Here is a 288358-nt window from a genome sequence, read left to right as displayed (position 1 = left end):
TTCCTATAATAAATTACATACTTTTTAATATTATAGGATATTGATATTGTAACAATTCAGATATTATAGGTAGATGTTATAAAGATGATGTTTGTTGTAAATTGTTTTACTTGCATTTATAAATGTATTATGTGGTTTCTTAAATTAATAAAAATTAAAAAAAAATAAATTACTTACCAAAAGTTCTTGATTTCATTTTGTGGTTGTTTCCAATCTGGTTTGCAGAGAGAGTCTTGAAGATAGGAATGCAAATAACATCAATGCCCCGTGAATATTTAGCACCAAGCCTGGAAAACTCAAAGCCAAGAGACAGTTAGATTGTGGGAAAGGAGGAAAGAAGAAACCTAAGTTTTAAACTAGAACAAGTACTACAAAGATCTGGGATCTTGTTTTGCAGACAGAAATCAACTGATTATTATGATTTTTATTTTGGTTGTAGGAAATTGAAGGAAGTGGGAATGCCTAACCTTGAGAAGAAAAAAAACCTGAGGTAGGGTTTGATAGTAATGTTCAAATACCTGGAAGTTACATAAGTGTTACATAGGAGAATATGAAAATGTGCTTTCTTTCATCTCAGGGTACAGGACACTAGATAACCGATTTAAGTTACATAAAGGCAGTTTGACAGTAGAACCAACTACCCCAAGAGTTGCTGGATTCTCCTTCCAAGGAAGAATTGAAATGGAAGTTAAGCAGCCGTCTGTCTGGGTTGCTTTAATTTAGATTCTGGCACTAAGCAAGGAGTTGAATATGGTTTTAATGAACCTTTCCAATTCTATGCTTTTAAACACAGTATTTAAGGGAATCAGGTCTTTTCTTTCTCCAAAACAAGGGGAAAAAAAGGTTTTCGGATGAGGGGAAAAATGCTGCTTAACTATTCCTTTTATTCTTTTGTATGTAATCTTGGGAAATATAAGGTTCTTCACATCCTCAAAAGGTGAAGAGGGAGAAGAAATTAAACACTAAACAGCCTGTCTCCATCTTCATAAACTGATGGGAACATTGGCACAAGGTAGGCACAAAGATGATTATACCACAAATCCAGTTTGGTCCTGCATCTTGAAAAGGATGTATAATGGTTGTAGATCCTTTGGGGTAGGGGGTAGGGGGTAGGGGGAAGGGAGAGGTTGCAACCTCTTCCCTGTCATTGCAAAGCAAAGGAGATTTCACTGGGCTCCTAATCCAGATTAGCAAAGTCTGCTAACGTTCTTGGGTAGCCATTCAGTTTTATCTTCCATACTGACCGATGCAGGCAATCAATGGTGAATTACACATTATAGGCATATCTTTCAGGATAGGTCATCCACCCAAGAGATTTACAATGCATGGGAATCTATTTTAAAACAGTGGAAACAATGAAAAATATGATAAAGGGAAGTAAACCTTTATCTAGCTACCCAAATTGCCTGCCAAAACAGGAAGGTCTTTCCTTGCCCTAAGCAGATTCTTAGAATAAAAATGCTGACAAATATCAGTAAGGTAGACATACAATAGATGAAACCACTACTCTATTTGACCTCACATTTGCATTTCTTATATTCCAATCCTTGTGCAAATCAGCCCTTCATTCTTAAAACTTGTGCTCGCAAAACTGATTGTATGTGTTTTGTACTTTGTAACATTTATCAGCAGACATAAAAAATAAAATAAAAATGTTGCCAATTGCTTTTAATAAGAAATCAGCTGGAGAGGAACAAAAACCTGGCTGCCAATATCCTATTATCTAAGGCTCTTTGGCAGGAGGATGGATTTCACTCATTTTCCAGCTGAATTTTGGCAAGTGATCTTTTCTTTTCCCCTAGTGTCAGTCAAAGAAGCCATTCCCTCCGTAGACCTGTACTTGCAATTAAACATTTTCCTTTAAGTATATACAAAAACATAAATAATGCATTTCCTGAAGTCTCTCTGGGATAACTTGATCTGATAATCTCTTCTCCATCGCTCCACTTTACCCAGGGAGAATATAGTCAACCCATAGTCCAGTCAACCCATAGTCAACTATTTGCAATTCATAATGCAAACAGTGCATTTGCACAAGTATTATGAAGACCAGCGAGTCCAGTTCCTTGCCTATTATCTGGTCACCATTTTGTCCAGCCTTATCAGTCTTACATTCCATCAAGTGAGCCAGCAGTCTTCAAACTTGGGCTCAAGTTGCAAAAGCATTCAGCTTCCCTGAATAGGGTGATACCACAGGCAGAATACATTTTTGTAAAACTGGGTACCATGGACTTTAACATTTAAACTTTAACACAGAGCTTGGGTTTGTTTGCTTGCTTGCTTGCTGTTTTTTTTTTTTTTTTTTAATAGGCAAAGGACCTCCAGCTCCAAAGCTCTTTTATGGTGAGATTTTCCTTATACTTTCCAGTATTATGCCTATTTTCCAGCTGAGGCTTTGAGTTACTTGCTGATTTTGCTGATTTGTCATTACTGGAAGCCTGTGCAGGTCTCAGTAGAAATGATGCAGCAACACTTTGGAATTTTAAAAGATTAAGTGGGGTGGAGGTTGGGGGTTGGAAATAAGGTTGAATCTTTTCATGCACTAGCTGTAACCAATCTACTTCTGCCTGATGCCAAAAAATTAAACACAGTTAAAGCCAGACTCCTTTCAGCAGTGAGTTGATTGCTTTAAATAAGGGAGATTTCCTGAATGTTTAAATTGAAACTTCTACTATGATTAAAGCAACAAGAAGGACCAGAATGGCTTCCTAACTATTTAGTTCCTAGAATTCCTGTGAGGTCTGGAGATGACAAATTCAATTCTGATGTGCTGTGTTTTACACTCTGCAGGCTGCACTAAAAAGGGGAAACTAATCAGGCTTCAGTTTCCCAGGGGCTCTTTTCATATTTAAACTCATGGAAATATGTTAAAACCCTCATCGATTGGGTGAGGATTATACCATATGAAATCTATGCCAGTAGGTGTTTTTTGTTGTTGTTGTTTGTTTGTTTTATTTTGACTGAGTGCATATTTAGAATTCATTTAAGCTGCTTGGAAAATATATATATCTATATACTCCAGTCTTATTATAGTTAGAAATGGTTAGAATAAAAATATGTAAGACAATGCATAAGAACCTGAACCGTAAATACATTTATTTTGTAAGACATTAAAACAATCGGATACAGTGGAATGTTTCTGTTAGAAAACATAACAGTATGACTTTTTTGTGTTGCGATTTAAGGTTTAATTTGTACTGGTTCCTGGTAGGGATATGTCCAAATTATGTACTCAATATAAAGATGTTGAGTTGTAGTTTACCATTACATGCATGAGAGATCCCGACATAGCTAACAGGAAGATAGTGCAAGCCAACAATTGGAGAAGTTATTTTAGGTTGTCCAAACCAGGAAAAATTCTTAATGTGACTTACAATATTTTCAAAGAAACCTGTTTAAATTACGGTTTTGATCCTGATTTGTTTGGATTAAGTAAAACCAAAGCTAACACATGATTTGTGCTTCACACAAAACTGCAAGCTACAATAGCTTCCAGTTCACCTGAGAGCTTGTGATGATTTCCTCATAGGAGAGGTGGGAGAAAGGGCATTAAGGTCCCCTCATGGTCAGCTACCTAGAAGTCCTCCAGATTTGAGCAACCCGATTTTTGTAGCCCTAGAGAATAGATCTTAGCTTTAATAAACACTCTGTCAAGCTTGATTGCGTCATAATTAATTTCTTAGTTCAGGATATAGGTCTCCTCCTCCTCCTCCTCCTCCTCCTCCTCCTCCTCCTCCTCCTCCTCGAGTGTTGAGGAAAATACCAAGTTCTGGATCTTGTTTTTCTGGCAGCCTCAACCATTATGATGTTATCTCCCCATCTTCTTCTAGGTCTGCCACATGTTCTTTGACCTTCTCCTCTTTTTGTATATGCCTTGTACGGTATGGAATCCCACAACATCCTCTCCAGGTGAGCAAATCACTTTATTTGCTGTTTTTTAATACAGGCCTGATACAAGCAACATGATTTCTGACAAGGGAAGCTTATTTAAGTGTAAAATAATATGTCCTTTTCATAGAACATTGTAAATAACTGTAAACCGATGCTACATTTATTGTGCTTGGCATTGGCAGTCTTAAATCTTATTGATGCGACCCAAAGATGTATCATATTTTTAGGATTATAAAATGCACCTACCTTTTTTGGTGAGGAAAAGAAGAAAAAGAAATCTCCCTCTGTCTCTGCCTCTGAGCAATTTTGCCTCATTGCAGCAAACAGCAAACAGCCTGCTTTACTTTCATTTTCGTTTTCAGCATAGCTTGATTAGAAAAATCTGCTCTAGCAATTTACCTCCTTGCAGCAAGCAGCAGAGCCCTTCGCAAAACAGCTGAGAGCAAATCAGCTGAGAGTCGGGAGGCTGATCCAATCAACTTGTGCTAATTAGGCTGTGCTGAAGCTGAAAGGAGCTGTTTTTTCTTGCTGTTTTACTTGCAAGGAGGTAACTGCTGTGAGGCACAGGCCAAAGGGTGGGGGCCAGTGGTTGGGCGGGGCTACATTCGATGTATAAGACGCACCTAAATTTTCACCCCCTTTTAGGGGGAAAAGGTGCATCTTATACTCCGAAAAATACGGTATTTGTGTCAGCAAAGATTCCATGTGCAGCAACAATGAAGCTCTAAGCTCTCTCTCTCTCTCTTTCTCTCTCTGAATGTATATGTATATATATAGATATGGTATAAAATCTCAAGACTACTATTGTTGCTTTTTAGGTTTATATTCTTTGTGGAACATTAAGAGTAGCAGAAATAAGAAAAAAAATGCCTACACACACCACCTAGAATATGTACCGGTATATTTCAGAAGCATCAATTATCCTCTAAGAGGTTTAAATTTTTAAATAGGGTGTTTCTGCAAACCTGCAGATCTTTGGCTAGGTTCGAACCCGTTGCCTGATAAACCAACCTCAGCTGCTGAGGCAAAGGAGCCACTTTCCATTACTGCTCTAACACAAATGTTGGTTTTAAATTTCTTGTTCCATAAACACCATCATTTTGATGGATGCACCATGAATGACATCTGTTGATAAGTGTGGCTTGGGTTCCTTTCGAAATAAGCTTGAACCAGTCCGTTTGTTGTTCAGGAGCGTTGTGCTATTGTAAGCAGTGAAACTGCCACTGCAGATTGGTAATTGTACTTGCAGTCAATTATGATTTGTTCACGTTTTGCTGGTTTGAGCAAGCACTTTTGCAAGTGACCAAGAGAGTTCGGGCACACGAGAAAGCCTCCTGTTGTGCTGTGAGAATGTAAGCGATAGATTTGTAATGTGTTGTGTTGTTGTTTTTTTTAAATGAGGAATGTTGTGCAAATGAACACAAATCTCCAAGTTGGAAAAGGTAATTTCTATCTTTTATAAGCAGTGAGATGACTAGAGTATAAAGATCTATAATTCTGTAATGGATTAATTTCATAATCAAAACCAAAACATTAGCATTAATCAGGATCAGACTTGGACTGGCCTCTGTACAAACAAGAGAATTAAAGGACAAAGCTTCTTTTTATTACTCCAGGCTACAGATCTGGTTGCTTTCTTTGAAAAGCATGAGCCACATGTTCCCTATATAAAAAGATCATTCTTCCCCTCCCCCCCCTCCAAGAAAATAGACTATATGAATGCCTGGCTGGAATTGTTCATTTTGCTGTACTATTTTTTTGTGTATGGGGATGTTAATTTGTATGGAAGGCTAAAAACTATAACCTGCACCAGTAGTGGGTTTCAATTTTGACCACTACCGGTTCGCTCGTGGGCACGCGCACACTCGTGCGCGCATGCGATGCTTCTGCGCCTGCACAGACATCTGGGCAGGTGGGCGGAGCCTCCCACTGCCGCCGCTACCAGTTCGCCAGATCCAGGGTGAACCGATAGCAACCCACCACTGACCTGAACCTTCAAAAGATGTTCAAAAAATGTTCAGGACATTTTGTAGCCATTGATTCAGTTGTTATAAGAAATTCATCTCTAAATGTGGGATTCTTAAAGCCTACAACAATTTAGCAGAATTGGCTGCTTTGTAATCATAATTATTTACAAACTTCAAGGCCTTAATGTTCAATACATTAGTTCAGAAAATAGGACACCTCATCCAAAAGTTCACTCATAGCCCTATATTCTCTAGCACAGAACTTCAGTGGAGAGTGAATTGTACCCATCAGCCTTTGTGAGACAAATATCTAGATTCTAGACCTACAATGTGTTTAGCCAACACGCCATGCCAGATTTTCTGCCCACCATGAGCAAGGCATTTATCCATCATTTGGCACCAGACAAGCTAGCAAACTACAAGCAGCTGGGTTTTGCTGGTTAGCTGCCATTTTGGCCTGCATCCTGGATGCTATTCAGGGGTTGGTCAGCCAATTCCTCATGGGTTGATTGTTTTAAATATAGCTTGAACAACAACAATATGGTGACTTGCTTAAGATCAAGGCCACTGTAGATAGGATGAGTAAAGTTATAGGGTTGCCAGGTCTGCTTCCAAAAAATAGCGGACAAGCGGGGGCGGGGGGGGGGGGGTTGAGTAGTAAAGAAATAAAAAAAAATACAATTAAATTATATATTTTCTTACAAACATTTTAACACGCCATTTTAGGTCAGTCGACACAAGCTACAATACATTTTAAAAATGTGAACTGTACATAATTTTATAATATATTTTTATTTTAATCTCATCATTAATTTTTTCGGAGAATCGAGTTCTATGGATATTCAATCTTTGTCTCATTCTAACTTATGAAAAAAAAGACAAAACACGATTCTCCTATCCTTGTTCTCTTAGACTGTACAGCTTTAGATTACGTACCATTTCATCATAAAGCTTTTGAATAAAAAAAATGTCCACTATTTTGTGAAAAAAAAATAGTGAACATAATGTGAAAAAAGCGGACTGTCCGCTCAAATAGTGGACACCTGGCAACCCTAAAAGTTGAATTACACTTTGCCCTTTTAGTGACCCCACTGAAGTTTGTCTATGGTGACAGGAAAAAAAATTGATAGTAGTAGTAGCAATATTATAATTGGATCTCCCCCTTTTGGTGGCTACTTCAGCCTCATATCTCTTTACTCAGAGACTGAACAAAAATTATGCATAGACGATGCATATACATTTCCCCACCTCCATGGGTTGAACAATATGTCAGACTGGTTTAGACAAATAAAATTAACTTAACTATGATTCCGGACTATGATGAGGCTTTCATCTGTATCTACAACTTAACCAATGGTCTTCATCCAGGCAGCTTGCTAGGACTAATGATGTGAACATGGATGAACTTTTGAAAAGTTTGTGTATACTTATTCAACAGGTCTGTTCCTGTTATTTCAATGATTTATATTTCAGCTGTGCACCAACTGTAGCACTAAGTCTATTCCACATCTCCTATAAGGTAGTTGATTCACTAACAGCATGGTTGTAACCGAATCCAACATACTTGGTCAATTAGTCTTGCATTGAATTTAAAATTTAGTTACAAAGGACATTGAGTCAGTAGGATCAAAATAAATTGCTTCAGGGTTTAATGTAGGGGCAAATATGGCTGCCTATACCTGCAGGATTCAGTGCATATTCTATTCTAGAAGAACAAAATCCAGCAACATTCAGTGTATCTATAATAATCTGGCAAATTTGCTTATTTCAATTATTTCTCATGGAGATGAGCAAAGATCTCAGCTGATCTCTAATGATATCCCCATGATCACTTTTCTGAACACTAGTAAGCTTTTTTTTTTTTTAATCTAGCTTGTATTCGCTCTTTTTCGGCCTAAATGGTTTCTAGAGTGACTGGCTCATTGTCATATTGGAAGCACAGAAGCACTTCCAGGTTGAAAGATTAGCTGCTCAGGGGATGCCCAATTAGAGGTTCCTTTCATATCCCCATTAAAATGCCCACCAAATTGGTATCCATCTATCTACTCATGATTGCTTGCTTTCAAACTGCTAGGTCAGCCAGCTGGAGCAAATGACAGGAGCTCACCCCATCATGCAGCAGCACTCAGGTCTCGAACACGGGCTTGCTGATTGTCGAGCCAGCATCCTAACCATGTGAGCCAATTCTAGAGTGTCTTAGATGATAGTAATAAGCAGATCCTCCCTGCTTTTTGGCTTAACTGAAAAGATATAACACAGAAGGAAGAGAAGAAAATAAGAAAGCCGATGCACAGTTTTTATTTTGTTGTCATAGAAATTGGAGGTTCCTACTGTTATCTCCTACAGGGAGTCAAAAAAGTCAAGATGGCAGCCACACCCATGCAATCAATGTCCGTTAAATAGAGGGTGGGGGCCAGTGGCGGGTTGCCCCCGGTTCTGACCAGTTCTATAGAACTGGTAGTAAAACTGGCGGGAGGCTCCACCCACCAACTCCAACGTCATCAGAATGCTTCTGCGCATGTGCAGAAGAGCACATGCACGTACGAGCAAAGCAACCTCACACACGTGGCCCCGTTGCGAACTGGTAGTAAAGGTAAGTAGAACCGACCCCTGGTGGGGGCAATAAGATTTGCATACCTTCTTGAACTGTTTTGGGCCCCTACAGTACCCTGCTGGACAGTCTGTCACAAGGACTCTGGGAAGAGGTGTCATCTCCTTGATGCTGCTGCTTCATCTGTACATCTGTGGCTTCTATAAAGATGGGAAGGTTCTGAAATCCACAAATGTTAAAGTTGCCAAGTTTGGACATCCCTACTTTGAGGAAAGAGAGAGATTCCTTGAGATGTTTTTTTGTTCCACACCAGGTAGCCAAGCTATGATGTGAAGTGGGGTCCTCAGTGCCAATTCAACTCTACTGAATGCTCAGTAATCCAAAGGGGTGGGATTCAAAAAATGTAGCAACCGGTCCTCTGCCCGGTTGCTGGGTCAGCATGGCCATGGGGAGCATCAGTGGTGGGTTGCCCCTGGTTTGGACTGCTTCACAAGAACCAGTAGTAAAACTGGCAGGAGGCCCCGCCTACCGCCCTGGATGTTGTCATTGGCAATCTGCGCATGTGCAGAAGCTTCTGCACATGTGCAGAAGCAAGGCACACACACAAGCGAAGTGATTGCGTGTGCAACACAAAAGAAGCAGTGTTTACTCTGTCTGTTGCAAACCGGTAGTAAAGGTAAGTAGAACCCACCCCTGGTGGACGTGGCCTACTCAGCCTCCTGCACCACAGTGGAGGGGGGCATTTTCTCCAGAGGCTTTTCTCAAGCCTCCGGGAGGGTGAAAACGGCCTTCCCCAGGCTCCAGAGGCCCTCGGGAGGTCAGAAACAGGCCGGCTTCCAGACTTCCGAAACTTTAGGGAGGCCCATTTTTCACCCTCCTAGAGCCTCCATGCGGGCCCTGCACTTACCTGGCATCCAAAATGGGCCGCGTGGAGACTCCTGGGAGGGGTGGGGTGGGTGGGTGGGGCCAGCCAGTCCTTTCAACTACCGGTTTGGCGAACCAGATGTAAAATTAGCATCCGGTTCTCCTGAACTGGTCTGAAGCAGCTGAATCCCACCTTTGACAATAACCCTTCATTTTAAACAGAAATAGTGAGGATGCTGAATTCTGCGCTCATGCTCTCATTCTTTTCTCTCCCCCCCCCCGCCCACCCTGCTTTCTCTCCTGGAGTCTTTGGGCAAGACCCATAGCAGCAGTCAGCGTAGGAAACAAGTGGAAAGCATTGCAACTAATGTGCAAGGCTCTGCCACCCTTAATCGACGAAGGTTTTTGAAGACTTGAGCAGTGTTTACTCTGTCTTTAAGAAGGAAATCCCCGGTGGGTTTCAGAATCCCTGTAGCTGGGGCATTACCTTAAAAGTGAAGCGAAGCCAAGCAGAAGCCCCAGCTGCTCATAATTACCATATCCACACAGACTAAACAAAGGGCTACCGCTCCACCCTCCTTCCTGATTTCCAAAGATAGGGAATCTCGGCCAGTGGTGGGAGTGTGTGAATTAGATTTATACCCGTTCAGCTGCAGGATCATTCAATCAGACTGTTATTTCACATAATTGAACCTGCTAAGCACCCCATCAGAAGTCTGAGGGAACTGCAAAGTGATTGCAAGTGACAAGCAAATGCAGCCAGGAAGGGGGAAAAGGAACTATTTCAGCTTGCTGAACGCCAGCGTGGCCCCCAACCCCATCCGTAAAAAGCACGGTCTTCTGGCTCAACTTGACTGCAGTCTCTCTCTCTCTCTCTTTTTCCCCCCTTCAGGGCTTTTCACTTGGGATGAAGAAAAGGATTTCTGTGTGCTTTGAAGCTTGTACAGGCTGCTTCAACAGGAAGCCAGAACTTCTGTCAGTCAACAGCACATGCAAAATTTATCAAGTATATGTCTTGACACAGAGGTTGCTCTGTCATTTCCAGCTAAAGGGGGCCTGCCAAAGACTCTTTTTTATGGAAACATGTGCTGCCAAAGGCAAAGTGTCCATTGATTGATGGCCACAGCTGACCTCAATGTACAGAAAGTACTGTGCAACACTTTTTTTAAAAAAAAAAATCATCTATAAGCCAGCAAAATTTAAGTTTGAATATAACTGGAATATACTTATGCCTGGGGAAGTAAGAGACTCTGGTTTCTTGAGAGCATTCAGCTCTTGTGATTACCCTTTCTTTTAGAGTCTAGTTTAATCTTCTGTTCTTATTTACTGCTGCATCCTCTCCTCAGATCAACTTCAGTTATCTGTCCTGCAATGGCACACTGCACTTTTAGATTTTACTTTTTGAAACGCCCTAGCAACTATCAGTTCACACTGTATAGAGTCTAGAACATTCTATCCTGCTTGTTACATGAAAGCATGCTTGAGGTAAAGTTGGTTATGCTAATAGCATGCTGGTTAAAATGTACTCAAATGGGCATTTACTACAGTGGTGGGTTTCAAAATTTTTTACTACCGGTTCTGTGGGTGTGGCTTGGTAGGCGTGGCAGGGGAAGGATACTGTAAAATCTCCATTCCCACCCCACTCCAGGGGAAGGATACTGCAAAATCCCCATTTCTTCCCGATCAGCTGGGACTCGAGAGGCAGAGAATAGATGGGGGTGGGGCCAGTCAGAGGTGGCATTTACCGGTTCTCTGAATTACTCAAAATTTCTGCTACCAGTTCTCCAGAACAGAGCTGAAACCCACCTCTGATTTACTACTCTTACAAGTAACAAGGAATGCTATGGGCAGCATGGGTCTGACTAAGATTGGCAACCTAACCTATACCTTCTCCATTTTGCTACAAGCAGGTGAAATCCTTGATTTACCAAAGCCATGTTAAGTAATAGAACTTACTACTCTGGTGACCATGATAACATAAAGAATATGAGATGGAATGCAAGATAATACATGGTTAAAGTGTCATTAATAAATGCAATTAAGAGAAGAGAAATGTATAATATATGATATATATTTTTTGTCTATGAAACTAAGAGAAAGAAGAAGGATCTGAAAAAGTGATCTTGTAGAAAGAAGTTGATGGATGGCAAGAAGGAAATGAAGGTATAGATTTGATCATGAACAAACTAAAATATGTCCTTTCGGGCAGGGGTGAAATCCAGCAGGTTTTGACAGGTTGTGGAGAACCCATAGCGGAAGTTTTGAGCAGTTCGGAGAACCAGTAGCGGAAATTTTGAGCAGTTGGAGAATCGGTAGCGGAAATTTTGAGTAGTTCAGAGAACTACTGGGGTGGGAATGGAGATTTTGCAGTATCCTTTCCCTGGAGTGGGGTGGGAATGGGGATTTTGCAGTATCCTTCCCCTGCCACACCCACCAAGCCATGCCCACCAAACCACGCCCGCCAAGCCATGCCCACCTAGTCACACCCACAATACCAGTAGTAAAAAAAAATTAGATTTCACCACTGCTTTTGGGTTATTGTGATTGGACATGAAGGGAGATCTCATGGGTTTGTAACACACTTTTGGAGAGAAGGTGTACAACGTCCTCAATTAATGCTTCCAGGAGGCTTCTCCCCCCCTCTCCATTATATGACAGGAATGATACATGGAGATAAGACATTACAGAAAAACGGATGAGACCGTTATTTCCTCAGAAAAAATATGTGGTTTAAGCATAAGTATATTCATTCATGCACCCTGCAAAGAAATAAATCTACAACTACAACATGATTTATTTGCTTCTTTGTGATTACTCTTTCTGGTGAATGAATGGATAATGGAAATAAGGGAGGACAACATGGAAATTGCTGAGAACAGAGTGAAAAAATTACAGAATGGCCCAGAAGTGTGTGGCATTAAACCAATAGGAAATATGAAAAATGATATTTTACTATAACGAACTGAAAGAGGCAGTAGTGGAAGATAAAGTACATAAAGCAGAATGATTTTCCCTCCTCAAAAAGGATATTTTTAATGGGGAAGACAAAGGTTAAAAAGAAGTGAGTTTCTGCCTAGAGTTTAAACATATCAGCTTCTACATGCCAAATACTGAAAATAAATATTAGAGGGGCAGGACTAGGTACCAGAAACATATAAGTACTTGAGCGTGTAATAAATTATCATGAAAATACTCAATATGAACATTCTTAGGAGAATTTGGGGGGAGATTTCAGTTCATACCAAGTTATGTTTCTGTAATTCATAGCTGCAGTGACTTCTGGTAGAAACGCTATAGTAATAGTGATTGTTCTCTCTACCACACTCCTGGCTGCCTATATTATCTGAGCAACACTTTGGAACTACTGACAAGGCTTTATATCAGAGCTTAGAGTTGGCACAGTGACTTCACTCAACCATGACACCGTTGTTGATGTAGTCTGTATTACGTTTTTTTAGTTTTCTTTCTTGCATGTGTACCATACTGTTTCACATATGTTGTCCAATATGGTTCCCACTGCCACCTATATTTATGCCTCTGATTTTTCCTACTCAGATGCAGAACTTTGCATTTATCTAAGTTGAAATTAGTCTTCTTGGTTTATACCTATTGTGATGGCTTATCAAGTTCTTCCCCATCACTTGCCCCTCAATTGTCACACCCACACCTGAATCCTTTATAAGCAGAATAACACTGACACTGATATCCCCTAAACTTCACTGAAGATATTACTGAAGAAAATAAATAATAAGTTACTCTTTTATAAAAGTGTTTAATGTATTAAAAAGCTACGATGTTCTTACTGTTGTAAACTGACCACAAATTGTAATTAGTAGAGACAATGTGTAATGACTTCCTAAAAGTTCCCTTGGAGACAGGAACCTGCGCCTTGGGCAAAACCACTGTCAGTAAGAAAGGAACATCCGCCCCAGGTGAAGTTAAAAGTAAACATGATAAGGTAGTCATTGTTAGACAGGAATTGTCAAGATGACTCTTTTAAAGTGTAAAATAACTTGGAGAATGACTTAGGAGAATAAAGGGGAGTTGGGAGGGATTCTTAGGCATGGCGTGCATTGTGTAGGAGTATAAAATGTGTAGTTTGAAAACTGCTTCTTGTGGTCTTTGAACTCAATCCATTTGGGAAGGGTCTAAGAGGCCGCGCTTGCACCGCTTTTTATTTTTCTTCATTTTATCTCCAATAAACCTTTGATTTTGTGAACCAGACTTGTTTATGAATTGTGAGGATTAAACTATTTGGGTCTTATATCTCACATTACCTAGCCTGGTAACTAAATGTTTGGAAACCAACCCACAAGCTCAGAGAACAAAACTTCACCCTCATCCTACACCCAAGCTACAGATATTCGCCACTATTGTTCTCTAAAATGTTGCTATCCCATTTGCTTTTGTATCAGCTGCAGGTTCATTAGTGATATTTTCTATTCTTCTATTCAAGTTGTTCATAATACATTGACTCAGGGGTGGGCTTCAAAAATTTTACCAAGGGGTTCTCTGCCCGGTTGCTGAGTGGGCGTAGCCATGGTGGATATGGCCTAGTCAGCCTCCTGCACCATGGCAGGGAGTGGGTTTGCTTTCCTCAAGCCTCCAGGTTCCAAAAATGGCCTCCCCAGGCTCCCGGGGCCCTCTTTTTTGCCCTCCCTGAGCCTCCATGTGCACCCTCCACTTACCTGCATCCAAAACGGGCCACGTGGGGATTCCTGGGAGGGGTGGGGCAGGGTGGGCAGGGCCAGCCAGAAGTTGGATTTGGGGGTTCTCCAAACTGCACAGAATCTTAGCTAGAGGTTCTCCCGAATCCCTATGAACCCCCAGCAGCCCACCCCTGCATTGACTTCTAAGCAGTAGGCTTAATTGAGAAGACGGTGCTATACCAATTTTATTCATGCTCAAATTAGACTTTATTCTAAAAAAACAACTTGAATTTTCAGACAAGGAGAGACTAAATCCAGTTTCTCTTTCAAGATCTCTGACAGATTTACTATTCACTTCAAAATCCTTTTCACATACCTGAGCAGGATCACAAATTGACATTTTTATCTTTTTCCAGTTAAACTTACATGAAATGTAGTTTTGGAGAGTTTGGACATTGATGTGAAAGCAAGTGATCCTTGGGAATTTCAGGTGTGACTTATATTACATTTTTTTGTTGTTGTTGTTCATTTAACCCTGAGACTGAATGTGAAATTCAGAAGGTAAAAATTCACTTGGAATAAAACCAAAATAAATAAAGTTGAACTGAAAAGGCTTTTCAAACTCATAAACAAACTTTGGAGTATTTGTATTCTTTAACAAACACTTAAATTCACATTTACCTCCCCAGAATGTTTTTCTTTGCTTTTGATTAGTTTGACTTTCAACTCAATTAATTTAGGTTGGATGTCCATCAGTTGTCTTTTGACTCATTTGCATATAGTGCAATCCACTAGGCAGCACTTGCAAAAAAAAAAAAAAATTGATTGCATGAGAAACTGTAGTTTACAAGTGAAGGTATATCTGATAAGGTTTAAAGGCTGTAGCTTTGGTTAATTAAAATTGTATTACTAAAAATCAAATTTAAAACAATATAAAAATGCAGTCAAAGCAAACATGTTAACCATGAACCACTTAGAGTACAGAGATTAGTACCTGTTGAGATTAGAAGAGGTATTTAATTGCAAAACCTCAATAAGGCCTATGGTTTTGTATTGACAGGGCATCAAGATAGGGCTGACCTACAGTACCTTGACTGGTATCCTTGCTACACCAAAAGAGACATCTGCACATATAGTGGTCATGTGCAGAAGCTTCTTTTATTAATCATTCAAACAGCTCAGCTACTTGGCCTGGTGCCTTGCAGCTCAAAACCAGTATTTCAACAGCATCTTTTAAGGGGCTATTTGGATTGAAAATTCATTGAAATAAAGTGACCCCTTGAAATTTGACTGCTGGATATTGCAACAATCAGTGTGAAATTTCTGAGACAACAGAGAAAAAGGAATAGGTGATTGTTACATCTTATCTCTCTATCAAATTTGTGCAATGCATCAAGCAAATCAGACCTTTGGCAATTAACATACAATGGAAGGGTTAATAACAGTGACTGAAACATCCATGGTACAGACTAAGTTAAAATAAAAACAAAATATAACTTAAAAAGAAATCAGAAAAGCATAATATCAATAACCTTCAATAACATTGTCATGTCAGACTCTATAGGTGTTCTGGATAATTTCCATTTTTAGTAACTTCTGTAAAGACAGCTTGAGAGTAAGTCTGATCTCCAGCAAGAGGCAGTCCTATACGATATGTGTTGTCCACTGATAAATGGTACCTTCAGAGTTCAACTCCTTTTATCAGTTTCTTTCACCATACAGTAGAACCTCTGGTCATGACCATAATTCGTTCCATATCTTTGGTCACAAATGATTTGGTCGTGACCTGAACCTAATTTTGGAAATTTGGCGCTTACAAAAAATGGCGCAGAAGGGGAAATTGGCCGTGAAAAAAAAACTTTGTGAATTTTTTGGTCAGAACCTGATTTTGTCGTGGTCAGAAGCATTTGTGACCAGAGGTTCTACTGTACATGGATTGGACAGGTTGGCTCCAGCTGGGAAACACAGTCCTGAAGATACCAAATACATAGGGGTGTATGGTTAAGACCAGCATTTTGAATTGTACCCAGAAGTCAACAGGAAGCCAATGCAGAACCTGCTTCACAGATATGATGTGTTCATGGTGACAAGTGCCAATTAAAAAATGGACTGCAGCATTCTGGGCCAACTGTAGAATTCAAGCTGTCTTCAGAGGCAATAGTCTAAGTCAATGTATAATACATCACAAAATGAATAGAGATGAAGGCATCACATTTCTTGAAATTTCCACCAAGTGGGGCCACAATTCACATACCAACTGAAGGTGGGCCGCAGACTCTGCCAGCCCATTCAAGAGCATGAAAAATGTGAGTCTTGGAACTCCTCCAAGGCACTCCTTAAGTCATGGTCCTGCTCCTTCAGAAGTAGGACCACCCTGTTGAGTGCCAAAACACCTCAGTGTGCAAAAAACAATTCTCTCTTGACTGAGTTCAGCTTTAGATTGCTATGCTTTCCGTGGCATTTCGCATTGAATGCAGAGAAAGACCTGAAGCCCAGAAATGCAGATAGCAGGCTAGAAGTTCGATTAACACCAAATTATCTATCTCCCTTCAGCTAAAATAATGCAGCTGATATCACCTTCCTGTTATGGTGTCTGCTGACTGCTCCAATGATAATGGTGCCTGCTATTATACGTACATTTACCATGTATCAAAGGTATCTCTCTGTAATCAGGAATCCACTAACCTCCCTTTGAGCATTAAAGAATACAGAAAGGAATTGTCCTGGATGACTGCATCATGTGTTAACGCAATCCTATATCTGTCTCCTGAGAAATGAATTTAGAAGACATCACACTAACTCATATTGTAGTTTATTTTTATTTTGGGCAGTAAGTATCAATAAAGCCATTATTTCCAATTTAGTAAACTATGGATTATTAACAATGTCTTAGCATTATATGTAAAATAGACCATTATATTTTGTGATATTTACTTTTATATTCATGAACCAGCAACTTAAAGTTGCAATCCTGTATGTGTACAGGTAGTCCTTGTAGGAGAAGAACTGGAAGGCAGAGTTAAACATGTCATCAGTTTAGCATCATTGTGTTGCCAGAAAAAAAATCAAATCCATCTGGCCCGTGAATTCCATTGACCTTTAGTACTAACTTTGATAATTAGTTGACTAGATTCTTCTGTACAGGTAACAGTAATAAACTCTTCTGTGTTTTGAAGTAGTAGTAGTGTAAATGAAGTAGTGCCCATGTACAGTAGACACGCCTAGCAGTTTTAGAAGAAAAATTCTTATATATCTCAATGAGCTACTTGGCTTACCTGCAGGTGCATTACTCAATTGACACTTTCCTTTAAAAGGATTTTTTTTTTCAGGGCTCTATTTAGAGAGTTGGAAGTGCCAAAACCAACATTTTATCATTTTCACAGCTTGTCAAAGCTAGCATTTCAGCTAGCCCAAGCAGTTAGCTACAAATGATGTTTTCTCAGGAGCAATTTCACTTTGCCATTGGAAATTAAGAACAGTTAGCATGTCTTTTCACTAAATCCATCATTCCATTAGCTGCCCATTTTGATAAAAATGTTATTCCCACCAATCTTTTCTTTAATAAAATATTATTTTTGGAACAGGACTATTGCTAATGAAACATTTTTTTTTTCAAGTAGAACTCCATTTTGAACACGTTCTTAGCTCAATTCAGCATTTCTCAACCCTGGCAATTTTAAGACAGGTGAACCTCAACTGCCAGAATTTCTCAGGAAAAATGTTGAAGTCCACCTATCTTAAAGTTGCCAGGTTGAGAAATGCTGGCTTTATTAAACCATGATGACATATATTCTTGATACAGTGCTGTATGTAATACCTTTACAGATAAAACACATCATTTCCCATAACGCTGCTTCTGATGATTCATTTTGTTAAGAGCAACTTTAAAGAACTGTTATATTTGGCAGTCTAATCTTGGCATCCACCTTTTTTATGTGTGATCTTGTATTTCTATCAGCCACTATTATTATCCCCTAAAATTTATTAAGGTACAAAACTGCTGCCACGATCAGAATTTATTCATCAGTGAATCTCTATCCCTATCATTCTTCCATAGAAGAATATCTTCTAAGAATATGAGAATTGTATTACAGATGCATCTCATAACTAAAATATAAAGAATAGTTGTCTGGAATGGAATGGAATGGAATGGAATGGAATAGAATAGAATAGAATAGAATAGAATAGAATAGAATAGAATAGAATAGAATAGAATAGAATAGAATAGGCTGACTCAGCCTTCCATCCTTTCTAAGGTAGGTAAAACGAGGACCCAGATTGTGGGGGCAATAAGCTGACTTTGTATAAAATATACAAAAGTATGAAGGCTATTGCTTAACGCATTGTAAGCCGCCCTGAGTCTCCGGAGAAGGGCCGCATATAAATCAAATTAAAAAAAAATAGAATAGAATAGAATAGAATAGAATAGAATAGAATAGAATAGAATAGAATAGAATAGAATAGGTTTATTGTCACTTTGAACGTACACTAATTGGCATACATTAAAATGAAAGTATGTTGCATACAGCTCTCAAAGGGTCTCCATCTCTAATGTAAACATAAATGTGACAAGATAGATAAATAAATAAATAAATAAATAAATAAATAAATAAATAAATAAATAAATAAATAAATACAAAATTATGCATGTCCCCACATATAAGACACAGAGAAACAACACAGTCTGGTTTGGATGTATACCAGAGGTGGGTTGCAGCAGGTTCTGACCAGTTCTGGAGAACCAGTAGCAGAAATTTTGAGTAGTTTGGAGAACAGGTAGTAAAAATTCTGACTGGCCCCGCCCCCATCTATTCTCTGCTTCCCAAGTCCCAGCTGATCGGGAGGAAATAGGGATTTTGCAGTAAACTTCCCCTGGAGTGCGGAAGGAATGGAGATTTTACAGTATCCTTCCCCTGCCATGCCCACCAAGCCACACCCACAGAACCCACCACTGATGTATACATGTACATAGCAAGAGAAACAAATCTTGCAAGTTTACCAGACGGATGGCATAGGGAACAAACAGCAGCTCTTATGATATTGTAGGATCTCTACCAGAGACATCTGTGAGGAGATATCAAAAAAGTCAGGATGGCATCCATGCCCATGCAAAGGAAACCCTGCTCTAGGGGTGAACTTCCATGATCCAATATTTGCAGCAACTGGAAATTTGGACCCCAGGGAAAAAAAAATGGCATTCTTAACAATAAAAATAGTTAGAATGTTGACCTAATTATTCATTAAGACTCACTTTTTAAGGAACTTTTAAAAATTATTTTTTATCCATATTGTTGACAGAGTTTTTTAAATTTCAAATCAGTAGGTGTCATGTTATGGATTTGAACTAGTCATAATTAAAGGCTGGGCAAACATCTTGCCAAATGGATATTTTTAGATCTGCAAGCCATCCATTTGGAAACTGCTGGGTTGAAGAAAGCTGAAATATACCAACAGCGATGCTGTTCTCCAAAATGGCAGTGTATCAACATATGTATTTATAGATCTGTACGTGCATTCATAGTTTATTTATTGAATAATATAAAAATAATGTAAAAATAACACTGTTAAAGCCTTAGATATTGACATACATAAAATATTTTTTAACATATACTCTACCTCGAATTAAGGGATTACAGGGTAGTAAAAGGGGAGTTCGATGTTATTGTTTTAAATGTTTTCCAATATTTTTAATATTTGGCAAATAGCAGATCTTAGAAGCAAATCCTGTTTTCTATACACAAGCCTAAATGTTTTAGGAACCTCTATATCAGGGGTCCACACTAGTGGCCCATGAGAGGTTTGCAACCGCAATGCGGAAAGGCTGCAAAGCGTGCACATCCTCACTTGCGCGAGCAGCAAGCAAACATGTGCGTGCGCACTTCATTTGCCAAGTGGCAGGGAACTTTGCTCTATTCTCAGCAATTTTTAATATATCAAGCATTACTGACAAATCTGGAGGCAGCAGAAGCGAAGAGAAAGACCTTGAGAAGATCACAAAATATAAAGACTTCATCAATAGTTAGACTGATAGATGCCTCGGGTATAATCCCAAAACATCTGGAACATCACTTGAACACCATCGGCATCGACAAAATCACCATCGGTTAATTGCAAAAAGCTTATATCCTGTGATGATACCACTAACTTCATCATACAACAACATTGGGAAGAATTTGATAGATGGACAAAAATGGCCAAATCCAGTTTAAAACCTCTGGCTTACTGTGCAATCAGCCCTAAGTACTACATTTGCAGTATATGCTATCCAACTCCTTGCAATTTTGTGTGATTTTCTTTTTTTTTTTTTACCAAAGAAGGTCAGATCAGTGTACAAAATAACAACAAAAATATTAGGTGAAACAAACAAATAGTTAAAATAAATGTATTGGCTACAAAAGTCTACCTAATACAAAAATGATGCCAATATTCATGTTGAAAAAAAGATCTGCTCTTGGAGAACTTCTTATTCTACAAAGACCGAACTGAATTTAAAGAAATCTCAATTGGCTTTCACAAGCTCTGTGAAGGTTGTTACGGCTCTTCTTTTTTAAAAAAGTTAAAATAAATAGAATATTAGGATTGCCCTCCCCCTCTTTTAAAACAATTTTTGTTCTCTATCCCTTCCATTTACGTTCATTTTTTTTATCGAATGTCTGGGCTATGGAGAATAGATAAGAAAAGGGGAAATATTTTCAAGTACGTATATGGACTGACCACAAATTTATTGCATGATGTGCTTTATAAGGCAACTGAAAGAAAGCTGTTAATGTGGGTTTATGAGTACAGCTGGTACATTTATTATTGGATTTACAAGCATACTTCATGAGCAGTTGTATGACTTTGAGAGATTCGGTATCAACGTACACCATAGAACATATGTGCCTGTCGGTTTGAAGGGCCTATAAAAGCTACCAATAACCACCACAGCTGAATTCATAAAGCTCCTCTAAAAGCTTAAATTCTGCAGCAATATATATATATAATTGCCGATCTGAAATAAACAATTGGGAAGGTTTAGGGGTCATCATGCATGCAAGCATCCACTTAGCCTTTCTGAAAAGGCTATTAGAGCAGCCTATAATGCTCGGTGAATGTGCTATTCACTTCTTAAAATATGATCAAGAATTTCAGACGCCTAATCTGTGAGATTTAGTTATTACCCACAAGAGATGCAACAAAGGTCATATTCTTGAGAAAAGGGAAGAATTCATTTGTTATTATTTGTTACAGTATATTGTTGTTCTAGGAAAAGCATTAAAGTTATTACTATTTCAAAAGGGGTGTATGTATGGAAACAGACCTAAAGGCAAAGACGTAGATTTTTCCTAAAAACTATTGCATAAACGAGGATTAAATATTGATCCCTATATTTATGAAACATTGAACATCCTTCCCAAAACATATTTAATCCTTCCCTTCCCTGCCCAATTGCCTTGCTATTGGAGTTCCAGGTTCTTGATATAGCCTATTCTGACTCCTAACTACCAAGCCAAGGGTGAAAAAAAATTGCTAAGAGTTGGAGTTTACTTTCCTTTGCTATTCTCCCCCCCCCCCCGAACAATCCCACTCTTGCTCGTGACTATTCCTGCTACTAATATGGGGGAGCCAGATTTTGGTAAGCATGAACTGAACACCAGAAAAAGATTATTTGTCCCATCATAAACCAAAGGAGCTACATAATGTATATGCATGCAGCCCCAATTCACTGCTTAAAAGATTTGGCTTTTTGGTTTAACATATTAATAATGATTTTAAGGTTAAAACAAACAAACAAACAAACAAACAGAAAAGAGTGCAATATATCTGTTCAGAAATATTAACCCTAACATCCAAAAACAGTTTTTAGAATTTCCTGAAAAATTAACATGTTCCAAGCACTTGTCTTCCTCTCTGGCTATTGTAGTCATTCCTATTAGCAGTTAAAGGGGGGGAGGGATTTACAGAGATAGGAAATTTGTGGCTTTTCAGTTATTGGTGGAAGACAATGTTTATCTAGTAGGAACAATGGCCAGAGATGCTTGGAGCTATAACACGGAGAAACTGCTCATTCTTCTTACAATTTGTTGTTCTGGTGCTGCTAACTGAATCACGAGTCTAACTTTACATGCTGCTGTCCAATATCTTGAATTACATTCTTATTGGCAAAAGAAAAAACAATGAATGCAAGGTTCTACGGATATCGTTGTAAGTAAAAATGGAAAGAGATTCAGTATCAATGGCACAGTCGTGCTGACTTCATGCATGCACACATGGTCACCAAAGTCAGTGACATAACCTATAGCGGGTGTCTGGGGGTGAGGATGCTACATGGAATTTGCATGCATGTCAGCATGTATGTCAGCAGCAGCCCTACTCACACACACACTATCACATTTTCGAAAGACAGTAGCCATGGCAACAGCATCACAACTTCTGGAACTGGCTTTAACTATTAAACCTGATGGTTATCTCTGAATTCCGTATTTAAAGCTGTATTATTCTAAAGTATGAAGCGAATCAGTGTTGTTGAGACAAGTGAAATCTGGATCTTCCATCTTACGTACATTTTCCTGGCAGGCAGCCCCACTGGTTTCAGGAGGTCAGTTCCAAGAAATACAGGGAAAGGTGGTCTGCCCCTCATAACGATGAAGGGAAGCTGGAAAAGCATGCTTCTCTCTTGCATCCTGTGCATTGCAGAGAATGAAAACCATACACTGTGCCAAGAGAGGTGAAGCTGAAAACAATTAAGAGATTTGGTTGGAACAAATCCTGACATCCATCATCAGCATGCAATTCTCTACGAAACCAATAGGTATAACAGCTACGCAACTGACAAGAGAACTTTGTCTAGAGCTACCGCTCTCATAAATTCTGTTAAAATGTTTTACACTCATATGAGGCATGAGGGGTTCCCCCTCACTGGCAGTCAAGAAGACCATATCCGCCCCAGAATACCCCCATCCCCACCCCAGTTTTGACTCTGTGTTGGACATTTGGAAGCAGTTTAGGGAAAGGAGAGAGATGACTTTCAGATTTTATGTATCACTGCTGATAAGGACTTTTTTCAGCTCTTCTCTCTCATCCTACAACTGGGAACTACAAGCAGGTTGAAGATTCAGGGAAGGAAAATGACATGTGGGCAGTTCTTCTCTTTCTCTTCCTAGTAGATTAGATTAGATTAGATTAGATTAGATTAGATTAGATTAGATTAGATTAGAATTCTTTATTGGCCAAGTGTGATTGGACACACAAGGAATTTGTCTTTGGTGCATATGCTCTCAGTGTACATAAAAGAAAAGATACATTCGTTAAGAATCATAAGGTACAACACTTAATGATAGTCATAGGGTACAAATAAGCAGTCAAATCATAGTAGGAAACGATCAATATAAATCGTAAGGATACAGCAACAAGTTAACAGTCGTACAGTCATAAGTGGGAGGAGATGGGTGGTAGGAACGATGAGAAGATTAATAGTATAGTAATGCAGATTTAGAGAATAATGATTGGATTGTACCATAAGGTGATTTATTGGATTTTTGGGGGGTGAGAGTGGTACCGGTGGCATTTTCTGGGTTGGAGTGTATCACAATTAGCAAAAATAGTGGATGGAGTCTTGCAGGGCAAGCTCCACTCCAGGAATTTGTGTAGGATGTTAATGTATTTACAGAAGGGGCAGAGCTAGCATCACAATGCTCTGTAGGCCGTTTGCCAATTTTGATACCTCTCTACTATGTATCATGTTGTGTGAACCAAAGTATCATGGTTTGTAACCATGGCTTATTGAACAACCATTTTGAAGTCATGATTGTGGCTTATTAATAAACTGTTGACAATGGACTGGCACAATGCCTAACCCAAATCAAAATTCACAGATGTACATTCATCATTTGATCACTAAAAAAAACAAGGGATGATTTAATTGCATGAAGCAGGCATGTCACTGAATATTGCACCAATACACATATTTACACTTGATTCACTAATGAAGGCAGCTAAGATATTTAGTGTAAGTCATCAATGGACATCCCACTAAGGGACATGGTATTGAATAGTGCATGGTACTACATAAATCCACAAAATATCATCAATTCATAAAATTTTAAGGAAATTACCATTTCTGCTTAATATGATCTCCTTTTTAGACTTTCTATAGTACACAAATATTAGTACATATTACAATAAATCCCTTATTCATTAATACTTTTTATGAAAAAGTTTCACTTGGATAATGCTGTTATGTCATATAAGTATTTATAAATTTATAACTATAATTCCTTGTCTGACCTGTGGCATCACGAAACCTGAAGGGATAAATATTTTGAACTTCAGTGATTTCTCCTCTATTTGAGCAGAATTGTTTGCTTGGCTTTTGAAGGGGAAATAAAAATAAAATAGTACTTTATGTAAAATGTAGAACATAATGTCTATGGAGATTCTCAGTCTGTTTCTGTTTTTCAAAATGAACATTGCTCTAATTTTTGCAATTAGTATTTTTAAACTTGGCTAGTTTTTTTTTTATTGTGCTATCTTTATGTAATACTTTTCTTTGAATTAAGTAATCTGCTTTCTATACTGCTGGAATCTTTAACCTTGAGGTTAACATCAAAAAGACAAATCAACAATAAAATTGTTTAAACCACCCTGGGCTCTTCTGGGAAAAAGTGCAAAATAAAGTATTTATATAGAAATGCTCATCATCATTATCATCATTGGCTCAAAGGCAAACACAAGCAGATACATATCTCTTCTTTTAGCATATAGACCAGTGATGGCTAACCTTTTTGTCATTGCATGCCAAAACTGCATGTGTGTGTGTGCCGGCCCCCGTAATGCAATACGCGTGTGATGCCCCCCTGCGCATGCATGCACGACCCCCATACATGCGCGCACGACCACCCGTACTCCCCCAGCCTCACTGCGCATGTGCACACAAGCCCCCCGGATCCCCCATTTTGGTCTAGCAGGCCTCCTGGCAGCTTCCTGGGACCAAAAATGGGCCACAGGAGGGTGCGCCATGCCCCCCCCGTGCCCCATTTTGGGACTAGCAGGCCTCCCTGCAGCCTCCTGGAACCAAAAATGGGTCATGGGGAGGCATGCCACACACACACCCATGCCCAGTTTTGGGCCTAGCAGGCCTCCCTGCAGCCTCCTGGAACCAAAAATAGGCTGCAGGGGAGGCACACTCCCACGCTGCCTCCACTCCCCTGCGCGCATGCGCACATGTTTCCCACATGTGCCCCAACCCTCCGCACATGCGCAGCAGAGATCCCAAAATCAGCTGGCTGGCAGGAGGCGCGGTGGACCTGAACTGGGGCGAGAGCTCACGTGCTTGCAGAGAGGGCTCTGCGTGCCACCTGTGGCACACGTGCCATAGGTTCGCCATCACAGATATAGACCTAAGTAGTTACAAAGGGTCAATCAATACCAATCAATACACTGCCCCTTCCGAAGCACAGGATAGAGTTTTATCATTTTTTTCAGCTGATGATCTGGCAGCCAAATTCAATTCAAATGCCTCCTCCAAATGAGAGGCCACATTATTCCTTTGCCATACTATTATAAATGCAATTTGTCTGAGCCGTGTATTTAATTTTTTCCCCTGTATTTACTACCAATGAAAGTGGATTGATGGACAGACAGACATAAAAAGGCATGTTTTGACACCATTGAAATCATTTTCCCCATTATAGCATTTTCTGAGTTGGATCCCAATTCCAAGATTTCCTGGCTAATTTAACTAACTTCTGGGAAGTGCAGAAGTTAGTTAAGTTAGTTTCATTCATCCAGAAAAAGTCAAGGCACGATATCTGCTAATTTGTTAAGATAAGAGAAGCTGCTCTTTTGACTGGTACCTGGAAGGAATAATAAGTATCATCACCCTATAAGTATCATCTCAATATTGATTTCAATGGAGTACATGTTTGGCTAATTGTGATCTAGATTGACTGTATCAATTGATCACTGTCTTAGCATGCATGCAGATGTTATGTTTAGAAAAATCAATATGGTAGCAATCATCTGCAAATCTATCACGTGCTAGAACAAACAACAGCTTTGTCATGTGAAATTTTTCTTACTTTGTCCCATGATTTGTCTGACAATGTCAAAGAAAAAAAAGAATAACATCACACAAAAATTGCAGAATTGATACAGCCTGTATAGCTACTCTTGGCGCTCTGGCACTTTAATGTATTTTTCTTGTAAATCTCGCACAAATTGATTTCATTAAAGCTTGAGAGAAGTATTGCAGCCAGTTGCAGTAATGTGGAAACCTAGAGCAGGCTCTTTTCCAAACAAAAAGAGAAATTAGTTTACATTTTGAACATGAGCCCTCGCAAGATCATTATTTACTTCTGGCATTGCTTCTGAAGTTGCTCATTTATCACTAAACAGGTATGGGCAGAATATTTCCCTCCCTCCACATTTACAATGATATATATTCATACATAAATAACTTGCCATGCCAAAAATATGTCAAAGAAATTATGACTTGCAGGGCTAGGTCTGAAATGGTGCCAAATCCAATGTTTTGTAAATTAGGGACTATGTGTGAAATCTATCCAGCTGTTAGAAGTATCCCATGTCTAATTATATTCACAGTTTCTGCCCCCCCCCAAAAAAAATTCTGCCTAGAGCATAGCACAAAGATGAGTATAGTTACAACCCAGGTCTTATGGATTCTCTTGAGATCGTCAAAACAGTGAAGAAACAAAATAGGTAATCTACCTATTTCAATACATAATTTTAAGTGGCTTTCATTGTTTTTGTAGTATTTTTACATATTAATGATTTACAGGCTTGTGCCATCTCTATCTTTCCAGATGTTGTGAATGACTGATATAGAATCTTTTTGTTATTTTAGGGATCTGTCACTATGAAAGGTGGAAACAACAGCTGCACTATTGCAGTGGGCTCCATGAAGCAGGAAAGTTTGTCTACTCATATTTTCCTTTCTGATCCATTTAGGAAGCTTTTCATTGTTTCCTAAGATTCTGTATTTATTATTAGGATTTAAATTCAACGTCAAGTAGGCTTCAATACTTATTTCACAATTCTGTATCAACAACCTGGAAATATGCTCATTTTAACTTGGTGAAATTTATGTCTGAGTTGCCATGTGTAGGGTTGCATCATAACTCTGCAAACCCACACTCGTGTATGTGGATGTAAGCCTCATTGAGTTCCTCTGTCCAATTTTGTTCATCTGAATCAGAAATATTACTCCATAACTCTTGCAGGCAAGTCAGGATGCACCAAGCTAGTGTGAAATAGTATGGCAGCCAAGGGAGTAAAATGTCCAAGAGATTAAATGATTTTTCAGCCCTTTCCACACTAGTGACTTATAGCTTCCTTATAGCATCGTCTGGCCATTGCTGAAGTATTATAAAGACTGTCCTTATTACTATTATAGTTATACTATATATAACTATATATATTATTATTACTATTATAGGCCACAATGATGGTTGGATTAATAGAAGCTATAAATCACTAGTGTGGAAGTGCCCTTTAAAAACATGAATATGTGTTTGGCCCAAACAGGCTCTTCTACCTTCACGTTTAATTTTGTTTTAGAAATAATTAAATCCCTGCTCCTCCCAAAAGGACTAAAATAAGAAGCAATGATGTTGGGCAGTGTGCCTCTTTTTACTGGAAAAGCAATGTTACAGTTAATCCAGCAGAGAGAGCATTCTGTGGGTTCCTGTTGGCTAGGGAGCTACATTTGGTGGGTTCTAAGCAATGGGCTGGGACCAGGAGTAGGTTCTACTTACCTTTACTACCGGTTTGCAGCGGGGCCGTGCACTCTTCTGTGCATGTGCAGAAGCGTTTTCATGACGTCGGGTCAGTGGGCGGAGCCTCCCACCAGTTTTACTGCCAGTTCTATGGAACCAGTGCGAACCGGGGGCAACCCACCACTGGCTGGGACCCACCAAATGTATCAACTCAGATGATACCTGGGACGCAGTGGCTCACTGGCTAAGATACTGAGCTTGTCGATCGAAAGGTCGGCAGTTCAGCAGTTCAAATCCCTAGTGCTGCGTAACGAGGTGAGCTCCTGTTACTTGTCCCAGCTTCTGCCAATCTAGCAGTTTGAAAGCACATAAAAAAAGAAAGTAGAAAAATAGGGACCACCTTTGGTGGGAAGGTAACAGCGTTCCGTGCACCTTTGGCATTTAGTCATGCCGGCCACATGATCATGGAGACGGCTCTTCGGCTTTGAAACGGAGATGAGCACTGCCCTCTAGAGTTGGGAACGACTAGCACATATGTGCGAGGAGAACCTTTACCTTTAAGCAATGGACCTGATTTATGGAATAGTCTCCTCCCCTACTTCAAATCAAAGCTGACTTCACCCCTGTTGACTTTCTGGAAATCCCTCAAAGCTGATTGCGCCATCAGGCCTGTGATGCCCAAGGGACTGGTGAAATACTGAGGTAGCTCTATTGTCATTAACGCTTGTTCTTTGGCCAACATCTCTTCTGTTTTAGCTTTGTGCTTTTTAATAGTTTTAAAGGTTTTTAATAATACACATGGAACTTGATAACTTAAATTAGAAGACTAAGAAAACTAATGGCAATGCTTTGCATCCAAAAAGTGATATTGATCTGCTACATTTGCCAAGAGCTGAAGTGGGGTAAAAGACCTCTACAGGTGAAGAAAAGCATGGCCTGAATGAATATATTAAGAAAAGTCAAGAAATTTGATGAAAGAAGTCAATCAAGGAAAATTCTTGAAAACAACAAAAATGAAGGCTGAATATGGAAAAAGGACTACTGAAAACCAATTTGTTAATTGAGAAAATAAGCTAATGCATGGTCAGTAGAGGAAGAATATAGAAGGAATAGCTGATTTAAAAAAAAACCCTTGTGGAGTTGGTTAAGAAACTGAAGGTTTTATTTTAATAATTCAAGAACAATCTTTGTCAAATAATTACATGAACGTGAAAATTGCTTAACGCATTGTAAGCCGCCCTGAGTCTCCGGAGAAGGGCGGCATATAAATCAATTTTTTAAAAAAAAAAAAAAATTCAACATATAACAATAACAGTAAATGTAGCCTTTACAGTAAAAAGAATTAAATAATTGACCATTGAATCAGTGGCTGCAGCAAAATTTCACAAACTGACTATAAGCAGCATCGTGACTGAGTTGCCAAAATTATTCATTGGAAACTCTGCCAGAGGTTTGGGTTTAAATGTAGTAAAATCTACTGGGATCATCACGTTGAGGTGGTTTTGGAAAATGAGTGGATTAAGTACTTATGGGATTTTAAGATCTAGACAGACAGGCATCTTGCTCATAACATGCCTGATATAACAGTTATTGCAAAGAAGAAAATCTGGTTCATTGATGTTGCTATTCCAGATGATGCTAGAAGTGAGGAAAAAACCATTGGAAGAAAATTATGAAATACCAGGACTTGCAGACCGAAACTGAACACTTATGGAAAAAGATATGTTATACCAATTGTGATTGGAGCCTTCGGAGCAGTATCTCAAGGACTTTCTCAATATCTGGAAACATGGAATTTATCAGAACTGTGCACTGGAATAGGTGCAAGAAATACCACTTGCCTGCAAGCAAGAACTAGTGGGACCACAAAATAGATAAAATAATGGAAAATGAAGAAGCTAAAATACTGTAGAATTCAGACAGATGAGCATCTGCCATATAATACCCAAGACTTAACAATTAATAACAGAGGTCCCCAACTCCCGGGCCACAGCCCCCTTCCGGGTTGTGGTTTGTAACAGGACTCTGTGAGTGGTGGGCTGGTGCTCACATGTATGTGCAGCTTGGCTTTCACAGGTCGAGCTGTGCGCACGTGCACAAGTGTGCCAGCCCTTCGCTTGCACAAATTGAGTTGCATGCACACACGTGTGCTCCAGCCCACTGTTTATGCAGCCCAGTTCTCCTCTCCCCCTTTTCCTCCAGGCCTCCAAGCCGCAAAGGTAAATATTAATCATATTAATATTTATAATAATATATAATTAATATATAAAGTAAATAAGAAAGGCAAAAAAAATCTAGATAGTACACATGACAATAGCTGGAGACAGCAGAAGCGAGGGGAGGGGGAGGGGGAGGGAGGGAGGGGAGGGGAAGGGAAGGGAAGGGAAGGGAAGAGAAGAGGAGAGGAGAGGAGAGGAGAGGAAAGGAGGAGAGGAGAGGAGAGGAGAGGAGAGGAGAGGAGAAGAGAAGAGAAGAGAAGAGAAGAGAAGAGAAGAGAAGAGAAGAGAAGAGAAGAGAAGAGAAGAGAAGAGACCAATAAATTGAACCAATAAAATACAAACACCTGCAAATAAAAGTACTGTAGAACAACTGTAGCAAAAGAAAGCAAAAACCATATCAATAGTAATAGATGCCTTGAGTGCAATCGCAAAACATCTGGAACACCATTATAATGCCATTTGCATTGACATATCATTATCAGTCAATTGTAAAAAGCAGCTCTATTTGGAACAGCTTACATCCTGCGATGATACCTTTAGCATCATTAAACAACCACATCTGCCTATCCCAGGTCAATGGGAAAATCTCAATACATAGGTAAAAATGCCAAGTCCAGTTTAAACACCTGGCTGAACGTGCAACAAACCATTATAGCTTTATATACTGTACATATATTATTTTAGCTCTGCTATACTGCATGCTATCCAGAGTTGCTTATTTATGCAATGGGCCGTCATATAAATTTGACCAACAAAAAACCCGGTAACAAAACATATTTCATTTTCAGATATGATTTTGACAGGAAGTTCAACTTCAATTCCACTCTTCAAAAAAACTAAAGGGAGTTTGTCTAGAAGGGAACAGTGTGTTATATAAAGACTGTCTTCCTAACACAAAGCAAATCTGTCTGTTAATTCCGTTGGCTACTTTGACCTCATTTCAGTGGTGGGTTGCCCCCGGTTTGGACCGGTTTGCAAGAACCGGTAGTAAAACTGGTGAGAGACTCCGCCCACCACCCCGGATGTTGTCATAGGCCATCTGCGCAATCCCATTGCAAACCGGTAGTAAAGGTAAGTAGAACCCACCCCTGCCTCATTTCCCTCTCTCAAGCAAGTAAAATGGTTCGGCCTTGTCAGGCTTTTAGCCCAAGAAAGCTGCAGGCACACCTGCAGAATGGAAGTTTTGTCCTCTCATAGCGTTCCAGCTTTACAATGAAAAAGCCAATCTACCACCAATTGGACTTTCGAATATGGAAGCCAAGCAAATTTCCAATTCCTAAGAAAACTATATTAAGCTTTGTGAACATCTTATCTCTACAAGACTGCAATTTATTAGATATCCTGTTTATAGTGGAGTGTTTAACAGCCTGGATAGTTAGCAGATTCTGAATGACTAGTGTGCATAGGACAGAAGAAAACTGTTTTTAAAGAGACAACAATTAAACAACATACTTGGAAAGTATGGAGGTTGTAACACATAGACTTTAAGCCAGAGATTTTTTTATTAGGGATTGTGCCAGAAATATACAATAGAGAATTGAGGTATTTGATTATGAATGTTTTAACATGGCCAGAATTGTGTTTGCTAAAAACTGGAAAAATGAGAAAATACCAACGCAAGATGAAGTTATTAAGAAAATCATGGCATGTGCTAAAATGAGTAAATTGACATTTGAAATTAGAGAACAAGAAGATAAACAATATTATAAGATATGGGATTTATTTTATCAATTGCTAGATAGTAAAACATGGAAATGAAATATGAAACATAAAATGAATGTTATAAATATAATATTTGAAAATAATTTTTATGAAGCGATAAAGCCATAGTTAAATAAATGATAAATGAAGATATTTATTTGTTTGACAATATGAGAAATTAGATAATTAGTAAATGTTGAATATGGAGATGAAGCACAAAAGACTTGTAACTGATCGACACACTGTTTGCAATTGTAATGGATGATGGATTTATGTTTTATGTATTGTTTAAAAATAAAGAATTTTTCAAAAAAAAGAAAAGAAAAGTATGGAGGCTGCTGTATCATCTTACCTGAGAATAAGGTAATTATTCTAGATTATTGCTAAATCTGGGTTGAATAGACTATGCTGTCAGCAAAGCTGCAAATTCAAAGAGCCAAGGTAGTTGAAAAAAGGTCACGATGCTTAGAAGTAAACCACGCCAAGTTTGGTTAGATGTACTTCTCAGATAAGTGCAGCATTGTAACCTTCAGTGAAATCATAAGCCAACTTACTCATTAACACTTCTCAAAAAAGTTGCTTACCATGGAATGGGATTTAGGAAGTAGAATTCATCCTCCATATAAGGCAAGTAATCTGGAAATGATTAAAATTGAGGGTGAAAATCAGAAATGTATAGTAAACTTACAAAAAAAAGGTAAAATCCCAATAGGAAAAAAAAAACATTCATGCACAGCAAAAAGAACTCGCATAAATTGGATTTTAGACAAACATTCCCGTTCCCCTCTCCCACCATACCAGGATAAATGTGAAAGCAGAAGCTGCATATAGAAAACCAGAGGCATTTTCTGGGGTCTTATTTGCAGCAGTAATGAGGCAGCATGAAACACTGGACTAAATGTTGAGGGTAAGACCTTAATACTTATACCAGTTAAGTGATCTCACAGAGCTTCTTCTTGACCCACCACATATTGAGAACCAGATGTTGTTTTATCCCCTAGACTGCTGGGATAAAAGATTCCATTCCAATCTGTATATAATCAGGTTCAAAGATAATAAGAGCGGCAGCCTGTGCAAGATTGGGCATGGAAGAAAAATAGGAAAACCATGGACTCATAAGATGTAAGAATGGATAATACTGTATATTGAAGAATAGCATTGCATCATATAAGAGACACTGTCTTAAGGTATTCTGTTATTCCACAAAGGGGAAGCTAAATTAAACAAAATATAAGGAAAAAGCTACAGTAATTCAAGTCTTCAAGAGCAGTGGTCTCCAAACTTTCTGGCTTGGCAGATCGGTGGAGGCAGCAGGGCAGGAGAGGGGATGGTTTTGCATCCATGCGTGTGCCGCTTTCACAAATGCAGCTTTGCACACATACATGTGCTCGCTAACCAATTTCATGGCCCAGTTCTAAACAGGCTGTGGTCTGGCACTGGGCCACAGATTGGGAGTTGGGGACCCCTATTCAAGAGAGAGCATAGATTATAGGCATGCGGCTTTATTGTCAAAGGGTATAATAAAAACAGGAACGTGAAAGGCTGCCTGAGTTCCCGTCATACCAAAAAGAATCAAGGCAGAGTTCTTTTGAGTTTCTTTCTCACACTTTCCTCTTTCCTTGAACTAAGTTGTCATTATTTGACATTAACTGTCCCTGCATACCTTCTTCAAGGCTATCGAGCAATTTCTCTATGATGGCAGAAAAGGAACGCAATTGCATTCACCCAGTAGTGGGTTTCAAATCCCGTCACTACCGTTTTGCTTGTGGACGCATGTGAATGTGAGCATGTGCAGAGACGTCTGGGTGAATGGGCGGAGCCTCCTGCCGCTGCTGCTACCGGTTTGCCCAAGCCAGGGCAAAGTGGTAGCAACCTACCACTGCATTCACCTGCTAGTAGGGCCTTAAGAGATCTTGATCGTTCATTTTCTTGGGTAGTTTGGCAGCATTTCATACCTGTCATCTAGAAAGTAAAATTTATCCATTATTAGAATCATAGGTATCTGAGAGAAAGGGTGGAGCTTGAACTATAACCAGCTTATTTTTTTTTTATTTTTTTTATTTTAATTTGATTTATATGCCGCCCTTCTCCGGAGACTCAGGGTGGCTTACAATGCGTTAAGCAATAGCCTTCATACTTTTGTATATTTATACAAAGTCAGCTTATTGCCCCCACAAACTGGGTCCTCATTTTACCTACCTTAGAAAGGATAGAAGGCTGAGTCAACCTTGAGCCTGGCAAGATTCGAACTTACTTTAATTGCAGGCAGCTGAATGTTAATAACAGGCTATTAGTCTGCTGCGCCACCAGGCTTCTGTTATCCTGCCTACCTGATCCTCCCTCCAGGCACCATTGATTGGCTGGATAACCACTTCGGCCCATTTCTATTCAGTAAACAACAACCTGAGCTATTTTCCCCAAAATTCTCCTTTATGAGTTCAGAATGTGATTGATGACTGAGAATGAAATGAGGCCTGATGTTCATCTACTCACCAAGTCACTTCCAATATTTACCTATTTATCAGTGGTGGGATTCAAAAATTTTTTTCTACCAGTTCTGTGGGCGTGGCTTGGTGGCCGTGGCATGGCTTGGTGGGCATGGCAGGGAAAGGTTACTGCAAAATCTCCATGTCCTCCCAATCAGCTGGGACTCGGGAGGCAGAGAATAGATGGGGCGGAGCCAGTCAGAGGTGGTATTTACCAGTTCTCTGAACTACTCAAAATTTCCGCTACCGGTTCTCCAGAAATTGTCAGAACCTGCTAAATATCACTTCTGCTATTTATCCTTATTGTTCTCTTTCAGCAGCAAAGGGTACAATCAGAGGCAAGTGGAAAGTGACTTAGCTGTTAAAGATTTTTAAAGCAAAGCTGCTCAAGGAATGGTGACAAATGAGAGTATAGCTGCAAACAACGGAAACCAAATGCCTGTGTTCTATTATGTGTATCTTGATAGGAAAGTAAAAAATGATCAAAGTAAAAAATCTAGAAATAGGAAGTTGACTGAGGACACTCATTGTACAAATCTGTGTTTTAATTTGTATTTCATTTCCTTTTTTTCTTTTTGTAGAAATATTGTGATGGCTCAGCAGTTAGAGTTGCTGAACCTGTCTACTAGAAACCCAAGCGCTGCATGATGGGGTGAGCTTCCTTTACTAGCCCCAGCTCCTACCCATCTAACAGTTCGAAAGCAGGCAATTGTGAGTAGATTAATAGCTACCTCTTTGGTGGGAAAGTAACAGCAGTCTGTGCACCTCAATAGATTGTCATGCTGGTCACATTACCACAAAAATGTCTTTGGACAATGCTGGCTCCCTCAGCTAAGAAAAAGAGTAAAGCACTGCCCCCTAAAGTTGGACATGACTGGACAGGGGAAATCTTTACCTTTTTCCAGCACATAAGCAATGTCTTTCATATTATTGGACTGGCCTCCATCTTGAAGTGTTGCTAACGTCCTCACTGTGGGTGAACATTCCAGAAGACTGAACTATTCCAGACAACGTTTCTGGAGTGAAGTGGTCTTTGTGATGCACGTAAAATTGGATGAAGCTTCAGTCACAACATTGGTCAGTCCCACTTAAGTAGACTAGACCATGACATTAATTCCACAGGATGGCTAAACTACTTTGGCTATTATAACAGAATTTTACAAGTCTAATTGCACTGCACTTCCTCCTCTTCTTGGTAATTCAGTGGTTTAGGAAGGCATCTGTCTCAGCTGTTTCTAAATCTTCTCTGGACCTTCTGGACTTAAAACACACTTTAACCCTTTTTGGCTGTGTATCTCCATCAAGGTCACCCACATATTGTGGCTGTCATTTGACATTTTTAGCCATATTCTTTGAACACCCCTGATGCTCAAATTTTGTTAAGATACATTTTACACCCCCACCCAAAATGATCGGTTTTTATGGTCAGAAATTCCAATCAGGAATGACTATAAATATAACACTGTCTTGGTTTGATTATTCATGATAAAATTTTATTGAATTAATTAAAGAAAGAAGGATGACGAGCTTTCGGGATTCTGTCATTATATCCAAGAATAATAAAGCAGAATTCCTCTAACCCAAGGGTCTCCAACCTTGGCAACTTTAAGCCTGGCGGACTTCAATTCCCAGAATTCCCCAGCCAGCTTTGCTTTGGTTGCCAAGGTTGGAGACCCCTGCTCTGACTCTTGTGGTATCTGTATCCTAATCTGGCCAACTAAGGGGTGACGGAAAGTTTATTTGATTTACACATTTTATTGTAAGATAAAACAAGTAGGCTTGAATTATGGCGTATTTTATTTGAATACAAAACAGGTTGATTACTGAATGTAATAAGAATTGAATGCCTAGCCCTTGGGTTCACATTCAAAGATTTACATACAGAAAAACAGTACCTGTTTGCTGTCATTCTAGTGGTTCCGTGGGATTTTACAGGTCAAGTGTCTCTAAATTAAGCTCAAACCAATCAAACTACATGATGGCTTAGAAGAGAGCTTCCCCCATTGTCTTTGCTTGTTGGAAGCTGGATGTGAAGGTCGCAAATGGCAATTGAATGACCCCAGAAGATTGCAACCATTGTAAATACATGCCACTTGCCAAGCACCCAAAGTTTGATCATGTAGGGGATGCTGTGATGGTCATAAGTGTGAGGATTGATTGTAAGGCACTCACTTGTGCCATTGTAACATTGAATGATCACTAAACAAATGGTTGTAATCCAAGGGCTATGTTATGCAATAAAAGGGGGAAGTATACATGCTTTGCCATTCTTACTGCCACTGTGTGGATCTGAACCTCAACTCTGGTTAGTGCTTGATGACATTCACTTTTGGATTTATATCACCTCTACCTTAGATATAGGGGTGAAATCCAGCAGGTTCTGACAGGTTCTGGAGAACTAGTAGCAGAAATTTTGAGTAGTTCGGAGAACTGGCAAATACCACCTCTGGCTAGCCCCAGAGTGGGGAGGGAATGGAGATTTTGCAGTATCCTTCCCCTGGAGTTGGGTGGGAATGGAGATTTTGCAGTATCCTTCCCCTGCCACGCCCACCAAGCCATGCCCACAGAACCGGTAGTAAAAAAAAATTGAATTTCACCATTGCTTAGATATCTTTTCACTTGCTTCATTTCCCATAGCTCCTCCTCTGTTTCCCCATTGATTTTTCAGAAACAGTGGTTAGACTGCTCCTGGGAATTACAAAGAATGGCTAGTAGACCTCACGCAGACATAGGATTCCCCTGCAATTGGGCAATGAGCAGGCCGTATAGCAACGAGAGCTACTTTATTTTTGAACTGAAAATGCCCTTTCAAATACAATACATATGTTCCTAACCTATTCCACCACACCCTCACACGCTCCCTAGATCAATGCTATGATTGGCAAATTTTACTAGTATCTTTCAAAAAAACACACACACACAATTCGAAACACCTTCAAATGATTAAATTTACCTTTTTGAGGTAATGCTTTCATCTGGACCAAAATCACAGCCTCCATTTTGCTTTCCTTGGACTTAGTTCCTTAAAACAAACATCTGGAAAGAAAAACCACAAAATTCCAGCCATCATAAAAGAATGCACAGCACAGGAGCTGGATGATTTTTTTAAAAAAACATTTTCTTCCTTTTTCTAAGGGGAATGTGAAGTGTTTGCATTCATGATATCCAAAATGTGCAGCATGAAACGCTATCAAAGACTATGTAAATGAGGTAATGTATAATTGTTGATAAGTAGTTAATTCTGATGGATGCTTTCATAACGTAGTGGTTGAGTTTTTCAGTGCATTGTAAAGTGGCAAGGAAAGGAGAGCAATTACTTTAAGATCTAGGTAGCTCCCTCTTTCCTGCTCCTGTGTAGTTAATCAATGTCAGATCCCAAAGGCTGATTCAGTTGGTTTATACATACTCCATTTCATTTTTCCTCCTCTAAAAGACTGCTTGCCACAAAGTATAAACACCAATTACAATGCTGATAAGTAAAAAAACATATAACGCATTACCACAGTGACAATGAAATAAGTGTGTGAGTTGCTGAATAAATTGAAATCACACCTGTTTCTTTTTCTTTATTTTTAAAAGTAGTCAAATGTACAGTTCTGTTATATTTAAAATATAACCGGTTTTATCCTGAAAGTGCCACATTCAAATCCAAGCTATGCACATGGACTTATCTCAAGCTAATCAGGCTCCACAAATTTAGATTTGCTAGTTTTGAACTGAACCAAAACACTTTATTTTATAACCATAAAGGCATGCCTATGAATAATAGCCATAGAGAACTCAGCTGCCGGCTGAAATCATGCAATGTAAACAAATGAGAGTTCCATTCATGTGAATATCCAAAAGGCACATCAGAATGAATTTTGATGCTTTAATGTGATATGCAATACACTGAAAAACATGTAAAGTGCAAAAAGGAAGGTTAATATTTCAAAGGAATCATGGTGGGATATACATTGGGACATATGCATAAAATGATGGAACATTGATTGAGTTCCCTTAGCCACAAAGATTGGGTTCTAGATGTGTGTGGGGCCTTTTGTGCAGGTCACATTAGAAAATCCCATTTTATACAAATACAAAGTTAGAACTGATCTTCATGGATTTGGAAAATGGATCTGCATCTTATTTAATAGAATTTTTGAAGATTAAGCTTGTTGTGTCTACTTTTATATAATTGCTATTATGGGATAAACCACAGCTGATGATGCACTGCATATGAATCAGTCCTTAATTTTATATAAAACATGGTTAAAAATAGATAAAGAGACTTCTGGTAATAGAGACAATTATTCCACTGCTGTGAGCATTGCAGAACATTGATAGAAGTTTATAATCTTTTATAAAAATTTAGAGCCTCCTCCTGAAGGAGAACCACCTACTTGTAAATCTGACTACTTGAAATGAAGATAAATTGTATTATTTTTAAGCTGTTTACATATATTAGAGAAAAAGCCTTATGCCTTTTTTTTCCAGCTAAAAACTTTAGATTATTTCAAGGATCTTTTGTTAGTCACCAGGCCAACTGTGGCAGTCTGTGGCCCTGAAAAGTGAAGAAAGTCGTTTTGGCTAATCATTCATATTTTGTAAGATCAGGGGTGAAATGCTCCGGGTTCGGACCGGATCGCCCGATCTGGTAGCAATGGCGGCGGGTGGTTCGGAGAACCAGTAGCAAAAATCCCTGCCCCTCCCATGTCCAGCTGAGCCGCGCAATCATCAGAGGCTTTTTAAATTATTTTTATTATTTTTAAAAGCATTTTTTCTACAACCTCTTAGGCCAAAAAAAATGCTTTTAAAAGTAAAAAAAAGCCTCTGATGATCACGCAGCTCAGCTGGGATCGTCAGAGGCTTTTAAAAGCATTTTTTCTATAACCTCTTCGGCCGAAAAAATGGTTTTAAAAGTAAAAAAAAAAAAAGTTGGCCACGCCCACCCAGTCACATTAGCCCCCCCACCAAGCCACTCCCACAGAACCAGTAGTAACAAATTTTACATTTCACCACTGTGTAAGATCAATAGTAAATTAGTTTTACAAAATATTAATCTTATGAAATCTTATTGATGTAGTTTCAATACATTTATTGCTGGAAAGGCCACAACATTCATCTTTGATCAGAGCCACATATAAGTTACTGTATAGCCCAGGGGTCTGCAACCGGCAGCTCTGGAGCCACATGTAGCTCTTTCATCCCTCTGCTGTGGCTCCCTGTCACTCAAAATATGTGTCGCAACCGCCAATGTATGACACCCGCTGGCACGTGATTTATTGAGCTTTTCAACCCATCTTTTTTTTTTTTTTTGGAGTTCAAAATGTTTTTGTTGCATGCAGAAATAAAAATTTATTTTCTCTGTAGCAATTCATTGATTTCATAAATGCAACACACTATAATTTTTTTATACATAGCATTCAGGTAAAAAAATGATATATGCAGCGTTATCTTCATTTTAGATGTCAAAAGTGTTTTGTGGCTCTTTTCTGTGGGAAACGGGTCCAAATGGCTCTTTGAGTGTTTAAGGTTGCCGACCCCTGGTATAAGCCTATTGCTAGAGTTATATGTTCTTTTAAAGCCAGAATTCAATCATTGCGGCCCCTAAGCAGCAAGATAATTCCTTTTTAGATCTCTCAGAGATTTTTCTGCTAGACATGAAAGGTATGGTTCCCCATCATTTGGGGGCTGGAAAACACCTGTTACTGTAATGTAATCCCTAAAACAAAAGTCACAATTATATATATTTTAAAAATCTCCAAATATCTCTTTACTATGCCAAAAATAATAAATGTGACCCTATGCCACTAAAAGCAATAATCAGGTTTGTTTTTGACCTGGAGCCTTGTACAGGTAGTCCTCAACTTACAATAGTTTATTTAGTGACCGTTCAAAGTTACAAGGGCACTGAAAAAAGTGACTTATGACCATTTTTCACAGCTATGACCTTTGCGGAGCCCTCATGATCATGTAATCAAAATTCAGATGCTTGGTAACTGGTCCATATTTATGACCGTTGCTGTGTCCCAAGGTCACGTTTTGCAACCTTTTGCAACCTTCTGATAAGCAAAGTCAATGGAGAAGCCAGATTCACTTAACAACCAGGTTACTAACTTATCAATGGCAGTGATTCACTTAACAACTGAGGCAAGAAAGGTCATAAAATGGGGAAAAAGTCACTTAACATATGTCTCACTTAACAACATAAATTTTGGGTTCAACTGTGGTCATAAGTCAAGGACTAGCTGTATACACTCAGTTATGTCTTATTCAACTACTCATAATGATAACCAACTAGAGCTTAGCTAAATGAGAGAACCTTCAGCTCGTATAGTCCAACCCTAGGAAATAAACCAATGTGTCCAGGAAAGGGTCACTGATATAAAGAAAATTCAAATGGGGAGGGGTAAGGGGGGGAAAGTAAAACCATCCACATAGACGGAGGTTTAAGCTACCATTTTTGAGAAATGGATCTGCTATCACAAATGGATTTTTCAACATGTGTTCTTAATTTAATTTCACTGGCTTTTTGCCAATCAGGCATCAGTCCTGGATTTTTGGCTTTCATTTTTAACTAGCAAAAACCATGAGGTCCTTAATGCAAATGGACACGAACATTTTTTAATACACTGATTATAGAAAAGCAGCTCTTTTAAAAGATCCATTCAAATTCATCTAGTTACTTATTCACTCTTGTTTTAATAGAGTTATGAGCTCCTTAGCAAAATGAAGAGACATAAAACAAACAGTGTGTTAAGGAATTATTAAAATACCCTTACTGAATTGAGTGGAAAATGATTATAGAAAGAGAAAGAGAGATTTATAAGTAGTTTAACACTTTATTTTTCAGCTGAAAAACATGGATTGTTGTAAAAGGCATTAAAAATAACCAATGATAGAAAATCATTTTTTTTTTTTTAGTAATCTGAAATAGAATGTAGTGGTAAAATGTTATTAAAAGTCCACCCAGCTCTCTTCAAAGAATGGTCCATTCTCTCCAAAATAAATATAGTGAGTTCATAGATGTAACCAAATAAATTATCACTTTTAACGAACTTTGAGTCTATGTGTCTGCCCGCCTTTTTTTCTTCTTGTTTTCTTCTTTTTCAATGACAGATTTTGTAACCCCACCCAACTGAAGATTTTGTAGAGATACTTTTTGTCACTTTTGTCTTTTGTCACTAGTAATAAAAGTATTTAATATATTCCTTCATTAAGTGTGTGGGTGTGCATGTATGTGTGTGTGGGTATGAGAGAGAGGGGAGAGGGAGGGGGAGGGAGAGATGTAATGATTAAAATGTTAGATTAAGTTCTGGAAGATCTGAATTTAATGCCCTTTCAGCTACTCGCTGTTTCTCAGTCCAGCATATCCCACATGTTCTGGTGACAAGTAGGAAGGAGGGCATGCTACGTATGCCTTCTTCAACTCTTGGAAGATAATATCAATATTTAACTCTTAATAGAAAAACAAACATACATCCCAAAGAGTGTGTGTTTGTGCACTTTTTATTAAAATACCATTAGGAAAATATATTTGCTTACAAAATAAAAAAACATTTAACTACAACTGCTTTAAAAGACTTTTGGAAATTAACAAAACAATGACAGATTGAAATCAATGTAAAAAAAGATAAATTCAAAATAATATTGTTTTTTCAAAAGTCATAAGAAGACGGTGGCATGTAATGAATTCCAAACAGAATACATTCAGTTCTTGAGAATGAAAAAAGAAAAACCCTTGTCTATCTGAGAATTATGATGTTGTTGAGGTATCATTCCACTTGTGTTTTTTTTTTAAATAGTTAAGTATTGGTAGATATTGCCTGTCAATCATAGTTTTTGAGCAGAATAGTAAATGCCAGGATTTTGTCATTTCTTACCTAAAAGGTAAAAGAAATGGAGGCTGTTATGAATGAACCTATCTGTGACACTGTAGAATAACTTTCCGACTTCCATCATATGCAAGTTAGAATAGAATAGAATAGAATTTTTTATTTGCCAAGTGTGATTGGACACACAAGGAATTTGTCTTGGTGCATACGCTCTCAGTGTACATAAAAGAAAAGATACATTCGTCAAGAATTATAAGCTACAATGATAGTCATAGGGAAACAGTCAATATAAATCTTAAGGATACCAGTCATAAGTGGGAGGAGATGGGTGATGGGAACAATGAGAAGATTAATAGTAGTGCAGATTTAGTAAATAGTTTGACAGTATTGAGGAAATTATTTGTTTAGCAGAGTCATGGCATTTGGGAAAAACTGTTCTTATGTCTAGTTGTTCTGGTGTGCAGTGCTCTATAGTGTCGTTTTGAGGGTAGGAGTTGAAACAGTCTATGTCCAGGATGTGAGCGGTCTGTAAATATTTTCACAGCCCCCTTTTTGACTCGTGCAATATATCTTCCTTAGTGGAAGGCAGGTTGGTAGTAATTGTTTTTTCTGCAGTTCTAATTATCATCTGAAGTCTGTGTCTGTCTTATTGGGTTGCAGAACCAAACCAGACAGTTATAGAGGTGCAGATGACAGATTCAATAATTCCTTTGTAGAACTGGATCAGCAGCTTCTTGGGCAGTTTGAGTTTCTGAGTTGGCGCAGAAAGAACATTCTTTGTTGTGCTTTTTTGATGACGTTTTTGATGTGGGGTGTCCATTAAGTTAAGATCAATATCCTTCATGCCTTGACAAGATAACGTGTGCAAAGCCTTTGAAACAAGCACTTCACAAAGTGGTTGGCCCACTCAATTCTTCTCCACGAAATGTTAAAGGTGTGACTAGAACTTACAGTCTTCTGGTTTTTAGGACAGCACCTTAACCACTACACTAAACTGGCTTGGTGTTTTTATGTTTAGTTTAGTTTTAGTTTAGTTTTAGTTTAATTTTTCAGAAATACTGGGAATGGATTGTTGGGAAATTTGATGGCAGTTGTTAAGTGAGGTCTACCTTGTATTTTGGTCATTATGTCTGCATGGAATTATGCTGCCTGTCAAGAAGCAGCTTTACAATTTGGAGATGCTCTGGGATTCCATTTGCCTTGTAGAGTTTTAGATGGTAGAATTAGTCAAAACTGTTTTTAAATTATACTGATGGTCGGGGGGACTTCATTGGATGCGGCTTTTTGTGCTGTGCTTTAGTGTGGCACAGTTTTGCATCAATAACATCTGGGGAATTTCAGAATGTATTATTCAGCAAATAGCTGTCTGCTTGTTTAGAAGCCCAATTCATGCAATTGTATTATCCTGAGTTTTCCAAGACTGGGGGATAAGGATTTCACAAGGATTACCTCTCTTGCCCTTTGCATCTCAATAGTTCTTCATCTGAAGCAGTGGTGGGTTGCCCCCGGTTCGGACTGGTTCGCAAGAACCGGTAGTAAAACTGGCGGGAGGCCCCGCCCACCACCCCGGATGTCGTTATCGGTTATCTTCGCATGCGCAGAAGCAAGGCGCGTGCGATCCCATTGCAAACCAGTAGTAAAGGTAAGTAGAACCCACCCCTGATCTGAAGGCCTTCCATCCCATCCTTCACAAGTGAGTATGCAAAGGATTGTTACAGCCATAGTTTGAACCCACGTTTTGGAGCACCTTGTTCCTCATCACATAATATATTTCTGGTTTCAGTTACCTTGGTGATTAGGGAGGAATATTATGGAAATTAGTGAACTGAATATCTTTTTAGTTTATTATGTCTGCCTACTTGTCTCTGCTGTTTTTGTTGGGCACTGTTTTTAAAGAAGGTTTTGATATTAGCTTTCTTAATGGATTGAGGGGTTGTAGTTATTATCATTTGTGTTATTATTTAAAGCATGGTTATATATTAAAAGCCTTTCAAAACCCAAACAACTTTTTTAAAATAATTGGACAGTTTATGAACTAAGGAAATATAGGCCCAAAACTCAGACAGCTAGAAGAATCAAAACAGCTTTAAATGGTTTATTTTTGTATTAGATTTATATGTCACTGACTCTTTCTTACTGCCAGCAGCTACATTAGAAATATGCAATATAAATTAAATGAGCATGGCAAAAATCCAAAATGAAAAGAAAAAGAATATGATCCATTAAATCAATAAATTAATAAGCAAAGTACAAATAAAAGCAACATTAAAAACCTATTAAACATTATAGCTGTGAACAGTGATAATAATCATGATAGAATTAATGATTTTAACATTCCAGCTATAGTTATTGTACAGTTTAATTACATTAAATCAAATATTATTTTCTTCTGGGCTTGACATGTTTGTTTTTTTAATAACAAAACATTTACTAGAATACTTGCCAAATCTGAAAATGGCAGCAATTAAACTTTCATTACCAATGAAAATGGTTCTTATAGATGCTGTTCGCCAGTGCTTAAATTTACATTGCAAAAACCTCCAATAAACATATTCCATTCCTTCAAGTTTTCTGGAATTCTAAATTGTAAAAAGGTTAAGAGTTAAGATGAAATCTAGTGAACTCTTTCTAACCCTCAAGTTGAGAGTGAAGTAAACCAGAAATACACTAATAATTTTCTCTGTAGGAAAACATTATTTCCTGAAAAAGTAGGCCTGTAATTTTATTTATTGCATATGTTTAACAATCTGCTGCAGCTCTACATGGAACAGAATCTATCCTGCTAGAGACTAACACTTATAAGTTCAAGGAAATTGAAATAATTATACATGAAAAAAGTGTTGTAAAAGATGGATTAATATCAGTCCTCTTGCTGCTGTTAAATTACTCTCTAGGGAGGTTTACAATTTATATATATTAAGGCAGTAAGTTTATATTTTGAATTAGAAATCCTTTAACACTAGCCTAACTAGCAAAAATGCTGCATCCCAATATTTAACAAGGAAAAAATAGGTGGCACAATAGTAAATAAGTTATCAATTTTCAGAGACATATAAATATATAGGGGAAGTATGTACTGTAGAATCCACTCCTTCATATAAAAATGCTATAAATAATGTGATATGTACCGTATTATGCACATGATACCTACAAATGCTGATGTTAGTTACTGAGCCTAGCCAAGAAATGAAAGATGAGCTGGAATGAATGATAAAGTTATTCAGATTATCTATGTTACAAATAATATATGTACTGTATGTACGTGCTTCATTTTCCCTCAATTCCTATCACCAGAAATGTGATCTGTGCAATGGAAATGGAAAATGAAGGAGATGCACACACATACATTTACATACAGATACACAACACACCAAACATGTTGTAAATACTTTGGCTTTTTTCCACAGGCAAGTAGTATCATGTAATAATAATCTCAGATTCTATTGTTATTGAATGTTGCTATCATATTTATTTCCAACGAGTTCAAGGACTATACATAATTCCTCTTATCATTTTATTTCTTCACTGTAAGCCTTTAAATTGGGTTAGACTGAGATTGGCAGGCCCCAAATTAGGGAGTACTTGAAATGGTTTTTAAGCAGGGCAAAAAGACTGAATGCCGCCATAAAAGTTGTCCATTGATGGAAACCAGCTGTTGTTCCATCTCTCTGCTCTTTCAGTTTGAAGCACATGAGACCTACCTTTTAGATGGAGAGAGAGAGAGAGAGAGAGAGAGAGAGAGAGAGAGAGAGAGAGAGAGAGAGAGAGATTCCATTATGCCTTATAACAAAAGTTATTAAAAGAATGCTTATTAATAACTGAACAGTGAAAGCTCTGGGGACTGAGTTTTTTTAAATGTTGCATATTGGGAGATGTTCATAAAAGAACAGGGAAAGATTGATGATGACACACACAGAGGGAGAAGCAGAGAGAACTTCTTCTGATTGAAATTAAATAACAAACTGTGTGGAGATCCAGGAATGAACACTTTAGCCCAGGCAATACAGTTTGAATGCACTTGGCATATAGTGTCTTTCACCTGAAGCAGTATGGGAAACTGGAACTAGGGTGATAAAATAAAACTAAACTGGGAACTGGATTCTATATTAAACATATGGGGTGTGTTATTAAGCTCACAAAATTCAGTATTCACTTATTTCTTAAATAGAAGCCATCTCCGCAATCGTGTCTTACAATTCACAGAAATGAAAGCAACAGATATGCTAAATTCAAATAGCAAATTCATTCTCCTAATATTCCTATGTAGCCAAAATGGCACCATTCAGACATAGTAAAAGTAAGCTTGAAGGAATTCTGAATCTGAAAACATACAACAAGTACAGAAAAACAGAATACTGGTAGTTGGCATGTACAGTATATTGCTGTATCTGTGTATTGTAAAATGAAATAAAATATTAGGACTGAAGTATATGTGCAGAAGTGGATAGTATGCTGGGTATTAAGTGGTATTTTAAAAATGGGGAAAGTAAGCATGGGTTACAAGATTTCATAGCTATCAATATCATTAAACTGGATTGGACTAGAATAGAATAGAATAGAATAGAATAGAATAGAATAGAATAGAATAGAATAGAATAGAATAGAATAGAATAGAATAGAATAGAATAGAATAACAGATTTGGAAGGGACCTTGGAGATCTTCTAATCAACCCTCCTGCTCAAGCAGGAAATCCTGTACCACCACTGAGGGACACATCAGAGTTATGTTTGACCTCAGGGGGCTGGGGTGGGAGTGGCCAGGGTGGGCATGGCCAGCTTGACAACACTCATGCCTGTGGCAACCTGAACTCAGCCAGTAAAAATGGGCTCCTGAGCTCAATTTTTATCTGTGTTGGCCTCCTGCAGCCCTCTGTCAGTGAAAACAATGCTTGGTGAGTCCGCATGTGCTACCCCGAGCTCTGTTTTCATGGTAGAGGGCTGCAGGAGGCCATTGCAGCCAAAAACAAGAGTCTGGGAGGATGGTAACAGGTAACAGTAACAGAGTTGGAAGGGACCTTGGAGGTCTTCTAGTCCAACCCCTATACTAGGGATTCGAGCCACCGAACTGCCGACCTTTCTGATCGACAAGCTTAGTGTCTTAGCTACTGAGCCACCTATCCAGGATGGCACATGACCCTCCCGAGCTCAATTTTCACTGGCAGAGGCACTGCAGGCTGGTCCTTTGCTATTTCCAGGGTGGCCCCACGGGCCAGATCTAAGTACCCCGCAGGCCAGATCCGGCCCCCGGGCCTTGAGTTTGACACCCCTGCTATACCATTTCAGACAAACAGTTCTCCAATCTCTTCTTAAACCTGCAGTGCTGGTGCACCCACAGATTCTGGAGGCAAGTCATCCCACTGATTAATTGTTATAACTGTCAGGAAATTTCTCCTTATTTCTAGGTTTTTATTTTGCCTATCTATGGCAAGTCTTTGTAGAAGGGGTAGATTACATATAAATCACAATACAGTTATTACTCTGGTACCCAGTGTAAATATTCTGAGACCAAGGAGAAGAATCCCAGGATGGATGCACAAGCAGGTCTGCCTGTGTTTGCACATGTGTGTTTTACAAAGCTTATTCTCCCAACATTATATTAGCTTCTGCATTACACTTCTTCTTTCTTTAGTTATTATATTTAAAATGGCAGACGATGCCTCCAGAATCACTACTGAGAGGTTACTAAAAGGGCAAAACTATGTCACATAAAAATAAGCATGAATCTTCTTTTATTTGTGCAGACTTTGGCCCTGCTTTTTTTGATGGGGAAAATATAGTTCCAGTGCACATTTCTTAAGTTGTAAAGAAGGACTTGTACTGGTAATAATTGTGGAGCTATGTGCTTGGGATGAGACATTTTTATTTCATTATGGATATCAGCTTACAGCCATTAGTAGAGCAGACTGCTCTGGGCCAAATCCTTATGTGTGTGTCTCTCTCTTTCTGTGTGTGTATGCATACATGCATGAGCACATGTTCTCTCCCACACCTTATCACTGGATCTTCTTCCATTATTCAGGCTTTTAAAAAGAAGGAGGCTTTAAGTGCACCATTCTCAATGACTTGTCTCTGTTCTCTAGTCAGAACAGTCTGAAATAGGTTTTTATTGGAAATCATTATTTATACTCCTCTGTTGAAGAGAGAAATATTGATTGCCTCACCATAATAGTTACCAGACTGCAGAATATATGTCAGAGTAGCTACAAGTAGGCTGACAAAATGTCAGTGGCAATTTTTTTTAATTTTATGTTGTTTTTAACACTTAGAATGCTGGGGTAATGTCCTGGAAAAAGGGAGTTTCCTTTTTCCATAGTTTTTTCATACCATCGGACAGGGACCTTCTACTTAGTTGGTTGACACATTGAGTATTCCCAAACACAGTGATTTCAAGAACATGTTTCGACAGTGGCACCAGAATTCCTGAAAAATTTAGATGTATGCCACCTTATCAATTGTTTCACCTACATTTTTTATTTACATTTATTATAAATTATTATAAATTATAAATTGTTTCATCTACATTTGATTGCAGGAAATACGACTTCAGCAACAGAGTGATCATTGCCTGGAATACACTACCTGACTGTGGTTTCTTCCCCAAACCCCCAAAATTTTAACCTTAGACTGTCTACTGTTGACCTCACCCCATTCCTAAGAGGTCTGTAAGGGACATGCATAAGCACACCAACATGCCTACCGTCCCTGTCCTAATGTCCCCTTTTATTTGTATCCATTTCATGTATTCATAACCATGTTTATACCTATATCTGTTATCTAATACATGCTTGACTAAATAAATAAATACATACATACACACACACACACACACACACACACACACACACTGCCTATGACCTGTTACAGGTTTTCTAGACAGAACTCTTCTGATTGTGTGGAGGGGGGGGGAGGGAGGAAGGGAGGAGGGAGGGAGAGAGAACCATTATGAATTCAGCAACATGTCCAGGACCTGAGCTCTGTGTTCACGTTAATACAGTGTAAAAATGCATGATTTTCTTCTCATGGTGTGTTAGGTTTCTATTTCCTACAATCTCTTGATGGTCTTGCAAGATTCATTTCAAGGTACTCGTTGGAAAGGTGAGACTTATTTTAGAAAAATTCAGCCGCATCTTTTTTTTTTCTGAGTCTACACATATTTCTGCGCCCAACAACAAGGCTCAAATGCTGTTTGTATTTGCTTTTATTTGCAAACAAGAGCAGTTTTATTGAAGCCGCAAGCGGTAACTCCAGAGACTTGCACATGAACTCAATTAAATACCACTCAAAATGGTAAACCAAAGATATAGATAAAGTAATGCAGAGGTTGGACGGGGGAGAGACTCATGAAAACAAAACTAACTTAAAAGTAGAGTGAATTGTGATGGGACTGGGTTGGGTTGGGGTGGGGTGGGGGAGGGGAAAGAAGAATGGCATTCCATTTCTTCCTAGATTGTCTTCAGTCATATAATTATTTTATATAACTGAGAGTGTAAAAATGTGTGGTGTAGGGTTTCACATTTGATACTACTAAATCTTAGTCTGTAATCTGATACATTCTTACCTAGGAAGAATAAATCCTATGAGCCCATTTGGGATTTAGTTGAGTCCTTTGGGGACATACCTAAGATTATACTGTTAGTCTCTTATATTTTTAGTTGTCATTGAATGGACATTACATACCAGAATTACAGAGGAGGACAGCTCACTAATGTAAGAACAGAAATAAAAGGACAGGGAGCAGGCGAGTATTGCTTTTGAGACCATAAAATTCTTTGATAACATCTAAACCCAGCTCACTGCTCAGTGTACTATTTGCTGTGCAAAGTATCTTTCTATTGATCTTTGATTAATTCTAACTTAATTTTTCAAACCACTTGAAATTTTTCAAACTTACCTTTTATTGTAAAAAGTTCTCCATTCCTTTTTGTTTTTTCTGACTATGATGTCAGCAACATCTTTTAAAAGCTGCTGGATTCATATCAGGAAATCATGGATCCCTACCTTGGGCTATTAAAAATAGGCAGGAAAGGATGTGAGCACAGCCACGTTAATTAGTAATAATATTCTTAACGTAATGTGCTTTGGAGAATAGGTTGACTCCTTCATCTTTGGGCAACCCCTTAGATAGGAACACTGCTATCATGTCACCCCTAGTCCTTCTTTGAAACTACTGTAGACATATCTGATTCCTGTAACTGCTCTTCATGGGTTTTAGCTTCCTGTAACCAGCTATGCAAAAGTTCCTTTAAGCAGCAAAAAGCTGAAGGGCAAAAAAATTGGCATGTAGAAAAAGCCATCAGCTGCAAAAGGTTTACGTATCTTCTGACTTTCAAATGGATCATTTTGATTTTTTTCTCCAACCCTAAACAATCCATGTTAAGTCAGCTGGGATATTATTTTAGATCTTATTCTTTTGCTCTTGACTGTTTAGTCCAATCTAAATAAATTAAATGTACAAATGCAAGTTCCTCTTCAAACTTATGTCAATATTTTGAGCAGAGGACCTGAAAATTACAGCTTCTCTAGAATTCCAAACTAAACAAGCTTTGGGGAACTACATACAACGATGAAGAGATAATGTAAGAATTCATAGCTTAATCCACTCAAATTGTGCTAATATTACATTGCTTGTGCTTAGAATCTACGATGAAAGTTTGGAGTATGTAGTTTTAAATATCAAAAAATGGTTGTCTGTAAGAATGGTAGTTTATTCAACAGAAAGTCTATGCTTTCCCTTTTATAAATATCAGGATCCCTCTGAACTTCAGAGAACATGGTTTCAGACTGTCTCTACCACTGGTCTTTGTGGTGCAGAGAAAGATGGGCTTATTTTTAGACACTGTCTAGTACAATTTCACTTATTATTGTTGGCTTAAGTAGAATAGAAGAGGCAGTTATGGGATTTTTTAATATCATCTATTGAAATAATATTACCATCTCTGGTTCTTATGAACTTTGACTAAGGTCAGGGTTGTCTGCAGGAAGGGAGAGGATCAAAAAACATTAAAATGGTAGACCTACTTCATGACTGAAATTCTACTCTTTTTATGTTACCACATGTAAAAAAAAAGCTTCAATCACATGGTCATGGACACCACCACCTTCATTTTTTCTTTTGAATGAATGTGCACTGTTTGTGGATGCCTGCTCTGAGGGAAGATGCAAGCTCTAAAAATACTCTGGGGATTTACATAATATGTGAAATATCATCATCAAAAAGAATCCCCCTCCTCCCCTCTGAGTCCCCTCATCCCCTCAAAGGAGGAAGATTTGAAGATCCCAAAATAATCAAGGCTTGATCAAGACTTGCACTACTCATGGAAAGATTTTGCCCATTCAACTAATCTTCCCATGAAAATAAGTTTCCCAAACAAATCAGATGTTTGTTCAAACACAATGGCAAAAATAGCATGGCCTTCAAAGGAAACTTCATGTTGGTTTAAATTCTGCTTTCAGTACTGTCCTCAAAAACAAATTTTCATATGGTTATAGAAGAGTGCCATTTTCTATTTGTTTCACTTTGCTCCTTACCTGTATAGCAATTAATAGTCCTTAATACATACGCTGTACAATCCAATCAATCACCTTTCCTTTATTCAGCTCCACAGGGGCATCATATTTCCTGTATGTTAAACCATGCAACATACACGAAAGAGTGCTGAAGCTTTTTTGGGGGAAGGCGGAGGCTCCCTACTTAACCTCTCTCTCTTTCTTTCCTCCTTCAGATCAGAATATTCCTACACTTCCTACCATCTGGCATTTCAGGAGTTGTGAATCCTGATTTCAGCTCACATCATTCTACAGGACTCGTTTCCAAGCTTTAAGAAACTGAGTGAAAAATGGACCATAGGGCGGGTTCTGTGGTCTTGTTTTTTTATATACAATTCATCCATTTTGTCTCCAAGTCTCACTTGCCATAGTAGACAGGGCTAGAGGGCAGGAGGGAGTTAACCACTGCAGTTGCTAAACTAAAGTGATTAGATTCAATGCTTTCCCACTCTCCCACTCTCAAAAGAAATGCTTCAGATTTTATAAGCACTTTGTTTGGTTAAGTGTTTCTGGAAGCTGACCTGAGTGTCAGGAAAGCTTCTGTCTCTTTGTACGAGCAAAACATAAAGTAACATAACAAAGGCTCTTTGAGGATTAGTCTTCTGGCTGTCTAAGAACTGCCATATTGACTTGTTATTCAAATATAATACAGTATTTTAAGTTTATTTATTTACTTCATCCATTCATGTAGCTGTTCATCTTGCATTTGTGATGGATGAGGAACACAATATTAAATACCTAGAAAATTAATAATAATAATAATAATAATAATAATAACAACAACAACAACAACAATAATAATAATAATAATAATAATAATAATAATAATAATAATAATAATAATAATAAAACAATAAAAACAATAATAGCACAATGGCATTTGAGGGCAAACTCCAACCACATAATTACCGGCATGTACTTGTCTTTACGTAACTTATTTTTAGCAAAAATAAGATTGTCTCATGCATCATGAGGCTGTCCTTACCTCTTATTATCTAGCCTTACCACTTCTCACCTCTCCGCTTGTATTTTTTGGAATTAGCAGGAAGGTAAGGGATAAAATAAGTACAGTACCTTAAGATTTTTCAGATAGAATCTTTACATTAGAACATTAAAAAAAAAAAAGAAACTGAAGGCTTGCTTATTGTTACTTAAGAGCAAGCCATTCAAACTAATGCAATGAAGGACAGAATTGAAAAATCATCAAATGATTCAAAGTGAAGATTACTCAAAGAAGCAGAAGATGCAGTAGTAGATCATATATTTCAGCTCATAGAAGAAGATCACACAAACTGATTATAAACAATCACATAACACAGTTGCCAAAATGATTCACTGGAACATCTGTAAAAATTATCATGTGTCAGTAACAACAAAATTGGTGGGAACACGTAGTTGAAAAAGTAGTAAAAAATGAGCAGATTAAAATATTATGGGATTTTTAAATATAAAGTGACAAAGTCTTGGTTCAGAATAACCAGATATAACTGTGGTTGAAAAGAAGAAAGTGTGAATAATTGATGTGGCAATACCAGAGGACAGTAGAATAGAAGATGAAGAATTGGAGAAGATCAGAAAGTACCAGGATTCGAAAAATGAAGTTGAAAGATTATGGCATAAACATGTGAAATCTAGTCCAAACATCTGGCTATGTGACCAACCATAATAATAGTACATTTTTGCCTTATTGTACTCTTCTTCAATTAGGTGCTATACAAATCTGTTGGACTTCAGCTCTCAGAATTTCCTGCCAACATGGCACAAGGATGACTGGGAATACAGGAAGTTAAAGCTCAACACAACTAGAAAACCTGTAGAACAGCATGCCTATTTCTGTCCCTAAAAAAGGTACATAACCTATATAGCAAGACTTAGAAAACAAAGGAAGGTTAATTCAGCAGAATGCATTATTTCTACTCACTACTTTTTCTTAATTAACCTAAGGCAAAATGTTTCCACAATATGCATATATTCACATACATGCATTGATATTCAGGGCAAGCATTTAGTTTAATGACTCTGTTTTCAAATATACACCAAGATCATTTTAAGTTAAGTTTGTTGTAACCTAAGGCACAGTAAAAACAATGTAACTAAAGTGGTCATCTGATTTACTTTACAGAAGACAGCCTTTATTGGAAGATCTATAGTGTCCAAATCCAATTTATCTAAAGATGGGCTTTGAAGTGGTCCCACAACAGCAAATAGATAGCTGAACAAACAAAGAACACTTCTGATTACATTCTCTTCTGATATGGTGTAATCTTTCCAATTTTCATTTTAATTAGGCATTTCTAAAATTGCATCACTATAACTTAAAATATGCAACTATTATTTTAATAATGATTTTTTAAAAAAATAATGTATAAGTAATTGTCCTAAAGGAGATCTTTTATCAGGTTCAGTGGAGCATGTAGTCCATTACATGCAGCCGCTGGGTGAGATCATCCGTGGCTTTGGGGTGAAGTTCCATCAGTACGCTGATGATACTCAGCTGTACATCTCCACCCCAGGCCATCCCAACGATGCCCTTGAAGTGATGTCCCGGTGCCTGGAGGCCGTGCGGATCTGGATGGGGAGTAACAGGCTTCGACTCAACCCTTCCAAGACTCAGTGGCTGTGGCTTCCGGCGTCCCGATATAGCCAGCTGGTGCCATCGCTGGCTATTGGGGGCGAGTTATTGGCCCCCACAGACAGGGCTCGCAACTTGGGCATCCTCCTGGATGCATGGCTGTCTTTAGAAGAGCATATGATGGCCATGGCCAGGGGGGCTTTTTATCAGGTTCGCCTGATTCGCCAGTTGCGTCCCTTTCTGGATCGGGACTCCTTACACACAGTCACTCAGGCACTCGTCACTTCCCGCCTGGACTACTGCGATGCTCTCTACATGGGGCTCCCCTTGAGGAGCACCCGGAGGCGCCAACTGGTGCAGAATACGGCCGCACGGGGGATTATGGGAGCGAGGGGGTGCTCCCATGTGACACCTCTCCTGCGTGAGCTCCATTGGCTTCCAGTGGTCTTCCAGGTGCGCTTCAAGGTATTGGTCACCACCTTTAAAGCGCTCCATGGCATAGGACCTGGGTATTTGCAGGACCGCCTTCTGCCACCGATAGCCTCCCACAGAGAGGGACTCCTCAGGGTGCCGTCAGCCAGGCAATGTCAGCTGGCGACCCCCAGGGGGAGGGCCTTCTCTGTGGCAGCTCCTGCCCTCTGGAATGATTTGCCCCCGGAGATACGAAGGATATCGGCTCTCCGGGTCTTTCACCGTGCCCTAAAAACTTTTCTTTTCCATCAAGCAGGGCTGGCGTGAAACCCCTCCCCCCCTTTTTTTTATCCTTTTAAATTGTTAATGGGTTTTAGTTTGAATGTTTTAAATTTTGGGCCAAAGTCATATAATTCTTTTAAAAATTTTAAATTTTGTATTGGTATGTGTTTTAATTCTGGCTGTGCACCGCCCTGAGTCCACTAGGAGAAGGGCAGGATACTAAATAAATAAATAAATAAATAAATAAATAAATAAATAAATAAATAAATAAATAGAGATACTTAACCAGGGATAGGTAATAGCCCCAAATCATCAATTAACCAAACATTGGGGGGGGAGTTTCAAATAAATTGTTCTTTTTTTCCATGACTTAGAGTACTGGGGATAAATTGGAATTGGATAAAGTATTTGTTATTGTATCTTTTATAGTCAACCAATATAATTCAAGTGGTTCAGAGCCAAAGATGTCCCCTGACTATATAATGTGATATCTTTTTATTAAATACTTTTACAGTGTGGCAGTGAGATCAGAAATTATCTCACTATATCAAGGTTTCTTGTATGGCTTTTGCACCAATGATTTTGTAGTACCTAGTGGAGGGGTCGAAAGAGGGGTTTTCAAAACTCTCAAGGTTTGTTTGTTTTTTGTTTTTGTTTTATAGACAGCATGTAAAAGCTCACTTTGTTACTGCTTTGTTACCACAAAGAAGAGGGAGTCAAACTATTTTTCAAAGCACCTGAGAGTAGAACAAGAAGCAATGGGTGGAAACTAATCAAGGAGAGAAGCAATTTAGAACTAAGGAGAAATTTTCTGACAGTTAGAATAATTAATAAGTGGAACAACTTGCATGTAGAAGTGGTGAATGCTCCAACACTGGAAATTTTTAAGATGTTGGATAACCATTTGTCTGAAGTGGTTAGGGTTTCCTGCCTGGGCTGGGGGTTGGACTAGAAGACCTCCAAGGTCCCTTCCAACTCTGTTATTCTATTCTATTCTAAATTATCAACACAGCGAAAGAAGGGCTATACTAGTATTTGGGGAGTCAAAATAATTTTGTCTGTCTTATATGAAGTTATAGGTCAGTTGTTTTTTTAAAAAATGGCTTTATTCTAAAGCATCATCAATGGAAAGATATCAGGATTTCTTATTTCTAAACATTTCAGCTACAAAATTAATTGATTTTTATTAATAATCATTAATCAAAATACTATACATTGCAATTGTAGAGCAGAAAGGTGTGTTTCATATGAATTCTGTGAAACTGCCACACTAGCATTCAACAATTTATTTCCAAAATATGAAGGATTAAGGACTCTTCATAAAATGGAAATAATTTTTAGAGATCCGAGTGGCCATTTTTCCATGCACATATCATTTTTTGAGTGGATGGAAATGGGTCTCCATAGAAGAGGAATGGACTTGTTTCACATTCCTGTTAACCAATTTGCCATGGAAAAATAGATGACTTCAGCCCAATTTCTGGCATGCTTCAATGGTTTTGTGAATCGGTCAGTTTCTCATAGTGCTATTCAAAACATATTTACTCTGGATTGAATGGTACTTTACAGATTTTAAGCACTTAAACAAAATAATTTTAAAACTGAACATGGGAGCTGCCAATGACGGTTGGGTTCACACAATCCATTAAGTTATTGACAAACCAGGCTTATTATGGCTGGCTTGGGATCAATAAGAAAGTGTGTTTTGACCAATGGATTCAAATATCTCTGTGTGCAATTCCTCTTCTCATAGTCAGATAACTAACATAAATAAAATTGTTTTGAAGAGTGGGGAAACTTCAACATAAAGTTGAATGAATGAATGAATGAATGAATGAATGAATGAATGAATGAATGAATATTTTCAGGTCTAATGAAATTACCTCCCCTTCAGGGAATAAGGGTGAAATGTAAAAAGAAGAAAAACATATTCCAGAAAGTGGGAACCAAAAAGTAGGATATTTTCCCTCCCCTTTTCATGAAATTCCAGAAATAATAACATTAGCAAAAATAAAAACCAGTCTACACTAAATTTGGTGAAATTCAAAATCTGTTTTTTTTTTTTGGAGGGGGGGGTTCTGTTTTTAATAGCTTCTTGCTATTGAAATATAGTAGATGTTTGTGTACGTCTCCATGAATTGTCCATGTATCCTTTTTACTTTTTCCTTTTGTTTATTTAATTCTGTTCACATCCAAATAGCCTACAGCTACATATTATATGGAATGAAGGCAGATTTATAAAGATTAAAAACTGGATATTGTGTTTTAGCAAACGTGCTCTATGCACACTATGCAATCTGATGGAAAGCCTTCCGCTACTGTTATTTGATCATATGTTTCACATCTTGGGCATTCCTGCCTTTCACTGAGCCTTCTAAATATGTTTGTAATCTGTAGTTTACAACCTGAAATCAGAGGTTGTAAAAACATTTTGCCTGGGAAAGCTACTCTTGAGGCAGGCAATCTTACATCATTACTGCATCATTATTTCAGGTTGCAATGTGCTGGAGGTATAAAGTATGCTTTATTCACACATAACTTGTATTTTGCATTTTTATTATGTATATCACCATGACTCTTCAAAAGCAAATTATCCATTGTAACTTACATACTAATTATCTGGAGGTTTGTGAAGCCAATAAATAACTTTTCTTGGTTTCCTGGAAAACATAACTGAATCTCCAAAACATAGGTAAGTAATTTATAAAAGAAATGGGGAAGAAAACTTATTTGGTCTGTAATCTCATTTCATTATCCATACTTCCGGTTTGCCTGTTATCAGTACAGGCCACTCCTAACTCTCTAAAACAGTTTAAAAAGTAGATAGCAAGGTACCACTCCCGTGATAAAAACTAGCAGAATTCTGTGCAGAAGTGGGAGCTAGTGCTGGACCTGCCCAAATGCAAAGCAAAGTCAGCGGAAGAAAGTCTGAAAGACCAAACATCCCCCGAACACTGCTAGCCAGCTGGTGCAAAGTTAATTCGCCCCCTATGATATACATGGATAGTGTGCATGAATAAAATGAATTAGCAATCTTAGTCTGCCAGAATTACTCTGTGGTAAAAAGCATTGTAGACTTCCCTGGCTATGTATGCCATACACTGAAAAGAAAAAAAAAAGGAACAGGCCAGCAACTGTTGGAGGACTGAACGGATGGTGCTGTCCTGTCCTCAGTCCTATCCAGCACGAATAGACACTTGCAAGTTTCATGCTCTAATTTCAAAAAAGTATTTTTCTCTTTGTGGCAGCTCAAACTCTGTTTTCCAGTTGGCCTGCTGTGCTCTATTTTCTCATAGGGGTGTCAAACTCAATTTCATTGAGGGCCGCAACAGGGCTGTGGTTGTGAGAAATTTGTTAAGTGAGTTTTGCCCCATTTTACGAATTTTCTTGCCACATTTGTTAAGTGAATCACTGCAGCTGTTTAATTAGTAATACGGTTGTTAAATGAATCTGGCTTTCCCATTGATATTGCTTGTCAGGAGGTCTCAAAAGGGGATCACATCACTCTGTGACACTGTAACCGTCGTAAATGTGAGACAGTTATCAAGCATCCGAATGTAAATCACATGACCATGGGGATGCTACAATGGTCATAAGTGTGAAAAATAATTGTAAGTCACTTTTTTCAGTGCCGTTGTAACTTTGAAGGGTCACTATATGAACTGTTGTAAGTAAAGGACTACCTGTATTGCTCTTACTTGTTTATTGTCAGAAGTGGCAGGAACAAATGAACATACATACATCTTTCCTGAGTTACCTGCTTCCTGCCGGGTTGTTTGTTTGCTTTTTATTAAGACCATGAATTCACTCTTTCATCGTTTCTCAGTCTTGTGAGGGAGTACCAGTAGATTTACTAAAACAAACAAATAGCCCAGCAGAAAATGATTTTTTTAAAAAAAGAATTTAGTTGCATCTGTTTTATGGCATTTTGGCATATCTGTCTCTATGCATATCTGTCTGTTTACTGTGTCTGTGTGAAAGTGTCTCATTCACTCACTGAAGTGAAGAACTGTCCAAAGGGAGGATGTGGTAGCCTATAATTTTCACTGAATATCTTGCAAACTGTTGGCAAAGTATTTCAAGTCTGGGCAGGATTTTCTTAACATGCATTAGAATCAAGCCAGCAAAAGCGCAGATCACAGGTTAAGTGTGCAAGGCACGTATGCACTTATCTCTAAAGCCTAATCAATCTGCTACACATATTATGCTGTGTGTGTACAAAGGATGACAGCCTTAGGCAGTATTCCTGAATAGAATTAAGATACAACTGTAATTCTGTGAGCTGAGTGGAGGTTATTGCTAGGTCTGTGTGCATAAGATTGCAGCCAAGCAATTAATAGAGAAAAAAATTATTTTATTACAAAAGAGTGTGGAAACAAAATCATTTTGCTTTTTGAAAGGACAAGTCTCAGGTATCGTTTAAAAGTGAGCTTTTCCCCCAAAAGAGTTATGAGAAGGATATTTTCTGTCAGGAATGCCATTTTAAATAGGATGCAGACTTGCATTTTCCAACAAAGAGTGCTATTTTAAATCAAATAAAAATGGAAAGACAGCTGTTAATTTAGAATTCAGCTCTTACCTGTCAAATCTGATTCCAATCTTTTTTTTAAAGGTATTTTTGTAATGCAGCCTGAACTGCACTAACTCCAAAAAGGTAGCCAGGCTCATTAGCTAAACGTTCTCACTGACTCAGGAAAGTCACTAAACCACTGCAGCATTGATGTGGTAAATTCACCTTTTCTTCATTTAAGTCAACAAGATGTTGGTTGTGGTTAAGAAATTGTCAATATTATCAATAGTGATGGAGAAAATTCCCACATCATTTGAAATGTACTCTTTAAAGAAGTGGATGATATCCAAGGTGGAATTCCAACTTAATATTTTTTTAAAAAATTTCTACCAGTCTTCTAACATGTAATGTTAGTAAATGTTGGTCCTCATCAGCTGATAAGATTTCTTCACAATGACCACAGAATGCTAGAGTGCATCCCATGGGCCACATATCCTGTTGGAGCCCCACAGAATCAAAATTCAACATCTTATTCGTCAACGCACCACCAAAATTCAGCTGATTCAGGTCCTGGTCTCATTTGTAATGCAGTCCTAATATGGAATTTGCAATAATGTGACTTAGTGAGCTAATTGGTCCTATTTATCATCTACATCTGGCTGAACTGATTGACCAAAAATAAATGTACTAATTTCCTCATGGCTACTACAGGCAGTCCCTCAATTAATGACCAGTTCTGTTCCCAACTCTGTCTTTAATTCAAATTTGTATTTGAACTTGGAACTCATACTTATGAAAGGGCTGCCTATTGCTGAAAATGGTGGATGGCATTTTCCTTCCTTGAGCTGATGGAATATTTGAAGCTGTGCAATGTTTTCATGAACCACTGAAAACAGGCTATATATTAAAAACATGGGGCTTCAGCAGTTCATAAAAAAACACTGCATGGGTTCAGTGATTCACCAGTTCGGGGAAGCACAATACTGTCCACCATTTTTAATAATAGGCAGCCTGTTTGTAAATAGGGGTGGGTCCCTAAGTTGAACATTCTTAACCCGAGGACTGCCTGTACTGTTTTTCAAACATACAATCTTCTGTATCAGATTTAAATTAAAACAGTTTTAAAAAGGTTTTGAAAGTACAATGCCCTTATGTTCAAAGAGGTATTTTCAGAAAAACCTTTGTCTCTCTCTCACACACACACACACACATACACGTGATGAAAAAGTGACTTTGCGACAGATGCTGCCTTTTCAACCTTTGCAACATCTCTCCCTCAGTCACATGTTCACCTTCACAGTCATTTAGTATGCATTGAACTGTGCCTGACCTATTTTTCCCTCTCGCAGAGTGGAAAAATTGCCTAAATAAGCCCTCATTTGAGCTGCTTTTCTCCGTAGTGCATCCCTAAAAAGTACTAACAGCAAATTAACAAATTGAACTTTGTTGATTAGAGCTCTCCCACCAGCTCATGCTGCTGCCTGACACTAACGAGATCAGTTACTGATCTTAATCAGTTTCACACTGAAGGCTTTTGTTTGTTTTCTAAGCAGTTCTGCAGGTTCAGAATCTGGAACAGCTAGGTTCTAGTGTATTCTCCATTGTGTGCCTGCTTATTCCCTTGTAAACCCTTCCTCTCCAGTGAATGTAAATACAAATATTAATTCTCTTCTAATTATCCCAGTCCTAGGGTGAGCATTCCAAATAGCAGGGGAATGCAGAAAAAGTTGCCCTTTTACCCGGCTTCCTTGAGTTCCTTCCCTGAGATTTGGAGTCACCATTGTTTATGATCTTCTTCTTTCTTTTTTTTCTTTTTTTTGACACTGTAAAGCAAAGGAAAGCTGAAGTAAAATTATATGCTTGGTTGGGGGAGGATGACAAGATTTTTTACTTAGAAACTGCTTCATTTAACAACACAGTTGGTCCCAATTCTGGTCACTAAATGAGAAGGACCTGTAATTGCTATCGCCTAACATGTTGCTATCGCCTAACATGTTGATGGCTATCAGTTGAACTTTAAAAGGGTAATCAGCAAATCCACAGAGGTTTTAAGTCACAAATGCTCTCCTTCAGTATCAAAGGCAGCACAGTTCTGAAAAGCAGATGCTGGAGAACACGAAAGGACATTTTTGTTCCCTAACAGAACAAAATCAAGCCCACTTGCTTATCATATTTGGTTACAAAAACCATAAACTGGGTCTTAGCCTTTGGTCGGAGTTACAAGGTGTCAAGTCAAAGCAGTGTTCAAGTCAGACTGAGGTCAAGGCCCCAATAAGCAGGCCATGTCCAGCATTCAAGGGATAAGGTGGTCGACATTAAAGAATAAGCAGGAAAAGGGGTTGCTAAAATTGTTCCAGGCAGCATTTTGTCTTCTGGAGCAGATTTAAATATCTAAAGTTTTTGCAAAATCCTGAACCTAAGCAGCTTGGATGTTTGTCAGGATCCAGTTCTGCAAACAATGTTCACGTAAGCACATGTGGATTTTATTTATTTTTTAATCTTTCAGAACAGCTTCCTGTATCCAAAAAAAAAGCAAACAAACAACAAACAAACAAACCTAAAGCCCCACATACCCCAGTACATTTATATTCTACTAAAACACAGACAAAAACATATAAAATAGAAGCATGTAAAAGAGTTTAGCAATAAAAGTGAAAACAAATGTTCACTGAAGAACAAATGAAAAGAAATTATCAGCTTGATTCAAAGAAGTATGAAATAGTTCAGTTCAATAAAGGAGGTTTTGAGTTTGTGAAGCTCAAAGTTGTGCCTTGAGCAGTTATGGGACAAATCTTTCAAAAAGTATACTTGTCAAAATTGTTTGGAATGGCTGGTATTAAGGGGAAAAAATTGCTAACATCGTTTGTATTCAAAAGATATGCCTTAAATAGTTCTTGATATTAGTGTTAATACTGAAGCAATAGTTCTTTGTTTTCTCTTCCAGGAGGATGAGGCCCACTTGGTTGACCTTGATTTCTATTGCGACAAATGGTTACCTGGAAACCCAAAAGCAGAAGTCTTGTCACCCTGGCTGGGTTTTGTCTGGTACATTTCCATACAATAAAGGAGAAAATTTGTAGCTCAGGGTTGAAATGAAGGGTCCTTGGTGGTCTATGAGCTTGGTTGTTTTCTTGCAGCCATTTTATTACCCAAATTAAGAAACATCATCAGTGCTAGAGATCTATTTTTATTTTTTATTTATTTTATTTGTCGAACATGTACAAGATAGCAGATATAGGTATAAACATAAACAAAGGAAGTAAGTACAGATAAATGGGGACAGTAAGACAGGGATGGTAAGCACAGTGGTGCGCTTATGCACGCCCCCTTTACGGACCTCTTAGGAATAGAGTGAGGTCCATGGTAGACAGTTTGAGGTTGAAGCTGTGAAGGTTTGAGGCTGTAACAACAGAATTGGGTAGAGCATTCCAGGCGTTAACCACTCTGTTGCTGAAGTTGTATTTTCTGCAATAGAGTTTGGAGCGCTTTACCTAGAGTTTGTATCAATTGTTTGCCTGTGTATTCTTGTGGTTGAAGCTGAAGAAGTCATTGAGAAGGTAAGATGTTGTAGCAGACAATTTGTACTATGCTTAGATTGGACCACAGGCGGCGCAGTTCCAGGTTGTCCAAGAATTTCAAGTCTGGTGGCATAAGGGATTCTATTGTGAGATGATGTAACTTAGTTCGGATAACGAAACATCTGCAAGAAAACAACCAAGCTCAGAGAGCACCAAGGACCCCATCCTTCCAAACACCTGGAACAAATTTCCAAAAAGAGTTCCTAAATTGTAATCTGTCAATAACTGAATCTAATTGAAAATTAAACTTCATCAAATTTAATTTTTTTTTGTCCTGATGCTACCCACTGTGATTTGGCATGTTCTTGGCCTCCAAAGGCTAGGATTCAGAAGAAGTCATATCTCATTTTGTCTTCAGAAATCTTTATATTAATACAAGTGTGTTTACAATGCGGCTTTTAATAACCTTTTAAAAAGGCGGGTAGAGGAATATCATTGGCATACAACCAACCAACAAAATAAACAACCCAGGCCAACTTAAAAAAAAAAAAAGTAAAGCATTAAAAACTTTGCATCTAATTCTGAGCTATTTCACCTGTGAAATGTGCTTATTAAATTTCTTTAATGAGCAGAAGATCAGTAGTTTTTGAATAGGCCAGGTGCAAATGAATTCTGCCAATAGAATGTTAAGCATTATTCAGGAGTGAGATACTGTGTTAAAGAACATGTTTTATTGTGTATGACACTGTTAGAAGAAAGATACATACATCTTCATATACAAATATATGTATTTCTTCCAGTCTTAAATGATCAGACTTTTAGATCATACCATTTTCTCTTAGTTAGGTGATTTTAAGATACAAATTTCAGAAAATACTGTTTCCAGGATTTGCAGTCATAACTGAAACATAGGACAGAAGAACCACTGCCCAATTGTATGATGTTTAGGTGAATCAGAATAAACTGATTTAGCATTTGTTGTGAAGATGTTTCTATTCATGCCTGGGTTCATAGCACATTCAATCAGGGTTGTTTTAACCAAGATTTATTGTATTAGCCATTGTTGGCTAGATGAAAGAGGAATGCAAATCACCTGTTATATCTTCAGTGAGGAGTGTTGCTTTCCTTTAATGGAGAGTTGAGGCTGGACTTATCCTGGATGAGGTGCATCATTTTGATAATAGCAATAGCACAGTGCTTTACAGCTCCCTCTAAGTGGTTTACAGAGTCAGCATATTGCCCCCAACAATTTGGATCCTCATTTTACCCACCTCGGAAGGATGGAAGGCTGAGTCAACCTTGAGCCTGGTGAGATTTGAACTGCCAAATTGCAGTCAGTCGGCAGTCAGCAGAAGTAGCCTGCACTACTGCAGTCTAACCACTGCCCCACCAGGGCTCATACAATAATAATAACTTATGAAGCCACAATTGCAGATAGTCTTGATTTACCACTACAATTGGGACCAGAATTTCTATTGCTAAGAAAGGAGATGGTTAAGTGAGATTCACCTGATTTTACTAACTTTATTGCCATAGTTCAGAGAATCATTGCAGTTGTTAAGTGAATCATACAGTTGTTAAATGAATCTGGCTCCCCTCCCCCCATTACTTTGTTTGTCGGAAGCCAGTTGGAAAGGTCACAAATGGCCTATCATAACCCCAAGATGTTGCATGCTGGCTGCCAGGGGGCCAAATTTTAATAATGTGACTGTGGGGATGCTGCAATGGTCTTAAGTGTAAGGACTGGTTGTAAGTCACTAAATGAATGGTTGTAAGTCAAGGACTACCTGTATTGAGCAATCAAAGTGTTCTGTCTCAACCAAGACAACCAAGAAACTGCTTCACTTTGAAGAGGTATTTTGACTTATAGTCTTCATAAAGCAAAGCACCCTTCAGTGATCTACACAGTGTTTCTACTTGCACTCTGTCTTCAGAACCTAAACCATGTTGGTTTGTATTCCTGTCCCCACAAGTTCAGTCTTGTATGCTGTGTGAGGCTATACATCCACACTAGCCCTTTCAAATATCAAGAAATTAAATTCAACCACAAGTTATTTGTATTAGTAATAATTTGATACAAGAGAACTACACTTGTCCTTATGAAGATACTCCAAGACAACAGCTATAAGCAGAAATGTAAGCATCTAAATCCAACTGATTCATTCAAACTAACCCTCTAATATTGTTGATGTTCTCTGATGATCTGTGATTTGTGATGGTGCTGATACTTGGTTCCCTCATGGCCTCTTATGTGTAACTTTCTCTAACCTCAGTGCTGACTCACTTCTGCTGCTTCAGGAAGAATCTCCTTATATATTATCTTAGCCTTTTTTTTTTGTTCTAGATAGAAGATATTGTGTTATGATAGTATTGTGACCTATTTGTTTCTTCCAGCATGCCCGAATGGGCCAGTGTGCATGAATGTTTGTTTGTTACATCTTACTCTGCATATATTTATTATAACATTAGATAAAACAAAGAGGAGCAGCCTCCTTAGATGACTTCTTAAAGCACAGCCAAAATTGCTCTCAAATGTTGGTTTTAAACTTGTAATCTGAACTCTGACCACTTGGAATTGCAGAAGAACTTACAATATGCTAAATATTTCCTTTGTTCTTCCCAGTGGTAGCTTAGTGCAGAAATTGGGGAAAAAATTACCACTTCTCAGTGATAACTAGCTGTACATGAAAGCTATAGATATTTTACATAGCTTTGTAGTAACTGTTGAAAGTACGAACAACTTGGTATTTTAATACTTCTTTAAAAATATTAAATCTTTATTATACTATATTGCATTGGTCTTATGCAAGGTAGCATGGCATCAATACACTGATTACCTAAAGTTGAAAGGGAAGGAAGTATCAGATGAAGGCTCCACATTGTCCATTATTCCATTCCCAGTAGCACTCAACTTGATGCTTCAAAAAGAGGACGGTAGAATAATTGCCAGTTCCTATTCATTCATTCTTATATTCATCTTATTGGGGAGGGAGGGAGGGGGAGAGAGAGAGAGAATTAAAACCTCCTATAATATAAAGCAATACAGAACTGGAGAAAAACACAGAACATACCAATCCAAATATTTTTTAACCCAAGTTAAAAGCAGCAAGTAAAATTATTTCATCCTTTTATTTTGTTTATTTTATGGGTTTATATGCTGCTCCAATCACTAATCATTTCTGAGAAGCACACATATCCAGCAACTATAAATCAGGTTAATAAAGCTACAATATGTAAATAAAATAGCATATGTATATATGCTGGGAACATCAAGTTACTAAGTTAACTTTTTCCATGACAAATTGTATCTGCTCTTTTATCCAAATATTTTACAAATATCTGCTAGGCAGGCCAAAAATTAAAGCAGGAAACATATTCTCCTTCTTATAGCTAAAAAGATGTAAAAAAAAAAAATTAAGAATGTCTGTGCTGCTTGGGTCAGTGGCTTGGTATGCTTTCATTTCAATCACATCTCATGCAAAGAGGCAGCCTAATTACTCTCACCCCAAGTAAATACTGAAGAAACAGAAACAGAAGCAGATAGGAACTTGTCTGTTCTGTCTCTGGCCCCCCAAATGAGAGGGCTATAATTTATTTCTTATGACACACAAGCTACTTTTTTGTTTGAAACGAAGTGCTCTGTTGCCCATTTCCACCTTCTCTTAATGTTTAACGTCAGGGAGCTGTCCAGCAAAGCATTGAAAGTACAGTAGACTATGGTGGTGTTCATATTTTTTTTCCTTTTTATTGTCTGCAGATTCTTCTTAAACCAAATACTGTAGCTGTATGCTAGTCTAACAAAGTTTCTCCCACTAGTTTGCTCTCATTTTGACATGTAGCGTAGAGTACATTCTAGAGTAGTAGGCCATGGCATGAACTGATTGAGCTAACACAGCAACAGCTGTTAATGGCATTCTGAATTTCCTGGGGTTGAATATTTATCTAGGGCACAGTTTATCACTTTTTCTTTATCTGTTCACATAAAACAAAACAGAACACCTTTCCCTTTCTTTTTTAAAAATCAGTGTTCACCGCTACCCTCAGGAAGAGAGAAAAAGCATTATCTTCTCTAATATTGGCTATTGTATTAAAAGGTGCCACAGTATCAGTTGGAATGCTTCCATTGTTTCTGGTGGTGACTCTGCAGGTTTGGTATTGAGACATGCTACGGTTGATGTAGGCCACTTGGGAATGTGGAGTCACTCTAATAATTTCCTCTGCAAGGCTACTAAAGTTTGTGGCTGGTCAGGGGTTGAAGGACTGAGTCAGGGCAGCTGTATATGCTTATATTTAACAAATGGTATGGTCACCATAGAACAGTGATGGTGAATCTTTTCAGCACTGGGTGTCGGGGACGCGGTCCGGAAAAGCTGAACTTCCAGGTTCTAGCGTGCATGCGCACCCAATGATCAGCTGGCTGACGTGCATGTCCAGGCCGCTTTTCGGCACTGCCACTTGCGTGAAGGAATCGCACTCCAGAAAAGCCGAACTTCCAGGTTCTGGAGCACATGTGCACCTGATGATCAGCTGGCCAGCATGCATGTGCATGCCGGTTTTTGGCATTGCCATGCATGCAAAGGACATCTGATCGTCACTCACACATGCGCACCAGAAACCTGAAAGACAAACAGACAAGGCCGCACATGCCGGATGACATGGCTTCGTGTGCCACTTTGGGCACGTGTGCCATAGGTTCACCAAGATAGCCATAGAGTCAACAATGTCCTACAGTTCAATATGTGGAAATCCCATCAGTTCCTCTCTTTCCCTGCCCTGCCTTCTTGGTTGTTTTTTTCTAGTGGCTAGAAGTAAACTTTTTTCTTCCCTGATATAGACTTCGGAAGAAGAAAGGTATGATTTGGAGTGCGGGCATATTTTTAAAAGTTAGTCTGTCTTTAATTCAGTAAAAACTCCTTTGGGGAAAAAAAATCAGGAAAGTACTTGAAGACCATATACAAGCTTCAAACACTGGGTTTCAATTCAAAAAGTTAACCATTTTAACTTTGTAGCCCAATGTTCAGTGCTTTTCATCATGTAAACAGAAGATTTTTAAATCCAAGATCTGTCTATCCATCCATGATTGGTCCAATGATGATATATTTCATCTTTTCAAGTGGGTATATTTGTATTATGATCTAATTTACTATTCTGACCTGCAGTAATGCTACTACTTTCAAACATTCTCATCCATCTATGTCACTGCTTTTATTTCTCTATCTGGAAGAACTAAATAACAGTATCCAGCAGCAATGAAAACTTTCAGAAACGTTAGAAGTTAAAATTTGGCTTTTCTGTGTTTAGTCTTTTTGTGTGTGTATGCCACCCGTTTCTGTTCAGTTGGAAAATGAAGGAAGCAGGCAACTGGTGGTAGGAAAATCTGGCTCTATGAATTGAGCAGTGCTAAACTTCTGAGTAGGGACTGTACTTTGTATAATTGGTAAGGGTTTTACAAACGGGAAGAGATTATGTATGAATTACTCATTCCAAAACTCAGTGCCAACCAAAATATTGTCATGTATTACCTGCTGCCGCATGTCACCTGTCAGGTCTTGTCAAACGCTGCCTGCTGCATGTTACATACCATTAAATAGTGAATGCCAGCTGTTAGGTACTGTCAAATGTTTACTGCTTTCACAAAAAAAGGGGGGGTGGAATCTATTCTAATGCTGACTCTCAACTCTTCATAGCATTTCTGTTTTGCTCACAAGTATTCAGCTTTGCAGAGGACAATCCCAAAGGGTGAAGTGATCATTAAAACAGGTTTCCTTTTAAAAAGTAGAGCCAATTTGGTCTAGTCCAGTGGTTCTCAATCTTTTCTTCACCAGACCCTTTTAAATACTTTTTGTGGCCATGGACCATGGCCACAGACCCCAAGGCTTAACTCAAGATTTAAATCTTAACATTTCTTCAAGTCTTCACAGACCCCCTGTGATGACATCATGGCCCCCTAGAAGTCCACAGACCACAGGTGGAGAACCACTCATCTAGTGGTTAAGGCCCCTGACTAGAAACTGGGAGACCCCAAATTCCAGTCCCACCTTAGACATGAAAGTTAGCTGGGTGATGTTGGGCCAGCCAATCTCTCTCCGCACCACCTACTTCATGGGGTTGTTGGAAGGGGGAATAGGAGGAGGAAGAAGTGTTACGTATGTATTACGTGCTCATCACTTTGAGGTATTTATATAAAAAAAGAATAAAGGTGGGATAATAAAGTTAAATATAAAAAAGAATAAAGGTGGGTATTTATATTAAAAAAAAGAATAAAGTTTCCAATAAAGTGGAAACACTGCTGAGAAACTTGTCCCCTTTCTCATTCTCCTCTCACATGACAGAACTATGGTTCACCTATCTCTCATTCCCTGAATGGTAGTTTGCTCACTGAAGGAGCTAGATGACAATATTTGCTCTGAGTAATGCAGTTTTATAATAAACAGGGGGAAAATTTACTCCATCTTTTTGACATTGTATTTGATGCAAACGACAAAAATTACAGCAACATGATAAAAATCTTAGCATCCTACATTTAAGTCTCAACATTGTCCTGATGTCACAAAACATATTTTGTTGCCTCTCCTCCCGCCCCCCCGCCCCCCCCCTCCCGTCCCGTTGTTTATAGTACATCAGAATAACATGTATCTCATCCTAAGAAAAAGTAGTAAGTGGGAACCATATATAAATTTTCTGGACATGCTGCTTTTCTGTTTTGAGAACTTAACTCTTCACATTCTGTGACACTTTCCATCAAACCCATATAGGATTCCTCACAGAAACAAGGTTGTGCTCTCATGTTTTGGGATTTCAGAATTTTAATTAATGTTTTAAACAAGTGTATAAACTGTGTGGCATATTTATTTATTTATTTATTTATTTATTTATTTATTTATTATATTTATTATATTTATTTATTATTTTTATTATATTAATATCACATTTTGGAACAGCACTTTCCTTGTCTTTAATTTATTGATCAATAAAAAGGCAACAATGGAGCCTATTTTATTTTCTGCCCCACTGTGTGCTTCAGCCTTCCAGTGAAAGTCTCATTAGCTGATGTCATCAACCTCTGATTATTTTTACACTTTGTCTGACAGACACTTCTGGAAATATCTCCAAGTTTTACATCGTCAGCAGAGCTTCCAAGCTAAGTTCCTAACATATCTTTAAATACTGCTAAGCTGACTGGCATTTACTCATACTCCCCCACTCCACCATAAGAATCATGGGGTCTATCTTGGCAAGAATTATTGTTTTTTAATTGAACAGCTGCCCTCTAAAATGTAAGCTTATCTGGCTCTTTCAAGGAGGAAAAAAAGCAGGTAAAAATTAAAAGCTGTCTCACTAACTGGAAGAAAATGCTTCGTAAACAATTGAAAATTCTTTTCCTACTTATGGTCTGACATTTCCACAAAATGTTTAATTGCTTGTACGAACCTAAAGGGTTATGTTCTTTTTTTAAGCTGCATGTGCTCTGCCAAATACTAGCTTGGACATGCTGTGAGTGGTTTTTTGGGTCATCAACAGCTCATGCTATTTTAAGCTCCATCACTCTTGTAGTTGCAATTAATTTCAGTGATCCTGACAATCAAAATGACGGTTGCACTTGTTTCTGATAAGGCTGTCTTAAGACTCATTCTCTTGAAGAACATACTGCTTGGGATTTTCACGTACAGAATGCAGTATCTGATCACAGAGCAAATATATGAAGAATCATTATCTCAGGGAACACATATGTGACTTGGATTAAGAACTAGTGCAAGTGCACCAATACACTACATTCAGCTTTCATGTCACAGCCCATACCCTGTAAAATCTATAGTTTACAATCTGAAAGTCCATCATTTTAATAACTTCTCTTTTTCTTCCATCTGTATTGTATGTTCTCATTTGATGTTCTTGCTAGTTTTTGCTGTTATATCTCCACCAAAACTATTTTTGTTGAATGACCATAAATAAATTGCTCATCAATTCATTCACCAATTTCATTTCTTCCCCTTCCCCATATCCTTATCTCGTTATTTACATTCCCATAGAATCTGGAATCAATTGTTTATTTAATAAAGTTATTCTGTATATATTCCTTTCATAATTAAATGATCATACTCTACCATGCATACTGGATGTTCCAAACAGACATTTCTGTCATTACAATACTTTTATAATTCACATGTCAAATATACAAATTCCTTTTTATGTTGGCATAGAATCATTGTGGAGAATGTATGGCTATTATTTCTGTATTTATTAATCCATTGATTGAACATTTCATTTTTTAAATCCATTCTTCCTACTTTAAAGTTCATAGTAACTTCTTTACCCATTTTACCCTTTTCATTTTTCGCAAGAAAGCAGGATGAGAAAAGCTAAAAAAAAAATCAGAAAAAAATCAGAAGTAAGAAGAAATGTAATTAAAACTGAAAACAAAAGAGATGAACAATGTAGGCATATTTTCTCTCTCACACACACACATATATTTTAAAACGTCTATATTCACTTTTTATATTCAGAACAAATTCAGTTTGTACAGACAAAGAATATAAACTGAGAACTCTTAATGCAGCTACAAACACAATCAGATTTCAGTAAATGTATAATTTGCTGTATGATTTTCCAAAACTCTTTCTTATTAAGTTTTCAGGCACAGCATTTTCTCACACTGTCAAATATAACCGATCTAATGAAATACTTCAGTTTTCCAGCAACTAAACAGTTACCACCATTTCTTAGTTTACATAATTTTATGTAAACTAAAAAGTACGGATTCAATAATATATCAACAGCAATATTCATTATGAAAAGTTGCTGGGACATTTTCTCAAAGTCTCCTTTTCAGCCAAAGGAAATTTCAGTAATTTCAACCAGGAGAGATTAATTGAGTATTACCATTTGTAATAGTAATGCATAAAGAATTTTTTTCATCTTTATTAACACCATCTAGAAAAGTGTAAATTTAATAATATGTATTTTCACCTTTCAGTTTTTTTCATGTTTAATCCTGATTGTCTACAACAGGAAATTTAAAGGAAATTCTGGGCTGTAAAGAGATTCAATGAGATTCATCATATTCAAATTCCAGCATTTAAGAGAACCACAATGCTTAATATGAGTTTTAGGTAACACTCCTGGGATCACCCTTCTATTAAAAGAAGTGGATATATAATATTTTTCAAATAATAGTCTTAACATTTTTATCCTCATAACAATCTTGTGATGTAGTGACTGGCTTTTCTCCAACTTTGTGGTTGGAGATTTGTACACATTTCTCTTTTTTTTTCTTCTAGCCTGGCACTTTAATTTCCACATTATATTGGTTTTATATAATGTGGAACCTTTACATATTGTATTATATCCCAGTTTCTCAAAGGTCTTTGTGGAACTTTGGAATCACTTTCCAACCTATCTGTTTTATGACATCAGAAGATCTGGGGGCTGAGCTGATTTATTACTAGTTTTACAGCATTTATTTGTAGCAAATCTGTAGCAAATCTTCACACAGTCTATTCCTAATTTGATGGGAAGTCTCACTTCATACTGCCTCTCACCATGGCCAACTTGCCACAGCCAACTCACTACGGCTAATTTACCACAGAAAAATTCGCCACAGCCAACTCACCCAAGGACAAGTTACATAATATTTAAGAAATGGTGGAATAGAATCATTTAAGAAAGGATGTAAAGGACAAAATGAAATGTAAGTGACAAAGATTAAAACAATTTTTAAATTATTTTAAATAATTAAATAAAATTGTTGAATTGTCCTGTATTAAGTTGCCTCACAATGAGTTGGCCATGATGAGCTGGCCCTAATGAGTTGAACATGGTGAGTTGGTAGTTGCAGCAAGTTGGCCATGGGGAATCGTCTCATTCCACTCTTGATTCTCCTTGTAACTGTTTACATTTTAAGTCTGGAATCCATGAAGGTGATGGGACTAGGGAATGGAAAATGCAAAAGATAGAAAGATCCAATCCCCCCCCCTTGCTTTTCATATTCATTTTATCTTCAAAAGCTTGCTGAATTATAGTAATTGTCCTAGGATTGTTGAATATTCACAGTTCTGGATGGGAATTTCAATCATGCTATCTCACAACTTAACCACTATATATTTAAGTTGCAGTGATGCCATTAAGTCAGTCTCTGTTTGGCCTAAAATGCTTATGACTAATTTTCTTATAATTGTACTTTATGTGTTTTATATTAACATATTCTAACTACTTTATCAATAATATTAATATCCCAACAGGTTTTTGGGCTTTTGTATTTCTCTGATACACCGAATGTCTATTTTCAGTATGAAAATTTTTCAGGCTGGCCTTTGAAATTTTTAATAAGAAAAATGGTTTGGTAAGAAGGCAAAACTGCATTCATTTTCCTAAAAGAAAACTTAGTTATACAGTTAATCATTTGAACAAAATTCTATGCACAGTCATTATTAATGCATATCTATTAGAAACATTTTGCCATTAAGAGCTGTGGGCATTTGCCCGGGGAGAAGGAAATGAAACATGAACCAGTTTGGTCTAGTGGTTAAGGCACCAGGCTAGAAAGCGAGAGGCTGTAAATTCAAGTCCTTCCTTAGCAATGAAAGCCGAGTGATCTTGGACCAATCATTCTTTCTCAGCTCAAACCATCTCACAGGATAGTTGTGGGAAAAATAGGAGAGGTAGTGTGTTGGCTATGTTTGCCCCTTGAGTTATCTGTAAAAATAATAAAAATGAAATACAAATAAAGAGCATCATGATATAAATGCCATCCTTTTCATTCTTATGTGCATACAAGTATGAATTAATAAAGCTTCTGCTGTAATTTGCAATATGCAATAATTTAATCATCCTGGCATTATTGTGTTTAGGAACACATGCATATAATAAGGGTAGGCCTCTGGTTAGCGGAAGCTTGCAAGAAATCTAAAGTATTAATGTTATTATATTATTATGGTATGTTGTTATATTATTAATACGATGGAGATGAATTATCACAACAAAGATGTGTAATATGACTATCTAAACATAACTGTACCCAGAATACACACTGTTTGATGAAAATTGAATGTTACATAAATAAAACAAATAAAACATTAAAAAAAAACAAATCGTAAAACTGTGGTATGAATTTATTTATTGCGTTAATCAAGCACAAAATTCTGACCGCATAGGAGCTATGATGGCCCTTTCAGAAGGGAATAGCAACATTGTCATAATACTAACTGGATTATAATTATTGATGAAGTATGCGGTATGATCACATATATAGTTTTGGCATGGTGTTTGATCCAATATTTATGCACTATCAATGAAAAATACTACATATTTACAAAAATATCTATAATATTATATATTGTATATGGAAAATATCTATGTAGTGGTGTTTCACAGAAACTAAACTAAGATTCTGCCTATAGGTGAAGAATCTATATGCCAAATATCTGTGACCTGTTTAAACATCTCTCTCAAATGCGAGGCAAGTTCAGCTGATGAAATAAAGTGTCAGGGTATATCAGTGGTGGGATTCAAATAATTTAACAACCGGTTCTCTGCCCTAATGATTTCTTCCAATAACCAGTTCACCAAACTGCTCAGAAAGTTAACAACCGGTTCTCCCGAAGTGGTGCGAACCGGCTGAATCCCACCACTGGGGTATATACTGTAGTTGTCACTGGTGTTTCATAAAGAAAATTTCTTCCACATTATTGACAATACTTGTTCAACTTCTTGTGTCTGTTTTTCAAAGGGCAGCTGTGACAAAAAGAAACTTGTATAGCAGATTCTATTCTAAACATTCTATTACGTGACCCTTCGTGAGAAATGAATTTTCAGAATGAATTTGCTTTGTCAGTTGATACATTTCTATTGAAGCAACTTTACTTTGCCAAGATTTTTTGGCAGGTATAAAACTAGCTGGAATGTAGCTAATTATATATTCTGTCCCTCTGTAATAGAAGGTGGACTGAACAACTATGCAAGAAGATAAGAAAGTAGTGGGAAGCAATGTTTTGGTTTAATGTATTAGGCAATATTTCCAAGAGAATGTATTCAGTCAGACCAATATTATTTTTCTGTATGAATGTAGTTTTTTCAAATATATTAGCTTTCTTATATATAGCAGAAAGCAAGGTTATCATAAAATTATGCATCTGATACAGAGTCACCCATTTATGTAAAGTTATATGCTAAATGGCATGTTGTCAATTTTAAATAAGCGTACATATTCAGAAACATGTATGAATTCATTTATTTTTCCCAGCCAATAGATAGATCAGTAATGGTTTGCATTCATTAAATAAATAAAAATTCTTTGACAAAAGTGCTTGACAGTTCCCAGCAACCTTACTAAGACATATTTTAATATAGTAACACATTAAATTGGTCTTCAGTAAAGAACATTTGGGCAGCTTATAATCCAATGAGCAGTATTTGCTTGTACACGCATATGCCCCTTCTTTAAACCAGTCAGTGAATTTCAGTAACAAACTGAAATTGAAAAATGGATGCACAAAAAATCATGTTTCCTATAATGTGATATAGAAACTTTTTGTCTATTGTTTCAACATTTCACTTTTCCCCTCTTTGTGTGTTTACACATTTGTACATGTTTGTGCATGTGGTAAAAAAACTTCTTGTTTAAAAGAAAAACATCTTTTTGGAACCAAAACAAAAAGAAACAAAAGCAAAACCCCAAACCAAATGATCTCCTGAAATCCATAATCCATATTTCAGTTTGTATACAGTGGTTAGACAACATTTTTGTTGAGAGATAAAAGCAAAATGCTTGGTGCCAAGAGGAAATGATTGCTCTGAAAGGAAATGATAGGTTGAATAGCTTTGGTTATATTTTACCTCTAAATACTTGGTTTAAAGCCATCTCTGTTATCCTTCTCAGAGTAAAGATATCGAGATTGAAAGTGTCATGAGGTCACTCAAGAAAAAGAATTAAGAATTAAGCCAATAGAATAGAATAGGGTAGGGTAGGGTAGGGTGGAGTGGAGTGGAGTGGAGTGGAGTGGAGTGGAGTGGAATGGAATGGAATGGAATGGAATGGAATGGAATGGAATGGAATAGAATAGAATAGAATAGAATAGAATAGAATAGAATAGAATAGAATAGAATAGAATAGAATAGAATAGAATAGAATTCTTTATTGGCCAAGTGTAATTGGACACACAAGGAATTTGTCTTGGTGCATACACTCTCAGTGTACATAAAAGAAAAGATACATTCATGAAGAATCATAAGGTGCAACACTTAATGGTAGTCACAGGGAACAAATAAGCAATCAAATCATATTAGGAAACAGTCAATATAAATCGTAAGGATACCAGCAACAAAATTACAGTCATACAGTCATAAATGGGAGGAGATGGGTGATAGGAACGGTGAGAAGATTAATAGTAATGCAGACTTAATAACTAGTTTGACAGTATTGAGGGAATTATTTGTTTAGCAGAATGATGGCGTTCGGGAATAAACTGTTCTTGTGTCTAGTTGTTCTGGTGTGCAGTGCTCTATAGCGTCGTTTTGAGGGTAGGAGTTGAAACAGGTTATGTCCAGGATGCAAGGGGTCTGTAAATATTTGTCAAATATTGTCTCTTTTTGACAACCTCTTTATAGTTCTGTGGAGTCATAAAAGCAAATGTTTTCTTCAACCAAGACAATAATTTATAGACATCCAGGTCCAGTGAGTTGGATCAAACTATCCTTACAGAAAATATAAAAAATCTTAAATAATTATTTAAAATTGTTTAATGATGATGACGATGATGATAATAATAATAGTAGTAGTAGTAGTAGTAATAATAATAATAATAATAATAATAATAATAATAATAATAATGTCATCATCATTTGATTTAAGTGATGAATTTCCCAAATCTTACCCTATATTCACTTGCCTAGAAGGTTACAATGGCACTTATTTTTAAGAAAGGCTAGTCCTATTATTAGGTTGATTTAATTGTTTCAGACGACTCAATTTAACAATCAATAACAGCTGAACAGCTAAATAACAATAAGAATAAATACTTTGTGGCCAGTTATGTCTTATATATTTTGTGCCAACTGAATCTTCCTTTGAAGCTGGTGACAAAGTAGGATCATAAAATATATAGAAATATGTGGGGAAAACATCATTTTATACTCTTGTCTCTTTAACTATGCATGCATAAATATTGCACTATGAGATATATCTGATTGAATTTTAGCCCTAGTTAATATAGGTAATGTTCTAAAACAGAGTTTCAAGCTGGCTTAATGATAATTACATGAAAGCAAATCCATTTAAATATATTGGACATATTAAGTAAGTATAGCACCCAGGACAAATTAGTGAATTAGATCTTTTTTTTTTTCCTGTAGTGAATCATGTTTTATCTCCACAGCACTGCTGTATTCAGAACTTGCTACCCAATGGGAGCCAGCTAGCAAGACAAAAAGCAAAACATTCACTGACAATTAAGTAGAGTATTTTGATATTCCTGTTTAAAAGGTTGTAAATAACACTAGCTAAATATACAAACTTAGATCCTTAGAGGCAAACAAAATATAATGCTACCTAAATCTATAGAGGAGTTTCTGTTGACTACTGATTACATTATTGACTTCCACATGACTTCCTTGTAGCCTTTACCTTTAAGTTATTTTCTTGTTGTTTTCTCATTCTTTAACACTATTGAATATTTATCCTGGAACGTATTTCTGAAAGAAAAATGTAACTCACTGAGTCAACGTGTGTACCAAAAAGAATTTCAATTTTACATTAATGCTTTGCCTGAAATCATGAAAATAAAATACACATTTTCTTCTGCATTTTTCAAGTATAGTTCATGTCCCTCTTTGGCTGCTGAATTGTTCTGCAGCATTTGATATTTATATATATATATAAAAAAAAAACCAGTCAGGTCTTGATGTTCATTCTGAAAGTTAAGACCGCAGCTGTGCTACATTTCACATTCACTTACGTCTCTCAAGAGGATATCCCTTGTCTCAAATTGGGTCTCTAAAGAGCTACTTTATTTTTCTCCCTGCTGTTCCATTTCCAATTATTAGTAATTGTGGCATTGAAACTCTTCCCAATTGACAAATAATGCTCTGGAATCAGACCTGTGGGAGCTTTTAGTTATCGAGAGGTTTTTGGTTATCCAAATGAATAGTTGAATGACATGCAGTACTATAGTCCCATATACTTCTCCAATTTTAAAATCCTAATTGTTAGGAAATGAAAAAGAATTGTATATGGTATACCCATATATAACCATATGCTTTACGAATAACTTAGGCAGTATTGCAGGCTAATTCAGCTCACTGCCAGGAGTTTGATCTTTATTTATTTTATTTATTTTGTCAAGCACCAATTAGATAATATATATAAGCATAAACATAAGTTGAATACATGAAATGAATACAAATAAAGGGAACATTAGGACAGGGACGGTAGGCATGCTGGTGCGCTTATGCACGCCCCTTATCTTCACCAATTCAAGGTTGACTCAACCTTCCATCCTTCCAAGGTTGGTAAAATGAGGAACCTGATTGTTGGGAGCAATATACTGACTCTGTAAACCACTTAGAGAGGGGTGTAAAGCACTATGAAGTCAGTGGTGGGTTGCTACTGGTTCACCCTGGATCGGGCGAACTGGTAGCAGCAGCAGCGGGAGGCTCCGCCCACCCACCCGGACACTTCTGCACATGCGCAGAAGCATCATGCGCACGAGCGAACTGGTAGCAAACTAAATTGAAACCCACTACTGTATGAAGTAGTATATAAATCTAAGTGCTATTGCTATTGCTTCTGAGCATGGCCATAATTTAAAAGCATTTATTCATAAAATTTAAAAAGGAATGTTTTTAGAAACATAGAAACTGAATGTGCTTTGCGTAAGAGCTTCCTAACTTATATAACACAAAAAGTAAACCAGAGCATATATATACCATATAAACTTATATTGACAGGCACTTTTTAATGTACTAATTAAAGGTGAAGAGGAGGAGGAGGAGTTTAAAATCCTTTGGCAAACAAAAGTAGTTATAGAATTTGAAAGTCAACAAGAAACATATTTACTTAAACATATTCATTCACCCAATATTTTACCATTTTGTTAATGAGGACATCATGACAGACTATTGAATGCTAGCTAACAATTTAATGGAGTCATTACTGACTGGCCTGCTACATTCGGTATACTTATAAACAGTTCAACCTCAGACTGGAATATAGTATCACATGAGTACCAGAGGACTCTGTTCAGGACCTTCTGCTAGTCAATATTTTTATTAATACCCTGTTTCCCCGAAAATAAGACCTCCCCGGATAATAAGCCCAATTGGGCTGTTGAGTGCATGTGCTAAAATAAGCCATCCCCCAAAATAAGCTATCCCTGAAAATAAGCCCTCCCCGAAAATAAGCCCTCCCCAAAAATATTTAAGCACATGCACAGCCAGTCCCCGCCATTTCCTCGGGTTAGGGTTAGGGAGACAGAGGTGGAAATCAGGTAAGACAGCAAGAGGAGCCCCGTCTTGCTCCATGTACCCCAAAATAATAAGACCTCCCCCAAAAATAAGGCCAAGCACTTATTTTGGGGTTCAAAAAAATATAAAACGGTCTTATTTTCGGGGAAACATGGTAACTGAATAAAGGGGTTGAGAAATGAATTATCAGATTTTCAGAGGAAACCAGACTAGGAGGAATGGTTAACACTTTGAAAGAGAAAGATACATGCAATGGAATAGTAGGCTGCAACCCATAGGATAAAATGTAGAAGCTTGCATCTGATAAGAAAAAAGAAAGCCAATACTGTAGGATTTGGGATTGGGGAAGGGAACCTAGTTTAGCAGTAATACATGTGAAATGGATCAGGATAGCTTGAGAGATCATAACTTGAGCCAACAACATGATACATTTGCTAAAATGACAAAAAGAACAGAGACAAAACCATGGGAGGTAGCTGATTTATTCTCTCACTTTTAATATTGTACAATATATAGCAATCTAATGACACCAACAAACTGAAGCAAGTTCAGAGGATGACAATATAATAATGGGAATGAAATTCTGTGAGTGCTTTAGAGACTACTCTAAAGTAAAATAACATACTGAACATTGGTATGTTCAGTTTTCAGAAGAAGGAACGGACCTGATTCCTGGGGCAAAGCACTGGGTTGAACCTATAAAGAAGATTCATTTTAAATATTATGAGAAATTTCCTGATGAAAAGAGCTGTCAATCAATAGAATAGCTTGGCTAGAAATTGTTCTACCACTTCATTGGAGCTCTTCAGAGACTGGGTAGTCCTCTGAAGGTGGTCCAAAATGCTTTCACCAAAAGGGAAGTAGAATCATCTTGGACATAAAGTAGCAAGGTTTTCAAAAAACGTTGTCTAGAGTTGTCTGGAATAGAACAACCTATCAATTCTTTCAATCAAACAAAACAATAAACAAAAACAAACAAACAAACAAGCCAAGAACTAGGGCAGCCATAGGGAAGGCCTGTTTCTGGCTCCACCAGCATCTTTGTGTAAAACATTATTTCTTGGTTAAGGTGGCAGATCAAATTTCCCATAAATATTCTTAGTTTAACAACAACAGAATTAGCATTCTAATAATCAGGATATGTAAATTAATAGCAGAAGGACACCTGGAATTATTTAATGCAATATGTGTGAAATTATGGAAAATTACTTTGGGTATTTTAAAAAATCAATTCTAAAATTCCTCTTCGCTTAAACTGTCAACTGTATCATCTTTAAAGTGATTTACTTAAAATATAAAATTAATGAGTTAATTATGTTAATTAAAACTATCATCCTATACCCCATTCACCTGCTATTAAATCCCATTCAGCTCAACAGGGCTTCATAAACAATACAAGACTGTGTTATAAGATACTTCAGGCAGAGAAGTTACTTTACTTGCCTAGTAAATAATGTGGTAAAAAGCAATTCCAAGCAATATTTTAACACTGAAAAAGCATAATCATTTTTTTAAAAATATTAATGATAAAGAATTACTTTCCTTTACTGTATATTCAACTATTAGAGTTGTGGTGATGCAGTGGTTAAAATGCAGTATTGCAGTCTACTTTTGCTGACTGCTGGCTGCTAGCAGTTCGGCAGTTCGATTCTCACCGGTTCAGGATTGACTCAGCCTTCCATCCTTCCAAGGTCGATAAAACGAGGACCCAGATTGTTTGAGGGCAATATGCTGACTCTGTAAAACACTTAAGAGAGGGCTGTAAAGCACTGTGAAGCAGTATATAAACAGAGGTGGGCTGCTACCGGTTTGCACTGGTTCTACCGAACCGGATGTTAATTTTCTGAGCAGTTCAGAGAACCAGTTGTTGGAAGAAATCTTTTCCCACTTTACAGGGCTAATCCTGCAAGGGAGGTAGGAAGGAAACATTCTGGTATGCCTGTATTTCTAGCCTAATCCTTATCAATCGCCCTGATCCTTTAAGTGTTTTCAGAAACTGCCTCTGGGTTAAGCTTGTTACATTGTAAGCCTTACGCCCAGACTTTCTGTCTGTAGACTGAGTTTCTCTGGAGTTCCCCCACCCACCCTGGAGTTTTTTGTGGTACTTTTATTCCTGATGCTCGACTTTCTTAAAGATTGTTAAAGGGTTGTTTTAAGCTTTTTGGAATATACTTCCAACACGTCTGGAATAGCTATTTACAGAAGGTTTGGCATAGCCATAGAAGAAATGGCTGAGAGGCAGGATGCAAGCTTGGCATTCTGTCTGATTTTTTTTACTGCCTTTCTGGAGGCATGTGATCTTTCCTTAAATCTGGATGATTACCTAAGGATATCTTGTGAGGTGAGTGAGACCAGCTGGTATCTTTAAGTGGTGCAAACGGATCTAATGATTGCTTCTCCTGGGTGGGAAACTGTGCTTTGTCAGTTCACTGAGGACAGGAGTCTCTTGTCTATGGGGATTCTTCAGTCATCCAGGTCATGGTTGTCCCAAAGGTGCTTTTTTTCAAGAGGCAACTGGACTTTCTTGGTTTCCAGAAAGTCCAGTTGCCTCTTGAAAAAGCACCTTTGGGTCAGGAGTCTCTTGCATTGCTTCGGAGTGGGCAAGGCACATGGTTGCTCACTGATAATAAGTGGATCCTCCTTCCAATTTGTTTTAGTTTTCTCTCATGATAAGTGAGTGGGGAAGAGGAAAGAGGGTGAATGTGGAAGGAAGGAAGGAAGAAAAGAAAGAAAGGAGAAAGGTGAATGGAGAGGAAGGAAAGAGAAGGAATGAGTTGAGGATGAGAGGAAGGGAAGAAGGAAGGAGTTGGGGATGGATGGCATAGTAAAATGGCACCAATTGTAGACAGTTAGCACCCACCCCTCTCCTAGAAGAATGAAATATTTTGAGAAATATGAAAAAGGAAGAATATATTTCCCTGGATGAGAAATGGAGAAACACGTTTTCTTAGAGGGAGAAAGCAACTCCCACTTTCCTTAATAGCCTACAGAAGATGTCAGCACTTAAAAGATAAAAAGATAGATAGCTATATTCATAGGCAAAACTTCCCTGCAGCAAAATCTGAACAAAGGCAAAATGGGATTAGCCCTCCCTCAAGATGTTAATTTGTTAATTTGTCTCTTTAGCTTGGCATTTTGTAGCCCAAATATGCCCACCCACTTTCTGGAGAGCTTAAATGACCTCTTTGCTAAAGAGTTTCACTTTATGAGCAAGAATAACTTGGCTGTTGATAGTTATCCTTGTATTTTAACTATTTTAATTCCTCAATGTGCTCTAGCAACCTGCCTGATTTGTAAGTCCGGGTTGCAGGTACTGCTGAGGAAAAGGAAGGTATTCAGACAGAATGGCTTAGGTTTCCATGATGGTTGTGACTCATTGATCTTCAGTGTGTATTCCCCCATTTCTAATCTAATGACTGGTATTTAGGGCAGCTTTTTCAAGCAAAGAAGCTTTTTGTATTTTTGTACAGGCAATCCTTGACTTACAACAGTTCATTTAGTGACCATTCGAAGTTACAAGGGCACGGGAAAAAGTGATTTATGACCGTTTTTCACACTTATGACCATTGCAGCATCCCCACAGTCATGAGAGGGCGGGTGAGGCGAAGCGCCCCTCAAGGTAAGTGACATCGAGTTTGCCACGCCCACCCAGCCAGACATTAGGGCAGAGAAATGGTTGTTAAAAAATTTGCAGCCCACCACTGTTTATAAGTCTAAGTGCTATTGCCATTTTGTTTGGTACTGCTGAACAGCAGAAATTACCCTGCTTAACTTAACATCTGTCTGTATTGAACTTATCAACTTCAAAAGGAAAACTAGTAACGCTTCATAAAGAAAAACTGCCTCATGCATTAGAAGTTCCATTCAAAATGCATGCTTATTGCTTAAGTGCTGTAAGACAATGGAGAAAAGTAATGGTAACCAGTCATGGTACAGCAAATAAGCATATGTCGAATAAATTTAGTAAAATTCAATGATTTATTTGAAAGTTTAAACTCGGTTCATAGGAAACCATTTATGTAGATAGCTAAACCATTTAGGTTTTATGATTAAAGTTGTTTTTAATATTTGCTTAGATATTTATAGTATTATACAAAGTTATATATTCAATATTTAAACTAAGCTTTTAATAGAAAAGGCATAGCTGAAAAATTTAGAGTATATAATTCCTAAAGTTGGGAAAAGGTAATATATAAACTCCATAGAAAACATTTATAACAAATTATTGAATAAGGTGCATATTTTCACCTATAGCAGCTGGTATTTGAGATGGGTCAGGCCAACCCTGACCCATCTCAAAAAGATAAGCAGGGTCAGACCAATTTAGTGCTTGACTGAGCAATTTTCAGGAGTGTTGTTAGACACTGAAATTAGAAACAAAACAAAACTGGAAACAAGGAATGGTAAATAACATTATTGTTGCCATTATTATTGTACATGAATATCATCAGAAGTCAAGGTTGCTTTGTAAGAAGTCTAATACTTGTTTAGCTACCTTTCTTCATTACACTTGACAGCCGGAACAGAAATAAACATAGCCTATTCCATTTTACTTTGTTGGCATTTAAGCCTCTGAAATACGTGAGGTGAGATTCTCAGTATACGGACTAACAGAGTTTAATGAAATTGCCTTGAGATGAAAACAAGCCTTTGTTGGGCAGAATAAATAAACAAAGAAACTCTCCTGGGCAGGAATAAGAATCTCATCAAAATAAATTGTAAATTGTGGTATCACATGAGATCTGAGCATGTCTGTGGTAAAAGAGACAAGAGTCTTGGCAAAGCAAAAAGCTTGTGTTATTAGGGATTCCCAATTCATTCTGTAACAACTACAAATTGAAAATTTCTTGTCATGTTTGTTGCATTATTTTCCTTCTGTCTAGCTGAGATGAATACTTGAGGCTAATTCATACTTTAGTCATTCTTATGGAGGAACTGCAAATCCAGGCCCAGTAACATGGTGCTCAGGTGATGAGGGGGGCAAGCAAATGAAACTATAGGCCATGGAACACATTTAATGTCTCCTCCTCCTTATCTTTGCTGTTTTTAGCTGTAAGATAAAAAGCCGTGGACTTGAAATAAAATGAAACGGTGGTGATAGATAAGCTTATTCATTTTCCAATAATCTTTGTCTTACCTGAGATCACTCACAATCTGGAAAACACTGGCTTAAAGATCTGGTTTTTAAAGTACATTTTTAAAAGAAAAAAAAAGATGTTTTTATGCAACAAATGAAAGTAGAGGTTTACAATACACTTATTTACTAGATACACAGGATCATTTAACAATAAGTTCAAGATTAATAGTTTTGTTTGTTCGTTTGTTTGCTCCTTCTCATCAGTGTTGACTCTTGGCAACTGCCTAAACAAGTCCCTGAAGTTTTCTTGGCAATATTTCAGAAGTGGTTTGCCATTGCCTATTTCCTAGGGCTAAGAAAGAGTGACTGGCCCAAGGTCAACCATCTGGCTTTTTTATTTTTTATTTATTAAATTTGCTTGTGCTACGGTAGGACTAGGGGTGGGTTCTACTTACCTTTACTACCGGTTCACAACAGGGCCGTGGACGCGTGCTTACTTTGCTCGCGTGTGCGCTCTTCTGCGTATGTGCAGAAGGGTTTTGATGTTGTCAGGGTCAGTGGGTGGAGCTCCTGCTAGTTTTACTACCGGTTCTATAGAACCAGTGCGAACCCACCACTGGATAGGACTATAACTCACAATTTCCCAGATTCCAGGCTGGGGCCTTAATCCCTACACCAAGCTGGCTCTTTTTTAATTAGCAGCAGCTAAAACATAAAGGACAATAGTTAACTATTTTAGAGTTATCCTGAGACATTTTGGTTTGCTAGGTTTGCTACCAAGCCAATTATTTTCTGCAAGGAATAGGAATATATTTATTTATTTACTAGAAACCCAACTTTTCCACCAAAGCAGCAGAAATGAAAGGTTCAAACTTATGCAAGTCAGTGAGCAAAAAGGCGGGACTAAAAGATATGTCATTATTGACTGATCTGCATAATTTCAGTATCCAGCCGATCCTTTATGTCAATGCTACCCAATCATATCAATCTTTAGTATTATACAATGAGAAATTATTTGCTACCTGAACCCTCTGACATGAAATGTTAACTGTATGACCAATTTCAGGGCAATGTGACTTCAGGACAGCTGGATGTATTCCAAAGACAAGCACCTTAGTGCCTATGCTTACATTAAGGGAAGTCTCTTGCATATTATTTCCGTGGACTAACCTAACCAGTTGTTTCTGAGACGTTCACAAGATAGGTAATGTCAGCCAGCCACTCATCCTTATTTGTCCTCTGGCATGTGGCAATCACTGAAAGCACCACTTGACATTTCATTTGTGTTTGCAGTAGCTGATAGGCACTAATAGACTTCTCCACCTGCCCAGAATTTGCCTTCTTGGCTTTGACTGAATGTTTACATCCAACTCAGTTGTTGGCTCACTCTGAAATCCATATGGGGCAGAAGGGGAAACCACATGGCCCAACTGCTATCTGGTCCCATACTTTCAAGCTTTAAGGAAAAGCAAACTAACTGAAGTGCATCTGGGCAGAACTATCCACTTATTTATTTTTATTTATTTTTGTCAAGAATATATAAGATTACAGATAAAAGTATAAACATGATTATGAATACATGAAATGTATAAACATTATGAATACATGAAATGGATATGAATAAAAAGGGACATTAGGACAGAGACGGTAGGCACCTTGGTGCGCTTATGCACGCCCCTTACAGACCTCTTAGGAATGGGGTGAGGTCATTTCCAGAGGTGGCCAGTGATTACTTTTCCAAAATGAAGCGAGCGGCTTGGGACTTGCAAGAATTCGGACATTCAACCAGAGGTGGGTTTCAGCAGGTTCTGACCAGTTCTGGAGAACCGGTAGCGGAAATTTTGAGTAGTTCAGAGAAGCGGTAGTAAAAATTCTGACTGGTCCCACCCCCGTCTATTCTCTGCCTCCCAAGTCCCAGCTGATCGGGAGGAAATGGGGATTTTACAGTATCCTTCCCCTGGAGTAGTGTGGGAATGGAGATTTTACAGTATCCTTCCCCTGCCACACCCACCAAGCCCCACCCACAGAACCGGTAGTAAAAATTTTTGAAACCCACTACTGCATTCAACAGGCTTGATGTGGCCTAACAGAAATTGGCTAGTGGCCCAGTAGTTATAACGACTTATTGAAAAACAAGCCTCAGTGACTTTTCTTACATGGTTTTGGTGGGAGGACAGAAGTGTGGAGGGAATGGATTTAAGGAAACATTGCCTTAAATCAGTGGTTCTCAACCTGTGGGTAGGGACCCCTTTGGGGGTCAAATGACCCTTTCACAGGGGTCGCCAAGACCATCAGAAAACACATATTTTCAAAGGTTTTAGGAATAATTTTATGGTTGGGGGTCACCACAACATGAGGAACTGTATAAAAGGGTCGCATCATTAGGAAGGTTGAGAACCGCTGCCTTAAATCCTACGAGTGTAAGGGTTCAGTGCTTGCTTACTACCGGCCACAAGTTGATTAATTGGGTTTTGTTTTGTTTTTACTACTCCTTAGGAGAGGAGGAGCGCATTGGGTTGTTGAATAATCCCACGCGGGATACGGAAAACAAGGCAACGCAGCGCACAGCAGCCGCGCCTCGCCAATTCAGCCTCGCCAGCCAAGGACCCGACGGCGTCGCAGTGCCCGGGGCCAGCATCCATGCCACGTGCCGATTCCCTCCCGCGCCCCGCCATCGACCAATTACTCACGCGAGAAAGCAGCCAATGGCAAAGCGGCGGCCGTCAGCTGTAAACACCGTCCCTCCCGCCCTCACTTCGCACACTAGACACGCACGCGCCGACCGTCCGCAGCTTCGGGGAGCGCCGCTCCCAAACTCGCAACAAGTCGCCGCACAAGTGCAAAAAAAAAAACAAAAAAAAAACCCCAAAAAAACCACCAACCCCAACAACGGAGGAAAGGCATCTCGCAAAAAAAAAAAAAAAAAAAAAAAAATAGGCAACGTGGCGCGCGTTTTTTTTTTTTAAAAAAAAACCCTTTCCCACCCCACCCCCACCCTTGTCTCTCTCTCTCTCTCTCTCTCTCTCCTTCCCCTGATACTCATTTCTGGGTGCTTCAGCTGAGCTCGAGACTCCCTTGCAAAGAGGAGTGTTTCCTTTTTTTTCTTTTTTTTTTCTTTTTGGAAAGACGGAGAGGGAGCGAAAAGCGCGAGGGGCAAAACTAGCGACACCCTCAAGAAAGTTTTAAGGATTTTTTTTTATTTAATTTTTTTTTTTTTGAAAGTTTTAATCGGCCGCGCCGATGTGTAAAATTTTTCTTATTTCCCCACTTCGTCCCGTTGCGTGAAGGAAGACGGGGAGCGAGAAAAAGTATATAACTTTGGAGAGGGCTGGTGCATCTCTTACCAAGAAAAATAAATAAATAAATGAAGAGTCTGGATCTTCGTCTTGGAGCCGGGGAGTGAATAATAAAACATAATACAGAAAGGAAGCAGGAGCAGCAACTTGTAAGAATCGAGCGAAGGAGTCCTGGCCAGGGGAAAAAAAGAAAAGAAAAAGAAAAGGTGGGTACGATCATTTCCCTTACCTTTTATTTTTCTCTTTCGTTTCTCTCTCCAGCTTCCCCCAACCCTCGTTTCTTTTGGCGGCGACGAAAACCGGTAGGGGGAAAACGCGTCTCTTGGTCCCTTGGCTTTAACCGCGCTTTCCTTTAAGGGAAGAACCACCGCGCGCGGAGAGGGGTGGGGGGGGGAGAGAGAAAAGGGGACACGAAAGGTTGGCGACCGAAACAAGAAAAGCCGCTGACCAAAGCGGCGGCCTCGGCTAGAAACCGAGAGAACCTGACTTCTGTGTCCGGCGAGCGGCTCTCCCCCCCCCCCACACACACACAAGTCCATTTTTGTCCTTCGCGTCCCGGGACCTGGGCGTAGAGGGCGCGCGCGTGTTTGGGTCTCGAGGGGGGGGGGAAGAAAAACAAAACAAAACCCACGCGAACTTTTCCTCAGAGGGGCGGCTCTGCTTGGGAGTGGGGGGTGTTGTCGCGGGCTCGAGGGGCGCTCGAGTTGCCGCCCCGGTGCCTTTCTCCCACCCCCCCCACCCAGAGGACCAAGGATATCGCCTCGGAGTAAGTAAGTAAGGCCTCTTCGGAACGAAACGCCGCATTGGGAGAAAAGTTTACCTCGGCTCTTTTGGCCAGAATTCCCAATTCGGCCGTCCTAACTTCTCTTCCCCCCCCCCGCCCCCATCTCGGGTTTCTTTGCCTCCTCCCGTCGCTTAGGGTCGCTAGAATAACAAAACGTGACATAACCGGTAAGAGAAATTCAGACGGCCGCTTTTGACGCGCCTGGGTTGGGTTCCTCCTCGCTTTTCGGCTTCTGTTTCCAAAGGTCGCTTGTTTTTCTAGCGTTGTTTCTCTTCACTGTGGCTCGACTGGACTTGCTTCAAACCGGGACGGAGTTGGCGTTTCGGCAGGGAATCGTCGTTGGGGTGGGGTGGGTTGAAGTGGGGGACGGGGGAAAAAAATTGTGAAAAATCTCCCAAATTCGAGGGGGGGAGTGGTTTATGGGGTTTTTTTTGTTTTTTTTTTACTTACTTGTATTTTCAATTGGAGAAACACTGTGCCAGCCTTTTTGGGAAACAGTCGGGTTTTTCTTTTTTTCCCCTAACTTGGATTATAAACGTTGAAGCTAAATCGTGCCTTATTTTGTTGCATTGAAAACCTGGAACTTTCCCGTCTGTCTTCATGTTTATCCTGAAGAAGTAAGTTTGGCATGCAGGGCTTAATGAGGAAGCTTGTTTTTAGAGTTCGAATAACATAGGAAATTTTTTTAAAAAAATGGGGTAAACTGCTCCACCTGCATTGTTTGTATACAGATTTTTTAAAAACCCGAAATGTTTATGAGTGAATTTAAGCTTACAGCTACAAAATACTTAGTTGAGCGCCTTCCCTTCTTAAAATTATTCTGAGCAAAGGAGGAATTGACTTTGTAGATCAGGTGAGCGAGGTGCAATGAACATTATACAATCAATGACTTGTGTTTTGATCTTAAAATACTACCACGTGGAAGACTTTTTTGTGGTTGGTCCTCCTTGAAGTAATAGTTATTTTATATTCAGCCCCATGGACTTTAGCCATTAATTGATGTTGCCTTCTCATTTAGAAGCTTTGGTACAGGAGAAAAGGAAGAAAGAAATGTGGGCTTTATGACAAAATAGTATGTCCTGGACCATCTCAAATTTAGCATTCTATGAAAATGCTGCAGCTAAATAGTAACAAATTTAATACATCCAAGCTATCTTGTTTGTTATTAGGGCTATTGTATGTTGCTCTTCAACTTGCAACTATTTCATTATGCAGTGACATTGGCATACAAAGTTTTTACTTTCCAAAGACAATTATTGATTGGGGATTTTATCCACCTGACAGAAAATTATTGTTAGTAAAGCGTGACATAAAACTGATCTATTCCTGTTTTTATATCTGCATGGTTAGAATGAGGTAGGGTTGACAAACGGGCAGCAAGCAACATAATTAGTCCTTTTGGAATATAAAATAAACTCTACATTAGAATATTAAGAGACACATTGATTAAATGATTAGTTTTCATTAATGAATGTATTAGGTTGGTTTGAGTCCAGGTAAAGTATATATAGGTTTCTCTGCATTTGAGACTCGTATATCCTTCATTTTCCAGCCAGGCGTTTGTGATTAGGGAAATAGAGATCCAAACACTGTTTGTTTGTTTTTTCTTTAATTTTATCAGCACTCCATTCTTAATCATGATACAAATATGTAAATGTACCATATTTTATTCCACTAGTTTCATTAAGAATGCAGATATATTTCTTAATTTCATCCAGTCTGTGTTTTTAAAATGCTTGTCATTTTTGTTTAGTATAAGATTTTTTTTATTAAGCAGTATCCCACCAATTACCAATATTTTATTTTGTTTGTGGCAGTGTTTTTTAAGGTATCATTATTGTAAAATAAAAATTATGTGCTTATAGCTTTGTTATAAACATTATTGGTAGTGGAATATCTTTATAGTGAGGTATACTATAGAAATTAAATGAATAAATGAATAAACAAATACTGGTACTAAATCAATACTTTTTTTCTAATGAGGCATAATAATTTTGAATTTTTGTGTAGTAGGAACCTGTTTTGACAGTAAGAGAGGATTGATAAAATTTTAACTCATCTTGCCATCATTTTTATTCCTTATTTGTACAATCTTTATAATTATATAATGTTGTTAATATAATAATAGGCTTTTAAGCTCTGTTTTTAAAGATAGAAATATGGTAGTTCTGATACCAAAAGAATTTTTAAAGTGAATATTAAAGCATCACAGTATTATTAATACTGATGTAAATAAGAGATGTGCAGAAGCTTAACTATAACAAATAGACCCCTCCCCCAATATTGTATTCATTTGAAAATGGCAGAACCAAATTATTTTGCAAGTTATCATGGACAAAATCTACTGCTGTGCTTATTTTACAGAAGAGGGAAAACCTACAGATGAAAATGAAGTTTTATTAGATATTTACCTTCTCATTTTCAGGTAATATCATCTGGGACATAATTGTATTTATTGGAGTGATTTTTGATAAAGTTCTTGGTGTAACCTTTAAAAATTAAGATATCCAAACTGCTTAGAGGGCTTTTTTTTTTTACAAGAGGAGTTTATTCGGCATACTTTTATATAGCAGCTGCTGATCATATTTCATAGAGCTGTTAAAGCACTTAAAACCTAAAATTAGGTACTGCCTAGTAGTAAATATTTTCAATTGCTACTTAAAGAAATAAATGGAAGAGTTATTCTTTAAAATCCATTGCTAAACAAAAGCAGGTAGAGTTTTAAAATTAAACAAAAAGAATAGCTGAAATTTATTTTCTTGATATAATTCTGTATGCTTTTAGTCTCCTTTGAAAAGTGACTCCCCTGCAAAGAAATTGTTAAAACATATCTTTGCTTGGTATTTTGTAAAATGCAATTGTTTCATAATCAATTTTATCTCCACTGAACATTTGTTTAAAATAAATAATCTATAATGTGGAACATATTCATCTGCTTTGTGCAATGAAATCTTAACTGATTTCCCAAGCTCACATTGCAAACCTGTGACAAATAGAAAATTTTATACAATAACATCTAAAATCTATAAAGTTTTCATATTATATATTTACATTTTCATTAATTATTTTATTATGAATTAATACAGATATTATTGTATAAACCTTATAACGCCAAGGACAAATAGGTGTGATTTGAAATTTGATGTCAAGCATGATAAAATATCATTTCTTGACATACTGTATTTATTAGTAATAATATCTGCATAATGTTTATATTGTACACTAAAGGCATGAACATTTTCATGACTTCAGGCTATATTTTGGGAATAATACATAAAGGTATTGATTATAAATATAATTATTTGTTGCTTTGGATAGCAGATAGTTATCAACAATACTACATGATTTAGCAGCAGAAATTACTTCGTGAATATTTGATCTCTGATTTAACTGTAAATGGAACATTTTTACCAGCAATAGTTTTCAAAAACTGGGTATTTAGCTGAATGAAACTTTTGCATATTATTAAAATACGATTAAGCTTAAAGTATATTCATAATAGCTTATTTTGATGCTTCAAACTTTCGCTCTTTTAAAGTATTTTTTAATCTTATTGTTTTTTATGAAATTACAATATAATGATAAATCTGAGTACTAACCATATATTTGTATTTATTTTTCTTAAAAACTGGATATAACCTTTTTTTTACTTCTGTGCTTCAGGTCATCAATGACAAGATTAGATATTTCTGCATGCGTTTTAAATTATGCAAGTTTATTCCTGAATCCTAAACCTTTATGGCCTATTCAACCAATCAAGCTGTATTAATCAGGGCTTGATGTTTAGGTACTTCAAAAATATGAGACAAAAGAAATCAACTTCATAATTTTTTGATGGAATAGTAAGCTATGGCAATTCTTTCTCTCTCCTCAGCTCCCCATATCAAAACGCAAAAGGGACAAAAGAGGTCCTCAGGATAAGACCATGACTAATAGTGGGGTCCAAATGTAACAATCATTTTCCATTTAACTTCAATATTTAGACATCTAGAACCTTTTGAATTGTTATTATTTGACTACATGCTAGTTTTGACATTTTATTCAAGTTAAAGAGTTGACCCTTGCTATTTATATAATGTTTACCTATTCATTTTCCAGTAGAACATTAGTTTCAACATATTCGGAAAACTTACTTAGTTATTCTTTGTACTTTACAAAGTTACTTAAGACATTTCTTTCATTTTTGATAAGTCTTCATAAAAAAAAGGAACATGAATTAGTTTTGAGGTCAGTTAATAGTATGTAAAAGTAACATACATACATACATACATACATACATATACATATATATATATATATATAATAGAGTTTTTTGACCTACATCTTTTGAAGTGACAGTAATTGCACATTATATTGTTAGACAATATTTCAGTGCAATAGAGGATATATGATTGATAGTTTATGGAACTTTAGAATATTGGTATATTTTATACCTATAAAAATATTATCAATATACATAGAAGAGCCAAAATACAATCTATTACATTATCTTTGCTATCTGTGTAAATCATTTATATAGTTTCACTTCAACTGAAAATAATTTAATTTATTTTTTAAATTAAATAGTTTACATGGCTACCTATCTCAGAACAGTGACACTGGTGGTGTATAACCCATGGTATCCAAGGTTAAAACACAAAAACCAAATTTTAAAAACCATCTCAGCAGCAAAGCTCACCTAACCATCTGACCCAAACATCTGGCCTTCAAAGCTTTGTGAAAGTCTAACATGGTTGGGTCTGTCTGGATTTCTGGAGATATATTATTCCACAAGGGATGAGGTGCCACAGTTAAAATACAACTTCTGGATCCAACAAGATGACCTTGTTGAATGGAGGGAACTCAGTGCATGCCTTTTGTGCTCTATCTGGTGGGCTAAGCAGAAGCTATGGGAAAAAATATTTTAAAAAAAATAATAGTAATAAGCAGGTAACTATATCCAAAGTTCACTTTGAGAATTGAGAGACCTTTTAAAGCAATTTCTGATAATCAGGAAGTTTTAAAATTCTTAGATCAAATCACTCATTAAATCCTGAAACCACAAATGTAACTATTGTATTTTGTTTAAATAATTTTGTTGAACTCTAGCTATAAGTTATACTGATTCCATTTACTTAAATTTACCGTTAGAAGACCAATCCATTAGGTCAGGGGTGTCAAACTCAATTTCATTGAGGGCCGCATCAGGGTTATGTTTGATCTTGGGGGGCCAGATGGGCATGGCCCCTCAACGTCATTCATGTTGGGGGCACCTGTGGTGGCCCGAGCGCTCTGCCACCAAAAATGGGCTGCCGAGCTCAGTTTTCAGCACCAACAGCCTCCTGCAACCCTCTGCCAGGGAAAACAGAGCTCGGGAGGGCCACCCGTGGGCCTTGCGAGCTCCGTTTTTGCTGGCAGAGGCACCACCGGCTGATCCTTCGCTGTTTCCAGGGTGGCCCCATGGGCCAGATCTAAGCACCCTGCAGGCCAGTTCCGGCCCTCAGGCCTTGAGTTTGACATCCCTAATGCAGATTAGGGAATTCAACCCAGCAAGTTGCTTGTGTATATGCAATCAAATATACCTTGAATTTGATAGTTTAAAGCTTGTAGGCAACAAGAAACATCTTTTGTTGTCAAGAAAGCTGTATGAACATGCCTATAAAGTCATTAGGAATCAAGCCCAACTTTTTTTTTTTAACTTTTACTTGAGGCATAAGTTTTAAATGTTTTGCATAGGATAAAGGTCAGTAAAATAAAATAAAGCAATGAACAATGCCAGTGCACCACAAACTCTATTTTAATGGAAGTTATCTCTTTAGGTAAGCTAAATGTTTTCCTTTCTTACCACTCTAAGTGGAATTTCACATAGTTGTGTGCATTTGTGTAAATATAAACTTACATAAATAAAACCACAGCAGAATGCTTAAAAAGAAGTCTCTTCATAATTTTGAGTACTTTGGATAATGCAGTTTCTTTACAAAACAGATTTGTAAACCAGTATAAGTGGATATAAACTCTAGGTTTTTAAAGACTTGTAAAATTTGATAAATATATCATGAGGACAAGCACAGATGTTTCATTGGTTGTATGCCCATGCCGGCTGCTTTAATTTACTTTCTTTCTACTTTAGTGTTCTACATTAGAGGTTTCAATAAGAACCTCACCTGTTTGGATAGATACATTTTTTAAGTATTGTTTATGTGGCTCTGAACAAATCTGCTTTGAAATATACCCTTTGTCAGTAGCTTTGAAACATAAAATTCATCTGAGAATAAATTCTATTTAGCTTAATGTGACTTTCTTCTGAGTAGAAATGTATACAATTAATGACCTATTAGAATGAGAAGAAATGGAAAAGTGTTGTTGAAACATTGTATACTATGTGCAGTTAAGAAATACTTTTTTGTTATTCCTTAGTCAAAATGAAAAAAAAAACAACATAAAATTCTGATTATTGTCTCCTATCATGATTCTGCTATTACCTTCAAGAAAAAATAATTCAAGTAAAATAAAATGCTCAGTTCAAATATTGTAAATTTGGGCCCAAGACATTTGTAGTTTGTAAAGGCTTACTTATATCTATATTTCTTCATACTTAGCCAAACATGTATATTAACCCAGTTGGATACAATTCACTTCCTGTTTTGTATGTAACAATGTATGAATGGAGTTTCATATGAGGATAGTTTTCTATACATGGAGCAAGTCTGATATGGAAGAAGAAATGAATGAGAAAGGTATATATAAATAGAAAAAATAATAATGTATTGATTTGTTCCCTTTTTGGCTGGAGATATTTAGTGATCAGTTTAGATTTGCAGACTATCTTGTTAGACTATCTTTACTCTAACAGTAAAACTGTTGGAGACAATTTTAAAATATTGAATATGTAAAAGTTCTATATAGAAAGTAACATTTGCAATTTTTTCCACATACAATGTTCTAAAAACTATGTACTGTATGTATGTATGCACGTGTGTATGCACATGCACACAATATTCTATACAGTAGGTACAAACGTACTAATTTGAAAGGCTATACACTCATGACTTCAGGATCAGATATCAACTTTTATGTCAGTTGCAAAGATAGAATTTCATTACTCTCATACTAAAGCGTAGTTGTTTTTAATTTACGATATAGTGATGTGAACATCTGATGAAGTATGTGGATATTTGAGGAAGTAGCTCTTACAAGTGTTTGCGTGTGTGTACAGTAAATTGTGAATATGTGTGTGTCCACGCACACTACTGTACTATCTATGACTTAGGGAATGTAAAAATAAGATTAGGATATTTCCTACCTTTTATAGAAGATTCATATGGTATGGTCATTATACATTTATAACTAATTTATCAAGCAAGTAACAATAACATCAGAAATTGCATACACATGCTTATTAATTTGATAATAGTGCTAACAATATACATAAATTGCCTGCAGATCTATATCTGTTCATGACTTACTTGTGTATATTGGATCATTTTATGTGAATATAGAAAATTTAAATGGTGGCGTATTGTTAAATTTCAGGTTTTTGTCATATGACTTGTTCTTTTTTAACTGTAGGACAATTAAACATATTCTTATAAATGAATGTTGTTTGTAAGGAAAGTGGCAAGGTTCCAGTGGAAATATTTTGTGATGATTTGGTTTGGAATGATTCACAGTTAATTTTAAAATGAGCACCCTTTAACTAATTAAAACCTAATATTTTTATCATTAGCGTTGGGTGATTTTCACATGTGTTATGCAAACAGTTAAGGGCACTAATAGTCATTTTGCACAGAACTCTTTTTATATACAGTGTTTAGTCACTGAAGCACTATATCATCTCAAGTTTTTGAGCTGGCTTCAATGAGGACCTCCTAAATTAATTGAGTGGATATATTTTACGTGGAGGGTACTTTCTTAAGGTTACTTCAAGTTTATGATGACTATTGCTTGGTTTCTAAATTATTATGGCAAAATTTGCTCTCCGAATAAACTAAAGGGGGAATTGTTGTCTATCTCGTATGTATCAGTTACATTTGCCACAATACAGTTATGTAAATTAACTTTAGTATTCTGATATTTTTCCATTGATCTGGAGTAAAATAAATCACTTAGTGTAGGGATCCCCAACCCCGGACCATGGACTGGTATGGTCCGCAGCCTGTTAGGAACCGAGCTATGCAAGCGAGTGAAGCTTCATCTGCGCATGCGTAGAATCTAGGTAGCGCGTGAAACCATCCTTCCCCTCCTGGTCTGTGGAAAAAATGTTTTCCATGAAACCGTTCCCTGGTGCCAAAAAGATTGGGGACCACTGACTTAGTGGAACAATATGAGAAAGGCACAAGATGTTGGAAACCATGTTGTGTATGTGTATTAGGCAACAAAATAATATCCAGTTGAAGTCTGATCTTAGCTTCAAAGATTTTTTTTTACAAACTTCACCTGAAAAGCTGAGATAAAACTGTCAAACGTGGCTGTATTGGAACTTTTTCTGCCCTGTATCTCTGACCTTTCAAATTACAACCGTTATTTTAGAACTCTATAGCATTCAGAAAATCATATTTGTTACTTTCCTTATCTTTGATGCTTGGCAATTTTAGTTGCCATGTTGTTTATACACTACGAATATTTTGAATCTTAGAATCTTTAATTAGATTACATCATTGTCTGAAAGGCAAAAGTTAATGGCTTTGTGGTGTTTCCTTCTCCTGATCGCTGTCTCTGTTCCTGCTGATATTTTTGCTTGCTGTGTAATGTTAGCAGTCAGGTCTTATAATGACCGTACCACTGTTACTTGGAGTAGTTGTGCCCATATTGATTAAGGGTAAGGTATAAAAGCATAAATCGAGAGTAACCTCATTTCTTGTTTTGCCTGTTAAATAATCATTATCTCTTGGATAGTGAAGACAGAAGAAAGGTAGTGAACTCCGGGGAATCAGAAGATGAAAATACTGTCAATACAATAGGAGCAATTGTTAAGCTCATTAACTATGATGTCCTTTAAAAAATAGGGGAATATATTCACAGTTCAGATACATACACACATATAACATTAAAAAGTGTCTGTGGGAACTAAAGAAAAAAAGAGAGAGACTTTCAGTAAGCAAAGGAAGCCTGTAAACTTATTTGAGTCATGTGTACTTTAGCTTAGGTATGGTCAATGGTTTAAGTTTCAAAGACTTTCTGATACAGTTTTATACCAGATGTCAACTGACAATATAAATTATTATTTATGAACATATTAGTTGACATCTGGTATAAAAATTAGGATGCTGTAAAAGAATTTTGTAAAAGTGTATTAAATGTGTTAATATAGAAAGTTATCTTCAATAACAAACAGTTTTTTTGGGGAAAAAATTAAACATAAAATACTACAACTTTAAATTGCATCTACAGATGGCAGATGTCTATCTTCACACTAAATGGTCTATAAACTGTTGAAAATATTTTTTTTAAAGTTAAAAAAATGATTTATAACTGGCATACAAAATGATCAATCTTCTGTTTTAGTATTTTTTAACATGAAATGTATCTTGTAATTTGACTTGGGAACCAAGTCAAGTTGTATCAGTAATAAAAGAATATTACTACCTTTCTTAGAATTTTTGAGTTCCTAAATGTTTTTGCTCATAAAATCCAGGACAATCATATCCTAAAAGTAGTTTATTTCCCATCTGTCCTAAATATTGCTGTATATTGCAGTTAACAAATCACAGTGGCCATGAACACATAGTCAAAGCCCTGACTTTTTTTTTTTTTACATGTGTGGTGCACATAAAAAGGAGCAAGGCTTCAGTTAAAGCTGCCATCTTGACTTTTTTTATTCCCTCCTGCAGGCGCCCCTGCATTAGTGATCATTTTTGTAGTAGTTTCAAAGTTCTGCTTTAAATTTTGATTTCTCTTGATAGCACGGGGAACCATGATTGGTCAATCTGGCCCTGGCATCATTATTTTTGGTCTTGAGCTATCAGCTATCAGCTTTTTGTCATAAAAATTGAGGGAAAACACCTACTATTAATTGTTCCAGAAAATATTTGGGAAATACATGAGACTTGGTGCCATACCAAAACATCTTGGGTGGTACTTAGAAATTCTGCACATCGATAAAATTCCATCTGTCAATTGCAAAATGCCACACCTTGTATCCAGATGGGTTCTAAATGATGGGTTCCGCCGGTTCTGCCGAGCTGGTAGCGGTGACGATATGATGTCACCGAACCGGTTCTGGCCACCCCCCTGCATTATTCTTACCTTTTATTTGGCCCCATCCCCAATCTATTGCTGCCTCCTGAGTCCCAGCTGATCAGCTAGAGGGAAAAAAACTGTTTAAACTCTTGCTGCGAGGCTTCAAAGGGCCGCCCTACAGCTGATCAGTGTTAAAACAAATGAGTAGACCAGTGCCTGCAAAAATAAATGGGTAGACCGGTGCCTGCAAAAATAAATGGATAGACCAGTGCCTCCAAAAACAAATAAGTAGACCGATGCCTCCAAAAACAAATGAGTAGATCGGTGCCTCCAAAAACAAATGAGTAGACCGGTGCCTCCAAAAACAAATGAGTTGACCGGTACAGCTCTGCAAGCAGTTAAAAGCCTGGTAGACCAGTACCTCTGCTAAATCCTAAAGAATTGTCACATGACCATCAAGCCACGCCCACAAAATAAGTCACACCCACAGAACCGGTAGTAAAAAAATTTAGAACTCACCCCTGCTTCTAAAGGACAGCTGCTTGATAGTGATTGTGCTGGAGAAATAACACTCATTTCTGTTTTTGTTCAAATGATCTAATTGCTTTGTTGATGTTTTCTGAGAGCAAAAAATCTTATCTTTGGTGGCATTTTAGCTGTTGATAAATTAAAATAGATAAAGCATATCTTCTGGATCCATTTTAATTTCATTTTGGGGATAATTATTAAAAAGAAGCTATTTTATTCACCTTGTAATACATTGCAAGGTTATAAGATAAATTCTAGTGAGTCACTTTTATGTGACCAATGATTTTACTTGGTTAAGATGTGACTTGGACTCATTCGCTTATAGCTGCTTCAATCTATTCTGCTCAAGTGATTTCAAAGAATGGGACTGACCTTATTGTTGGTGCTATGGCTGAAGGGGTGAAAAAGGGTGGAATGACTTCACTAGAAGACATTTTCAGTTTTAGAGTTCAATGCCTTTAGTATGCCAATAAAAATAAACTTTATTTAAATATACAAGAATCTTTCTATTTAAATTTCCAATTTTGAAAACATGATTGCATTTGCACTCTGTCAATTGTACATAATTCCGAACTTCTCAAATCTGACAATCATTTGGCCTATTCTAATGTTTTCTACACGGTATTGAATTTTCAGCCAATTTAGAATGCTAGGTTGAATGCTTTGTCGACTAAGGCCTGCTATGGGGAGCAGCTTTATTGTCTAGTAGTACACTTTTAGGCATGTTTCATGAAAACAGATGCAACTTGTAACCATATTATCATGACGTTCCCTGGTTTTAAAATCCTTTGGAGTAACCTATCCTTCAGAAAGGCAGTAAAAACATACTTTTTCAGAGGTCCTATGGTCAAGTTTAATTATGCCTCATGCCATCATGAAAATATTGGTTATTTCCATTTTGATAGGTTGTGTAGTTATTAGTGAATATGTTTACTTTATTATAAACTGCATGGAGTCATTTTGGAATAAAGCAGTATACAAATATATCAACAATAAACCCATCTCTAAGAGAGTAAAATTTCATGTATGAACTTAAAAATGATTTCATGAGGAATTATTCCATGTTGTAATAAAAGGTACTACTTGGCAAGTTATTGCAGGAAAGATGTGTTACTTACCATGTACATGAAGTTATATTCTAATTAACTGAAGTGTCATTCTCATCTTGCTTTCATGAATTGGCTATTAAAGTAGATTATCTTCCTTTTTAGATATGAATATTAGCAATCCAAGTAATTCTTTTAAATGAAACTGCTAACTTACATTTCTAAGATCTGGATCACAAATTTAAAATGTTGTATTTGATATTTCTATAACCTTTTCTATGTTCAGATAGGGATTCATCAAATTTTAAGCTTATTTAGTACTGATTCTTAGCTAATGCTTTTGCTGATTGATTCTAGAATGATTTTTCTATCATTCTATCAAAAGACTCATTTGCATATGAAAACTGGAATTTGATTTACATTTCACATGGAGTTATTACCAAAAATAGTAAATGCAGATAAATTCTCAAAATTTTGATACAGTTTTCTATTTCTATCAACAAACAATGATTTGAAGGAAGATATGGTAAAAATGAAAAAAAAAATAGTGGTAAATAACATGTGAACCTTCTACTATTGATGTCAGTTGCTGTACTTAAAATGATGCTTTTCTTTCAGCTATGAACAAATGAATGTATAGGAATAGAACCTAGTTTCTAATATGTAGTTGTATATATATATATGTACAACTGTAGAAACAAAGTAATACTTTGTCTTGTTGTTTTTAAAATTAGGACATCCAGTTACTTCTCAGTTGCTTCTCTTTGTGGAAGAAAAGTGAGTAACCTCCATGGAAGATACTCAGGATTTAAATGAACAGTCAGTAAGTAAATATTTGGCTAAATTGTCACACATTTATTTTTAATGGGATAGGTCCAACATTATGTGAGAAAATTGCTCAAACAGCCGGACTTTTCATTTCACTTTTCACTCCTCTGTGTCTCCCCATGGAAGGTTCCATAGCCTTGCAGAATAGATGGGGAGAATTACAGAACTGTACTATTGACAGATGCAATTTTCATAGCAGAGTAGAAATCCATATGCTCAATGATATTTTTCAGCTGTATATAAGAATGTGTACTTCTGTCAGCATTTGTGTTTTTATAACATAGATAGATTATATTCCATACTTAGTCCTTGACTTACAACCATTTGTTTAGTAAATTACAATGGCACTGAAAAATGTGACATATGATCATATTTTTACATTTATGCCCATTGGATCCTCCCTGTGGTCATGTGGTCAAAATTTGTGTAATTGGCAACTGGCATGTATTTCTGACAGTTGCCAGGTCCCAGGATCATGTGATCGTCATTTGTAACTTCCCTACTGACTTCTGACAAGCAAAGTCAATGGGAGAAGCCAGATTCACTTAAAGACCACATGATTCATCGGATAACTGCAATGATTTGCTTAACACCTTTGGATGGATAAATAAATAAATAAATAAATAAATAAATAAATAAATAAATAAATAAATGACCACAATTTATTTAATAACTGCCTTGCTTAGCAATGGAAATTTTGGGCTCAATGATGGTTTGGTCCTCAATTGAGGACTACCAGCACATTGTAACAAAATGGACAAAGTTTTTGTATTATTGCTATATTTGCTGACTGTATTCCTGTCCAAATACTTCACTTTCTCCTCCTCCTCCTCTTACTACTACTACTGCTGCTACTACTACTGCTACAATAATATATTTAACCAGAAGTTGGACTGCTTGAATGTAGTATAGGATATCCTCATATACATCTCTTTATTTTGGAGATGCTTTTGGTTTTGAATTAAATACTCTTTAATTCTGTTATGGAAATAATTATTCAGCTAAATAGTTCTCAGAATTAATAATTAACATTATCAAGCTTTAAAAGACTATGCAGTTTAATAGTAGTCAGTAAGATAATTATAATAACCAATAGTTCTAGGCGGAACTATGGATTTAATGGATTGGTTTAGGGACTATATATGATGTGCAATATCTTTATTCAAGTTTTGGGCACATTGCAAGTGCAATTCAGAATTGTAGTCTGACAAAATGGGCAGCTCATAGGCTCCATGAAAGCTCTTTCCTTCCTTCCTGCAATGCTTCAACCTCTCCCAGAAAATAATGTTGATTAAATTGTGGTAAAATATAGTTTTTGTAGCTTTTGTTTTTTCTTTTATAAAATAAAAAAACCCTTAAAATTAAAACATTCACCTTCTAGGATTAATATACTTTTAGTAAATGCTCAGACCCATCCCCGCCCTCCCATCCCTGTCAAAAGCTGATTTAGGCTTAATCCCAAACCCCTAGAAAACACAGCCACACTTTTTCTTTAAAAAATGGTGGGATGGTAGGAGAAAAGCAGCCCATCCCTTAAGATGTGTATATGTTTATTGAAGGCAAAACTATTTTTCAAGGTTCAACAATCATTAGAATGTTAAAAGTAGCAGTTTTAATTTTCAACTTCTTTAATATGTTTACTAACATATTAAATCAATCCATGTTATGTATGATCTCATTCAATGCAAATTTGGAGAAACTGCAGAAAATGTATCTGTAGTAGCCAAATTTAAAGTATAGGTACAGTATATTCATGGTAGTCCTTCAGGTTCAAAGAAGACACACTTATGCAATTTATCTTTGAACATGGAGGTGGCTTTACAGTTCCAATCTAGAAGTGCAGAACCTAGCACAGCTGGAGCATTGGAAGTCCATTGTTGTAGTAATTGAGGGTGTCATTCTGTGACAGCACTCATGGTTTTCTATTAGTTTTTGATTATGTCTGTCTTCAAAGCTAGTGGGGCTGTTATAGCAGAGGAGTTGCAGTTTCTAGTTTTCTTGGCTGGATGTCATAGTAGCACAAGGTTTCTTTCACAGTATCTTTGTAGCATTTCTGTGGTCGAACTCAAAAGTCTCTTTCTGGACTCCAGTACACTCATGGACCATACACCAGTCATCCATTCTGATGTCATGTCCCACCTATCACATCTGGACTCTGATAATCAGAGATTCAATGCTGGTAGACTCTGCATGATCCAAGAAATCCAGATTTGCCCCTCTACGGTCACATAACCACATTTTGGACAATTGGCATTTGCCTTACATTTGCATTGTCCTGTAGTTATGTGGCCAAGATTTTCAACATTTTTTGCCTATTTCCAGCATTTACTTCCAATTTCTAGCAAAAAATGCCCATTGGTGAAATCAGCTTCGCTTAATGTCCACCACATCCGCAAAAAAATGTTGCAAAATTGTATACAATTACATGGTGACCCACTTAACAACTACCATGATTTACGACCATAATCACAGCTCATTTTTAATTTGTACATTTTTTATTTCTTTTACTGTAGATGAAAGAAGGATTACCCAGCATATCTTTAACATCTAGAAAGAATTTCATAATATTGTTACTAAAAGTCTTTCCAATTTGATATATAAGGAATTTAGCTGGAAATCTTTAATATACACACTAAGAGGTTGCACTGTAAATCATAGTCTTTCCCATTTTTACTTACTGTAAACTAATTATCAAATGTATGTCAACTTTATACCTTCTGGTTCAAGAATAAATATTGATATTAAGCTGCAACTAACACACCAATAATATAATTCTAGGTATCTATGAGACAGCTTTTTCTTCATGTAGCATTACAAAAGGAAAGCATATATGCATGTGCACTGCAGTATGTAATTATTTAATACATGATTGTAAATGTTGGTGAATGTTTCTTCTTTTGCAAAAGATTTGTAAGCTTTTCATGCATTGCTTTGAAGAAATAATTACTGTATTGCTATAAGAATGCTTTGAATTAAAAATCACAAGAATCTGAAGCCTATTCAGAACTGGGCCATGGAAGTGGTGGGTGAGTGTGTGTGTATATGCGTGCATTCAGCTGCATTTGTGAAAGCTGCGCATGTGCACAAAACCATCCCCTCTCCTCCCCACTGCCTCCACCTCCGACTGTCTACCAAGCCGGAAAGGCTGGAGTCCACTGCTATAGGCCAATGTGATACTTTTTATTTTAGGAACCTAGTTGGGATACACTTAATTTTTCAGCCAAATGTAGATCTGGCTGCCTTAGTTATCATGGCAATTTAATGGACGATGTTGGTGGACATAGCATATCATTTGATAAGGGACATTCCTTTCTGATCCAAGAGTATTATGGATAATTCATATTAGATTATGAATAATAAAAGGATTTCTAATTTTAAAATATTATCTAAGTGACATTTTTAAGTGATTAAAATAAAACAAGCCATAAAGGTAAATACTATCAGCGCATCTTTTAAAAGGGTGAGCAGAACCTTAATAATGCGAAATTTATATTTAGAAAGATATAAGCACTTCTTTTTCTAAGAGTATGTGGGGCTATTCTTTTCTAAGAGGATGTGAGGATTTCAGTTAAATAAAATAGGGAATAATTTTGGGTTATATTCCCCATCTAAAAATATCCCTAACTGTATTCTTTTAAAAACTGCCTGGTTTTCTTTACAACAGCAAAGAACGTATATTTTAGCGTACAACATACAAAAATAGGCTTGAATGTGAACATAAGAATTTATTTTTAAAAATGCATGGTTGAAGTTGTATTTCTTTTTCATTTCTCATAATAATATAGAGTAATTGGAGCCTTCTAATGAAATTAATTATTCTGGAGAAGCCATAAAACATTAAAATCATTTGTCCAATGTTTTTTTCTTTTTTTACAGCTTTTTCTTTTTGCTAATTCTTTTTCCTTTTCTTTTTTTCCCTTCCCATTTTTTTTTCTTTTGGGGGTTTGCAGGAAGTCTATATATGTGATGAAAACTGTGGAAACTAGTAGGCAATCAATATGTAGGATTACGTGTTGAAGTTGGAGGTTTAATTTTAGATATAAGTGTTTTGGGATTCGTAATTGGTATCTCAATGTTTGAACAGAAACTTAATTCATAGAACAGTTCTCAAGACAAATTAGTGTCCTGTAACTTAATATAAAAATTTTGATTAAGGTTGTAATCCCTTAAACACCAAATTTGTGCATGTTGGTTTTTTTAAAACTCAGTACAATTTAATTGTAGGTAGACATGTATAGAATTATGCTGTAAAGAACGTGTTAATGGCAAATTCAAAATAATTTTATACTTGTAGTACATGTTGCTGGAATATGATAGGACAAGATAGAATAGGATACATTTGTTTGGTTTTTATTTGTTTTTAAGGAATGTGCCCAGATAGTGGTTACAACAGTAGTTCTCCTTTTATCAAAAGTAGCTCATTTGTCAACTGCATTAAGGTAATCAGCGTAACAATCATTTGGGTATCTAGACACTTCACAGATCTACCACAGTAACATTTTTACTACTTGAAACTTTGATAAGTATGATATTTATCATATGAAGTTACCCACACCATGAATTGACAACTAACTTGATTATCAGGAAATGAATTGCTGCTCAGCTTAGAACAGCATTTTCTGTCAACAAGGGATAGTAATAATGATGAATTCAATAGTGTAGAAAAGCTAGAACTGATCATTGCTGTAAATACCACAACTCTCTACATGTACAGTAAAGCTTCACATCAATGCTTTACAAACCCTGCATAAAATAGTTAAATTGAAATAAGTGTGTGTGTGTGTGTGTGTGTGTGTGTGTGTGTGTGTGTAATATTGGTGAAGCTTGAAATTTTAAGAAAAATTTAAAAATAATGTAATGACTGCATACATATTGTTTTGTTTGATGAGAATTCACATAATTTTCTTGTGCTAAAGTCAGGCAAGGCTGAAGACTGATATTTATAGCTTCAAAGGAAGTCTTTTCATTGCTTCTTTATCTCAGAATGCCTTTATGTAACTTGAGATCTTAACACATGGCAAAGTACTATCTAATTAAGCTTGTAACCTTCCATTACCATCCTAAGCCTGAAACAATCTTCATATAAAAGCTTAACACCATGTTCATATATTAAATCTTTTGTCTTTTCCTTAAAGTTTTCTTTGGGGAAAAAGTGGTTTATAATCCAGATATTTGGAATTGAGAGTGATAGAAGCTATTACTTCACTGAGCCTGTGAATTGAAATGTATTTTTGCACATCAAAACCTCTGTGTCTTCAATTTGATATTTAAGAAACAGTGGATCCATTGCGTATATCAATACAAAACGTTTGAGTCAATTTGGTTCTATGCTGTTTTTACTTGGGATGAAACTGCAATCAAATCTGTGTTGTATCAGCTTTATTTAAAAGATGGTACAAGTGGTGGCATCTGGGAGGCAATTCACCGTTTAATTAAATTAGACTGTAATAAAATCTGCCATAATGAGATTAAAATCAATTATTAATCAGGAGCTGACATAGGCACAAAGCAGCATAAATAATAGATGAAGGCTGTGTCTGCTGTTTCTAGCTGAGGACCTACTTCACTGCAGAAATACTTTTTAACAAACTGGCATTAGGCTTTCTGTAGTGGCATTATATATCTTCTTTAGACTGTGAACTTAAATGTAACACTTCCATTACTGATAGAATGTTTTAAACTAGCAAATTGTAACCTAAAGTATTTTTATTACTTGGAAAATATTGTGGAACTTAAATACTTCGGGAAAGAAATAATGAAGTTATGTGAAGAAGCATATATACTGGGAGAAATAGATGCCTTCCTGTATCTCCAATGACTCGATCCTAGTTTTTTTTTATTTTTCATCATATTTTTTCTGGTGTTCATTTGTTTCCTTCTTTGTTTTACTCTCAGTATTTAAGAAAGATTTAGGTGTGCTTCATTTCACTCTACAACGGGCAGATTTAACACCTGTTTTTTCTTACGCATTTCATTCTTTTTAGAAAATCAATCTGTTTCCTAATACTTTTTCATTCAGGACACAAATTACTTCTTTCTGCCTTTGTTCTGTTTTACTCTTTCTCTCTCTTTTTTTTTTTCTTCTTTTTCCCATGTCTGATTTGCTTTTCCCCCAAGATCTACTTTTGGCACTACCAAAATGTTCTGTCTTGCATTCAGAATCTCTAATCACCCTTTCATCATAAATGGTCAAACAAATCGTGCTTTTAGACTAGTGTTCATTCCTTTGCCCGTGTTTGTATAGACTTATGCTTATACTACATATTCAAGTAAACTGATATTTTTTTTTCCTAAGGATATGCTTAACAAACAGAATCGTTCCCATTAATTCTTGGATCCTTAAATGACTCCACCACTCTTTTTTCTCATTTCCATCCATCTATTCAGGTCACTTAACAGACATGGATTGCAGTCATTCAGAGTGTCCCGTAATTTCCCCCAAAGTCATTTTTAATTCATCCATTATCACCATTCCCTGCAGTGTAACATGGCAACTATCATTAGGCTAGTTGCTGGTTCCTACTTTCATATGCACCCTCAGCCTTCAATAACACCAACTATTGTTTTAGCCCTTTCATTCATAATTAAGTCTATAGCTTCACTTCCCTGCACATATTCATCAACCGCATTCTGGGAAATCAGATCACACTCATTCATCTTTCCCCTTTCTTTTCATTTCATAGACACACAACATGCCTAGTTTTCTTTCTTCTTTACTTCATCTTGTAACACTTATTTCTCTAAATTATAAGTCAGTGTGCTCAGTATTTCATAATCATTACCTGATGTATCCATTGATACTGATCTTCAATGGCTATCATGGCCTTTGTCAATTGAGACTTCTACATAAATGTTTCTAGTGATGATAGAGAAGATGTAGATTGAATTGCTACTATGCAGCAGTCCCTGCTAATAATAAAGACAGTATTGTTAATTACTGGCACATTTTGGCCGATATGGCATATTGCAAGTAGTATACAACAAGCACTTTCAAAGAACATTTATTCTGTTATAGTCACTCTATTTTATAGAAGCTGGAGTTTCGAACCTTGAGTCTACTTTCCAAGCCAATGGATTTGTCCACATACTATAAACTCACCCTGCAATGAACCAAAGCATTGGATGTGTCCAGGGGTGAAATGCTACTGGTTTGGACTGGTTCACCCGAACCAGTAGTAAAAACTACTGCTTCGGGTGAACAGGTAGTAAAAAAAATACTACTGCTTCGGGTGAACAGGTAGTAAGTAGTAAAAAAAATACTACCGGTTTGGGTGAACAGGTAGTAAAAAAATGCTATTGGTTCGGCAAACTGGTATTTCCAATGATCAGCTGTGTGACGATCAGCTGTGCCACGCGATTTATATTCGTTAGAAAGCAGGAAAGTAGAAATCCTGCTTTCTAGTGAATATAAATTGCATGGCAAAGCTGTTCTCCCCCCTTGCTGTTCTTACCTTTGCAGACTCAGAAAAGGCTTCTTAGTCCTCCTTTTTCAGCGCTGTGCAGTAGTGCCTGTGGTGCACATGCATGTGAAACGCACGTTTGGCATGCACCGCGCATGCGCGTGTGAAGCAAACCAGTAGCTAAGCGAACCGTATCAGACTTTAGAGCATTTCACCCCTGGATGTGTCTTATATAAGAATATACAATATGTTCAAAAGTCTGAGTACAGAAAGGATATGGGGATATCTGTGTTGGCTTTATTGTTTATATTTTTATCCTTACCAATTTTATTGTTCTGTACCAGAAAACCTGAAGAGAGACTGAAGCCACATATAGTTAAGCTTGATTATTGTCTTACACATGAGTAACATTGAATAGATTTATATAGACATCTGGATTGGAAATGATGTTATGTTGTCTGGACAGACTTGCAGACTCAAATATATTAATGCCAGAACATTGTCAAATAGAAAAATATAGAGAAAACTTAGAAGTTAAAGCATTGTACATTATTCTTACATGCTCATTATTTTTGTTGGCAAAGCATTACTGGAAGAAAGCAAATAGTAAAATACAATCAGCAGCTTTTCTATCTGTGTGAATCTCCAGCCTCTGGCATGAAATTTTTGTCTCCCTGGGATTCAGCAAAAGGAAGAGTGTTGATGCAACTAGTGTAAATAAGACCAAGCTAGGCGTTATAAAACCTATTGGGTATTTTCTATTTTAAATCCAGAATGAGTTGGAAAATTGTGAAATGTTATGTTAAAACAGTTATTTTCTTTTACAGAGACTTATAAGCTGTGATCACATTTTAAATGCCGGATATTATAAAGCTCAATTGTTCTGTATAATATCTAGTTTGGGCCTTATTTCTATTTGTCATATAAGCTGTGTCTCTAATTTAAATATATTATTTTAAACAGTGGCTTTAGCAGATAACGTTTACTGAGTTACTTCATTAGTAAATTATTTCCCTGAAATTGCAGAATTCCACTGTCTATTTTTAAGGACTAATCATATCAGTGGGATACCTCCAAGAACATTAAGCTTGAAGTTATGGTGGAAATGTTTTAAACGATAATAATTCAATTAACTGAGATGTATAAAGCATTCTCTTAGCTGGAGGCTACACAAAATATACATATTTTCCAACAGTCAAGCAAACAAAATACTCGGATTTCTTTTTGTTAGCTTGAAACAAAAATACTTCTGACATGATATAAGGAATTTTATTTCTTAAAAAAGTATACGATGATTTGGTTGATTTTAGTTGTCTGTCTCAAAATGGTATAAATAAAAACAGATTATTTTTAAACCTTTTTGCATTTACATTCAGCTTTTTAAAAGACAGATTTGGGCATTCTAGCAAATATTCCACAGACCTTTCTATCTACTGATATTTAATAGTCTAGTGCCCGAGTTTCATTGTTTTGCCAAATTAAACATAGTTGATTGAGCAAGTCTAGCTATAGAAATATACTTCTGAAAAAATGTAGTCTCTGTATTGACAAAGTGATAACTTTCAATGGATTCCTAATTATATTTGCAGAAAGTCAAGATAATTCTGAGACCTTATTTGTGGCTGGACTTCTGGAAAACCACATATCTTGGCATATGTGGATAGATACAATTTTTTTAAAATCCCAATTTTGTAATTTTAGTCCTACTTCCCCTCTTTCCCTATTCAAAAATCCAAAGCAATATTCTGTATAAATTTTCATTATAAGAGTGTATAGTATATGACTGTAAGACTTTTGTATTGTCTGATTGATTGACAAAGGGAAGCACTTTTCTGTCTGAATGGCTTTCACTTTCTAGGGAATCTCATTTTTATTTACTTAGTGGTCTAGCTGTTTCCATTTCAATCTCTTGAGTGAATGAACTTGTTCCCTGACTGGAAAGTGCACAATTATGTCAAGCATAAACTGATGACATATACTCAACAGGCAGTTACTCATATTATTAACACTCTAAGCAATAGATGGGGAAAGTGCCTTCTATTCTCTTAACTTTCTACTTTCTACTTCCTACTTTCATACTAGTTATTGTCAATAACTTTAGGAGTGTTTCTGCCCCAGAACAAACTATCTTATGGACCTTTTCCAATCAACCATTGTTCAGAAGAAGTAAAACCCAGAACACATTGATTGTTCCACATTTCAGTTACCATAAAATACAGAGGAAGCAAGTAACCAAGGATGGTGTACATTATTCATTTTGTTCTCTGAGCAATTTCCAAGAATGCATATCCAACTGGTCAACCTAATCCTGGAACTTTCTATTGCATTATTTTCTCTTCCTCCCCTCCCCTACTACTACTACTAATGTTGTATAAACCGTTTTAAGTGTTTACACTACTAATGTCACATCTTTAGAACAACATATACCAGTGATGCACTTGCCCTATGCGATTTTCAGCATCTTCCTTTCAATACTTCTGCTCAGCTCTCACCACTGATAACTTTTGAGTTTTTCCTACTTTAATTCACTCAAACAAACCTTATGTTTACAATAACTGTATTTCTGTCTCTGCTTGAAACAAAGCATCTCTGCTTTGTTATATTCATTGATCAGAACACCTGAAACATATTTAGGACACCCTGCCATCAAGTTTGAACTTTTATACTCAGCACTGTTTGAACTTCCATAGAAATATTGTATTCTTGTTTTTAGGAGATGGGGGATAGGTGTAGTTTCAGACTTGCAAATTTCTGTTAATATAGCATTACAATAAAATAGGATTAGTTTAGTTCATCTACTTGTGTTTCCTAAGCACTATTGTTTGCACATATTTAGAAAGCTACAAATAGGCTTTTCCCTCTGTAGGTATTGTATTAATTTATTTAAACATTTATGTAGATACCCATTTATGTAGATACCTGGTGTAAGACAGGTGGCTACATAAATAACTAAAACACGTACATAGCTGCCCATTTGTATTTATTTTAAAAAAATTAAAAGGTGTGCATCATATACCAAACTCTTGGTGGCTCCCAATCAAGAATTAAAACAATATCAGTAATTCATAAAACAATACAAAACCACATTAAAACTATAAGCATTAAAAATAAAATCCTAGCCCCATGTTAAGCCTTTGACATGCAGTCTCCTCGTCCTATCTCAGCACTGGAGAGAAAAGCTAGGTCTTCAGTGCTTTTCATAAGCCTAGGAGAGTAGAGCTTCATGGAGAAGAATGTTCCATATTGCAGGGCTGCCACAGGGAGAAAAAAATAACACTTCCTGGCTCCTGCAATGTTTAAGGGAAGGGACTAGGAGTAGGTCCACCCTATCATTTCACCCCTGAAGCATTTCACCCCTGCCTCAATTCCTAAAATACAGCATCCCAGGATATTCATAGTTCACTTATTTTTGATCCAAACCATAGTTTGCTTATTTTTACAAAATTATAAAAACAGTAACAGTAAAAGTAATAATGACAACTCAATGTAAAAATAAGGTTGTGCCCCATCTTCTATATTTGCCATAGTGATCAATCAGTATACTCAACATTCAGCAGAGATAATGAAATGGTAATCAATCCATGTCAAATTCCAATAGCAAGTAGAAACAGGAAGAGGAAAAAAAAACATTAATTATAATGTAGGAATAAGCAACATTATTGACCCAAAACCATAACGTGATAATATCTTAAAATATAAACAGATCTAACATCTAAAATGGGCAAAGAGGAGCTCCTGAGCAGTGCTGTGGAGTCGGACTCGGAGTCGAGGAGTCGGAGTCGGAGGAAATTTTGGGTACCTGGAGTCGGAGTCGGAGTCGGCAAACAATGCACCGACTCCGACTCCTACTAAATTTAGATTGGAATTTTAAAAAAAGCAAGTTTAAATGTCCCAATTCACAAAAAGTTATAATTAATGACTTCTCTACTGTAAGAATAAAGACCAATGCATGCAGTGCCTCACGTAACCGCAAAATGAACACGTTAAGTGACCGTGAAGAAGCATGCTTTTCATGTGCTTCACTATAAGGCACGCAACGCACAATTAGGAGTGGCAATACTTATACTTTCCATAGTGTTGTGTTCTGCTGTTACAGGGAACGCAGCGCCCATGGGTAACCTAGCCTCTCACTGATAAGGGATTAAGTAAATATGTTTTTTGCAGGACTAGAGACACTTGCATAAGTGAAGGGAATGGAGGGTCAATAGTTCAAGACTGAAGCTGTAAACCATTGGAAAAACTGCTGTCATTCAGCTAAGGCTATAAAAACTTGTAAACTCTGATTGTTAGCTTAAACTTTAAACATGACTATGGGATTCTACTAGGGAAATCATGTTTTATAATAAATGCCCCTTCCTGGATCCTCCCACTGTACTATCACTGTACTGTATGTACTAGTGATAGTACCACTATCCTTCTTTTCACAGACAGCCTTTTTAGGCCTAAATGGAGAAATGGCAAAAAAACTTGGTGTTTCTCTGGAAAGAGAAAGTATAAGGAAACTTATAATTGAGGAGGCCAAATGTAAAAAGGAAGAACTACAGAAAGTTATGAAAGGACGTTTTGTCTTCCTTAAAATGGATGCATGCACACGTCACAGAGTCAATTATTTCGCTATTAATGTTAGATTTGTGGATGAAAATAACAAAACAATAACACGGATCCTCGGAGTAAAGGACACTCAGGCACATCACACCAGTGATTACCTTCAGAAGTTAGTGGAGGGTGTTCTAGAAGATTTTGAAATTAAAAAGGAACAGATTTTATGTGTTGTGACAGATAACGCTTCTAACATGTTGAGCACAATTGAGAAGATGAAGGCAGATGAAGAAGGTATCAAACAGATATTAGACTTAGAGGAAGACAGCTCTGCAAGTATTAGAGAAAGTTTAGAAACTGAAGAGAATGCTGACATTTTTTTAGACAACTTTGTTGAAGAAGCATTGAAGCTTGCTACTATTCATCATATGCGATGTGCTGTTCATACACTGCAACTTGCCATAAGAGATGGATTAAAAGATTGCCATGCAGCTACATTAATTGGCAAATTACGGCAAGTAACTGTTGCAGCCAGGGCCCCAAAAACAGATGCAATTTTGAAAAGACGTGCAGGAAAAGGAGCCATTTTGGATCAAACAACTCGCTGGGGAAGCACTTATTTAATGGTGAAGCGTTTGCTTGAACTTAAAGACTTCATAGAAGAAATGGACAATGAAAATCTTGCATTAACTGCAAGCCAGTGGACACAAACAAAAGAGCTGGAGAACCTTCTTTCTCACCCCTTCACTGTCACCAAGAGGTTGCAATGTGATGATCTAACCCCGGGTAAATTCCTCTTGGAATGGAAGAGCCTGTTATATCGCCTGAACAAAAATGGAGGGTTAATAGCTGAGGGCATTGCATCTTCAATGATGAAAAGAGAGAGTCTTTTGCTGGAAAATGAAATCTTGTTAGCGGCTATTTATGTCGACCCAATGAGCCGACTTTTATTGAACAGTAAACAGATTGCTACTGGGAAAAAGGCCCTCTATGATGTAGCAGTTCGCATGAAGGGATTACGACCTGAAATACCTCCACAGGAGGATGGAGTTCTTTTAAGCAATAGTGGTAACTCAGAATCATCTTCTTCAAACGAAAAATTAGACTTTGATTCCTTCTTAGACAAAATGGAAGTTGCTAAAGGAAAGCGACGTCGCATAAGCGTTACAGAACCAGTAAATGTCCAAATAAAAAAATTCCAACAGAAGTTTTATAAAGCACTAAAAGAAGTTGAAAAGTATGATCGCTCATCAAAACTTACTGTTGAAGAAGCCATCCTTGTTTATCCAGAGATCGTTAGTGATGTGGCCAGAATAGTTACTGCAATGCCACCCACCCAAGTCAGTGTCGAAAGATTATTTTCAGCCCTAAAAATAATAAAGTCTGACTTAAGAGCCTCTATGAAAGAGGATCTGGCAGAGGCAATTCTCTTCCTTAGAACTCTACATTGAATTGATTTGCATTTGCTAAGCCTATAACTACATTTCAAGATTAATATAAACCATTTCTAGGTTTTACAGATTTTGTTTTTGGTTCATATAGATAAGCTTTGTTTTTGTTCTAAAACAACCAAATAATGTGGTTTGTATTTTTGAACTGGTAAAGTTCCTGTTCCTGATGTTTATGCCTGCTGCTACTATCCAGCAACTTGATTAATTAAATTAATAAAAAAAAATTAATAAAACTTTGTTGTTTTCATTGTGTTTGTCTTTTGCTTAAACTGTTCAATACAGTAGACTGTTGGCTTCCCAGCCAGTAGTCCTGTGGTAATGACATGTATGTTGCCTTTCTTTCCTTCAAGGAATGTATAAAATACATTCGCATATTAATACAGAGGAGTCGGAGTCGGGGAGTCGGAGTCGGAGTCGGAGTCAGAGTCGGAGTCGGAACATTTATCTCCCGACTCCACAGCTCTGCTCCTGAGTTACATTTGAGAAGCTTGCTCACCTGATTAAGGGTTGAGTTTCCTTCTGGATGGGCACAATGCATACTTATTACTTTACTGAGCACACAGTCATATGTTGGGTGTGTGTGTTGTACATCTCTGTAGCTAATGGATAAAGTAATTTTCTCAGCCAACCATCTAGTCCCACTGAGCCTTGGTGGCGCAGTGGTTAGGGTGCAGTATTGCAGGCTACTTCTGCTGACTGCCGGCTGACTGCAATTTGGCAGTTCGAATCTCACAAGACTCAATGTTAACTCAGCCTTTCATCCTTACCAGGTCGGTAAAATGAGGACCCAGATTGTTGGGGGCAATATACTGACTCTGTAAACTGCTTAGAGAGGGCTGTAAAACACCATGAAGTGGTATATAAGTCTAAGTACTATTGCTTTGGGAGGAAAATAAGCAGAAGAGATAAGCAAGGGCAGGAGCACACCAATCACCTATCAGCTTATTATAATTTTCATTTTTGTTTGTGCCCAGCACATTTCCAATCATTCCCTCTGTCTAGAACGCACTTAGTTCATTTTTGAAGTAGGAAAAAAATCTAGCTTGTTATTTATTGAAATACATAAAGTATAATTAACTAGTGAAATTGTCTTTATTTCAAAAACCTACTTATAACTTAGGGCTTTCCCCCCCTTTTTTTGGTAGTTCTTTTAGAATCCATACTTTGCTTGTGTGCAAGAATTCAGTTTCTTCTCATGCAGCTTCTCTCCATGTCTGTGCCTCTTGCTGGCAGTCCCTATACTTTCTTCCATGAATTGAAATCAACCACATTCATTATTCTAGCTGTGCAGCACATTTTTCAAGTAGGATTCTGGTGCCTCAGATTCATTTTCAGTAATCCCTTCTGACTGAGGTGCTACTGGTAAAAATAAGTTATTTGCACTAGTATATAAATATTGTAGGTCAACTGGAGTTACTCTTCATTGATATGAGCAGCACCAGATGTGTTTGCTTTTCCAGATTTTAAGTTCAAAACACTCTGGCCTTTTATTCCTAACAGGTAACTCAGTGTTATTTCTTTTTCTTTTCCCTTGGGGATATATGCATATTATCTTGGGGGGGTGGGGTCCAAAGGCTGGCTGATTTGCTTGAATTCAGTTTTAGGAATTTTTTTCTCCTCTTTCTACCTGCTCTTATTTTTTTAAATGAGGTGTGGTGTGAATCCTTTCAAGTCAGTGTTGACTTCTGATGACTGCCTGAACTGGTCCCTGCAGGTTTTTTGGCAATATTTCAGACATGATTTGACCTTCCTAGAGCTGAGAGTGCAAGCTGCTGCCCCTCTCAAGAGTTTTCTCCTCCCCTAAATGCACAGGGTGGATCCTTTTCAGGCTACAGAAATGAAGCTTGGATCTTCACAATCCCTGCCTTGTTTCTTCAATGCACATGCAGGGGAGAAGAATTTCTGCACTAGGCTGGAGAAATGAACTGGGGATCCTGAAGATTTGGGTTTTGTTTCCGCAACCTGAATCAGAATAGAGCTGGAAGGGACTCCTATACCATTTCAGAAAAGTGACTGTCAGTCTCTTTTTAAAAATCTCTAATGATGAAGCACCCATAAGGTCTGAAGGCCAGCTGTTCCATTGGTTAATTGTCTTCATTGTTAGGAAGTTTCTCCTCAATTCCAGGTTGCTTCTTTCCTTTTTTTTTTTTTTTTTAAAATTTGATTTATATGCTGCCCTTCTGCGGAGACTCAGGGCGGCTTACAATGTGCTCAGCAATAGCCTTCATCCTTTTGTATATATTTATACAAAGTCAGCTTATTGCCCCCACAACTGGGTCCTCAATTTACCTACCTTAGAAAGGATGGAAGGCTGAGTCAACCTTGAGCCTTGGTGAGATTCGAACCTGCAGTAATTGCAGGCAGCTGGTCTTAATAACCAGCTTAATAACAGGGTGCCTTAGACCACTGTACTAACAAGGCTCTTCTTCTTCTCCTTGATTAGTTTTCATCCATTGTTTCTTGTCCTGCCTTCTGATGCTTTGGAAAATAAATTGACCCCCTCTTCTTTGTGGCAGCCTCCCAAATACTGGAATTTATTTATTTATTTATTTTAATTAGATTTATATGCCACCCTATCTCCATAGGACTCAGGGCGGCTCACAACAATTAAGATATACAATCTCAATCCAAGTAAGAAGCATGTTAAAATACATATTAAACGTATATTAAAATACATTAAAAATCAAAACCCCATCAGTCCAGGCTGGGCAATTTAAACAGCCATGTTTTTAGTTCACGGTGGAAAGTGCAAAGGTCAGGGGCCAATCGGAACCCCCGGGGGAGTTGATTCCAAAGGGTGGGTGCGCCCACAGAGAAAGCTCTACCTCTGGGGGTCGCCAGCCGACATTGTCTAGCTGACGGCACCCTGAGTAGGCCCTCCCTGTGAGAACACACTGGACGATGGGGAGCTGTTGCTGGTTGCAGATGGTCTGACAGATACCAGAGGGAATACTGCTATATGTCCCTCTAGTCCAGGGGTCAGCAACCTGTGGCTCTGGAGCCACATGTGGCTCTTTCACCCCTCTGCTGTGGCTCCCTGTCACTCAAAATATGCATCACAACCACCAATCTGCGACACCCGCTGGCATGTGATTTATTGAGCTTTTCAACCTCCGGTAGACAAACCATGGATAAATCCAAGAAAAGAAAAGTTTCAGAAGAAAACAGAACGTTTAATTCAACTACATATGCTAGTTTTGTGGCCACTCAAGAAACAGTCAGGCACGGGAAGGGTTTTGTGGCTCCCAGTGTTTTCTTTTCTGTGGGAAACAGGTCCAAATGGCTCTTTGAGTGTTTAAGGTTGCAGACTCCTGCTCTAGTCTTTCTTTTCTCTAGACTAGCCAAATCCAAATCCTCCAACCATTCTTCAAATATTTTAGCCTCCAAGCCTTTAATCATCTTAGTTGTTCTTTGCACTTTTTCCAAAATCTCAACATCTTTTTTGTAATGTAGTGACTAAAACTGGATGCAGTATTGCAGATGCGGTCTTACCATGGCTTTATAAAGTGGTATTAATATTTTACGTGGTTTTGATTCTAGGATTTACGACATCCGTCCCCTTGTCCATGGAGGAAAGGAATCCTTTGGCAGGGACAGCATGTTGCAATCTTCCCTGCCAACTTCTCCTTTGACTTTCTGGGGAAGCCAGCAGAGAAGATTGCAAATGGTGATCAAAGGATCATAAGAAGTTTGGCACCCATATCATAATCATATAACCACAGGAGGACTGGAGTGGCGTGACATTTTACTATGGCCAGAAGTGCTTCATGGACCATAAAACACCCTTTCTGAGCTGTTGTAACTTTCAATAGTTATTAAGTGACAAGTTATAAGTTGAGAATTGCCTGTAGTACCATTTATTGGATCACAACTGGGACTGGCAACACCATCACTAAGTAGCATTGTCATTAAGTGCAATGTCACATGACCATGCTATCTATAATGGCAGTTCTAGCTGCAGTCATTAGCATTAGCAAATCGTTAAATGCAATATCATGTGACTGTGACTTTCGACTTCCTGCCAGCTTTCTTATTAACTTTGCTTATCAGAAATTGGCTGAGAAGGTGTAAATGGTGATCATGTGACCATAGGATGCTGTAACCATCTGAATCATAATCATGTGACTGCAGGGACAGCCACTATCTAAGATAGTTGATTTTAAAAATAGTTCTATGTCTTCTTTGTTAATACTGTTTGTAACTTTCAAAGGTCTCTGAAGAAGTAGTTGGTATGCAAGGACTATCTGTACTCTTATCTAAGTACATCTTCACTTCATCTTCAGGATAAATTCAAATATATGAGTTTTATGAACATGAAACTATTATTGCTCATTACTTAACATGTGTACTTTTGTTTGCTTGTTTCTATTTTATTTATATGCCACCTCCCTCTCCTTGAGGTGACACTAGGTGGCCTACACCAATGTGAAAGCAATGAGATAAAATATTAAAATAAATAGTAATATTAAAATTGTCTTAATTTAAAGATGTCAAGGAAATACAAATGAGGTGGAGGTAGAGTCTTATAAGGTGAAGAGTCACCTTATTGGTGAGATATTTAAATTTAATAAATAAAAAAATCTATTTGTTGCATATCTTCCTCCCTGAAGCATAAATAAACCGCAGTGGCGGTTGATACCCCTAGGCTTATGGTCATGGGGGATTTCAACCTGCCGTCCGTGGGTGAGACGTCTGAGGTGGCTCGGGAGTTCATGGCTTCCATGACAGCTATGGACCTAACCCAGTTAATTCATGGCCCTACCCACAAGGGGGGAAACACGCTGGATCTGGTTTTTGTCTCTGGACAGTGGTTGAGGGATCTTGAGATAGGGGATATAGTTACCGAACCATTGTCATGGTCAGACCACTCTCTCCTTCGTCTCAACCTTCGAACCGCTGCACCCCGCCACAGGGAGGCGGAGCTGGTAAGATGGTTCTGCCCCAGGTGCCTGATGGAACCTGACAGATTCCAGATGGAGCTTGGGCCATTTCCTGAGGCTCTGGCAGATGCCTCGACTGGAGACCTAGTGGCCGCCTGGGATAGGGTGGCCGCTGGAGCTCTGGATCGGGTCGTGCCTTTGCGGCCTCTGACCCGGCGCTGATCTCAATTGGCTCCTTGGTTTACCGAGGAGCTGAGGGAGTTGAAGCGCCGGAAAAGACACCTAGAGAGTAGTTGGAGGGCCAGTCTTTCTGAATCTGACCGGACACTAGTAAGATCCCATATTAGGAATTACTTAGTGGCAATAAAAGCAGCGAAATGTAGCTATTTTGCTGCTCTTATTGCATCATCAGATAACCGCCCGGCCGCCCTCTTAAGGGTGACCCGCTCCCTGCTCCACCAGGAAGCGCGGGAGGACGCCTTGGAGGGTAGAGCCGAGGATTTTGTTCAGTATCTGTATGACAAAATCACTCAGATTCAGGAAGATTTGGACTCCAACTGGGTAGTCCCAGGGGGAGAGACTGGGGCAGGTCTTGAGAATGTTATCTGGGATGAGTTTGATCCTGTGACTCCTGAGGACGTGGACAGGATTCTGGGCAGACTGAACGCAACCACTTGTTTATTGGACCCATGTCCTTCCTGGTTAGTGCTGGCTGCCTGAGAAGTGACACGAGGCTGGCTCCAGGGGATTATAAATGCTTCCTTGGGTGAGGGTGACTTTCCTGCCACCTTGAAAGAGGTGGTGGTGAGGCCTCTCCTCAAGAAGCCTTCCCTGGACCCAGCAATGTTAGTAAACTATCGTCCGGTCTCCAACCTTCGCTTTGTGGTTGCGCAACAGCTCCCCCAGCACCTGGATGAAACGTCATATCTGGATCCGTTCCAGTCGGGCTTCAGGCCCGGGTACAGCACGGAAATGGCATTGGTCGCATTGGTAGATGATCTCTGGAGGGCTCGGGACAGGGGGTGCTCCTCTGTCCTGGTCCTGTTAGATCTCTCAGTGGCTTTTGATACCATCGACCATGGTATCATGCTGCACCGGTTGGAAGAGTTAGGGATGGGAGGCACTGTGTTGCAGTGGTTCTCCTCCTTTCTCTCTGACCGGTTGCAGTCTGTGTTGACAGGGGGGCAGAGGTCGACCCCGAGGCCCTTCATATGCGGGGTGCCGCAAGGGTCGGTCCTCTCACCCCTCCTGTTCAACATTTATGTGAAGCTGCTGGGTGAGATCATCTGTGGTTTTGGGGTGAAGTACCACCAGTATGCTGACAACACCCAGCTGTACATCTCCACCCCAGACCACCCCAACGATGCCCTTGAAGTGATGTCCTGGTGCCTGGAGGCCGTGCGGATCTGGATGGGGAGGAATAGGCTCAGGCTCAACCCATCCAAGACCGAGTGGCTGTGGTTTCCGACATCCCGATATAGTCAGTTGGTGCCATCACTGACTATTGGGGGCGAATCATTGGCCCCCACGGAGAGGGCACGCAACTTGGGTGTCCTCCTGGATTCACCGCTGTCTTTAGAAGAGCACTTGATGGCCGTGACCGGGAGGATTTTTCATCAGGTTCGCCTGATCCGCCAGTTGCGTCCCTTTCTGGATCGGGACTCCTTACGCACAGTCACTCATGCCCTCGTCACCTCCCGCCTGGACTGTTGTAACGCTCTCTACATGGGGCTCCCCTTGAGGAGCACCCGGAGGCTCCAGCTGGCGCAGAGTGTGGCCGCACGGGTGGTAATGGGAGCGACATGGCATTCCCATGTAACACCCCTCCTGCGCGAGCTGCACTGGCTCCCGGTGGTCTTCCGGGTGCGCTTCAAGATTTTGGTTACCACCTTTAAAGCGCTCCATGGCTCAGGACCTGGGTACTGGGTACTTGCGGGACCGCCTACTACCACCAATAGCCTCCCACCGGCTGGTACACTCCCATAGAGAGGGCCTCCTCCGGGTGCCGTCAGCCAAGCAATGTTGACTGGCAGCCCCCAGGGGGAGAGCCTTCTCTGTGGGGGCACCAACTATCTGGAACAAGCTCCCCCCAGAGATACGGAGGATCCCGGATCTGCGCACCTTCCGCCACGCCTTAAAGACCTTTTTATTTCACCAGGCGGGCCTGGCCTAATTTTCTCCCTCTTTTATAAAAGATTTTTAATTTTTTAATTTTTTAGTATTTTATATATTCAAATTTTAAAATAGGTTTTAAATTGATTGGGGTTTTAATTAGTCTGGGCCAAAACTATTTAATTTGATTTTAATTCCACTTTTAAATTTTGTATGTATGTATTTTATTGTTTGGCTGTGCACCGCCCTGAGTCCTTCGGGAGTAGGGCGGTATAGAAATCAAATCAAATAAATAAATAAATAAAATAAAATAAATCAACTACCAACATGTTCAGTCTCATAATTATGTCAGATTTAAGTAATCTTTTTATTTCAAGTTGTTCTGGCTGAATTTGAAAACAGAAGTAGATTGTTATCATATAGCAATGCCTAAAAGCAATGTATTTGTAACAAATATGTATTTGTCTGTCTGTAGCAAATATATATGTATATGCAAAATTAATTTAGCAAATAGAAATTTAAATTTGGGTACACATGTGAATTCTATGACCAGAAAGTATCTGTATTTTTTTATGATGGGCTGAGCAGCATTACCAGTATTACTTAATCAAAAGAGTTTTGATTAATATCCGGTATTTAGTTTCAGCTTCCAAAAAAGTATCCTTGACTTAAAAGACTGAAAAAGGAACTAAATATGTCTGTAGAGATGTATTAAAAATGGGAAATGTTGACTTAAAACACTTCTAGACTAGTTAAAACAACCCATTTCTGTCTCAAAGTACCTGTTCGGAACTCAGAAGATTCTATACTGAATTTAAAATGTTTTGCATAATTTTATAAATTTAGTTTCTTTGACTTGTACCAGGTCATTTTGAATGATATTTATTATGCAGTTATGCTTCGCTCTTATCCACGCTATCTAAGGCAACTGATATTTATCCATCAAGAATTTCAGTATTATGCCAGGATATTCCTTTTTAAAACAAATCAATATTTATGTAATATCTGGGAGACTCCAGCTTCCATCTGTCTTATATAACCAGAAACTGGACAAAACCAAAAGGTTCTTCAGTTAAGAGTGACAATGCAAATATTATTACATCTTATGCCACCTACCTTTTAAATAAATTTGAGTTTAAATGATCAAATAACATATTGGTTGCTTTACATTTTTGGATGAAAAATCCATCATTGATTAACAAGTTTAATTAATGATGTAAAATGTTTTCTATTTTTAAAATCAACTATCTTAGGTCACATTTAATTATCCCCACAGTAACATATTTGTGAGAGCATGGAAGCTATTTATACTGAATCACATGATTGGTTCATCTGGCTCAGATTGACATCATTTTGTTAAAGAAATTTTTTTTATTCGTGGATGTTGAGAAATAGAGTAGCACGTTAAATATAGGGACCCAGCTGTTAATGTTTGTTAATTCTATTTATGTTGCAGTAGAAAGCACAAGATCCATGGTGCTTTACACTATAGATTATAGTGTACATGAAATATGTTAAATTTTAAAATTGAAATAATAATTATTTCTATTGAAATAATTTTCAATAGAAAATTGAAATAATAATAATAACAATCTGATTGACATTATCAGGATATATATCGCTGGCATTGTGCAGTATAATACTCCAATTTGACCTTTTTTATCATATCCATGGATTGCTCTGTTCATTTATAGAAAAAAAATTGTGTCCTTGTACTATGTTGTTTGTCCTTTCTCTGTTGTTTCATATCTAGTTTTAAGAGTGCCCATATGGTGATTCTGGCTGATTGGTAAGAAGTCTACATATTAATGGTTGAAAGGGAAGACAATTACTAGTAGAATGGTGTGCTTCCCTTGACTTCATATATTTAAATAAAAGGTACAGTATATTACCAAATGCAGGGCACATTTTATTGAGATTCCTACACTGAGCAATGGACTAAATTTGATGAGGGAAGGGGCCCTTCCTTTTACTTTATCTGTGCAGAATCTAAAGAAAGTACCTACTTTTCTTTGGCATAAATCCTTCAGGTTTGTTTTGATCTGTTGTAGCTTCTTACAAGTTAAAAGAGTTCTCTGTTATTAGGGAAACCTGAAGCCATGTGTTGAAATCTATCTGAAACCCTTTAGGACTTAAGTATACCTAGAGCTGTAATGGCGAAGCTATTGCACGTGTGCAACAGGTGGCACACAGAGCCCTCTCTGTGGGTATGTGAACCGTTGCCCCATTTCAGCTCTGCCACACATGTGCATGTGCTTCCCACAGCTGGTCATTGGGTCTCTGGTGTACATGGGTGGGGGCATTCGGAGGGGGGCACACCCGCACCGGGAGGATCCATGCACAGGGCTGCACGCCTGTTGCATTTTGGGGGTTCAGGTATGCACATGCGCATTCAGGCACTCAGTCCAGAAAACCTTAGCTATCACTGACTTAGAGTATCTCCGTAGTACGGTTGAGAGAACATGGGGGAACGAAGGGAAAAGAGGTGAAAGTAATGGTATCTTATTCTCCCGTTCCTTGCAATGTGTTTTATGTAGTGTGATATATTGTACTTTATGGTACATTTCCCATATAAAAAAATATGGAGACTATAAATTGTTTTCATTCTTTTTTTCTTGTAGCAGTTGTTACTTATGTAATGCTTATCTGTGAGTGCCCTTATTTTGCTTCTCAATTTATAACAAAATGGCAATATGTATCATTAGTACAGATAGTCCTCAACTTATAACCATGTATTTAGTCATTCAAAGTTACAATGGCACTGAAAAAAACTTATAACCTGTTCTCACAGTTACAACTGTTGCAGCATCTTGGCAATTGGCATGTATTTATGATGGTTGCACTGTACTCATTGCACGGGGTCATGTGCTCACCAGTTGCAACCTGCTCAGCCAACTTCTTACAAGCAAAGTGAATGGGAGAATCCAGATTCATTTATCTACTATATGATTCACTTAACAATTGAAGTGATTCGCTTAACAACTATGGCAAAAAAAAACCTTCTAAAATGGGGCACGGCTAATGTAAAAATTGCCTTGCTTAATGACAGAGATGTTGAACTTGTTTGTGGTCATAAGTTAAGGACTGACTACCTATATATATGTTATACATACACATGTGTGTATATACAGTCTTATTGTTGAATTGGGTAAATCACTTTATAGCCATATCAGAGGGTAGAGAATTACTTTGTAAAAATAAATTCATGCTGAAATGGGTTTTAGTATCCTTTGTAATAAAAATAAGGGGCATATTCAGCCTTTTTCATCTAGTTTGTAAAAACAGTCTCCTGATGTGCTGCCGCTGAATATGGAATTTAAGAAACATTGTATATATTTAAGTCATAAATTATTATCTTAGCTACTTTTCCAGAAGTAGTAATAATATAAGCACATTTGCTTCTACCCATCCTACCCAATCTCCTTAACTGTTGGCTAGGGAGTGTTTTCCGGCAGAGCCCAGAAGGAGAGCCTTTCCTGCTGTGGCACCCTCCCTTTGGAGCATAATTCCTCTGAGATTAGATTAGATTAGCCTATCCCTGTTGGCCTTTTGGAAAGTCTTGGAAATATGGCTTTGTGCTCAATCTTGGGACTCTGTGCATGAGTTATAGCCCACCTTCTGGTTGATAATGATAGATTAAATTATGCTCAGGTACTATGTGTTTCTATTTTTATTTTATTTTTTTAATATTATTTGTTTTATATTTATTTATTATATTTATATAGCTGTTCTTTTCACAGATTCATTTAATAACGGGAAGTGTACTATAAAAGAACAATCATAAAAAACTAACAATTAAAAATACAGCAATTAAATCACCAAACATTGTGAATGCCCAGAATCACATAAAAGTGAGATGGGCTATATTAAATATGAATGAATGAATGAATGAATGAATGAATGAATGAATGAATGAATATGGGAGGAAGGGAGGGAGACGAATGAATGAATGAATGAATGAATGAATGAATGAATGAATGAATGAATGAATGAATGAATTTAATATCTCGGTTCTTAACCTGAACTCTTACTGAATATTGTGATCTCAGAAATCAGTCTTTGAGTCATAAATTTTTGCACTGATGTATATTGTGTATGCATACCTCATACGATCACAAAAATAAACTGAATAGTATCTTGGTGTTGTGTCTAATGCAATATAAGAGTGAAATTTTGGCATTCAAAGAGTAGCTATATGTCTCTCTTAAGAAAGAAGCAGATCGAAATGGTTTGTAACTCAAGTGTTATCTTGTTAAATAACTAAGATGCAACATGATATATCTATCTTTAAATTAGAAACTTATCAACAGGTTTACATGTTGAAACATAACTATCAGAATGTGATCAAAATCATTTCACTTCACTCTAATGAAGCCTGAGCATCAGCAAGTATGTTTAACTACATATTTTATATCCTTCAGTAATAGCAGTGAGGATTTGATTTATTTGCTCATTACATTCTAAATTATTCAGCACATCAAAGTTACTTTGTGGAAGAACAAATTTGGTATACAGAAGTTTTGCGTACTTGATCCTGAAACTTTAGCAAAAGATATTCATTCTGTTAGGGATGTGGTGACTCAGTAGCTACGATGCTGAGCTTGTCGATCAAAAGGTTGGCAGTTCTGCAGTTCGAATCCCTAGTGCCGCGTAACGGGGTGAGCTCCCGATACTTGTCCCAGCTTCTACCAACCTAGCAGTTCGAAAGCACGTAAAAAATGCAAGTAGAAAAATAGGGACCCCCTTTTGGTGGGAAGGTAAAAACATTCCGTGCACCTTTGGTGTTTAGTCATGCCAGCCACATGACCACGGAAATGTCTTCGGACAGCGCTGGCTCTTTGGCTTTGAAATGGAGATGAGCACTTCCCCCTAGAGTCGGGAATGACTAGCACATATGTCCGAGGGGAACCTTTAGCTTTACTCATTCTGTTTGTAGCATATATTATATCCACTCTCATATAAATTACAGTTATCAAATTTTATTAAGTCTTTGACCTTTAAATTATTCTGCAGCCATTTAGGTGAAGTAATTTCTAGGGCTGTAAAATAGATTGGGATGTTGAGAAATATAACACATAGATAAATGCAAAAAAAAAAAGTGGGGGATTGAATTCTTTTAAACACCCCCTTCTTCTGCATTCCCTCCATATATCTACTGTATTGGAGTGGGCTCTCAAAATCTTGGGAAGAAGGCATCATTAGCAGCTACAGGTAAGAGGGAGATTGAAAAAAATGGCCCTCATCTCTGTTCAACTGATATAAGCTTTCCATCAGCAGAGGAAAACTAGTACCCTTAGGCTATAGTATTGTATTGTCGTGTTGCTTCCTATTTGAGCAAAGTTCAGATAAGGCCAAGTGGGTAAGGTTTGCCCCATATTTACAGTTATATGGATTTAAATGTACAGAATATAGAATAATCCTAGTAAAATGTTTGTTTAGGTCTTCTAATATGTAAAAACATATTAGTGATATTTGTCATTATGTTCATAGGATTAAGCAATATACTTCCAACTCTATTTTGTTTCAGCTTATATGTCAGCTAAAACAAATTCATGTCTTACACAAAAGGATTTTAAAAAATCCTTAATGTATTATATTTATTGAAGACTTTTTAAACTGCTGTTTTAATGCTGGATTACATTAATTAAATTAATCCATCATAGTATTGGATTTGGGTCAGCACTTATTTTCATCTGTTTGGCAAGCATATTTAATTTTTCATGGATAATTATGGAAGCTGTAATTTAAGCAACTGGAAATTTGCTGTTATTGATCTCAGAATTTTCTGAAAACAGAAAAAGACTTTTAATTTAGCATAATGGCATTCACTAGGAGATGAGCAAAAACATTTAAAAAATTGAAAGGCACTTTCAATTGTAAGCTGCCCTGAGTCTCCTGAGAAGGGCAGCATATAAATTAAAGCAAAAAAAAGGGGGGGGTGTCTTTCATATATTTTTAATATTTCCATAGTTTCAAACACTGTAAATTATTTTTAAGGACATAATTAGATAGCTGTATTCTATGTTTTGTCATGCAACTGCTGTTCTTGCTATTATTATTTCACTAAAACACATTACAAATAATGACATGGAAAATAGCCCTAAATTTAACTATTATTAATGATACATTTGGTCCTGGCAATTCTTTCTAATAATAAAGGCTTGGAACTGTCAAATGATTGCACAAATATCCTAATCTATTTAGATAGCTTTTTAATCCAAGTCATCAATCATACTTATTAGCTTTTACAACTGCAAGCTGCTGTCATTTAAATGTTGCTTGTATTGGGAGATTGTGCTGGCAGTGATCTGCAGGTGTAACTTTCACTCAAACACTATTCCCCAGTAGCAAACTTGTATCTAAGTTTGGAGAGAGTGCCATCTTCAGTTTCAAATGTCTATTGAAGAATAATATTGAGCATGTTTGTATATAGAGGGTGTTTTTTTTTTTGTCCTTTGACTATAAATTTATTCCTTTATAGGAAGGAATGACAATATATATACTCTATTGTCATGCTTTATGCATGACAATAGAGTGGTAAGTATATACATTTATATTGACTAATATTACTAGTATTGAATTGTTACTTTATAAACATTTTATGTATATTACTTTCAATAGTCTCAAGAATTTTAATCTTTTTACATAATATTTTCAGTATGGGTTTTTATATTGTACCCCAACATATTTATAAATACTCATCAGACTGCTGAATTTATATTTGTGTTTTTGAAAGGATAAATGAAAAGTAATATAACAATGATATTGATGAAATAAAATTATTGTACCCTTTGTATTGATTTTATTCTGCTCATTTGTAAATTCAAATGTTTATTTGCTATTTCAATTGGATTTTCAGTAGATTGCTGTAGTACAGTCTTTCCTTTATTTCTGATATATTCTATAAGAGACATTGTAGTAGGAATAGGGTGTTGCTATTATTATTACTACTATTCCTCTTTTTAAAAAAACTCACCATCTTAAAAAATATTAATGTTACTGACCCTTTGTCTATAATGAAATATAATGCTAGTTTGTGTAGATCTCCTACTTCCCTTTAAATTTAAAAGACTTCGTAAAATACAAAGCATATGTGCCGTAGTAACAGCAGGCAAGTAGGAACTGTGGAACTGGGTTCATTAAAAGAGTCTTGAAATACATGCACCACATCAGATAGGTGAAAGACAAAAGCTGTTGATGTGAGCGACCTCTGAATGCAAAGTCATATAAACAGAAGCATGTAGAAAGCTGGTCTGAGACAAATTTGCTTCTAACTCAGAATTGGCTTTGGTTAATTTTGAATTTGTTCTCAAGGAGGAAGGAAATATCTTTAGCTCTACCTGAAATGAGAGAATAATGCTCTCTGCAGAGTTAGCTGATCTGGTACAATTCTGTGTGTGGTAGCCAAATATACAAGTAGATGATATTAAACCTAATATAATGTGTGTAAGTTTTGCTAAAAAATGAAACTGTTGTGCTTGGGAATTCTCCTAATCTACTTTAGTCTTTTAAGAGGAAAATGAGGTAAGCTTGAAATTTATTTCCATATCATTTCTTATTTATAAGAAGCAAGGGAAGACAAAAATATACTTGTCTTAAAGAATAATTATGGTTTTAATTATTGATATGTTAAGGGAACTAGTGTTGTCATGAATTAGATCTTTTACAATTAAAATATAAATTTCATATTATATTTGCTTATAGACCTTCACAACTGATTATATATCTAGCATTGCTTTATACAGCTGTCTATAATCTGAATATATGTTTTATAGACAAAAATATAAATGCCCATTGATAACGCAGATAATTTATGATGGAATTATTCAGTTTTATTTTGTGGGAAAAGCAATGTTAAGTAATCTGTAATGTTAGAAATTGGTTTTCTAAATAACAACAGCAGAGTTATATTCACATTTACTCAGAAATCCTGTTGTTTAATGAGTATTCAGAATGTATGTATGTGTGTGTAAAGATTGTGTGTGTGTGTGTGTGTGTGTGAATTGTGATAGCAAATAAACTGTTGCTATTTAAACCAAACAATGACATATGCCTTTCTTTTCTAGTACTTTAAAAGAGTAACATAAAGCATTGAAATAGTGTTGTTCCTTTTAGAAATAGATTCAGTACTGTAGAGATTTCACTAATGTATCTGTCTGTAACACAATGTTGCCTATTGTTGCTTTGGCAGAGTTTCTTAGGCTGTTTTTAGAAGAACGTGCGCTTCGAGTATAAAGTTAAATGGTGTATTATATTCAGATTCTATAATATTAGTAGATTCTAACAAATACTGCTTTTGAACAGTTTGTTTCCTTGAAGATAATTTATATTCAAGATAATTTAATGATTTTAAAAATTAATTAGCATTCGTTATATAGGTACAGTTTTTTATTATAGAAAAGTTTTAGTGAGAAAGAAAACATTTACAGTTACAGGAAGTTGCTAAAGGAAAGTATTTTCTAGAATAGGATGATAAATTATTATAACCAATTTGTTCCTCAATTTAGTTTATATGATCTAGTGAACAGCATGTAGGAATATCAGATTGCAAGTTTCTTTAATTAGGATGCCCACTGGGTGGATATGATATTTTTATCAGTTACAAATTTTAAACTAAAAGTTTATAAAATAGGATTTCATGCATTTTATTCTGATAAAGCTTTCATGTTTGCATTGTTTTTAAAGGCATATGTTTACTGAGAATTACACTAAATCATCCACTGTGCACTTATTCAGTATATATAGAATGACAAATAAGAGTGTACAATGCAAAATAAAAAACAAAATACCAATTAAAACTTGAGCTATGACATAGAATTCAGTAGCATTTATTGGCAACTTTAATCTTCCTTATGTAGACGTCTGTGAAATGTGGATAGCAGCTCTCAGAATCTTTTCAAAACATGTCACTGGAACATATTTATTATTGCTTATTTGAAAATGATGTTTAGGGAAATTTACTATGAGTACGAAATATCATTACATAAAATTGTTACATACATAGGAAGTAATCATATGACCTACACACAATTAATTAAATAATTAAGTAAATCCAGTTTGTCTTAACCACACCCATTTCTTTGTCCTTCAAGTTTTTGTAACATGATCTTAACGCCAAAGATAGTGGATTGGGCATTAATTATTTTTAGTTACTTGCAACTAAACTTTGTTTTGTTTTTGTAATCCAATATGGTTTAAAGAGAATATAAAATATAACTGCATTATGCATTTTCACTATTTAATATTTGTTACTGAAATGAATTGTATGCTGATGAAAGTTGTTTGAAATTGCAGGCGTTTCCTAGGACTGAGTAATAAATAATTGTATCAATCTGAGCATCTTCCTTCTTTTTGTAGTTTATATAATAGGGCCTTATACTTTATGTTCTAGGTTTGCTGTAAAATAATACAGTACATGTTCTATTGTAAACCAAGCAGCATAACTAGGCAATTCTTATGTAAGTAAGAACAAGCAATTCTGTTGTTAAGTGGAATGGGAAATCATATGACTGTGACTATGCTTTCAGACTAGAAAAAGAAAAACTACTATACTCAATTTCACACCTTTGGTTTTTGTTTGCCTCCTAACCACTCCCCTGCTCTTTGAAATGCTCAAGTGCCTACTTACTATCTTGTACACATCAAAAGTAATTTGATGGCATCGGAAGCCCAGGGCTGAGAACCACAGGTATGCTATTCAAACAGCTTACTCTCTTGAAATCTCTTTCTCTCCAGTCTCTCCATTCTGCAATGAGGAAAGAAGGAGAAAAACAAGTGATTTCTGTAGGCAATTTCTTTGCCTCATTCTTCTACCCCACCACCTCTGAGAACGGAGAGCTTAGAAAGGGAGGAATTGCAAGGGAGTAAGTTTTTTCTCTTCTACACATTGAAAGCAAGGTGATTGCATCAGCAGTTCCAGGCTGGGAGCCATGGGTGCACTACGCAAACATCTCACCTCTAGAGATAGTTTCAGCATCTGACTTCTAAAGAAAAGATTGAATTGAACTGTATTTTATATCTTTCTATCATTAGTGACTTCAAGAGTGTGGTTCATACTTGAAATTCAAGTCATTTTCACACAGGAAGGCAAAGGTATACAGGTAGTCCTTGATTTATTATCATAGTTGAGCCCAACATTTTTGTTGCTAAATGAGACATTTGTTAATTTTGCCCCATTTTATGACCTTTCTTGCTGCAGTTGTTAAGTGAATCACTGCAGCTGTTAAGTTAGTAACATGGTTATTAAGTGAATCTGGCTTCCCCATTGACTTTGTTTGTCAGAAGGTCACAAAAAATAATCACATGACCCTGGGACACTGCAACTGTCATAAATACAAGTCAGTTGCCAAGTATCTGACCATGGGGATGCTGAAACGATTGTAAATTTGAAAAATGGTCATAAGTCACTTTTTCAGTGCCATTGTAACTTCAAATGATCACTAAATGAACTGTTGTAAGTGGAAGACTACCTGTATATGAAATCACTAAACTTTGCATTGATATCCCAGTATCAAGAAACAGGAATATTACTCATATATGTAAATATATGAAATTTGATAAAGAAATTTGATTAATAAATAAATAAATAAAGTTGTTTCAGTGAACATATTTTCCAAATTTACATCATCGCTCCCATTGTGAGAGGATAATACGTTACAAATCTGTTGTAACTTTTATAAAAATCTGAAGTCAGAATTAGTCAACCCCAGTTTGGAGAACTTCCTAGTAATGAGACTGAAGCATATTACTATTTATTTATTCTTTTCATGTTTTTCTGGGTAGATATGTACAGGTCAATGACCATAAATAAATGGACTAAATTATGTTATACCCTGCCTTTCTATTCTAGCAAATACTGGTCTGAACCATGTAAGAAAGAAAACAGTTGGGAAGAATGGAATAGGAGTAAATACTGCTGTTTTCTAGAGAGAAGAGAGAAAATGGGAGAAAGTTAGATCAGTTGGCTGGGTGGGTTGGAAGAGGGAATTACAATGTTGTTTTGTTGTAAAATCAATTAGGCTTTTCTAACAGTTTTTAAATACTGTAGGAGATTAATACTTGAGAATATATTGTCCTCTTTTAGCTTTGATTTAATGTTACTAATGTCTTGGAAGTGTTTGATATTAGGATATGTTTATTAATACAACAGAGATATTCCATAATATATTCTTAAATTCCATTTATATGTGTAGGTCTTATAAGTCTGGTCTGGAGAGAAGTAAAAATCTATATAGAAGCAATGTAGATAAATAACGTTTGAAGATTTGAAGTGTCCTCAAAGAAAGGATACTTTGCAGAATATATGTTGACTTAAGTGAAATACTCCTCTTTGTATAATTAAAGCAGCTACTTCCTCTTGACTGATGGTCTGGGCTGCATCAGAGTCTCCCTCCAGCTCTGGCTGTGTATATGCATACAAATCCTTTTCACAAGTGTCCCCAGAAATGTATTATTTCTACAAGCACATATGGACAGCCAGTCCGGGAAGAACTTTCAGTGGGATGTGGCTACTTTAGCTCTTCACAGAGGCTACTTTCTTTGTGTCAACACATTCTACAAATACTTGGTTTAAATTGTTAGCACAGTCCTATTGTGTCTACTATCTGAAGTACTTTCATTTCCTTATGGACCATTTACCTATTTTTCTTCTCTTAATACTTTTCTTTTTTCTCTACTGACACCCTGGTTTGTTCTCAAAGTATTAGATAAAGGTTTCCCCTGTCTAGTTGTAGCCAGCTCTAGGAAGTAGTGCTCGTTTGTTTCTTAGCGAGCCACATTTCCATGGTTATGTGGCAAGCATGACTATATTCCAAAGGCACACAGAACAGTGTTACCCCCCCCAACCAAATTGGTACCTATTTATCTACTTGTATTTGCATGCTTTCAAACTCCAGATGGACAGGAGCTGGGGCAAGTAATGGGAGCTCACCCCATTGTGTGGCGCTCAGGTCTTGAACCCAGGCTGTCACCTTTCCAGCTGATAAGCTCAGTGTCTTTAACCGCTGAGACAATACACCCCCATCTCTAAATATTAAACAATTCCATATATTTGTAAATCATGTACTTTGGTGCATTAAATACTGGCAATGAATATCTTTTGAGTTTTTGATAACAGGTGCAAAAAAAGAGAAAGGGGGAAGCTGAGGCTTGCTATATATTGCTCTTAAATAAAATATAGCAATGATTTTCACTTGTATTTTGAACATCAACAATAAATATTTCTTACTAATGAAAGCTTGAAGTGGAAGAGTGTATCTGATCCCGTATCTGAAAAAAATATTTCTCACTTTATGTTATCTGGTTTATAACTCTTGACTGTCAATATTAACTGTATTTCTTTACTATAAGAGTATAGATATGATTAGGCTTATAAAGTGTCTTCTATCAAAAATGTAACATATAAAATAATGGTAGGGCTTTTATGACAGTTTTATCCAAACTCTATTAATTTTGTATAAGTTTCAATAATAATTGCTTACATAAGTTTCAAAAGACTCAAACTGTGTAAACCATGAAAATTTGAACCTTTTAATTTGTATTCTTTTAAAATATAAATTTATTGAAACTGTTTTTGCATCTATTAGATTGAAAAGGCGAAGCACATAATACAGATGTCATTAGATCACTGCAAAATATTTGAACTTGAGCACCACACAATGGCAAAAAAAAAAAAAAAAAAATTACCGTATTTTCCAGCGTATAAGACGACTTTTTAACACATGAAAATCTTCTCAAAAGTTGGGGGTCGTCTTATACACTGGGTGTCGTTCTCCTGTAACCAGGCAGACCAGCCTGAAAGGCTCTGACGAGCCTTCAATGGCTCTGGCGATCCCAGCTCTGGCGATCCCAGCTCTGACGATCCCAGCTGAGTTCCTTGCAACTCAGCTGGGATCGCCAGAAACCATGTAAAAGGAAAAAAGTTTTTTTCCCTTTTACTCTGATGATCCAAGCTCTGACGATCCCAGCTGAGTTCCCTGCAACTCAGCTGGGATCGCCAGAAACCATGTAAAAGGAAAAAAGTTTTTTCCCTTTTACTCTGACGATCCCAGCTCTGACGATCCCAGCTGAGTTCCCTGCAACTCAGCTGGGATGGCCAGAGCCATGTAAAAGGGAAAAAGTTTTCCCCCTCCAACTTGCTTACCTCAGCTGCTAGTCGCAACGCTTGCCTTGCTTCGCTTGCCTGAATCTATTCCATCAGCAAGCAACTCCCTGCCTGCAATCAAGCAAGCAGGGAGTTGTGGACTCCCAAAGTCCAAAGTCGCAAAGCAAAGCTGGCTGAGGAATTCTGGGAGTTGAAGTCTACAAGTCTTAAAGTTGCCAAGGTTGGAGACCCCTGTTCTATTGGGTAAGTTTTTTCCCCCTTTGGGAGCTTTAAAAAAAATAGTCAATTGGGGTTTTTTTTAGTTGTTCTTTTTTAGACCTAGCCATTTAAAGTTCAGGAAGTTTTAAATTTAGCTTTCATATAAAAATAAAAATAAAATAAAATAATATTTGTGCAGCTTTCTGAGATTTAGTGTGTTTCTGTAGTGATTCACTCTAACTACACAAACACACAAAATCTCACAAAGCTGTATGTGGAATTTTGTGTGTGTAAAGTGTGAAAGTTGGTTTTTTGGACTTTTTGTGGCTGTGAGGTTCCTGCTTGTTGCAGGGGCCATTTTGGGTCTAGCACAGCTGCTTTTACATTGTGGGTGAGCCAGTTGTGTTGTGTTGTGTGTGTTTAGAGTGTGAAAGTTTTTTGGGGGGGCTTTTTGTGGCTGTGTGAGGTTCCTGCTTGTTGCAGGGGCCATTTTGGGTCTAGCACAGCTGCTTTTACATTGTGGGTGAGCCAGTTGTGTTGTGTGTGTGTAGAGTGTGAAAGTTTTTGGGGGGGCTTTTTGTGGCTGTGTGAGGTTCCTGCTTGTTGCAGGGGCCATTTTGGGACTAGCACAGCTGCTTTTACATTGTAGGTGAGCCAGTTGATGTTTTTTAATTTTTATTTGGTGTGCATTGGAAGAGGGGTAGTCTTATATGGCGAGTATAGCCCAAACCCTATATTTTAACAGGAAAAGTTGGGGGTCGTCTTATACGCCCAGTCTTATACACTGGAAAATACGGTACCAATTTCAAGAAGATAAATCTTAGTAACTATCTCTGCCCATTTTTTTCCATTTTATAGAGCTAGTCCTCAACTTACAACCATTTGTTCAGCAACTGTCCAAAATTATGTCAATGCTGAACAAATGGCGGTTATAACCAGTCCTCAGATTTATAGCTGGGCCAACACCTCCACAATCACGTGTTCATAATCTGGCAATCAGTTGGCAGTTGGCTAGCACTTATAACCAGTTGCAGTACCACATGATCATATGGAATAATTTAGTCCCCCTTAGAAGTCAAATTGTAATTATGTTTGCTAGGCTGCATGATGTGTTGTATCTATTGGAACCATTCTTGCTTAACTTGTGTATGTGTGGTGTGTATAAAGTTAGTTTTGCTACTGTTGCATATTTTCCAAATATAAATTTTCAATCAAGTATTATCAGAATTATATCTTTTCCAGTGTTGAACAAAATTTATTCTTGCTGCTATAAGCATATATCACATTAAATTATGATGTTTTTTGTTGATTTTTTTTCTGGAATTATACCCAGTAAGCTGTGGTCTCATTTTGAATTTAAACTCCCAAAATTTTCTGCATTACCTTGCATTTTTTTTCACAGAATCTAGGATTTATTATTATAAGTTTTGGTAAGAAATAGAAGTGATATCACTTCAGAAAACCATTCTTTAGAATTGAAAACAGCCTACCTTTCTGATTTCTATGTGGACAAACTTAGACGTCTGTTTTCTGTACTTTAAATTTTCTCAAACTGCCTTTAAGTTGGAATCTGTATATAGCATAATTAAATACTCTGTACATCGTATGCCTATATAGCTTCTCTGTATGAGAAGCATTTTACAGAGATTCTGGTGAATAATAAATAATCATTTTTATGAAGTAAGTGCATGAACTTCAGATGAGGACATCTTTGCGTTTATGATCACTTGTAAGCATGATTTTTTTTTCTATTCTTTTTGCAGGTGAAAAAAACGTGCACAGATTCAGATGTTTCAGAATCTCAGAATTCCAGGTATTTTGACACATTTGAGTAATAATCAGCTATTAAATTATTTATAAGACTAATAATTAAAGCCAAAAGTTAATGAAAATAAGAGGGTGATTATCAAAAATTGTAAATGCTACAGATTTATGCCATGATTTGGACTATACATACATATATATGCCAAGATTAAAATGAGGGCAAAATATGGATTATGATTTATAACATCTGTTTCTGTCTTTTACATGGAATAAAAATGGAACAGATATTAATAAAATATTACATATAATACATTTCAGTGTTTGTTGTGTTTGTCACTATTTTTGCAACAAAATAAGACCATTACTTGCCTGTGAGAAACTGGGTTGTGCAAACAGTGGGCAAGTAAGCAAAACTTCATCTGCACATATGCAGAATGTAGATTGAGCACGAAATAATCCCTCCCTGGTTTGTGGAAAAATTGCCTTCCACGAAACTGACCAGAAAGTTTGGGGATTGCTTCATTTCAAATGAAAATTTGTTGTACAGTAGAGCATTATATAAATTAAACTAGAGTGGTACTAAGAGCATGTTATGGTAGAGAATATATGCCTAGAGCATGATAATTCTTTCATAAACAGGGCTTAAGAAAATATTATACATAAAATGAAATGTCAGCATAAAAATGGGTGTTGGAGATGCTTTCCCTTGCAGAATAGCTGAGGATTTTTATGTGGGCTTCAATCTTTCATTTATTTAACTGACTTTATTGTGTATTGGTTTTGGACTTGAGAGGATTAGAATAAGTGCAGATGGAATATGTTTTTACAGTAGGGAAGTAATTAGGTTGGGTGTGGGAACGTTGTCAGGAGAATTCTTGGAGCGACATGAGTGTATCAGCAAATTCTTTGTCTTAGCTTTTCTTTTACAAGAAATATGCAAGCTGTTATTTGTGGCCTACATAATTATCTGAAGGAATTTACTGATATAAAAATACATCTAGGGGAAGAATGAGTCCAGTATATACCTGCTATGAACAAAAAAGAGAATATTTAATTTGTAGTTTAGTGAAGGGGAAAAGGGAATAATAATGAACTGTTAACGTTATCTTTTTGTAAATTAATTTTCATTAGATTGCCTACAATATTTTAATATCTGTCATTTACAAATTCAAGAAGATATTTACTTACGTGATGATTTAAATAAGGAGTTGTAAATTTGAAAATACTTTTATGTTATCATGAAGTAAACTGTATATATGTACTTTGAAACATCAAATAAATTTCATTTAGATTATGAAGATAACACAGCATGAAAACGATTTCTTTAAAATCGATGCTTCAATATTACTTCTGTAGTTTGGGACTGCAGATCTTTCTTCACTAATTTTAAATCAAATTACAGTGCTTCCTATGGTCACCTGATTTTTGATGACTTTTTTTCCCAATAACTCATCCAAATAAATGAAAGTATTTGTTGCGATTGCCAAAGTATAAATGGGGTTCTTCAGAGTGACCTTGCTTTTAATTAGAAGTGCTCTTCTTTTCCTTGTTATTCAAGTTGCTATTGGATGAGACATTATTGATGTATGATCTCATAATCATGCCCTGTAGGAAAACTATTATTATAATTTATTCCATTTAAACTATTTTTCATAGCTGTCAGGTTAACCTATAAGAAAACCTACCTTTACAGTAAGCTGAGCATATCTAGCCATAATATGTTAATATTATTATATATGGATTACGACAAGAAAAGATTATTCCTGAAATATATTGACAAATGTCTATGATAACTAGTCTTTTTACGAAGAAATACAGGTCCATCCAGTCTCATTTTGTGTTGTGCTTGGTTCTGTTATATAATACTACTCTGTGTGTGGGGGAGGGGGTGTTTTATTGCAATTTTTTTTTATTTTTTAGTAACTTCAATTCTTACTATATATTTGTTGTTTTGACAAAATCAGTGGGCTTCGCCTAGAAGAGTTACATCTTCCACTTTTCCTTATTGCACATTGTTTTAATTTATATTGCAACTTGAGTAAGCTTGATTCACTAAAATGTTAAAATGTAATGTTAAATTATTAGATGAAGTTGTAGGGGAGCAAAGTCCAAGTCCATTCTCACCCATCCACAGTCATGTGAAAAAGTAAGTGCATCCGATATAAAGCCTTTTTTATATCACAAATCAAAGTAACTGTCTGAAGTTTAAATTAAAGAGCTTCCTCCCAGATTGTCTCTAATGATGTTCTAATCATTTATACCTGATCTGGTACACCTGATTCTAATTTTAGGTATTTGAGGCAGTGATAAATGTAGGAGTGTGCTTAACATTTTCCATATGAATTTATTTTTGTATAAATTACACAATGGACTACAAATGGACTACAAAATGTAAAAGATGTGCGACACTGTTACATTATCAGTATTGTTTAAATGAAAATCAAATGTTGAAATATGGTAACAAAATTAAAATCAATGGGGAGTACTTAACTTTTTCACATGATGGTAAGGCTACTAAATGACTTGAGGTTATTGTGAGGAAAATGAATAAGGTATTATGTATTGTATATCTTCTTGAGTTTCCAGAAGAAAGACACAGTATTAATAAATAAATGAAATGTATCTCTAATTAATCAAATGAATTAAGCTTCTGTTACTGAATATGAGGACAGTAGCAGAATAACTGTAATTTGCTACAGTACTTTGTTTTTTCTCTGTGTTTTTTGTTTCTTTTTAAAACCAGAGGCACTTAAGGCTGGCAGTGATCAGTTAAAATCCATAGAGAAAAATAGATATTTTCTCATTTCTGGAACCGTTCAACTTGCTCAGAAATATGTTTGGTCATCAATTGATACGCTAAGAAAGTGAATATAGTAACAGACAGTCACAGATAATAAAGGTATAATTTACTGGTTTCCCTTAAGAACATATGGCGACCTTTGTGGAAATATGTACTTATGTACTTCTTTGTGTGTATTTATTTATTTATTTTTTAGTTTGATTTATATATGCCGCCCTTCTCCGGAGACTCAGGGCGGCTTACAATGCATTAAGCAATAGCCTTCATACTTTTGTATAAACCTACTTAGTAGGGCTTTTTGGCCCCCCCTGAGCAGTGTTCTATTTTATACAAAGTCAGCTTATTGCCCCCACAAACTGGGTCCTCATTTTATCTACCTCGAAAGGATGGAAGACTGAGTCAACCTTGAGCCTGGTGAGAATTGAACTCGCAGTAATTGCAGGCATCTGGTAGCTAAGTGCTACTTTAACAGCAGCAGTTTAGTCCACTGCGCCACCAGGCTCTTATGTTCTGTAATATACAGGTATTCTTCAACTTACACAATTGAGCCCAAAATTTCTGTTGCTAATTGAGACAGTTGTTAAGTGAGTTTTGCCCCATTTTGCAACATCTTGCCACAGTTGTTAAGTGAATCACTGCAATTGTTAAGTTAGCAGCAGGGTTGTTAAGTGAATCTGGCTTTCCCATTGATGTTGCTTGTGTCGGAAGGTTACCGAAGATGATTACATGACCCTACACACTGCAATGGTCATCAATATGAGTCAGTTACCAAGCATCTGAATTTTGATCACTTGATTCCTGCAGTGGTTGTAAATGTGAAAAACGATCATAAATCACTTTTTTCAGTGCCGTTGTAATTTTGAATGGTCACTAAAGGGACTGTTGTAAGTCGAGGACTACCTGTACTTACAAAGCAATTACAAAGCAAAGCAATGGGAGGATTAGCAATTTTAGAATTATTATATTGTGGTTTGAATATGCTAAATATCATTTTTATAGATATTGTGTATTATTGAAATTACTAAGCGCAGTACTTTTGAGAGTTCCTAGAGGGAGCTTTGTTTGTGTGTGTGTGTGCGCGTGTGTACACACACACACACACACACACACACACACACACACACACTGTCTCAAGACCTCAGCAATTAATTGGTTGTTTTCAAATTCAAAGGTTTAGAACTTAAGCTGTGACTTTTCAATAAAATACCCAATAGTTCTTATGAGAAAATTTAAGAAGCATGTATTGTAGATTTGTAGAAACATATACTCTCTCACGTTTACTTATCTCAATGCAATTATTAACTGTGTTGCTCTTATTCTAAGGTTTATCATTTGCACTAGACTATTTAAACATTAAACTGTCACGAGGGATCCTTGGTGTTGTCTGAGCTTGGTTGTTTTCTTACAAACATTTCATTACCCAAATTAGGTAACCTCATCAGTGCTAGCGTTATGCTGTCACGTTATGAATTTGTCTGACCATTAAAGATCAGTAGGGATAGGTTCTTTTGACGTCATCTGTACCCTCAGATGGCTGTTTATCAAACAAGGAGTAAATGTGTTCTTCTGCTTTGCTCCAAGAGTAAGAAAGCTTATGTCTTATATAAAATCTGTTAATCTTTAAAAGCTGATACCAGACTATTTCTTTGATTAGCACAGAGTAGCACAGCTCTCCTTCCACAACACTTTTAAAAGAGTAGTTGACTCTTGGCAGCCAGCTGTACTGTGAAAGCAAGATTAGGTTACAGAAATTTCAGCAACTGGATTACTTTCAGTTTAAAATCCAATTATCTTTCAGCTTCTTATGATAGAGATTTCTTCAATTTCTTTCTCATGCTCTTTCTCTGAACTTGCAAACTGGCTGCCCTTTTATAAGGCAATTGAAGAAAGGGCAAATGTATTTAACATTACTCTATTTTTGTAATTCCAGAGCTAAAAGAACAGATGGAAGTTTTAATTCATACTATAGGTTCTCTATCACCAAATTCTAGAAAATTTAGCCAAGAGAATGATTTTTGAATTAGTTTTACTCTTGCCCATGGAGGAAAAATATTTTCTTCTTCTCAACTGAGAGAATAAATGAAGATAATTTCAGTTTAATTAAACCCTCTGAGTACAGCAAGTTAAAGTACAGAAGAAAGATAAAAGCCAATCACTTTAAGATCATAATTTTCTTTTAGCACATATAATTATGCTTTTTTTCTTATTTTTTATTTTTTAAACATTATTTTCTTGGCCTTTTTGATATCTACTTAATACGGTAGGAACAAGGAACGGATTTGAATTCTTTTCTTTTCTTTTCATAACCTAGGAAATAGTTCAGCCAAAGGAACTGTATTGTTCTTTGCTGATACCTCTGATAAAAAGGGGAAGTAGTGGGTGTTGTAAGATTAAGCAGAATCAGCACAATGGCTGAAGTAGTCAAAATGTGTCAGGTTTTATTCTGAGTTCAAGACAAAAAGTATGCAGGAGATGACCAGACTGAACCTGAGGGAGGGGGTCAGTCAAATATGTCTTACATCTTGAGACTCCTCGCAGCCACAAGGGATGCTTGTGGCCTTCTACCGTTGCACCAGAGAGAGTATTTTAACTTACTGCATCTGTGTATGGTTTGCCAATCGCACAGTGGCAGATAGATCAGCATTCCAGAGGGTCAATGTCATTGCCCAGAGGATAATTGGTTGCCCTCTCCCCTCTTTGGAAGAGCTTTATAGCTCCAACTGCCTTAAGAAAGTTCAAAACATTCTTAAAGATCCATCTCATCCTGGGCACCCTTTTTTTTTGAACTATTATCATCTGGCAGATGGTACAGGTCAATAAAAACAAGGACAAATAGGCTGAAAAACAGCTTCTATCCCAGGGCAATAACCATATTGAATTCTACGATATAGTGCAATATCGGGTTTTCAATTTCAATTATATAGAATGTAAAGGATGTATGTTTCCGTTTTTATTTTTATAGTTCTAATGTACACTGAAGACGGCATTTAATTTCATTGCACCATGTGCAATGACAATAAAGTAAACTAAACTAAACTAACTCCAGCCCACCTTGAATTCCATTGACTCTTACCTACTGCCAATTCGCTTTGACCATTAGTAGTTCAGATTATTGTAGAGAGTTTAAGCTTGCAATAAACCTTTATATTCATTTGAACTGCCTGGATTTCCTGGTTTCCCTGCACTTGACAAGTATGCCTTATTTTGTGCCTATCCTTGCTTGTCTAGTCATACTACTATGTTCTGGGACAATAGAATTTTATTTTTATGAACTTCTGAATGCTGTTGATTGAAATGGGTTGTAATCTGGTTTTAGAACTAAAACATAGTTTTAGAACTAAAACACCATCACCAATGGGCATTCTGTTGGTTCAGTTGGACCTGCCAGCTACTTTTAATTATATAGGTGGGTTAATTCATTAATGGAATTGATGTGCACGAGCCCTTAAAACAAAGAATGATTGTGTGTGTGTGTGTGTGTGTGTGTGTGTGTGTGTGTGTGTGTGTGTTTGTAGATATCTGAAAATGCTAATGATCTGCAAACTCTACTCATCAAAATCAAGGAGCACAAAATGGGACTAAAATTAAATCTAAAGATCAGAATAATAACAAAAGGGAAGTCCATAACTTTAACAATGCAGAATATGAAGGTAACTTCTGCCTTTTAGGATCCATTATCAACAATAAGAGGAACCAGCAGTCAAGAAACATATTACAAACCAGAAGGGTGTAGGATGGCAGTAAAGACCTTGGAAAAGATGTTCAGATACTGGACGGATCAATATCTACAAAGATCAGTATTGTGCAGGCACTAACTATTTCTCATGACAGCAGACTCGGTCTCATTGGAGCAAGGCAGTGTCACTCCCCAGGCATGACTGCCGTGCCCACCTATCACAGAAAGGGCATATCAGATAAGACCAACGCCCATTTTCCCCTGAAACAATATGGAAAGTTGGATATTGAAGAAGCATAATAAAAAGAGTACTAATGTTTCTGAAGTTTGGTGTTGGGCAAGATTCTTGAGAATATTATAGATGGCCAAGAAAACAAATCAATCCAGAGGTCTTATCTGAGGTACAAATGACCAGGCTCAAATATGGATATATTATGAAAACATCGAGCTCCCTTGAGAAATCTGTGATGTTGGGAAAGGTGAAAGGAAAGAGGGGGAAAAGATAACAATACGGTGGATGGATTTAATTATAGTAGCAACGGATCCACATTGGAAGACCTTGAAGAGTCTTAAGTGGCTGCCGAGAGTCAGTACCAGTGTGATGGTGTTTTGTCTGTCTGAATATGTGTTTGTGTGTGTTTGTATGTGTAGGTGTTGTGTATGTGTGAGAGAGTATCATTAACTGTAAGAATGCTTTCCTTTAAAGAATCAGATTTATAGACAAAAGTGGCATGCTGAAATATTTTTCTCCAGCTGATGATGGTACATAGATAGAATGTCTGTTTGGAAAAGATGTAGCCTGGTTACATTAGTATTGGTATAACTATAGAAATCTGTATTTGGACACATTTGAATTTTTTTTTTTTTTTTTGAAAACTCAGTTGTCTGAGAATTTAGGCATCTCAGAATTTAGATGGCTTTCTTGTATTGGATAATGAAAAAAATGGATTTCTGTCTGTTTTATTAGTGTTCTAATGACTTGTGTGTAAAAAAATAAAATTCACTATTATTGCCAAATCATAGCTTGTTTTAAAATTGCAAATAATTTATCAAAGAAAAATATAGTGCACAAGGAGTATATTCAACTTTATACATTTCTTAATACATTTAAATACAGATGTATTATTAGCTGCACACTTGAGCAGAATGCCATTGTGACTGTTCTTGTGGGCTGAAAGGTTTTTATTAATTTATCCTTCCCTTGGCAGAAGGGGTGCACAGTATTTTATGAGCTGAGAGACTTGCCATTCAGTGATAATCACTTTCCAACATGTAGAAGGTACTGGGACGATAGTTAAATTTTAAATTTTCAGGCATAGAGTATATATATGTGAATACCTTCTAAATATGTAATCATTGTCTCTTTCTCTTACATGAAAAATAGCAATTCAACCTTTGAAGAAACCATTTATAACTGCATATAGCTCTGAGGCTTCAGACTATGAACCCCTGTTCTACAGCCAGAAGGGAGTATAAAAATAAGGGAACCATTGAAAATCACAGGTCCACTTCCACATCCAAGAACTCAGCATGCAAGGGTGATAAAGTCAAATTTGTGTTTTTCGAAGCAGTTTTGGTTGTTCCAGATTTATTAAAACTTAGACAACCTTCATATTAAATTGTCATTTTGCTTCAAAAATTGCTTATACGTGAGATCAAATATGTATGTATGGTATGTTCCGTCTCCAGCAGTAACCTTCAAGGATAACCTACAACGAAGGTGGTAGTCAGAGCAGACCTGAATCCTATAGAAGTTTTTTTTCAGGTAGATAATTTTATTTCAAAAAATAACTATGATGCAGCATGTAAACAGTGGTAAAAAAAAGTAAGTGTTGAGGGAGTTAAAAAAAACAAACATAAAAGCAGCATGGACTTCTGCTTAAATAGGGGCACAGGAAATCCTGTTTTAATAGTAATTTAATTATATAAGGGACGGTTTATAAATAATGCTATCATCAGCACACATAGCTTCACTACCTTTCACATAATCCTTTTAAACAATCCATTCCTGGATGCAGATCGTCATTTAGACTTTAGTACTCATTGCATCTCGCCTTATGGGTCACAATTTTTCATATTGCCCATATTTTGGATGGCAGTTAGAAGATTCAGATGACAGCTAGAGAAGAAATTCTGCAATTAGTGCATCTGGCTTCTTGGCAGATTCCTCAAGCACTTCTCTTAATGTGTTTGGATTTGCCCAAGAGCCTTTTATGTGGTTGAACCACAGATGGGATGTTTGCACAAAGTGAGTATCCCAAAGGATTATTTCCCACCTCTGATTTCATTAATTCTTGACCCCACATTCTTTCTTCAATAGATAAGATTCTTTATGAGTTTCATACAATCTCTCTTGAGATATTTCATATAACAACCAACAGACTTCTATATATTTTAAGTATGCACCCAACGTTTTTCTTACTATAATCAGATTTTACAACATAATTGATATATTTCAGTATTCTCCATGCTGTATTTTTGCGAAAAAGTATTGAAAGTGACTAAATATAAGGTCAATTCCCAAAGAACAGTAACTGTACCCAGCTTTTTCAGCAGAAATGGATTTGCCTTTCCATAATCAGTTCTCTACCTTAGGTTTTCAAAGGCGAAATCTGGATTTGGTTAGAAGTGAAAGTGAGTATGGTGGTCTCAGTCCAGTCCTTGGAGATTTCATGTCTGCTGCTCAAAAGAGGCCCAGAACTAGAATAATGAGGTTGTTGCAGGTCACAATTAAGTTATAAGCTGGAAGACGTATATTAGAAAGTGCGCGCATCAATAATGGAATCTGGAGGGGTGGAGAGGGGGGCTTAGCTGACTGTATTCACATTTACAACACTGACAAAGGCAGTGAGCCAAAAGGTATGAATTCTGAGGTATTTTTTCCTGAGATATTGGAGCTGCTGTTTCTTTTGCCTCTATGCTTAGGGTTTTGTTAGATCGAGTTAACAGAGATGTAGTTTAACATTCGCAAGAGACTGATTAAAAACAAATTACAGGCAGCCCTTGACTTACAACAGTTCATTTAGTGACCTTTTGAAGTTACAACGGCTCTGAAAAAAGTGACTTATGACCGTTTTTCACACTTATTACTTTTAAAAGCATTTTTTTTGGCCGAAGAGGTTGTAGAAAAAATGGCTTTTAAAAATTAAAAGAAAAAGCCTCTGATGATTGTGCGGCTCAGCTGGGCATGGGGGGGGGGGGCAGAGATTTTTCTTACTGGTTCTCCGAACCACCCGCCTCCATCGCTACCGGATCAGGCGATCCGGTCCGAACCGGGAGCATTTCACCCCTGCTTCTAATGACTTGTGTGTAAAGAAATTAAATTCACTATTATTCACCAAACCATAGCTCGTTTTAAAATTGCAAATAATTTATCAAAGAAAAATATAGTGCACAAGGAATATATTCAACTTTAATTCTTAATACATTTAAATACAGATGTATTATTAGCTGCACGCTTGAGCAGAATGCCATTGCAACTGTTCTTGTGGGCTGAAAGGTTTTTATTAATTTATCCATCCCTTGGCAGAAGGGGGTGCACAGTATTTTATGAGCTGAGAGACTTGCTGTTCAGTGGTAATCAGTCTCCAACATGTAGAAGGTACTGGGGCAATAGTTAAATTTTAAATTTTCATGCATAGAGTATATATATGTGAATACCTTCTAAATATGTAATCATTGTCTCTTTTTATTACATACTTATGACCATTGCATCATCCCCATGGTCATGTGACCAAAATTCAGATGCTTGGCAACTGATTCATATTTATGATGCTTGCAGTGTCCCGGGGTCATGTGATACCTTTTGTGTTTTTCTGACAAAGTCAGCAGGGAAGCCAGATTAATTTAACAACCGTGTTACTAATTTAACAACTGCAGTGATTCACTCAACAACTGTGGCAAGAAAAGTTATAAAATGGGGCAAAACTCACCTAACAACTGTCTCAGTTAGCAACAGAAATTTTGGATTTGATTGTCGTAAGTCAAAGACTTCCTGTATATTTGTTCCAAGAATTGTAATTATCATTCTTTGGTGTTCTATTGATTGATTGAGGCAAATTGTAAATTTTCCTCTCAGTAATTCAGGATCAAGGGTTTTTTACTAACTTAAATAGAAATAACTATTTGTATTGTGGTTTTGGTATAGAAAGTTCCATTTTACTGTGATTTTGTACTGCTGTTATATTATTAATTGTTTTTAATCATTTTAATGAAGCATCGTGAAATAAACAATTTTAACTGTCTTCTGAAAATGGAATAATGTGAGATGTTGCACAAAATAACTGAAATTGGGGAAGGAATTGGAAGCAAATGGAGACAACTCCTTTTGTGAATTGAAATACTTTATTGACTATGCAACTATGTGATGCTCCTATGGATATAAACTAAGATTTCATCTGTACTCATCAGACTATTTCATATTAAGATAAGCAGCATTGAGCAATATAGAAAAAGAGCAGTAAGAAAACTAAAGGCAGAAGATAAACCTAGATTTTAAAAAGGAGCCTTAAATATTTAGGCAATCATTTCCCATGAAGTTCTTTCTTTTAGCACAAACATTTATCTAAAATTTAACCTGAATGACGCTCTTCAAAGAGGGTCTATGTAAATTTAACCACGAGTTTCACTACATCAAATTGTCAGATATTAAGGCAGAGTTTCCCCAATGTTTCAGGCTTTGCGGGCCATTGGGGGGGGGAGAAGGAATGGTTCCATGCGGGTATGCAGCTCCATTTGTGCAAGCGGCATACACATGCTCCTGCCACTCACTTAAATGGAGCATGCACATTTGCCTGTTGCTCATGCAATTGAAGATGTGTGCACACACTTGCCAGCCATTTTCCACAACCCAGTTGCAAACCCCTCATGGCCCATTAGTGGGCCGCGGCCCACAGATTGGAGACCCCTATGTTAAGGCATGAGTTACCTTTGCATAAAGATTGTAAGGAGATGCAGAATATTCCTGCTCTCTGCAGCTGTATATCCCAAGAGTTCTATACGGATATTCAAAAAGTTGTCAAAAACTGACTTCTCTCACTATAGTAGAGTGGCCTTGATTCCTCTGGAATTTTAATCAATTACGTATTCTTTTTTTCATTTATAATGTTTTATTGTTTTCCTTGCTTTTAATGTTGGAAACTACCTTGTGGGGCGTCTAGAATGTTTTTATGAAAGAATTCCAAGTTCAGGATGCATGTCTTCAATATCTTGATTCATGAGAAAGCCTTTTGAAGTTTGGGCCCAAATGAAAAACAAAATAAGGCATTATTTTCTAGTGTTGTACTATTAGATATAATCAAACCTTGAAACAAGTTCTGATTGCACTTTTGAACAAGTTAAAAAATTAAAGGGAATTGTATGCATTGTGTCAGATAACCTTAAAAGCTGGAGACAAGTCATCAACATCTTCTCTGTACAGTACATTATCTTGGTAGCTATGAATCTGAGGATACTGTTTGTCATACAACATCATGTTCAGGAAGAGGATATCATGGAAATGAATAAGAGTTCCAAGTTCACACGCTATAACTACTTAGGAGAAAAAGTCACCCTTCAAATTCCCATTATTTTGGTGGAATCCTTGAAATGTTTTCAGTGTTCATTGAAGTACCATGCCACCTTTTTAAAGGTACAGCTTATCTCAGGTTCAGGCTTCTTGCTTTCTGTGCACATACAAACACAAATAAATCATTTTAAAAATTGCATGCTTGGAAAAATTTCCTATCTTGTTTGTACCAAATATTTTTCTATATTTCAATCTGTATCAAATTAATATCTTAGCCATAAAAGCCAGCTGGGTGACTCTGGGCCAATTCAGTCTCAGCCCAACCCACCTCACAAGGTTGTTGTTGTGGAAAAATAGGGGAGGAAGGTGGATGTGTTCACTGCAGGGTGGATTTGATTTAAATCATGATTTAAATCACTAGTAAAAAGACTTGATTTAAATCAACTCGATTTAAATCATAATTTTTAAAGAGCAACTGTTATCTCTGCTACTCCTTTGACCCACTGTTGACTCACCGATAGTCCCAGTGTTGCAGAATATACAGCCTCATGCTACATAACTAAGCTCCATTTCATGCAGAATAAACTAAATTATTTATGTATCTTAAATAGAAAACTATCTTACGATAGATGTTTACCCCAAAAGTTTTTTATTAAAATAAATTCAATAAAAATCAAAAAAATCTGATTTAAATAAAAAAAATCTGATTTAAATCAAAAAAATCCGATTTAAATAAAAAAATCCGATTTTTTTGATTTTTTTTAAAAAAATCATTGATTTTTATCCACCCTGGTTCACTGTCTTGAATTACTTCCAAAAACAATAAAGGCGGGATACAAATATATAAACTTTAGATTCAAGACATAGAAGTGTGAATAGTACTAGTTATGAAATGTTAACATGAATTGCCAAATACAGCTTGGATTTGATGGAAGTCCGAGGCTTTCTTAAAATGGAATCGGGACTGGAATCACTATCTTTTCACTCATTGGAGCTATATGCCTTGCCATCTCTTACCCTTTGCTTCAAAACAGAGAACATAGTTTCCTTATACTCAGTTAAATCATTAGTCCACCTACTCATTGCTAATTATATTGATTGGCAACAAATACCTGGTTTTTTTAGACAGGAATATTTTACTGTTGTACTTGAAAATGCCAGGAATGAAACCTGAGACTGGAGGAACAGTTGAAATAGTATCTATATACATAAAAGTGAAAACCACTCACGCCGTAATCACGAAATCTCCAGAACCGTAAAGCCTACAAACTTGAAATTTGGCACGTATGTTCCTCTTGGCTTCTAGGTGCTTGCTAAGAAAGGATTTTTCAAAATGACCATCAGATAATTAGTATATCTTACATTATTAACATGCTAATTAGTTAGAAGTTCTACTCGCCCTCCCAACCTGAAAATAACTCTGGAGAGAATGGGATAAGATAGGATAGGAGAGGCTTCTGTGCAGCAACCGTGAGGGAGAGAAGGGGATAGGATAGAAATGTTTTTGTTGGAAAGACTGAGGGAGTGAAGGGGAGTGGAGAGGCCAATCATAACTACTCATTAATTTTCAAGCTTTAAGTGTCAATTTATCAAGTCGGATCACATAGCTTCGTAGCGGAGCACGTGTATTCAGCTAGTTATAAATATATTATACATAAATATAAATATTATTGTAAAAGCCCACTGTAGCTTTCTTACATCATAAAGTAAGGCTTTGAGAAAAAAATATTTTTTAAAAAAGTGAAGTCATAGAAAATGTATAAATATGAAATGGGATAAAAATTCTGTTTCCTTCTGAGACAAACATTCATAGTATATTTTTTGTTACAAATGTACAGTCTCCGCATTTTGCTATGCAATGAAACCATAAGCTTAGTTTTGTTATATGAATCAGCCACATATTTCCAAGATGCATAATTTCTTTTAAAAAGTTACCGTCTTTCCCATTATATAAATTTATGTATTTGAATCTTTTATTTTTATCAATACATACAATGTAATTCTTGCTATTATGACAAACTGTAGGAAGCTTTCATTTTCAAGAATTTTCCACTATTCCAGAACGTACTTGGTGTTCAATTTCCACAACATGAATTTTCTACCCTCAGCAAATACTTTTGGAAAGTAATAACTTTTAGTAAATTGTCATTTTCTCCAATTAGCATGACAGTTCTTGGAGACTTGCCTTCATAATACTGTTCATGTCACTGTTTCACTGTTCCTACCTAAGTTCCATATCTCAGTTACTGTTCCACAAATACATGGTGATTTGAGACTAGTGAAGTTGTATGAAAGCCCTTACATTAATTGGCTATTAAATGCCAAATATTATTTTTATAAAAATACTATATTAAAATTATATCCCTATATTTTGCCTATTGTTTCAGGAGAGGAATATTTCCTATTGATATTATTATTATTTTTTAATGTAATTTTTCTCATATCTTTGTTCAACTTTTCTGGAATAATTCAAAATATCTATATTATTACACACACATACCATATTTACATTCTGAGTGAAATCAGCAGTGACAATTACTACCTGTAATTTCCACTTTTAATTGAAGATGAACTTCAGTTAAATCATAGCATGTGTAATTGCAGGCTGCTATCCAAAAGGCATTTGAAGTTTCTTGGACAAAACTTTCTGATGCCCCCCTCTCTCTATTCCCCCCACCCCCCATAGAAGAACATGATTCAAGTGGAATGTTTCTAATCTCCTCTTGTCTTTTCCTTTTCTACCAGTTTCTCTCTCAAGGATAATGATGATGATAATGATGATGCTAATTGTAGACTACTGTTTTCTTTCATATATAAAGTTTTTAGAAAATGTTCATTTTCAATTTTTACTTTAAAGTATGACCAACTCAGAGGAGTCTGTGCACTTTTATGAAGCAAATAACAGTAATAGTGTTTGTTTTTCTTTTTTCTTTTGTCGTTTAATAGATCTATGGAAATGCAGGATCTAGCGAGTCCTCATAATCTTGTGGGAAGCAGTGAAGCACCAGGTAGTTCTAAACTGGACAAATCTAATCTTAGCACCACATCTGTTACCACAAATGGAACAGGCGGTGAGTGAAAATCTACCTTGTTCAGTTTAAATCTAGAAAATGGCATTTGCTGAGGGGCAATAATCAGATTCTTAAAAAAGCTGAAAAATTTAAATAAGTATGCATTATTTTTTAAAAAAATATCCATTAAATATGAGGTAGTAAGAGCTATATAATTGTATTTTGTTTGTTTTTTTACTGAGTAGTGTCTTATTGTATAATTTAAAAATATATATTCGATGGTCTTCTGAATACCCTAGCTATTGCAGATCTAAGCTTTTCTTCCATTTCATTTCCAGTGTGACACTAATACCTTTCATATTGTTTGTATTGTACATTGGGCCTGTTTTCATATTTTTGTATTATAATCCCATTAAGGTTTTCCAAATTTGCTACTTCACTTCAAATAGGTGAAATTTGTACACATTCATTGCTTCAAGCCCTATTCCCAGCTTCCTCTCAGCTATCTTTCTCCTGCTGCTGACGTGGCTGAGATTGCTGAAGGCTCTGGACCTTCAGCCCTGGCACTGCCACTGAGGAGTGCTGCTGTGTAGAGCAGCCAAAAAGGCAGAGATGGGGGTTTGATAGCTGGATGAGGGAAGGTCAAGAGGAAGCCAAGGAAGCAATCCCTTACCTTAACTTCACGTGAAGCTTTGCCTGAAGACTGTATTGCTCAGCAATGGAAATTCCAGTCCTAATTGCTGTCATAACTCAAAGATTACTTATACCGGATATATTGAATTTTATATGAAAGTATTTGTTTATTTTATGTATCCAACAATCTGAGTCAAAGAGGTTTGTTTTGAGAACTCTGACTCCTGAAAACATGCTAATAACTTAGGCCATTTTTCATGGAATCTAAAAACATACTACTGAAAATAAGAGATTATTTTAATTTGTATAGGTCTGTCTTGCTTGCCTGAAAGCAACACAGAGATCAAAGCTGTATGTGAGCAAATATCCTGATGTTAAGGCAGTGTGTGATTTTTTTTTTTTATCCTGAAAAATATTAATTTACATTAAGGAGATCTTCAGACAATGAAACACTGTATACCATTTCAATTCTCAGGAGACAACATGACTGTTTTAAACACTGCAGACTGGTTGTTGAGTTGCAGCACTCCTTCTTCTGCAACAAGTATGAGCAATCCTAGCATAATGCATGTGTGTGGTTGGGTTGATGATTCATTGTGTTGAGCATCTGATAATTTGCTTTATTGTTTTTGCTTCATGCATCCCCTTCTATTTCTAGAAATCTTTCTATAAATATTGTACAAGGAAGTTATAAGATTTTGTTGTAACAGACTTTCTGCTATATTTTACATCAATATAAAGTATATAAAATAAATTAAAACAAAGAGAAGCAGACACAATTTCAGCCTCTGGTACGAAAAAAAATAACATTGTGCATGGAGGAGAATGGACCTGTGTACCACACACAAATTGTTATAATATTAATGGGGGTCCAATATAATGCTAACTACTGATATCAAAAGTATTTGGAGAAATTAAGAGCAGCTGTGAGATTTTGGAATCACCAGAACTGGGAATGTTCTATCTTTAGTTCTGAATGGAGATATAGTTCCCCTTCAGAAGAAGAATTTTCTTTATCTCACAGCCAATCATTGTGCTAGGAACACCTTACATGTAGACTACTGCAATGCATTGCACAAGAGGCTACCCCTGAAAACAATTTGGAAGCTTCACCTGGTCCAGAATGCAATACCCAGAATTACAGATATGCCATATCATGCCCATGTAACACCTTTGCTTCACACAATAGTTATGAGTAGATTTCTAGATGCAATTCAAGGTTCTTTTGATTAGCTATAAATAGGGCCTGATTATTTAAGAGACCTTCTATCTTCTATAGTTTCTGTCCATAGGTAAGATCAGAATGCCATATTATTGTGCCATATTATTGATATGCAAAACACATGCTACAGACATAGATATGAAAAATCTCAATTAAAACACAAAGGTTAAACACCATATAGAGCCTTGGTAATACAGTGGTTTAAAGCACCCTGTTATTAACACAGCTGCCTGCAATTTACTGCTGGTTCGAATCTCTCCAAGGCTCAAGGTTGACTCAGCCTTCCATCCTTTCTAAGGTAGGTTAAATGAGGACCCAGTTTGTGGGGGCAATAAGCTGACTTTGTATAAATATACAAAAGTATGAAGGCTATTGCTTAACGCACTGTAAGCCGCCCTGAGTCTCCGGAGAAGGGCGGCATATAAATCAAATTAAAAAAAAAAATATGCACATTATGTTTTATGTGGAGACTTTGGGGCTAGACTTGTTTTAGTCTATTTTACTCTAAGACAGGGGTCTCCAAACTTGGGAAATTTAAGACGTGTGGACTTCCAACTCCCAGAATTCCTCAGCCAGCATGCAGGTTTAAAACCCCTGCTCTAAGACATAGATCACTCTGGAAGAACAAGTTTTAGAAATCAAAAGGAGGTGGGATCAAGAACCTGAAAATGAAAGGGAAAACAAACAAAAAAATAGTCTTGAAAAGCCATGTCTCTTTTTGTTAGAGGGATATTTGAGAAATGTAGCGTAAGTACTTCTAGCTTTCTCCGTTGATCAAAATCAAATAATATTCAGTTTAAATGAATAAATGTTAGCATTTTTAATTTTAAAAAGTAGTGCATGGTTTTAAAGCTATGGTTCTATGGCTGAAGGTTATTCTAAGAATCTTACTAATTTTTTTTCATTGTGTGTATAGTTTGACATATCTCAAATTTACTTACTTTTTGCTTTAGTTGACATGATATATGTAAATATAGAAATACAATCTCACATCTGCTCATTCTTCTATACAGTGTCTCTTCTTGCAGTCAAAACAGAGCCTATGAATAGTAATGACTCAACAACAACAAGTGGAGATGGGTCTCTTGACAATTTTACTGGGTCAGGTAAAACACATAATTTGCTCATAATACTGCACGTAGATCTATATCTATAGTTTTTCAAACTATTCTTTACAAAAATAAACAGTAAATCGTCTAATGTATGGGAAAATATGCCGGCAGTTAGTTTGTACCATTCTTATTACCTTGCTCAAAAAAGTGCCTATAGATACAATATACCAGTATATCTGATGACAAGCTTTTCTGCTACTAAAGTTAAATATAATGAATGACAGTAACAGTAATGACAGAAGAATTTAGGGGAAGTGTAATTTTGCCTATGGACAGCTTTCCACAATTATTGTCTCACAGATTATAACACACTAAAATCAGTTTCTATGCCCTATCTTTCCACAATATAAAATATTGTGGAAATAAATATGAAATAGCAGAATTTAATATTTAAAATTATTTATTTTATTAAACAAAATTAAGTATAAAATTATTATTAAAAGTTGCAAATATCACCCAGATAGCAAGGAAGCAGAAGAATTTCTGGTTTAAGTTCATAAAAAGAATCTCATTCATCTAAGAAACATTCTAATGTTTAAAATATAAAGAAATACAAAAACAGTTTCGGGATAATATGGGAAGTTGGCTTTGCTGTATGTAGTTACAATACATTTAAAAAATTTTGTGAGCAGCCATTTTAAGTTCATATTTCTCACAAAACTTAGAATTGTATACTGTAATGTAATTACTTATAACTTTTTCTACTGCTTACAAAACCTTGCCTATCATTCTTCTGGGCTTCAAAAGCCATTTAAAATATTTTCAACATTTAAAAAAACTTAAAAGAGCATTTAAAGTGTACAATATTTAGAGTTTATTTTAAAGTCATATATTAAACAGATATTTAGATGCTTTGTAAAGAGGGAGTCAAAAATTGTCAATATACCCAGCGAAAAGTTTTGATTTTCTTTCATTGTCAGCCCATTCATATCTTATCCCATATTGCTTTTGAAATTAACCGTGTTTCTTGAAATGCCATGAAGCTGAAGTGGAAGAGATTTAATTATGGTTAAGTAAATAAACGTGATATTCAGATAATTTTGCTCCAGAAACTAAAGGTCTTAAGTACATGGCACTTACTCCATGATTCTTTGGTTCCTGCCTAAAGTGTGTTTTGCAAAATGATTAGGAACTGCTACCTATCTGTAAAATGCTAAAGGCTGGCATATTGAAAAAAGGAAACTACTTTGAAGTAAAAGTATGATTGATTAGACTAAGGGATTTTTCAGGGCTACCTTTTGTACAGTGCTTTTATCTTTTTGAAAGTGAATGAAATGCAGATGGCTTAATAAAGACACTCTATGTTAGAGGGCTGATACGGAATGGCTTTGAAAGGTTTCGTTCACATTTTGGTATATATATTTGGAACACATTTGCCGTAGCCAAGACAGATGGTTAGACGAAAGAGAAACTTGACATTTTTTGGAATCAGTCCAGGCTACGCAATATTCTTGAACGATTTTAATAGAATATGATTATCATCATTTAAGCTTCTGCAGAAAAATACAGCTGCTCTTTGTGTGGGCATGTATGCAATTGATAGTTATCCCTACTGGTGCGTTTTCAGTATAAAATTAAATGAATGTATTGCTTTCAAAAGAAAAATTAGTACTGCTTTCACTCTCACCTCATGAAATATTGTATTTTTATATGTGAAAGTAATAAGATAAATACTGTCAACATAAGCCAGAATCCATTGCCCTAGCTAAGACTAAGAACAACACTATTAACAAAAATCCAAAGAAACATGAAAATATTTTCATGAATCCTTTCAACAGTATTAGCAGGGGGATGAGATATGTCAAACTGGCCAGTGACAAAGTAGTGTTACAGATCCAAAATGAGCAGCGTCTATGATCCCACGCTGATTTTATCATTTTGATTTAAGTAACATGGGCTTGTAGATACTCATGCTTCATTTTCTTTATTTTAAACTAGTTTTCTTTGGAGTATATAGTTCTGTGCCATTCAGCACAAGAGCTTTTGAATCTGAATTCAATGTGAAAAGTAGATGACGTTGCCTGGGAACCAATTGTTAAAATTGTATTGGACTAATAAAGTCACTTGTGTAAACTTCAGCAATTCAATTTTGTGGCCCCACTATTTTAGCCCTGCAAAAATCAGTTTTAAAAAGTTGAAAACACATGTAACAGAAATCACATACTTACTGAACTCATTGCTACAAATACAGAGCATTATGCTTACACCCCATAATGCATATTATGCTGTCTTATGAGCAAGCTTCTCTGTTAACATTAATGAATTCATTCTGCATGGCATCATATGAATAGTTGAACATAAAAGTCAGGAATGCTATGTGCACCAAACCTTACACTAGAGTAACTGGATAATAGTCATTTCCCCACCTGTTGCCCACCTGTATAATCCACACATCTGGAGAGTGCCAGGATGGGGGGAAAACCTACTGGCATAGTTGCTGTGCACATATATAACATGATGTTGTGCATGGTGATTGTGGATTTGCTGTTCCCATTGCTCTTAAATCAGGGATCTGTGGTAAATGGTGGGTTTTGCTGACTCTTACTCCCATATGATTTCCACCCAATTCCTTGTTATTCTGTAGTTCGTGTTAATTTTCTGAAACAAAATAAGATATGTGGTAGAAGTCTCGAGCAACTAAGAAGAGATGAAAATTGAATATACAACTGGTTTGAATATAAATGCTTTCTAATAAAACAAATCTAAGTTGTAAAATATTACTTATGAAGTATTCATCAGTATGGCAAGTAACTGCACAAAAATTATATTCCATAAGTGCTTGATTTTTCTTCCAGATTTTAGTTAAGATTTATTTCCATAAAATGTCTTCCATTCAAGCTTTTCATTGGTAATCTTAGCACAGCTTCATATGATAAAGTTTATTTATTTATAGGATTTATATGGCTGCCTATCTTATGGAATGACTCTAGGCCGCTCATAACAATCCATAAAATGCATAGTAAAAAATAACAGTATTCTTTTCCCCCTGGGCACCAGATCAGAGGTGGTATTCAGCAGTTCGAGCTGGTAGCCGAAATCATGGGTGGGCCTGCCCCCGCTCTATGCCATCCTATTTAGGCACGTTTTTGAGGCCGGGCGTATGCATGGAAGGCGCATGTGTGAGCAAAGCGCCTGCGTGGAAGGACAGGTGCACACGCAGAAGGCAGGAGCGCGCCTGAAAGGGGGCGTGCACACGAAGCAAGCACGTGCGGCAAACTGGTAGTAACATAATGTGAAACTCACATTATGCTGCACCAGACCTATCATCCTCATAGTTCAACCCCATCCTAGACTAATGCTTGGGAAAAGAGCCAGGTCTTCACAGACCTCTGGTAGGCTAAGAGAGGAGGGATCCCTTTAATCTCAGGAAGAAGGATGTTTGAAAGGACTAGGATGGTCATCAGGAAGACATGCCTCCAAAGTCTAATCCATTAGGATGGGAAAGAAGAAGATGGGCCCACAAGTAACCCGGCTATATGCTATACAGAGTTTTAAAGATGACAACTAACACCTTGAATTGCACCCAGGAAGCCAGCAGTGTTGTTATTCAGGTGAACCACAGGAAACCTCAGCTGTGCATGCCAGACATTTTGAAGCTGTGTGATTTTCAAGGGCAGCCCCATGTACAACACATTTCAGTAATCCAAACAGGAGCAGAATATGGCATGACCTCCCAGTCCAGGAATAGTATTTGAAAAGTATTTATTTGTATCTTTATGAAAACTTGTTCTGCTTAAATGCATCTACCAAACTAAATATGATCATAAAAAGTTAGACATTGTATAGATTAGTTATTTGTTTCCAGGTAAAAATTGTGAAGAATAACACAATGCTACCAATTTTATTTAAAGCATTCAAAAAAATTAAGCCTTTTTAAAAAATCTCAATAGCTGATAAATTGAACCTTGTAAATGCTTTCTATTTTACAGTGATAACAAGTAGTGGCTACAGTCCAAGATCTTCACATCAATACTCACCGCAGCTATATCCCTCCAAGTTAGTGTGCATGTATATTTTAATATGTTATTTGTATATCAGTTTCTGCAAGTACGTTATTTAAAAATTGGCTTAAATTTAGGAACTACATTGGATTTGCATAAAATACATAGTTATATGAAGATTTACACTTTGACCCAGTTTAAACTCATTGCTTGCTAGATTAAATGTCATTAATGTTAGAGTGATTTATTTATATGAAGAATCAAAGTTTTAAAATTATGAGTTATGTGCACTGGATAATTATTTTCTGGATTTGTATACTCCAATCATAACTACTACAACTATCCAGAAAGCACACATGCTTGGAAGATGATGAAATCCTCCTGATTGAATCTGGGGCACATAGACTAGGCTAGGGGAAGTAATGGTGACAAGAATGGCCCTGTATTGTATATATCTTTAAATCTTGTTATGGTTACGCATAACTCTCTATTAATCTTATTTTTGTATCTTTGCATTGGATGATAGTTGTAAAAGATTTTGAGTTTCATGTGTAAATCAATTACCCATACATAAATTTCCTCACTACTTAAGTGCATAATAAAACCATTGCTATTTCCCAGGACATTTGATATCTTAGAACTGTGTTGCAGAACTTATGGTCTTTGTTATATTATTGTATGTACTTTATTGTTTTAATGTGTCTATACTATATTTATAGAAGTTTTAATCCATTATTGCATTTGTAGGTAATTTTATTGATAGAAATACATTAACCTATATAATAAAATAGATTACAATTTATACTTAAATTACTTAATTTAGTTTAAACCATTTATTTTTCATTCATCTAATTTTTCCTGACAAATGTATGTTTGTCAAATGTTAGCCTTTGATGCATTAATTTTCAGAACCGTATCCCTTGATGTATACTCAATCTAGTATTTACTATAAATGGTTCAATTTCTTGGCTAGTAGCACAGCACCATCTCCATACAAACTTACTTCCATATTCATGTCCCCAATCAATGCACCCCTAACATCACTGTAGCCATTCTTTCTACATTTAATTTTTAAATACCTAAACCAAAAATTTGTTCTATTCAGTGTTGAGTAACAGAATAACCGATTATTGGTTAACCGAATGACCGAATAACCGAATTAATAACCGAATGACTGAATGAATAACCGAATGACCAAATAACTGAATGACCTTGGAGGTCTTCTAATCCAACCTCCTGCTCAGGCAGGAAACCCTATAGCCGTGATGGCGAACCTATGGCACGTGTGCCACAGGTGGCACCTAGCCATATTGGTTGGCACATGAGCTCACCTCTGGCACACATGTGCGCACTGGCCAGCTGATTTTCGGGCCTTCTGGGCCCACTGGGAGTCGGCAAACAGGCCATTTCTGGCTTCCGGAGGGCCTCCAGGGAAGTGGGGAAGGCCATTTTCGCCCTCCTAGAAAGGCTCTGGAGCCTGGGGAGGGCGAAAAATGGACCTACCAGGCCCGCTGTGCCATCACATGCCAAAAGCGAGGGAAGCGCGGGGGGGTCACACACATGCGCGGTGGTGGGACGCATAGAATTATGGGTGTGGGCACACATGCGCGCAACCCCCCTGCGCTTCCCCCCACTTTTGGCATGTGATGGCAAAAAGGTTAGCCATCACTGTCCTATAGCATTTCAAACAAATGGTTGCCAGTATTTCTTGAGCACTGCATGTATTGTCATGCATGCATTACTTCATATGTTGTTATCACATTGAACAACCAGCCTTCAACTCCATATTTGGGTAATTAACTCCAAAATTCAAATCTTTACACACTATCATATTTTTTCTATATCAATAAACTTTGTTTATCTAATTTGGACTCATAGACAAAGCGGGCTGGAACAGTAAAGATTCTTTCAATTTCCAAGTGTAGATCCATATATATTTTGAAATGCCTCTTTAACATCAACACTTGCACCCTAGTCTTAACCTTTACCATTTATTAACACACTGATGTGTTCATATTTTTTTCCTTCGATCATTAATATTAAATTATACTTTTCAATTCCAACATTTGATACGTTATTGTAAATTTCCTACAATTTTCAAAAATACGCTTGCTACCATTCCTTCACTTCAGTTACATTCCTAGTTCTTTCCTTTTACAGTTTAAAGCCTCATGCCCATAGTCAAAACAGTAATTCCAACTTATAAAAACAGTAGCTCTTGCCTAATCTTTCCACACACCAGTGAGAACAGCCATGTCTTCAGTGCCTAATGAAAATCTAATAGAGTCTGGATTTATTGAGGGATGCTGTTACACAGGCCATAGAGAAATCATGATTCCTGGGTTCAATAAGATTCAGTTGTTTGATAGAAGGGATCTGGATCATGCCCTCATTGCTAGACTTAATGGCGGTAGAAGACAGCCAGACCCACAAATAATCTGACTGTTATTCCATGTATGGTTTTATAGGTAATAACCAGCATTTTGAATTCCACTTAGAAGCTCATTGGCTTCTTGCAGAGGAATATGGGTGTAATGAGAAATGCCAAAAGCTGTCCCTACCAGTGCATTCTGGACCAACTGCAGCTTCCAAATGCTTTTCAAGTGCTATTCCATGTAGAACATGTTACAATAATCCACTGGGAGGTGACTGAGGCATGATTGTTTGAATCAACAATCTATGTAGTATCTTATATGACTAATAGTTTTTTCTCCATTTCCTGCTGTTTAGACCCTATCCACATATTCTTTCTACGCCAGCAGCTCAAACAATGTCTGCCTATGCCAGTCAGGCCCAGTATTCAGGAATGCAGCAACCAGCAGTGTATACAGCTTACTCACAGACTGGGCAACCTTACAGTTTACCTGCTTACGGTATTTAACTTCCAGTTGTTCTTTATTTGCTTATGAATATGTTTGACATCATGGAATTTCTTTGTTTCCCCTACCTGCTCCATTGGTAAGAATCAGTTGAACATTAATTTCTTACACAGATTTGGGTGTAATGTTGCCGGGCATCAAGACAGAAAGTGGACTTTCACAAACACAATCACCACTGCAAACTGGGTGTCTTAGTTACAGCCCAGGGTTCTCCACACCACAGCCAGGCCAAGCACCATATTCATACCAAATGCCAGGTGAGTAATTCCTTGTTGTTTTTGAATTTTCTTAAGACTCATACATTTCCTACATAATTGGTAAGTGTTGCAAATAAAATTTATTAACTGTCCGGGTCTTTCATTTTTTTAAAAAAAGAAAAGTATAATGATCTGAAATTTAAGTTAGATAATTTGGTTGATATTTTTACACATTTAATGTAACTTATTTAAAATTTATAGAAGAGTTATTTACCAAAATTATTAGAAATGATCAAAAATATTATTCATTGATAGTAATAAATCATACTATTAATATGAAAAGATTGATAATGAGAATAATAATGGCAACAATCATAACTAAAGCCCATATGAAATAGCTTTTGAGAATCTGTATCTTGAGCATATCTCTGTATAATTTGTGCAACTTTTAAATTTCTTGGTCTGGAATATCATGCACAAAATTAATATTTTTAATATTTATGACACTTTTATATTTATGTACCTCTGTATCCTGACAAAAAGTAGCTATAATGGGTTTTTTAATTTAAACTCTATTCAGTTCCCAAAACTTTCAATAATAAAACGCTTGTAGGTCCAGAGGTATTTGGGAGGGAATGGCATGTGATAAAATGTGTATCACAAGGCAAGTAGCACTTGTTACATATAGTGTAATGACATAAACATTAAAGCACAGACTTTATTTTACGATACCATGATGCATATTCTGTTATTTTGGTTTAGTAATTGGGAATAGAAATGTGAGTAGGATGAACAAGTCTCCACATTAGAACACAACACTGTTTTTCACAGAATCAACAAGGTTAAGCAATATTTTGGTGGTTGAAGATGGTACCTAACATGGCGGGAGGCTTATTGAGGCTGTAAAATGAGTAAAACCACATTACATTAAATATTAGTTCACTCAATTTATATAGTCTCCGAATTCATTTTTATGTGTAATAGGCAGTAAAAATACATAGCAGCCAGGCATGATCAGTCTTCCGTACAACCAGGAGATGAGCTCCTATCCACACCTATCCAATTCAACACCAGGTCTTCACGGCCTTATGAAAGGCCAACAAGGATGAGGCCTCTCTAATTTCAGGGGAAATTAAGCAAAAACTCCTCTTCTGGGTCCTGCCAGCTGACACTCCACAGTTGATGGTATCCAGAGCATGTCCTTCCGGCCCAAAATCAAATAGGACTGGTAGAAACAACTTGGGAAAGGTAGTCCCATAAGTAACCCAGTCCTATGCCATGAAGAACTTTAAAGAAAGCCAGTGTACTCATGGGGCAGTGGTTCACATGTGCTGAGTAACTGACATTAATGACTGCCCTCGCCAGCACATTTTACACCAGTTGAAGCTTCCAGGGACAACCCTGCACAAATTGCATCGCAGTACTCCAAGTTGCATGTCACAAAGACTACAATGTAGTCAAGGCTGAATTTGGAGAAGATTTTCCAGAGTTTCCTTTGTTGCTTTTTTAATAGCAATATGCCTGGTTCAGGGCTCACAATACAATTTTCATATGTTCACACACTAAAAAACCCATGGTTTAAAGCAACTTTGAGGAGAGAGATTTCCAAAAAACAATAAAATGAGATTCTACACAAGCCAAGACAGCAGGCTTCTCCACCTTAGCTGTTAAATATTTGAAGATATCTTTTTGCTGTCCTCACCATGATTCTACTCCTTAACTATTTATGTTGAGAATGTTGGACAGAGATGAGCTACTCTCTGTTTGATATAGATATGGCCATCTTAAATATGGTCACTTCATGAACTAGAAGTTCTCTTAAACCTTGAAACTACATTAAACATCCTGTCCCTCCCAAACCATTATCAATATATTTTTCCAGTACTTTACAACAGCTGTATTAAAGAAAGGGAAAGTCTGGGGATCAAGAAAGAACAAGTTTTGAAACTGAGTAGATTTGTTGATACATAAATGTCTGTTTTCAGTGTTTCTGTGAAGCAAGCTGTTTATGAAAGATGGATATATGGAATATAACAATTACAAACATTATTGACAGCTTGTTCAATTTTTAAAGTTCATGTTCTTTACAAACAATATTATACTAAGCTATAGTTAAACATATCAGATTTTCTTTTAAAAAGTTGAAGTTGTGAGATAAATGCATATTTTAATTACTCTTAATTTTCATTTGAAAATTTCATTTCTTACTTGTATGAATTTTGAATAATGTATTGCTTAGCTCTTATAGGGAATTATTCTTTTAACTCTAGGTTCTAGTTTTACACCATCCTCCACTATTTATGCAAACAATTCAGTATCAAATTCTACAAACTTCAATAGTTCACAACAGGTATGATTTTTTTTTCTATAAAGCACAAACTATTGTGAAGTTGATTTGGCAATTTATTTGGACAAGACTATTGTCCTATTTCTATTTTTAGGTAAAAAAAAATTGATGTAGTTTTAAAGGTATTAGTCTTCATTAAAATATTGTTTGTAACATTCTAGGATTATCCATCATATGCAGCTTTCAGCCAAAATCAATATCCACAGTATTATTCAGCATCAACATATGGAGCATACATGACGTCAAATAACACCACAGATGGTACCTCTTCATCCTCATCAACATACCAGCTCCAAGAATCCCTTCCAGGTCTTACTACCCAACCAGGTACCATTCATTGACTTTTGTTCCAGTCATTTAGAATCACAGTATAGGTCCATGATGGCGAACCTGTGGCACGAGCCATCTCTACGGGCACATGAGCCGTCGCCTGTTGCTCTTCCAGGTTCCGGCACACTGGCCAGCTGGTCTTCATGCGTGGGAGCATCGGAAATCGGAAGAGCAGCCGCGCACCTGGAAAATGATCTTCCTGTTTCTGGCGCGCATGCATGAAGACCAGGTGGCTGGTGCACCTGTGCGCATCGGAAACTGGAAGATGATCTTCCCGGTGCATGCATCCGTACCGGGTGACTGCTCTTCTGGTTTCCTGTGCATGCATGCGCACTGGCCAGGTGGTTTGCGTGCGCGCGAGAAACTGGAAGGCCAGGTGGATGACACACATGTGCTTGATATCACACATGTGCTTGATCATCTTCCCGGTGGCTGCTCTTCCGGTTTCCAGCACACACACACACACGTGCACGCTACCGTTTTGGCACTCGGTGCTGAAAAGATTCGCCAACACTGGTATAGGTTCGTGTGTACATTAATTGTAGCTAAGTGTAGCTAAGTGCATGAAAACAGATTTCATTAGTATAGATTTGACATCCAAGGAGTCAAATCTCATCCAGTCTTAATCCGCAAAAATCCATTAAGCATTAGTAAAGAATTAGTAAAGATATTTTAGTCCGACTATCCCCAACAAGATATCAAAAGATAAAGATTTGGGGATAAGTTTCTGCAAACAATGAAAAATAAGAAAATGGCATCAATCATTTTCACCAAAGGCCTAGGTGATAAATCATATTTGGAGGGCCCTTCAAAATGCCAGAAGGGTGGGAATTAGTGAAATATTGGAGAAATTGCACAATCTCATGTAGAACACATTGAAGTAGTCAAGCCATGAGCCTGAGTGGCTATTTGAAGTGTTCCTCCCTCCCCCCCCCCCCCAAATCCATGAAAGGGTCTAACTCAGATGAAGCAGGACAAAGGCCTTCTTGGATACAGCTGTTTATCAAGCAGGAGCCATGAGTCCAGAAAACTCCAAATCATTGAATGGAAGTGCCACCCCATTCAAGATCAAAGGGAAAATATCTTCAGATCAGGACAGTATTAACACCCTCAGCCATTCCGTTTTGAGAAGAACTTCTGACTTTATATTATCTCAAAGATTTGCATCCAGAAATGTACCATATAAGTATTTTGTAGCTTCTGCTACTCATAAACTCAAATGTATATTTACCCTGCTAGTTTCCAGATCTTCTGTTAATAGAGTATAAAGCTCGCAGAAGATAGCACCACCTGGGGAAGAATTCATGAAATAGGATACAAAGTCAGGGAATCTTAATTTGCAATCTGCATTTCAGAAAAGTGTTAATTCTGAACTGCCTGCATTCTCACTGTCTTAGACTATAAAGTTAAAAAGTAAGGTTACTCATAGATAGAAATCAGTTACTATGTTGTGGTAGACATTTTCAATCTGAATACTTTCTCTATTTCTGCACAATAGAGTGTTACGCTTCATTAATATCCATAACACTAAAAACTATTTCTTGGTGTCCTTCACATCTGCTCCTAGAGTTTCAGAGATGGGAGTTCCTTTGGTAAACATATGTGGGCATGTTCCACTTAGTGCTTGACCTTTATGAAATAGGTATTGCATAATATTTGAAAGATGGAATGTTAAAGAACCTCTATCCTGGAACAGAACTGTACACCCCATAATATGGAAAATGGATTTATTTATTTAAATTTGTTTCTTATTTTAAAAATAGTCTGTTCAGATATGATTATCTGAAAGATTATGCAGTGAAATTATACTCCTAGGATATCCTGTAACACTTGCCTTTATATTTGTTTGTTCAATCTTCGTAATTTGGAAAATGCTCATAGTTAAAGAAGGTGAGGAATTTCAGTAAGCAGTTTGTTTTCATTCCTCTTGAATAATTAGGGATTTACAGATAATCCAAATTGTTCATTTAAAGCTTTAGGAGTACCTTATTTAAACTATAAAATTGAATGAGGAATACTTTGTATTTTGATAAGTGTTTATCCCCCCCCTTTTTTTTTTTTTACAGGAGAGTTTGATGCCGTGCAAAGTCCTTCAACTCCAATCAAAGATCTTGATGAAAGAACGTGTAGGAGTTCTGGGTCAAAATCAAGGGGCAGAGGGAGGAAAAATAACCCATCTCCTCCTCCTGATAGTGACTTGGAGGTATATTCTTTTAAATTAATAGCAATATCAAGATCGGGAAGTAATTCATACTTGAGAAAGAGAGATAAAATAATATGTATTAATAGAAAATGCTGTTCACTCAAAATTAGATTCAGTACTGTATAAAATAATTTTTTAAACAAATAAATTTCACAAAGTTGCTACTCAATAACATTTTCTTTTCTCCCTTGTTATGCCTACTCTTGGAATCTAATTGAAGTATGAGAAGCCGAGGAATCTACAGATCTCTATCTCAAGCTTGGAACCTCTCTACTTCAAGCTTGAAATATTTTAAGCACTTCGAATGTCCATCCTGGATAAATTCCCTGACACATTCTTCCCCTTTCAAATAGTTATTAAAGTTTAAATATCTTTTATTGGATTGGAAACTGAGAGAAAACTTTTTTCTTCCTGGTGCTAAAAGATAACAGGGAAATCACAAAGTTACATCTGTATGGGATATCATTAAAGAGTGTGTGTATGTATGTGTGTATGTGATTTCACAGAATAGTATATTTGATCATCCATTAAAAAGCATAATTACCCTCTTTAATATGACCATAAAAGTTGATCATAAATGAAAATTTTCTGTTATAAAAATTGAAATTACTATTTGATATTTCTACCTAACAAAGCTCTTTGAAAGTGGGAAACAAAGAAGAAAATTAGATCATGTATATTTCATCTCTCTTTTTGGCTTGACAGTTCAAATATAAAAAAGCAGCGAGAGGGCTGGGCAGTGCTTTGGAGTCAGAAAAATGCTTTGGAGTGTAATCCAGTATTCATGTATCACCTGTCTGGAGCTCCTTAAAGCATCTGCAACTTTTTCTGGGATTACACAACTGCCTTTTCTTTTAGTAATGTCTTTTTTAACTTGAAGTACTGAGTTATAACATCCTTCCCTTCCCCACACACACACACACAAAGACTGTTTAGCGCTACACATATTTCTGAATAACTGCCTCTAGTTCTTATGCTGTTTTCTATATATTGATTTGTTGATTCTTTTGTTTTCAGCGTGTATTTGTTTGGGATTTGGATGAAACTATCATTGTCTTCCATTCGCTTCTTACAGGATCTTATGCACAGAAATATGGAAAGGTATGTGAGAAATACTAGTGCTTTTTTTGTAGCTAATTATTGTGCAGTACAATAATTTATTTGCTAAGTTTAAAGTCCTTGAATCATCCCGATACATAGTATTTAGCAGTATTTGTGGTACATAAATAAAATTTGGTTTTAATAGTCCTTAGATTTGACTCTTTTTTTTTTCACTCAGACTTTACTTCAGGATTCACTACGTTTTATTGCAAATGATATTATTTAGATTAATTACATAAAAGTCAAATAATATAACTTTACATATGCATTTGGTTTTAATGGACGCCCTTCCCTATACCTACTCCTAGCCCATTAAATGCAGGATTGCTTTAACTGGATACTTAGTAACATTTTGTCCTATTATAACAATAAGTAGTAAAGGCTTTACTGCTGTTTGACTAAAATCAGCTTCCTTTGCTTTATTTTACTAGCATTTAGATGTCAATCTGAACACTGCTATTGAAATATTTTGTGATTGTTTGAGAAAATACTCAACCACTACATAACTACTGCTTTTAAAAACAAGTTACAGTAAAATAATCAGCAGTCTAAAAACATATGTTTAATAAGAGGAAGGAAGGAAGGAAGGAAGGAAGGAAGGAAGGAAGGAAGGAAGGAAGGAAGGAAGGAAGGAAATTCTCCTAAAAAAATCTTTTCAGTTCTGTTGCTCTAAACAAGTTTTGATTCTCTTCTGATGTCATTGCATAACTTTCAAATTTTGGCATAGCTTTTAACATAGCTCAGGCTTCCTTCTCAGCCTCCTGAGAACTTTGAGTATTTGTCTCCTAAGGGACATTCTAGTAGAGATGGCCCAATCCAGCACAGAAGTCAACAGACAGACTGTCTGGCTCCAATTTGTGCCAACTGCTAATGCAGCCAAAGGCATTTGTATCTTGATATAGGGAAGTGTTATAATGGATCTTACCTCCCATGCAATGTTGGCAATCTCTGGATAAGGCCCATATTCCCATGAGCCAATAACCTGAGAGGGCTTTTCCATATATCTATAGCAGCAATACCTACAAGAAAAGTCAAAGGAAATTAACACAGAACCATTCCTGTTGGTTTTTGAGCAATTTGACAGCTGTACGTATTTAAAATGATGATTTCTTTACTATCTCTTAATGTCCTTTGATAATATATTACATTTAAAAATAATTGCTCACATTTCATTTTTTATGTATGGGCAGATGCATGGAATTCATCTCATGCATGACTAATAAATTACTTTGGAAGAGAAGCTTCACAATTTGCTACAGAAATATATTCTGTAATTTCTAGACTGGAGAATTGACATGAATTTGATATAGTGATGTATTGCTTAAATAGTCAAAGAAGTAAAATGGTACTTAACAGTTAATTTACTTTAAACTTATATTAATGTAAAACTCTAAATATTTTATTTAGTTAACTATTTGTAGCTAACCTTTATTATTTTTACAAATAACTCAAGATAAGGCATATATCCAACACAACTTCCTCCTCCTATTTTTCCCACAACAACAATCCTTTGAGATGAGTGGGCTGAGAGAGAGAGAGAGTGACTGGCCCAAGATCATCTAGCTGGTTTTCATGCCTAAGGCAGAACTAGAATTCACAGCCACCTGGTTTCTAGCGTGGTATGTTAACTGCTGGACAAAACTTACTTTCTTTGAAAATATTATTTTCTCAAAGAAAATATTCTTCGTTGGTATGAAACTTACAAGAGATAACTCAGTTTGGGGGAAAAATTGACCTTTCAAATTGAATCTTCAGGTGCAGATCATAAATTCAGGGCCTTCAGATAGACTATATCATAAAGCAAATCCTACTGGGGTAATGTGCTCTGTTTCTTCTGCTTCACTCTTCTTGAATTTGATTAGGTTGGAGAGAAAAAAGAGAGTCTTAAATTTAGTGCACTACTTTCAAAAAAACCAAAAATTCACCTTGCTGTTTTGTGTCCCTGTGACAAATTCTCTGTTTGTTCTGTGGTCCTGAGATAGTGTGCTTGTTGGTAGATTACGTACTGTATATTTAAGAATATTTCTAGTTGGCATTACATATTATATATGCTAGAGTGATAGCATGTATTTCTCAGGTTTGTTTTTAAAAAATTGTTGGACAATCTGCATATAACACATTATTCCAAAATGTCACTAATTTTAAAAAATATATACTTATTGAACTATGATTAACAAGTGTCATCAAGTAATTAAAATAACATAAATCCAATATGCATAGAGAAAAGGTATAGAAAATACAAAGAAATGTAAACAGAAGGTACTATACATGTACAAATTTGCCTTATATACAAAGTATTATATTATAATCTATTGCTGTTGAGGTAAACCATGAAAATCCATCCAAATTTGATAAAATTGTGATTCCTGCCTCTGATTACTGATTGTTTTTAAATTTGTATTTGTTTTAATGTGGCAGTTGAAATTTTTTGTTAATCCACATCTCAATTGTTACGTAAACAAGAGTTTTGCAATAAAATTAAGCAATTATTATTTTAACTTTTAAATAGATAATGTTCATTTTGGTTGTTCTAGAAGAAGAATAACACTTAACATTTAAAAGAAAAACAGAATAATTTTAAAATGTATTGCTGTGGAACCTTTGAAGATACTATACTTTGCAATGTCTTTCCTACCTATTATTTTCATCCATCTTTGCCTTCAAATTAAGTTGCTGGACACATTTATGATGTCTCCCTATTGTAGCTAGTGATTAAATACTTCATCAAGTTGAACCTTAAATTTCAAATCAATTTGAATCAATTCTTGTTGCCTTTAGTCTTTAATTGCAAATAGGAATAGAATGTTGCTGCCTATATGTCAGATCAGATCTTAACTAACTTGTATACCTCTTATTTTTATTGGAATGTTATCACTTTATCCAGTGGTGGGCTCCAAATTTTTTAACAACTGGTTCTCTGTCCTAATGACTGGCTGGGGGGAGTCATGTGACTGAGTGGGCATGGCCAACTCTATATCACTTGTGTGGGTGGTTCCTGTATGGGATAGGCAGGGTTGGGGAGGGAATCCAGGGGTCTCCGGTGGGGGTGGGAGGAAAGAAAGATCCAACCTGTTTGTGTGTGCTTGTCCGTGCATGTGTATGTGTGTGAGAGAGAGATACTGCATCAAGCAAGACTGGGAAAGCTGGTTGCGAGAGGAAAAGAAGCTGGGTAAGCTGGACCCAGATGCTTCCTGGGTCCCCTCATCCCAGAAGCAGCAACCTCGCACTCTCCCTTCTCTGCTAGCCCCCTTCTTCTCACAGGATCACCCAGCAGTGGAGACGGAGAGGGAGAAGGGGGCAGCGGCTGCTGCTAACATTGTGGGAAGAGTACCACACATAAATGGGAACACAGAGAAATGCCGCCCCCCTTCTCCTTTTCCCTCTCCATTGCTGGGCAATCCTGTGTGAAGAAGGGGGCTAGCAGAGAGGGGAAGAGTGTGAGGTTGCTGCTTCTGGGACGATGGCACCTGGGACACCTCTGGGTCCTGCTCACCTGGCTTCTCTTCCTCTCGCAGCCAGCTTTTTTGGGTTGTTTTCAGGCCGTTTTTCAGGCCGTTTCAGGCCATTTATTGAGCAGATTTTGGCCAGAAAAACGGCCTGAAAACAGCCCAAAAAACAGGTGGGGGCGGGGCCAGCCAGTGGTCCGATTTGCTGGTTCTCCGAACTGCAGAGAATTAGAACAACTGATTCGAATGAACCGGTCCGAACCGGCAGCAGCCCACCTCTGACTTTATCTACAGAAGAAGTAATAACCCACTCTGCTCAATTTGTTATAGCATGTTATTTTCAATCGAATATTTACTCTGTACATGTATTGCTGCCGTTTCAGTTTTCGGCTGAAACTGCTGTTTCATTTTAACCACAATGCAATTCATGGCTTTTTTGTTTTAGTTCTGTATTAACCAGATGCTTATCTTTTTATTCTGGTCACTTATTATATAGACTTTTTAAAATTAATCCTTGTTTCACATTCCCTCTCTCTATTTGTATTTCCAATATATTTCCAATATAACATTCTGTAAATAGTTCCTAGGGAATATCCTTCTGTAACTTCTTCACCTTTCGTAGCAGTCTAGAAAGTTTTATTCTTCCAGTTGACTGCAGCTGTGCTTTCTTATTTTGTATTTAATATATTTCCATTCTGCTCATCATTATAAAATCCTGAATAATTTACAACAGTATTACAATAATATTGCAAGATAAAAGTAATTCCTTAAGAAGGAAAGATGAGAAGGTGTTAGTGGCTTGAAAGAGGCTATAAATATATATATATATATTTTCAAAGATGTGGGATGGAGGGAAATGTCATTGCACAAGATAGGAAAGGTTTACATCCATATTTCAGCAAGTAGCAGTCCATACTTTCTGACACACATAGCAGAATTTTTCCTCTGTCCTCAAAGAATATAGTAACCACAGAGATGATGTAATTGAATATGTTCTTCAGTGTAACTTGATCTGGGGCTTCGAGCCATAAAATTCTATCAGTAACCTAGCTGCCACATTCTTCCCTAATTTTAGCTTCCAGAGCTTTCCAAGGGCAGTTCCCCAGTGAGTGCATTACAGTAATCCAATCTGGAAGTATTGATCATTCTTTTTAAACTAAAAGCAGCATTTTATTATTTAAAAAGAAGCAGCACAGCAAATGTGATGTGAAGAGCTTACTACTCAGTTTTTGCACATCAACCTAAAACTGAATACCACTGAAGAACAGAACAGAACAGAATAGAATAGAATTCTTTATTGGCCAAGTGTGATTGGACACACAAGGAATTTGTCTCTGGTGAATAAGCTTTCAGTGTACATGCAAGTAACAAGTGATGTATGATTATTTTCATAGGTAAGTGCTATAAGCATTTCCCTTGTATTGTTTATCTACTCAAAACAGTGAAAAAGGACACTGAGAACAATTAATCAGTGGAATGGCCTTCAGAACTTGTGGGTGCTCTATCATTAGAGATGTTTAAGAAGAAATTGCACAGCAATTTGTCTAAAATGATAGTGGCTCCTGCTTGAGCAGAGTTGGACTAGAAGATCTCCAAATTCTCCATTGAGAGTGGAGACAGCAGCCAGCGTGGGTAGTGCTCATCCAATCAGGTTGAAGGACTGAGCCTGCCAATTTTTCTTAGTCCCGCCCTATTGCCGGGCATGCCCAGTTTTTGGCTCAGTCCTTCAGCGCTGGCTGGTGTGTGGGACTTCTCCCTGGCTAAATTCTCCTTTCTATCTCTTTCGTTCTGATTTCTGGCTTTTTCGTGACTTGGACTGTTTGACTGTGACTTGGATTCCGATTTGGACATTTCTGATTACTCCTGCTGATTTGGACTGCTGACATCGAGTTTGTGAGTTACCCAGAACTTCGTTTGCCATCGGTCTTCCCTGACCTGGTTAGGGGCGTGGGGATTCCCTGCCTTAGTTCCCCTCAAGGGAAGGCTGAGGATCGTTTGATCTTCGAGGGACATTTCTTGGTTGCTCTATCCTCGCCCTCTGCATTTGGCCACTTTCGCCTCTCCTTTCTGTCGGCGGTTGCGGCGGGCGTTTTAAAGCGGCGCCGGCCATTTTGGGCTGCTAGTTTTCCCGCCATTGGAGAGAGCGCTTATTTCTGCAACCGGCGATCCCCGATTAAGATTTCTTCCGCCTGAGGCTTTTTCGTTCCGAAACGACTCTCTCTCAGCCGCTCGCCTCAGGCTAAGTTTATTGGAGGAGAAGCGTGGTTGGCTGAGTGGTTATTTGGTGGAGTCTTGCGCCCCCTCTTCTGTGCTGCTGTGGCCTTTAACTGCCGGCCATAAATTAACTGCAGTTCCTTCTCCTCAGGCTAATTAATTACAAACCCACGTGTTGCCTGAGTTTCTATAGCTGAGGAGCTTCGCGCCCCCCTCCTTCTGCGGCCAGGGGCCCGGATCCGTGGGAGCCTTGAATCGTGCCCAGTGGAGCTTCGCGCCCCCATTATTTTACTGCAGCAATTGTTTGTCTCTGCGCTTACCTTCGTTATTGATAGTGGAGCTTCACGCCCCCACCCTTTTTTCTTTCCTGCTTGCAACGGCCACAGGACTGTGGTCTTTATTGCCTAATTTATTAGTTGATTGATTGCCCGCCTCTCACCAACGCCTCTAATTTGCCTTGGGCCTTACTCACCACTTTCCAGTTTGTGGAGTTTTTTTACGCTCCCATCCCTTTCTGTCTGGCATTTGATTGGTTAAAATTTAATTATCAATATATTTGAGGCTGCCTCCTGTGGAGTTCCTCTCGCTCCCTTTTATCTACTCAGATTCTATTTATTGAGGCGCAGTCTGGTGTGTGGGGTTTCACATTTACCCCTTTTTGTCTGTCATGCCTAAGGCCCTTTCTAAATCTAAGCACGGCCGGAAGGCTAGTGCAGCGGAAATTGGCCAATCAGACCCTGCGTCTGTTACCCAGCAATCTGCCATGGAAGAATCCAGGTCTCTTCCCAAAGCTTCTCAACGTTCACGCTCCCACCACAAGTCTTCCTCAGGTGTCTTGTCATCTTCTTCTTCTAAAGTAGAAAAACGTAGAGACAAGGTTTTGACCAGGCTATGTGACAAAGCATGCGCCCAGTTACCTCCTCCCACCCCTCCACAGTCTGTTCCTTCTAATCCACCTCCTGTCACCGTGTCCCATCCGCCTACTCCTGACCAGATGTCTCTGCAGGATTGTCCAGTGACTATTTCCGATGAGAATTTGTGGGGTCCTGGAGCAGTTTCTCAGCAACCGGTTCCTGATCCAGCAACACTACAGGCGGCTCCTTCCTCTGAATCTGTACCTGCCCGCTCTTTGGATCCATTCGTCCCTCCAGATCAACTGCAGCAGATGATTGAGGCTGCGGTTCAAAGATCCTTGGCCGCCCGTTCGGGCCCTTCCAGTCGACACGGGTCGGTAAGAGAGGCCTCCCTCTTTTCAGCAGGCCACATTGAGGAAGGTTGTTCACATTCAGTTCGCTCCGCTTCTCCTACTTCTTCTCACTACAGTCACCTTTCAGCTTTGATTGATGAAGGAGATCCTGATTCTGATCTGTCGGAGGATGAGAACCTTCCCCCGGATCAGCCGGCCTTCACAGGTCTATTTCCTCAAGCCTTGTTCAAATCATTGCTCTTCAAGGCTGTTAATACGGCCCGTTTATCCTCACCAAATGCAGATCCGATTCCTCCTTCATCTTCCTCTGGATCTTTAGACCCGATGTTTGCGGAACCAGCTAGGCCTATAACATCAGTTCCTACTCCTCCTCTTTTTCTGGACGTTGTGAAACGCCAATGGGAATCTCCGGCTTCTGCTCCCCTACCTTCGGCTAATGACAAGAGAAACTTTCAAGTATCCTCGGATCTGGAGGCCCTCCTTCAAATTCCTTCAGTGGATGCTCCAGTTGCAGCTCTTCTTCCTAACTCCAATGTTCCGGGCGAACCGGACGAAGGTCTCCGTCCTGATGAACGCAGGTCTGATCAAGTCCTTCAAAAGGCCTTTCAAAGCTCCTCCTGGGCGATTAAAGCCACCACCACAGCATCCTTCTTTAACCGAACAACGTTGCTTTGGTTGCGTCAGTTACAAGAAAAGTTAGCCCCCGGGGATACTCGTATCAGACAAGACCTGAACAAAATCGTGGCGGCTGTACAATTTTCAGCCGATTCTACTCTGAATGCTGCAAGGTTCTCCGCAAAGTCTTTGGCTTCGGCAGTCACGGCTCGTCGTTTGCTGTATCTCCGTCACTGGCAGGCAGATGCCAGACATAAGTGGCGATTGGCTTCGGTTCCCTTTAAGGGCACGAAGCTTTTCGGGGACGCTTTAGATTCTTTCCTCACAGAAACCAGAGACAAAAAGAAGGTCTTAGCTGCTGTCTTCCGGAGAGGAGCACCCCGTTTCTCACCTTACCCTTCTCGTTCTTACTCCAGAGGTGCGGATGGGGGATCCTCCTCTTCTCCCTTCCCCACTTTTAGGAGAGATGGGTCTTTCAGCAGGCAGCGGGGTTCTTCTGATAGGTCATTTAGAGGGCATCCCTTTAACTTTAGACGGCCCTTTCGAGGGGGAGGAGGTCGTTTCGCCCGTCGCCGTCGCTGATTGCTCTTTTGATCCTCCCGTTGGCGGTAGATTGGGCCTTTTTGCCGCTATCTGGGAAGAATCCACCTCGGACAAGTGGGTCCACGCCACCTTAAAATCTGGGTTGGCCATTGAATTTATTGCCTCCCCCCCTCTCTCCTTTGTCTGCTGTCCGATCTCTCGTAATCCCGTCAGGAGGTCCCTTATGGATTCTTCGGTCCAGCATCTCCTGACTATCAGGGCTATTCAACCTGTGCCTCCCGGTCAGGAGGGTTCGGGATTCTATTCAAGGGTGTTCCTGGTCCCTAAATCATCGGGGGGGTGGCGTCCCATTCTGGACCTCAAGCGTTTGAACAGATACGTTGTGTACAGAAAATTTAAAATGCAATCATTGAAGACTATTCTGGACGGTGTTCGGAGGGGCGACCTCCTCTCCTCCATTGACCTAACCGAGGCTTACCTTCATATCCCTATCCTCCCATCCCATAGACAGTTTTTGAGATTTTGTTATAACGGAGCACACTACCAATATAGGGCTCTCCCATTTGGCCTTTCTTCTGCCCCTCGCACCTTTACGAAGGTGCTGGCTGCCTTGGCGGCTCAGCTCCGTCTCCGTTCAGTCCGTCTCCTGTGTTATTTAGATGATATTCTGATATTGTCCCCTTCTGTGCAGCAGGCTGCCCTAGATATTCGTTTGACGGTTGAGACGCTAGCGGCTCATGGTTTCTCTGTTAATTTGGAGAAGAGCCATCTTTCTCCCTCCACTAGATTAGTGCACTTGGGTGCTCTGATTGACTCTGTTCAGGGCAAAGTTTTCCTTTCTCCCGATAGGCAAGCTAGTCTGCGACAGTTGGTTTCCCGGGTTGAAAGGAGTCGGGTGGTTTCCCCCTATGTCTTGTCTCAGCTCTTAGGTAAGATGATATCTGCGATAGCTATTGTTCCCTGGGTTCAACTTCACGCCAGGGAACTCCAATGGTTTCTCTTACCTTTGCAGAAGGCTGGCAGGGGCACTTCATCGAAGCCAATTCCTCTTCCTCCGGCGATACAAAGATCCCTCCGGTGGTGGCGTTCCCCCGCTCTTTCGGCGGGTTGCTTCTTCCTCGAGCCCACGAGGGTGGTGGTGACGACAGATGCCAGTCTCCTGGGCTGGGGAGCCCTTTGCCAAGGTCAGCTGGCTCAAGGGACTTGGGACCACTCGGAAGCTCGGCGTCCCATCAATTGGCTGGAACTGAAGGCTGTCTTCCTAGCTCTAAGGTCATTCCGCAATCTGGTCTCCGGAGCCCACGTCCTCGTCCTCACGGACAACGTCGCTGCAAAGGCTCACTTGAACAAACTGGGGGGCACCAGATCGAAGTCTCTTCTGACCCTGACAATCGCGTTGGGTATCTGGTCAGAGCGCCACCTGTGTTCCCTTCGGGCGGAACACATCTCCGGGGTTCAGAATGTTCAAGCGGACTGGTTGAGTCGCCGACAGATAGACAATGCGGAATGGCGTCTCCTTCCGCGCCTCTTCCAGGATCTGTCTCTTCGCTTCGGCCGTCCGGTGATCGACCTGTTCGCGACTCACGAGAACTCTCAACTTCCGCTGTTCTTTTCACGATACCCCCATCCTCGAGCGGCCGGCGTCGATGCTCTTCGAATTCCATGGCCGTCGGGCCTCCTATGCGCATTCCCCCCGACGGCCCTCCTTCCCAGGGTCATACGCAAGATTCTATCCGAGCGAGTGGAAGTGATCCTTGTGGCACCTCATTGGCCTCGGAGACCCTGGTTTGCGGACCTCGTGTCCCTATCGGTGGCCCCATCGTGGCGCATTCCTATCTCGGACAATATTCTCTCACAGGGCTCCCTGCAGCATCCAGACCCGGCCTGGCTCAATCTAACCGCCTGGAGATTGAGCGGTGCTCTTTGAGGGAGGTACAAGTCCCGGCAGATGTTGTGCATACCTTGCTATCCTCCCGACGGCCTTCTACGGAACGCATTTACTCTGCCACCTGGCGGAGCTTCTACAACTGGTGTAGTCAGGTCGGGGTCTTGCCTCTTCAACCGTCTATTATACATATTCTGATGTTTTTGCAGAAGGGTCTCTCCCAAGGGCTCTCCCCCAACACCCTCCGCCGACACATTGCAGCTTTATCTTCGGTTCTTACCTGCGGCTCCTTGTCATCTCTAGCTCAACACCCTTTGATCCGGCGTTTTCTTCGGGGAGCAAAGAACTTGTGCCCTCCTGTTCTGCACCGTTACCCGACCTGGGATCTTCCTCTGGTTTTGCAGTCTCTTACGGGTCCCCCGTACAAACCACTTCGGACGACCAGTCTCAGACTTCTCACCTGCAAGGTTGCCTTCCTGGTGGCCATCACTTCGGCTCGCCGCATATCTGAGCTCGCCGCATTATCCACTCGTCCGGACCTTTGCGTTTTCCACACAGACCGGGTGGTGCTCCGTTTGGACCCGACATTCATGCCGAAGATCAATTCCGTGTTCCACCGTGCCCAGGAGCTTATCCTACCTAATTTCTGCCCCCGGCCTACTCACCCTCGGGAACGTCGTTGGCACTCCCTTGATGTCCGGCGGGCACTGCGGGTTTACCTGAAGAGGACGGCTTCTTTCCGTCGTTCGGAGTCTCTCTTTGTATCCTTCTTACCTACTTCTCAAGGCAGTAAGGTCTCGTCTTCAACCATCGGTCGTTGGATTCGCCAGACTATCGCCATAGCCTATGATGCTAGATCCCTTCCGCGTCCTTCAGGATTAACAGCTCACTCCACCCGCAGCGCAGCTACGACGGCAGCTTGGACGACACAGGCTTCGTTACTGGAAATTTGTAGGGCTGCCACGTGGTCTTCTCCTAGCCCCTTCATCAGACATTACAAACTCGACCAGTTTGCGTCAGCTGAAGCTTCGTTTGGTCGCCGGGTTCTGCAAAGAGTTGTGGCCGGGGAGGACAATGCGGTCCAGCGTGATCCCCCCCTATCTTCGGGACAGTGAACTTGGGTATGTCCCACGCTGGCTGCTGTCTCCACTCTCAATGGAGAAGGATCGTTGGTCTTACCTGATACGTTCCTTCTCGTTGAGTGGAGACAGCAGCCAGACCCTTCCCTGTTTTTTTCTCACGCTGGACTCGAAAACTTTTTTTCATGCATTTCTGTCTTGTTTCCTTTGTCCCACACACCGAGTCTGTCTTCCAGTCTTCGCCAAAACTGGGCATGCCCGGCAATAGGGCGGGACTAAGAAAAATTGGCAGGCTCAGTCCTTCAACCTGATTGGATGAGCACTACCCACGCTGGCTGCTGTCTCCACTCAACGAGAAGGAACGTATCAGGTAAGACCAACGATCCGTCTCTTCCAACTCTGTTATTCTGTTAAAACTATTCCTTTTGTTCTATAAACAGATCAAGTTGAGTATTGAGTGAACTAGTTGATAACCATACCATCAAGGCCCTGTATGGATTAGTTTAGGGATTGGCAACTTTAAACACTTAAAGAGCCATTTGGACTTATTTCCCACAGAAAAGAAAACACTGGGAGCCACAAAGGTCCTAACCGGAAGTCCCCCGTCCAATTCTGGAGCTGACCGGTAGTCCGGTTTTCCCACCATAGAGTCTCCTCATAGCGCGGCATCCTTTTTCCTCTACCTGTCCTAACTGAAAGCCCTATCAATTGTGGAGCTGACCAGAAAACCCGCCCTTTGCCATAAGTCTCCTCCTACTGCGCCATGCTTTTCCCCACCAACTGGAAGGTCCTTTCAAAATTGTGGCGCCGATCAGCAACAGGGAGCCGCAACAGAGGGATGAAAGAGCCACATGCAGCTCCAGAGCCACTGACCCCTGGATTAGTTGTTAGAAAGGAGTTGATTCTTGCCAAATTAAGCTTTGCATTTATTTTATAATCCTGTAATGCATCTTCATATTATAATCTTAAACTTGTTCCTCTATATATTTGATTGATTGATTGATTTAATCCTGCCTTTATTATTTTTACAAATAACTCAATACAGTGAACATATTTATCTTCCTCCTATCTTCCCTACAACAACAACCTTGTGAGATGGGTTGGACTGAAAGCGAGTGACTGCCCCAAAATCACTCAGCTGGATTTCATGGCTAAGGCAGGATTTGAAGTCAGGGTCTCCCACTTTCTAGCCTGGTGCTTAAACCATTAGATCAAATTGGCTCCATATACTGTGTGCAATTTATATCATATTTATACAATAAAGTATGTTTATTGTACTTGGACTTCTTTTAGGATATGTTCATATGATTTTGAAAGAAATTAATTTTGAAATAACAATATTTTATTGTATTTGATCTGAATTATTATGTTTTCATTGTTATGTCTCAATGTATTAGTAAATATTTTATTATCGAGAGCCATTTTGAGTTGAATCTATTTGTGGCCAAATTAGTATACAAATAGTAAAATATTGATTCTCCTTGCTAGTTTCCCACTTTCCACTTCTGGGAGGATAAACTAAGGGACCTGCTGCTCTTTTACTGTAGGCAAATTAAGTAGATAAACAACAAATGAATGTTTGAATGTTGGGATGTGGAGACACTAGTCCAAAGACCCATTTCTTTTCTTAGGTGGTGAAAACAAGGACAATATTCAAGAATAGTCACAGCAAGGCTGTATTCCCCGTATTTCTCTCCATTATTAATGTAAACCACTGGGGCGATCATGGCTAACTAAGTCCTATGAATCTAAGTCCTAGAGTCTAATGATCACTTTCTTTTACAAGGGTTTGAAATTGCATTGGCATTACTCTCTCAAACATCTTCCTAGAGGAGATTATAGTAGATGGCCAGTATAGGACTACCAGATTAGGACACAAAAATTTAGATGTCTAATAGATGATAGCGAAGAATTAAAACTTTTTTTTCTGTCATCTAATAGTCATCTTGATTTTTGCAGCCTAAATATAGTAGCCCTAGAAAATAATTAAGAACTCCAAAAAGTACTGTGACTTTCTTGAAGTAGCTCTCTCAAGCATATATCCCTCCATATAGCAATATATTTAGCATACAAGATGCCCGTATGCTAACCTCCTTGTTAAAGGGAATCAGGTGTGAAGTTCAGAGTTTAAAAAGCATTCAAATAAAATAGATACATCCCATTGTTTGTCTTTGCCTTGTCCTCAGATTTCAATAAGTGAAATAAATTTAACAAAACTGGACTAGATGGCATCCACTTCATATTCGCATCAACAGAAGCATCCAGTTTAGCAAATATTAGTCCTTTATTTTTCATACTCTAGAGTGCCATGATTGATCGCACTATTTGAAATCCAATTCTTCATTGTGTCTGGTGATCCAAGGGTGAACACAAAGCGAAGCCTCTACAGCTTTCCTTTAAGGTGTTTTACCTTAAGGTGTTTTACCTTTATCACTTTATTTTCACACATTTTGCAAGAAAGGTTTATGGCCTCCACACTCCCAACTCAAATTCACCTAAGTTTTTCCTGTTGTGCCATTACTGATTTCTCATCATACCAAAATATTCTTTTCTCCCTTGCTGGTTATATATCTGTCATTACCAAGGGATGGGATTACAAACTGGAAGTTTCTTTTCTGCACTGAGGATATAATTCTTGGATAAGATCTTTAATTTGGATAAAAAAGTATTTTGTTTCATAGCAATATTTAATAGCGACAGTAATATTTGTAGTTACAACAATTAGATTGGAACTATTATGTAATTGTTCTATCTTAGGTTAACCGTGATATTCATTTTTAAAATGCCTGTTTTCACTACCTTTACATTTTCTTTCCAGTTACTTATCTTTCAAGATTTTGATAGTAAGGATTTCTGCTTCAAGTGTATTACATTACACTCCACAAGGGGGAAAAAAACCTATTTCATTCTTATGTAGAATTCTTAGTAATTTTTTGTGTAATTATGTGTACTTTTTTCTTTTTCTTATTAATTTATTGTGTAATTATTAGTTATTTTTTATTTTTCTAGTATACATGCGTATTATATAAAATTAAAGTTTGTATTGACCATTACATGGTACTGAGAATATGTACCTTTTCTGTTTCCCACCACACAAACCAGGATCCACCTGTAGCAGTGACTCTTGGACTTCGCATGGAAGAAATGATTTTTAATCTTGCTGATACTCATTTATTTTTCAATGATTTAGAGGTATGTACAAAATATAATGTATATTAGAACGCCTATATCCGATAATCTCTATTTCTTCCAGTTGTTTGTAGCCAGAAATAGAAAATCAACCAGATATTTTTTTATATGGTCAGATTGGCAAAATATGGAAATCATTAACAAAATTAGGCTGCTATTAACTTAAAAAAAATCAGGTCTATTTGGAACATTCCATTAGATTTAACTTTCCATTATTCTATTATAGGATACAATAAGAATTAAAAAGAAGCCTCTTGCTCTCTCGTTTTCATCCTAAGCCATTAAAATAGATGGGCTGATAGTGCATGCTCAGTTCCACTATTACCCAGCCTACAAATACATTTGCCAAGGGATGGTGTTAAAAAAGAATGGAGAACTTTTTGAAACTCCCATAGCAAACAATAGGAGCAACATCTATTCATGGTTTTTGCAGCCTGCCCTATCTCAACATACAGTTCCAATTCCTAAACCTAACATAAATAGCTACTGATAGCTCAGAAACGAAACAAGAAGAAGTGAAAGGACAGGTGTTTCTCATTATTACCTTAAACATGTATTTTCACTTGCTCATAAAAAATATCAGAATCCTGACATTCAGAGTATTCATCTTTTGATCAGGGAACATTCTGTACGCTAGCCTCCTTTTTGTTCCTACATTCCTGTCAATTTTAATTAGTACAGGAAAACATTCTGACTTGCAATGAGTGTTGAACTTAGAAAGAGCACTGTACAGAGAAGAACAGTTTCTAAACTCAGTTCCACTTTAGGCAAAATAAAATTTCCATGCTATCATTCTTTAATGTTACAGAATTTTGCATTGGGTAGTTTTATAATGAATTTTAAGAAAACATTTCAATGATTAGATTTGTTAAAGTTATATTTACATCTTGGATTGATAAATCCAATTTTATTTTCCTTATCTCTTTAAATTATACAAATAGTTGGCCTACATTGTATCTACTGTCAAGGAAATATTTTCTCTTATATTTGGCAGTTAATCTATACAACATTTGTTATTATCTGTCAGATAAAGATGAATAGAATTTGTTCTTCACCCTGAATTCTGTAACTGCTAAGATCTGCATAATAGAGTTTTTGTTTTTACTAGCAGTGAGTCATTGTTTTTATTGGATAATGAAATTACTGATATTTCCAAAATGATTTTTTTTTTTTGTGGGTCAACTGTAGGTTTTATAATCCTTAGTAAAAATGTCAAGTTCTGAAGAATTCTTTGGTAAGAAACTAGTTGTACTGAGACATAATTTAATTTAATGTTATAGCAGTCAAAATCAGTTATTGCACATGAATTTGTAAACGCTCAGTAATGGAAAATATATTTTATCTTTCTTAGTTTTGAACTTGCACAGCCAGTGGCCCACTGTGACTTGAGTATAGCCAGTTCTGTAGCTGTTTTAAAAGGTATTTTACCTTAAATTAACATTAACAGAGAGCTTCCGTACAACACAATTTCTATTATAACCACATAGCAGTATTCTGATATTATGCAAGCAAATTTTAAATTTCCACTGGGAATGGGAGGGAATTAATTTAGGTTGATGTCTTTGAAATCTTTCATTATACATGAATTGATTTATGTATAGTTAGCCTAAAATTTTGACAGGCTTGGGGTTTAGCATAAATAACTATATAGTTTTTCAATAATAATTCTGCAAACAATATAGAGCATAAAACACTATTTTGTGCCTCAAAATATATAATAGGAAATGACAAAATAATAAAAAGGGTGTACCTCAAAAGTCAGATAAGACACATTTATATTATATTTCCAGATTATAAATGGATTTAAAAAGAGAGAGAGAGAGAGAACAGCATACAAAATGGATATCCTCACTAATTTTAAAGACTACGGCAAATTTATAATCGTTTCCAAAATGAAAAAAATACATGAAAACAAAAGACCGATGAATCATTAATAAAAGACAGCTTGATAATACGTTTACAAATATCTTCAACTGGGATTCACATCAAGTATTTGACTTACTAAATATATTCTAGTTAGACCGAAACACTCCTGTAAAATCTTATGTATTAATAGCCATGTGTCTGCTAGTCTGCCTGCTTACAGTTTCCTCCTAAATTGCTTTCCTAGTACTAGGAAGAGACATGAGAAATTAAAAGGGGCAGAATGCTTTTATTGTTCGTTTGTTTCCAAAATCTTTGCCTTTTTGCCAGATGGATATTAACAGCAAGTTTTTTGTCCCTAGGAAGTACAAAGGCAAAGGAAAGTTTGAAATGTCTTGGTGGCATCACTCATCAATCATTTCCATCCCTTTCATCACTGCTTGCATAACTATTACACCACACTGTAAATTTGAGACAGGGTAAAGTGGATATTCAAAACTGCTCAATAATAGTGTAGATTTGATGGAAGACTTTAAAATGGGCTAACAGAGAAAAACAAATGAGATCGCATAAAGTATTGTCAGGCAGATCAGCAAATAACAATCATGAATGAGAAAAAGATCCATCTAGCACTAAGAGCAGTAAACATTGCAAGGATCTCAGAAAGAGAAACTTGGGAAAAATGCTCACATTGCAAGAGCTTTCTTTTCAAAGTTTAAGTTTCCATTGTAACGGAGGACCCAGATTGTTGGGGGCAATATGGTGACTCTGCTTAGAGAGGTCTATAAAGCACTGTGAATGGTATATAAATCTAAGTGTTGTTGTTGTTGTTGTTATATAACCTTAACAAGGTGCTGAAGCATTTTCATGTGCAACCCTTTAATAATCGTTCTACTCTGGATTGTGTGATTGACAGTTAAGAACTTAGAATTATACAATTGCCAATATTCTAACACAGTGCTCAGCCTCCTATTCCATAGGGATCCATTGGGAGCTCTTTTTTTTTTCCTCTAGCACCTGACCCATTTTTGAACTTGATTATTTATTGTAATACCCTGCCACCAAATTTGGTCCCATGCTTCTCAGCCTTTGAAAAGTTACTCTGCTGATGGAAGGACAAAATGCCTTTTTGCATAATTTATTTCCAACATTCCTTATGGGTTTCAAAGAATTAAAAATGGATTCAGCTAGATAGAATGAAAGCAATGAGGTAAACAGGTACAGAGGAAACAAATTCCAGAGAAAGAAAAGAATAGAAAAAAAAGAAACCAAGGAAAGAGAGTCAAATCTAGTTTGATTGGAAAGTGTAATCTGGAATGTACCTATAATAAACAATGTATTTGTTGGAAATCTGTGATCTATAATCTATCTCCAACTCTGCTGGGATAGGAGAGGAATGTCATTAAACTAAATATTTTATATTCTCAATTCAAATGAAACATTTAACGAAGAATCAGCAGGAGCATGACCATTGGCGAGATATGTGGTCTGAAATCCCAAATTCATTCTTCTTCATGATGAATGGAAAATGGAATGATAATTCAAGATGAAACAGAATTGTAGGCACCTTACAAGTAGGCTGATAAAGCAAAAAAGGAATTAAAGGATGCGAGGAACTAAGGAAACTAAGAGAAAAAGATTTTCAGTTAGGATTGTTTCTAATTTGTCCACTTATGTCTTCATGGCTATGACCCAAATCTTCTGTTTCAGAATCTTTGTAGTTTTATAAATTCTAGAAGAAAATTTGAATTTTGAATAAAGAAAGGAGCATTTATTCCACACTCAAATTGTGAAAGAAATTACAAGTCCCCACTGGGATTTTTTTCCCATATAACTTTTCCTTCATTCATTCTAAGCATTTAACTTTTATTTTGTAGTGCTCAGATTTTAAAAGACCATCTTCATCTGTTTTTTTTTTTTAAAAAACTATGTTTGTATTGGTTATCTTATTGAAACGTTTGCATCATGCCCTTTTGTAAGAGTTCAAGGTAATTAACAATAATGTTTGCTATGACATAATTATTTAGAACCTGATATGAAAATACCTTCCAGAAACAGCAGGAAGCAACCATAAATGTAAAAGTACAAATTCAGTAATAACTGCTTAGAGCCCAACAACATAGTTCTGATATTGACATTAAATAGCCATATTACATCAGTGACAATGATTTTTTTAATCAACTAGAGATGGAAAACTAGTTGTGCTCATGCATCAAGGAAGGACACCTAACATCAGAGACATAGGCCTTAATATCAAGGCATACTGCAGTGTCCTTTTTATAGGTTGTCCTTAGTAGCCTGGAAATTGCCTCTAGCCCATAATGAAGCAGTGCAAATGTTGTACCTTTCCCTGTGTCAAAACAACTGGACAAGACATTGGTTGCTTTCCAAACTCAGTTCACCATAGACGGCAGTATCAGATCCTTGATTTAGCCATGAAACAGGTTTTTTATCTAGTCCCAACTGAGTATATTTCTAGAGATGTTGGTATATAGGAAGATATCACCAGGTGGATAATATGGAGAAGAAATTCAGTTCTTTTAACAACAGCTTCAAGAACCAGCAATAGCATTTTGAATTCTATATGGGAAGACAGTATAGTTTTGCAGTAAAGGAGTTGTTGGTTCCTTCATGCTTTCCGTTTTAACAGAAAATTCTGGACTAGTTGCAGTTCTAACTGCTCTAAAGAAAATTCTGTGCAGCAGTCCAGTTATTAATTAATTAAAGTAAGTATCATTGTGACAAAGATTTGCTTTCTCCAGTGAGGGCACTGAGGTCATTGGTTGTGACAATGATCAGATGTCACAATTATCACCTTTGAAAATTGGTCTTTGGTTTTATAAGCAAGACCAGAACTATTATAACCCCAAGTGCTCAAGCCCCAGCTTAGTGAACCAGTAGACATGGGTATTATTATATTATGAATATCACATAATCATTATTATATGTGGACTATTAACAATTATATTCATAGTCTAAGACTGGTGGAAACTTAATACTTCAGGTCCTAACCAAGGGCCTAAGAATTAATAGGGTAGCATCTAAGAAAATAGATACTTTTTTCCAGGCAGGGTGGTTTTTCTAAAATTGGGTGTTCAGGTCCAATAAATTCAATATTTCAGGTATTACTTCCACTGATAAAACCATCAGAAACAACAAAATGCACAATCAAGAATTCGTTGCCGTTTGATATATTTTATTAAAAGTTATTTTTCTTTTAAAAGTCTGTTTATTTCTCAAAACGATAAATATGATTTCCTGCCAGTGCAGTCAACAATGGAACATGAAAAAATAGATACTTTTGAAAGTTATGCATTACTTTTTTATTTATAAAATATACATTGATGTAAAGTTCTGTTTATTGACATGGTGCAGATGGTAATAACTTCTTATTTTTCATTTTGTGTTTTATATTGGGGCTTCTTGTGCAGGACAAGCAAACATATACTTAAATATTGTGTTAAAATTTGTAAATCTTAATCCAAGCAAAGGGGAATCATTCTTTTTGGTGTGGGTGAGTGGGTGAGTTCGTTCACGTACTACATGGAATTGTTGATAACCATAGAATCTTTGAAGTATTGCAATATATCTAGGAATATACCAGTTGATCATAGTGGGGAAAAAAGAAATAATAGCTTTACCGTATGAAATTGTAAATGCTCATATTCTGCCATCTGCTGGCAATAGAGGTGGTAATCCTCATTTAGATTTTTCACATTAAAGCACCAGTGTAAAACATTAAACAAGATATTGCTGCCCTATTCTAAAACATATTCTTTTACTAGGAATGTGATCAAGTCCATATAGATGATGTATCGTCTGATGACAATGGACAAGACCTAAGGTAAGATGTGCCTTGAAAAAAAATGAAGCAAATTTAAATAAGTATGTATTTTTAGGAAGAAATAGTATTCACTTTTGCATATTTTGGGTGTTTGCAGTACCTACAGTTTTGCAACTGATGGCTTCCATGCAGCTGCAAGTAGTGCAAACCTTTGTCTGCCAACAGGTGTAAGAGGAGGAGTTGACTGGATGAGGAAGCTGGCATTCCGTTACAGAAGAGTCAAAGAATTATATAATACTTATAAAAACAATGTAGGAGGTAAGAGGGATTTTTTTCAATATGACATTAAGATCAATCTTGTAGTCTTCTGAAAATAATTATTTATAATGTAAAATATAAATAATACATAATAATAATGCATAATAATAATAATACATAATAATACAAAATTATACAAAATAACCATGGGTGGTTTGGAAATTTTGTGAAGAAAAGTGGATGAAGAAAAAGGAGAAACAATTTACAGTCTTTCATTAACAAGTTGTGTAATACCTGGAATATTGCATCCAGTTTTGGTCACCACATTACAAAGAAGATGTTGAGGCTTTGGAAAAAGCGCGGAGAAGAGCAGCTAGGATGATTAAAGGCCTGAAGACTAAAACGTATGAAGAATGGTTGCAGGAACTGGGTATGGCTAGTTTAGAGAAAAGAAGGATGAAGGGTGATATGATAGCAGTATTCCAATATTTGAGGAGCTGCCACAAAGAAGAAGGGATCAACTTATTTTCCTAAGCACCAGAAGGCAAACAAGAAACACTGGATGGAAACTAATCAAGGAGAGAAGCAACCTGGAATTAAATAGAAACTTCCTAAAGATGAGAATAATTAACCAGTGGAACAGCTTGCCTTCAGAAGTTATGGGTGCTTTGTCATTGGAGTAAATGTCTATGGATATTCTCAGTCATCCAGGTCATGATTGTCCCAAGGTGCTTTTTCAAGAGGCAGCTGGACTTTCTTGTTTTTCTTTGAAGACATTTTGCTTCTCATCCAAGAAGCTTCTTCAGCTCTGACTGTATGGTGGGGAATGAAAGAATTTACGGTATATTCCTTGCAGACAGCTGCTCATTTGCATTCTTTTAGAGAGTCGTTGAGGCCTCTTGGAGGTTTATCTGTATCCCCAGTGTCACCTGAGTAGTGCCTGCATCTTCATCATTGGAGGTTTTTAAGAAGAGACTGGACAGCCACTTGTCTCAAATTGTATAGGATCTCCTACTTGAGCAGGAGGTTGGACTACAAGACCTCCAAGATACCTTCCAGTTCTATTCTGATTGAAGTTTGGAGCTTAAATTGCAGGTTTCTTCAGCTCCCCTTGCATTTGTTAATTTAGATGACAATTAGTCATTTTAGCTTTTCATCCCAAATTAAAATAGTCTTCTGTGCCTTTGAAGAGAATCTTCCTAGAAAAATTGGTCTGGTATAGTTTCCTCTGGTATACTCAACTGGTATAGTTGTAGCTTTGTATATTCTGGATTTTCATTACAGATGTATCTGTAGTATATGTATATGTAGATACAGATGTATATGTAGTGACTGCTTTGTACAGTGACTGTTTGCAGTTAAGTCAAAGAAGAAAAAATAATTTTATGACTAATCCTTGTATGTATGACCTTCACAGATCTGTAAAGCAAAGGAAAGCTGAAGTAAGACCATAAGCACAGTCACGGTTTCATTTAATAACAATTTTATTTGAGTTGCCAGACCCAATTGTGGTGGCTAGATAAGGACTACCCGTATTATTAATGTAGAGTACCATTCAAAAGCATTATTCTTCACATGTCCTCCAATGTAAATAATATTTTAGATGTGACTTATATGTTATGCATATTATAACCAGGGTTCAAGATTAAGCACAGATTCCCAACCTATGGGGTTGTGAAGGACAAAATTCACATTTCCTTAAGGAATTATATGTGGCATATTTTAGAGCATGACTGTGGCTATGCATAGGCATTTTATTGGACAACAGACACAACTCATTTTCTGATTTAAAAACAAGGTGTTTTTATGTCTGCTGTTGCCTGGGAATGGGAGAAAAGTGAGCAGAGAATAAGCAATTAGAAGGATGTATAAAAGAAAGAATGTGCAGTAGTGTCAGAAAATAGTGAAGAGACACAGAATACCTATGTTTAGGCAGAAAAGGGATATTAGAGGAGAAGAAAGGGAGAGAGCACATTTAGAATATGCATAGTTTTAGAAAATCTCTATAACCAGTGGACAATCCCTGTTCAGCAAATCCAAAATCCTTTATGTTTTGAGGTGTTTCAGTTTCAAATGAAACAACAAACCCTGACAACACCTTTTGTGATATTATTGGATAAATAGGACAAGATGGACTACCATCTCCTCAGTTTCTCCAACATAGCTCACCTTACCAGCCCATCTTATCTCCTCATCTTCTAGTTCTTTCTTTTTCTTTCTCATCTCAGTCACCATCACTGTGACCATTATGGGATAACTCACTGGCTTTTTTGCCCCCCTGTCTTCTGAAGACCTGCTGTTTCCCGCCCCCCTTTCCTCCTTTTAGTCACTATTATCATTGACATCCAAAATGATCATCACCCAGATGAAGCTCGTCATGCAGATGAGCAGTGATTAACACCAAGATTAACATTACACTTAACAATCAAGAAGCAAACAACGCCCCAATCAAGGAACCACCAAACAAGCTAACAGTAAACAGCCCAAACAAAGAACCACTAAGGCCACTCCCATCAATACTGACAGGGCAAGCCACTAGGATGTAAAATGAGAGCAAACCGCACTCTCTACTACACTGATGATGTTACTTAGTTTGTTAAGGAGACGTCTGCAAGAAAACAACCAAGCTCAGAAAGCACCAAGGACCCTTCATTGACATCCAGGCATGACACATCCTATGTGCTTGTTCACAAACTTCCCAGCATCTTCCCTTTCTCATCTCAGCCATTAGTAACACCACTGCCAATCAATCCTGCATGTTATATTTCAAGGCCGGTTTTCTCATTAGCTTCCCATTCCTTTTTTCCCTCAGCATTCAGTACAGTTGAATCCAGCCAACCCACCAGTCCATCCCTTAATCTTCGCAAGGCCTTTTCTGCTCTTGCTCAGTCAGCTACTTGTTCCAAACTTCCCTAATCTCAGCAGCAAGGACTGGCTTCCCATTCAAGGCATCCTCCTACAATACTGTCTTCCTTCAACTCACGTGCCTTCCCGCAGGGGCCATCAGTGGCCTTGGCTTTCTCCTAATGTCCTGCCCCATGTAGTGCATGGAACATCTTACCCCCTGATGTGAGGCTGGCCCCAACCCTCCTATCCTTTTGTAAGGCCCTAAATTCCTGGTTCTGCCAATTGACCTGGGCCCCCAATGGAAGAACAGCACAGTGGAGGTGGTTGATCAAGTAACAGCAGATCCCACCTACCACCCATTCTGCCGCTACCCTCCCCATATGTCCTTAGATTTTAAACTTAGGGCAACTGGACTTTCTTTGATTGTCCTTGAAGAAGTGTCTCTTCTCATCCAAGAAGCTTCTTCAGTTCTTAATTTATTTTTATTTTTGTTTTAATGTAGATTTAAACAAAAATAGACTTTTGTAGATTTAAATGGCTTATGACTATAAGCCACAGAGTACCTTATGGTAAAATGGGCGACCAGTGAATGAGTGAGTGAGCGAATGAACAAATGAATGAACTACCACCTTTTGGACTGCTTCTGGAACAAAATAACCATTAATGTGTATTATTAAGCAACTTAGAAGTAGTAATATGCACCAGAGACAAATTTCTTGTATGTCTAATCACACTTGGCCAATAAAGCTATTCTATTTTATTCTGTTCTGCTCTACTCTGCTCTCTTTTATATTTACAAGCAAGTGAACTGAAATATTTTTGTAGAAAAATATGTTATTGGTCTAAATTAACATGAGACTATAATTCCTGTTAAACAGAATGCACTTTTAAGAACTTTTTCCTTTATGAATCAGGACTTCTTGGCCCTGCAAAAAGAGATGCATGGCTACAGTTAAGAGCAGAGATTGAAGCTCTCACTGACTCCTGGCTGACCAATGCACTTAAATCATTATCAATTATTAGTACAAGGTGAGTACAAACTTATTTTTTTAAAAAAAAATATTATATTGCAGAAGCAAAACAATATTAAAGGCAAGAGCGGACAACAAGATACTTGTAGGCATTCAATTTCCTGCAGATGTGTTTTGAAAACCCATTAGGCTTCATGCATTTTTTGACCTGGCATTTTTTATTTCTGTTTTAATCAAAAAATAAATGGATGGTAAAATGCTAACAGCTAGTATTCTCTTTATTAACAGGAATGCATCCAGGGCCCTTAGGCTTTCTTAGAAAATAAAAATAGAGGATTACTGCAACACCATCTTTGGTGTGGAAGCATGGCTGCCCCTTGAAAATAGATTAGAATGGTTAGAGGGAGTGATGAGTGTTTACTGACTCACTACACTCAACATCAAAGGCATTTGGTAAGAAGAATATTCCAAAGGCATCCCCTGGCCAACAGAATACCCACCTATCCCTTATATAATGTGAAGGTGACATTGTAAGTAGGACATTAGGCATTGAGGTAGTCTCCAACCTACAGGTTGGGGACAACCTCAATGCCTAATGTTCTACTTACAATATCACCTTCACATTATATAAGAGATAAGTGGGTTATTTGTTCAGCGACCATTCAAAGTTACAATGGCACTGAACAAATAGTGGTGACAACTATTTCTCAGAGTTCCAACCATCTGAGCACCCCACCAAATATGTGATTGTGATCCAGAAGCTTGGCAAGTGGATCGTATTTCTGACTGGTTGCAGTGCCTGATGATCACATGATTGATATTTGCAACCTTCCCTAGGAAGTCACTTGGGAAGACAGCAGGAGAGGTCACACATCACTGGGATAAGTTTCCACCACCTGCCTGCTTTCTCCCAATCCCTCTGCCCTTTGGGGACTCCTCCAGAGTGCATCACTTAGCAATGGAAATTCTGGTCTCAGAATTTTGCTGTAGTAAATCAAGGAGTACTGTACAAGCCAGGCTATTCGCCGATCCAGCAATCATACTCTATAAATTGTATAGCCTGTAAAAATTATGTTGATTTCTTTGTAAATTCAAAAAGTGATAAATGAAAATGTTATCTCAGACAAAAAGGCTGTTTTTCCATTCATAAAGTAGTTCATATTCTATGAATTTAGAAACTCAGTTGAAGGTGTGTGTTTATCTATGGATTATCACAATCATGAAATTTGCAATGTACAGAATATTGAAATATTTATTATTACTGCAGTAATAATTGAAGTAGTAATTGATGGCTGATCTGTAGCTAATTTGTTTTATCATTATGCAGATGTATACTCTGTCTTTCTCTATAGGAGTAACTGTGTAAATGTCTTGGTAACAACAACTCAACTTGTACCGGCCCTAGCAAAAGTGCTTCTGTATAGTTTAGGAGGTGTTTTTCCTATTGAAAATATTTACAGTGCAACTAAAATAGGTATGTAGCTCAATTCTTTTCAATTTACATAGTTTGCTGATGGTTTCCAAATGTCTTCTAATCTACTAATAGCACTTCAGTTCAGTTAACAAATTTCACCACTTGTAAGAATTGTATGTAGAAACTATATAAAAAGAGTTAGATAACTAGAGTGAGATTCCTAGTTACACACACACACATTTTTGGATGTACCAACCCCACTATTATCATTAGTAAGGCTATTCAAGCATTTGAAAGAGGTACTTTACAAACATGTATTCTCATTATAATAAGCTCTCTTTTTTGCAAGGCACAACTATTTCTAAAGCAAAGTGACTGCATGCTTGAATGGCTTTCAAAGCATCTGTATAAATATACAGCTGCTTTGATGATTTGAAGAGATATGTTTTGTTCATACACCTGCATATTGTGGTACACCTTTTTAAAAATGCTTTGCATGCTTCATTGACTCACAACATCCTTATTCAGAAACAGTTGACCTTATCCGAGGATGGAAAATTTCAAACTTCAAAATGTTGAACTTTGAAAATAAAAAGTGCTACTTTAAGAAAAGAAGTGCAGGTTTTGAGATACCCAGATTAGGGGAGAACAGACAACCTGGTTATTTATGTCCAGAGGAACAAAAAAAAATATATGCTTTGTTAGGATTCTAGCAGGACACCTTGCATGTTGTCTTAGCATACCAAATATTAGCTTTCCTGAGTTTCCATTGAGCTGTAACAGAAAATTAATTAAAACAGCACCAATATTATGAAAGGCTTGTCTAGTGTATGATTTATTTATTTATTTTTTGTATAATGCCTTTTTAGAGATCACTGTGATATTTCTTTTTTGAGAGCTCAAATAAATAGTGCATTATTTTTCAGGAAAAGAAAGCTGTTTTGAGCGTGTAGTGTCCAGGTTTGGCACTAACATAACTTATGTTGTGATTGGAGATGGCCGAGATGAAGAGCATGCAGCTAACCAGGTAACTTCTCTCTGAACACTTATCTCATTTATCTTCCAGGAAAAGAAAGTTGCTTTGAACGAATAATGCAAAGGTTTGGCAGAAAAGTAGTATATGTTGTAATTGGGGATGGTGTAGAAGAAGAACAGGCAGCAAAAAAGGTAACTTGTTTCATGAAATGTTGGTGTGATATTTACACTGTAATATTTACGCAAGCTTATTTTGTTTGTATTTCTGTTAGTATGGCACATTGTCAAATTATTTCACATGCCAAGATCTTAAGTAAGACATAATCAAACCATTTGGATTCAAGTACAGGCTTTATGAGGATGGGAAAGATATGGAAATTAAATAAAATATATACTGATTATAGATATTTTTTTTAAAAAAAAACTAACTCTAAGGAAATTAAACACATAGCGTGGATTTGCAAGGCCCAGAAAAATGTATTTTGTGTCATATAATCGAAAAAGCACATTGATCTTGTTACAAATCTAAAAAGGAAAAAAATGCCAAAAGCTATTTATTTCAGAGGGTAAGCTATAAATATATTTTAAGAAGTAGAGTAGAGTAGAGTAGAGTAGAGTAGAGTAGAGTAGAGTAGAGTAGAATAGAATAGAATAGAATAGAATAGAATAGAATAGAATAGAATAGAATAGAATAGAATAGAATAGAATAGAATAGAATAGAATAGAATAGAATAGAATAGAATAGAATAGAATTCTTTATTGGCCAAGTGTGATTGGACACACAAGGAATTTGTCTTTGGTGCGTATGCTCAAATTGATTAAAATTTGAATTGATTTCATTCTCGAGACAGGCACAGCTGTATCTATTCCTCATTTACATTTAGAGAACTGTGATTTCTATTAAATTGAACATTAAACCTTGGAACACTTTGCGTTTAGAGCAAAACAGTCATATAGAAGATTTCAGCACTATATACTTGATTATTAAAGTAATTTATGATCATATAAGTGCCCAGTAAACATTGTCCTTAAAGAAATCTAGCAGGAAATTTACTGTACTTCAACATATTTTATACTTCAGAATAAATATAAGCAAAGTGGAGAAAACATATACATTCAGATATACTGCATCTAGAGCATGAGTGTCCAACCTTTTGTCTTGCCTGGGCCATAATGTATGAAGAGGATGTGTCTTGGACCACATATAAAATATATTTTATTTTATTTTATTTTTTATTTTATTTTGAATTTGTATACCGCCCTTCTCCCTGAGGACTCAGGGCGGTGAACAGCCAAGTAAAAACATCAAGTACAAATATTAAAATACAGTTAAAATATACATATATAAATTTGGCCCCATTAATTAAAAACAATAAACAAAACACTTAAAAACACTTAAAAAATATGATATAGTTAATGTACATCAATCTCATAATAATGTTAAAAGTTTATGATCTTGTTGGGCTGCATTATTACCTGACCAGGGCTGCGGTTAGACACACCTGATCTAGAGCGATCTTAGAGTTGGAGGAGATTTTATATATAAAATAAATAAATAGACATTATTTCTTGGTTTTCTTATAGTTGCAACTTTAGTTGTGGTTCTGGTTCCAAATGGTTGCCTTATAGATGCAATACGGTGTTGAGAATGTCTGGTAGCCTATTCAGGAAACTGGGTGATTGATTATTTTAGAGTTGGCATGCTTCCTTCTAACTTTACCTGTTGTGTGCATGAACATTTGTAGATTTTTTTTTTTAAAAAAGAAGGCAAATTCTTCAAATAGATCTGCAGTCAGTAAAAATAAAGTTATTAAACTTTATTAACAGACATGCTCATGAACTTCTGCAATGTTTTTAATTGTAGAAAGGGTGTATTCCTCATAAGAGATTGCTTTCCTAAATTCACTGGAGTAAGACTGATACTTGGTAATCATAGTAGACGTTTTGAATATTGAATTATATAGTCTAAGTGACTATATTGCTTTCAAGGAAAGATTAATACATGACAGCAATTTAATTCCATACATAACTAATACCAGGGGAGGGGGTGTATCTCCCATATAGGCAGAAGTATAGGTTCAATTTGGGGGCATATTCTGAGCAATCACTGCTCAGAGAGAAATGTGCTGTATTGTAAAGGTTAAACTGAAAGCAAACACTAAAATTAAATGTTTGGTACGTTCATTTGCCTGTATTTGAAAGCATTGTACTTTCTGAAGAAATCACAAGGCATGATAGTTATAAATTAAAACTAAGCGCAGTGATATAGTAAAAGTCATAATATTTTATACATCTTGGATTCTCCCTGTATTATACAAAATATATTTTGTAATGAAGATTATTACATACTTGATTGCTACTAAATTTACTTCTTTGAAATATAAACTATTATTCCTAACATATTCTTGGTAAATAAAGTTGGAGTAACAATTTGGTGTAGTAGTTAAGGCATCAAGCTAGAAACTGGAAGACTTTTGAGTTCTAGTCCCCCCACCTAAGTTGGGTGACCTTGGGCCAGTCATTTTTTTTTATTTTTTATTTTTTTTAATTTGATTTATATGCCGCCCTTCTCCGGAGACTCAGGGCGGCTTACAATGCGTTAAGCAATAGCCTTCATTCTTTTGTATATTTTATACAAAGTCAGCTTATTGCCCCCACAAACTGGGTCCTCATTTCACCTACCTTAGAAAGGATGGAAGGCTGAGTCAACCTTGAGCCTTGGAGAGATTCGAACCAGCAGAAATTGCAGGCAGCTGTGTTAATAACAGGATGCACTAAACCCCTGTACTATCAAGGCTCTTGATTTTCTCTCAGCCCTAGGAAGAAGGCAATGGCAAACCACTTCTGAAAAACTTTGCCAAGCCAAGAAAACTACAAGGACTGATCTAGAGAATCTCAGAAACAGATGCAATTGAACAGAATTAAAAATAAATAAATAAAGTTGAATTTATTAAGGTGCTTATGCAGCTTTTTGTATGTTTTTCCAGATCTATTTGGACATTTGCTTTGTTTTATTTTCTTGTCTGTGTCTTACTAAGAAAAATAAGGATAATCATAATATATAAAAAGAAAATATGTGATGTGTATGATAGATATATTGTTCATTCTTCTTGCCTTCTCTCTCTCTCCCCCCCCTAATTAATGCAGCATAACATGCCTTTCTGGAGAATATCTACCCAGTCCGACCTCCTGGCTCTACACCAAGCATTGGAATTAGAGTATTTGTAACTCTTCTTTTTTTATATACATATTTCAAAGTACACTGATTGTTGTTGTTTTTTTACTTTGGATATGGTGCCTCTGGCTTCACACATATTATCGTCTTAAAAAGAAAAGAGCAATATATGGATTCCATTGCAAAGAATTCAGATCACCGAATGGAAACACACGTTTTAATACGACATAAGGATTCTCTACATGGTCTTATATATTCAGCATTTTGATGATTAAAGAACTAGAAAAATGGTTGCTGGTACACACCAAATGAGCCCTAGCCAGAGTGAACAAGGTTTGCAATAGTCAAAGAGAAGGTGAAGAATGAATGCATTTTGTGAATGACAAAGGTGGTATTCAACAACATTCCTCACAATGGGATATATTCTCAGCACGGAGGTTTGAATCAGACTTTAGGCTACCTACCTGACCCAGAGAATTGGGATGCACTTGGACTATACAATGGCAGTCCTGTCTCAATCCGTAATAGGTGTAAATTATTAATGAAAATAATTTACTGTAACATTAGCAACTGACTTTGGAAGTGGATGCAATTTATTATATTGTTTTGTTTTGTTTTTGGAGGTGTGTGGGAAGGGGGTATATAATAATAATTGTCTCTTTTATAAACTTGGCAGACAGAATGTGCATAATGATGTGTTGTGCCTTAAATGACAAGATCTTGTTTGTGTGTTACAGTGTAACATTGATTTAAAATTATGTAGATAAGATAAATCTTTGTGATAATTTTTGACATGACCAAATTTCAAATTCAATTAATCAGTACTGCATAAAAGCAGTTTAAGTGTTTGTTGCAGTAAGAGAAAAAAATATATAACTGAAAGTTAGCGTTTTTATTTAGATTCTTAATAATTCCACTGATTGTATGCAAAAAATTTTTTTAAAAAATGTCAAAAGGTTCGGTATTCTGAGAAAATAGTTAACATGACAAATTATTTGACAATTTTTCTTAATTTTTGCATTTAAAAAAAATTATACACATGGATAACTTGTGCTACAATGAGTTTAATTTATGAGTTTTATGGTATATGTGTAAAAAAAAATAACTGGCTACTTTTACCTATTGACCTAGTATCAAATTACAATGTAGTATATTTAACATTCAGTAAGGTACATATAAACATGGCTGAATGTGGTCCAATGAAAGTTTAAGTAAAAGAAAACGGCTAAATCAAAAAAAGAAAAGGAATTGCTAGTTTTTTCTGCAACAAAAAAATACAATAGACCAGGGATGTCAAACTCAATTTCATTGAGGGCCTCATCAGGGCTGTGGTTGACCTCAGGGACCAGGCGGGGCCAACCGGGTGGGTGTGGCCAACCGAGTGGGTGTGCTCACCTTGATGCCACTCCCCAAATTGCTGGCATGTTTCCTGTTCACATTGGGTAGACCAGGACAGCCCAGCGAGCTGGATCCAACTACATTGCGGGCCAGATCCAGCCCACGGGCCTTGAGTTTGACACCTCTGCAGTAGACAAACAAAAAGATTACTAGATGAACAGTAATATTTTCCTAACATTGTCAAGTAAAGAAAACTGTAATCTATAAATTGCCCATTATGTGGTCCAGTCAAAAAGATCCTTTCAGTTAATGAGTTTCTACCAGCACTTAAATCTGTTGTAACTGATTTTGTAGCTATAGGTTAGCATGAATCTCAGTGAAATGTTCCTCTCTGGTTAGTTTTTCCTATGTATTTTACCATATTTTTCAGAGTATAAGATGCACCCGCCCGCCCCCAAAACGTGGGTGGAAATATCTATGCATCTTATATTGCCGAAGCCCCACCTACCTGCTGGCCCCCACCGTTCAGTCATTTTCCGCCTCCGTGCATTGCATTTTCAGTCTCTGCACGCTCCATTTTAGACCCGTTCCAGGCTGCGGGGATTGCCACAGCACATTGTCGCTGATCGTTGCCTCCGCGCATTGCATTTTCGGCCTCTCTCTGTTGCATTTTCAGCCTCCACACGCCCCATTTTTGGCCTCCGTGCATTGTGTTTTCGGGCAGTTCCATTTGGTGGGGATCGGTGGCAGCAGTGATCCCTGCCACCTGGAATGGGCCAAAAACGTCACATGCAGAGGCCAAAAATGGGGGGTGCATAGGCCAAAAACACAATGCGCAGAGGTGGCAATGAGCTGTGGCGATCCCCGCAGCCTGGAACAGATGATTGGTGGTATTCCGGTAGGCAGATCCAACCACCAATCAGCTGCTCTTGCTGAATCAGGCTGCGATAACATGCTGAAACTCACCAGGCTGTTTACTGTTTGCTGCAAGGACACTAGCCAGATGAATACCTATGGATGCTGGTAGGCAGAGGCAAAAAAATTTTTTTCTTTTTTTCCTCCCCAAAAACTAATGTGCGTCTTCTACATCGGAGCGTCTTCTACTCCAAAAAATACGGTAACTATGCTTACATTTATTTGCAGCAATGGCTTTTCTAACATTGCACTATATTATGGGTTCTTGAATAAACCAGAATTGGTTTGATTCATACAATATATGAAGTCAAAATCAAACAATTATTTGAATGTGTAGATTCAGCCCTGCATATTATTTTGATCTTGTGTTTGCATAATAATAATGTACAAGTCATTTGTTACAAAGGAGGTGGACAGCATATGCTATCCTGTCTGTGGTAAGACCCCACCCACTTTAGAATCTTCCCTCCCCAAGAATTTAAACAAGCTGTGACTTTGATGTGGACAACAAGAGTACTTTTGTTCCTTCTAACTTCTAAGGACTTCTAATGTGAGATGGATGGGTGGTTGTAATTCCACTGTGTTTATTTTAATGCTCTGTTTCACAGGTAGTCCTTGACTTACAACAGCTCATTTAGTGACCATTCAAACTTACAATAGCACTGAAAAAAGTGACTTATGACTGTTTTTCACACTTAATGACTGTTGCAGCATTCCCATGATCAAAATTCAGATGCTTGACAAATGACTCATATTTATGATGGCTGCATTATCCCAGGGTCATATGAGCCCCTTTTGCAACCTTCTGTCAAGAAAAGTCAATGAGGAAGCCAGATTCATTCAATGACCGTACTACTACCTTAACAACTGTAGTGATTCACTTAACAATTGTGGCAAGAAAGGTCCTAAAATGTGGCAATACTCACTTAACAGATGTCTCAGCAACAGAAATTGGGGTCATAAGTCGAGGACTACCTGTACTGTTTTTATTTTTAAAGTCCATTTTGTAATATTTTCCTCTTTAACTGCCTTGTACACCTTTCTTAGGGCCAGATTCTCCCCTGTCTAGATGCCACAAGTTGTTCATTTCAATTCAATGATCAGTCTGTGATTTTTCTAATGATGTGTAATTTGTGGGTAAGCCTTGTAGGAGGGGAGGAAAGGAATGAGCCTGGGTAGTATTTAAGAACAGGGTAGCAAGCAGCCTCTTGATGTAATTAATGGCTGTTGCAGTTATGCTTTGCACATGTGGCTGAAGGGCAGTTACCAGTTGACAAAGAGAATGGGCTTCCCAATTAATTAGCTGTGAGCAAATCAAACTAAAAAACATGAACACAAGAGTTTAAAAAATCTGAAACACCTTGAGCATAGATAAGAACATGAAGGAAGATAAAACTGAGAATTGGCCCTTTGTTACCACATTTTTCTGTAACCATTTGTGTGATGGGACAGTGGATCTCTACAGTGTACAGGTAGTTCTTATTTACCAATCACGACTAGGTCTGGTGGCAGCTGTGAATCTAAGCAGCTTAGATGTTTCTAAGCAGGTTAGAATGAAACATCAGGTGATTGTGCCCAACTTAACAAATGAACTGCGGTCATTAAGCAAGTCCCCATAACCATTACATGCGACGACTGTGACTTTCAGCTATCAGCCAGCTTCCCCATTGATTTGTTAAAAGCTAGCTGTGACAGCCACAAATAGTGATTAAATAACCGTTGCAAATGTACACCTGTTGCCGAATGCCCAAATTGCAGTCTAGTAACAGGAATGCTGCAACAGCCGCAAATATGAAGAACAAGTCATAAATCTCTTTTCTCAGGCTGTCATAAAAATATTGAGCAGTCACTGCAAGGAGCTGGTAAACTAGGCCTACCTGTACCATTATTGGCCGAGTGAAAATCCTTGCAAAATTCAGAGATTTAATAATGGAAAAACACAGGTGCCATTTTTGCCTTACAGAATACAAAATGCACTCTGGAATGAAATGTTCATTGTTTCAGAGGTAAGATCCTTTGATGAGTACTAAGACTAAGATAGTTAACATTTATATCTTGGGAATGCACAAAATAATAGTGTTCAGATATGAATTGATCTACAATATGAATATAGAACCTATTATCAGTTGAAGTGAATTTCTTTTCTGTGCTATCCTCCCCATTAATAAAATTCATTCTAGTTTAAAAGAGCTTAGAGATGGTGTTTCTCACAATTCCACTTGCGATTATTTTTAAAGCAGCAAATGTTTTATTTTTTCAAACTTGTTACTTTAAACTTGTTTTATTTGCCCAAAGGCCCACTGAAAATTATTGTATCAACTTGTTAATATAGAAATGTTTTTTGGTCATCTTTGGATATTTAGAAATAAATAGGTTAAAAATGTCCATAAAATATTCATAAAGTCTGCAAGCCATCCAACCAATTTTATACTTGTCACATATTTTAGTTACTTAAGGTGAAAATTCATAAGCCCTTATCTCTGGTTTCGGATTATAATAAAAAATATCTATGAATCATTGAACAATGTGTATTTTAATCTAATTAAACTTATAAAGGTGTTCCTCAATAGTTTCAAGATATTCTGTAAAAATATAAATGGAAGGTGTTTTATCAAAATGACAGAACGATACTACTGTACAGTACAGTACAAGTTTATTTGGCAATGATGTAGAGTTGAGATATTACAGTGTTTTCAATTGACACGCTCACCTTTGTTTATTTTGCTTTTCATTTGAGTATGTTAAACATTGCTCTATTATTATTGTATCCATTAATGTTTTGATAAAAAATTATGAAATCCCATCCATAATAACAAGGATCATAATTGCCAAACTTTTAGATGCAGAAATAAGCTGTGTCAAATACTGACCTTTTACGTGATTCCTTACAAAAATGATAATGGAGAAAAACAGGACATTGCTGCTGAATTAAAATTTGAGGCGAATTAAATTGACCTGATTTTGGCATTTGAGAATGGTCAAAATAATTGCAGAACAAGTAAGAGAATGTTATTCTAGATTTTTTTTTAAAAAAAATAATAATTTGGATTGCCATTGGTATTTTTATAGCTTTTTCTCTCACATCTACCTGTGTGCATATGCACATATGCACAATGTTTGTTAAATAGTTGTGCACTTAAAACAAAATATTCTGAATATTATGCTTTGCAATTGCTGTACCAATTTGAACAGAAACGGCACTTAAATATGAAGCACTTTAAATATAGGGCTTGAGATAGAAGAACAGCACAATTTAGTTTTAAGAGAAGTACAAAGTAATAATGGATAAAGGGTTCAAATCAATAAACTACTATAGTGAAATGGAAAAATTAAATATGTAGATAGTTTTCTACATTTTTCCACACAATCTCTTCCTTTAGGACTTAATATGTCGTCCTTTCTCCCCTTTTCATTAGCTTTTGGCATAGTGCATCAACTGTTCCTTGCTGTGACAAACCTATCCATGGCTTTCCATTGTCTGCCTCCAGTTCAGGGGTGGGTTCTACTTACCTTTACTACCGGTGTGCATCACACCTGAGCGCGCACACTTGCTCTTTTGCGCATGTGCAGAAGCTTCTGCACATGCGCAGATCACCTCTGATGACGTCCAGGTCAGTGGGCAGAACCTCCCGCCGGTTTTATTACCGGTTCTTGCAAACCGGTCCGAACTGGGGCAACCCACCACTGCTCCAGTTGTTTGGAGAGAATTTTTTTTGTCCCTGTACAGATCATTTTTAATAGTTGGAGGGTTTTTTTAGTCATACTTCCCAAATAATGGTAGCAATTGGAGCAGATTTAAATAAGTAAAATACGTTGGCAAATTCTCTAATAGGGTAACATCTTAATTAGGACCAACTGAAATATTATAAACCAAACATAATTGTAAAAAGTTGCAATTCAAAGTAAATTTGCTCTTCAAATAGGTTGAGCAACAGAACCCAATCTAAATCTTTCTGTATATTGAAAAATATGGGGCTGTGTCCATTTCGATTTTAGATGTGATTTTCATTTTGGATTGCAGGGAGAAGGGTTGGAGCCACGTTTAAATGCTTGAATCAATGCGGTATTTAGTACTTTAGCGTGAAGCATAACTGACATGAGCCAATATTGCATTTGAATGCCCAGCAATAGCAGCCTTATGGAACTTTTAAAGCCAAGGACCTGTGTAATGTAAATCATGATTTTATCTAGGGATAATATTATTTAAGAAATTGTAAATTAATATTGAAAGCTTGTACAAAATGTGTATATCTTTAGTATTTCTCAATAAATACATGTGGAAATATTGTCATTTTCTGCACAATTATAATACTCCTGTATCCTTGATGTTCTTTTTTGAAATGCCGTGTTTTGCAATGCATTGTAGAAACAATTAGCCTGATCCAAAAAGGAGTGTCTCAAATATACTCATTCCCTAAATGACAAGCCTTGTTGATCAGCTATTTAAGCCAGAAATGTTATCCTAGTCCTGTCCTTTTTCTGATTGGAACAATTAACACTTGGAAAAGGATTTTATGCATCCCAATCTCATCTGTGGGAACATAGTTCAAGATTTAATTTAATGTGTTTTCTGTCAAAATAAGATCCTCGGGTAGAAGAGCATTTTACACAATCGATTGCTCTACAGAATTTCTCTTCACATTAAAAATTCAAAGTTGGTTCTCCTTTCTCCTATACACTTAAGACATTTGTTTTCTGAGCATTCAGGATCTATCAGCACATTTTCTATCAACATGTTTTATTGAAAAGCATAGGCTTCTGTATACTGACTTCGGCTTACAGCCCAAGGCAGGTCTTGGACTTGGGCTTGAGGGAGGTCTAATAAGATTAGAGAAAGAAGCTTCTAAAAGAAGAAGTGTATCAAACAATTTTAGATTTTTTAAAAAAGTTTGTGCAAATTAAATATATTATCATTTGGATTGCTATTGGTGATTTATAGCTTGCTTTCTCATTGTGTGCCTGTGCATACATTCACACACAGTAGTTGGGTACTTAAACCCAACTACTATTATGCTTTTGTAATTGGTGTACCAATTTGAACAGCACCTGAAACCGATATAGTATGATTGATGTTGCTCTTGGTATTTAGCTGCAGAAAAAAATGCAGTTTTGCTCTAATATTGTTTCATCATCTTTTCATTTTTATTTATTTTTATTTATTTTATTTATTTTATTTTATTAAACTTGTATGCCGCCCTCTCTCCCAAAGGACTCAGGCTCATAACGATAAAAACACATAAAATTCAGTAATCAAATATAAAAACCAATACAATCCCCTTAAAAAAACCCTTCAGTCCAATCCGGCCAGGCCAAATAGCCATGTTTTGAGGTCATGGCGGAAAGAGCGAAGGTCAGGGGCCATCCGGAGCTCCAGGGGGAGCTGATTCCATAGAGTAGGCGCGCCCACAGAGAAGGCCCACTCCTTGGGAGTTGCCAGCCGACACTGTCTGGCCGACGGGACCCCAAGGAGGCCCTCCCTGTGGGAGCGCACCAGGCGATGGGGAGCTATCGCTGGCCGCAGATGGTCCACCAGGTACCCCGGGCCTAAGCCATGTAGAGCTTTATAGGTAATTACCAGCACCTTGAATCTCACCCGGAGGGCAACCAGTAGCCAATGCAGGTCCCGCAGGAGGGGTGTAACATGAGAGTGTCGGGACACTCCCATCACTACCCGCGCAGCTGCATTCTGCACCAGCTGACGCCTCCGGGTGGTCTTCAAGGGCAGCCCCATGTAGAGAGCATTGCAGTAGTCGTTCCAGGAGGTGACGAGCGCATGAGTGACTGTGTGCAGGTCATCACGGTCTAGGTAGGGGCGCAACTGGCGCATCAGACGAATCTGAGCAAATGCCCCCTGGGTCACAGTCGTAACACGGTCGTCCAGAGTCAACCGTGAGTCCAGGAAGTTGCCTAGATTGCGTGCCCTTTCTATAGGGGGCAACACCTCACCCCCTATATACCATATTTATCATTTTTACAAATATCTCAAGGCAGCAAACATCCAATACATTTTCCTCCCTTTTTCCCCACAGCAATGAGATGAATTGGGCTGAGAGTGACTGGCCCAAGGTCACCCAGCTCGCGATCATGGCTAAAGCGGGACTAGAACTCATGTCTCCTGCTTTCTAAGCTGTTGCTTCAACCACTAAACCTAACTTGTCTCTTACACAACTTGAATTCTTTCCAACAGAAATCATCCTTATTTAATATCATCCTTGGCAAAATTGTTCATTGGAAAGTAAACTTCTCATAACTGCAGCAAACAACAGGTTGGTTTATGGCATCTAATTTCAGTTACCACTGTAAATTTTCCTGCATATGTTTCAATGGATAATGAAATACTGTCGTTATTTGCATGTTTAATGTTTAGCTTATGCAATCCCCAAATTCCTGTAAATAGAATCAGAGTATCGTAAGTACTAAAGGCCTCTGTTCCCCAAAGTTCTACAACTGGCTCCACACAGCCTCCCTTTTTACTGCACTAAAGACAAGAAATATCCCTTGGAAAAGAGGGAGAAGATAGGCAGATACTCCTAAGGCCTCTTCAGAAGTTCTAATATCAACAAAACATTGACACACACATACACCCCAAATTGGAAAGTGATATGCTCACCCTTTCCTACGAACAAGAAAAATGTAGATACCAGTTTTTATTACAGATGTCAATATTTCAGTCCCAGTCCATAGTAGAAAATACGTTTCAGTGTAACTTTTCAATTTTCAACTTTTGGAGTTTTAATTTAGATAGAGTGATTCTTTTAGCAAGCTGCTCAGTTATGTGCATTTATTCTTGCATTTCTTAAATTGAAAACTACAAAAATTATTAAAAGGACTAAACTACTAAAAGGACTAAGCTTTAAACTGTACAGTTTAAAAGTATTAAACTGGTTTCAATTCTATACGATTTGCGCACGCAAGACAGGCAGCTAGGCTCTAATAGGAAAGGCTCTAGTAGGAAAAAGTCCACAGATCAAATTTTTCATTTTATAATATACTGGTACATTTTCAGGGTGTAAATTTGAAATAAAAATTTGGAGAGAGAAATAACCTCTAAAAATTTGTACCCCACATTATTTTAGATTTCCCCCTGTAATCTTACACAAATACACAGTCTGTATTTGAGACACGTTTCATAGGTTTTCTTAACAGTATACACTAACCCATAGCCATAAATTAATTTATAGAGGTGATTAACTTTCTAATTGGCAACACACAAAAATATATATGAACAAAAGTATATGCTATTGAACAGCTGAGGCAAATATAGCTAAAAATAAGCCACCAACAAAATAAAATCTAAATATTTTAGATGCAGGGCTTGAAAAATTAACCCCAACATAACCGACTAAAGCATGAAGCTAGGGGCTCTGCCTATTTTTAAGGAGTGACTGCTTCTATTCTGGGTTAGATAAGACAGATCATATTCTAGGGCCTCTTTCCCAAAAAGTAGTTTATAGGAATTGCTTTTAAAACACCCAGAGATTTATTGGATGAAGTGACATTATAAATGTGACCTGGGATCTGGTGGAATCTAAGCACATTGGATATGATATAGCTAAGTTTAAACAGAGCACAGGCTACGTTGTATGTAGTTGGCTAAGAAAGGGAGGGAAAATGTGCACGATAACTGTTTAAAAATTTTGGCATTGGCACCATGCATGATAAGCAATCCAGAGAGTTTCTGAATGTCAGCCAAATGTATAAGCCAGGAGCTATGATTTATTCACAGGCTAAACTGGGCCTACTATTTCCTTTACAAATAAAATGGGAGAAAATTCTTGGTGCAATCTTGCAGTCATTTTATTTTTAGAAAAGTGTTTCTGAAAAAGCAGCCTGAATCAAGTCAAGCTAGGAATCTGATAAACTATACCTGATTCATACATATCTGAAATCTAAAGCTACTGTTTGCAAACAAAGCTTTCTGATAAAAAATAACTATACAATTGCTCAAGGATAGATAGATAGATATGCTTGCTTCTATACAAGAAGCCCAACAAACATGGCTGCTTTTGTAGTATTCCGATGCCTCAGCAGGGTTGATAAGGGTCAAAAAAAAGTTAAGATGGCAGTTTTAGTCCCATGGTTGTGGTCAACCATCTTGTCTTTTAGACTCCTTTCCCCACAACAGATGCCTGATATTACTGCTAAGCAGTATGAATGCAGATTTTCTGAATCACTTCTGGATCCTGAATGATTCCTGATGAATTATTTTAAAGGAACTTCCAAGGAGCAACTGATGCTTGGATGGATCCCGTTCCATTATTCTTTCAAACTTTCACTTTGTGTGTGGGGAAAAAATGATACGCAGAGGATATGCTGCACTTCTTTCTTTCTTTCTTTCTTTTCTTTATTAGATTTCTATACCGCCCTACTCCCGAAGGACTCAGGGCGGTGCACAGCCAAACAATAAAAACACATGCAATACAAAATTTAAAAAATAGAATAAAATCAAATTAAATAATTTTGGCCCTGACAAATTTAAAACCCCAAACTTTTAAAACCAATTTAAAATTGAATATATAAATACTAAAAGATATTTAAAATTTTAAAAATCTTTTATAAAAGAGGGGGAAAATTAGGCCAGGCCGGCCTGGTGAAATAGTAAGGTCTTTAAGGCGCGGCGGAAGGTGCGCAGATCCGGGATCCTCCGTATCTCTGGGGGGAGCTCGTTCCAGATAGTAGGTGCCCCCACAGAGAAGGCTCTCCCCCTGGGGGCCGCCAGTCGGCATTGTTTGGCTGACGGCACCCGGAGGAGCCCCTCTCTATGGGAGCGTACCGGCCGGTGGGAGGCTATTGGTGGTAGTAGGCGGTCCCGCAAGTACCCGGGTCCTAAGCCATGGAGCGCTTTAAAGGTGGTAACCAAAACCTTGAAGCGCACCCGGAAGACCACCGGGAGCCAGTGCAGCTCGCGCAGGAGAGGTGTTACATGGGAACGCCATGTCGCTCCCATTACCACCCGCGCGGCCGCACTCTGCACCAGTTGGAGCCTCCAGGTGCTCCTCAAGGGGAGCCCCATGTAGAGAGCGTTGCAATAGTCCAGGCGGGAGGTGACAAGGGCATGAGTGACTGTGCGTAAAGAGTCCCGATCCAGAAAGGGACGCAACTGGCGAATCAGGCGAACCTGATGAAAAATCCTCCCGGTCACGGCCGTCAAGTGCTCTTCTAAAGACAGCCGTGAATCCAGGAGGATGCCCAAGTTGCGAGCCCTCTCCATGGGGGCCAATGATTCGCCCCCAATAGTCAGTGATGGCATCAACTGACTATATCGGGACGTCGGAAACCACAGCCACTCAGTCTTGGATGGGTTGAGCCTGAGCCTGTTCCTCCCCATCCAGATCCGTACGGCCTCCAGGCACCGGGACATCACTTCAAGGGCATCGTTGGGGTGATCCGGGGTGGAGATGTACAGCTGAGTGTCGTCAGCGTACTGATGGTACTCCACCCCGAAACCACGGCTGATCTCGCCCAGCGGCTTCACATAAATGTTGAACAGGAGAGGCGAGAGGACCGACCCTTGTGGCACCCCACATATGAGGGGCCTCGGGGTCGACCTCTGTCCCCACTTCTGAGCCATTTGATTACCAAATAAACTGTTTTAAGTAAAAACTGCATGGGTGCACCTCTTAAAAAGCAAGAAACAAAATTTGCTGAATTCCCATTTGCATGACTTAGTTTTATATTTGCTCTTGCTGTATTCCAGGAACATATTCTTTGAATTCTCTTATGTATTAATGGTGTTTATTTCAATTATTGTGTTCTAAATTATGGTATGCTTATGTACCATTATTAATGTTCCACCCATGAAGGTAGCACAGGTTTGTTACTTGTTTTGTTAAAAACCCCATATTTAAATCTCACCATGTCCAGAATGAGCCTAGGGGCAACTTCTGAAACTTTGAAAGATGACCTTATCTCCGAAGAAGCAAGCTACGGACATGCTCTATTCACTCATCTTCATCAGATGTTCGCGTAACCTGGGTTTCAGATTAGTGGTTCACCTTTTCTCTACCCCATATTTATTCTTTTGATTAGCCTAAAACTATTGTGTGCTCTTTAATGCAATAGTTGATCCTGTTTCTTTTTAAAAACATTCTTCCACCTTTAAGATATGTGGCCTTGCCATGTGCCATGCTATACAAGACAGGTAAGCCTTCAATTGGTTTTCTTAAAAACAGTCTTTAGCACTAAAAAGCATCCTGTATATATTTTATATTTCTATTTACCTCTCCATCTTTATAAGTGGAATTGTAGAAGAAAGGTAAGGTGTATGGTTTTTCCTATGTGCATAGCTCCTCTTTTTTAAAAAGATAGTAAATGCATAGACTGTAAGCATTAATTAAGTGTTTCTACTTGATGCCTTGAATCTTATTTCTTCTGCCTTTGCTTTTTTGGGACATGATAATCAGCATAGCATAATGTCAGGGTTGCTTCCAGACTCTTCATGAATTAGTTCAGCCTATCAAGATCTCAGATCTTTGATCCCAAGTTTAGCATCCATCCAGAGCAAGGAGCTAACTGGTATGGTTAGGTGGACTTCTTTTATCTATGTATGATGGAATGTCTGAGGCATGTGCCAGCTGCTGTGAATCTATTTTTTCAAAGCAGCAGATGTGATTAATCCAGAAGAACAGACAGATAAATTCATCCCCGAGAGACAGCCTTCTGCATAGAAGGGGATCCTTGCATGGTGTTTCCACCTACGCCAGTTTCAGAGTTCATCTGATGTGATCTATGGGCTTTCTGACAGTCGAAGAAACATGACGTAGATCTTCATTTTATCTATCTGTCTGCCTCTAATATTATTCATGCCTCTCATCCTTACAATAACCTATTCAAGAAATTTCATCCAGCTGAGTGTTTAGTGTATCCTCTCTTGCTACTTGCTGTCTCGGGCAAAACGGTGTCCAGTTTTGTTTCAGATTTTATATACCAATAGTCCTTGCCTTCGAACCATTCATTTAGTGACCATTCTAAATTAAAATGGCACTGAAAAAAGTGACTTGTTACCATTTTTCACACTTAAGACCATTGCAGCATTCCTGTGGTTACATGATAAAAATTTAGACACTTGACAACTGACTCATATTTATGATGATTGCAGTGTCCCAGGGTCAGGTAATCATCTTTGGCAACCTTCTGACATGTCGATGGGGGAAGCCAGATTCAACTCTGTTACTAACGTAACAACTGCAGTGAATCCCTTAACAACTGTCAAGAAAGGTCATAAAATGGAGCAAAACTCTCTTAACAAACTTGCTTAGCAACAGTTGTGGTAGTAAATTGAGAACTACCTGTAATTTTTCATTACATAAATTATATTCCTACAACACCACTGTAACCACTTAGAGAAACAGAAGTAACTATGACAGGAAAAGCATTTTCCCCAAAAAATGTATGTACTAACCACAAAATTGATTTTAAAAATTGCGTGCCACATGATTTTTCCCCCCTTTCTACATAGGAATACTTTGTTACTTAGCATAAATGGAATATATGAATGTATCATGAGCAGTGCAGAAACTACTAATAAAATCTATAAATATCATATGAGGGGAAATGAGCATGTAGGAGCATGCAGGAGCTGGAGTTTGAGTACAACATATTTCTCTTTTTTAAAAAAAAATTAGTTCATCTGATTCTGTTTATCCAATGTGTTTACGACAATATTAAGATCTGCAATAAATTATTGGCAGCAATTATAGTAAAGTTTTAGATTATGTTTTGACTTTGGCCCAAAAGCAAAATAAATTTCATTAATCTGAGGTGGTCTGGATTGCTCTAGGTCATGGATGTCAAATTCGCAGTATCACGTTGCCATCACATGACGTATTGTAATGTTTTCCCTTTCGTGGAGCTTGTTTAGGCGTGGCCTGCACGTGACGCATCTGGCCCGCGGGCTGCCAGTTTGACACCCCTGCTCTAGGTATAAAAACTTTGCAAAGCTTCAGCCTGCTTTATGCCATAAAAATATTTGCTTCTTGGTTTCAGAGAGGGGAAATGGATTCAGAGTTCAACAGGACCATTCTTAATGGACTTGGTGGTCATACCACTCTCAGTTGCTCCAATCACAACTTCCTGGATGGATCATGAAATCAAGACCTCTTGAGAATGTTAAGTCAATGCCATTAGAATTATGGCATATGTCTTGTCTAGCACAGGGTGCTTATCAGTGAGATCTAGCTTCTTTTGGAGGCAGTTCAATTTAAAGACAAATCTATCATTCATCATTACATTGTTCATTGCATTGTATAGGTTACATCAGTGTTTCTCAACCTTCGTAGCTTGAAGATGGGTGGACTTCAACTCCCAGAATCCCCCAGCCAGCACTGCTGGCTGGGAGATTCTGGGAGTTGAAGTCCACCCATCTTCAAGCTTCCAAGGTTGAGAAACACTGGGTTACATAGTGGGAGAACATTTCAACCTCTATCCCCAATGGAGTCGGTTTGTAAAAAGCTATTTGTGAGAGCTGCAAGGAAAATGGGTTTTTTTCCCCCATGCTGGAATACCCATGATCATTTGTAAGTGGCAGGAAATTACCATTCCCTTTTCACATGAACCACATTTACTTTTCAACATATTTTGATCTGGCAATTGTCATTCACCTTTCCAACAAATGCTGATAGCTGTGGGAAAAAGCTGAGAACAGGCAGAGCAAGAATGCATCTCAATAAATCCGCACTTGCAGTTCTAAAAGTTCTAATTATTTTCTCAATTAAAGAATAGAACAATTTGGTGAGGAAAAAATATTCTGGACTGATCATTAGATCCTCCTGGATGCCCCTGAACATTTAAAACATTGTATGAGGAATAAAGCATCCAAGTTTTGGTGCATCTCTGTTTCCTTTCTGCTTTTGGCCCTGACCATCATTTCTAGTTTGATTCTCAGTTGTGATTCAAATATAAATTCTGGTCTGCTGTTTGTTTTAGATGTCAAAGACCCGCTGATAGCCCAGCACTGATTCCATATCCACGTTCACACAAATCTTTGCCTAAAGAGTGAATTCTACACAAAACAGAAGGTGGAGAATTGCAATTTTCTGACTTCTACCATATTTCTCATTTCTTTACTTGCAATCGTACACAGTCTTGCTGTGCCGGGTGACAGATACATTTTTAGCAGGTTCTGACAGGTTCTGGAGAACCGGTAGCAGAAATTTTGAATAGTTTGGAGAACCGGCAAATATCACCTCTGGCTGGCCCCAGAGTGGGGTGGGAATGGAGATTTTGCAGTATCCTTCCCCTGCCATGCCCACCAAGCCACGCCCATAGAACCGGTAGTAAAAAAAATTGGATTTCACCACTGATTTTTAGTATTAGTAGTATTAGTTTAGTATGACTCCAAAGATAATGGGAGGCACACTTTTTTAAAGTGGATTGAAAACATTGCATGCGAACATTCCTCAAATTCCATTAGTTAATACAATCAAACGAATAGATTGCAACATTTTAAAATACATTACTTCTTTGTAGAAATATTCTGCAACTTTTGGCGGCACAATAGATGCACAATTCTCTTCCTTGGCCAGTCACAATCAAAAGTATGTGTCACCCACCACAGTTTTTAAATGAGCTATAGCTCTCAGTCTGGAAAGAATTAAAATCTACCCCTCCTGATAGAATAAAGCACTTGAAAATGCTCTTAGTTGATAAAAGCAGCTGAAGTACTCATTATCGAGCTGAGCTTCTGAGTTGTTGGGGGAAATCCAAGTAATGTTGATTTCTGTTTCTTGACTGTACTCGTCTATTTCACAGTTACTGTGTCCTCATCTGACCAGCAAAGTTTAAGAACCGACTTCCAATGCCCTACGTTAATTGATTCTCTATTTACCAAGTTTGTTTCTTCACTCTACGGTCTATTGCATAAGATCCTTATTCACACTGCCTGGACGTTTGATTTCAAAATGCAGGAAATATTTAAAAGCTTATTTTCTGTCAACAACATATTTTTTTGGTTTTTTGGCAAATAATCCATCCCTGCTGGAAGTGCATCTATTATGATTGCCCAGTTCAGATCATTCCCTGCACAAGCGTCTGCATCCCCATTTGAAAGTTGCACTGTTGTATCAGTTACCCCCAAATATAATGCTGCTATTTGCAGGTGCTCAAATCTTGAAAGCAGAAGCCTAGAAGGAAACATCTTTCTTTTAATTCTATTTCAGTGAGGCTTTTAATTGTCCAATTGCTTCCAAGGATCGGAACAAAATGACATTCTGAAGGCTTTATGGAACCTTGCAAAAATAAATTGTAAAGGCCGAAAGCTTTCGTTGTTCAAGTATCTCTTCAGTGACCTAACTGAATAACATGGTTGGAAGGGACCAACCATGTTAATCCAACCCCCACCCCATGAGCAAGAAACCATATTCCATTTCAGACAAATGGCTGTCCAGTCTCTTCTTGAAAGCCTCCAGTGATAGGGCACCCACAACCTCTGAAGGCAAGCCATTCCACTGGTTGATTATTCTCACTGTTAGGAAATTACTCCTTAGTTCTAGGTTGGATCTCTCTTTGATTAGTTTCCATCCATTGTTTCTTGTCTTGCTTTCAGGGGCTTTGGAAAATAGTTTGCCCCCTCATCTTTGTGGCCAACCAGTGGTGGGTTCCTCCTGGTTCGGTCCGGTTCGGCCGAGCCGGTAGCGGTGACGATATGACATCACCAAACCGGTTCTCCCCCCCGCCCTCCCACCCCCCCACGTTATTCTTACCTTTTATTTGATCCCACCCCCAATCTATTGCTGCCTCCTGAGTCCTAGCTGATGACTAGAGGGAAAAAAACTGTTCAAACTCTTGCCGCAGGGCTTCAAAGGGCCGTCCTACAGCTGATCAGTGTTAAAAGCAAATTTTATGGATATACATGTTTTATTGTGGCTGGCACCGCCCTGAGTCCCTCGGAAGAAGGGCAGTATAAAAATTTAAAAAATAAATAAATAAATAAATAAATAAATAAATAAATAAATAAATAAATAAATAAATAAATAAATAAATAAACTGTAGATTCAAATCTCTGGAAAGCCAAAGAAGAACTCTAATTTTGGGGGGCAAGGCTTTTGCTGCCCATGGATACAAGTAAGAATCTAGAATGATCAAATGCTGCCCTCATCTGGTAAGTGTTATGAATTTTATTTAAAGGTCTGAAATGAAAAAAGAACCCAATTCATCTACATTCTTACTCTCAGTTTGGCAGGAGGCAAGGATGCAAATGAATTTGAAGCTGAAGGAATAGGTAAAATGAATGGCAGTCATTCAGCTGAAGATTATTAACAGCAAATCCTTTAGATCTCCTAAGATCTGATCTTCCTAAAGAAAACAAACCCGGCACCATTTGGTGATCATAAAAGAAGGCAGTGGGAAAAGCACTGAATTCAAGAATTACTTTTCTCTTTTAATATGCATCCTCATGTATGTACATACACATTCAAGTGAATTCATCAAAAGAAAAGGAAATGTGTGAAATTAAAGCCTTAGTTGATTTGACAAGGTTTCTCACTTCCTCTATAACCTGTTGGAAACAATATTTTGGACCACTTATTAAAAAATAATTGGTGAGCAGGAATGTTAATTGAATTATTGTTTGCTATGTTTGGAATTTTCGAGAAACTAAAAATATCTTCTTCCCCCATATCCCACTGTTCAACCAGCTCTGGAGGCCATTTCTAAAAAAGTTCTTTCAGTGTTGGAGAAAGTGGCTTTTATTTAGAAAGCTATTTTACTTCATCAGGATATAACTACTTCAGCTTACAACCCACTTAGTATGAAGGGGTAGAGGGGGTTATTCAGCAAATAATTTGAACTTTAGAATGCCCACATTTTTTTAGCTTACTTTTACACTTAATCTCTTTCGGAATGCAGGCCATTCGTCTATGTCAGGGGTATCAAACTGGTGGCCCACAGGCCAAATGCGTCATGTCACGTACAGGCCACGCCCACCCCAGCTCCACGAATAGGAAAAACATCAGAAAACGTCATGTGATGGCAACGTGATGTGGCAAGTTTGACACCCGTGATCTATGTTCTGAAACTGAGTTCAGAAATCCTAGAACTTCTAAGTCACATCAAGATGACATGACTTAGCAGGCTCTTGCTGTGTTTGGAGAAAAGGACCGAAGTATCATCCCATCTCAGGGAGCTCCGCAATATTAAGCTTATGCTCAGAGAAGTAGTGCTAGGCTACACTGGGGAAAAACACTTTACTTGTGTAGAAGGTTATTCTATTTGAGACAAGGATTTATTTCCGGTTGGTCTGATGATGTAATGGTGCATGGGAAATACCTTGGGAGACTGGATAAAGAGTTGTTACCAAGGGAAAGGTCAGGTAAGAGACCACTGGATAGTGGACGGGGCAAGAACCTCCCTAGTATCTCAGGCTGTAAAGGAGAGGAAGGGAAGGATTGTACTTTCAGAATTGCAAGATTCAGAATTGCAATACAGTAGAATTAAGAATTAATCACACTAAAGTTGTGATTCCTATCTGTAAGACTGACAGATGACTGACAAACAAAACTCCAGTGTTTCAGGAATTTTCATTCCTAGTAATCAGTACTGGAATAATGTATATCAGTCTGCTTGTTATTTGTGAAAACCTTTATTAGACAGGCTCTGAATCCTTGTTTTGGATACAGGAGTGGATGGAAGAAGATACATTTTCATCTGCTTCTAGATCTTTAAGTATCTGGCACCACAACAAACAAAAATCCCATTTGGGCTGTTTCAGTGCTCCCATTTGGACTATTGTGATATATTCTACATGGGGCCACCCTTGAAAAACATCTGGAAGCTTCAGCTGGTACAAAATGTAACCAATTTTGGTTGTCCAAAAAATACTGCACGTAATACCTCTGCTGCATGAGCTATACTGGGTACCAGTCTGTTGGTTATGACCCTTCACATGGCCTGAGGCTGGGTTACCTACATACAGGGGTGGGCTTCAAAAATTTTTAGCAAGGAGTTCTCTGCCCAGTTGCTGGGTGGGTGTGGCCATGGTGGGTGTGGCCTAGTTGCCTCCTGCACCATGGTGGGGGAGCATTTTTGCCCTCCCTGGGCTCTGGAGGCTTTCCTTGAGCGTCTGGGAGGGCGAAAATGGCCCATTTCCAGCCTTCCCGAACTTCCAGTAGGCCCATTTTTCGCCCTCCCCAAGCCTCCGTGCATGCCCTGCACTTGCCTGCATCCAAAACAGGCCACGTGGGGACTCCTGGGAGGGGCAGAGTGAAATGGGCGGGGCCAGCCAGGAGTGGGATTTGGGGGTTCTCTGAACTGCACAGAATCTTAGCTAGAGGTTCTCCTGAACCCCTGAGAATCCCAGCAGCCCACCCCTGTCTACATAAGAAACTTCATCCCATTGCATCAGCCTGTCCCACCAGATCAGGCAGAAAATATGTTGCAGATCTTGTCAATCAAAGAATTCCAACTGGTGGGGTTCCAGGAATAGAGTGGACCAGGGGTAAAATGCTCCCGGACCGGATTGCCTGATCCGGTAGCGATGGAGGTGGCTGGTTCGGAGAACCAGTAGCAAAAATCCCTGCCCCCGCCCCCCATGCCCAGCTGAGCCTCACAATCATCAGAGGCTTTTTTTTTTTACTTTTAAAAGCATTTTTTCTACAACCTCTTCGGCTGAAAAAATGCTTTTAAAAGAAAAAAAAAAGCCTCTGAAAAAAAGGTTTTTTTTCTTTGAAATGCCTCTGACGATCCCAGCTGAGTTGCCTGATCGTCAGAAGCATTTAAAAGAAAAAAAGTCTCTGCCGATCAGGCAACTCAGCTGGGATCGTCGGAGCCTTTTGAAAGCATTTTTTTTTACAACCTCTTCGCCGAAGAGGTTGTAGAAAAAATGGTTTTAAAAGTAAAAAAAAAAAAGAAAATTGGCCATGCCCACCCAGTCACATTACCTCCCATTTCACCACTGGAGTGGACACTGTCTTCTCAGAGATGAGGTAGCCCCCCACTATCTGTAAAGGCATAAAAACATGGCTTTGTGGCCTTGCTTGGAGTGCGCAGAGAAGTACGCAGCCATGGGGCTGGTTAGTTCTTTCACTCTGCCTCTTAATTGATTTTTAACATTCCTTGCCTTTTTAAAATTTTATATACTGTTTCCGTAATTTTAATATTTTATTGTACACTACCCAGAGTCCTTCTGCAAGGGAGATGGGTAGTTCTTGAATATTATAAATAAATGTCTACCTCCCAATTATTTAACTTTAGTTGCAACTATAATTTCCCCCCTATCTTGCTGTTCCAAGTAGCACTGGTGGAATAAGAAGCAACCCATTTTTATTTTTATTTTTTGTATAAACTCCTGTGATCTGAAAACAGATTCACAAATCCTAAAGGGGAAAGGGGAAACCTGTATCTCTCAAACTGTTTGTTGCCTAGGCAACAATAATCCTTCCAAATTTGTTTCAGTTATTCAAATATTTTTTTAAATTCTTTATAGTCTCATTTAATTGTAGATTTTTAAATTTTAACTTGCAATACTTAGTTGCTGGTTCTAAGACCTAGCTATGTCCCTTAATAACACAAGAGGGCATTATACTCTTTAACTCTAGTGTCAATACCTAGCTTTTCTGAGAAAGGAAAATAAATTATTAACACTTATTTCCAACTATACTTGTGCTTGGAAGCACTATAGCAGATAAATTCTTGTACATCTCATTATTCACCCCTTATATATCAACATTATATTTCAATAGTATTTATCTTTTTTTAAAAAAAGCAATCAACTGCATTTAGCATCACAATATGTAATGTTAAGAAAACCACATTAAGCTACATTTAATTTGGAAAGGTGCTGGGAGAGGTGCTGTTTTTTCATGCCATCTGGGTAATTGTTTGAAATGGTATAGGCCATGATGGTGAACCTATGCATGCATGCCAGAAGTGGCACACAGAGGCAACTCTCCAGGCATGCGAGCCATCACCTGTTGTTCTTCTGAGTTCCGACGTGCCGGCCAGCTGGTCTTCACATGCACGGGAACATCAGAAACCGGAAGAGCAACTGCCTGTCGCACATGCACGTGCCGGGAAGATGATCTTCCGGTTTCCGGCGTGCGCATGCGTACCAGCCAGCTGGTCTTCACACACGCATGCATGCCAGAAACCGGAAGATCAGGTGGCTGGTGCACATGCGCGTGCTGGAAACTGGAAGATCATCTTCCTGGCATGCGCATCACGGGTGGGTTCTACTTACCTTTCCTACTGGTTTGCATGTGCAGAAGCGTTTTGATGACGTTGGGGTCAGTGGGCGGAGCCTCCCGCCAGTTTTACTACCGGTTCTATAGAACTGGTGCGAACCGGGGGCAACCCACCACTGGCGCGCTTCCGGTTCCATGCACACACGCATGCCCAGCCCCGTTTTGGCACTCAGTGCCAAAAAGGTTCGTCAACACTGGTATAGCGTCTCTTGCTTGAGCAGGAGGTTAGGCTAGAAGATCTCCACAGTCCCTGTTATTTTGTTAATGCCAAGCTAGTCCATCCCAGGCTTTCAAAGTTATTTTGATTGTAAACGCCATTTTAGGATAAAGAACTAAGAGGAATCAGGGCTGTGCTTTTCCACAATTGATATTTCTCCATGGTGATATTTGTAATTTTTTTTTTTTTAAAAAGCCAGAATTCCTTATCTTCAAACTATTTGGCTTCAAAGTGTGTGTGGGCATGGGTGCATGGGAATATTGACTAAACCTTACACAGCTCTGTATGACTAGGAGGGTAGGCATTCTTCTATGCTAGACTTCCTTTAGGGATTGAATTTAGTTGACCTCAGTGCAGAATTCTGATTTAAAATGACAGAAGAAAGATGCACGTAGCTTGTGACATATTATCATTTATATCTCAAACTAGGTTTGTCCAATGCTGACTCACCAAAAAAAAAAAAAAGAAAGTAAGAAAGTAAGCAGACACAAGAAGACCCAATTCAGAACAGAGAAATGTGAGTCATAATTATCAGGCTATGGACATATTCAAATACTTACTTATAATAAAATGTTATTCTCTTGTGAAGAGAAAGAACAGATTTTATCCTATCTCTGTGATGGCCAAATTAAATCAAGATGTAAGTCATGCAATTATTAATTTGCATGAATTCTATTTTATTTACATCAGATTTTGTAGGGTAAGTTCTATTTAATTTTTTTCCTTCACACTACTGTGGGTCCAATCTCAATGTCTGATATTTGTACTAGATGGAATGAATGAATGAATGAATGAATGAATGAATGAATGAATGAATGAATGAATGAATGAAGTAATTTTACCACCGTCTGATCCTGGTGAACCACAGAGAGTTTACAGATGTTATTTGTAATAACAAAAAATAATACAGGTTACAGCAGGGATTCCCAACCTGTGGACCATGACCCACTACCAGGCCGTGGCCTATTCACAACCGGGCCAATTTGCATGAGTGGCAGGTGCTGACGCCCACAGTCTCATTCACACAAGTGGCAGGTGCACACACCTGCTGCTCACACAAATGAAGCAGTGCGTGCACGCATGTGTGCCTGTTCCTCATATAAAACCATCCCCTCTTTCCCCCTCCCTCCCTGGACCGGCCCGCCAATCAGGAAACGTTGGGGGACTCTGGGTTACAGTACATTTATTAATTAAAATGAATTCAACACAGATTGCTCGTTTTATATATTTTGTCACATTTATTGATGCAGACTTTTCCTGACGAAAGATATGCGTATAAAGAAACTGAAGTTTTTATCTTGTAGAATCCCAATTCATGGCTTTTTCATAAGTTCTACCTAGATAAATGTCCTTCTGTGTTAAATTGGTGGAAGTGAATAAGAATAGCATTTATGTAGCATGTGAAGTAGCTTCCTTCTTTGTATTCTTAAAAACCTTCACCTGTGAAGGCTTTTAAGAATGATAACTGGAGGAATGGTCTTGTCCCTTCTGGTTGCATTCCCTCCCTGTATCTACTCCACCCAACAAACTCCAAACCAGGCAGCGTCACAAAAAAACATTTATTATCACTGGGATACAAGTGGTATTTGGACTTACAACCTGTGACACCTCAGTATCACTTCTTTAAATCACAGGATATACAACAGTGGTGGGTTGCCCCCAGTTCGGACCAGTTCGTAAGAACCGGTAGTAAAACCGATGGGAGGCTCCACCCACCACCCCGGATGTTGTCGTAGGCGATCTGAGCATGCACATGTGCGATCCCGTTGCGAACTGGTAATAAAGATAAGTAGATATACATATACACCCCGATAGACATTGCCTCCAGGTTCCAGAGTAAGTATCTATGTCAAGCCTTGGCTGCCAGATAAGCAATGCAATTAAGAATGGGCCATTCCAGATGAAGGTAGACAGCAGATCTGACATGTTAGATCTGAAAATCTTCAGAACGTCCTGGTGTATTTCATTTGCCATCCTGACGTGTGAGAATTCATAGTGTCCATTTTCTCAGAGCAACAGTTGAAAGGTGGATTATGTTAACCAATGACAACTTGCATATGCATAAGCTTGTGAAATATTTTGACTACTAAAGCTGTTTCATAGCAGTTCATTAAAAGACAAATAAAATATTTTAAGTTTACATTTTTATATAAAGATCAGGAATGCTTTTGGCTGATAGTTTTATTTTTATCAAGCATCTGTTCTGTGTTTTTTTAAAAAAAAAAAACTGCAGCAATGCTTAGCCTGTTGTATATTAATAGCTAATCTTAACTAGATCAAAACATTGTAGTTTCTTACAAGAGATTAGTAAGTCACTCTGTCCAACAATGCTTCCTATGAATGCAAACCGTAGTATCTCAGCACCAACATCTGCTTTCAAAATATTAAAAATGATAAACATTGCCAGATGCAGTCCACCTGGTCTTCCATTATTGACCATCTGAGTAATTTTACATTCCTTTTAAAGCAATAGCACAGGCTTAGCTCAGACTTAGTACATTTTTGAGAAATTACTTTTCTGTAAATCCAGGGCAAGATGGAAGGACAGTACTAATATATGACCAATTCACGTGTCTTAGATAGATATTCTAAATCAGGGGTGTCAAACTTGATTTCATTAAGGGCCGCATCAGGGTTGTGTTTGACCTCGGGGGGGCAGGATGGGGGGGTGGCCCTCTACCAGTGAAAATGGAGCTCAGGGGGCCATGTGTGGCCCCCCCAGGCCCCGTTTTCAGCTGGGACAGCTTCCTGCAGCCCTCTGCCAGTGAAAATGAGATAAAAAGAATCTGTTTTTGCTGGCAGAGGACTGCAGAAGGCCGTCCTATCTGAAAATGGAGCCTGAACTCCCAAGCTCAGTTTTTGTCTGGCACAGGCACTGCGGGCCGGTCCTTCGCTGTTTCCAGGACAGCCCCGTGAGCCAGATCTAAGCAACCCACGGGCTGGATCCGTCCCCCCGGGCCTTGAGTTTGACATCCCTGTTCTAAATGATGGAGGTATTATCATTCTTAATTTTGGTTAATGATGGACCCAGGACTGACACACAGAAAAGTTAATATTGGCATGAATGAGAATAATATCATACACCTTCTATAAAAATGAATCGATTGTTCGTATCTACAGAGTAGAGTAGCAGAAAAGCATAGACCAGGTTTCTTCAACTGATTCTTCTGATCATAATCGCAAATGAAACCACCATGGTTTTATTTATTCATATAACTAAATAAGTGAGAGCCAGGTGATTAAAGAGATGGTCTAGGAATGGAGAGGCCCAGATTTTTGTGCTTCTTCAGGCCTGGAAGCCAGTTGCCTTTGAGCCAGTCACTGTGTTTCAACCTAAACTGAAAACCATCTATGGTTCATAATCTTCAATGAAGAATTATCCCACTGGGATTGGCCCGGTCCACTCATGCCAGCAAAGGAGGCATGCTGTGGGCCCCATCAACCAGGCTATTATGATAGGTGGGCTCCAGGAGAAGGGCTTTCTCTGCTGTTGCACCGGCCCTTTGGAACATCTTGTGTCCCAGAGTCAGATCGGCTCCCACCCTCCTGACCTGAAAGAGTTTAAAGAACTGGCTTTGCCAGTTGGTCTGGGGCTCCAAAGGAGGGGCTTTATGTAGGGGGTAATTGATACATTAATATCAGATCCCATCTCCCCCCCCCCCCCCCGCTCATCATACTCCCTCCCTATCTTTTAGCTTGTGTATTTAGTGTACTTATTTTTTGTAGTATTTTATTTATATAGTTTTATCTTTTTAATATTGTAAGCTGCCCAGAGTTACCCTGTGGTAAGGTGGGTGGCCAATAAATTTAATAAATAAATAAAATAAGAAGCATTGATCCTGCAGTGGATTTAATCAGGATTCTGATTCTGAATTGTTTAACACCACAACAGCAGCAATAAAACTATTCACACATATGAACACACACATATGCTTATTATAAAATAAAATAATAATATTAATCTTAAATTGCTTGATCACATTACCCTTTTCCTAGTCTCAAAAATATTGCCTCCCATCAAACTCCAGGCTGTTGTTTTACACAAGCATCTTAGCAGTGGCAATCTCCAAATGGATCCTCATCTCACAAATAAGCAATTACAAATTGACCCATTATTCCAGTTTAGATACAAATTATCCTCAAATTAAGAACTAATGTTCTAAATTGTCCTATTGAAATTGAAAAATAGCAGAAGCTGTTGATGACTCTGAGCTCCATTCATTTGTGATAAATAAATTATTGCTTTCTTACATTATATTTAAATTATATGTTTATATTCTTTACAATGGGTTTCATTTGGTGAGCCTTAGTTCACAGTATGGTAACTTGGTCAGAGTATATTCATGAACTGGAATATAGGCATGGTAACAAGGTCACCCAATGACTAGGCACAGCAACTAAGTCAGCCAATTGGGAGCTGAGACAGCCAGAGCATGTCTTAGTCTGCAGCTTCTGAGTCTGTGCAGAGAATTGAAACTGAAACTAACCAGTGTGTGTGCTTGTCTGCTCTGCTGAAATGAAACTAACTGTTCTCTCCTGCCTTATGTTGTAACTGCTACTACTTTGAAGAAGAATTCTGATATTGGTATTGTAAATACTTCATCTATAATTATGTATATAAAGAAGTTAATGAATCCTGCTGCATCAGTCTGCCTGTGTGTGCTTTCTGGATTTAATTTCTGCAACAAACTCTGACAAACTTCTAGAAGCTTAGCAAAAGTCTTTCATTTCAAGAGAGTTAATTCTTCTGTTCCTCCTTCCCCCACTTCTAAGAAGGAACAAAACAATCCGGTAGGTAGCATATTACAGAGAAGCGTTTTCTTTTTATTAAATGATAATGAAATATAATGTTTGCAGTTATTCAAGATAGATTTAGAATTTACAGAATACACAGTATGAAATGTTTCATTCAATCTTTCATTTAATGCCTGTCAGTTTTTTTCTAGCATGTAAAAAAGCTAGTGTTTGTAAATAAGTATGGATAAAAACATATTAACAATATAGACCAAAGTAATATTAATAAACATAATTAAAATCCTACCTAAATCATCATAAATAATAAAATGCTATCCTCAATTTCAGTTTCACAAAGAAGATTCAGTTCCATCTTCAAGGAGAGGCACTGAGTCTATTATCCCAGATGTATCCTTGTGGAGCTGAATTTTCCTTGTCAAAGTAATCAAACAAGAGTAAATAGATGTCAAACATTCATAGCTAATAAGTACAACATTGTCCCTTCTAATCACTTTCAGCAAACACATCATTGTTCTTTATTTATTTATTAACACTGATTTATTTACAACCCCAATCAAACACCTCTAAGAAGTGTTCAGGGGAATTTCACAACCAAGCAATTCCCAGAGTAATAACGATTGTAAGAACAACTAAAATAAGGTAAAACCCCAATACTTCACTAGATATCTGCACCACCAAAGGCCCACTTAAAAAGGAGGCTCTTTTTAAAAGAGACATTTTAGAGATTTCCTAAAACCAGGAGTGAAAGAGCCAAGTTTATTTCTAAAGATAGCATATTTCACACTGGTGGGGCTATTTCAGAAAATAGACTGGACTTTTTGGAATTCGGTCATTTAGAAATCTAGTGCAGAGACCATCCTGGTACAATTCTCTATTCAGCCTCCGGTTGCATTCTGCTTTATACCACTTTAGTATGTACCCTGGTGGCTGTGGTTAAAATGCAATATTGCTGGCTAATTCTGCCCATAGCCAGGAGTTTGATTCTGATAGGGCATGAGGTTGACTAAGCCTTCCATCCGTCTGAGTCGATAAAATGAGGACCCAGATTGTTAGGGGCAATATACCGACCAGTTGCCCCTGGTTCACACCGGTTCTATCGAACCGGTAGTAAAACCGGCGGGAGGCTCCACCCACTGACCCCATTGTGAACAAGTAGTAAAGATAAGAAGAACCCACCCCTGATACTGACTCTGTAAACCTCTCAGAGAGTCTGTAAAGCACTATGGAGCAGCATATATGTCTAAGTGCTATTGCTATTTATCACAATATGATTATCATGTGTAAAAGAAATCCAGTAACTGTTTAACTTAAATAACTAAAACCAAAGTAGAACTCTAGTCCAAAGACAAAACATTCTCTTTATTTAATTTTATGATTAAAATCCATCAGTCCCAAACTACAACACCCACTCTTTGGGGAACTATATTTCATTCCATCATCTCTGCTTTCAAATATCCATGAGACCCAGTTTGGTGTAGTGGTTAGGGTTAGGGTGTGAGTTTATTTATTTATTTATTTATTTTATTTTATTTTATTTTATTTTATTTTATTTTATTTTATTTTATTTTATTTTATTTTATTTTATTTTATTTTTAAATTTATATACCGCCCTTCTCCCTGAGGACTCAGGGCGGTGTACAGCCAGAATTAAAAAACATGGAATACAAATATTAAAAAACAATTAAAATATATATAAATTTGGCCCAAGATTAAAAATACAAACCAATTAAAACATTTAAAATTTCTTCTTAAGCCAGCCCGGCTTGCTGGAAAAAGTGAGTTTTAAGGGCACGGCGGAAGGCACTAAGGTCTTGGATTCTCCTTATCTCTGGGGGCAACTGATTCCAGAGGGTAGGTGCCCCCACAGAGAAGGCCCTCCCTCTGGGGGTCACCAGCCTACATTGATTGGCTGATGGCACCCTGAGGAGGCCCTCTCTGTGTGAGCGCACGGGACGATGGGAGATCGTCGGTAGCAGCAGTTCAAGCCCTGCCTTAGGCATCAAGCTAGTAAAGTAATTTTAGATCACTCACTTTTCTCAGTTCAAGGAAGAAGGCAAGGACAAATCACTTCCAAAAATCTGGTAAAGAAATGGTGTGATTTGTCCAGGCAGTCTCTAAGAGTCAATAGTCAAGATACAAAGCCACCACCATCATCAATAGCATCATCTTAGCTTTCAAGGGCTACAAATGACCTCTGACACCAATAGCTTTTGACTTGTTTGATGATGTCCCTTGGAGATGCCATGCTTGGAAGAATCTTTTACAGTTAAGAAGGGGGACCTGAAAAGATCACTGCACTGGATGTAGCTTTAAAGTTAGGGTTCTTTTGTCTTCATCTCTTGTAAGTATAATCTAATGTTTCTTAGAAGAAATATTAAGTTTGGTGGGAGAGTTTTCACCAGAAATATAACTGTTCACTTTAGAATAATTGGAACTTTTTTTATTTGAATGTTTATTTTTTAAAAAATGTAGCCAGATCAAAGTGATTATGCCTTGCTCTGAGGTGTTTAATCATTATTGCCAACATACATTTTGCTTATCTGTCTTAAAGATTCGTTCTTTCTGTTTTGAAGATAAAGAACAATTCAGTGATTGTTTTCCAGGAAACACAGCGTTGTAGTCATTGTAATAATTAGCGCCTTGAAAGAGCATTTAGTGCGACCTTTCTCAATTTGACATCTTCCAGTTATGTTGTGCAACAATTTCCCCTATCCCCCGCCAGTATTGCCTTTGGCCTTTTTGACTAGTTATGATGGGAGTTGTAGGGAGCCTCAGCATGACCTAAGCTAGTCAAGGACATTAATTTCCAACCTGGAAAGGCTTTGTTCATTAGTAACCTCTCTTGTAGCTTCTTCTTTTACTTAGGCAGCTGAAAACCTTGGGGCGTGGTTTTGGTTCAGCTATCCATTTCAAGGTCTGTGAGCCAGAAAGACTGTGTAGGCAAATCACTGTATGCTTCATTATGTTCTCCTTTACTATCCATTAAGAGTTCAACAAAATGCTTGAATGGAAAGTTTAATAACAGAAGACATTTATGATGTTTACTTAAATTTTCTGGACCATTACATACAAATGACATGAGTTATGGGATGTTAAGAGTAGCCAAAAATTCTTTCTGACCACTCCACTCCAGCACAAGCTGCCAATATCCCCCTTCTTTCTCTAGAAAGAGGGAGGGGGAGAAGAATCTCTATGGCCAAAATGAACGTTCTCAGTGGAGACCAGACTCAAAATCCGCCATTTTGGCAAGACCATCCCTTTGAAGTTTACATTACCAGGGCTATTTATTTATTTCCCCCCAGCAACAATGACAGTGGTTGAGATAAACTGTTTAATTCTAAATAGAAAACACATCTGCTTTCTCTGCATTGTTTTTTTTTTTTTTTATTGCTGGAGGGGTGACAGTTTCAACCAAGTAGCATGCAGGACATTTTAAGTGAGATGTTATATGACAGTTTGCAGCTGCTGAGCTTCTCGCTGTTTAACCTCTGCAGCCACCCCCTACTGCATTTTCAGGGATTTGGGAACCAGTAGATCCTTTGAAAGGGGATTGCTTGAGATGGTACAAAGCTGGTGCTTTACATATCTGTGCAGCTGTTTATAAATGTATCCACGAAAGACTTTCACTTCACTGTCAGAGAATGCTCAGAACAATTTGCAGGACGATATGTGTGGAGCATTTCCTGCCACTGAATGAATGGGGAAGGCTGTTCAGATCCCCTGGGTAAGCAGCCCTATCAGTGTGCCATTCAATCTTCTTGGTACTTTGGGGTGGGGGTGGGCGTCAGATTAGCTAATCAGCACGATCCAGACTTTCCTGGGCTTCATCAGCACTCACACAGTTTAGCTGTCTACTCAGTTCCACCTTGATGGTCTGACAGATGAGAAATGGTGATGAATCACAGCTCACCTCCTCATATCAAAGTTTTTTCTTTTTGGAGTACTGATCATGTAATCATAAACCAAGGCTTGAAAAAATGAAACGTAACACAGTCAAAAGTATTTCTCCAATGGAAACTTCTCATTACTCCCATGGGCAACCGAGTAAGGAGTAAGTCTACGTGACCAACATTATCGCACTGCCAGATCATATCGAAGTATTGATTGCACATCACTTCTAGTGTTTGTTGTCATAAAAATAAATTAAAAAGCTCAGCCTGAACTACTTGTTCTTCTATGAAGAAGAACTTCATAGAACTTTGAAATCCTGATTCGAAACTTACTAATTATTCAGACTTTAAATGGACTCTGAATAGTTAATAAAATAAAGAATAGCTGTTACATTATATGAAAGCTAATCTGATTTTATTTTCTATGATAGGTATTGAATGACAGGTTCATCCTCCTATATTTTTTAATAAACTGACGGATAAAATTAATGAAACTGTACAGCCAAGAATGTACAGCAATTATATTAATGCAAATTAATTCATGTATACCAAAGTTGTTCTTTAAACAATTGCAAATGGATAGCTTTGAAAATCCATGGGATAGAGTTGTGGATCGGTCTCTGAGGAAGTCCAGGCTTATGGCATAATTCCCTCCAGCTATAACCCTTGCAGGAATGCAGAAAAATCCCTCCAATTCCAATTCTTGAAGACTATCATTCTGAACAGAGGAACACCAGAGCATCTGCCTTTAGAACATTCTTTGGCAAGCACACAGCCAACAGATACGCTACATTTCATCCTTCAGTAAATATATAAGGATTTTGCTCTGTCTACTATACAAAAAGAACTTTGCATAAGCCTTAAAATCCATTTTGCTGCCCAAGTGTTTAGCGTTAACCAAAGATAAGCTAAAGTGTATTGACCTGCAAGTCTCTGGGCAGTGAAACTGCTATCCTTTAGTCATGTTGATGGTCGCAGAATTCTGGGAGTTGAAGTCCACACTTCTTAAAAGTCACCAAGTTTGACACTGAGTCAATTGGCGAAGCTTTCCTGACCTTGGTTAACACACTAATCTAATACATGAGCTAGCTGAGAAGTACAGCAGTGTTAAGTTGTGCTGTCTTCAACACCGATGTCTATTCCAGAGGTGTCAAATTTGATTTCATTGAAGGCCGCATCAGGGTTGTGTTTGACTTTGGGGGGCTGGGATGGGCGTGGCCAGGGTGGGTGTGGCCAGCTCAACGTCACTCATGTCAGGGGGGCCTGTGGTGGCCCAAGCACTCTGGCAGCGAAAACGGGCTCCTGCGCTCCATTGTCAGCTATGACAGCCTCCTGCAACCCTCTGCCAAGGAAAACAGAGCTCGGGAGGGCCGTGTGCAGCCCTCCCAGGCTCCATTTTTACTGGCAGAGGCACTGTGGACTGGTCCTTCTCTGTTTCCAGGTCAGCCTCGTGGGCCAGATCTAAGCACCCTGTGGGCCAGATTGGCCCGCAGGCAGTGGTGGGTTGCCCCCGGTTTGGACCAGTTCACAAGAACTGATAGTAAAACCAGCGGGAGGCTCCACCCACCGCCTCGGATGTCATCATAGACGATCTGCGCATGTGATCCCATTGCAAACTGGTAGTAAAGGTAAGTAGAACCCACCCCTGCCCGCGGGCCTTGAGTTTGACACCCCTGCTCTATTCTCAGGTGCTGTCCTTAGAGGCTTTATGTGAGACACATTAAGAAACCTTGTTGGCCAATCCCCTAGGCTTCACGTCTCCCTTCAGTGAGCACCGTCTGCTGATGGAAAAAAGCCATTAACATTAAAGATTAAATTCAAAAGCCATCAAAGCCATTAATTATTTTGTGTAATAAAGAATGGTTGAGGCTAAGACACTTCAGATAGGCTCTTCGAATGACTAACAGCAGGTATGGAGGTGCTCCATGCCTACTACCTGTCCCTGGGTTATTTCTAAACATGACCCTCTTCTAAAAAAGCCTGACTGACAGAGGGATCAAATAGTGAAGGACCATGAAGGACTAAACCCCATCCTTGTTTAGTACTGCAAGAATGTGGCAAAGATGATGACAGTGGAATTCACAGGTAGCCATAGCAGAAGTCTAGTCTGTCTCCTCACCAAAAAGATTCAGATTGGAAGAGAGATAATAAAGACTGAGAGTAGGAACTTAGCTTTGAAATAGACTTCTTTAGCCTCATGATCACTTTTTTAAATTGTTTCTTTCATATCAAGAAGGCCTTATAAGGATCCTGGCACATGGAATGATTTGAGAATAGACTCAAATCATTCCATCTGCCAGGATCCTTATAATTGACTCAAAACTTGCAAAACCTTATATTGAAAGGATGAAGCGCAGCTTCTTTTCTTCTTAACCAACAAAATATTTTACTTTCTTGTAGCTTCCAGAGTAATGTCTGACTATTATCCTCTATTATCTGAGAACCTGGTGCCTGGCTTCAGCTCTACTCTATTTTGGGGGTGGGGATGGGGCAAGAGGAGAGAACAAGGCATAGAGTCTCCTCATCATATTTGTGCAATGACATTATTTTGAATGCCACTTTATAGAATATTAAAATATTATCAGTAAAAGCCCAATCTCTAAGTATCAACAATAAGCACAAGTTTTTGCTGCAATTGTCAGCGGTCAATGGAGCAAAAGGGAATAGGTCAAACTCCAATGAATGTTGTGCAATGAATAAAATATAACATGCATTTTGGGGGATTCAACAATCGGGAAACAAGTTCAGTGTTATTGTAGTCAATAACTACAATACTGAGCCTAAAAATGGCTGGAGGCTATCAAGAAGTAGTCTATTTCCTAAGGCAGATGAAAGTTATTCATTTTATTTTATTTTATTTATATGCCGCCCTTCTCCAGAGACTCAGGGCGGCTTACAATGCATTAAGCAATAGCCTTCATACTTTTGTATATTTATACAAAGTCAGCTTATTGCCCCCACAATAAGCTTGCAAAAATTTACTTGCAAATATCTAACTCTATCATTAAAACCAGTTCCAAAGCTGGAGGAAGTATGAGGTTTGTTTATTTAATATTCCCTGGATTTTATCAAGTATAACACATAAGGCTTCTGGAAACCAATGTACGGTAGTTATTTCTATGGAATTAAAGCAAGTTTCTAATATTATTTATTGTTCACTACATTCCCTCCACATTCCCTCCAAATATGTGTGCATATTTACTGGCTTGTCCTTTGTTTCTGTTATCCACACCCATCCACATCTTATCCAGGCCCATTTGCTTAAGGAATCATCTACTCAAGAACCATTTCACTTTGGTAATCCGCAGCACAGGGCTTGTCTAGCTGAGCAAGTCTAAAGGGAGCTGTGTTCTATCACATCCTGCCTCAATGGACTAGACCAGGGATCAGCAACCTTAAACACTCAAAGAGCCATTTGGATCCGTTTCCCACAGAAAAGAAAACACTGGGAGCCACAAAACCCTTTTGACATCTAAAATGAAGGTAACACTGCATATATCATTTTTTACCTTTATGCTATGTATAAAAAACCTAGAGTGTGTTGCATTTATGAAATCAATGCCTACTACAGAGAAAACACATTTTTATTTCTGCATGCAACAAAAACATTTTGAACTCCAGAAAAAAAAAGATGGGTCGAAAAGCTCAATAAATCACGTGCTGGCAGGTGTCGCACATTGGTGGTTTTGATGCATATTTTGAGCAACAGGGAACAGCAGCAGAGGGATGAAAGAGCCACATGCAGCTCCAGAGCCATGGGTTGCAGACCCTGGACTAGACTTCAAGGTCTAGGTATCAGGATTCTTCTCTAATTGTCCTTGCATGGCCATCAAGGTTCTTACAATGCCCTAGATCAAACTCCTGGCCCGTGGGCCGGATACGTCACACACTGGCCATGCCTACACCTGGTTTAGTGAAGGGGGGAAAAGTCCCAATACATCATATGATACCGCCGTGATGATTTGAGTTTGACACCCCTGCCCTAGATCAACTTTTATCTAGGCTCACCTTCTATTTCTTCCAAGGGTGCCTCTTCTGGGAGCATCACATTGGATCTTGGCACTAAGCCTGGACACTCACTCTAGACCATCAAAGTACTGTACCTCTTCATTTCTTGTAGCAGGACAAATGTGTCAATATAGAAGGCCAGCATGCTCAGGAGCCACATCAGAATGCAGTCTGACAGTTTTATTACTGTATTATTTTAGGAGGTCACGGCATTACAAAGTTTGGGAAGTCCTGCTTAGCATACCACTGGACTAGATTCAGCAACAGATAAGGATCTTATGTGCTTGAGACCCCAAAGTTATGCAAAGCACGACAAATCACAGACCTCCCCAGATAGCAATATATCCTAAGGAAATGTCACCATGCAGAAATTGAGTGGGCTTCTTAGACCTTAACCCCAATAAAATGCATGATAAATCTATGCAGAAGAAGTCATCACATCTAACTAAAACAGGGAGCCGGTTCATACGATAGGTTAGCCCTGGTTAACTCAAATCCTGCAGGGATGAGTAAGTATTAACTATATCAATCTTTCTCAGTTTTATTGTTTTTGCTTGTGATTCCCCATCTGTCATTTTCTCTTGTGGACCTCTGTCCAGGTCCGTTCTGGATAGGGACATGAAACACTAACTGTTCTGGTGTCAGAAAGAACGTATTTGCAGCTTGATTCACTTTCATTTTCTGTTCCCCCCACCCCCCCGGCATGTGCCATTCCCCCCATTGCATTTTTTAACCTATGGCCCCTGTGAATTATCCTAAGGCTCTAGGGGGCCATGTGACTCTTGGCCGAGAACCACCGGGCTATTCAATGCCTAAGCTGATTGTGGAGCCTTCTGCTTAAGGTGAAAATATATATATATGTCTTCCATCTCAATCACAGATCTGGGCAGAAAAAGACATTGTGCTTCTTCCCTGGTTTCTAGGAAAATGCACACAATCTTTCCACTCTTTTACCCTGTCTTAATTTGGCTTTTAGAGCTCTAAAGAGTTATGTGCCAGAGCATTGTCTCGGGTTTTCCTCTGATAGAATATCCTGATAGAATTTGAACTCTTACCACATCTTTGCCAGATCATTCTTTATCAGAGAGGACCAGAAGTTCATATTGGATACAATTTATTTCCCTTGGGATGCACCCAATTGTAAGAAATATTTTAGCAAGCATTCTCAGGGAGGACACTCCATACTAACCTTGGGGCCTCCATCCCACCCAGCTCTCTTCACGTTGAACAAGCTGAACTTTGAGCTACACTATTAAAGTGCCCAGTATATTTTTCAGAACAAAATGTAAACATTTCCATCCAAGAAAAGCTGTAAATGCAATTTTTACTCTGTCTGCCTTGTTCTAGCCATGAGAGAACATGTTTATATTACTATCAGTGAAGGGAAATGTAATTTTCTACCAGGTTTCTTAACAATGGCAGAAGGTATGGAAACCCTCCTTCGGCATCAACTCAGCCTCCATATGACCCTCCCAAGCAGTGTATGGCCAAAGTATGGTTTAAAAAGCTCAAGATGACAAAAAGGTGCAATCAATGCTCTGGTTGTTTATATAGGTGTCACAAGTGAGAATGTTTGGTGGCATCGAATTCTATACTCTGTAGACAACCCAGGATGAAGTCTCTTTCCTTTCTTTAGATTAAAAAGGAAAGAGAAGGAGATTTCTGATTGGAAAGGTATACAACTATAAAAGTTACCATATACATTATTAAAATGTAAAATCAGTTTTTTTAAAAGGTACACAAAAATGTGTGAAGAAAGACAGTACTCAAGGAAGGGATTTAAATAACAGTTCAATGATGAAAACTGGATTGAACTGAACAAAATTACAGAGCTTTTTGCAGTTGTGTTGTGATGGTTGTATTGTCTTATGCTACAAAGGAAATGCCATCTAACCAATGCTAGGGTCTTCCTGTGTCAATCTGGCTTGGCATCTGAATTAAGGAACATCAAATCATGGTTTGTCTCAATGCTTGAAAATATTTGTTATTTCATAGAGAACCCACCATACCTCTAAGGAACTCAACTTCTTGTAATGTCATATTTCCATGAATAGAAGAGATTCTTCAATGCAGGGGAAGCAGCAAAAGGCTCCACATTCTACCTAATGGGTGAGTGAGAAATTCTAACACATCTCCTTGAACCTTCTCAAAAAAATACTCTAAATATACTTTTTTCACAGAGGAAAGGCTTTAATGTGCAATCAAAACCCACAACAGTTGCGTGTATGTATGCACTGTATATATTTATCAAAGCTAACAGAGGAGAAGGGAGGAGGAAGGGGGAGAAGGAAAGGGGGGGAGGAGGAAGAGGAGAAGCAGAAGCAGCAGAAGCAGCAGAAGGAGGAGGCAGAGGAGGAGGAGAAGAAGACGACCTCTCAAACTAAAATGATAGTTCATTCTGTAAACTGGATGCAGTTCAAAAAGAGGAAGAGTCTCAGAGTTGTTAGAACTCTTCAGTGACTATCAATACCACCCATACCACCCTGTACATTTGTGGGCCGCTCTTACCTGAAAGTAGGTTCCAGAAAACGGTATTTGAAGAACAAATGTGCTCAACAAAACAACAGTGATTTTAATGTCATGGACTTTGTTTAGTGGGGTCTTACGCTCTAATTGTCCTTCTAGTACAATTCAAAACAATGGTTTTAACCTTTAAAACTCTAAACCAGGGACAGTCCATATATTTCACCTTTAAATATGTGCTTTGGAGGGTCTCTGAAGACATGTCCACCAACATAATAATGTTACTGAGTGGACAGGACCCATTTTTGTATGGGACGGCTACTGAAATGTTTTAAGGACAGGAACATACAGTTGAATATTCATAACATTATTCACAAAATAGTTATATGCACATAGCTATTATTTTTAGAAGCACACTTTTTCCCTCTTTTTGTTAAAATGGGATGGGGATGGAGTGCAGAGGTGCAGTTTTTAAGTCTGTATTCTTAGCAACTGAGAGCCATGAGGCACTGATAGTCCCATAACAATCTCACTAAAACCTGCCATTTCTAAAGTATTAGGAGTGTAAGAACATAACATGTAAGCCCATTGATCCTTCAGTCTACAGCAGGGGTGTCAAACTCGCGGTGTCACCACAGCATCACATGACGTATCATGACTTTTTCCCCCTTCACTAAACCGGTCAGCACATGACACATCTGACCTGCAGGCCGCGAGTTTAACAGCCCTGGTCCACAGTGTCCCTCCGTCAGCTTGTAGTCTCCAGATCTAATATATGTTGTCCTCCATGTTATCTGGGAACTGCAGTTCCAAGTTATATGGAATAGAATAGAATAGAATAGAATAGAATAGAATAGAATAGAATAGAATAGAATAGAATAGAATAGAATAGAATAGAATAGAATAGAATAGAATAGAAGTTTTTTTTTTTAATTGATCAAGTGTGATTGGACACACAAGGAATTTGTCTTGGTGCATATGCTCTCAGTGTACATAAAAGAAAAGATACATTCATCAAGAATCAAGAAAACAGTAGATTAGGGAAACTAGCAAATGCAGACAGTGGCTATGTACCAAGGGTTTTTTTCAGGGTGGATAAAAATCAATGATTTAAAAAAAAAAAATCAAAAAAATCAGTTTTTTTTTATTTAAATCAGATTTTTTTGATTTTTATCTAATTTATTTTAATAAAAAACTTTTGGGGTAAAAATCTATCGTAAGATAGTTTTCTATTTAAGATACATAAATAATTTAGTTTATTCAGCATGAAATGGAGCTTAGTTATGTAGCATGAGGCTGTATATTCTGCAACACTGGGACTATCGGTGAGTCAACAGTGGATCAAAGGAGTAGCAGAGATGACAGTTGCTCTTTAAAAATTATGATTTAAATCGAGTTGATTTAAATCAAGCCTTTTTACTAGTGATTTAAATCATGATTTAAATTGTGATTTAAATCAACTCGATTTAAATCAAATCCACCCTGGTTTTTTTCTTTCCCAGGAATTAAAACTGGCACCATGAAGTATCTTTATAATTGAGCTAAAAATCTTGTTTGTTGTGGAAACTCCTTAAGAGTTTAAGTATACATCTGAAAACTCAAGAACAATATGCCACTCAGCAGATATGACACATCGATGTCATGACATTTATAATCCTTTCCACACCTAAGAAAAAATATATATTTAGAGATGTTCAAGTAATTCATCCTGGTGAAAGAGGATCAATAAGATTATTTTCTACACAACAAAGAATCCGGTAAGTGTAGGGTTAAAGTATTGCATTTTATACTGGGGAGACTCGATGATGAAAACTCATTCGGTGACCTTATGCCAATCAAACCCATCTATTCCACTGGGTTGTTGTGGGAGAAATGGAGGGGCTTATGTTGCCCTTGGCTCCTGGTGGAAAACTAAAATATAAATCAAATAAATAAATATGTTGTATTCTCTATTTGTACCATGACAGTAAGAAAGATGTGGTGATAAACCATTTATTGTTTTCCTGTTGGACTGAATGATGAGAGTATGATAGGATCTGAGGTATGGAGAGATTTTAAGAGTTCCACCCACATGTAGTTTTCATGCTGAAGGTTAGAACATTTCATTCCTTGGGGAAAACATCAAACAATATGCAGGATCCTCATAAAGTTTCTATAAGACATCCCTGTGTAGCTTTGCGGAGTTTCCCCTTTCACTACAGCTATTTTTATTGATTTGGTTCCAGAAGATTAGATTCTGATTACAGAAATAAATAAATAAGTGTCGGAGTTACTGCATGCCTGTAGAATGAGCTGTTACTCACACTAGGGTCACTAAGATTGTTGTACAATAAAGTGAAAATGCCATAAAGAGGACATGAGCCCTCACTATCTTCCTGGAAGAAGTTATGTCCTACATATTTTAAGTAATTGTTAGTACTTTATCTTCATTATAAAAACAACATGGATATGAGCTCTGGAAGAAAATTTATTGTAGCTCCATGACACGATTAAATACTAATGTCCCATTAGAGACTGTCAGTTTACCTCCAATTATGGCTTTTTTAAGTCTTTAATTTCAATATTATTTCCCTGATCTTAAAAAAAAAAAAACACCCTTCTTTTACAAGCACATTATTTTAAACACATGCCATAAGTATGGATGAAGAGACTTTAAAAATAAATATAATTTAAAAGCCAGGAGCAAAAAACAGTTATCAAAATCTAATTTTATTATTAATTTCCTCGTTTGAATAGCTGCTTCTTTTTCTTTTTTAAAAGAAAGCTCTAAAATAGCCTTATTTTCTTAGATACTTGTGTTCTGATGGAGCTTAGTAATGTTTATGAATGGATTGGGGAGTTTTATGGCTACTTTATTAGGATGAACGCTTGTTTGATATAGGTCCTATCTTCTCCTGAATATGACATGCAGTATATTATCACAGTGTTTTACTCTCTTCTCCTGCCCTTTCACTATTCATCAGTAGAACAACAGCCAAAGTTTGAATCAAGTTGTGTTTCAAAACAAGTGCAGCATCACATAAAGCATGTTACAAAAAAGCTACCTAGATGTTACCAGCACTAAAAGGACAGTAGCTGGAACCTTATTTTCCAGGAGCAACCACAGCTGATAAAAACAACTGTAGGCATGAAACACAAGGAACTAGATTATGATGATGTGCCATGTAAAATGGATCTTTTATTCAGTGTTCAACATCTTTGAGTGTGCACAGAGTTGGAGAATTAAGCAGATCTCAAAACTGTGACCCATTCATTCATTCATTCATTCATTCATTCATTCATTCATTCATTCATTCATTCATAAGATTCATATGGCCAAACGTCTTGTAGAACACAATTCTGGAGCAGGGAAGGGCTAACAATAGTGATAAAAAGACAAATAAATCAAGGAAAGGTCATATTGATGTCTCTAATTTTCAGGCTCAAAATCTTATTGTCCCAGTTCCTGGAGTTGGAGACACTTGGGTTAAGTACTTTTTTAGAGGTATATTCTTTCTTGCCCAACACACCCTTCCAAGCATATTTCACCTCTTTTCATTTTCCTGCCAAGCATTCTTTCATTTTGACTTTTTTACTCTCTTAATCTCCCCTTTTCTCCTTCTCTTCCCCAACCAGCCAGTATTGCAGAAACTTCCTCCCTTCCTTCCTTCCTTCCTATTTTTAAACAACAAAAATACTACAATTGTCTGGTATTTTATAACTAATTTTCACTTGAAAAATGTACATGTAAAAAAAAAATGCTCTTTATTTTGACACATTTCATCATAAAAGAGCATTAAAATGAAAGGACTGAATATGAATACAAAACTGAATATGAGCATGTATCATCATCATAATATTCTTTTAATGACTCATAATCCCTTGTGGGGTGGAATCTGGGCAACTGCATGGAGCTGAGTCTTTACTGGCCGGATGCCCTTCTTGTCACCAACGCAGAGATTTGGTCAGTAGATATATTCTCATTGTGCCCAGAAAAAGAAGTATCTACGGTACGTCTACCTAGGATCAAACTCACAGCCTCCTGATTGTGAGGTGAGAGCTCCACCTCTAGGCCACCGCACCACTCTGTATATGAGCATGTATACATTGATGAAAATAATTAAAACGTAAGGCCAAATGCTTTTATTAGGGTATAATAGGACAAATACAGTCCTTCCTCACTTAGCAACTGCTCAATTAGTGACTATTTGCAAGTGAAAGAGTAATACACAGCAGCATACAATAGTAAACAAGTCAAATTTCCAACCAATGTGCGTACTTATGCCTAAATTTCTGCATCTGACAACAATGCACATTGTACTTGGTTCAAGTAATGCTGCCATTGTTACTAGAGATAATTTTATCTAAGTGACACAGCAACAACCAGAGATCTTCACAGTGAGCCTTAGTGGCACAGTGGTTAGAGCGCAGTACTGCAGGCTACTTTTGCTGCCTGCCAGCTGACTGCAATTTGGCAGTTCAAATCTCACCAGGCTCAAGGTTGACTCAGCCTTCCATCCTTCCAAGGTGAGTAAAATGAGGACCCAAATTGTTGGGGGCAATATGCTCACTCTGTAAATTGCTTAGAGAGGGCTGTAAAGCACTGTAAAGCGGTATATAAGTCTAGGTGCTATTGCTGTCACTATTTCTTTCTCACAGTCAGCTGGTTTACTTAGTGACCATTTTGTGGGAAGCAACTGGGGTCTCTAAAGAAGGAAAGACTGTGTGTGCATGTATATATATAAACACACCTAGACATACAGACATACACACAAACACCTACCTGCCCACCTAGCCTAATCTAACTGGAATCAAATCCTGGGAAATATCTCAAAATCACACAATACAACAGTTTGTAAATTTGGGCTGAGTTTTCTAATAAGGCTGATCTTAGAAAGATTAAAATGTGGGAGCTTTTAAGTAGAATCATTTTTCTGGGAAGAATAAGCTCTTCAAATTTAGAAATCCTTGGCTGAGTCTCTAAGCAAAGATGTGGGAAACTATTAATGTTTATATTAAAGATCTCCTTGAGGATTTATTATTCACTGTGGAATATGAACAGCAATAACTTGTAAAACCTAGACTGTCACCAGCAGCATTTTTATACCAGGCACCCCAGCTATATGGAACGCTGGAAAAGGAATGGGAGCTGATGGGATGCAAATGTTAAAGCACCTCTTCTAGCTTTCAAAGTTCAAACTCAGTCTGGGTTATCCTGCAGGAATGACAGAAGATGGAAAAGTTGAGCTGGGAATGGGATTATTTGCCTTTTAAACATTTAAATTGTTGATAGATATGCTAATAAGCCTACAGGCAATTGTTTGCAGGCAAAGCACCACTAAAACTTAAAAACGACTATCAGAATCTAACAGATTTTTTTAAAAGTGGATCTCTTTCACACAGATTCTCACACTGGGTTTTGTTTATTATCTTAGGGGAGATAAAAAGCAGACCTGTCATTATCTAAACTCAATAATATGAAGTCCTTAGAGCTGTTCACACAGTTTAAAAAAATGGTTATGGTCCTATTGCTGTGCAAAACTAAGCTTCGCTTTCAATATCCAGTGAACTGCAATCAAGAAAAATCATTATAACGCCTTGTTAGTTTGAATTAAAAAGCAGGAGCAATGTATTTTCCATATGTTTGTTACTCCACTCCCGAGAAGGCCGATGGGTCTCTCTCAGCTCAGTCTACTTCATAGGAATGTGCTTTATGGAAAATAAGGCAAGAGAATATTGCGTATGTCATCTTGAGCTTCTGAATGAAAGTTGGAACATAGATCATAGGTCAATGCAGAATTTAATTTCAGAACACATCTTCCGTAAAACTTCTGAGTGGGAAAAGTTAGTCTTTTTAGACAAAATAAATAAATAAAGTTGGGAATACTCACCCAACTTTATCAATATTACTAATTACTATCAATATTACTAATATTCCAACACATTTCATACTCACCCATTCCGATTTACTCTTAAGAGATGGAAGGTGGAGATGTTGAGGGATTTGGAAGGATCCTGACACACTTGAGCACTGGGCCATATCCAACAAAATTCAATTCACTGGTGAGAAAAGTAAGGTCCTACATTTAGACAAGAAAAACCAAATGCACAGGTATAGAATAGGTGGTACCTGGCTGAACAGTAGTAACTGTGAGAGGGGTCTAGGTGTCTTATTGGACAGCCACTTAAGTATAAACCAGCAGTGCAGCTGCCAGAAAAGCCGATGTAGTCCTAGGTTGTATCAACAGAGGGATACCATCTCGAGAAGTGATAATATTGCTATATATTGCACTAGTGAAGCCACATGTGGAATTCTGCATCTAGTTCTGGTGATCATGATACAGAAAAAATGCTGAGACCCTAGAAAGAATACAGAGAAGAGCAACAAAGATGATAAGGGATCTGAAGGCTAAACCATACTATGAACAATTACGAGAACTAGGCATGCCTAGTCTAACAAAGAGACAGATTGAGGGTGACTAATAGCTGACTTCCAGTATTTCAGGGGCTGTTACAGGGAAGAGAAGATTGACTTATTCACCAAAGTACCTGGGGCCAGGACAATAGGTTACGGGTGGAAGCTCAATAAGAGAGATTTCATAGGTTTTTAATTCCATTCCAGTACTGGAATACCTGGTGGTCCCTAATCTGTTTACTAAACAGGCCCGATCTGGCATATCTTTTTGAGATTATTAGCCAATATTGGTGAGGCTCTGTCACATAATTGAGCCCTCTTATGCATAGGAAATGGGGGGAGGGGGGATGGAGAGAAATGGAAAATATATCCTTAAGCAATTAAGAATAAGGTAAGAAAACAGGCATCTGTTTTGCAAATAAGGGTGACTTCTGAGAAATTACCAGGCACATTTCTTCTCTAATTGCCACATGATTTCAAGATTCAAGTGTTGATTTGAAGCCTTAAAACCTTAAAGTGGTTTATTGCCTGGCTATTCACAGACTTTGTATTAGGAGAAGCCTATTAAAATAAAATGTTGCCCTTTTGTGAATATCAGCATTTATAGGAAAAAATGTTTTTTTCCCTATGTTGATTCCAAACATTGGAATGTGCTCCCATTTAGAATTATAAAGAGCCTCGCCCTTTAGAAAAGATACCAAGGTGTGTCTCTTTGCATTTTCAATTATTGAAGTTGTGTGAAGAGCTTTTCAAAATTGTTATGTTACTATCATTTGAGGCATTATTCTGACTTGTTGGGCATTTCCTCAATTTCTTCAGCCGAAAAACATTTGGGGATAAAAAATACTTGAAAAATATAGGTTAAAATCAGGGGTGGGTTCTACTTACCTTTACTACCAGTTCGCAACGGGATCGCACGCATGCGCTCGCCTTGCTCGCGCCCACACCTTGCTTCTGCGCATGCGCAGAAGCTTCTGCACATGTGCCGATCGCTTCTCATAACGTCAGGATCAGTGGGCGGGGCCTCCCGCCAGTTTTACTACCGGTTCTATAGAGCCGGTCCGAACCGGGGGCAACCAACCACTGGTTAAAATACATAAATAACATGTCTCAAACAATATTTGTTTTGCTTTCACATTTTTAGAGTCAGAATAATTTATTTCTTCATTTACTGTTCTTAATTTTGCATCTGGATTGTTTTATTTCCTCCAAGTTCATGAGGTCCATAATTTTAAAAAAGAACAACCACATAAACTGCTTTAAACTTGTAAAAGAGGAACAACCCTTCTTTGTGCCAAATTATCTTTAGCTGTTTTTTTTCCCCTAAGTTCTCAGCAACAAAGCTGTCTCGCAGTAGCCATAACAGTCATACTTGTCTCATTTGCTGTGAGTCTGCAATGAATTTGGAGTAGTGGTTAAGTACCAGGAGATTGTGAGTTCTAGTCCATCCTTAGGCATGAAAGCCAGCTGGGTGATTTTGGCCTGGTCACTCTATCTCAGCCCACAGGGTTGCTGCTGTGGAGAAAATAGGAGGAGGAAAGAGTATTACATATGTTCCCTTGAGTTATTTAGAAAATAAGAAAAGTGGGAAAAATAAAAAAATAAGAAATATAAAATAATAAAATAAAATAATAAAATAAAATAAAATAAAATAAAATAATAAAACAAAACAAAACAAAACAAAACAAAACAAAACAAAACAAAACAAAACAAAACAAAACAAAATAAGCGTAAAGATGCCTTTCTCCTGAATTCCTTTGTTCTTTAGTTTCAATTGTCATTCAAGCAAAGTGAATCTCACTGCATTTTCCCTTCTCTGCACTAGCAGCAACTGCAGGTGGGGCACAAGAACAAAAGCGGCATTACATACTGTACATCACAATGTTGCATGCATGTGCAAAAGGGGTGGAGCATGCACACAAAGGCCATGACGTTGCTTTCCTCATTCTGACCAAAGTAGCCAGTTCCTTTGGACACCCATGCTTTTCACATTTTCATCTGATTTTCTCCAGAAAACTCTTGCTAATGCCGGGTTCTTTGTATTTTTCAAAGAAATACCTAGGGCTGCCTAGGCCTTGCTGTTGAACAATCCACTTTCTAAACATTGTCCAGATAGCTACTGTAGCTTGCTAATGGAGCTCAAAACTATGAGTTCAGCAAGTGCTTCTGTGCTGCAGTACAGGGCAGGAAAAAAAAGGCACTCCTTTTTTTTTCTCATATGTCAAACACTTCTGAGCAAGATTGTCAAACATTATCTCTTTTTTCTTTGGAGCAATAAAAGGTGGGATGGAAAATTAGACAACTCCCCATTCTAGTTTTGTACACGATGGCCTCCACGGCTCAGCTCTGAAGGCTTAGTGAGCATTGGTCATCGTTATGTATGGCCAATAACTCCGCTTTTACTCTTTTAAATGTATCCCCAGATCCAATTAGGCTACCTGAAAAACTTCTAGTGAGAAAATGCAAGATTGGGAGGATCTATTCCGCCAGTTCATACTGGTTCGGTTGAACCAGTAGCGGAAATCGCGAGTGAGACTGTCCACCCACCCTGTCTCTATGCCGTCCTATTTAGGCACGCAAAGCAAGCGTGCATTTACGGGTAAGAACCAGTGTAAGAATATTGGAAACCCACCACTGGATGTATTATAGGGAGATGCCACAGTTGAGTGGAAGAGCATGTGTAGCTTAAAATGGTCCCGCCTCAGTCTGGCCAGCCTGAGGTGATGGGCCCAACCTGGAATCTGAGTTCCCTTCACTGTTCAGAGAGATATTCCAACACAGGCCCCACGGGAGGGCAAGTGTACTTGTGAGTGATGTGATGTAGGCATGAACCTTGTGAGGTTTGTGGGGGTTAGGTTAAAGCCAAGCTTCTCTGGAATAGCCTCACTTTAACTCTCTTCCCAGAGTTAACTGTAGCCCCACTGCAATTCCACCAACAGGTAAAAACTGCTTTATTTCAATGTACTTTTTATGATAGCTGACTTCTGGAATCTATCTTGGGTTTTATTTAAGATGTTATTTTTGCTTTTGGTGATCATTTTAAAATATTCATTGGATTTTAATTCTTTTTTATTATGAGTATTATTCTTGCTTTTTGAAATTATATACCACTCAGAGTCCTTTGGGACAGATTATATGTCCTACATACATACAAACAAACAAACAAACAATAAAGGGCCCAGCTTGCATCACAATATGAAGTCACATGTTTGGTGTGTTATTTTGCCATTTCTGTGTCTAGGAACAGATATCTAAATATGCTAAGGAGCTGCTTTTATGATGGTACAGAAATTCAAGCTTCTTTTTTGGCAAAACCAGCTCCACAGAGGAATACCTACTGCTGGCTCCCTTCATAAATGTTCCTCCAGCTTAAACATCCAACAGCTGATCAGTAGGTCCCAAACGTAAGAATATTTCCCCTAGTTTATTTCATATATACATACATACATACCAGGAAAAATATATCTATCATCACCAGTGGTGGGTTTCAAATTTTTTTACTACCGGTTCTGTGGGTGTGGCTTGGTGGGCGTGGTGTGGCTTGGTGGGCGTGGCTTGGTGAGCGTGACAGGGGAAGGATACTGTAAAATCTCCATTCCCACCCTACTCCAGGGGAAGGTTACTGCAAAATCCCCATTTTCTCCCAATCAGCTGGGACTCAGGAGGTAGAGAATAGATGGGGGCAGGGCCAGTCAGAATTTTTACTATCGGTTCTCCAAACTTCTCAAAATTTTCGCTACCGGTTCTCTAGAACTGATCAGAACCTGCTAAAACCCACCTCTGATTATCACTATCACCATCATCATCATCTACATAACAATGTGAAATCACAGCTGCCAGTTCTTTAGCTGGTGTTGGTCTTCATATGCATTGAATTCTTCCCAAGAATCTGAGATGTCATAATGTATTGGCATAGTATACGTATGTGCAGATCCAAGCAGTGTGGCCTTTTGTAATTGATGGAAATTTTGTCATTGTGCCTATTTTCTAAGTGCAGTCCAAGATCTTTTGGTATGGCACCGAGTATGCTGAGGACCACTGGGACTACTATGGCCAGTTTATCCCATAATCTTTCAACTTGAATTTTTAGATATTTATATTTTCTGAATTATTATTATTACTCCTAATCCTGCTACAGTATTTACACACAACCGAGCAGATAATTCTGACTAGATTTGATTCTTTTCACTATCAGATCCTTTCCAAGGATATAGAATAGTCAAAGATGATGCAAAAGTGGAAGCACTATGCTCTGTCTCATTTTGGGTAGACCAGGTTGCTCTGATAGACCGGTCTCACCAGAAAAACACTTAGTCAAAGACAGAGGTGGGTTTCAGCAGGTTCTGACCTGTTCTGGAGAACCGGTAGTGGAAATTTTGAGTAGTTCAGAGAACTGCTAAATACCACCTTGACTGGCCCCGCCCCATCTATTCTCTGCCTCCCAAGTCCCAGCTGATCGGGAGGAAATGGGGATTTTGCAGTAACCTTCCCCTGCAGTGGGGAGGGAATAGAGATTTTACAGTACCCTTCCCCTTAAGTGGGGTGGGAATGGCCACTGCCATGCCCACAAAGCCACGCCCACAAAGCCACGCCCACAGAACTGGTAGTAAAAAAATTTGAAACCTACCACTGGTCAAAGAAAATGTTTTAATAAAGTTGCTTTGAAACCAATGCAGCTTTTTGTAATTGATGAATTGAGATTCCATCTACTCCTATTGCATTCAGATCTTTTGGTTATGGCCAGGCATATCAACCACTTCGGTACTGTTGTTTTGATTGTTGTTGTTGTTTTTATTATTTTATGCTGTTATTATCCACAAATTCTGAAAGAGAACACCATAACAATGTTCCATTCAGTTAAAAGTCAACTGAAGAGCACATTAAGCCATTATAATGCAGTGGCTTCACAAATGCTGCATGTGACCACTTGGTTAGACAAATCTATTGACATGCCAAGAAAAATGCTCTTTATTTTATCTATTGAGGAGTACATAACTGTTGCAAATTTGAAGAAAGCCCTTCTTAGTTTCACTTTCACCTTGAATCTAAACTGTCAAATATTCCTCTTAGGTGGGCCTCCTTGTATCTTATCAAAAATATTTGATTGTATTATGTTTGAAATAACATGCAAACTTAGAAACTCCCTTAGCTTTTAGCCTGTCAGGATGATTAAGCCCTGGCTAAATTTCAAAACCCACCTAGAGGCAAAACTTATTATCTAATAGTACAAATTTTGGAGAGCTCTTATCAACAGCAGTATGTTACATAATGAAAATGGACAAATCTTTTTACCCATTAATTCTTTCTGTAACTTACAAGAATACTTTGTAATTTTCATAAAGTTCAGACTTTTAACTACTCGGGCATATTATATCTGAATGGATTTTATTGTGTTCTACATTTTTTTCTGTGGTGTTACCCAAAGAATCTTGCAAATTAAATGTGCACTGTTTTGTTTCTTTCTTTTTTTTTTCTTGGTTTATTTTAAAAAGAAATTGTCCACACCCAAGAATCTTTGCACATGAAATACTGGTGTTAGGATCATAAATTCTGAACTATTATTCATTTATATGTTCTTATTTAGAGCAAAATTCAGCCAAAGTTAAGATTTTTTTAAAAAAAAATCACTGATTTTAATTAAGAACAACTATTTCAGCAAACCATTGGAAAGATGTAGTAATATTTGTCATGGGAAAGGCTTATGAGAACATTGATGCATCCACCATTATGTGACCTGATGACTATTTGCACTGGAGCTCCTCTCCTTCTTTCTGCAGTATCTCATGATCAGCTCTGGATGCGTCATAAAACTTTTGGAACAAATTTTGAGGTCTCATTTAGGGCAGCAGCCGTTTAATTATTTGAAAAAGTATCATAGATAGAAGAGGATCATTGGATTCTACCATAAGATATTTTAGAAAAATGTACAATAGAAAAATTAGTGGGCATGCTGTAGATTCATTCTATGAAGAAATGTCATCTAATGGGACCCAGGAGATATGCCTACTCTATTGTGGTGCCTGCTGTCTGAAAGAGAAAAAAAACCCAATTCTCCCAAGATTTGAGAGAACCATATCTTGGGAGAAAGGTTTTCCTAGAGGTTAAAATGGTTGGGAGAATCACTCCCAACCATTTTAACCTCTAGGAAAAGCTTTAAAATTGCCTTTTCCTCACTATTGGAGTCAGAATGTTAGGGCAGTCTAATCACTGCGGTTCAGTGAGAAATAATTACTTTAAGTGGATCTTGGTACGTCACATATTGCATACCATTTTGATGGTTTTGTTTTTGTGGTAGTTTTTTTTTCCCGGGGGGATGGTTGATCTTCTCTGTTGTTAACCATCTAAAGGCAAGGGAAAAATGAGGGGTCAAATAAATAAGCAAGGAACTTTTCAATCTATGCTGAAGCACAACTATGAAGCTAAAATATAGGAAAAGTTCAGAAGAAAATAATACATATACTGGAGGTGGGACTTTCCAAAAACAAAAAAAGTTCAACAATGACACCAAATATCAAGAGGTCCCCTTTATTGAATGTTCAAGGGTCATTGGATAACTATCTTTCTGGAATACTTTAATTTGGATTCCAGGGCTGGATAAGGGACTAGATCCTTTCACGTTGTACCTCCTAGTATTCTATCTAGGAGGTATTTTAATTCATATTAATGCTCAAGCCAGTATATGTAGGGTTCCATGCAAGCTTCCCATCAAGGAGTTTCAGAAATTTGGATACAGCAAGGCAACCATACTTAGGACTATCAGATAGCTACCTTAATAGATTCAATGAAAAATCTTGATACTGTTGAATATCAAAAGAGCCCATGAGTTCTTCATAATGTACAATGTAAGAGTTTTTCCTCTCAGATTCCTTCCTCTCAGATTCCTAGAGGTTGTTCCTCAGCTCAGCAGACATGAGATGAAGCAAAGACGTTTTATTAGTTGATTTAAGAGTCGTGGACAATTTGACATCTCACATCATGTACTTTTAGAACAGCTTCCCACCACAATTTCCACTTTTCTCCTTTTCCTTAACCAAGATATCAATTTGAGGAAGTGAACATGGTGTGTGTATCTATATGCACACACAATACCTATGATCTCATGACAATAGAATCAGATACCTAGGTTGAAAACCAAAGTAAATTTTCTGCCACTCTTGGGGGGGGGGGGGGGGGGCGAGATCTAACTTTATAGAAATTCACTCGAAACTACTTCCCATTGTCACCTCTTCTGTAAACCCTGACATAGTTTTCCTGTGTCTGTAAAACATCTCAGTTCATTAGGCAGATGTGAGATAGCAAACAGTCCATCATGCCTCGTTCTTGAGAACCCTCTGGTGTTTCCCCAGGGGTGAGGGGGTGGAGATATTTCTTTCTATAGTATCATTTGCATAGCAATGGCTTTTGTCAAAGAGGGAGGAGCCTACTTTGATGAGTCATGCAGAAGAAACCTGACAATTTTCCTGTAAATTATGATAACATGCTTCAAATGACCCCTTTGTTAAACTTCCAAGCGGATTTCTAGGTTTTATGGCCTCAGCATATGCTTGCCTCGGATGTTTACTTCAGCGGAGAATCTATCAAACCAGGACCTTGAAAAGAATTAATCCCCCCTACCCCTGGCACAGAACTCAGCCCCAACAATTCAGATCTAAATATTTAGTGATGGATGATACATGTTTATAGAACAGAGGGCAGCGTGACATTTTAAAGGGGATGCAGAGCTGCTATAGTTAAACCTACATTGTCGAAAAGACATTGGAAGCTAAAGCGAAGCAGCTATCGGAAGCTGATAAGTCAAATGTGTTTTTTTTTCCTATGTACTTTCTTCTTTCTCTCGGCTCTTCCTGAGTTTTCAAAGTCTTTGTAGGGAAGGTTACGAACTGCCTTCCGAAAAAGAGATGTTCTGCTGACTCGTGAATATTTGCTGGTGCGTCCCATGGTTAAACTAATAGCCTCCTTGGGTGTCAGCCAAAGGTTACAGGCCTCTCAAAATATTCTAGAAAGGGGGGGGTGACTTTATCACCGAAATGAAGTTTCTCATTAGTAACCCTATGTTGTCTAATCTGTGAAATTGCATGATTTAACTCTTTTGTAGAGACAGCACCGGATGGCATTTGCATTCCCACAGGAAGTTATTAAAAGTATCACCGCGATAATTTCCCTGCTTTGTACTTTGTCCATAGGGTAAAAGGAAATTCATCATTAGATGAAACACATAATAATAGTGCCATACAGCGCTCACCATTATTAAATGACTGTCAAGAGTGATTATTATTTTTAAAGGACTATGCAGCTTGGGAGGGAGAGATTGGTCCAAAACTTTTAAAAGCCTTCTTTTCTTTTGCTTTTATATCAGAATTAGGAACATGCCTGTCTCTCGTTCACTTACATGTGATGAAATGAACATGAGCTTTCTGCGCAGACAGTCCATTTATCTTAGTCCTACCTATGAGTCAAACATTTGCTCAACTGTGGTCTAGCAAGACATAATGGCTTTAATTCCAAACACTGGAAAGAGGAAAGTTAGTCTTTGCCTATCCGTAAAAGGGTAGGGTTAGGCTTTGCCTACCCATAAAACATACTTCTTCTAAATAAATCTTCTTTTTGTTATAGTTATAAAGCCTATTTCACTAATCATTGCTCGGGTTCAATTCCTGCTCTCAGGAACATTCACACACATGAGGAGAGCGTTTCAACTTCCGATGTATAGAATATCCAAATGTTATGCAGATGTGTAGCCTCACTTCCAAAATGTCTTCCACCCCGGGAGCGAAGCATACATTCCAACATTGTGTTATGGCGCCTGCTTTGGAAGTGGGAGGATTTGCTTCACCTCACAACATCCAATTGCAGAGGCAACAGTGCTGTCTCCAGTGCGTAATCTCACTGGGAATGAAACCTGCTTTAAAAAAAAATATTTGTGGGTTTCACCCATTATTATGATTATTATTTTGTTCTTTTGCGTGTACACCAAGAGTTTATGCACAGGAGACAAATTCCTTGTGTGTATAATCACACTTGGCCAATAAAGTATTCGACTGTATTTTGTCTGCTTTGGCCATGGTAAAAGGCTAAGGTTTTGAATGAACCACATTTACCAGCCCTCTGAATTCCCTACTCCCCACCCCAGACCAGGGGGTTGGGAAGCATAAACTATCTCAGGTGCTGGCTGGATATTTTTATTGTTTTAATTATTGTTTATTGTTTAAATATTGTTTTAAATTTATTTCATTATTTTATATTGTTATTTTTATAGATTTGGAACTGTAAACCGGTCAGAGTCATTAATTGAGATGGGAATCTATAGAAATTTAATGAATGAAATGAATGAATGAATGAATGAAAAGACCACAGTGTTATCATTTTCCTGTCAGTTGAGTTGGAAGGAGACAATGGCAGACTCTGCCACTTTCACCATCAAATATGGTGAGGGCAAGAAGCAGTGATGGGGGAGGGGGGACAGGATGTTCTTTACATGCCAAATCTGAACTGGGGTAGTGTTTACAAGGTCTGGATGTTCCACCAAATTCCATTTTTGTGCCCCCACTCATCAAAAACCTGTCAACCGATTGACCTAACAACTACTACTTGTAGGCAGAGTGCTTCTCTCAACTGCTCCATAATGCTCACCAATATTTGTGCAGGCTAGATGCATGTGTTGCTTAAGTATTCATGGAGCTGGAGTTGAAGAAAGGGATTTTAGTGCATGAGAGAAACCCCAGCTATAGGGGATCGCAGAATTTTGACCTGCTGCCTGGCCTACTCTTCAAACAACTGACCACTAGAGGACAGTAAAGAGTGAGTATTTTCAACTCTTTGGGGGCTGCCATTTAGTCATTGGATTCATGCAGATGAAACATATTCATCAAATAAATAGAAATCACTTTACTGATTATGAAAAAAAATCACATGAGAGAAACTGAGGGGTCAGATTTGCCTGAGAACAGTAGCCACTAGAAAGGAAATTACATGCTACAGAAGCACAAGAGCTATGTTCTTTCAATTACATTAATTCAAGGTTGGGCTAGTTAGTTTGCATTCTCTATATTGACCAGTCAAGCAATCAATTTAAAAAAGGAAATATCTGCAGAAACTGAGTTCTGGTTTCTCTCACACCCAAATTGCAGAATATATTCAGAGTCCAAGGACTGGACAGAAAGGCACAGCCCCAGACCAAACCTGTTGGCCAGCTGCAGCTAAGGTTTCCATCCTTGATCATATCACCCAATCCTTGTTCTCCATGCACCATAGATTGCCCGGATGAGAAGTCTTCTATTCCCCCATAAAAACACTGCATTCATGATGGAACACATTGGGTCATTTCCAACCTGCCTTAGCCTGTGGGTTGCCCATTAGGTGAAGGTTTCATTGTGAGGACCTCTCCTCAGCAAATAGGGAGTTGACTGAGAGTTTTTGTATCATGGAAAGCAGGCTGTGTGGATGAGCCCCAAGTTGAAGCTCCAGATGGGAGACCTTGTACCCTCTTGATAAATAGTGAAGGTTGCACGCAAGATTCACTGAGATCATATTTAAGGGGAGGGGGTAGATTTTTGATCTGGGAATGATGAACTCCAGCAGACTTTGTGGGATGCTAACATTCACTCCTTCACAAAGTCCAGTGGAAATGGAACACCCAACCTCGTTTCCAGCAGAATTTATGGTGGAATTCTTTTACATGCCTAATGGGGTGGGTGAGCAAGAAGAGCTGTGCAGATGTAGCCTTTGTTTAAATACAGCAGCTTTTATAGAAATCTAGATCTAACCATTCTTTCCTCCCACCCCTTTTTATATATACACAAAATGACTGACTTTCTTATCATGCCAGATCTGCTGGTGTAACCTTCCAGAATACTTAGATGTGTTTTCAATGTAATTTAATCATATTGTGTTTCTTTGGAAAAAATATATATACTTAGAATGATTGCCTGTTCAACCCTTACAGTGCTTTGATCCCATGACCATTCCCTAGCCCTACAGGTATGTTCTATACTCCCCCTGTCATTGCACAAAAATCACTGCTTAGCAAATCAGTTGAGCGTACTGGGTGAAAGAAAAGGAAACCATTCATTTTCATCCTAGGAAATGTAATTCACATGGTTTGATGGACATTTCTCCATAGGAAATGTCCTTGTTCCACATGATTAGTTTGTATTGATTAAATGCAGTGCTTGCAGTGAACTCAAACTAAACTTTGCTTGAGTTTCTCATAAATACCTATGAAACCATGTATATATACCAGCGGTGGGTTTCAAAAATTTTTACTACCAGTTCTGTGGGTGTGGCTTGGTGGGAGTGGCATGGCTTGGTGGGCGTGGCTTGGTGGGCATGGCAGGGGGAGGATGCTGTAAAATCTCCATTCTCACCCCAATCCAGGGGAAGGTTAATGCAAAATCCCCATTTCCTCCCGATCAGCTGGGACTTGGGAGGCAGAGAATGGATGGGGGCGGGGCCAATCAGAATTTTTACTTCCGTTTCTCTGAACTACTCAAAATTTCTGCTCCCGGTTCTCCAGAATTGGTCAGAACCCGAGGTGAGCCCCACCTCTGATGTATACGGTATGTGTGCATTTGTGTGTGTATTCATACTTAATGACAAATGCGCTTTTGAATCTGAAGTTGAATATTGTAGTTTTAATTTTTTAATCTACACATTTAATAAACCGTCCTTGATTCAGCCATGAGTACCCTGTAACACATTACCTTGGCTTGCTTTCAGACTTCTGATTCATCTTTCACTTCAAATGTGGACGATTCAATTATTCATCAGGTTATGTTTTTGTTGGTAGAATACCAGACTCACAGATGGTTAGTGATAACTGATGTAGTGAGACTTTGTAAAGTGTTCTGAGGGTCCCATTTAAAACCACTGCCTTTGATGTCTTACCAGGATAAACATTTACCTTGATTAAGGCCCTCATTCTAAAAAGGAGGCAAATGTGAAATCAAAGCCTATTTTGCACTAGCATACCTTATGAACATTTTTAGTAGCATCAATTGATTTCCTGTTTATTTGGAACTGGCAGATTAATTCTAGTTGGGACATCTCTCCTTCCTATATATTTCTGTGGTTTTTCTGGGCTAGCAAGCTCAAGCACTGAGATCTGATGTAGCTACCTTCTTTAGAAAGATGCTCTCCAATTAAGTTGAATATGAATGAAACCCAGTTCCTTTATAAAGCGCCAGATTGGGGAAGGCTGATATGTATTCTCAGACAGAATATATAATGAAGTGATAGCAGTCTAAGACAATGTGTTTTCCAGCATCCCTGATTATTATTCAACTATGCACAGATGATGTCCTTCAAAACACCAATCATTGCATAACAATGGCAAAATGACACTCACTTCCCTTAATTTAAACATTCTTCTGTCTATCTGGCAGGCACACAGCCTTCTTAGCAATACATAGCACTGTAGTGCAGTCAGTATATGCCCTCCACAGTTTTCTGCTGAGTTGACATTGAGATCTCCTGATGATATGAATCCCGCAACTTACAAGCTGCTATCCTTTGATGAGATACCTCAAACTACAAGAGTATCTTTGGATCACAGCTTTTTGTTATGAGAGGGGGCCTATTTTTTGACAAGGTCCAACACTACAGAAAAGAGGGAGAAATCCTATTAAGAGACTCACAAGAACCATCTGATATCTCTGCCACTGGAAAACTTCAGCAAGTCAACTGTTTGCAGGGTAGCAAACAGAGGAAGACAAACACACCAAAAAGATGGAGGAAGCAAGAAAATTTTCTCAAAACAAAGAGGAACTTATTAATAACCTGATGGCTACAGTGAGGAAATATACTGACTATATAAAAATGAGAAAATTGGAAAAAACTTTCTAGCAAAGGTTGTACTACCTCTTCTTATTTATTTGGGGAGGTGGGGGAGAGAATAATTTCTCCCAAAAATTTCCAACATTTTCTGGGACTTCATTTACTTAAGAAAAATACCTGGAAATTTCTGTAAAATCCTTGGACTCTAGCAATATAAACCACAGCTGCACCAGTATAATAAAGATTCCTATCAAGCCATCATCAAATCAATATCACTGGGAGAAACACCTCTAATCTTCAATTCAGTATCTTACTTCAAAAGTTCACTAGAAGCCACTGAAGTGAATCATAAAGGAGTTCAGTGATATAATCAGAAGAAGAAAAGAATCTGTGGTCCACAAGCACCAGTGAAGTTCCTGTCATTTGTTTAGTTCCATTTCCTCTAAAAATGGAATGTATGGATCTGGGACTCTCCAGAAGTTGCTGACTGGAGGGCCACAAGCCATTCATCTTTGATTTGGGAGAGATACAGTAATTATCAAAAGTTTACTTTTGAGGTCATCACATGAAGAAGAAAGGAAACAATGCCCACTACTCACAATGGCTTGGCAAGAATAACCTTAGAAAATGAAAAGCTATTGCCAAGTGGCTCTGGTTACAGCAATGGACTTTTTCCAAGCAGAGAGAGAGGGTCTCTATTTTATCGGAATTGCTTGTAAGTTGCTATTAAGAAGTATTTCTCAACAATCTCTTTTTTATTAGCTGTTTGTGCCCATTATAATTTTCTAGTTGCGAGTTTGTTATGGCTGTAATATAAATAGAGTTCTAAAAATGTCTTACTTGAAGAGTTGCAGGGCTGCCTCTGCCATTTAGTCACAGATAAAAGCAGGCAGAAAGGGTTTTCTCTGTAATGGGCCTATTTTATATTTAATAGAACTGTCATATAAACTTACACTAACATTTAAGATGGAGTTTCTAGGCTATAAAATAAACACCATTTCTAATATCACTGTTTGTTAAAATGAACATGCAAAATTTAGGCTGGATTGTCATGAAATTTAGAAAGTATAAAAGGGAGCAGAAATGTGTGTGTCTCTCTCTGGTTCTAGAAATGACCAAAAAGAGTTATGTGCATTTTCTGTTCTTTTTAGCTGCATCCTTTTCTTCATCTGGTGAGGTCAACGCAAGAACATCTGTTGACCTGCATATCATCATTTGCAACTAGCATCCCGCTTGCTTGGATCCTACCAAATCTGTTTGGCTTAGCAAATGTATAATGTATATAGAGGCTTTATTGTTATGGTTAAATAAACCAAGGCTAAAATCAGATTTATTTTTTTTCCCCTCCAGGATCCATCAGAGATGGGGTGTTCTGTAAGAATGAGGGATGTGAGTATATTCTGGATGAAAGGTTCTTTCAAGAATTTAGAATCTCATCATGTATTTTGAAATTAACGGAGCACTGTGTTAAGGAAAGCATCATCTTGGCACAGACCACTAACAGTTAGAGCATGGGAATGTAACATTTCGACAACAATATTTAGTCCTAGACAGTATCACTTAAGAGCACAAATAGAAGACAGCATGTTTGAATAAACATTACCCCCAAATCCCATCCTTTTTCCTGATTTTCCTGTATTCTTGGCAGGGTTATATATGGTGGCATTCAGTCCTTCATGTTTCCATCTCCATTAGTTGTTTTTCTGTAGTGGCCCTCAGTTCCAAGCTCTAGAGGAAAATATTACTACAATGTCTCCCTTGATCAGAAATCTGGTAAAATAGTAGAATATTACTATTGGAAAGTTTTAATATTGGAAAGTTTTTCCCAATTTTCTCATTTTTATATCGTCAGTAAAATAGTAAAATATTACTACACTGTCTCCCTTGATCAGAACTCTGGTAATGCTGTTGATAATGTTCCTAGTGAATTTGTCCTAACACTCTAAGGAAGAGAAAAGTAATGCCACTCTTTGTTGTTGTTTAGTCCCTAAGTCATATCTGACTTTTCATGACCCCATGGACCATAGCACACCAGGCCTCCCTGTCCTCCATTGCCTCGGAGTTTGCTCTGATTCATCTTCATTGCGACAATATGATGATCTAATCATCTCATCCTTCTCCTTCTGCCTTCAATCTTTCCCATCAGGATCTTTTCCGATGACCATTCGGGGTTGATTTCCTTAATGCCATTCTTTAGCTGAATGTTATAGCCACTGGAGTGTTGCAGCAGACTCGCACCAACTCATGAGAATTAAATTTTATGAAATTTGCAAGCCATTCAACATCAGAGGTAAGCCTTGATGCCCAGCAGACTAATCAGATGTTCTGCAGCTAGCAGCATGTCACAGCATGGCAATGGAGCCAGCAGAATCAGTTCTTAAACAGTTAGCAGCCCAGCACTACATGCTGCTGAACAGTTAGTAAACAAGCAAAAGGTTCTATGGGCTTTTAGAGCATGAGCTAACTTGGAGATACGGACATACGAAGGATCCCCGACCTCCGCGCCTTCCGTCGAGCTCTGAAGACCCTATTATTTCAGCAAGCCGGTCTGATGGGATAAATGATTTTAAATTGGGTTTTAAAAGTGGTTTAAAATGGTTTTAATTGGAAGTTTTAATTTTGGCCAAAGATTGAATTGTTTTAATATGTTTTTTAAATTTTGTCTTGTATGTTGTTTTATCATGGCTGTTCACAGCCCTGAGTCCTTCGGGAGAAGGGCGGTATACAAATATAATAAAAACTAAAAAACTAAAAAACTAAACTAAACAATTATTTGGGTACATTTGAAGAAGAGTGCAAACTTATAAAGTATTTTAATTCTGAAAAGCTGAGCTGGCCTAAAAGGCAGGTTTTATGACTTTCATTGTAGTGTATTTAAAGTGAAGAGTGACAAAGGAGATTGAGGATGGCAAAAAAGTATGAAGTAGGTAAAACACTAATGGATACTAATGAAGAAGGAGAGTTACTTGGCTTCTATTTTGGCTCCGTGTTCTCTGAGAAACAAATACATGTTTTCCTAGGCTACTGTAAAGAGCTGGTTGAAAGTACTGCAGCAGCAGTAGAACTTTTGGGCAGGACTCCACTTCAATCTTGCTAGAAACACATATAGGACAAGATATATCTACTGGTTTTGGATGAAGTCTATTCTCCGGACCCGATTAGACTGCACACTCAAAAGGCCAGATAATTGTGGAACAAATGTTTCCATCTTCAGCAATATAGAACCCAGGGGTGAAATCCAGAAGGTTCTGACAGGTTCTGGAGAACCAGTAGCAGAAATTTTGAGCAGTTTGGAGAACTGGCAAATACCACCTCTGGCTGGCCCCAGAGTGGGATGGGAATGGAGATTTTGCAATATCCTTCCCCCAGGAATGGGGAGGGAATGGGGATTTTGCAATATCCTTCCCCTGGAGTAGGGTAGGAATGGATTTTGCAGTATTCTTCCCCTGGCGTGGGGTGGGAATGGAGATTTTGCAGTATCCTTCCCCTGCCATGCCCACCAAGCCACACCCACCAAGCCACACCCCACCCAGCAAGCCACACCCCCAGAACCGGTATTAAAAAATTGGATTTCACCACCGATAGAACCCCCTGTAGAATATGTTTATAACTGCATCCTGGGGTTTGTAGTATATTTGATATTTCATCTATTTAAATACATGGTTGTGCTTGAAAAATAATCTTTAAAAATAATCTTCAGAATCAAGAGCTATTATATGTCTTTTTCCTACATCCCCTCATTCCCTGCTTTCAGCCATCTTCTCCATCTTAAAGGATGGGACTTGACTGTTTTGTTTTGATGGTTGTAATGGCTTTCATTATCCTTCAGCCAGGCCACTACAACCCAGTGTGCAACTTGTGTACTCCACAACAGCATTGCATGAGATGAGGTACCAGTTGCAAATAAAAATTACAGAGAAGATACATCATACATACTTGGCTGCCAAGACAGGAGCAGAATCTATGCCCATAACCAAACACGCTATATAATTATATTTTAAAAATTTCAAAAATTAAAAAAATACTTTGCAGAGGGCTATGCTGTGGAATTCCACACAAGGGACTTCTATGCTAACAGCAATCCTGACTTCAAGTATCATTCATTGCATTAATACATCCATTTTGGGTGTGGAAGGCACAAATGTAACTCTAAAGCAAATATGGGTTTACAAACAAAATCTTAACAATACGAAGGTACAATTACACATTTTAGAAACTTAAAGCCTTTTATCAGATGGTAAATTGATTTAATTTTTTTAAGTAGTAGGCATTATTGAAGATACTCTTGGGGTTATTCTATCTTTTCTCTCTTAACCTTGTTATTCTAATTCATGTATCACCTAGCTAGACATTTTCCTTTTCTCAGCTATGATATCATAGAGCATTAATTATTGGAAATTGCAAAGCCCAAATGCAATAGAGGCATTACCTTTGGAGTTAGCATTGGGGTGGACTGTCCTTAATGGAAATATAGAAATTATGCTGCTTTTCAGCATTGGCTATTGCCAATGCTGAAAAGCAACAGTTCCAGGTCTTCAAGTAAGAGTTTTCTCAGTCCTGCTTAAAGACACTAAAGCAGTGATTCTCAGCCTTAGCAACTTGAAAATGTGTGGATTTCAACTCCCAGAATTCCCCAGTTAGGCTGCCTGCCAAAGTTGAGAAACACTGCACTAGAGGCTGAATGAGAGATGTTTTGCAAAGATAGCTTTAATGAGCTAGCCCTCCCATCATATAAAGAATGGATCATCAATATTGGCTTATATTGATATTGGATCATCAACATAATCTTTGGGTTCAATTGCACTTGGTCCTCACCCTGTGTCATAGCAAAATTCCCTCCCCCGCCCCCTTCATTTCCATAGCTGGTGACGTTCAAGATTTCTGTCATTTCTTTGGAACTGCCAAAATGAATGAGGACATCTGCCATGATGACAACAAGATCCTCCTCTTGGCTACATCGCTAGAAATGATTGACCTTTGAAGGAAAAAGTATATATAAGATCCCAACTTGTGAATGAGAAATGTTGCATTTGTCTGGCTAGCCTAGTTAATAATTTAACAATGAAATCAGAGCCTGGAATGTAAAAGAAGGACACACATGTAGACTGATGATGCCTGGATGGATGTAAAGGACAAAAGAATTATTAGTTATATTATATAGAATATCATGGTCCCTCAAGGGGATGGTGGGGGGGGGGAGAGATGGTAGATGATTGCAATAGAGATAGATGATAGATAGATAGATAGATAGATAGATAGATAGATAGATAGATAGATAGATAAGAATGATGATGATGATGATGAACATAGATGATTATAGAGATGAGAGATAGATGAGAGAGATGAGAGAGATGATGATGATGATGATGAAGAAGTAGATAGATGAGAGATTATAGAGATGAGACATAGATGAGAAATAGATGAGAGAGATGAGAGCAAGAGATGATACAGATGATAGATAGATAGATAGATAGATAGATAGATAGATAGATAGATAGATAGAGAATGAAATACAGTTTTTATATTATTGATAATGTGAATGAACAAGCAGAGAACCAGCCATGTCTTTTCTTACCAAGAAGAAGGATCCAACATGGTAGGGATTTCCCCCCCTCCCATCTATGACATTTTTATTAAGGTTATGTATATGACCATTCATTTTCATTCGGCTGGTGCTAATTGCTGTCTCTTGCTTTTGGCTACTGTGTACAGGGAACATATGCTCTTCCCGACATTGCCATGCCTGTGGGTGCTCTGGGTTGCTCTGCTGTCTAGCGATGAGATCCTCCTGCTGCTGCTGCTGCTGCTGCTGTTATAGAAGGCTAGTCATACAACAGCTGGGAATATTCGGCTGCTTCCAAAAGCTTATCTCCTTAATAGCAACCACATCTTGGAACAAATGAGCAGCAGGAGGAAAACTTTCCTGTGATCCTTGAATATTTCTATAATCTTCCAATAGACGGGTGGTGTGTTTAGCATAGGTACTTCCTGTTCAGAAGATGTGATTATTGGACAAAAGCAGCAGCAAGCTGAAAAGAAATGCAGGGACCAATCTGAAGTTTCTTACAGTGACTTTTCCCTACTCTCGTGCAAACAGGTTGCACTGAGGTTATAGCTCCCAGTGTGGCCATTGCTAAGAATGTTGTGAATTATAGGTAGTCCTTGACTTGCGGCCATAATTGAGCCTGGGTATCACAGTCCTAAATCCTACTGGTCATTAAACATGTCACCATGTGACCGAACGAATTTTGCATTTTTCTGTGGTGATTGTTAAGTGAACGAACCTGTTGTCCACAATGGGTGTCTTTTTTTGCCAGAAGCTAGAAGTAGTTTCCAGAAAAAAAAAAATGTTGCAAATCACTGGGACACTGCAAATGGCCATAAATGCAGGCCGGTTACCAAGTACCCAAATGAAATCACATGACCATGAGGGGGTGGCCCAAGTTGTAAGTATCTTTCTTGGGGTCTTTCATAACTTTGAATGGTTACCAAGCAACTGTTACCAAGTAAATTAAGGACTACCTATATAATCCTAATCATCCAGTGGTGGGTTGCTACCGGTTCTCCCCAGTTTGCAGTAGTGGAAATTTTGAGTAGTTCGGAGAACTGGTAAATACCACCTCTGCCTGGCCCTGGCCCCAATCTATTCGCTGCCTCCCAACTCCCAGCTGATCGGCTAGAAGGAAAAAATCAGGGCTCACTTGACAAAGAATAGAAAGAAAAAAAACAAGACACCGTCGCTTTAAATTGAGAAGCCTCCCAACTGATCGCTTCTTAGCCAGGAGATCGCTTGGTAAAGAAGAAGGGGGGGAAAAAAAGACGCAGTTGTTTTAAATTGACAAGCCAAGAAGCAGCTGCTGGAAGGAAATTTTTGCTTGCAGAAGCGAAGTGACATTCAGCAGTTCGTTTCTGGGTCAGCTGACAAACATATTGGATAAGAGGAGGGATTCTTATATGGTTCTATGTTTTTGAAGTTTTGGAGTTTGTGCAACATGGGCTTTGTGTTTCTAAAAAGGTTTGGGCGATTTCCATTGTGAAATATCCTGTCTTGAATGAGTTTTCTGCCTGCTTGTAAATGGAGCAGAACTTCCAGCTTCCACTTTCTATTATCTCTAAGCACCAGTAGCTGTTTTCTTCTTACAAAGTTTCCTTTATGCAGCTGGCAGGAATGTGGAATGAGTATCAGGCAGGTTCCTTCGTAGCAGCTTGATTTTTCCTTGCTTTTCTTATGAGTAATATTTTACTTGGGGAAATGAAGAGGGGGGAGTTTTATTCCTTCCCAGAGCAGGTTAGTCAGGTGGGGAGGGAATGGGGATTTTGAAGTAACCTTCCCCTGGAGTGGGGAGGGAATGGGGCAGGGTTGAAATGCTCCCGGTTCGGACCAGATCGCCGGATCCAATGGCGATGGAGGCGGGTGGTTCGGAGAACTGGTAGCAAAAATCCCTGCCCCCGCCCCATTGCCCAGCTGAGCCGTGCAATCATCAGAGGCTTTTTTTTTTTATTATTTTTAAAAGCATTTTTTCTACAACCTCTTTGGCCAAAAAAATGCTTTTAAAAGTAAAAAAAAAAGCCTCTGATGATCATGCAGCTCAGCTGGGATCATCAGAGGCTTTTAAAAGCATTTTTTCTACAACCTCTTTGGCTGAAGAGGTTATAGAAAAAATGTTTTTAAAAGGAAAAAAAGCCTCTGCCAATCAGGCAAGTCAGCTGGGATCATCAGAGGCTTTAAAAGCATTTTTTTACAACCTCTTCAGCCGAAGAGGTTATAGAAAAAATGGTTTTAAAAGTTAAAAAAAAAAAGTTGACCATGGCCACTCAGTCATATTACCCCCCCCCCCACCAAGCTACGCCCACAGAACCGGTAGTAACAAATTTTACATTTCACCACTGGAATGGGGATTTTGCAGTAACCTTCCCCTATTACCCCACGCCCACCAAGCCACACCCACAGAACCAGTAGTAAAAAAATTTGAAATCCACCACTGCATAACTCCATCTTAATATGTTATTCCTGGTATGTGATGTTTTGTATACATACAGAGAAAGAAGCATTCTTGTAATCTTTGACTTTTAGGATTGCTGTCAAACATCAGCCATAATACTAATGACTGTTTTGAACAATAGGCAGGTTGTATTACACAAATGGCTATTTTATATGTGAAATTGTGACTGAAATATTTCTGTACCTATATTGGTTCACACTGTCAGGAAGTTTCTCCTTAGTTTTAGGTTGCTTCTCTCTTTGTTCAGTTTCCATCCGTTGCTTCTTATTTTGCCTTCTGGTGCTTTGGAAAATACATTGCCCCCCCCTTCTTTCTGGCAGCTCCTTAAAAGCCTGTTGCCTATCACACTCTTGGGCAAAGCATGTGTGCCATTTCCTCCTTTCAGTGGTCCATGAAAGTGCATCTATAGTATGTAAATAATAAAGTTGAAAAAAGGTGAACAACATTTTTACAGAACTATAGATACGTTGAGGCTGGGTGTGACAAGGAATGGCTGGGAGGGGAGGGGCCAGGCGAGGGGAGGGGCCAGCGAGAGTCTAGTTGGCTGTTACATGAAACATGCATACTACATTTCTAGGAATATTTGCTAGCTAAGAAATCTGGTAGTTTTCTAGCTAGGTTTTCTACTCTATACTGATTGATCCTCATCAATTAAACTAGGAAAACATGATAGGTGAAGAAAGTAACACATGAGCACAACTGGTTTTCTTATAGGTAATAATATAGGCCATTCCTTGCTAGCAGGATCCCCCCCACTCCTTCATATACTTTTGAAATATATTAAAACAAGAAAATGCATTCTTTTTTGTTGATTTTAGAATGAGATTAGATCATCCGTGAAACATCTCAGATTAACAGAGATTGCTCCAGCTGCCATGATTCAACCTTTAAATACCTTTGGTCTGGGTCAGGGGTGGGCAATTCTGGCTCTTTTACAACCTTCAACTCCCAGAATTCTGGGTGATTGAGACTTCATTGACATATTGCAAGCCATTTTGGGGGGAAACCCTGAAGTTGGTGTGGCAAGAGTTGGTACAACTCTCTGCCTAACTAATTTTGCTCTGACTGATGAAGTTACTTGGATGAGCAACGAAATATCTCAGATTAACAAAAGTTGGTCCAATTGCCACGATTCAACCTTTAGACATCTGTATCAACGATTTCAAATGGGATTTTAAAAAATTGTAATGACTGATATAACAGGCACAAGAGCAAGTCCTTCTAGTGATTTAATTGCAACAATCCAAATTATGCAGGATATGCATCTGCCAGGGTATGTCAACTGGCATGTTTTTGTTTTAATTTGCGCAGATAAATTTTGTGTGTAGCTTTGGCCCAGATTTGATAGGAGAATACGTACGGAAGATACAGAGAGAGTCCAAAGCTCTGCCATTCGTTATATTACCCTACACTCATTTCCTTCAACCTAATATCCTCCAGGTGTTTGGGGAAACGAACTGTAACTCAAAGCCATTCCAGCCATTTAGTGCCTGCCTGATGTGTTAACAAAGGCTGTCTCTGCATTCATTCATGCCAAATTTTACCAGATGAAGAAAAGTGGACATGGAAATGTCCCTCCCTCCCTGTGTGTGTGTGTGTGTATATATATGTAATTCCTAACTTTAAAATGTGTCTTACAATTCTCTCTTAACGTGCTTCTTTCCTTTCTTCTATTGGAAAGACATTCGGCCAGTGTCCAGTATCTTTTCAACAGTGCTCTTGCAGACAGTCATTTATCAGGTGTATGCCACATGGCAGAGTGATGTTTAGAAATTCCATTTGCCATGTGTTATTCATGATCCCTGCACATTTCCTTCATTTGTCAGGGGATTTAGATCTCAGCTGTGTTTAGTTTTGGGGGCTTGAGAACAAGTCAGCCCATAGGCAGACACCTAATGATATAATTTTGAGCAGTGCCAAAGGTTTGATTGCCTTCTATCAACTTTCATGCAGGCAGCTCCTTTGAATACAGTAATGGATGACAATATCAGAACGATCAATCTCGGACCAACTTCAAGATTTATTGAAACACACTATTCTTAAGCTTCTTGCTCATAGGTATTTGGCACCATGTCAGAAATCCAGTGGGGAGGGGCTGTTCATTTATCCCACACTAGCAAAAAAAATAAACCCAAATCCCTTATGTGCCTGTTGATATGTTATGAAATAGATTCAGAAGGGCAAGGAACAGCAAGTATTAGCAGCTGGCAATTGAGAAATGAAACTTCTAAAAAAAAAATTGAAAAAACCACACTCACCTTCACTTTCTTTTCATCTTGTACTATGCTGTGCTAAGCAAGTTGCAATGTATTCTTTTGTAAAGTACTACCTTGGATTTAATAAACAGGCTTGAGGTTTAGGTCCTTATTGCTAACTTGTTGAAGAAAAGAGGGTGGTGTCATAGCTCAGAGGAAGAGTAGATATTTTTCATGCGATACCTCAGGCTTGACAAAGTCAGTCCTAGGACAGCCAAAGCGATGCTCTGACTCAATACAATGCAACTTAATATATTAACACAGACAGTGTTATTTACTCTGAAAGGAGAAGTAACTCTAGCCTAGCAATGCAGTAAGTTTTTTAAACATGGGAGGTGGAGTGTTGGGTGCCTTTCCAATGCTAATTCCTACCATGTCTAGCCAACTTGGTCAATGGTGAGAGATTGTCCAGTACTATCTGGAAAGCTATGCTTTGGACTTCTTTGCAAAAAGCAATGTTACAACAGGCTCCCTCTGGACATTGTTGAAAATAAGATGATGTCAACATGGAATATTAAAAATAAGAGGGAGTAGGCTGCTGATCCTTGGCAGTTAACCTCAGATATTACATGTTGATGTTGGGCTTTTGCAGATTCTAGATCGGAAGCCAGGCCGTATCTGAAAACATCATTCAGTTCCCAATAATGTCTTCATATTTTTTTAGAAAGTACCGTGCAACCTCCTCATTTAGACTGTAGACTATAAACAGACTCATGGTTTAAATTATTTTGTATTATATAATTAAAGATATCCTTTCTCGCTCAATCCTCACTGGGTTATTGTTATGGGGACAAAAAAAGAGGAGCTCCCCATGAAAATTGCCTTAAGGTCCCAGGGGAAAGATGAATATAAAGGTAACAGAAACATAACACAACACAAACAACCCATGACTAAAATAACTTTTTTTTTTTTAATCTATTAAAAGTTTGAATGGTTTTAAAAACGAACAAGAATCCCCTTTGGTGTGTCTTAATAATATAATGGAAGAATTTGGTGTAGTGGTTAAATGCATAAGACTAAAAAACCAGGAATCTGTAAATTCAAATCCCACCTTAAGCATGAAAGCAGCTGGGTTACTTTGGGCCAGTCACTCCCTCTCAGACCTCGGAACCAAGCAGTTCCCAAAAAGTTGCTAACAAAATTTCAGAAATCTGTCCAGTCCAGACAGTTGCCAGGAGTCAACACTGGCTCCAATGCAAATGAACACATAATAGTATAGTTAATGATGCCAAAGAAACAGACTCTGTTTAACCTGTTTGTCATCCTCATATTTATCTCTTCGTTCCACTCATGCATTAATCTAAGCGCCAGAGCTCACTGTAACAGCATTGCCAAAAAGGCATTAAGAGTTGTAAACCTAATCTTGTGAAGCTTCTTCTCCGGTAAAATTGTACTGCAAACTAGGGCATACAAAACCTTTGCTAGACCAATTCTCGAATACAATTCGTCTGTCTGGAATCCGCACTGTATATCAGACGTTAATACAATTGAGCGAGTCCAGAGGTATTTCACGAGAAGAGTACTCTACTCCTCTGCTTGCAACAAAATACCTTATTTATTTATTTATTTTATTTTATTTTGAATTTGTATACCGCCCTTCTCCCTGAGGACTCAGGGCGGTGAACAGCCAAGTAAAAACATCAAGTACAAATATTAAAATACAGTTAAAATATACATATATAAATTTGGCCCCATTAATTAAATTAATTAATTGTTTATTGTTTTTAATTAATTAAAAACAATAAACAAAACACTTAAAAACACTTAAAAAATTAGGCCAGCCCGGCTTGCTGGAAAAGGAAGGTTTTAAGGGCACGGCGGAAGGCACTGAGGTCTTGGATTCTCCTTATCTCTGGAGGCAATTGATTCCAGAGGGTAGGTGCCCCCACAGAGAAGGCCCTCCCCCTGGGGGTCACCAGCCTGCACTGTTTGGCTGATGGCACCCCGAGGAGGCCCTCTCTGTGGGAGCGCACGGGTCGATGGGAGATCGTCGGTGGCAGCAGGCGGTCTCGAAGATAGCTAGGCCCTATGCCATGGAGCGCTTTAAAGGTGATAACCAACACCTTGAAGCGCACCCGGAAGACCACTGGGAGCCAGTGCAGCTCGCGCAGGAGCGGTGTTACATGGGAGCGCCAGGCTGCTCCCGTCACTACCCGCGCTGCTGCATTCTGGACCAGTTGGAGCCTCCGGGTGCTCCTCAAGGGGAGCCCCATGTAGAGAGCGTTGCAGTAGTCAAGGCGAGAGGTGACGAGGGCATGAGTGACTGTGCACAGGGAATCCCGATCAAGAAAGGGCTGCAACTGGCGGATCAGGCGAACCTGACAAAAGGTCCCCCTGGTTACAGCCGTCAGATGTTCCTCCAAGGACAGCTGCCTATCCAGGAGGACTCCCAGATTGCGAGCCCTCTCTGTGGGGGCCAACGACTCGCCCCCAATAATCAGTGATGGAGTCAACTGACTATATCGGGATGCCGGGAGCCACAGCCACACAGTCTTGGAAGGGTTGAGCCTGAGCCTGTTCCTCCCCATCAGATCCGCACAGCCTCCAGGCACTGGGACATCACTTCAAGGGCATCGTTGGGGTGGCCTGGGGTGGAGATGTACAGCTGGGTGTCATCGTATCTCACCCCAAAGCCACGGATGATCTCGCCCAGCGGCTTCACATAAATGTTGAACAGGAGGGGCGAGAGGACCGACCCCTGAGGCACTCCACATATAAGAGGCCTTGAGGTCGACCTCTGCCCCCCTGCCAACACGAACTGCGACCGGTCGGAGAGAAAGGAGGAGAACCACCGTAATACGGTGCCCCCCATCCCCAACTCTTCCAATCGGTGCAGCATGATACCATGGTCGATGGTATCAAAAGCCGCTGAGAGGTCTAACAGGACCAGAACAGAGGAACAACCCCTGTCCCGAGCCCTCCAGAGATCATCAACCAATGCGACCAATGCCGTTTCCGTGCTGTGTCCAGGCCTGAAACCCGACTGGAACGGATCTAGATAGGATGTTTCCTCCAAGAATTGTGGAAACTGTCGCGCGACCACACTCTCAACAACCTTCGCCAGGAAGCGAAGGTTGGAGACAGGACGATAGTTGGCCAATATTGCCGGATCCAGGGACGGCTTCTTGAGGAGAGGCCTCACCACTGCTTCTTTCAAGGCGGCGGGGAAGTGACCCTCACTCAACGAAGCGTTGATAACACCCTGGAGCCAGCCTCATGTAACCTCCCGGGAGGCCAGTACCAACCAGGAGGGACACGGGTCCAGTAAACATGTGGCCGCACTAAGTCTCCCCAAAATCCTGTCCACATCATCCGGAGTCACAGCATCCATTATGCCACCAGGCTTGAAATTTTAGACTTGGACAACCTAGAACTATGCCACCTATGGTCTGACCTAAGCGTAGTACACAAAATTATCCCCTACAATGTACTACCTGTCAATGGCTACTTCAGCTTCAACTGCAATAATACACGAGCACACAATAGATATAAACTCAAGGTAAACCACTTCAAACTCAATTGCAGAAAATGTAACTTCAGCAATAGAGTGGTCAATGCCTGGAATAAACTACCTGACTCTGTTGTTATATCCTCAACTCCCCCATAACTTTAATCTTAAACTGTCTACTGTTGACCTCACCCCATTCCTAAGAGGTCTGTAAGGGGCGTGTATAAGTGCACCAGCATGCCTTCCATCCCTGTCCTACTGCCCCAATTTATTTGTACCCATTTCCTGTATTAATATCCATGTTTATACTTATTCCTGTTATCTCATACATGTTTGACAAATTAAATAAAAAAATAAAAAATAAAGTTCTGTGTTTTCTGCACTAAGTTGCTAAAATTGATTCCTTCACCTTGCAGAAAACATTTTGTCCTGATTTTCAATCAAAGATCACAGACATAACACATTCTGAATATCCAGGCAGGCGACTACCCAGACAGCCTATGAGGTCAACGCTAAGGGTATACCCATGCTTCTTTAGGTAGAGTAGCCAGCAGGACTGGATCAGAGCTTCTAGCCAAATCAGCCGTAACTCTTTAAGAACACTGTCATGAATAATTTCATATTAAACTTCCTTATGGTTTTGCTGAATGTCCTTAGAAGAGCATCATTGATTGGGACCTTGAGGGCAAAGCTTCTTGTTGATGGTGGTCCTTCTCTACAATCACTGCCCTAAGATATTCATCCTTCTCGATCTTATAGGCCTTCCTAATGGCGTAAAAATTTGGATTTCTGGAAAAGTAATTGGGATGTGAAAGCTTAGACTAACCCCCTGGATGGGCCTAATAAGGTCCTTTGGTTCAGTATGTTTGATGTGATTGGTGCTTCTAGTTTTGCATCATGTTGGTGTTTGTTAACCACTCAAAGCCTACAGGAACTGAGCAGCATAGAAATGTATGTATGTATGTATGTATGTATGTATGTATGTATGTATGTATGTAAGTAAGTAAGTAAGTAAGTAAGTAAATACTTTTCTTTCATTGATATTTTGTCATATTTCATATTTTAAAGGACAGGAATTAATGTCATACCACTCTTTTGGTTTTTGTGAGAAAAGGTCTGAATTTCAAGATGTTAAGAAGAAAGAAAAAATGCATTTGGTCCCCCTTTTCTCCAAGGAGAACAAAATATAGCTACACATGGTACCACCCACAACTTTGCGAGATGGAGCGTGAAGCTGAAAGTAGCAGCCCAAAGAAAGAGCAGGGATTTGACTAGTACTTGTTTACTTAAGTAAAATGCCTTTGTAGACGAGAATTGTTTTTGTAGAGAAACAAATAACATGGACGTAGCTAGAAAACAACCCAGTGTTTTTTCAAGGCTGGAAATCTCAAATGGGAATTTAAGAGGCAGAGTTCTGGACACTTCATCAATCTGAACTTCCCAACGTTGTAAAAGTATATATTAGGATGTTTTCTGCCCATTTCCTTTCATCCACTTTTAAGAGCAAAGTTAGAAGAATGTAGCATAATAAGAAGGTCCAAGGGAAGAAACTAAATCTAAGACCAAGATGAATTTCTGTTTCATTAGGGGGATGTCATAAAATCTGATAATACAATGCTAAACAACAAGGAAAACCAAAAGGGTGAAATATGTGTGTCTTTTGTAAAATCCCTCGGAGGAAATAAATTTGAGGAAAAGATGTTTAAGGGGACTATGTCAAGGCTCAGTTCAGTTTTTTAAAAAAAAAAACGTTAAAAGTTGGAAATTTTTTTTTTTTTTTTTTTTTTTAATTTGATTTATATGCCGCCCTTCTCCGGAGACTCGGGGCGGCTTACAATGCGTTAAGCAATAGCCTTCATACTTTTGTATATTTATACAAAGTCAGCTTATTGCCCCCACAAACCGGGTCCTCAATTTACCCACCTTAGAAAGGATGGAAGGCTGAGTCGACCTTGAGCCTGGTGAGAATTGAACTCGCAGTAATTGCAGGCAGCTGGATGTTAAATGCTGCCTTAGGAGGCATTAGCCTCCTACGCCACTCAGGCAAATTTGCTGTTGAAGAGTTGGATGCTGGAGATTCTTTTCCCAACATTTTCTTTTGTTTAACCAGCTTGGAGCAGTCAGGGATTGTTTTTGTTTTAAATCAGCTTCTAACTATATTAAGCTCCTCTTCTAGCAGTTTGGGATACTAACTATTTTAATTTAATTTACTTATTTAAAATTGTAGCAATTAAAAATATTCTTTTAATCTATAGCATCAATGATATGCATAAAAATAGCATCAGAAAATAACAGTTTAGCAATCAAATGTATCTTTTTAAAAAACAAACAAAGATGTGTGAAAAACACAAATTGAAATTACCAGGAATGCAGATGAGGTCTACTCAAGCTCCTAATGTAGAGCAGAGGTAATATTCAGCCGGTTTGCACCAGTTTGTGTGAACTGATAGCGGCGACTGTGGGTGGGCTTGCCCACCCACCCCGGCATAATGCTATCCTATTTAGGCATGTTTTCGAGGCCGGGCGCATGCATTCTTACCAGTGGTAAGAATATGTGAAATCCATCACTGATGTAGAGTATGGTTTTACATTTCTTTAGAGCGGGGTAGATGGGACACATTCTGGCCCAGACATTCTGGGCCTAAAAGAAGCCCCAGTTCTGATTTGCTTCTCAAGGATTTTGGAAATGCCTGCGGGACAAAAGAAAGAGGAAAGGATACCAAACTCTTGACTTCAAACACTGATGGAAAGTTGGATACCTGTGCCCAAGGAAGTGATTCTTCCAACCAGCTTCCCACTTCTTATGGAAGAATAGTGAAAACTCATGGGGATGGGAAAATGCTTTTTATTTTTACTGCTGGTTATTTTTTTTATCAATTTCGACAGGCATTTAAAAACATCAGTATTCAATCATAGGAAAAAATAGAATAAAAATGGCATATACTGAGGACAGCATGAAATGAAGCAGGCGGAAATGCCCCAAAATAACCTTGGCAACTTTAAGCATGGCTGACTGGGAAATTCTGGGAGTTGAAGTTCACGAGTCTTAAAGTTGCCAAAGTTGGACATCCCTTGTAGCCCATGGAGTAGACAAAATAGTGCTGCTCCACCCAGAGATCGGAAACTGAGTTCTACGTTTCCAGAGGAAAGAGCCTTATGGGAAATTGATTACAGGACACATCTGAGCACAGGTTAACTACATATTAGTTATGTAGTTTTCCAAATGTACAATCTACCAGAATGTTGGGAGGTTTCTGAGGCCATAACTACAGAGTTTCTGGTCTTGCCTTATCTGGAAAAGAAATTTTCAGTCAGCCTGGACATATCCCCCTTAGTTTAGTTTATATCACTTTTAATCCAAATTCTTTAAAAGAGCCTCTGAAAATAGCCAAAAATATGAACTGAGTATTGTTCAGTGAAACTTTACAAGTCAGCCATTTTCTGTAAGGCAACAAAGGAAGATATCTGGGTTGGGGAGGAAGTATTTTTTAGGAGTTTTGAAGGAAGAAAAGTTGGAAAGAAAAGTTCTTTGGAAAGTTGAATCTAAAGATCATGAACTATGAATCATGAGCTAATGATACAGCCAAAGTTTGGGAATAAAACAAAGCACTTAATAATTAATTAATGGATGACTTTTATTGCCAATGCTGAAGAGGTGCCAAATATTCTAAAGGCAAAATCAGATATATAATGACTTTGTACTATATTGCATATAAAACTCATATGCAATTGAGGAAGAGACTCTTCTTGAAAAATGGGAAATAAATTAGTGGAACAAGCTACATGAATGGTCTTTAAAGTCTTTTTAAAAAAATTTAATTGGAAAGGATTTGATGTGTCATTTTCATACTTTCTGGAATACAGCCTTTCCCACCTCATTGTAGTATACTTCATTTCCACATGTTGGATTTAGTTTTATCCTTTGTAAATATTTATATATATTCTGAAATGATACATGGGCAGAGTTGCATTTTTTCCTGATTATTCAGTATATGTACTGAATGTATTTATTCTCACATTTTGCATTAAGAACAGACTCTGGAAAGACAAATTTTGAAAAACTATGACAACTGATCTGCTAATACAGGAATAAAACTTTTTAGAACATAAGATTTAAGCATGTTATAGAAAATTTATCATATATTTAAACCTGTACTCAACAAACAGTCCTTTTATTATAAAAAGCATGCATTCATTGGAGTCGTGACAGTTATGTTTGAATGTTTCATAAGAAAGGGGTGAGATATAGGCTGGACTAACGCCAATTATTTGCTGAAGTTCTGAATTTAGAACTTCTTGAAGTTAGAATTCCCTGACATTTCCTTTAACTCTTTGTCCATATTATTTCCCTGATCAGATCACACTATAGATACCTATGACATGTCCAATGTGTGAAGCGGCAACTTCAAGGACTTGAATTCATTCATTCAAACCAGGCTTAGTCATCAGTTTGCTTGGGCAGATGGGAAGTGATTTAAGGATCCCTTGAGAAACCAGAGATGCATAATAGTGACAGCTGTACTTGGTCCTTGAGTGATGTACTGAGAAAAAGCAGCAAAGCCAATTCAGAATGAGCAAGTTCTTGTCTTAAGAAATAGAACCAGAATGCTGAAAACATTCAAAAAGAATTGCTGAAGGAAAGGAAGAATCTACTGTTGATGTTTCTCTCTCAGGAAGGCTCATTATCCAGAAAATGAAGTACCATTTTGAAATGTCTTCAAATAAGAAGCAGGGATGCAGGTTATTTCATTATGTAATTGTCTTACTATGTTTTTTGAAAGCTATCGGGGAATTCTTTGTAATTCTCCCATATTTTCTCTTTCCCCCCCCCCCCCTTACTAAATAAAAAAGGGAAACAAGGAATGCACCACATATTTTTTTTTTATAAGAAGCACTAGAACTAGAATCTGTCAACTGGTGCCCATTCACTAGGACCTGTCAATGTTATACCACCTAGGCTGTGTGAAATTGGTTGTACCTAGAATAGGTGATCATCATAACAGAAATTGCTGGATTCTGAGAGCCACTCCAGAATGATGGACGTTCTTGGTACTACATTTGAAATTATAGCACTGCTGATTCCCAAGGAACGGGCAGGCAGTCTGAGGAGATTTATGTAAGTTAGATAGAGAACAATAAGGTTGTTTTCTTTAGCAATGACTCTGGTTGCTTGTGCCCAACATCCTGGGAAATTATTATTATTATTATTATTATTATTATTATTATTATTATTATTATTATTATTATATTTTTATTTTATTTTATTTTAAAATTTTATTATTATTTTATTTTATTATGTATATTTCCCATTTCTTAACTGCCCATCTTCCTCAGAGAGATGGCTACCCTAAAACTTTTCCTCCCTCTCACAACCAGTTCAGTACCTTGGAGTTTCTTGTTTAGAGCCTCTCTCTGAAACATGCTGCCCTCTCTCTGGGAAGCTGTGGTGCTGTTGCCAACTCCTTTTCCAGCTACACATCCCATCATAATATCTAAATCTCAGGTAAGGACATCTGAGTGGGTTAATGTCTAATAGGGTTAAGAGTATTGTCAGAACAGGAACTAAGAGCGGAAAGCTGCCTGTTCCTTGATGGAAAGTTCTTTCAGCAGAGAGACAAAATAACAAGAAATTAAGGTCAACTATGCAAGCTGTTTTCTGCTTGTGAAACCTCTGGATGCAGATTGGTTGATTAATTAGATACAGAACAGAGGTATAGGTTAGGTATTATAGATCAGTCTTTAAAATATGCTGCCCACCTGTAGGAATACAATTTACTAAGTGAATCTACTGAATAATTCATTGCTCTATTAGTTATCTGTTATTTCTAAACTGTTGAAACCTCAATGGTTGCCAGTACAATGTTTGTGAATGCACATGACCTCCGGGACTTGTTTTGGTAATGATTTGTAGTCTATCTAATCTTTCCAAGCTCTCTATCTGTCCAATCTTTCTTAATTCTAAGCCTCATTCTTCTTCCTTCCTCCTACTCAGTTTCCATTTGGAGAGATACTGGATACTTGGGATGAAATATTTTCATCACAGGGCCAACCTTTTTTGTCAATATACATGACATAAGGCCCTGTTTTCTTTTGCCTGGTCGCCTGTCTCACAGCTTGTGCCTAAGAAAGTTTCATTCATCACAAAAATCAGATCATTTCCCCTTTCCTCCTGTTATATCAGGGCAGTTGTTTTGCTTCATTTAAAAAAAAAAAAAAACCAGAATAGTTATTTGTTTGTTGCATGGGAAAGCCAGATGACTTCTTTCCTTTTGGGATTTTGCATTATCTCAGAAGGAAAAGCATATTATTGTGAGGGGGAAAAATATTCTACTGTTTTTTTAATTATGAATGCAATTGCAACAGGGAATGAAGTTGTACAAGTCATTTGTAATATGTAAGAACGATGCATTGTGAGGACATACAATAAGGGATCTAATCTAAATTATGTAATAACTGGTTGCAATGAACTTTGTTTTTTTACATGCTGATGTACAAATACCAATATAATCACACCTGGTGTGTTATATGCCATATATATATTATATTATACATACATATATATATATATATATATATATATATATATATATATATATATATATATATATATATTCATTCCTTCCTTCCTTCCTTCCTTCCTTCCTTCCTTCCCTTCCCTTCCCTTCCCTTCCCTTCCCTTCCCTTCCTCTCTCCTCTTTTTTCTTTCTCTCCTCCAACCGTACAGTTTTGTAACTCCTTCCTTCCTTCCCTTCCATATCAATCCAACGTTAATTATATAACTGTATCTACACTCAATGTTTCCAAAGTTTGGTCTGGAATCATTTCAGTGCAGGTACGTGGCAGTACACCAAATATTTTATTGAAAGAGCTGGAGGTCTTATTAATGAAGGGCTCTGCTCATCTAACTCCATACCAAAGGCCAAATTTACTCCCTTAAACTCTGAAAAACTCTGCTAACTTATGTTATCTCACCTCCTCTACCATTCAAAAACTACATTGCATATTCAGAATGTCCTATAGATTATTTGTTCAATGTGACTTCTGCCCAAGACTATGTTTATCCTTTTCAGAATCTCTAGCCTAGTCCAAAAATGCCTCTGCCTTGTACATGCAGTCTCCTGGTCAGCACATTCTGTCTCATGCCACTTCATTTGATGCTACCTTGCCTGGCTTCAGTAGATTCCCTTGTTGATGGATAACACATTCATGGTGTACAGGATCAAGTCAGACTTTCACAATTGTAAACCAAGCAGAGATATGTCACTTACCAATTATCATCTTTTTGTTCAGAATAACATAAGCATCAGAGCTTTTGTCACATTACAGCTTCAGCTGGTGTGACTTGTCCTTCCTTCCTTCCTTCCTTCCTTCCTTCCTTCCTTCCTTCCTTCCTTCCTTCCTTCCTTCCTTCCTTCCTTCCTTCCTTCCTTCCTTGGATTCTTTGTTGCTAATTGTTACAGAGCCATCTTCCAGGAGATGCTAATGCAGTGGTGAAATCTGAACTGGTTTGCCACCGGTTTGCTGGCTGCACAAGCGCGCTCCATGCCAAGTGTGTGCTGCGTGCATGCATGCACAGTGTGTACCAAAAGGAGGCTTGGGAAGGTAAGTAGAACAGCGAGGGGGGGGAACCAGTTGTGACATGCGAGCTTGGGAATCTTTTTAAAAACTTTTTTAAAGCATTTTTTACTACCGGTTCTCTGTCACAACTGTGGCGTGCAATTGTCGGAACTTTTTTTTTTTTTTTTTTTTTTTTTTACTTTTTAAGCATTTTTTTACTACCGGTTCTCTGTCACAACTGTGGCGTGCAATTGTCGGAACTTTTTTTTTTTTTTTTTTTTTACTTTTTAAGCATTTTTTTACTACCGGTTCTCTGGAACCAGTAGTTAAAAATGCTTTAAAAAATAATTTTTAAAAAAGTTCCAACGATCATGCATCACTCAGCTGATCTTCAGAACTTTTTAAAAAACTTTTTTTACTACCGGTTCGGCGAACCCAGTAGCATTTTTTACTACTGGTTCGGCAAACCGGTAGCATTTCACCCTTGTGCTAATATCACTGTAACATTGCAATAATTTTACAAAAATGCAGTCAGACCCCAGTGGCAATATTAATAAGACACTTACTGTAGTTATGATTGTTTCAAGCATCAGTGAAATCATAATGCTGACTGAGGATCTCTGTTTTTATTATAGAACTACATAGGTAGAGAAGACCAAGGATACACAATTTTGCATCATTCAACAATATTTCTGACCTATTGAAAGTCCAAACCATTTTTCATTTTCATAGGTAAAAGTTCCCCTCGCACATATGTGCTAGTCGTTCCCGACTCTAGGGGGCAGTGCTCATCTCCGTTTCAAAGCCAAAGAGCCAGCACTGTCCGAAGACATCTCCATGGTCATGTGGCTGGCATGACTAAATGCCAAAGATGCACCGAACGCTGTTACTTTCCCACCAAAGGTGGTCCCTATTTTTCTACTTGCATTTTTTTACGTGCTTTCAAACTGCTAGGTTGGCAGAAGCTGGGACAAGTAATGGGAGCTCATCCCGTTAAGCGGCACTAGGGATTCAAACCGCTGAACTGCCAACCTTCGATCGACAAGCTCAGCGTCTTAGCCACTGAGCCACCACGTCCCTATATCCAACCACCAGTTAATTCTGGTAAAATAGAACACCAGCATTTTGATATCAGAGTTGAGCCAAAAACACAATGACCAGTGCTATATTTTTTTAATCATTACTGGCTTTGAACTGTTAGAAGACACCACCTAGACATCCCTGTCTGTGCTGTTGTACGATACCAATAGAATATCCAGTGCACTGAAAGGAAGGGAGAGAAACTTCTTTGGGAAATACCAGTATCTCATCTTAAGGGTGGGACTGTTCTCCAGAAAGGACAGCATGCAGCCAATAAATAAATAATAAATACACACAGTCCATTAACAGCCCAACATCCACATTTACTTCAGAAGCTAAGAACAGCATCAAAAAGACTTGCAGAACATAGGCTAAATAAAAAGAAACTGTTGTGAAGAAAATCAAACATCAATTACCTATACACTTTTGACAACTGCCCTATTGGAACTTATAGCTGTGCACCACAGAAAAGAGTGAAAATACCCCAACAAACCGGTTCAGGATTGTGCTGACAGTACAAAATGAACTGTATGTATCAAAAGACAGGAAATGATGTGAGACTAGCAAAATAAAGATAATCTGCAAAGCCTCCATTCATGGGAGAAAGGCCCATAGTGTAAGTGTGGGTGGGTACCTTGGCAAATTAGTGCCCCTTGAATACTCTATCTCAATGAAATAAAATAATTTCATTGAGGTCATCCTTTGCATGTGAATGTACAAAGGAAAAAGATACAGAACAGGTGATTGAATTTGGTTCCTCATCACAGTATCTGTCTTTGATCAGAACAAATTATTTCAGTGGCTCTAGGTATTTCTACTTTGTAGAACAACCACTATCTAGGGTAATAACAAGATGAGGTTCCAGGTAGGACTTTTCTTTCTTTGAATTTTCTGGCCAAAGGAGCAAGTAACTTGTTTTGCTACAGCTCCTAGCACTAGTAACTAGTACAATATTATTATTTTTTTCTAGAATTTCAATGCCATGAATGAATGAATGAATGAATGAATGAATGAATGAATGAATGAATGAACAAATAAATGAATAAAACAAGGGAATATAATGGCAAAATGCTTCCAGATTTCGTTTATTTATCAGGCATTCTAAAGATCTGGAATACATGAGACTCGCAGATCCCACATTACTTAAAGTATTTAGCAAATTATACTCCTCATCATGGAACTTGATCTGAGCCTTTGAGCTTTTAATGTAATTTAAAAGAATTGTCCCAGTGGGGAGGTCTAAACTCTGACTGCTTGCAGTTTTTAATGTTTAAACAGCCTGAGAAAAACTCCTTCTGATTATAAAAGTCCAGGGGTAAAACTTTGCCACAAAATCATTTCTGGAAACAATAATGGTCTAGAATTCATATTTGTTAATACAACTCTATTTGGGGCAGACTCCCACAGGAAATGCTGAGGCGTGAATGTCTCTCTCTGGCATGTTTTATCTGAGATAGTTCCGTCCTTGTGGTACTGTGGGCTGATAGCAAGACAGATGAGTCCCTCTAAAAATCTCTGGTCTTTATAGAAGCTGAGGATGACAACAAGCAGGGCCTTCAACACTCTGTAAAGTCAATCCATCTACTTTCCCTTGTTATCATTAAAATGTCTTTTAGACATAGGTCATACTGGGAACCTATAAATGATGTCTGAGAGTTGGGCACCTCCCACAAAGCTGGATCCTGCTCTGATTACAATTTATCATAGGATTCTTATGGTTACAAATTCTCTGGAAATGTGTCATGGCTTGAGATTGCTGCTCGGAATAGCTTTTTGACTACGATCCAAACTGCTTTGTACTCTTGGTTTCCCATACAAGTCCTCAAACTTCTTTTTTTTAAAAAAAGAAAGAAAGAAAGAAAATGTGTTATTTGACCATTTTGCTTGGATACATTTGCATTTGATCTATGTCAGTGATTTCATCCTCTGATTAACCATTCGCTCTCATTTGGTGAAGCATATCATGAGAGGAAGTATTTCATTTCCTACTCTGCTTTCGAAGTATGACAAGAAATTATTTTTGGTATAGAAGCATGTATAGTCTTATTGGCTTACAAGATTACAGATACCTTAGTTCCTAAAATCTCAGGGAGAAAATTAGATGTTTGCATATCATCTATAAAGGAGATAGAATCACAGGAAGTAAACTTACTCCAATATATAGCAGTAGTTTCAATTGTGTCATTTCAGTCTTCAGACTGTGTTGTCTTATACTATCTAGCCTAGTTTTCACTTATTCCTTGATTGATAGTAACTCTCCACAGACCTTGGCAGCCTTCTCCCACCCCTTTTAATTTTATTTTTAAAACTGGAAATGCAAGGGGCAGAAATTTGGAATTTCTGGATGCAAACGTTAATTCTTCCACTGAATTATTCTTTCCCAATCTATGTATTATTTTTATCCAAATAATATCTTAATTGCTTTACACACTGCTAAATTATTTTAATAATAAAGACTTTTAAATTAAATGGTGGCAATGACGCATGCCAATGTAGGCCAAGAGTAAAATATTATTGTACTGTGAGAATCAAATTCGGTATAATTACTATATATAATACTAGCTGGATACCCGTGCTTCGCTACTTATGACCATTTTTCACACTTACGACCATTGTAGCATCCCCATGGTCTTGACAGACTCTCATTGTCATCATCACCAATAAAGCATATCTGGAGAAATGAAGGCTGCTGCTGAAGCCCCGCCATGATACTCCCTGTCCTCTGGTAGACCTGCCCCTGCACTTTGAATGTTGACATAAAATTTCCCTCCTTCACCTCTCTGGCTCCAAAAGACGTCATTTTGAAGCATCCGTTGTACTTCTGGGCAGCAGAAAGACAGTATTTTCCCTTTAACTGGTGTTACAGTAGAAGGAACAGTAGAAGGAACAGATTCGTCTGAACTGAGGAGGTCAGTGTAAGAAGTGAGTTAGGGCTGGGACACTATGCAGGAAAAATTCGGTTCACAGTCCATTGGCTCAGTGGTGGTCGGTGATTGAAACACATAAGGGAATATTTCTCCCGCCACCTTGAGTTCGGAAGCAGTTCCATAGGTGGAAGGCGTAGACATTTTGGTAAGGTAGCGACGTTTAGTACTGTAAGGAGCCCCAGACTGCTCCTGAGTGAAGGAGTGGAATGTCTGCCAGTCTGAACTGAGGTAACCGAATGTGAGGCAAGTGGCAGTTGGAACTTTTCAGGTGGGGAGAGGGAGTAGAACATCTAACTCCTTAGCATCAGAGCGTGTTAATATACTGCATATGAATATACTGTATATGAAATACTAATGATCTGATGATCATTTTGAAAAATCCTTTGTTAGCAAGGACCTAGAAGCCAAGAGGAATGTACGTGCCAAATTTCAAGTTTGTAGGCTTTACCATTCTGGAGATTTCGTGATGAGTGAGTGGATTTTGCTTTTAGATATATATAGATTAAGCACCCAGGTGAGACAAATTGTATCAAAGTAGCAATGCCACAGTTCATTATTTAAAAATTAAGTCTTCTAGTACGTAGTGCTACCATTTTCCCCCACCCCTCTAAATTCTAGAATGATACATAGTGGACTAGAGAGCATTGGTAGGGAAGGGTTAAATTCTTCCTAAATACAGTAGTGAAATGAAGTTCTTTTGTCTGAGAGAGGGGGGGAGGGAGGGAGGGAGGAAGGAAAAGAGAGAGGGAGGGAGGGAGGGAGAGAGAGAACATGTTTAATTAATGATGCACTAAATACCATTTGAAATTTTATCCTGAGATGCAGTTCTAAAATTAACAACCTTTTCCTTGCCAAAGAATATGTGTACAGGATATTGGTGAGATACAAACATATTACTCAATTCCATTCTAAATCAAATAAAACCAAGAAAGCTAATTCATACATACATTTCAAAACGGGAAGAAACTGAACTGACACTTTGATCATTTTAAATCAGCCAATCATATTCATCCATTTATAACACAGCTAGTTTCCAATGAAGGTGTACGTGTATATATAATCACACGTCAAGCTTACACTCACATTTTGAAAACTAGAAAGAAGGAAGAAGGGGCAACCAATGAGTGGTGGCTTGAATAAAAGGCTTCATTTGCGTTGTGATGTTTTTAAGTAAACTATAAAATGATGGCCACAAACTTCAAAGTCATTTCCAATTTTGAAATTGTCTGATGTAAAAGGTGCTGGTTCAGGGGGGAGGCTAATGGAAGAGCCACCACTCAAAGAGAGCTCTCAAAGAGCCACCACTCAAAGAGGTCAAATGCTGGGCAGCTAGTAGGGTTTTTTTCCTCCCGTTGCAGAGCATATTATATAAACCAAACATCATGTAAAGATGCAAAAGCTTCCAAAAAATGTCATCTTATAGACATTGGCCTGGATGCAGTCCATAGCTATGTGAAAACATTTACTTTGGGGATCTGAAAACTGAAAGTTGTGTGGGTGTTTCTATACATTTGGTCTTGGGAATATTACTACTGAGGCAGGAGTTGAGAGAAGCATTTTGGTGGAAATCACAATTGCACAGATAAATGGATGCTTCTTTTGAGACTGATATCAATTAATTTTCTTTCAAGCAAATAGATGTTGAATCATCTCATTCTACTCTGTCCTCAAATGCACAGCTGTAAGACATTTGTAAAGAAGAGACTTAAGGGACCTGACCATAACTGGACTAAGTCACTACTGTATTACAAATATGTACTGTATTGAAATGTCTATTTAATTGTGCATTGTACCTAATGATATATTGCATGCTAGACAGTATATATCCATATTCTTTAACAAATAAGCAAATTGACAGAAGGAAAGACGCTATGATAAAAGACTAGGAAATAAATTTTCCAGGAACTTTAACAGTTTGTTCATATTTGCCCCTATCCCTACCTCCATCCAGCTTTCTCCATTTGCATGATACACAACTATTAGAACACTTAAAGTACTGATTCTTGGTTGGAGTGGAGTTGCAAAGACTAGAAAGAACCTGGGTCCTTGTCACCTAGAGCAGAGGATGCCAAAATGATAGGGGTTATACCAAAAGTAGCACAACTATTTATGTGTGGTACTAACACAATGGGATCATGTTTTCTGCATAGGTTTCCACCAGAGTGAGAGAGAATGTTTTTAAAAAGTCAAGAGGAGTGGACAAGCATAGCTAATGCAAATCAGCAAATCAAAGATTTGGTGGTAAAGCATGCAATTGATGCAGGAGGGAAATCTAAAGTTCAAATTCTAAGTTAAAAATTCAGATTAATACAAAAAACAAAAACAGAACAAGTGTAGAATAAAGAAGAGTAAACTAGCAAAGGGCTCCTCCTTATGTTCTGAACAGTACCTGCTAAGCACTATTTTCTTCCCTGTACTTGTGCCAATAGCTTTGTCTTATCCTTAGCTTAAAGGGGTATCTTAAAGGACTTTATAGTGCATCCGATTTTAAAGTTGTGTTTACCTTCTTCTCCTGACACAAGGTGGTTTCCCAAGTAGTTATGGGTTGGGACCTGCCTAGCTCCTATTAACCACTTTAGATCTCTCCAAGTTTCCCTCTTCTACCTGTCACTGGGAATGTTTAGTCTTCAGGAAGGATCTTCTGCAAGAGCCCCTGCCAGGATAAGGCCAGTCCAAGCAGCTGGAAAGTGATGGTCAGCTCTTACATGAACCCATTGTAAAAAAGGGGGATTAATTAATACTCTTGAAAGAGTACTAGTACCGATTCTTGAGAGAGATTTAGTCCGGGGCAACACAGAAAATTGATTGAAACTGGAAAAGAAGAATGGGTTCCAACAACTGTGTTCTTTCCTTCTTTCCAAAAGGAAAAAAAAAATCTGCTTAAAGATCAGTAATAAAATACCAGCTGTGTATTGCTGGTTCTTTGGGTGTTATATTTCCTGCTGACAAAGAACTTTGCATGGCCACTTTGTAATTATTTTTATTCCTTTTCTTGCCTGGGGATGGAGGAGTGTTACCATTTTGTTCACTCTGTTCCATCTTAATAAGGATCATGGTGAAATTTTTGTTATAATGCAGAGGGAAATCATAACTGCATTTTCTTTATGATCATTCACAACTTATTTCCCAAAGCTGCCAGCCATCAAGGCCAGAGCTGGGCTCTTTATCATTTACTGAGAGAAGTGCCATTATTTTGCAGCATTAGTTGAGGATAGAGCACATTTATTATTGATCATTTCTCTCCCACTTCAACCTATGCCACTTCTTCGCAAATTTTACCTGTCAGCCAGGCTATCTTTGATCATGGGTTTGGTATTCTTTCAAAAGAGTGCTACACTTGTGATCAGAAATAGCTTGGCTAATAGATCATCTTGCATTGCAATTTAGTCAGTGTCTATGGATGCCATCTCAAGGTTCCATTTACAATTGTCCAATCCATTGGAAAGGTTTGATAAAAGTGGAAATGAAGTCAAAGGATCCATGAATCACATTATTTATCTTGTCTCCCATTTAATTAGTAAGTGAGTAGAATAAGTGGATTAGCATTGGCATTAAGAGCAGTATAGTTTATTCCAGTATGCTTTCCTTCTGGCTCTAGGCCTGGAGACATGGGTGGGCTGCTGGGGTTCACAGGGATTCGGGAGAACTAGCTAAGATTCTGTGCAGTTAGGAGAATCCCCAAATTCCACTCCTGGCTGGCCCACCCCACCCCATCCCACCTCTCCCAGGAGTCTCCACACGCCCCGTTTTGGATGCAGGTAAGTGCAGGGCGCGCACAGAGGCTCGGGGAAGATGAAAAATGGGCCTACCGGAAGTTCGGGAAGGGCAGAAACAAGCCTGTTTCTGGCCTCCAGAGGGCCTCTGGAGCCTGTGGAGGCCATTTTCACCCTCCCAGAGGCTCAAGGAAAGCCTCCAGAGCCCAGGGAGGGCAAAAAGCCCCCCTCCCCCATGGTGCAGGAGGCCGACTAGGCCATGCCCACCATGGCCACGCCCACCCAGCAACCGGGCAGAGAACCCCTTGCTAAAATTTTTGAAGCCCACCCGTGCCTGGAGAACAGCACTCCAGTGAAGCCATCCTATTATACCCAAAGAGTCTGAAGAGAATACAAGAACTTACTTACACTTTGGAGGGCTGGGAGAATGGATCAACACACTGGTATGTGGCACAGGACAGAGCAATTGGAGACGAAATTAGAGAAATTAGAGAGAAAAATTAGAGATTTCTCAGATGCTTCCATGAGGGAAAGGAAAACAGTTGCAGAGATGTTTGCTGCTTCATGTTCGCTGAACCATGGAGCAACAAATTTCTCTGTCAGTCCCAATTATGAAGAATGCATGTATCAGCCTCTTTCTGATCCATGTCACTTTTGCATCTATAAGAAGGAGGAAGAGATCAGATTTGCAAGGTTATATTATTATAGTCTCTCTTTTAAAAAAAAAGTTTAGGCCTTCATGAAGAATTAGTTTTCTGGTCGGGTCTACCTAGCAGGGCTGACATTTAATTTGCCCAATGTAAATTAGGCTACTCACTTGACATGCAAATGAAATGAATTTGTCCCCTAACCTGTGTCAAATCACACAAAACATTACAAGGCTCTAATGGCCTGACAACACTACTTTGAGGGTGAAAATGGGTCCTAACTACAGTATATCCCAGAATCCTCTGCAATATAGTGAGAATTTTTGGCAAATGGGTCATCATACTACAGTAGGAATTATTTGCAAATATTAGCTAATGTATTAATTTGGATGATTAAAGAATCTCCCCCCCTTCCAACCCATGCATAATATTAGCTTATGTTCAAATTTGATCTCTTTCATAATTTAACGTGAGAAATGTTCCATATAAGTGGAAGAGCCTTGTTTGACTTTTTGTATGTTGAACATTAGAGTCCCTGTTATCTTTCTGATGTTTTCCTTGGAGCTGAGAGCAGCTTTCTAATGGCAGAAGAACGTAACCAAAAAGACCAATATTAACTGCAGTTTTGGCTTCAGTTTTGCTGGCTGCTTTAGAAAAAGAAAGCCTCTGTTCAAGTGAGACCTCTAGCTGTCTCTAAGTGTCATTAAATTTTGAAAATAAGGGGGAAAAGTCAGAAGTTGAAAGCTAAAAAAAAAACATTTTGAAAGGCTAATGTGCAGGTAGCAGTATATTATGACTAATATACTCTACAATATAGATTTGACATCATAGGAAAGCCTATTTTATCAAGGCTAAAGAGGGCTGTATTGAATATGGTATGTTGTTGTTCAGTTGCTAAGTCGTGTCTGACTCTTCACGACCCATGGACCACAGCACGCCAGGCCTCCCTGTCCTCCACTGTCTCCTGGAATTTGCCCAAATTCATATTCATTGTGTCGATGACGCTATCAAACCATCTCATTCTCTGCTGTCCTCTTCTCCTTTTGCCTTCAATCTTTCCCAATATTGGGGTCTTTTCCAATGAGTCCTCTCTTCTCAATAAGTGACCAAAGTATTTCACCTTCAGCTTCAGTATCTGTCCTTCCAAAGATCAGCCAGAGTTGATTTCCTTAAGGATTGACTAATTTAATCTCTTTGCAATTTATAAATGTAGTGATATGACTACAAATGTATATATATATATATCTAGGAACAGAGAAAATGAATGTAATATATAGGCTTCTTTCCACTTCTGATTTTGTTTATCTTAACATCATGCTATTTTTGCCTTGGTTTGTAGCAGGTATTTTATGCTTATGGTTTGTTATTTTTAGTACTAAGGAATTAGACAAGGATTAGACTCTCTCCTTATTTATTCAACCTCTATGCTGAGCATATATTGAGGGATGGTGGATTGGAAGAAGGTGAGTGTGGTTTTAAAACTGGAGGAAGAAACATCAATAATCGGTGCTATGCGGATGACATGATTTTGATAGCTGAAATTGCAAATGACCTAGGAGCTCTAGTAATGAAAGTCAAGCAGCACAGTGGAAGAAAAGGGCCTGCAACGAAACATAAAAAAGATCAGCCAAATGGCAATGGTTCAGCAACCACCCTTAGAATTTACAACCAAGATAGTGAATGGTGAATAGTTTCTATCCGCCCTTCAAGGTGGGGCAGGTCAAGAAACTGACCCCACAAGAACAATCGTTTTTGTTATAGAGATAATAACAGAATCTTGTCAGAGTTTCTGCCTGTTGTATCTTATACCAAAAAACATCTTTCCTAGCACTCGGTTGCCATTTCACCTCTCTTAATGGTTCTTATATTCTTTTACAGTTTCTACCTTTTGGGGTTGTCTGCAGTCTAGAAGTATGTCATAAACTACTACTTGGAGGGGTAGCAATGAAGGCCTTAGAAAATAGAATAGAACAGAATTCTTTATTGGCCAAGTGTGATTGGACACACAAGGAATTTTTCTTTGGTGTACATGCTCTCAGTGTACATAAGGAAAATAAATAGATTCATCAAGAATAAAAAGATACAACTCTTAATGGTAGTCAAGGTTACTAATAAGCTATCAAATTGTATTAGGAAACAAGTAAAAACAATATAAATTGAAAGATACAAGCAGATGGTTATAGTAATGTGAGAAGAGATAGATACTAGTAAGGAAGAGAAGAATAATAGTAATACAGTCTTAGTAAATTATTTGACAGTGTTGTGGAAATTAGTTGTTAAGCAGAGTGATGTGCACCATGACCTGTCTATACCTACAAAGATCAGAACCATGCAGGCAATGGTTTTGTTTGTGATATTGTATATGAGTGCCCTGGTATTCCATCTAAGTAGACAGGGTGATTTCTTTGTGATAGGTAGATTATACTATAGTCAGTCTTAGACTGATTGCTGATCTGAATCTCCATAGGGATCGAGGTCTGGTTAAACAGGTGAGCCAGGTAGATAGATAGATAGATAGATAGATAGATAGATAGATAGATAGATAGATAGATAGATCCAAATGATAGATCCAAATAGATTCCTGAATACACTTTTGGAGAAGTGCTCTACTTCCTCTGTCTGCTTCTTCTCTCCACACTTTAGCCCAGGGGTGTCAAACTCATGTCGTCACGGCAGCATCACTTGACGTATCAGGGCTTTTTTCCCCCCTTTGCTAAATCAGGCATGGGCGTGGCCAGCACGTGACGCATCCAGCCACAAGTTTGACAGCCTTGCTCTAGCCAATCTGTGAAATATAAAAAAGGCAGTATATACTGCTGCTCCCAAGTGCCTCTGTGATCCACATCAGCCTCGTAGTTTGGGGAGGAAAAGCATAAGATTTCTTCCACTTGTTTGACTGAAGATGGTGGAAATTCCAAGGTGCATTTCATTGAACGTAGAGAAAATTCCATTTGGAATATCCTACTGTTTCCAGGGGAGGTTTTAAATAATATCTCTTTCTATATTTCTATTGTGTTTATACAGAATATATCAGTATTGTTTTTTTCACACTGTATGTCACTTGGTTTATTGGGAAGTAGGAGTCAGAACAATTAGTGGCTTGTTTTGAGCAGTTTGCCCAACTGCTTGTTAGGGCAGGCTATATAATGTTGTAACCTGAGCAACTGTTTGTCCTGTTGTATTGGATTTTTTCAAGTGGGCAAGGTATTTGGGGGGGGTGGGGGAAGCACCAAGGGCCTTCTTCAAATCATGTACTTCCCAAGGATTGGAACAATATTTTAGAGCAGTGTTTTTCAAACTTGTGGACTTCAACTCCCAGAATTCTTAAGTTGCCAAGTTTGAAACCACTGATATAGAAAGAGAATAAATACTTCAACCATCCATCCCTATCAAAAAGACATGGAGGCAAACGAACATAATAACTGGGGAGTTTTTACCAGCCTATATATAATACATCATACATATTTTTTTCTGGCTAAATTATTCAAAAGTGAAAAATCATCAGAGTTAAACATCTTGACAAATGGTCTATACTAAGAACTGCACGAGGTTCTCAGCCCTTACTGGTCCTATTACTGCTAGCCATGCATCTTTCTAAATCTTTTATTAGGAATGGACTTTGAGGAATGGAAATTGTTTTACTGTAAAGCTGAGTCTACAACATGATATTTCATGATTATTACTTGGCATCTAATCCAGTAGCCTGTAATATTCCACACATTCAAAATGTACTTGAGATTCCTGGAAATGATCACTGGGAATATATGCATGAAGTACTATCAGGAAACTGATGATATTGACTTGTATCTTTAAGGAATTAACGGATTCCCTGGGTGGAGCTAGGTGAAACAAAATGGATAAGGGACAAGCTGAACTTATATCCAGTCAAGACCAAAGAAATTAGTTTCTGGAACTGGGATCAGTTTATTCTGAGTGAATTTGTGTCTCCCCTAAAAGGGTAGGTTCACAGTTTGGGAATATCCCAATAGCACTTATGCCTTACTGACCTTCTGACATAATAGTTGATTTTAAGCTTTTATATGAGTTGTTTTCTTTTTCAGTGTTAGATTCAGAGCAGAAAACCAAGCTATATAAATTATTATTATAGTCACAATTATGAAATTACACCTGCCAGATCTTTAGATGGTGTTGGCCTTCATATAAATTTGAGTTCTTCCCAAGAACCTATAATATAATGTATCAGCGTAGTATATGTGCAAATCCAAACAGTGTGGCTTTTTGTAATTGACAAACAGAAATTTTGTCATTGTGTAAATTTTCTAACAGCTGTCCATGTTTTTTTGGGCAGGGCACCCATTGTGCCAATAACCACTGGGACCACCTTAGCCATAATCCTTCAACTTTGTGATCTTTTCCAATTCTTTGTATTCTATTCTACTATCCCATGTTATTTCCACATGAGTTAGCTATACATTCTTCTTTTCAACCAGTTAAATCTGGTATGTTATGTGCTAACCTTATTGGCTTGAATTCAGAAATTCCACAATATTTTAACCTGCTCGTTTTCAACTGAATACTATTATTCAGTATTCACAGGCAGGCAACTTGCCTTTTCTTAATATATATAATTACTTGGGTTCAGTGTCTATTAAGTTCAGTTGGTCTAATTTTCAGCATACAGGCACTCTTAGATTGTAGTCTTAGATTGTTTTTACTTCCAACAGTTTCTCTGTAGTATGGCATCTGCTGTATCGACTTTCTCATGCCAGAAGTCAAACATAAAAGAAGCTATTTGTTACTTTTGTGTTTGCTTTTTTGGAAAGTTCACAATAACATGAGAAACAATTACACCTTAGCCATAGCTCCGGTTCTTGAACACAAGAGAACTTCAGTGTGATTTTGGGTTATATTTGAGTAGGTTCTGGCTTATATGAACAAATGAACTGACATTCAAGCAAAAAGGAATGTCTGGAAGTTGGAAAGGGGGAAGATGCGAGACTCCATATGGAGACCCAGCCTCTTTTCACATTGAGGTCACTATGCATTTATGACAATATCTGAACAGGTCTAGTGTAGAAAGTTCATTCAAATCTCATCTATTTATTATAATGTTTATATTTAAAAGTATGATAATCTTTTTTTAAAAAAAATCAAGCATAAAATTAAAAAAAATGTAAAGACTTTGACATGGTTTGATTCCTTAAAGAAAAGTTTTGAAGATTACACTGCATTTAGCTTGCATAAACTTTGCTCCCTAAGGAACATGATCATAAAGTATTCATTTGAAAGATTAGGTCAAAGTGGGATGCTGCATATACTTGAGAGCTTGTTCCACTGACGTGGTTGTGGCAGGGCTGAAATAAACCAGTAATTCTGGATGAATTGGATATATCTTAGCTAATATGAAGAAAGAGAGTCTTTGATTAGAAAGCTTTATGAATCATTGTAAATGGAGAAAAATGTCAACTAACAAAAAGAAAATGTTGATGCTTTGAAGCTATTTTATGTGAAAGAATGACAAATATGGATGGCTGTTGTTTATAGACTCGCTTTGCCTCTGCTAAAACAGTATGATAAACTTGTTTATTCTGTTGGCCACATTTATATTTCTGAACTTCATCATCTTGCTTATCTTCCTTTCAATAAGTAAGCCTGGATCAAGAAGAGTACACATACTCAGAAAAGGAGGGTGGGGAAGATGACCTTTTTCTCTTTCAAAACTCTGCTAATAATATGCTAATCTAGAGCTAAAATTAAAGTGAAATAAATCGTTCAACATATGCAGAATCCTTCTGCCTCCCTTCCCTTCCCAACTGCAGCTTGGCTTCTGGGCCTGTTGGGGATACAGAGAGCACTGGCAGAGAGTCTGCATTGGGATCTAAGAAGAGAAAGTGTGTTTATTTTGGTTTTGGATCTGTACGACTTCTCACTAGTTTTCTGTCCTGTTGCCCATAGAATACTCCTGGATTACTTTGAGTAGATGGGCATAATGATAGCAATTTACAATGGTGCCAGTCCTTTCTTATGAGCTTCACTTTGGCTATTAAAAGGTAAAGGTTCCCCTGTACATGCGTGATCGTCGTTTCCAGCTCTAGGGGCAG

At 37.9% G+C, this 288358-nt stretch overlaps 1 protein-coding gene across 2 annotated transcripts; it reads left to right on the top strand.

Annotated features, from left to right (window-relative positions):
* The first annotated feature begins 87681 nt into the window (after positions 1-87681).
* On the top strand, positions 87682-196821 carry EYA4 (EYA transcriptional coactivator and phosphatase 4). 2 transcript variants are annotated; one of them, XM_070952510.1, is made up of 20 exons: positions 87682-87733; positions 100778-100866; positions 136317-136366; positions 151246-151370; positions 152419-152487; positions 154179-154271; positions 158207-158273; positions 160949-161091; positions 161211-161354; positions 163565-163644; positions 163803-163968; positions 166038-166174; positions 167192-167275; positions 181367-181456; positions 187102-187160; positions 187258-187418; positions 191120-191234; positions 192529-192650; positions 193657-193757; positions 196713-196821. In XM_070952510.1, the coding sequence occupies exons 2-20, from the start codon at positions 100834-100836 to the stop codon at positions 196791-196793; spliced, it is 1920 nt and encodes a 639-aa protein (XP_070808611.1). In that variant the 5' UTR covers positions 87682-87733; positions 100778-100833; the 3' UTR covers positions 196794-196821. The 2 variants fall into 2 exon arrangements, with proteins under 2 accessions (XP_070808611.1, XP_070808618.1); XM_070952517.1 differs by lacking the exon at positions 87682-87733 and adding an exon at positions 90710-90736.
* The last annotated feature ends 91537 nt before the right edge of the window (positions 196822-288358 follow it).

The sequence above is a fragment of the Pituophis catenifer genome, unplaced genomic scaffold, assembly GCF_029215685.1.
Source record: "Pituophis catenifer annectens isolate HBS135680 unplaced genomic scaffold, rPitCat1.0.hap2 SCAF_1, whole genome shotgun sequence".
Classification (NCBI taxonomy): Eukaryota; Metazoa; Chordata; class Lepidosauria; order Squamata; family Colubridae; genus Pituophis; species Pituophis catenifer.
The sequence above is the reverse complement of the archived record's forward strand: the minus strand, read 5'-3'. Positions and strand labels throughout refer to the sequence as shown.

What these genes read in the sequence shown, in the direction of transcription:
- EYA4 (XM_070952510.1), top strand. Translation starts at nt 100,834, where the DNA reads ATGGAAGATACTCAGGATTTAAATGAACAGTCA. An exon ending in TTATAAAAACAATGTAGGAG is followed by an intron (nt 187,419 to 191,119) that starts GTAAGAGGGATT and finishes TTTATGAATCAG; the next exon opens with GACTTCTTGGCCCTGCAAAA. An exon ending in AAGAACAGGCAGCAAAAAAG is followed by an intron (nt 193,758 to 196,712) that starts GTAACTTGTTTC and finishes TAATTAATGCAG; the next exon opens with CATAACATGCCTTTCTGGAG.